At 34.5% G+C, this 223,458-nt stretch overlaps 4 protein-coding genes across 15 annotated transcripts; 1 reads left to right on the forward strand and 3 right to left on the reverse strand.

The window, feature by feature from the left end:
* Positions 1–18,796: 18,796 nt before the first annotated feature.
* On the reverse strand, positions 18,797–46,494 carry LOC106065877 (prolyl 4-hydroxylase subunit alpha-3-like). Of its 3 annotated transcripts, none has more exons than XM_056036688.1 (16): positions 46,425–46,494; positions 42,641–42,851; positions 41,589–41,728; positions 39,230–39,321; positions 36,963–37,074; positions 36,039–36,211; positions 34,925–34,976; positions 32,696–32,823; positions 30,840–31,007; positions 28,566–28,633; positions 27,638–27,743; positions 26,775–26,828; positions 21,351–21,419; positions 20,389–20,457; positions 19,537–19,633; positions 18,797–19,239 (listed from the first exon to the last, which is right to left on the reverse strand). In XM_056036688.1, the coding sequence occupies exons 2-16, from the start codon at positions 42,826–42,828 to the stop codon at positions 19,103–19,105; spliced, it is 1,653 nt and encodes a 550-aa protein (XP_055892663.1). In that variant the 5' UTR covers positions 42,829–42,851; positions 46,425–46,494; the 3' UTR covers positions 18,797–19,102. The 3 variants fall into 3 exon arrangements, with proteins under 3 accessions (XP_055892663.1, XP_055892665.1, XP_055892666.1); XM_056036690.1 differs by lacking the exon at positions 46,425–46,494 and adding an exon at positions 45,219–45,303; XM_056036691.1 differs by lacking the exon at positions 41,589–41,728.
* An 8,394-nt stretch (positions 46,495–54,888) lies between these two features.
* On the reverse strand, positions 54,889–94,721 carry LOC106056897 (GDP-mannose 4,6 dehydratase-like). 2 transcript variants are annotated; one of them, XM_013213811.2, is made up of 13 exons: positions 94,447–94,721; positions 89,641–89,685; positions 89,280–89,367; positions 83,542–83,562; positions 78,433–78,542; positions 77,689–77,784; positions 77,219–77,315; positions 74,342–74,446; positions 60,835–60,962; positions 60,539–60,657; positions 59,843–59,939; positions 58,082–58,150; positions 54,889–57,601 (listed from the first exon to the last, which is right to left on the reverse strand). In XM_013213811.2, exons 1-13 carry the CDS (start codon positions 94,501–94,503, stop codon positions 57,539–57,541), a joined length of 1,095 nt encoding a protein of 364 aa, XP_013069265.2. In that variant the 5' UTR covers positions 94,504–94,721; the 3' UTR covers positions 54,889–57,538. The 2 variants fall into 2 exon arrangements, with proteins under 2 accessions (XP_013069265.2, XP_013069266.2); XM_013213812.2 differs by lacking the exon at positions 83,542–83,562.
* A 124-nt stretch (positions 94,722–94,845) lies between these two features.
* LOC106056898 (uncharacterized) lies at positions 94,846–101,491 on the forward strand. Of its 9 annotated transcripts, none has more exons than XM_056035465.1 (6): positions 94,846–94,973; positions 97,678–98,083; positions 98,293–98,493; positions 98,994–99,158; positions 99,257–99,426; positions 100,034–101,491. In XM_056035465.1, exons 2-6 carry the CDS (start codon positions 97,900–97,902, stop codon positions 100,991–100,993), a joined length of 1,680 nt encoding a protein of 559 aa, XP_055891440.1. In that variant the 5' UTR covers positions 94,846–94,973; positions 97,678–97,899; the 3' UTR covers positions 100,994–101,491. The 9 variants fall into 9 exon arrangements, with proteins under 9 accessions (XP_055891440.1, XP_055891447.1, XP_055891439.1 ...); XM_056035472.1 differs by having other exon boundaries at positions 94,865–94,973; positions 98,030–98,083; XM_056035464.1 differs by having other exon boundaries at positions 94,868–95,035.
* Positions 101,492–102,735: 1,244 nt separating this feature from the next.
* LOC106056888 (neural-cadherin-like) lies at positions 102,736–184,068 on the reverse strand. The gene is made up of 46 exons (XM_056035463.1): positions 183,910–184,068; positions 148,590–149,676; positions 143,083–143,271; positions 141,359–141,480; positions 140,803–140,939; positions 139,758–139,911; positions 139,526–139,630; positions 136,351–136,459; positions 136,026–136,140; positions 134,394–134,641; positions 132,876–133,156; positions 132,518–132,685; positions 132,163–132,312; positions 131,533–131,685; positions 130,316–130,425; positions 129,144–129,432; positions 128,337–128,534; positions 127,107–127,308; positions 126,562–126,705; positions 126,031–126,152; positions 125,647–125,835; positions 124,590–124,908; positions 123,894–124,081; positions 123,132–123,292; positions 122,205–122,376; positions 121,934–122,088; positions 121,326–121,412; positions 118,875–119,011; positions 118,575–118,720; positions 117,793–117,913; positions 117,379–117,600; positions 116,947–117,061; positions 116,418–116,608; positions 115,942–116,186; positions 115,340–115,605; positions 114,529–114,721; positions 113,945–114,121; positions 112,830–113,063; positions 112,076–112,268; positions 111,751–111,947; positions 110,457–110,751; positions 109,648–109,840; positions 109,135–109,364; positions 108,506–108,637; positions 108,217–108,324; positions 102,736–107,470 (listed from the first exon to the last, which is right to left on the reverse strand). Exons 2-46 carry the CDS (start codon positions 149,056–149,058, stop codon positions 107,208–107,210), a joined length of 8,394 nt encoding a protein of 2,797 aa, XP_055891438.1. The 5' UTR covers positions 149,059–149,676; positions 183,910–184,068; the 3' UTR covers positions 102,736–107,207.
* Positions 184,069–223,458: the final 39,390 nt, after the last annotated feature.

A 223,458-nucleotide genomic window follows, 5' to 3' on the forward strand; every position in this document is an offset into this window, starting at 1 on the left:
CAGGAGAATTTAAAGAACACTTTAACAACAGGCCTAATTGAAAATGGTTTAATTTAGTAGGCCTAATTTACACCTAGAGTTAGCGCGGGGCCTATGTAAGTGCGGGGCCCACTGCGGCCGCATAGGTTGCAGTGGCCTAAGACCTGCCCTGCACCCATTGCACGTGCGGGGTTGTAATAAAGTCCCCACAAACCTGTCACCAATCCATGCGCTGTTCCTCAAAGGGACCGTTACATAAATAGCGGGTCCCGCACAGTTAGCTTGGTACATTGAAGGAAAATGACAGAAGATCCCGGTGTATTCTTGGCCATCGGCCGTGTCTAGCCCACGCGTTGGGGGCCAAATGCATCTGTCAACAGCAATGCTTTACATAGGCATTGTCTAGGGTCTCTCCCAAACAGAACTGTGTTTTCACACAGGTTTTTTTTTTTTTACTGTTTGGCGTCCAAGCAGGTTTTTTTTCAAACTTAGGGCTCGAAGAGCCTTTGGCTCAGCCCTTAGACATCAACAAGGACAGGTCCAAGCAGATGTTTATGTATTACATCTCTATTTTTAGTGACTGGAATTCCAAAATTCTCGGTCTAGATATGAGACCGAAGGCCTAGTAGGCATACATTTGGGGACCGTCAACATTTTTCCTTTCTAATACTATACACCGATATCTTGTGCGGAAATGGCCATTTATGAAATGGTATTTTGAGGAACGGCGTGTGGATTATTGACATAGCGCTCTCATTTAACTTCCAACCGACCCGCGCAATGAACATTGTTCCTAGGCAATCAGACGGGAGTTTTGCTACCCTAATTGTCTGATCTTTTTCTCCTACGACCGTTCCACCCGGAAGTCATCATGAGGCTGGGTAGCGACGTCCTGGTCCACGCTGACCTGGTCGCTTTCGAGTCATTTAACAAGTAAGTCGTTTTCATTTAAGGGGCTAAATCGACGATTGTTACCCATGTTCGAGTTCATGTATCTATTCCAAACATGTTAGCTACCCCATTTCGCGGCGATAGAGAGCACGGCTCAGAAAAAAAAAGGGGGGGGGAACACACAATCTTTCTCTTTACATTATAAATTTAACTATATTTATGTGTGTATTTTTTTTTACACACGTCAATATGTGGCGTCATTAAAATAGTTGCATGTTTATTCTGTAGCTTTGTTTTTATTTATCCTCTTCGTATTACCCTTCGTTTCCTAACCATGGCCACCATTTCACATTTATTTCGTGAAGTCAACAGGTCGTTCAATGTAGTTGAAATCCTGCATCAAGTAACTGTTTATTTCTATCTGCTGCATATTTCTGGGAAAATGTCATCGACAAAACTGTTGCTCTCGAACTTTGCAAGATGGCTGATTTAAGCTTTGTTTTCGAACATTGGGATAACGCCCTGTCCGCTGTTCTTACTTACGGAAGCTTAGTCATACACTATGCTCGACAATACGCTGCCTACATGAATACTTCCGGCGTTTATTGTGGCGAGCAGTCGTTTGCCCAAACTCACACCATTTGAACAACTGTGTCTTTCAGGAAGTGTTCACCCGTCACTAAATTGAGGCGTATATTACGCCGTGGGTCTACTAGTTGAAATGTATTAACATTACCAGCTACACCGACAGAGCAGATATATACAAAAACATTGACAATAATTGTTTCTATTAGAGTACTTATGTTCGGTTGCTGTATGGTCAAATGGATTTAGATAATCTACTTATAGAGTTATAACGTTCAAAAATGCATTAAATAAATATTGATAATATGTAAATCATTAGCATAACGATCTTGTAACAAACACTCGCGATGTAACACTTGGGTAATATTAAGGGGAATAGTTGCAAGCATGCTCCGCCAAGCAAAACAAGGATTCGTTCAAAATATAAATATTTTTCCGAATGGAATATTAGCTTTTATATTTGGCGTTCGTTACCGTTTTAAAGTTTATTTGCTTGCGAGAGACGCGCAGTTTCATTATAGCTACTTTGTTTTTGATCTTGGCAAAGAGCCGAGAATTATCTTAAACCTAGGCACGCTTCGTAAATTGCGTGTCATCCAAGCTAATATTAATATATATTTAATAATACTGTTCAAAATGTACGTTGTCTAGCTTGACCAATGTCCGGCATGTCCAGAAGGTAAAGCAAAAAAATATTCAGCCATTTTTTCTGCTAAAAGAAACAAGTAACACGTAACAAAACAGCACACCATCCCACACACGCAGTAAATCAAAATCACAGGAAACAAAAACACAATACCTAAAAGAAGGAAAAAAATTCTTAATCGGCGAAAAGAAATCACTAGAGACAAAAAGTCACGTCACGTAATATTATACTTGAGACTATAATATAACTTAGAAACGAGAGAGTCAAGGTCTGAAAAGGGTACTTTACTCTTTTTCATCCAGTAAACATCTTATATAGACTGGGTTGTTCCATTTCTGAATTAAATGTGTATGAAGTTTTTCAACAGGCATCATGTTAGTTTATACCAAGTAAGGTTGTCTTTCTTATTGTTTAGAGTTTATATTAGTTTATAAGGAACTCATCACAGTAGATAAAATACGCCAGTACATAGACAGACAAGCATTATTGACTCCTTCAGTCGTGAAGCGACTATGAACCATCTCACGGAAATGAGATGAATGCCTGGACATTAGTTTTGGTCGGAATGATGTCTCTCACACATCAGTTATCCTTTTACCACTATGCTGATGTATCTAAATAAATGGCAAGTTCCAATACAGTTTGGGATCAGCGGCGTCGCTGGCTTTGCCAGGGAGTAGCACTGAGTACTGCAAACTGCCTATGGGTGAAATTTTTCTCATGGTTGACTCCCGAAGCCTTTCCCATGACTGGGTATAGCTGCACGAGTTTTTCTTCTTGTACGCATTATATCTCAACAAGGCAATAGAGTCTTGTTTGGTTTGATATTGATACTGAATACTGACGGGAAAAGGCGTTAAGGATTATTTACAAAAGCAGACGAGCGCCTGTCTATACAGATCTTATATATAAACGGAATAAATCAATGTTTAGTTCAATTTTCAATGAAAGTTAGTTGTAATGTGATATGGTTTCAATATGTTTTTGTAAAAGTACAGCATAATTCTAGATCTAGAGGTGAACCGATATTAGAGGATTAGATCTAATGTTCAGAAGACTTCAATCATTTGTCATTTTTCAGTAGTCTCATTCAAAAGAAAAATAGTCACAGATCCACTTGCTTAAAGTTATTACCAAAATGTTTTTTTAAATTGATCAATATAAAATTATAAAGTGATTGAGGCTGAAAAACGATCTCTTGTTGTTTTTTTTTAATCAAAGGTATAGAACATTACTTTTTAGATCATACCTTCTAAACGCTATAAAACATTACTTTTTAGATCATAACTTCTAAATGCTATAGAACATTGCTATTTAGATATTAACTTCTAAACGCTATAGAACATTGCTATTTAGATCATAACTTCTAAACGCTATAGAACATTGCTATTTAGATCATAACTTCTAAACGCTATAGAACATTGCTATTTAGATCATAACTTCTAAACGCTATAGAACATTGCTATTTAGATATTAACTTCTAAACGCTATAGAACATTGCTATTTAGATATTAACTTCTAAACGCTATAGAACATTGCTATTTAGATCATAACTTCTAAATGCTATAGAACATTGCTATTTAGATATTAACTTCTAAACGCTATAGAACATTGCTATTTAGATATTAACTTCTAAACGCTATAGAACATTGCTATTTAGATATTAACTTCTAAACGCTATAGAACATTGCTATTTAGATATTAACTTCTAAACGTTATAGAACATTGCTATTTAGATATTAACTTCTAAACGCTATAGAACATTGCTATTTAGATATTAACTTCTAAACGATAGAATAAAAAAAAAAACAAGTTTATTATGCCAAGCATCCCTAATTCGGTTATGAAGCGTTTTTTCTTTAAACAGTGAAGCGTCAAAACATTGAACAGTTTAAGGACATCGTAAGACTAACTTCTTCTGGTGTTTTTCTTCATTTCGATATCGTAAGAGGGGCATGAAGAAAAGGCCAGCGAGACGAACGGCTGGTTTTTCAACGCGAACGAGTGCATAGCCCGCTTTTCTTAATAAACACTTTTGCATATGGCAGTGTTTCTCAAACTTTCAACGGTGGCGCCCCCTACATAAGCAGCGTTGTAGGTTCCCACCGTGGATTCCGTGGGAAGAGGATTTAGAATGTAATGAAAAAGAAAAGAAACGTATAGGCTTATAACACAAATTTCCAGTTTGGATTTGTAGTAATAACAACACTATGTTTACAATAGAAATTTACGTCATGCATGTTCATGAAAAATTATCTGTTTTACTTTTTTTTTAGCGGCCCCCGAAAGGGGAAAAGACGCTATTAGTTTTGTGTGACCATGATCAGCAAGGTGGTCCTCCCCGCTCAGTTATAAGTTTCTATTGATATTCACCGACAGTTTTGTTTGTATTATAATCGAGATCTACGTATTATTCCAGAAGTATTCCGTATTTTTTCTTTTTTTTTTCGGACCATAGACTATATATATACAGTAACTAAGCATAAGTTTCGTTCACCTTCAAACTTAGGGTCGAGGTACTTCCGGTATAAACGTATATTACGACATTCACGATGTTTGAATGATGCTGCCAACTTGGATAATATTGTTTCTTCTCTTTTCATCATATTTGACAATAACAGGATCATAGGAAGGATCCTTGGAAGTGAAGACACCTTCAGGGTGGAAGTTAACACCCTGGAGGGTGAGAAAATAAAGATGACGCTCCATTTGGTGTCTACCACCATATCTAAAAACAAAATTGAGGAGATCTTTGGAACCCTCGAGGAAGAAAGCTCCAAAATCGAAGCTTTGAGGTTGGGGGTTAGTGACAAGTGGGTGGCTTGGATTAATCCCCGCAAAGGCATCGAGCTGCCCACTACATACAACTAAAATACGAAGAGGACCCCAGGACCTACAAAGTCCTCTTTACAACGCCGGTAAGAAGACAACAATGCTGGTTTTGTCAGAAAGAAGACAGTGGGAGAACCATCCTTTCCCCACAAAAAAATGAAAATAACACGTGGTCTAATACGCATAAAAAACTAAAAACCATCGTGCATGTTAGATCGGAGCCTAGCTCTCCAAATAAAGCAAGCCGAAAAAGGACTCTTTCTCTGTCCTCCGCCTCTGATGACCAGGGAGAAGACCCTGAAGTAGGAAAAGAAAGGGGAAGAAAGGGAGAGGACATGGAGGAGTTCCCTAACTCTCCTACACTTCTAGTAATTGACGAGGGGGAGGAGCCTGACACACCGCCAAACACATGAACAATTTTAAAAAACCCACAGTAAATACACACACACGCGCTCACGTAGTGACAGACACACACGCACACACACACACGCAAATAACTAAACAACTAAACACCCCAATAAACAACAAAACAGGTTAACAAAACAGTTCATAAACTGATCACAAACACACACACATACACACACTAATATTCACATTCACATACACACAACCCATCATCACGCAATCATGGCAGATATTAAAATCTTAACTCTTAACATCCGTAGCTTATATAATAAACATAAATATATAGTACACCTGGCTAGAAAATATACACCGGATTTTATTTTCCTTCAAGAAACAAATACTTCTACCACATATCAAGCAAAACAAACTACAACATACATGGGATTCACGGGAGGTCATTTTAGCGTAGGGAGAAACTATAAAGGGGCAGCCATTTTACAAACATCCGATAAATACCAAATCACACACACAACGACAACAATGGAAGGGTAGCAATAGTTAAAGTAGTTTCACAAGAACAGAAATACACACTAGTTAACTTTTACGCACCCGCTCAGAAAGGGAGAGAAAAAAACGTGAGTTTTTCATAAACATTAGTAACACACTTCAAAACTAATACATAGGAAAAACTAATGATAGGAAGGTATTTTCATTTTATAGAGACACAACCAGACAAACAATACACACACACACAACATCCACCCCCTCAGCCGGTAGCAGAAACACACAACTACATGGGAGAAATAGTAAACTATTTCCATCTCGTTGACGCCTATAGAAAGGTAGAGCTGAGAGGCAAGGAAACTACATCAACACACAGATCCTACCAGGTGGAAACCAGAATCGACCGTTTTTAAACACCCACCAACATCGAAATATTTAACGTGACACATTTAAGAGAAACCCTACATTACTCCGACCATAAAGGTGTACTTCTGGAACTTGGAAAAAATAATAAAAAGAAAAAAAACAACAAAAGATTCCCATTGGAAATTAAATAACAACCTTTTAGAAGACACACTAATCAAAAGATTAATTAGCCAACTCCTTCTAGCAACAGCACAAGACAAATTAGAAAACGAATCCAAATTAACTAAGACGTGGACACTAATTAAAAATTCAATTAAACAACAAGTTAAAATTTTAGGAAGAAATAAACAAAGAGTGAAAATGAAGAAAACAGAATATAAAATCTGCTAACTCAAACGCAAGATGAAATAGAAAAAACAAACCTAACCACTCGACTTGAAGAGATATACAACCACAAATTTAGAGGGGCTGAATTCAAGTGCAAAAGCATAGAAATCAGGTGCAAAAGAACAAAATTCAGGAGAGCGACAAAATAATAGAATTTTTTACAAAACATTTCGTCAACATGTATAACGAAGAACAAGCAGATATAGACGCACAAAACATACTTCGATAAAAACTGTAAAACAATACCTCCAACGGAAAAACAAACGACAAATAGACCCTTTACATTAGAGAAGATGAGGGCTGCTTTAGACACAACACAAAATAACAAATCCCCTGGCCATACGGTTTGACAAATGAATTCTATAAAACCTTTTTCTCCCAAATAGGACCCCTACTACTAAGACTATACAATGACATGTTAGAAAAAAGGACAGACACCTACGGACTTTAATCTTGCATACATTACGCTATTACCGAAAAAAACTGGAAACAACACAACACCTAATGACTTTAGACCCATTCCCCTTCTAAACGCCAGCTATAAACTGCTGACCAAAATAATTTTTTAAGAGTTAAGCCCCTTATAACCCACCTACTAGGACAAGACCAGTACTGTAGCAATCCTGAAAAGAATATAGACGAACTGAACTACTTCTTTCGAGACATATTACTGTAGAGACAAAGACTTGAAAGCAGCCCTCTTGTCTATTGACCAAGAAAGAGCTTTCGACAGAATCGACCATGGTTACGTATTTAAAATACTAGACAAGACAGACATAGACAAGACAGACATAGACAAGACAGACATAGACGAGACTTATATAAAATACATAAAGCTGGTCTACACCGATGCCACAAGTCAAACACTAAGCAGCACGATTTGCCATTAGAAGATCTGTTAGGCAAGGTCCCCCCCCCCCCATCCCCCTTTTTATACATGCTTTGTTAGAACCCTTGTTAGAGAACATTAGGCTAGACAAAGAAATTTTAGAAATAAAAATCCCCGGTCCAAACCCCGTAGTCAAAATCAAGGCTTACGCTGATGATACCACACTTTTCCCCACCTCAGAAAACGGCATATCTAAAATTATAGAGAAATTTACATTATTTGGGAGGGCGAGCGGGTCCAAAAATAAACATTAATAAATCCTCAATTACGGGATTGGGTAGGTGGGAAATCCCCCCCCCCACATCCCCTTTAACCTTAGAATACAAAAAAGAAATAAAAGTATGTTGCATCGTGTTAAACCGGCACACTATTGCAATGAACAGTAGGCGGAGATTCTAGCCCACACCAAGAACGATTGAAATGTTTCAGGACATGGCGACAACCATATTTGGGAGAGCTATATTAATAAACAACTTAGTCATCCCGAAGATAATCTGCTTAGCAAATATAGTGGAACCACCTCCTAATTTCATAAATAACATCAAAACCACTATCAGAAATTTCATTTTCAAAAACACCATGGGAAACTTAAAACATACAACCCTCATGCAAGACAAAAGAGAAAGAGTGATAGGTTTACAAGACATTCACACAAAAATCAAAACGCTTAGAATAAAATTTGTAGGGAAAGTAGTAAGGTCTCCCAATAACTTCCCCTTAGTATTATATTATTTTTTTACTAAGACCTAACAAACTCCTCCCATCCAAAACAACACACATCATCATTTCGGTAACCATACACATCCATTCTATAGATCACTCACAAGTCATCTACCCAGCAATGAAAACATAACACACCACGACTCAAAAACAATATACACTACACTCAGGGACAAGTTGAAAGAAAACCTAGAAGTTAGAATTAAGTGGGGCAGGGGGTTAGGGGTTAAAACAACAAACTGGATAGACACATTCACGCATTTACACAACAAATACATAACATCCAAAGCACGAGAAGTCGTCTACAGATTACTCTTCGGGATGACCCCAATAAAAGTAAGGCTCTCAAATACAACAGGGTCCAAATATACCTGTGACATTTGTAAAAAAAGAAAATCCAAACCCAGAGAAACACTTATTTAGTGAATGTGAGAATAACAAAAAAAAAAGTGCATTTCGTTTCTAATTATTTTCCTAACTGCACCAATATCTCTCTTTTTTTTTATCATTCAGCCTCAGAACCTTTCATAGGGTTCTGGTTCTTTCTTTATGGTGGAGAAGCTAATTTTAGAGAGGAATAAAATACAAGGGGAGAGAATAATCTGAAATCATTTAGTAAGTTTCAAGTTTTACGTTAATCTAACACGACATGGCCTAAATTGTGCCGATGTGCCTAAACTCAAACTCACACGTTAATCTAAGTTTTTTTTAAGCAATGATGACAACTTTATAACGTTTTTATTTCAATCATCTTTTTTTTAAAAAAGTAAAAAATAAAGTATCTATTTCGGACATTGAAATCAATGGGACAGATACTGTAAAGGTCATCTGTTTATGTGGCCCTCGTTTAATGAGGGTGTCGTGTAGTCACCACAACGACCAACCGCCTTTACTTTTCTCCAAATAAAGTCAATTGTCAAGTATCCACATTAGAGTTGGTTGGACTCAGGGCGCCCTAAAAAAATAAATCCGAAATTCAAACCCCCAGTCACATTAGAGTTGGTTGGACTCAGGGCGCTCTAAAACATAAAATCCGAAATTCAAACCCCCAGTCACAGAGTTGGTTGGACTCAGGGCGCCCTAAAACATAAAAATCCGAAATTCAAACCCCCAGTCACATTAGAGTTGGTTGGACTCAGGGCGCCCTAAAACATAAAATCCGAAATTCAAACCCCAAGTTTAAACCGGGATTAGAGCCCGAGATCCTTCAGTTTGAAAGCCAAACGTTTTACCACTTATCCACTGAGTAGAACTTAACTCTAAAACGTAAGGCAATTTAATTTTACTAATGAAATGATAGGGGCAAATACAGACCGCCTAATCACCCCTTTCATAGCCCCTTGTCAGCTCGTGCGCCCGACACCAACACTTTAAAAATATTTGAATTGCCGATATGTACTTATTTCACAAGATATCTATCTAGCTGTTGATATAATGCATAAGTGGCATTAAAACAACCAGTAGGACTGAGTATGTGATTGTGTACATTTGCAAGACATAAAAGATGAAAGAATGAAAAAAAATCACTTACCGTTGCGGCTTGCCACCGTACTGTTCTACAATTTTTCTTAAAAGATTTACTGGCGCCTTTATTTCTATGTCAACTAAGGGAAGACACTGCGATGTTTAAAAAAAAATCTCAACTGAAGTACAGTCCCTGAAAACTAAATATAATCAAACGTCCGGCTAGAAGAGAACATTGCATCCTTTTGGTGTATTTTCCTTCGCTTGGCTTTTTGCAAAATTCTCTGGCTTTTACTCTCTTGCTCATTTCTATTGCATTTTATAATCAAACTAAAAAACAAAAGACCACAATTATTTCCAGGAACATATTCTATGTGGCCGTAAACCATACATTTAGAACAGACAGTTATTGGCCTTATTTGGTTTACATACATTAGCTTAGCGCGTTGCAATGAAGTTTTACAAGATATGTGATTTTTGTTTTCGAATATTTTGTTGTAAAATGTATTCATTTTTTTATGACCAATAAGACTAATCAAACATATAGAAGATGCCACATCCAGCGCAGTAGACGATTTAGGTATTCTTTTCACCGTCTGCGCCTATCCTCGGCAGCGGATTTTCTTTTGGTCTCAAATGTGTATCTCGCGGCCTTTGTAAGTGACCTCCAGCTGTCTCGTTCTAAAGCTGCATGCAACCAGCCATAGGACCTAGACAAAATATTACGTGGTGGACAAATCTCTTTTTAAAATTATTTTTTAGGATCTACACTTTATGATACTATAATGATTGGGGTTACTTAACACGTTTTAGGTTTACCGCTAGTATCTAAGGAGCGTTTATCCTAAGTTTCATCAATATAGGTCAACTGGTTTTAATTTTTATCGAAGACATACATACCTAGACCTAGTTACAAACATACTGCTTACATTCTATTATGTATATTTAAATGTAGGCTACGCTAAATGGGACGAACCTAGCTCTAGATCTTATCCCTTTGTAATTTTCTGTCACCGCTTAATTCATATACTAAACTTAAAGGCCTACATGGATACATGTTCGCCCTGGAAAGCGTGGTCGAGTGGCTAAATGCGCTTGAACTCGGCTTGTCTTGGCTAGCTAGAAGTGGGCTCGAGGTTCGACACCCGACTCGGGCAGAGTTGCGTTTACTGAACTCCTAGATACCCCCACCACACACACACAAATGAGATTGCTGCATGAAAGTAGCGCTATATAATAGCTATAATAATAATTATTATTATTATCTTGTTTAGAAGGAACGTATTTAATTTGTAAGCACTTTTTTTTTATTAGAAAAAAAACGCGGGATATTCCGATGTCGACAAAAAGAATTAATTATACGAAGCACGACCCAGAATAAGGAAAACTCATATTGAAAATGAGATATTTCAAAGGGTCTTAAAGAGAAACTTTAAAGAGAAACATACGTGATTAAGCTTATTAACCACGCTGCGCGCAAAAACGTAAACTTCAAATGTTATTTTTAAAACATTGCTATTCCGCTTATTATTTATAAAATCTATCTACATATATAGCATGAATTTGAATAAATGGAAAAATGTAATATAAGTATCATAATTATGTCCCATAAAGCTTGAAATCTAAATGACGTTTCAGTTTGAAACCCTTTTATACACACATCTATATCTAGATCTAACGTAGTCATTATAGATCTAGGATCAAGATTTACATTACAAATTACAGAAATAGATCTAGAATTTCAATCCAGACGTATAATAATTTAGAATATATTTTAGATGTAAAATCTAATCTTTAGCCTCTTAGTAGGTCTAAATATTTTAATTCAAATTGATTTTAGACCTTATTAACTGTCTGAACTTAGCCTGTAGTAATACAAGATCTACTACGTAGAATAAATGAGAAGCGTGGTCGAGAGGCTAAGTGCGCTTGAACTTGGCTTGTCTTGGCTACCTAGAAGGGGATCAACACCAGACTCGGGCAGAGTTGCGTTTACTGAGCGCCAAAAGGCAGCACGGAAAACCAACTCCTAGATATTTCCTCCCCCCACTGGTCCACAAATGAGATTGGACCAAAGCGCTTTGAGCATGCTATAAGCATGAAAGTAGCGCTATATAAAAGCTATAATAATAATAATAATAATAATAAATATCTATATATATATATATATATATAGATTATCTATCAGATAGAGAGAGAAAGAGAAAACGAGACTCTTAGGACTTTAGATCTACTCTAGATTATTTTTTTAAATATAATCTAGATAATAATTTAATATCTAGATTCAGCCTAAATCTACTAGTTACTGCATCTCGTGTAGATTTAGAATTTAGATATAAATATGATCTAGAATAGATTTTAAATTTATAGATAGATCTAAACAATTTCTAAGACAAGACTATAACTTGAATCTAGATCTAGACCTAGAAGATTAAATAGGCAGTAGATCTGGATCAACTTTCAAGACTAAGTTTTCAAATAAGTTCGTACTAGAATTTAGACATAGTAAAATAGTCTAGAATCCTTGTCCATATTAAATTCTATTCTTTTCTTCGAAATCAATTTGTTAGAGACATATCTGAAAAATGTTTTAGCATGATTATAAATTACCTTTGTCATTGAATAAACGAAGCATTAGCGCTTAGCTTAATCAAATGTAGGTCACAATAGGACAAAATGTAAACAATACATGAATTGTTGTATTCAACATTGTCTTTTTACATTAATGAAAAATAATGACGATTCACCATATCTAGTAGAAAAAAACCAACGTTGGAATCCCTGAGATCATATAGTTTTGAGTAGGATGACGAAAATAAAATATTTTGTGATGATCTCTTACTCTAAAAAATTAAATCTACCATAGCAGCTTGTCTGAAAATGGATGAAGTTTTTAAAGTTTATAAAGAGGTAAAAAACATGTTCTAATCAACACGGGTAGATCGCGCGCGTTCGAGGCGTAAAATCCTTCTTTGTCTCTGTAATTTTTTTTATTTGAATACAGTGCAGGATGCGCACACAGGATGCGCACACAGGATGCGGAAAGACCTGTTTTGAAGTCGTCGTTCCTTTAGTATAGTTCCATGGTAAGCCTAAAATATTATTACGAATAATATAATAATAATACACAATAATACAATACTAATTATAAAATGAATATGTATGTATTACAAACACACTGTACAAGCAATGTCTGCAGTAACTAACATATTTGATACAAACATTGCCTTTACAAAATTATACTTTTCTGCTTGACATTTTCTTGATCTCTGGTCCATTTTTAAAATTGGTGATTCTGTTCACGAAACGGCTATTTGTCTAAATCTTGTTTTGTTTGTATCTTGCACGAGAGATTTAGACGGCTGAAAGGTTTTCTGTGTGGTTTATGAAACCTGAAGAAGTCCATAGAAATTTAAAGATATACTGCCTTTCATCAAGTGATGAGAAATATTGTGATGGGAAGCAAGAGTAATTCGTTCAGCTACGATGCAAAGTGTTGACACAAATATCATATTTCAGAAGATTGCATAAAAAAAGGTGATATAAATCAATCACAAACACAGTTGTATTTTAAATATAACAATACGGCTTGTCTTTGAGACAGAAGGTTAAGGAGGAGTTCAGTATTTTAAATATTATATCAATGCACATGATACAAACTTATCCATTCTATAATAGTAATTTAATGATCAATGGTTTCAAGGCTTTATAGATGCTGGCTAGCGAAGTAGCGATTTTGCTGCATTTTAAAAATTCCTTTTGCATAGCGGATTTTTTTTATGCTTATAGCATGCTCAGAGCGCTATGGTCCAATCTCCAACAATGTGTGTGTGTGTGTGTGTGGGGGGGGGGTTATCCAGGAGAAAGGGTCAGAATAGCCTTTAGGCACTTAGCAAACACAAGGCAGCTCGAGTCAGGATTCGAACTCCAGCCACCCTGATTGGTAGCCAAGCTTCTTAAGCCACTCTGCCACTGTTCGAAAATTTGTATATGAGCTTAGGTTTCGTTGATTGAAGGTCTTTTATCCTTCTGGATAAGGCACAAAAACTTCATTATACCTAATATGTATCATATTCTACTTCTTCCATCCTGCGTTTTGCTGCTGAGCTGTATGCTATTTTGCAGTATGTGCTAAAGAAAAACAGTCTGTCTTATAACTTACTTTGTTATAATACCCTTACTGCAAAACTAGCTTAAACGTTAGGCCTACTTACAGGGCCACTTAAATACTTAATATTTGATCTTATCTTACAAATTATACATGTTCCTTCAAAACATAAGATAATTACGTTCTACGTCATTGTGATATTCTAAATATCACCCATTGCTATAATTTCAGAAGTAACTTACCCTTTATGATTAATGAAGTGAAAGTGTAAATTACTCAAAGTACCAAAAGTACTGTTCTAATGCAGTATTTAAAATTTTGAAATGATACTGTTCATTTTAAATTCACTTGAACTGAACTAAGGAATTACCTAGTTTTTGTTAATATAAAACTTTTTTTTTTTCATTCTAAAAAACATTAAAAGATAATATTAACGGAAATCTAATGATAAAAAACAAATACATATGAGTAACAAATCCTGCCATATAAATGGATAATTTATTTTAATAAAAAAAAAAATAGCAGAGAAGTCAAACACTTTAATCCGTCATGCTATGTTTTAAAACTTTAAAAAAGTAACTCTTTCTCAAAAGTTAATTACATTATTATGAACCGCTTAATTTTTATTGGAAACAGAATATCTGACGTTCTCAATAGAATAGATAACTTCTGTTTACCACATTATGCGAATCCAGAGTTTGAAAGGGGAGAGAAAAACCAAGACAAACATTACAAATCTAAAAAAGAATCATAGCTGATATCTGTGTCTGTATGTAGACTCAGTGTAATTTTCATCAAGTAAAAGCTTTGGTCATAATAACAGAATATTGTGTTTGTAATCTTTAAACTGTAAAATCCAATATGAACTTTTAAAATATCTGCTAATACGAATAAGATTACTGACATTTTTTTGTGTGTAACAAAGAAGTAAGAACTTTTTAAAACAAATATCTGCACAGTAAAATTGTCAAATTAAAATTAAATGTTAACTTTCTGTTAGACGCCAAAAGTAGTTCAAGGGTTATACTTTGCAAAATATTTCTACAGTCAATAAAGTAATATACCAAAAAGACCAAATTCTCCTTTATATAATTTGTAAGCGACTAAACTTTTGTAGATTTTTAAGGAGAGTTTATATTGGCTCCGTGATATAAACGGTTTTGGATTTTTTATGAAAACAAACAATTAAATATTAAGTATTTTCAACAAAGAGACGAAACAATTGACTGTTGTCTGGTAAGTTTTAGTCAACACTAAACGTTTCGCACTTTTTGTTCTTCTTTTGTATACACAAATGATTGACCGAATGCCATGGTCTCTTTGAATATATTATTAACAAAGCGTAAATTCCCCTCATTGTGTCTAATCATTGGAGAAATGGTGTAATCAAAACGATTGGTTTACAAATAATTCACTAGCAGGACTATTAGAAACATTTGACATTTTACTTACAAAGGAAGCTAATCAATAAAATGGGAGGATCTTTAGAAGACAGCAAACCTTTACTTTAATACGATGCTTGCTCATAAATCTCATGCTTGCGTATGCGTACATATGAATTGTAAATTTACGCCGTTGTTATAGTAATCTAGATGATTAAGTCAACGACTCATGGGTAATTATGAAGAGGACACTAGAAATTACCTGCAAAATGTATGCGTAATAACATATCATTTTATATAGGTCTACTTTATAATCGACAGAACTATTATATATGTAACACAATGCCAGGAATATGTTTAATTCCTATAATATAATAAGTAAGTCATGATTTAAACAAAAATAGATGAAAACAAATATATTTGATTGAAATGTTTAAATTTTGTTTTTAGTTTGGCTCAGAATTTAACTAAAAATTAAAACTGCTTTTGCTTCAAAAAAGAAAAAAAAAATTTTTGGTAAGATTGGATTGTGTGTTCATTTTAAAGATAAGACAAGATATAAAAGTTTTATTAATTTAATATAAAAAAAAACTTTTGATGTAACGTTTTATTGATAGAGTCTGTTTAAAAGGTTAACGCTTTAAGACGTAGCATATAACGAGCTATAGTTTACTAAACAAAATTGTAAGACAGATGCACTCTCGTTGTAGAGAATATCATAAAGAGAGACTAAGAGACAGTGTGTTATATAGGATATTGATTTCTTACATTGAAGTAAATCTCATTGAACGGGCCACGATTCAACATTGAGAAGATGTCTGCCACAAATAAGTATGTGTCCGAAAATGTCATGGATATGATTGTGAACCTTGACCCGCTCTTATTTAATGGTATCACAGTCTGTGTGAGTGTGTGCACACTTTGTGTGTGCTTGATCGGAGTCGCAGCTAACGTGATCAACATACAACTCTTTCGCAGACAAGGCTACCAAGACGGGGTCAACGTGACTTTGACAGCTCTGGCAGTTAGCGACCTTGGAGCATTAATCATGGAGCTTGCCTACGCAGTGAACTTTAACCCGCTAATTAAGGAAACGGACCGCAAAGTGTCCAGGTTGGCCATGGCTGTTATCAGCGGTTACTCGCACGAGTACTTCATTCGTGTGAGTAGCGCCATCACCACGTTTGCCGCATTTAAGAGGTGCCTTTGTGTGACCCGGCCTCTGAAGGTCAAGGCCATGATCAGCACGAGAATGGCCGTCTACGTAAACGCATGCGTGTTCCTTGGTTATTCCTTGTATTTTTTTCTGAATTTTTACACAAAATATCTGGACTGGGCATACGTCCCCGAACTTAATATGACTGTCGTATCTGTGTTCTTGAGAAGTAGCTATTTTAGCTTTTTTCCAGTAACTCTATATTTCACAGACCTTCTTCTTCCCTACGCTACCTTTACAATATTGATATCTTGTTCCGTATTACTTTTTCATGCGCTGCAATCTAAATCGAAGTGGAGACAATCCATCTCAATAGCTGGGGATAAGTTATCGAACCTGACTTACAAGGAAAGGAAGTCCGCCAAGCTGTTTATGTCCGTATCCATCATGTGTGTCTCACTCTTGCTTCCCGAATATCTTTTGTTCGACTCTATGATCTTCATCAAGGGTCTAAGCTTAGGCGGCAAATATAGCGACGTCAGAGAAGTGGTCAGTTCGTGCACTGATCTCCTCAAGACTCTGAACAGTTCACTGACTATAGTCATCTACTACAAGATGAGCACAAAGTTTAGACTTGAATTTAATAATAAAATGGGAAGAAGAGCTCAAGCTCATTAATCTTCTCTTCTCTTGTCTCATACATTGAAAACATTACTTTAAAGAAATAGATCACGACTAATAAAACACGTAGAACAGTTTTCAGTGTACATTATTGTAACGTCATTAAGTTTAGTTTGCACTACTTATATCTATAGGATTTAGTCTACGATTGACATGACTTGTTTTTTTCTTTATGTTAACAACTATAAAAAAAAAGGCCACCTGTTATCAGTGGCGTAGCAATTAACTCATCAGCCCTGGTTCAAATTAGAATGGTGACCCTTCTCTTTAAAAGATTTAAAGTTTGAGTGATACAAAAATCAAATCTAGTTGCCCTGTATGTATCAATGCATTTTAAAAAAAATAATTTTAAAATACGTTTTTTACTAATTGTTTTTAGCACAATATCATGCTTTTAGCTTTCTTAATGCGCATGATCCTATCATTTGCACTCGGGGGTGGGGAGGGGGGAAGAAAGAAGGAGGTATCTGTTTAGATGTTAACATAATCGCTTTTTGAATAAATGTTAAAAAATGTACGACTAGGGCTCAAGACTTCTCATGCCAACAAACTAACCACTCTGCCAGCGAAGTGCTCATGAAAACAGAATGTTTTACTATTAGTTTCAAACTTTTAAGCGACGACCTAATTCTCTACACAAAGTATAAAGGGGACTATTTAAAAAAATACCACTACATCTGTCAAATACAATTTCTTTCCCTTGTACGATACCAAACAAAATAATTACCAATAGTTAATACACAATTTTAACCAGACTGACAGAATGAGTTGATACAAGCTTTGTAATGACATTTTGCTGTTATTGTCTTATTAGACTCAAATCAGAAACGTCTTATTTTTAGTATCGTCTATACGTCTTTTTACAATTAAGAAAAACTATTTTTTTCACTTTTGGACCTTATTCGTCATGGGCCCGGGTGCAATGAAACCTTTTCGGTACATGGCTGCTACTCCACTGCCTCTCAAGAATTAAAAGGCTTGATCCTATCAGTTTTGAACGTTTACAAGAAACATGTTTTCAATATAATGTATCTAAAAGAAATAACACCTCATCAAATCTTTGGGTATAACATGAGCCTATTACCATCTCGATCTCTATTGTTCCTTTCCATGTTTTACAGATATACCACCCTTTCTTTTTTCTAGCAAACTTTAAAGTTAAAGGAATTAACATCACAACCGAATGCGTTTCTAGTTCTCATATATCTATAAGTTGTATTTTATGTACTAAATACGTTTGCAACATTTTTATTAGTCCTCAGTAGCCCGATATTATAATATCAATAAATAGGATGGCTCAGTTGAAGATTTCCAAACACGGAGGCAAATCCTTAATTAGAAACCATATTGGTGTATCCGATGTACAAAATAAAGAAGTGTACTTTTCTACTCGTCTTAGTCTTTTTTCTTGTAGCACAAAATATTTTGTTATTCTGCTGGCAATAATGATCTTTCAGTATGTCGCCCTTGATGTTATATTTTTTTTTGTCTTTTTATTTCAAAATATATCTTAATTTTTAAAGTTTTTCTTTAGGTCCCCCTATGATGGCACCACAGTTCTTTATATTGCTTAATCTTCATTTTTTTTCCTTAATGACTTTTCAAAGAATGTAAACAGGATCTTAAAAATGCAAGTGTAAACCAAGAGCAGATTACAGTGATGAATTTTAAGTGTGAAAATCAATGCAAATTCTTGACAGACGCAACACAGACTTGTAAGAATTGGAGATATTAACAGCTTATAGTTGACTATTGTTATGGATATGGTTCATTTATATATGAGTACACTATTTTAAGAACACTCTCATGCAATGCAATGACTTACAGCAATTTAAATCACAACTAACATGAACGATTAGATTAACTTTTGTTTATTAGTAACATTACACAGAGATATAATAATCTTCATTTTTTTGTGAGGAATGTATTTAAATAAAAAAGAAAGAATGTAGGTTACTACGAAAGAAGTTAATTAAATACAATAAAAAAAGTTTAATTCTTTCGTACATATTACATAATGGAATACATTATAGATATAGAAAGTACATTTGAAACTATAAATCAATGTATAAGTTACATTTATTTCAACAAACATAACCATATGGAAATGACAACACTTAGCTTCAAAGTCTACTGACAAAAAACACGTTTCTCCACACTCTATTTTCTAGTCCCTTTGTTTCTTGTGTTTTCCTGTATATCCACTGTACATTTCACGTTCTATATCAAGCTGGGATGCATTGGGTTTCAAACCACACCGTCTGGTGAACGTGTTACCGTAAGTCCAGATCCATTTGTTGATGACTATATTGATTTGAGATAATTAAATGATTTTCCTTAGAAATATTTATAGAACAATGATGGGTAGACCGACAGACAGACAGACAGATAGGTAATTAAGTAGATGGGTGGGTGGATGGTAAGAAAAAAAGAAAGATAGATAGATAGATAGATAGATAGATAGATAGATAGATAGATAGATAGATAGATAGATAGATAGATAGATAGATAGATAGATAGATAGATAGATAGATAGATAGATAGATAGATAGATTCATTGATTGATATATAGACGAAGGGATGAATAGAATGATAACTTACTCCACTTTTCTCCTATAACTACTGGACAACCAGCATGTTCAGTTAAGTGATCTATTTCGCCATCTGGAGTAAAACTGTACCAAAATACTGCATTCCCCTAAAAGAAATTTGTATGCCAGCACGCTTACGCTTTATTCAAAAGTAGAGTTTATAAGAATGATGAAACTATCTACTTAAAGAGTTGATCTTTGTCTGCTTGTTTAGAAGCTGTTGTTATTTATCAATGACCGTTAATGTTATTAACAATGACAAATACTCATTCACATCTGTATTGTTTGAGTTAGCAAATACTTTTATGTCATGAACACATGAACACTATAACTTTCATGGTGGACACTATAATTAAATTAAAGGTAGTGTTTCTTGAGTAACCCTCCTATCCCCCCCCCTTCCCATTTGGAAATTTAAAAAGGTGTGATGTATACGTCTTAGATAATGACCCTCCTTCTTTTCCGATTTCCATTTTTTGTTTGTTTCAGAAGTAATAATACCATTTTTGTAAATAAATATTTCTGAAATGACAGAAAGAAATACATGTTTCACATGAAGTCCTTTATAATATAAACATAAACTTTAATCTCCAAAGGTATATGTAAATATATATATCCCCAACTGGGAAAATGAAGTAGTCAAATAATTTTGTCAACGCAATGCAAAGATGTAGCAACAGAAACGAAATTTTTATGTTTTTCCCAATAAAACTTCATATATGCTGCCCTCTTATGCTAAATTACAAAGTTAGAGCTAAAATAACACTATTTATTCAATAACCTAAAAACACTACATTCTACGTTTGAGTCTTCGGAAAATTGTGTGTTCAAATACTAGCCAGGTATATTTAAATGAAGATACCTTTGTAGGGGAAACAACCAGATCAGCTCCAGGAAACGCAGTAGATCCCCCTCGTTCAACATCGGTTAACTGATAGTAAACAGTCACATTTAATAATTGTTTATTTTAGTTTGTTTTAATAAACATGTACTAACATTAACATTGACACCAAATATGAATGACAGTATTTGCTGCAATTAAGATTTTATCATTCGTACTAAGGCACGAGGTTATACCACAGCAGGAGTTTGGGAAAGGATTAACAGTTGTGTCCCGATGACATGATTTAAGGTAGAGCCTACTTATGTTCTACCTTTTAAAGGGAAATTAGCATAGCCATAGATAATTTAGATAGATACTTAACATTGTGCAGTTTATTGCGTAGTTCATAAATACACGAGCTTGATAACAAGCGTTACGGGGTAGGCGACATGCTCATATTCTCGGAGTGAGAATCCTTCACAAAATGAAGGAAAATTAGTACATTAGTAGATCAAGTTTGTTTCCTGAAACTTTGGCACGAGCAAGCATATGGGGAGGCTTTAGCTGATTGGAGGTCCTATGCGAGGTGAATTTGGTGGCCCCAAATGAAATAGAAAAATAGAAAATAAACTGCGAAAAAAAAAAGAAAATTATATAAATTAAATAAAATAAAACCTAGTGTACTCTAACAATAACATTGGGCATGAGTTTCGCTATTTCTTATCTAAAAATTTTTGTTTCAGTCGTGTGCGAGGCTCTCCCCCCCCCCCCCAACACACACACAAACACACAAATCAATCTGAGGCCCTAGGCGGCTGCTTGTTTGCCTTTGCCTAAAGCCGGCTCAGGTGGAAATTAATAAAACTATCCATTTCAGGAAGTCAAATGAAATTAATACCAATCTAGCAAAACATTCGTACAAGGAAAGAAAACTGCACACTTAAATGTTGTATACATAAAGGATCTAGTAGTTACAGTCTAATCACTGTCAACATTCTTACATAGATTAGAAACGTTGCCATTCTGTTTCCGTAGTTCTCAAATCTTGCCTTCATCTCGGCTCTCTCTTCCTGGCATAGAAATAACACCGTAGATGAACAAGGAATAATAGAAACAACAATGATATTTATTATTGGATTCATAAATGAGAAAGATTGGGGAAATGCGCCTCATTATCACACAACGTATTTCCATCTCGTTTCGTTTAAAGCGCACCAAACAGAACATTATTCTAACAGATGTCCTTTTTTTTTTAATAATATAGACAAGAGAATGGACTCGAACCATAAACATAAATAAATATAGACTGGCCGATAAAGAGTTTTATGAAACGAAAATTTGTGTACTTTATTATACAGCAGTGTAGTTTTGTTTAACCTCTAAGACTGAAGATCATGCAACTTTTCAGAATTCGGAAATCCGACAATAATAGATCTAAATGTTTTCAAGTTACATGAAGTTATTTCCTTTTTCCAGTCTATATTTATTTATGTCTTTGAATTGAACTCATCTTACAAAGTTCGGGTACGGTTCGGTTGGGTTAAATTAAACAGCAGTTAGGTTTAAGTTTGTATTCGGTTTGGTTTGATAACTAGTACAGTTCGGTCATGTCTAAAGCTCGGGTTCATATTCGGTTTGATTTTATGAAAATAGGAACAATAGCAACACCAAGTAATGAGATTTATTTTATTTCATTAGTAAAATCTTGTACCTGAAATTTTACATGAATAATAAGGCTTGTCTTCGAGTCCTTAGATTAGTGAGGAGTGCAGTATTTCCCGTGGCTGCGCAGCCCCAGCTGTGACCTACATATTTTGCCGCAGACAGAGCAAGCATAACCATTGCCCGCAGGTGGTCGATTTAGATTTTCTTTTTGCCGTCTGCGTTTGTTCTCGGCACCGGATTTTCTTTTGATCTCAAATGTGTGTCCCGCGGCCTTCGTGAGTGACCTCCAGCTGTCTCGCTCCAGCTGTCTCGTTCTGAGGCTGCATACAACCAGGTGCTCTCTAAGCTGGTCTTTGAAGCGTTTTCGTGGGGCGCCTCTGTTACGTTGACCACCTTTTAGCTCACCAAAGAAAGACTGCCTTTGGCATACGATCGTCTCCGATACGGGATACGTGCCCTACCCGGCGTAACTGCCGGACCATTTAAATGAATAATGATAACCTAAAATAACTATTTTGTAACGTATTAGCTATTGCTAATTCTCTAATTTAAATTGCAAATCGCTGCAGTCAAAGTATACAAAACATCCGAGCAGTTAATGTTATGAGAGATTGTGTAACGTTGAACACCAAACATGGTAGCTTAAGTAGCCTATTGTTGGTTAAACAATCATGGTTGCATGTTGTATTGAGAAATGTCAGAATAACTAATGTTTTTGAGCTTAGCCTAGCTCAGCGATCACTCATTGTCATTACACACACTGAACAAGGAACATAAAAAATACTTTTTTTTTATAAAAACAAAGCTTATATTAAGCGTACTTGTATCAATTAGTTTGGAACAATCGTGTAAATAATTAAATTTGTAATAGACTAACGATAAAAAAGCATGAATACAAATATTTAAAAAAGTAACGACCATGAATTCGAACTCATGGCTTAAGCCTTTTCAGGCTTCTCAAGCCAACACGGTAACTGTCACGTGTTTATTATGTTTATTTAACTGGCAGATCTTGATGCTATAGTTGATAGATCAAGCCTGTAAAATGACGTAAGGTTGTACTGACCTTGTCATAAAGACATGTAGTAGACTTGAACGTGAAGTTTTCTTCGTAGTGATGAGAGGCTGAGTAGTGACGTAGAACTATCGTCTGTAGTTCTAGTTTGTTGCAACACAACTGTCAAAGAGTTGTTTCGATGGTTGCAGGTTGGTATTGTGGCAGACGTCAACGGTTGCCAGATGAAAGTATTGATCCTGTAGTATCACGTTGATGAATAAATTCGTTGTCAATTTATGTCACGTGTTTATTATGTTTATTTGACTTGAAGATCTTGATGCTATAAACTTGTGGCATATGTGGGTTCGGAGGTGCCTTGATTATAGTTCAAACACTTTAATATTCAATGAAGTAACAAAGTGCTGATACGTTTTCTTGAGTTTTAATTATTTAAAACTTGAACTTGAAACAATAAATGTATGTACAAAGATATATAAAACAGAGACAGGATTCAGTGCAAATGATCAATAAAATGAGTAGATATTTACTTTAAAAACTAGCGACTTCTAAGTCTAACTTTCTAGCTCTCTCTCTCTCGTCTCAAGCTAACACTCGCCTTTTATATCTTTCTTTAGAATAAAGAACCGTGACATCTCAATACCCATCCTTGACTCCTTGACCCGTTTACATTTAATTTTCCTTTTAATTGTTTTTGTAATTTAACCTACGTTAATTATGTTTCCCTGCTGTAGCCTTGAACTAAGCTTTAATCGGCGTCTTTCTGGCACTAAAGCGTGAGTGCGCTGACCTGACTTGAGATAGGTACAATGTCCTCATTTTGTGAACAATGAGGTGTCACTAGGAACTGTTTTTGTAATTTAAGCTATGTTAATTTTGTTTCCCTGCTGTAGTCTTGAGCTAAATTTTAATCGGCGTCTTTCTGGCATTAAAGCGTGAGTGCGCTGACCTGACTTGAGATAGGTACAATGTCCTCATTTTGTGAACATTGAGGTGTCACTAGGAACTGTTTTTGTAATTTAAGCTATGTTAATTTTGTTTCCCTGCTGTAGTCTTGAGCTAAGTTTTAATCGGCGTCTTTCTGGCATTTAAGCGTGGGTACGCTGACCTGACTTGAGATAGGTACAATGTCCTCATTTTCTAAACAACGAGGTGTCACTAGGGACGTGACAGTAACCACACTACCAGTGGAGAGCTTATGAACAAGGAAGATTGTATAGTTATCTATTGATTCTATAGTCTCGTCCTATTTTTCAAGTTCGAGTTCACTAAGATTCAGACGAAGATCTATAAATGGGACTAATTAAGCTTATACCACCACCTCTATCAATTACAATTTCTTTCCCTTGTTCGATAAAACAAATAAAGTACGGTAATTTATTACCAATAGTTAATTAAATAATAGGTTAATTTTTTAATTTGATTCTTGAGTTGTCAGGTAAACGAAATAATTGTGCAAAATTTCAGCTTGATCCGAGATTGGGTGTGGGAGAAATCACGTGTACAAACGTTTTACCAGAAAGACAGAGTGAGTTGATAGAAGCTTTATAAAAATATCCTTTCACTGGCTTTACTTGCGCAGGAATAGCCAACAACTGTTTAAAAATCCAAGCCATCATCGTGAACTTATGTTAAAAATTATTCTTTCCGAAATTGCAATGAATAGCAGTCAGTCACAGAAAGTGCCAAGTATTTTACAAGTTTATGTCTCTTGCTATTACTATCAGCATTAGTCTGCCAGTTAATCATATGATTCAGGGTCAACTTAACTCTTTTTAGCGACCTCGAAAGGGAAAAGGACGCTTTTAGTTTTGTGTGGCCTGTCTGTCCGTCCGTCCTTCCCCTTTTTGAGATCAGAAACTAGAAGAGAAAATGAAAATAGGACATCATGATATTTTAGATCATTCAAAGTTCTGATGCAACGGCTACCTTTTTCTTTTCTGAAAGCGAAAAATCTAATTTTTTAAATCAACTATGCAAGCAGTTTTTTCATAAAAATACACCATTTTTACAACTATTCACTATTAATAGTAACAAGTACTGGAGGCATTACGGTAAGGGATGTAAATATTTGCAATTTTTTTAAACACATTTATGCAAATGGTTTTAGATTTTTGGTCAAAAAATATTTTTTTTACAATTGTATTGCTTAGTTTTGTAAGTTTTGTCATACTAAGTACTACAAGTAAAAAAAAAATGTTAACTTTTTTTTTTAAGAGAAAAAAATCTATTTACTATGCAAATAAATTAGACATAATTTAAAACAACAATTAATAAGTAGTTTTTTTTCATATTATCGCGTGAACTGTTGGGCACATATACCCGCATTGTGAAACACAAAACTAACGGAATTTTTATTTTTTACGGAAATGTTTTTTTTTTCTTGAGGTCTTGGATAATAGATTGACCCTTTTTCAAACCAATTATGTCAATTAGATACTCATTATAAGACATCAGTTAGACCAGGTTCACATCTAACTTCACATTCACTTTCACCTATCCCTTAGTCTGCTTGACCTTTGGGGCACAACACAGAATCTGTCAACCTTCTCTTTCCATTTTTCTCTGTCATTTGTCTTTGATGGAATTTCATTATGCTATTCTTTCTGAAAATATTGAAACCTGCCTTTTTTTCTTGCCTGGGTGGAACACTTCGGGGGCCGATTTTGAGTTTATGTTTCCGCACAAACTGTCTTTGTAACCTTGTTGTTTTTTTTTGTTTGTTTTGTTTTTTTGGAAAAAGGCTATTTATCCGAATGACTGCATTCACCAAATCTGTCTATATGTGCACTCTCTGAATGCTTTGATACTAAGTGGTATGATGGTGAAGGCTAATTTTGACTTCCATACTAGGCATCTCTGAATGATTAAATACGCTCTCTTGTACATACACAAAAGACAAATGTTGATAACAAGGCCAAGTAAGTGTTGAAAGTTGGTGCAAAATGATGAATAATATATTTTTAATCCAAGCTAGACCTGTATCTGTCTGAAGCACAGATCTTACAGATTGACTGAAGACGAATTGTTAGGTAAAAAGCTTGTCTTTCTAAATTGTCCAGCTTCTGCATTGATCGCTTTGATTTGTGATATTATCCTTTGCAGAGTTGTAGTTGGTACGGAAAACGGTAATTCGCATTACTTACATGCAGCAAACTTCTTGAAAATCTTTTGAACGAGATTAGACAATAAAATCAAGCACAGTTATACGAAATTCAAACACATTTGTCAGACGTAGACAGTGAACTGAAAATCTAAATTGAATACCGGCGGTAAAAGGTTATCACTGCGCTGGATGTGGCAAAATATGTATGTCGCAGCTGAGCCGCATAGCCACGGGAAATATAATTTCAAATTCTGTATTTCTCATTAATCTTCGGACTTTCAGTCCAGCCTTATTATTATTATGTCTATTAAGTCTACTGAGTATGTAATTGCGGTAAGGAAAGTGATATGAAATTTATTTAAAGTATGTGAAGATTGAAAAATGTGCAATATTACAAATCTCGATTTCATTCGATTAGAGTAAGCACAGTTCGTTCGGTTCGTATTGAGCAGTTTTAAAGTTCTGGTTCGTTCAGTTGTAAACTATGAAATATTATTCATTAAAGAAAAACATTGGTAAATCAACAACATTGATGCATTTAATATTGTTTGAAAAAAAACAACCAACATAGACAATGATTTCTGTGTCCTTGATCGCTTGACTAATTGGTAACTAAAGAATATATAAAATTTTACGTACCAGAAAAACGTCTAGATGTAGAGCATAATGTCCACCTAGTCCATAGTTGACCACCTAGGGATAGTGTTTAATTAGTTAGACAAATGGAAACACGAATACATACTGACACTGGAAAGCGATATCTATATATCTGACACAATTTGTGGTTTGCCTGAGAGAGCTGACAACCACATACAAGCTAAATTGTAGATATAGGGACAACCATTATAATGTTTGTCCCGGGCAATGCTTCTCAACCTCACAAGGGCGCCCGGGTGGAAACGGTCACTTAAAGGATTGATTAGGCTAATAGGGATGTAAAAAAAGCCCCCCCCCCTTTTGGGGTGCCTAAGGATCGAGTCCAAGGCACTTGCGGGGATGGAAGAAGTTCACTATCCATACACTGTTCTTCAAGCGGCCGTTTTATTTTATGGCGGACAACTGCATATGGCAAAGAGAAGGAACATGGGTGGAGTTTTCCCGGTGTTCTTGACCTTTGGCCTTGCTTCTAGTTCGAGCGTCCTGGAATTTGAGCCATCGGTAATAGGGATGTAAAAATTTACATCTGCTAGGATCTTTCCCAGTGAGAAGTTTGTTCAGACAGGCAGATGAAGAACGTTTCCATTGGCCTAAAGTTCCAAGAGTCTAAAAGACAATTACAAAGAAGTATAAAAATGTGAAAATGGAAACAAAATAGTAAAAGACACGTTCTTTCTTAATCATACTACCTATTTCTACAAATGCCAACAGTCCCAATAAATCTTTGTTTATTTAAGAAAATACTTTTCTATTACACAAGTACATCTATCTACTTATGGAACTATTTAATATGTACACAGTGTTTATGTGTGTTTATGATGAAGTTATCACGACTTCGTTTTTACCTGGTGAGGTTCCGCCGCTTGTTTGCTTGCATCCAAGTGAGTCAGATAAGATATTCTACGTGATAAAAAGGCCGCTGCCTCCGACTTCTCATCAGACAAAAAAGTTCTGGCATAAAGTTGTACGTCAGAAAAAAAACAACAATGTAATGAATAATACTTCCATTGTAGCTTAGGCCGTAAGCTTATAGCTCTTTTATTAAGATAGCCAATGATTGAAAAACAGTGGACGGACCCGTGCATTGCTTAGAGGCAGTTGGTGCTAGGAAGAGGATCAAGAAATGGGTAATTATTTTGAGACGATTACTTCTCCCCAAATGGCTGGGTTGCTGAGCTTGACTTCTGAACCGGGTGTCCCGGGTTCTAATCCTGGTGAAGACTAGGATTTTTAATTTTGGGATCTTTGGTCGCCTCTGAGTCAGCTCTAATGGGTACCTGACATTAGTTGAAGAAAAGTAAAGGCATTTTCGGTTCTTTGTGCTGGTCACATGACACCCTTTTTAACCTAGGGCTACAGAAACAAAGGATCTTTTCATCATCTGCCCCAAAGATCGCAAGGACTGAAAGGTAACGTTTCAACGTGATCCGAGAATGGATGTGGGAGAAATTAAGTGGACACACTTTTTACCAGACAGACAGACAGACTGACTGACAGAGTGAGTGTAAAAAGAAATTATGTTCTCGTGTAGTTTGGAGATAGTGTTTAATTTTTAAAAGGAAACTTCAATCTCTCATAACCATAAACTCTCAAACCCATTCTCTCAGTCTCCATCACTTACTTCTTTCTTTCTCTGTCTCGTCCCTTTCTCTCTCTCTCTCTCTCTCTCTCTCTCCCTTCCTCTCTCTTCCCCTCTCTCTCTGTCCCTCTCTTTACCTCTCCTCAAAATTATGAGATAAGATATGACAAAGTAGTAAACTAAAACTCACGTACACGTGACTAGTTCTAAATGACGATGTGGTCTCATTCAATAGACCGGGCGAGATTTTCCCACGAGTCAACTATCAGAGATAAACACAAATAGACATCGTAGTAATACAGAACCAGATTTAGATGACATATCATAGACCTTATGTGAACAAAAAATAAGGACAACTAAAGTTTATTTTCATAGAGTGTACTGAAACACCGTAAAGTGCACAAACACAGAAGTGTGCACGCTATGAAGAGATCACATGTTATATTCGTTGTATTTTTTTTATGGCCTGGTAAAGAATAACATTTTAAAAAACATTTTACTTATTCAATTCCTACTGGTAGCTCACATTCTCTTCATGGGTAGAAGGAAATAGTTGCAATGAAAATAATATTGTAGGCCCCTATTTCGGAAACGGCTCTAACGATTTTCTACAAATTCGACAGTGTGAGTAAATCTAAAGGAAAAAAATAGAAATGGAAAAGTGGCTTGAGTGCTGAGGCAAGTCCCAAAAAGCCAGTGGAGTCTGGGAGCGCACGAGGCGCCCTGACTGCACAGTGTAGGACTAGCCATTGTCCTGTTGGCTCATATTTCTCACGGCTATGGTGCGGGGAAGAAGAGGAAACATTGTCTCATATTCTTTTTGACTGCCCCAGGCTTGCTGATCTCCGTTTCTACCGGTCTGGGAAACCAAAAATTCTCGACCTGTATGGTGACATGTATGCACTATGCAAAACAGCAGGGTTTCTGTCCAGGGATTTTTGCAAGAGAATATTGTTATAAACCTGGTGGTGGCACAAATGGGGGTAGTGGTGTGGGTGTGTGTGTAGTCAGCCGACGCAAATCGCCCCAGGCCAGCGCTAGACGAGCGGTCAACCGTGACGAGTTACGACTGTCAGCCGAGACGAGTGTCTACACGGCGGTTCGGGAAGGATCGACGGCGGTCCGGGAAGGATCGACGTCGTGAACAGAGCTGAAGAGCGTCACGAGAGTTGTTGTCATCTGACCACCTAGAAACGTCGAGCGGCGTTCTGTCCGGTTCGAGAAGGCCAGTAGGGACCCTATATAAAGAGCGGAGGTGTCGCAGTCAAGACGGTTCACGGCAGGGGTTCAGAGCCCGGTTCACTAGAGTACGGTCGTCTACAGCACAGTTCAGCGGTGTGGTTCTGTACGGAGCATTACGATGGTTCAGTGCAAAGTACTGTCAAGTACAGTTGAGACGACTGGCGTCTTGATCTTGGTCTGCGATCGAGTCCGAAACAACGAGCCTAGTGTGTGAAGTCAGTCCTGAACTGTTGAACCCAGTGCAAGCCCGGAACGAGACGGAGAGGCCATTGCAAGAGTTGATACGGCGGAACGGTGTTATCGGAGAGATATTTGTACAGTGTAAGAGTTGCCAATTGTACAGTATTGGCTGTTATTTATTCAACCATTAAAGCGTTACGTTACTTTGGAGCACTGAGTTGTCAAGTTCTTTAAGTTGGTGGTGTATGGTGCAGTTTGCAGAGAGCCTGGATAGTGAGATTCGTAGCAATATTTAAGCTTCTCAAGCCCTCACTCAAATGGAGTTTGATGTTGATGATGATGGGGAAAAAAGCCGCACAGTAAACTCTGGTTTGACAGTTATAATTTTTGTGAAAAATTTAAACATATTAAAATTAAATCTGGTTTATGTCCTTTAATCAATCAATTAGTTCCGAAGTGACAGGGGATGAAGTGACCGGGGATGAAATGGTAGGGAATCTGGTCGATATAGGTTCTATTTTCGCCGTCTACTTCTGTCAACAAAAGTGTATTTTCTTTTGGTCTCAAATGTGCATCTCATTCGGAAGCCGCGATCTGCCTGGTGCTCTGTTCGATGTTTGAAGTGTAAACTCCTCAACATATGCTAGGGGCATTTGATTTTTCTTTATAAAAGTATATGTCTATTAATTTAATGTGAGAACTGATTACACGAACAAAGCGAACAATAAAGATAAGAGTTAACGCGCCTTCCTGGAACAAAATATGTAGATGAGAAAGCGTTGCTATCCAGCAGCCCATCGGAGCTCACAGCTCACAGAAAACTGTAAATCAAGTAGCAGAGGCTTCGTTTCATTGTTTTTGCGTAGACGCAGCCAGTAACACGCATGTCCGATATTAACAAGTCCTTATGAACCGGAAAGGGTTGGGAATCACTGTACTAGGAAATTGGAAACACCTCAAGGAAAGAACTTAACATCAATATTCAGCTAATTAAATATTTGAAATGTTTAGAGTTTAGCTTGTAATTGTAGGTCTAATTATATTACCCCTATTGCAGAGCTGTCCTTTTTAATCCTCTCCGCGTCTGTGGATGTGATGACGTCATAAAACATGCTGATGTAAGGTGTGTTAGAGAGTATCTCCTCGTGGAAACGATAGTAAGGTAAAAGAATGTACGCAAATCGGCACCTCAAACGAGAATCCATTGATGTTGGCTATTTAAAATAAAATAAGAAATAAAAAAAGAAATGTAATTGTAGGATAAATTGGCAAATTATTATCTAACATTTTTAAAACCATGTTTAGATTGAATAGACTTTCAAAGATTCTCACTCTCTCTTTCTGTCACACACACAAACACACACACACACAAATCAACTACAAAAGTTCTTAGTGCATTGAAAAATTAACATTGACGTTGATCTTGACGTGTAAACATTTTCTCATTTTGTGTCACTTAGGTTGGTCATTCATATATGAAGGCTTTTTTAGAAGAATCTCTAAAAGAAATTTCTACATTCTAAGTTGTTTCAAGAAAACCTAGGCTGGGAAACCTGGATTAAGCTCTCCAAAGTCTTCAAATTAGCTCCCCACCCCTTATCTCTCCCTACATGGTCATGGTCAGTCTTGCAAACTATGGTGCTCATAACTAGAGGTCATCATTTTACGGGAGGGGGGGAGCGAACAAGAGGACTTTGGAATAATGATTAGTGGCTTTTTTCTCTCTTTTTTTAACCTTTTATTTATTGATTTATTTATTGGTGTGAAGAGTACTATATATTCAGAATTAAGCTAGTCTACCATTTTAAAGTTGTACTACTGCAATCGATATAAGAAAGTCCAAATGAGTTTTAAATTATTTTGTAATTATTTTTTATGTTCGAGGCATTTTAAAGGGAGGGGTTTACTTTTGTTTCAAAATTAACAGACCGTGACAATTTTATGAGCAACTAGACCATCATAATCTCATTGATTCTTTTAAATCAGAAGCTGTCGCGTGATCGTGTGTGACGGTTATTTATCCACCCAATTGTTATTATATTGACGCACTCTAAATTAACCTGTAAAGACTAATGAGGTTAATTTAACGAAATTGAAAGCTATGTTTATAAAGGTGTATTTTTGTTTTGTTTTTTCAAGATATTGCTGCAAATATTTGTATTGGATAACATTGATAAAGGGAAACTAACAGGATCAATGAACTGACATTTTAAATAATATATCTTAGAATAGTAAACTGTTTATTTATATATATATAACTGAATAAATTAAAAATAAACAATTAGTCAATTAATAACTAGTTAATTATTTTGTTCCAATTAATGTTTCAGGTTTGTTTTTAGTTGTTTTTTTGTCCCCTAAGATAATGCACATATTATTTCTCCCACACCCACTCTCGGATCAAAATGAAACTTTAAACAATTATTTGATGTACCTAACAAAACACGAATCAATTAGAAAATTTACCAATTAATTATTGGTAATTCATTATTTTGTTTGATATTAAAATATATTGCTGTAAATGGTGCGAGTCAATTATAATATCCTCCAAATAGTATGGGTCGAAAATGCTTCTCTGTTGTCTTTTTGAGTTTCTAGTTGAGAACCTCTTTGGCGTCTCATTTTACTTGATTTCACAAAACAAGACCAGTCACCTAACACTTCCTTGTTTTTAACTTCTAAGGTCGGCAAAGCAATGTAGGTTGCCATTGCATTGTCGGATTAAGACTTCGAAGCAATTGTTTTTGGAAGTCTTTTGAGACTCGTTTGATAAGACGAATTTGATTGATGATTTATCACATTCACAGTATTCTATAACACTCTTCGATCGGAAGTATAAGACTGGCATCAAAAACAGATACAAGCTTTGATTAACAACCATATATGATAGCTTTACTATTACCTCTGATGTTTTGCTCTGTTGTTGGCACAAATTGTAAAATTTCGTGATGACTTGGTTCTGGCCAATTTCTACTGTCCCAACGCTTTTCAACTCATATCCTAGAGTTTGAATGTTCTTATTTTCAATATCTATATTTAAAACAAACATGAAGTGATTTACTCCTTATTACATAACGACAAAAAAAAAGATAGAAATAAAATGGTGAAATGGTAATAAATCTTGATATATCATTCGTTAAAAGTTAAGGACTTCGTGAAAAAAACTTCTGGATGGAACCGAAAACGGCTTTTAAGATTTTACTCGAAATTTGACAGTTGAGGTATATGGTTGGGAAAAGAGTTACTAGCTTGTTAGCCACACTAGGAAAACTCTAGTCTTACTGTTAAAAAACTTTTATACAATGTTTGTAAAATGTTTTACGTGTCTCGGATGTTCCTTCGTCCAAACCTCCCACAGGACGAAGGGGGATGGCAGCGGGCAGCGTATAAACCTGGGAGTATCGAGACAAACGAACAACTATCCAACCCACAAAGCAGCCCTTTAAAGTATAAAAAGAAATAAATTTCAATTTGGCTAGAGAATTAGAAAATATTTATCTAACACGCTTATCAGATTCCCACTATAAACAGAAATAAAACACCAAAAGTAAGAGAACAAAATTCGGAACAACCCCATTCATGATACTGCTTAGAAGCTTTAGGCAAAAAATGTTTAACATTTTATAATACTGCTACTTTCAAGTGCAGATATTGGCTCCCATAATCAAAGTTATTGATAACAAGTGATCAGAAAACAGGGATGTGTCTTACAACCACTACCACATGTTGAAAAGTTTTACAAATTGTAATTAAACTATATAGTTAGTAACTAAAAAAAATAATTAAACTACGATTTTAACTATACATTTTCTTTTCTGGTTAAACTTTGGCCGTAATTATTTATTAAATAGTTTCTAACTTTTTAGTTAACTTTTACCCATCACTAGGTATTTCCACATTTATTCAAGAGTTTTAGTATACATCAATGGTTTAATACATTAATGCTCAAGAACATTTTGCGCATCATCATCTTAGTCTAGTTCATAGTACCTACATATTGTATCTAGACTGGACATAGAGATCTTTTAAAACTACAAAAAATGTCGTGAAATTTTTTTTTAAAGTTGAAACAAGGTTTGTAATTAATTTTTATATCTAGATCTAGATTGATTGGGGCGACTTCCATTAGACTATTTAGACCACATTGGGAATCACTGCCTTAGAGCTTGAAAAAGAGTTGCGTACATAAAAATCTATATATATAGGTCTGTGAATTAATCAATCACGGATAAGAATTTGTTTCCGGTTTCCAGTCTAGATATAATATATAAGTCTATGGTCTAGATCTAATGGCCTATCATTTGAATATTAAAAAGTGTGATAGATCTACACATTCAGTTAACCAAGATTCTTTCTCAGAAAGGGAAGGAGGGAATAGGGCGAGGTAAAAAAAATGCTCCTTCTAACATCCATTAGTTATTTAGAGAAAACTAATCGCTCTATACGTTTTATAAAGGAGGTATTGTCTTAAAAAAAAAGAATTTTAAAATGTTTTCCATGTTTAGGCTATAATTCGTTTTTTTTTCAGGTTGCAAACTCTTCATTGGGTCTCGAAAACTGCTCTAACGACTTTCCTAGAAATTTGACACACTGGGAAAACTGTAGCTTGACCGTTACAATTTTTCTAAGTAAAATAAAAATTAATTAATATTTTGCTAAAGGTCTAGACTATCATTATCTTGAACAGACATACGCCAGATGGTCTTTCCCGCTTGTAGGCCTTCTTTATTAAATAGCTTACTAAATAAATAGACGTTCTTGAACATTTTATGCACCGTCTTCTCATTCTGGATCTACATATTTATAATTTCAATTAAACTCTGGGTAGATTTATCGGCCTACATTTGCGTAAACAAATTTTTTTTTGTGGTTGGGGGGGGGGGAATAAGCAAAATGTTCCATTTTTTTAAATCTATCATTTATTAGTTATTAAGAGCAAAATAATCACTCTTACAAAGGTTGGTCATCTGTATTTTTTTTTAAAGTATTTTTTTTTAAAATATTTTACTTGGTTCAACAACAGTTTGAGAAGCGATAGATCTACCATAATGCTGATTTCGAAACAAATTTGTTTGCAAAGTCACGCGCTACTTCTCATTTCATTAATAGCCTACTTCTAGATTATACCTACCATCTGTTACTAAGCTCATGTACAACTTCCTAGCATTTTCTTGATCGCCAACCTGAAATTAATATACAGGCTACATATGTCATACATTATGTGTTTGAATATGTGTTTGTGTGTGTGCACTTTCTATGATTATTGGATGCAGGGACCATTGTCTATTAGTTATTTAGAAAAGCTTAGAGACACATGTTAACAAAGTGGAATGTTCTGTCTATCTATCTATCTATCTATCTATCTATCTATCTATCTATCTATCTATCTATCTATCTATCTATCTATCTATCTATCTATCTATCTATCTATCTATCTATGTGTCTATCTATCTATCGATCTATCTATCTATCTATGTGTCTATCTATCTATCGATCTATCAATAAATCTATCTGTCTATCTATCTATCTATCTATCTATCTATCTATCTATCTATCTATCTATCTATCTATCTATCTATCTATCTATCTATCTATGCATGTCTGTCTGTCTGCTTGCCTGCCTGTCTGTCTGTCTATCTATCTATCTATCTATCTATCTATCTATCTATCTATCTATCTATCTATCTATCTATCTATCTATCTATCTATCTATCTATCTATCTATCTATCTATCTATCTATCTATCTATCTATCTATCTATCTATCTCGAGTGTGGCCCATTCTGTAATAAAGTTTTGTTATGTTATACAACAATCTGGACTTGGTAAGGTTGATTTGAAAATGATGTATGGGTTGATCGAATGACGTTGACCTATTTCTATACATTTACGAAGCCCTAGATTTTTAATGTTGTTTTTTTTTTACCTGTCTGGCGAAATAACTATTTTGTCTGTGTGTGTGTGTTTTAAATGGTTAATTGATAAGCATTACGCTTGTTTTATTTTGTACATATTGGAAAAAAAAAGTTTGTTATCTTTAAAGTTCATATACAAACATACGTAAAATCAATTGAAGGTCAATGTGTTAAATGGTAAGGAGATAATCAATTTCACATTTCACACAATTTATGCGAACAGTGTTTTGAGGCCAGCACTATGACCAATAGCTTTTGTTTTCGCCATTGCACAGTCATTTCAGTGTAAGCATGGCTGGACTACCACATAAAATAAATCCATTCTACTCACTCGTAGTAAAGATCTTCCAAGATATGTTTGTGCATCAGTCAAGAAGGCAGTGTTTCCTGTGGATATCATCCCAAAGGAGGGCGTTTCCACGTATGGGCCAGTGATTGCAATATCCTTACTCATTAAATCAACAGCTGTGGTCAACCATTGAACCGCTTGTGGATATTTCTCAACTGTAATGCATTACAGAGACAAAATTATTATCAGGAACTAATTCACCTCGCAACAATAATATTGCTACTGAGTTAAATTTATGATGGAGTTAAATTATAGCTTTCAGATGTTCCAGACGAGTGTAAGCTATTCATAGAATCTAACTAACTGAGTATAAAAGTTGTCTTGTTAAAAAAAAAGGTAACAAATACAAAAATAATATCTTCAATGAGCTCAGATGCATAAAGAGATCCACGTTTCTTGAAAATTTTATTTAAAAAATGTTCAAACTTTCAGAAATTAGAGGAACAATCTGTGCTGGCATGAAAGTAGTAGCGATTCTGTTTAGTAAAGTGTTAGGGTTAGATTATTAAAAAAATGGTCGATTATATAATTGAGAGAGAGAGGGGTGATGAGAAGAAGAGGAATGAAATTAACAACGTAAAAGAGAGAGATAAGCGAGAAACATGGAAGCAAGAAGTGAGTGAGTGAGAGAAACAGACGAGAGGAAAAGAGAAATACGTAAAAAGTATATAAGTCTCAGACATAGATACATTGTAACGAAGGAGCTTCAGTAAAAAAAAAAGACTGCATATTAAAGACAAATTAGTCGAGTCCTTGAATCCAAATGATTGCTTGCCTCGTAGTCCTCAACTTTTTTTGGAAGTAGGCCTACACCAGCTGCCGCCGTTGTTAAATTAAAAATTATATAAATGAATAAAATGTTTTTTTAATGATTATTTTAAAATTAGTTAATTGTTTTGTATTTACTTGTGAATGCAGTTTTCCCAATGAGATAAACATCTGAAGCACTAAGTTCTGGACCTTTGTAGTTCAGATAATTGCCTTTGGCCATTTCCCGTGGTTGCAAATTGTAGACTTCCTGTAGGAGGAGATGTATTTATTTATCTAACGCCTTCAAAATATTTTAATTCTAAGCAATTTGAGCATTATAAAGTCATTAGATCTAGTCCTGCCAAAGTATTCTCAAACCATTTTTTTTGTTTCCCATTAGATAACTGTTAATCCCGTAATCCCGTATATATATTACATCGTTGATATACGACTTATAACGCAGGAGTGATTCTGTTATTTCTATGCTTGCAATTAATTAATTTTTTTTTGTGATGAAGACCGTGACCCACAGGCCTAGAAGGACACCACTTCCTGACTTAGGCTACTTGAAAGAGTTTTGATGATGTTGTTGTTTTTTTTTTTTTTTTGTCCTATGTGTTACTTTGACAACAGGTGAAAAGGAAGAAGGTGGGAGAAAGCAATGGAGAGTTTATGGTTTTCTTTTTTTCCTTTTACTTTTCGATTTTATATTTTAACTTTTAAAAATGAATAAAGAAAGCATTAACCCAATAAGAAAAAAGTGTAGATTTATAATGTTCTTATTCTGTTAGAAATATAGCAGCTGTAAAACAGAACAGCAAAACTATTACTCGAAATCTCAAATAAGAAATTGTAATTAAGGCATTCTATTAGCATAGTGATTAAATACAACTTCACTTTGCACCTGTAGTATGTGTTTCTTAGATATTGTTGATATGTAGTTTATATAGCTTAAATCGCTCAGTATTTGGGAGTAACATCCCTAGCAACTGTTGTTTTCAACCAAGATGGTGTCGTAATAAACAACTGGCAACACTAAGAATTCGTGTGCTTAATCGTTAAAGATATTGAACAGATATTTAAAATAAATTTACATTTAGATTAATAATATGTAGATGTTAAGAGGCAGCTTTGCATACACAGTGATACACACACAAATTTCTACATATAAAACTATACCTTTATTTAATTACTAAAAAGAAATACCTACTCAAGTGTTTTTAAATGGCCGATGCCAAACATAGATCTTGCGCCGGGCCAGATTAGGGAGAAGGCAGTTGGGAGTAATGCCCTAGGGCCTCCACAAGAGAGTGGCCCCAAGAATAAAGGGGTCAGCAAAATCATCGACTTTTCGTCTAAAAAATCTCGCAAGTTCCATTCGTTAATTTACTTATTAATACATTCTATTTGACTTTAACACATTATTACATTCTTTGATGAACTAATTTTATTTGTTAGCAATAAGTTTTTGAAATACTTGATGGTAAAAGTTGTTTCTTTTATTTGACCCCAGGGCTTCCAGACATCCAGATCCGACCCTGATCAAGTGTCATTTTATATTAGAAAGTAAATAAAATAAATAAAATGTACACATTGTTTGTAATTTTCTTTGGGCCATTTCACAAAGAAGATAATATATTAATTAATCATGTCAAATGGAATAAAGTGAGTCTCCGATATGAAGTGTATGCGCGTTTCTCTGATGTAGCTATGAGAAAAGGTGGACGGAAGGTTGGGTTGTCTATGCTGAATAGATTCTGTTGAAATCACGAGGTAGTCTTCTCTCGTAGTTCAAATTATTATATAAAAAAAAAACTGATATGAAAGTTGAAGTAAAGGAGGCAAGCAAGAGACGTGAGACAAAAACGATGTGTATTTCTAGTGATTTATATCTTTTTTTTAAAACTATCATTGCACTTGTGCTTCTACACAGAGGCGTAGTGAGCAAAACGTGCGCCCGGGACAAGAAACTTTTTTTGGCGCCCCCCCCCACCCAATTTTCCATGAACATCACATAGAAATAGGCTTATACATAAAAGTATTTAATAATATAATACAAATAGCCTCAGCTAAAATATCTAAAAAAAAAATATTTTGGGCGCCTCTCCTCTCCTCCAAGGATGGCGCCCGGGGTATCATACCCCCTTTTCCCCCTCTCGCTACGCCTATACTTCTACGTACATCTATTTTTAAGTAGTATATTTATAATAAAACTTTTATTCAATTTTGTTTTAAATTAGGCTTGCTCGTGTTTATTTAAAGTTCTACATTAAGACTTTAATACGCCAACATTTATTCTAGCTGTTTCTAACTATAAAGTAACTACCGATTATCAACAGTCTCATAATAGTTCATCATAAATTTTCTCTGCCTCTAGTTTAATATTGACAATGTATGTGTTGTTATGTAATGTGTTCTCTCACCTGAAGGCGAATCAAAGATTCTCTGGCACCTTCCATGTCCTGCTCCCCTGCCACTTCTGATAAAATCGATTCAATGTTGGCCGATTCATAATCTTAATATAGGCAAAACATAAAGTGAAGACACATTTTTAGACACCTTAAGGTGTGAACTTGGTTCTTTGCCGGCCCAATGAGTGTTGGGGCCCTGGGCAAGTTTTACCACATCTTATTCAATTATATGTTCCTATTCATAAGGGAAATGAAAAAGGGATAACTCTGTACTACCTGCTACTCTATATGCCTTTATTGTACATGGGACTCGGTTGAAATGTTCATTGCGATGGTGTTATATTTATGTACACTTTTCCCGAATGCTTTATTATTATTATTATTATGTTAGAAATGAACAAGTAGTCATTCTCTGGCACTGCCAGGGTCGAGTTTCGCTAAAGAGAAACAAAATTCATCGTAGTCCCTTTAACAGTTTCCACTGAGGAATTTTCTGGTGATGTGGCAGGTCTGCAGCAGTACCGCCCTCTGACAGGCAACGAAGATGTTCCTAGGAATGTTAAGGGCCTTGAAGGTGTCTGTGAGGTCAGTTGTTATTATCCCCTCGGTTGATATAACAATGGGGTATATTGTTATTTTGGACAATTTCCATAGACGCTTAATCTCCAAGCCTAGGTTCCCATATTTTCTTTGTTTTTCTATCTCAGTTTTTCTCAAATTATGAGACAGTGGTACGGCGATATCGATAATGGTAGCGGTTTTTTCTTTTTTATCAATAAACAGCAGATCCGGGCGATTGAAATCTACCGTTTTGTCGGTCAGAATAGGCCTGTCCCAGTACAGCAGATGTTCAGTAGACTCGAGAACCTCTTGCGGAGAGTATTTATAATAAGGGGGAGTGTCCTTACCGATCAATTTGTACGTCAAAGCCAGGTGTTGGTGTATTAACTTTGCAACTTGATTATGGCGACCTAGGTAGGCTGATTCTGATAGGGCTGGACATCCTGCCATAATGTGTTCAATCGACTCGCCCACATTTCCACATTTTCGGCATTTGTCGACAACATTGAGTTTCAGGATATGCTTCTCGTAATTTTTTGTCCTGATTACTCTGTCCTGTATTGCTGTAACAAAGCCTTCTGTTTCAGGGTAGAGATGACCTGCTTTGAGCCATGTTAAGGAAGCAGCCTTGTCGATGTTGTCCCCATGTAATGAAGCCGGAAATTTTCCGTGGAGTGTTTTTTCTTCCCATTGGCGAATCTCATGCCCTGCGTCGTCCAAACCGATATTGACATCAGCATTGTGTAGGTTCAGAGGGGTTGCATCGGAGTCGTATTTCCGTAGGAAGGAAACTAATTTGTTGCTGGAGGCGAGCAGTTTTGATCGTATTTTTAAAACTTGCATCTTACACAATTTAAAGATGTTCTGCAATCCACGACCCCCATCCTTCCTGGGCAGGTATAACCTTATGGTGGAGGACTTGGGGTGTAGGCATCGAAAGTTGGTTAGTAATTTTCTAGTGAGTCTGTCAATGTCATGTAGGTCGGTGTCAGTCCATTTGATCACACCGAACGTGTAAAGGAGCACAGGGACGGCCCAGCTGTTTATTGCAGTGATGAGATTATTATTATTATTATTATTATTATTATTATTATTATTATTATTATTATGGAAATTAATCAATTTTCATTCTCTGGCACTCTCTGGGTCGAGCTTCGTTAAAGGGAAACAAAATTCATATAAGTTCCCTTAACAGTGTCCACTAAGAATTTTTCTAATGATGTAGCAGGTCTTCAGCAGTACTACCCTTTGACAGGTAATAATAATTCTCTTAATATGCTTAGGGCTTCAAATGTGTCAGTGAGGTCAGTTATCATCATCCCCTCGGTTGAATTGTCTGCTCTAAGGAGACCTGAAGCAACGCTGAGGTTGAAAATCATTGCCAAGGGACATTTCTTTACATAGTGTATGTCTTTTTCTTAACAAGAGAAAAGGTGATTTGATTTATTCGTGTCTTTAACTTGTTTACAGTCTCAATGTTGCTTCCCTAAAGCTATCGCGTCATCTTGCACGCAACTTACTCACAACTTTTTGACACCATTTAAACCCAAAGTCCTATAAACAGTTTAAACTTAATTCTTAAGGGGATATTTCAGTTTTTAACTAAAGTGACGCACTCACACATAAGCACTCACCCTGTCACACACATCTACTTCCAGGTCAAGTATAGTGCTGATTTTCGTCTTCAAGCCACCGATGACTATAATATGAATTAAGTAGTTTTCTTAAAATCTTGGTGGGTCTTTATGTATTTATTTTTTTTAATAGCCTAAATAGATTTTTAAAAATAACAAAAAAAAAAAATACAAACCAGTCAAATATTTCCTTAAAGGAATATAGTCTTCAAAAAACTCTTTTATGATTAAATAAATACCATTGGGATGATTAAGTCTTTCAATTTCTCTAGAAAAGTTGCGACTATTTATTGTTGCCAGTCTTTTGTGATAAAATCTAAGGAATTTAAGACGAAAAAAATAAATGTAAATATTGTAAAAGTAACATTTTGAAACAAACTCTATACGCTATATAGCCAACGTCTCATAATGTACGTCGCCGTTTGGAGGTTCGTCCAATTACTGAATATTGTGTTCCCATCGTTTCTGTTGCCTTTTCTTCTTTTCCCGGGCACAGGAAAGTCTTTGCGAACTTTTAGGATCTCGTGATATGGGCCGTACAGTCTTAGTTAGGTTTTTTTTTTTTATTTTACAGCGGTCAAATAGTCATCATGGGAAACAATCACCATTGAGATCATGTTTCGGATTTCCTCGTTTTTTTTTTAATGCGGCTTTTGCGATACCTAGTAAAGTAAAGTAACGTTCCCCTTTCAGGCCTTGAGACCTATGTGGCAGATGATGTAAAGGTCATCTGTTTCTGTGGCTCACGGTTAACGAGAGTGTCATGTGGCCAGCACAGCGACTAACCGTCTTAATTTACCCCGACTAATGTCAGGTGTCTATTAGAGCTGGATTGACTCAGAGGTGCCCGAAGATCCCGAAATTAAAAATCCCAGTCTTCACTAGAACTCGGACACCTGGTTCAGAAGCCAAGCGCTTTACAGCTCATCCACCTCGCCTAGATACCTAGAGTCCTTCTATAACATCCCACTTCCATGACTAGGGTCCTCAAGTCTAGTTCTTCAGTGAGTGTACAACAACATGACATAAACAAATACACACACAAACTTTCTGACAAATATGCTATTCATATATCCAACACTATTCACATATCCAACACTTCGAGTGATTGTTATGCTTTTCTCCTTCTTCCCTTTCAGAAATGTTCACAAAATTGCCTATTCAGCTGTTGTTTATAACCCATGTTTGGTTATTACCCCATTAGTTAGCAAAATTTGGATCAATTTACCTAGTCAACTGACTATATCCATTAGATACTAGTCTTTGCGTGGACTCTTGTATTCTGTCCACTATCTCTCTTTCTTTTAACACCATGTCTTTAATCAGTGTCACGGAAGTAAAGACGTCACTCGTCACTTGCTGCACTACACTAGTCATTGTGACTATCAAACTAAATGCCATCAGTAGCGAATACATTTCGTTGAGTCAACTATATTAGTCTGAAATAAAATAGGACAGTTTTATAGTGCAAAGACTTTTGTGCAAACTAAGTACATAAGAAAGAATGCAAAAAATAGAATTAGGCTGTTATGTTTACGCTCCTTATATTCTTGACTAAAACTAATTGGCACTAGCTCAGTGGTGTCGAAAGCAAAAATGTTTGATGATGGTATAGCGACAACATAACGAAAAGACTTTTTAAAAATAAACGTATATGTCACCAGTAGTTGTTTTTTTTTTGGAGAGTAGTACTGTACCCCAGTAAGTGCCTCTGCTTAAACACACTGGAGAAACACAGGGTTGAATATATTTCCCTTGAATTTAACGCTTTCAAACTCAGTTCAATAAAATAAGTAATCCAGCGATGAACGAAAAATAAAATAAAATCACTTGTACAATTAGAATAGTAATTTAACTGACATATAGTATTACGTTGAATAAATAAAAAAAACAGTGAAGATAGTGATGATCAAACAATACTGAACACCGAACAATCGCGGAACCATGACACCGATAGCTAACTCTACATCGTAGTGTACAAAGACTGTTCTGGGTTGTTTATTTCATTGTTAGTCTTCTCTTCAGGCTTCTTAAATTTCTTTCTTGACTTTCGATCTTTTCAAATATTTTAAAATTATGTTTGATATATTCAATATTTCTTCAAGAATTTCGAGACGATTCACGCAAGCAGTAAACAACTTATTCCCTTTTTCCAGGGCCGGACTTAAGCCACTTCAACCTAAGCGGTTGCAGTGGGCCCAGCACTTTAATAGGCCCCGCACTAATTCTAGATGCAAATTATTTATTTAAACCGTTATAATGTATATATATAATAACAGGGTTTCAGCGGCCACGCGATTTTCAGGGCCTTCTGGAAATCTAATGTAATTGCAAAAAAATTTTTTAAAGTCATGGAATTCTGAAATTATAAAAATCTCCTCAAAACTCATAAACATCTCCTGAAAAATAGACAAAATTGTCATTTTGGGGTTCCAATCCTATACCCTATTTAAAAAATGGCATTGTCAGCTTTCATTTTATAAAAATTTATTGCAAAGACGAATCTATTTTCTAATACAAAATCTTAATTTTGAAATTACGCTTATCCCTACACAGAGTGTCGAAGCATGACGTTTTGGCGCCGCCGTTTTGGCGCCGCCGTTTTGGCGCGAAGGTCGTTTTGGCGCAAGCCGTTTTGGCGACGGGACGTTTTGGCGCTAAATACATTATATACGTTTATTGTATTATTTCTTTTAAAAGAATTATTCATATCTATGTATTGCATGAGTGTTTGTGTTAACACATATTTTTCACATACTAAATGTAAATCTTAGTCTTAGTCTTAGTCTTAGCCTAAATGTGTGTTTGTTTTTCACATCATTTTCTTTAATAAACATTTTGGCTTGTGTATGTGTGTTTATTAAGAGACACACTTTTATTTTCAAAAAAGTTTTTTAAGATATTACTTTAAAATTAAAAACAAAAATCAAAAACATAATGAAACGTTGGACTAAAAATTGATGCAATTATTTGTTAACATAACATTGGTTTATTTAATGACTGTAAGGTATCTCCAGCTATACATACAAAACACTTGATAATAATAAGTAAAAATATAATACATGTACCATGTTTCTCAAAATACTTTAAGTTAAGTATACATAGACACCATAGTTATTGGCCTAAGTCGCTGGAATTCAAGGGTTCATTAAAAAGTTGTGTGCAGGTCCCTTGAGGTATTCAATGATGTTCCTCTGTTGATAAGTTTCTACAATTACATCAGATTATCTTAGTGTCGTGAATTTGGAAAGAAATCCAAAAATGTCATCCAGTGCGATTAGCAGAACTCATTACCATTCAGGAATCTGACTTATTATAGGCCTATATTCATGAAATAAGCAAAACCTTTATAATTAAAAAAAAACAATTCGCTGAACTGTGTTAGAATTCATACTATACATACAATATTATGGTAGAGTGAAATAAACATTATCATAAAAGCTACGTGCTTATTAAATAATCGTCAAATGATATCTCGCGCCAAAACGTCCCGTCGCCAAAACAGCTCGCGCCAAAACGTCCCGACGCCAAAACGGCGGGGCCAAAACGGCGGCGCCAAAACGTCACGTACCGACAGAGTGTGCCCCGCGCAATCCGTTTCGCATTTGTTATGGCCGGCCCTGCCTTTTTCATACACACACAAAGTGGCTTAATAGCCTGGTCCTCTCCCGCTTGTGCACTGAGGAGTGACTTTTTCTTAAACACTGAGGTATGATGGTATCATTAAGGATTTTTTTTCGTTAAATTTCGGACGTTCCTTCAGAAGTAAAGATTATTAGATTACGTCTTAGCCCAAAGTTTCTTACAAGCGATGGCAGCAAGCTTTGACCTCATTAAGGAGATGCTTGTGAAGCGGGCCTCACCTTGTGACACACATCGATAGGGTAACACCCGTGTAGAAAAAAAATTGCACTTTTGTAAAATCACCAATGTAAAAAAAAATTATGTTACAGTAGTTAGATAGCTAAATTACTTATTAACATTAAGTATATTTATAAGGTTAAAATGTCATCAAAATTTAGAATTTACAAAGAACCTTTGTCACTGAGTCCATGAATCCATTGTAATGGTAGTTAGCCCTAATCAGATAGTGTGATGGTGTTGACGTTTGATGTCAGCGTATCATTTTGTTGTATTTCTTGTACTTTGACTAACCCCTCGAAAGTGTTACCGTGAAAGAGGGCGAAGAATGGTCAGTCGGTATAACATTGATGTATACCACAGAGTAAAAATGAAGGGCAACCACTAGATGCTATCTCATTAGTTAATAGTAAAAACTTATATTATGCCGCATGGAATGCATACCTCTAAGAAACCAAGTTGATCACAGCAACAATATAAAACAATGATTCGCTTGTGCCGTTACCAGGTTCATTGCTACTTTATTAGCTTGTACCAGGAGGTCAAATGATTGTCAGTGTCATCAAATGACAACAGTTTTCAGAAGTTAAATATTAACAAAGACACTCGCTCCATTAATGTAAATTCTGTAGAATCGGAAACTTTCAATTATAAAGGGAAGGGGGATTCATAAGAAGTGTTGTATATTATAAATGCAGGATTTTAATGAAAATGTACAATTAAGTAAGAGATATGGATAGGTTGAGATGTCTCATATTTTCGTATTCAACCCGTATTATCTAATAATCTTTAGTAAAGTAAAGTAAAGTTCCCCTTTAAGAACTTGTGGTCTATTGGGCAGATAATGTAAAGGTCATCTGTTTCTGTGGCCTACGGTTAACAAGGGTGTCATGTGGCCAGCACAACGACCAACCGCCTTTACTTTTCCCTAACTAATGTCAGGTACCCATTAGAGCAGGGTGGACTCAGAGGCGCCCGAAGATCCCGAAATTAAAAATCCCAGTCTTCACCAGGATTTGAACCCCGGTCCCCGGTTCGGAGGCTAAGCGCTTTACCGCTCAGCCACCGCGACTCCAATAATATTTAGTAGGGCTGTAAAAAAAAAAAAATAAAAACAACGTAAAAATACAAACACGCCATTTTATATTTACCTCTATGTAAACTAACTCCAACAAAGAAGTAGCAAGTTGTTCAGTTTTTAATGAACAATTTTTAATCTTATTTTCTACAAGTTGTTTAATTCCTGTTATATATATAGCCTTTCAAATTTTTTTTTAAAAAAAAAAGGAGACAAAAGCCCTCCTTTCTCTAATGTTTTATTGATCACGTTTAAAGAGTTTTAAATTGACTGAAATCTGTTTAGTGCAATTAGCGATTCTCACCTGTTACACGCACAAAACATATTAGCATAAAGTAACACTGCACTCATACTTAATCTTATAACTTACTATATGTTTTCTTTCAAATTTTTAAAATAATGTTTCTTTTTATTTATAGTCTCTTTATTTTTGTGTGTGTATGTGTGATCCTCTAGTATTATTTTTTTACAAGCTTATATCAACTCTTTCTGTCTGTCTGTCTGGTAAAAATTTTGTACACGTTTTTTCTCCCACATCCGATCTCGGACCAAGCTAAACTTTTGCACAATTATTTCTTTTACCTGACAAAATAAGAATCAGTTTAAAAAATCAGCTGATGTGGTGGTTTGAGTTGAGTTAGTCCCCATTAAACTCAGCAGAGAGAAATAGGACGCCGCTTTTAAGTCTGAAAATAACAAGAGATACTATATAAACTTCTATTTCTAGAAGCGCTTCGAAGGCACATTGGTTAGTGTGTTGGCTTGAGAAGACTTGAGCCCTCGAATTTGAATTTAGATTCCATAAAAATCTGTCACTGGCAATGTCTGAAGCCTCTTCCCACCTGCACTGAGAACCTCTATGAAAGTGTGGCGCCAAGTTGTACTAGGATGTTCCTGTTTGCGCTTTCCTTGTAATGGCCTCCATGTCATGCAACTCTTATTATGCGTAATTCATTTTGTCGGAGAACATGTCCCTCAAACCTCATGCGACGTTCTGTCACAACCTTACCAAGGGGTCGACTCCCAGTTCGGCATAGCATTTCTTTGATTTAGACCCGATCTCTATAAATGACTTTTAAAATCCGTCTTAGCCATCTTTGTTGAGCCACATTTAGTCTTTTTCAATTTCGGAAGATGACTATTCACTTCACTTTATTAATGGAGTCCAGCCACTGGTAGATATTTTGTAACCTCTCTTGGCTACGCTCTTGGAATTAGGTGACTGTAGTTTGCTTTAGATTTTATATCTAAAAGTGAAGTTTTATCGGCAAAATCATCTGTTGTGGGGTTTTAAACTAAAAAATCTCTGGAGTTTTTTTTAACAAATTCAAAACCCCATTTAGCTACGCTCATAGAATTTGGTGAGTGTAGTTTGTTTTAGATTAATATCAAAGAGAGAGGTTTTCAACCTCAAAACTCTCTGTAGGGGGATTTAAAACTCAAAACCTTCTGGAGGAGTTTTAAACTTTAAAAAAAAAAGCTATCTGGAGGAGGGGGGTTTAAACTCAAAACCCCCATTGGCTTGGCTACGCTTAGTGTGTAATTTACTTTTTTTTTAATCGAAGAGGTATTTTTTAGCATCAAACCCCGCTGAAGGTGGGTTTAAACTTAAAACCCCCTTTTGCTACGCTCATAGCATTTTTAGTGTGTAATTTGCTTATTTTTTATATTGAAGAGGTATTTTTTAGCTTCAAACCCCACTGGAGGGGGGGGGGTTTAAACTCAAAGCCCCTTTGGTTACACTCATAGAATTTTTAAAACCCTAACTGAAGGGGGGTTTAAATTCAAAACCCTTTTGGCTACGCTCATAGAATTTTGAGTGTGTAATTTGCTTTTTATATATTGAAGAGAGGGTTTTATCGTAAATTTCGGAGGGGGGTTTAAAATCAAAATCTTCCTTAGCAGTGCTTTTGGAATTTGGGGATTGTGGTTTGAATTTTGTTTTGTTTTGATTTTAAACTCAAAAACATCTGGAGGGGTTTTAAACTAAAAAAAAAGCCATCTGGAGGAGGAGGTTTAAACTCAAAACTACCCTTTGGGTTTGCTAAGTTCCAAGAATTTTAGTGTGTAATTTACACTTTTTTATATTAAAGAGGTATTTTTTAGCATCAAACCCAGATGAAGGGGGGGGGGGGGGTTAACTCAAAACCCTCTTTGGCTACACTCATAGAATTGTAAGTGTGTAATTTGCTTTCGTTTATATTGAAGAGGTATTTATCTTATCTTATATAATACAGACGTTACTTCAAAAAAGAAGATGATTACGTCCTACGCGTCATACATTTAGTCATGCATATTAACCATAGGCGTAGCCAGGATTTTTTTCGTGGGGGGGGGGGGGGGAAATTATATATATGTGTATGTGTGTGTGTGTTTAACATAATTAATCTTTATTACATTCTGAACCTTTTGGAAGACGCTTATTGTGCCCTAGAATAGGTTCTTCCTGGAATTAGTGGAAGACTCGTAGACTCCCCACCCTTGCTACAAGGGGGTCTGGGGGAGCTCGCAGCGCTCCCCCAGCGCGGGGCTCGCCGCCGAGCACTATTTCTGGTATTGAAAGCCAACAAAATGCATATTCTGAGGTATCTACAGTGCATTATCTTGCTATTAAAAAGTTTTATTTCAAAAACCTAATATGCTATTCTCACTGACTTAGACCTTCTCGTGCCGTTCGGCGCATTTTCCGGCAAGCTGTTTCCGCAACTCTTATTATGCGTAATTCATTTTGTCGGAGAACATGTCCCGCAAAACTTCATGCGACGCTCTGTCACAACCTTACTAAGGGTTCGACCCCCAGTTCGGCATATGATTTCTTTGATTTAGACCCGATCTCTATAACTGACTCCTAAAATCTGTCTTAGCCATCTTTGTTGAGCCACATTTAGTGTTTTTCAATTTCGGCAGATGACTATTCAAACTTTATTAATGGAGCCCAGCCACTTGTAGAAATTTGTAACCTCTCTTGACTACGCTCTTGGAATTACATGCCTGTATTTCGCTTTAGATTTTATATCGAAAAGGAAAGTTTTATCGTCAAAATCATCTATTGAGGGGTTTTAAACTAAAAAAATCTCTGGAGTTTGTTTTTTTTATTTTCCAAACCCCATTTAGCTAGAATTTGGTGACTGTAGTTTGCTTTAAAATAATATTGAAGAGAGATATTTTCAACTCAAAACGCTCTGTAGGGGAATTTTAAACTCAAAACCATCTGAAGGGGTTTTAACTTTTTAAAAAAGCCCTTTGGAGGAGGGGGATTTAAACTCAAAACCCCTCATTAGCTTAGCTACGCTTAAAGAATTTTAGTGTGTAATTTGTTTTTTTTATATAGAAGAGGTATTTTTTAGCATCAAAACCCTTTAAAGGGGGATTTAAACTCAAACCCCCCTTTGGCTACGCTCATAACATTTTGAGTGCGTAATTTGCTTTTTTTTTAATATTGAAGAGGTATTTTTCAGCTTCAAACCCCGCTGGTAGGGGGTTTTAAACTCAAAACCCCTTAGGCTACGCTCATAGAGTTTACAGTGTATAATTTGCTTTTTTTATATTGAAGAGGTACTTTTTAGCTTCAAATCCCAACTGGAGGGGGTGGGGGTTAAACTCAAAACCCCTTTGGCTACGCTCATAGAATTTTGAGTGTGTAATTTGCTTTTTTTTATATTGAGAGGGGGTTTATCGTAATTTTTGGAGGCGGTTTTAAAGTCAAAATCTTTCTTAGCTGTTTTCTTGGAATTTGGGGATTGTCGTTTGCATTTTTTAAAGTTTTGTTTATAGAAGAGGGGGATTTAACTGCAAAACCCCTGGTAGGGGGTTTTAAACTCAAAACCCCCTGGTAGACTGATTTTTATCTCAAAACCCCCTGATATTTATTTTTGACTCAAAACCCTCTGGTAGGGGGTTTTAAACTCAAAACCCCCTGGTAAAGGTTTTTTAACTCAAAACCCCCACGGCTGTGCTGTGGTAAGTGATGATTTAGTATTAAAATCTTACCTATAATAAACAAAATGAAAGCAAAAAATCAGTCACTGAATTCCGTCCCCCCCCCCTTGCGGGGGGAATTTCATTTCTAAATTTAGTGATTTTACTAACGGTGTTACTCTAGTCAAATGTGAATATTCGTTTGTTATGAATCTCACTGCTCTATTTTGTGTCTGTTCCAGTTTCTTTATGTTTTCTTGAGTTGAGGGGTCCCAAAAGGAGGATGCATATTTTATTATTGGCCTAACCAAGGTTAAATAACATTTTAGTTTTATGTTCTTATTTGATTTATAGAAATTTCTTTCAATAAACCCTAATGCTTTGTTTGATTTTTTTTTTTTTTAGTTTCATCATTATGTGGATTACATGACAGTGTTTCATTTATTATAACAACTAGATATTTTGCGTTTTTAGTTTGTGTTACTGGTTTGCCATGAATAAGATAAGTGGAGTTAATTTGTTTTAGTTTTTTTGTTACTCTTAACAACTGATATTTTTCTGGGTGGAAAGACATGCTCCAATTTGATTCCCATTTCTGTAATTCATCTAATTCTCTTTGTAAAATATCTGTGTCTTGTGTTGTTTTTATTGTTCTATATATTATGCAATCGTTTGCAAATAATCTGACTTTTGTTCCTGAGGGTAATGCAATTTGGTAAATCATTTATGTAAATTAAAAATAGTAGTGGACCTAAGACTGTTAATTGAGGTACACCTAAGTTTACTGTTATCGGTGTTGATTTAGAGCCATTTATTATTACAGTTTGTTCTCTCCCTATCAGAAAATCTTTAATCCACTGATGCAATGGACCATTAATGCCGAAATATTTTATTTTTTTAAGCAAACTATGGTGGTGAACTTTGTCAAAAGCCTTGGAAAAATCTAGTAAGATTGCATCTTTTTGTACACTATTATCTAAACCTTTTGAAAAGTCATCAATTAGTCCTATTAGTTGTGTTTCACGTGATTTATATTTCCTAAAGCCATGTTGGTTTGGGGTGAGGACATTATGTTTTTCTAAGTGGTTTATGATGTTGCCACATATTATGTGTTCTAGGATTTTACATGTGATGCTGGTAAGTGATACTGGTCTGTAGTTTCCTGGGTCAGATTTTTCTCCTTTTTTAAATAGGGGGGTGACATTAGCTTCTTTCCAGTCCTTAGGTACTCTGCCCTGGTTAAGCAATGCCTGAAAGAGTATTTTGAACACTGGGGCTAGCTCATTGCTTAGTTCTTTGAGTAATGTAGCTGGAATACCATCAGGTCCAGATGCCTTATTTGGTTTGGTGTTGGCTAATAGTTTTTGGATTCCATTTTCTTGTACTACTATATCTTCTATGTTGTCTACTTGGTTCAAATTCAGTAATATGTCTTTGTCTCCTAGGGCTGAGAATGCTGATGCAAAGTATTTGTTTAGGGTGTTTGCTTTAGTTTCATTATCATTATGTACTATGTTATGTTCATCTTTTAATGGCGTTATGCCTGTTGTTTCCATTTTCATAGACTTAATGTATGACCATAGGTTTTTGTTGTTATCTTTAGATATTACATTGTTTATGTATTCACTCTGCAGCTGTCGGCTTACTTTTTGGGTTAGGTGTTTAATTTTTATATACTTTTTGTAAACTCATTCTGTCTTAGTTTCTTTAAATTTTCTATATAGGTTTTCCTTCTGTTTACAAAGCTTCTTTAGTCTATTATTAAACCAGCATTTATTTATTTTGTTTAGTCTATTTAGTTGGTATATGATTTTCTATAATGCTTTTAAGATGGTTTTTAATGAAATTCCATAGGTCATCGACTGGTTGGTTAATGTCTTTTTTTTTTAATAAGAATGTTTGTTGAAAGGGGGTTTAAACTCAAAACCCCTTTGGCTATGTTCATAGCATTTTCATTGTGTAATTTGCTTTTTTATATTGAAGAGGGGGTTTTATAGTAAATTTCGGAGGGGTTTTAAAATCAAAATCTTCCTTGGCTATGCTCTAGGAATTTGGGGATTGTCGTTTGCATTATTTTTTTTTGTTTTGTTTTATAGAGGAGGGGTGTTTAACTGCCAAACCCCCTGGTAGGGGTTTTAAACTCAAAACCCCCTTGGCTGCGATTGGCCAAGTGATGGTTCAGTATTGAACTCTCACCTAAAATGAACAAAATCAAAGCAAACGATCAGTCAAAAATCCGTCTCCCCCCCCCCCTTCCGATTTCATTTGGAACCTCCCCCCCCCCTGGCTACGCCCTTGGTGCATCCTCTGTTTGGGACCCTTCAACTCAAGAAAACATTAAGAAACTGGAACAGACACAAAATAGAGCAGTGAGATTCATAACAAACGAATATATTTACATTTGACTAGAGTAACACCTTTAGTAAAATCACTAAATTTAGAAAGCCTTGGGTCGACTAGTTTGTCTATATTTAGTTAGCCAGCATTAATTTTGAAGACATTTTTTGTTTTGTTTCAGTGCACCTCTAGTTTCTACTTTTCTCTCTACGCCTCCCCCCACCTTTTGATCCCCAGCGCCCTTTGCAATCCCCATTGTGACTAGCACCCCTACCGCCCCTTTGGCTCCCAGAACCCCTTCTCCAATTTCACGAAATCGCCCCACCCCCCAGCTAGCGCCACCGTTGAAGACCACTTGTTTAGTCCATCATGTGTTTTTTGATTGACAGGTGACCACAAGTCAAATTCGATGGACGTAGGCTTAAAGTCTGCATACTGACACTCTCTAGAGGTCACACCTTACAAGGGAACTGAGTTTATTTACTTGGTAGTTAATCTTAGTTAGGCGGCTGGACTTCAAGTCACACCTCTACACGGGTAATAGGGTAACGAGTTTGCTTATTTGGAAAAGAATCTAAGTTACGGGGCTTGACTACAAGCCACACCTCTATTCGGGTGGCGAGTTTGCTTACTTGCAGATAGATCTCAATTAGGAGGCTGGACTAAAGAGCACACACCTACACAATGACCTTTTACTACACAGAACACAAATCGCAAGATTTCATAGCGCAGTAAGCCAGTAACGAATTATGTTGGAGTTAAAAAATACAAGGCTCATATTTGTTTATATTCACTTTATATTAGCGTAAAAGACAATGACCAGAGCTATCTTTAAAGGGAGAGCTAAACACCCCGTGCTCCTTATTTTATTTGTTTAGTCCTTGACACAGAATTTATTGAAAGACACCACAATAAAATAAAACAAACATGTGGGTGTGTATTTTTGCCTTGTATCAAAACCTTTAGAAAGAAACCTATTTTCATTGTTTTAAATTCTGTTGACTTATTATATAACGATAAACCCTACAGTAAAGTTTAAAATCACATAAAAGAAATTGATTAAAGTCATCACTTATATCTAGCAACTAATGAAACAAAAAATGCTGGAGTGTTCAGAAACACATGACCTCTGTAGCTACGTGTACGGGTATAATAGATCTACATGCTTGACTAACCAAGCCAATGTGTTATTTTCTTGCCTGACCACTCAACACTATTGCGTATGCCCAAGGAGAAACAAGGTTACAAAGACAGTTTGTGTGGAAACACTAATTCTAAATCGGCCCCCCAGGCAGGTTTCAATATTTTCAGAAAGAATATCAGAATGAAATTCATTCAAATGAGTATAGAAAGAAGGTTGACCGATCTTATGTGGTGCCCCAACGGTCCAGCAGAAAAAGGGATAGGTGAAAGTGAAGTTAGATGTGAACCTGGCCTAACTGATATCATATAATGATTTTCTCATTGATCTCATTGTTTTGTTAAGAGTCAATCTCTAATTCAAAGCCTCAAGAAAAAAATCCCATTTAAAAAATCATGTAGTTTGGAGTTCTATGAGTTGAAGTGGCGCTGCAGTTCACGCGACAGTATATAAAAACTACTTAATAATTGTTGTTTTAAATTATGTTTCACATATATGTATATAAAAAAAAGTGATTTTGTGTGTGTGTGTGTCAATGTAGTAGTTAATTTGACAGAACGTACTTAACTTAGCAATACATTTGTAAAAAAAAAAAAAAAAAAATTTTTTGACAAACAAAATTAAAACCGTTTGCATAAATGTGTCAAAAAAATATGGTAAATGGCATCTCCCTTACTAAATAGCCTCCCGTGTTAGTTACTATTAATAGTGAATAGTTGTAAATATGGTGTATTTTTATGAAAAAAAAACAAACTGCTTGCATAGTTGCTTTTAAAAACTAATTTTTTCACTTTCAGAAAAGAAAAAATTAGCCGTTGCATCAGAACTTTAAATGGTCTAAAATATCATGTCGGATTTTCACTCTTTTCTAGTTTACGAGATCTAAACGGGACGGACGGACAGACCACACAAAACTAATAGCGTCTTTTCCCTTTCGGGGCCGCTAAAAAGATGTGAACGCGATACTTAATCAGAATGAAAAATGACAGCCATGGAGACATCAGGACAGTTTTAAGTTAAGCTTTATGCCTCTTTAGAACTGAAATATTTATGCTGATCATTATTCTACAAACTTACCAATTATATAATAGAACATATGCATGCATTCTCATGATTATTGACACTGAACACAAACAAAATATTACTTTTAAAAAAATTCCCTCAGTTTTTAATATTGAAACATTCATGAACAATATCACACACAAAATTAGAAATGTTAAAAACTAAATGTAAGTTTTGTGGATTATTTAGGACATAACATTGGACTTTAAATTAAACATTATCTAGTAGTATTTATATGTCTTGTTTCGCAATTATTATCTTGTGCCTTTGAATAGTGGTGAATGTGAATTAAAAGACAAATTGAAATTGAGGCACCAATATTGAACATACCCTTTTCTCACAATCAATCCATCAGATCAAGTTTACATCAAAGCTCCAGATAAATGAAACCATTATTTATATAAGAAAACAAGATAAACATAAATAGTATCAGTCAAGAAATAAAAAAAAACATAATTATTTAACACTGACACTAAAACTTTTTGTATTTTTAGTGTGTACATATCATACAAAAGCCTAAGTGTACAAGGTGCTCAGAGCATGAAATGGCCACAGCTGATAAGAGCATAGTGTCTATTCAAGAAACCCTCATGATGATTGTAAAACTAAAGAATGTCTTTTGCGCTCATTCATACCAAGGCCTTCAATGTATTCTATGAATGAAGTGAGTAACCGTTATTCAACTACAAAGACACTGACCTACATATCTTTACCTAATCATGCATTCATCTTTTAATATGCTAACAAGATTTGTTGGTTATTTATTTTTGCAAAGAAAAGAAAAATTTGATGAAAAAAAAATCAAAAACAGTTTTAAAAATTGTTCTATATTAAGCAGTAGAAATGAACAACTGGAAAACAATGGCAGTTAAGCAAACCTGGCAGCAGAATATTGGTGTCAGGAGAGAGAGATAACAAAGTTATGCATGATACAATAATGCAAGGAACTTCAGACGAAATAGTTTGCCCAATCCTTATATTAACAACGTTACTACAAGTATAGTGAGACAAATAGTCTACTAAACTAACAAATGACAACAGTCATCCTGTTACTTCCAAGCAAAAGTCATGTTTCAATTGAAATGTTAAAAAAAAACACTGAATTTTTGTAATCTTCCTAAAATTATAAACTTAATAAGAAACATCTTGAAAGCATGTTGTATGGTCCCACATAAATTGTCATGAAACAATTATAATATTATTTGAAACCTCTCAATTTTTGAGCAACTTTTTTCAAAGAAATTTGCAGTAATTTAGATCCACATTTTAAAAATAAAAAAGGAAAAGAGGAACAGATAGTAAAAGCATATAAAAACACATTTATATGAAATATGTGATACATTATTAAGATATAAATTTAAAATTTAGTGTCTAAGGTTATAGAGATTCTTGCATTTGATTCAACAAATAACTGAACCAAAAATACATTAATATATTAGTTTTAAAAAGAGGAGAGGAATTTTTAAAAAATAGTACAGAGAAAACAAAGCTAAAGAAAAACAAAAGAAACAATATAAAAGCTTAGATGAAAAAAAAAGGAAGAAATAAAAAAAGTGAAGTAAAATAAAAATGATTTGAAAAAGAAATGATTCCATGTCAGCAATAACTTCCCTGTTCATTTCTCAGCGTCATTTAAAAACAAATCAGGTAGAAAGTGCACACCACACAGCCATCTTTTCCCAATGTGATTCATTAAAATAAGTTCATCCCCTTCAACAATAGATTACAATTATTTGAAATAATGTACAAGATTTAACAAATATAAATTTCATTTCCAAGGAATGAAACAACACAACCTCATCTAAAGCCCAAAAGTAATGAAAGAAAAAATTGTCTCATAAAAATATTATAAACCAATGAAGTGGGTTGAAATGCATTTTATTAAAATTAAATAAAAATATAAAATAGTAATTTGTTCTTCAGAGTTTTTACAATACAACCTCTACAAATTTGTGTGTATTTATTTCAATTTATCAAGACATAACTATTTCTATTGGATTTGACTTTTTTTTCCCCTAAGCACAAGATCTTTTCTATTGAATTGAAACACAATTTATATTAAAAGTGTAGATAGTTAAATGTTTTGTCAAGAGATAACTATCCTTAAACTTTTGTATTATTATTTTAGTAATTCAATGCATGAATGGATATAGCATTTTTCAAGATTTCTTTTAAGAGGAAGTGATATATTTAACGTTTTTTCCTTTGAAACAAACTCAATGAATCTAAAACACTAACTTGAATGATGTCAAACCATTGAAGATTGGAAGCAATTAAATTAACGTTTATCACAAAGAGGTTTCAGTGAACAAAAAAAAAAACAAGAAATTATAAAAAATTGTACAATAGAAACAATTTGCATAATTATTGTCGTTGGCCTCTCTATTAATGTGCATTAAAAACATTATTTTGTATGAAAGTTGAATCACATTAATTTTAATTTCATTCATCAAAAATTTCTACCCTTCCCACTCCTTTTTGTTTTATAGAATACATTGTATAAATCTTTATATTATTGGATGAGTGAGATAAAAACAATATTTATTGGGCATAAATTACAAAACTGAAGCTTAAGATAAACATTGAAAATTTAATTTAAAATATAGAACTTTAAAATTTTATGGAACAATGTAGTAAATGGATCAGGAACAAATATCAAACAGTGAATGCAAATATGAAAGATTTAAATATCAGCAGTTAATTCTAAAATTTAATGACATGTCTTGTTCTCAAGCAATGGGATTACTTTTCATAAGTACTAAATCAGCTTCCACCATTTCTTTCACTAAAGCCTAAAGATAAAAAAATAAATAAAACAATCCCAATGTTAAGAGCAGAATAATGAATTGCATCAGAAAATATAACAGTATAATGAATCTTTAGTATCAAAGATAATATAACAGTATAACAGATTTGAAAGAATTAAACCCTATTAATATAGGAACATCAAGTAGAAAGATAATCCTCAGTTATGGCTGAGCTAGTGGAATAACTTACAATATAACAAAAAAGCTGTTATGTCATACTCTTATCTTAGTTGAGGTCTTTATTACCTACCCATAAAGGTGCTTTACTCTTAGTTATTTCTTTTCAATAATCACTCATAGTGATTTATTTTGCACTGTCCCTCTTCAATTTATATGTACCCTCCCCTCTAAAGCATTTTAAAGTACTACTGTTAGTGTCCCTGATACCCTGCAGAAGGAGAATGTTCTCAACATGTTCATTGGAATTTAAAATGCATTAAAATGTCTAGATATTGAAATACTCACATCAAAATCATATTCTTTCTCCCATTTTAGTTTCTCGTGAGCTTTGGTTGGGTTGCCTAGCAACAATTCCTATTGATAAAAAACAGGAATATTTAAAAGTGTCCACATATTTCATATATGATTACTTGATTCATTTAAACAGGCTAATAAGGTCAATTGTTATTTAATCTAACATTATATCAACACTCCTGTATGATGCAATGTTGAGTTCTTTTTACTAATCTTTTAGGCAGTTATAGTAGATAATCTATTCTATAACTAATAAAATCTCATAAGACATTTACATTGTATGGTGTACATTAAGAAGCATGTATATTTCGACTAAGTTTTTACCAAATTTACAATATTAGTGATTTATTGGACCAGAAATGGCATTACATTTTAATTCTTTAAGAAGGTGAAGTTTTGAAAAGTTTCAAAATGATATTTTAGAACAGTATTTCTCAAACTTTTATGTAGGTGCTTTTCTTCAAGACAAAAAAAATAAAATAGTTTCTAGGTTCCCACAGGGGCTTCTGGGAGGGTTTTAAGAATGTAATGAAAAAGACAAGAGTTGTGAAGATAATCTGAACATATATTTTTGGTTGTATTTTTCATAAATATTTACAATATATTTAGAATCCAATTTAGGTATTGAATGTTCAGCTAGTCTGTTAAGTCTTTTTTTTTTAATAATTAATTTTTAAATGTTTTGTATAATCAATTAGTTTTTTTTTAATCAGATAGTATTGAAGTAGCAGTAGATTCCCCCCCTCTATCCAGTAAGGGGGTCAGTCAGGAGCATTTCAATCACTGACACAAGAAAGTCGAGAAGAAGCATGGCTGAGATGTTTCAAGTGTTTTCTAAAAGTTTTGAGTCAATATTGTTGCAGATACCTCTCAAGTAAATGGTAGACATTTTAAAAGGTTCTTATTAGAAGATGAAATGACATGTCCTTACAATATTTCAATTTTTGAAACATTGATTACAGTGTCATTTTACTTTGTTAATACCAATGTGGATTGATAACCACAGTGCAACTGCACAATGAAAATACAACATGAAAATAAAATAAAATGACAACCTTTGACACTTCCCTTTGCCAGGACATTCTGCACCATAGCCCCACAGTTTGAGAAACACTTTGAGCATAAAGTTAATCTAGGTTATTTATTAGGTTAAACAAATGTTCAATAGGTATCAAAAATTGTTCAGGAAAAATACAACAATCATTGAGGAAGAACAACACTTATTTCCCTTATCATTTTGGATATTGATACTATGGTCTAGATCTTGCACATTGGTGCCAAGGTCAATGATTTCCTTCTCTGCAATTCTACACAATTAGATAAGTCTTAACACTAACGCTAACTTGTAAACATGTTCATTTTCTATCCAGCAACAGCATATTTAAAAAAAAAAAATACTAGCACATTGTTTCTCAAGTTGTTGTAAACCAGGGATTCATTCTAAAATTATTTTGGATACTTATAAATAAACTACATATTTTCTGTTAGAAAAATGCTTATTGATACTTATAAATAAGTTTTATGAAACAATCTTTGCTTCATAGCTTTAAAGTTTTCTAGGAAATTAAATTTTGTCAATTAGTTATATTATATTTTTCTTTAACTATTTTTAACACTATGTAGCTGGATGTCAATTTTTTTTCTTTTAATGTGTAAAATGTTTCCCATTTCATAGCACAAAAGGATCACATTTTAGATGTGAAAAATAATCCTATGGCTATTAGAGAGGAAAACCTTGTCATAGCATCTTACCACTTCTGTAGGTCTGTAAAACTTGGGATTGATGCTGACAATGACGTCCCCTGTATCTTTGTCTTTACCAACCTCATTCACACCTGAACCTTCCCACCTGCAGACAAATGATTTTTGATATACAATTAAGCAACTGGGTATTGATATTGAATTTTCAATTAAAATTTAAAAATAGGACATGGTTTATTGCTATTTGCAAAGAAAGGATTTGAGCTTCTTAAGCCCTCACTCAAATGAAGTTTGATGATGATGATTGTTACCTACTTAAGAATAGTCAGGAGGCATGGTGGCTGAGTGGTAAAGTGCTTGGCTTCTGAACTGGGGGTACCGAGTTTGAATCTTGGTGAAGACTGGGATTTTTAATTTCAAGATCTTTGGGCACTTCCACACAGCTCTAATGGGTACCTAACACTAGTTGGGGAAAAGTAAAGGAAGTTGGTCATTGTGTTGGCCACATGACACCTTCATTAATCAGGGGTCACAGAAACAGATGACCTTTACATCATCTGCCCTTTAGATTGCAGGGTTTGAAAAGGGAACTTTACTTTAAAAAATAGTCAACAAGTTCAATAACTATATAAGTTGGTAATTTCTTTTGAATACAATATTAGGGTCTTTTTTTTAAAAAACTTCCAGCAGCAAGACTCATATATTGCATTCCACTGTTCAGCAAGCTAACAGCTATTAACCACTTACACTATAGTTTTCCCCACCACAGCAAAGGCTTTCTCCACAAACTCTCTGACACTGTGAGTTTCACCTGTTGCTACAACAAAGTCTTCTGGAGTGTCGGCTTGTAGCATCAACCACATGGCCTGTTATTACAAATATCATAGTTTTATAATTGAGGAAACATAACAACTTTACATTAAATATTGTTGAAATTATTTGGCAGGTAAAGCTAATGTAAGGAATGATGATGATTAAAAAGTTGATATGCACTAAAAGGTCATAATTTAAACATTGTCTATCATCTAAAAAAAAAGCCTTACCTTGACATAATCTTTTGCATGACCCCAATCTCTCTTGGCATTTAGGTTACCTAGCTGAAGCTCTTTCTGCTGACCCAAAATAATTTTGGCCACGGCCCTTGTTATTTTACGTGTAACGAAGGTTTCTCCTAAAACCAAAACAGACAGACATGATTATTTAAAAAATTTAAACCACAGACTTTATGAATGATGTGGAGGCCCTTACATCTGTGGGTTTCAAAATTTATCATAATCCATGAGTTTAATGGTTCTTAAGTACTGCAGAATTGACTTTATTGCATACTATGATCTGTTTGCGAACATCTAACCACTTCAACAGATTTAAAGGGTGAAAAGGATAATTAGAGTAGAGTGAACAAACAAAATATTCTATTGGAACACCACAGCAGAAAACTGTTTATAGAAGGTCATCATCATCATCATCAAACTCCATTTGAGAGGCTCAAATCCTCTCTTGCAAAAGCCCTGGGCAGAAACCCTGCAGTATTGTGTAGTGCACACATGTCACCATACAGGTCAAGAATTTTTGGTTTCCCAGACCTGTCGAGACGGAGATCAGCAAGTCTAGGGCAGTCAAAAAGAATATGAGGCATGGTTTCCTCTTCTTCCCCGCAGCGGGGGCACCGTGAATAAAAATTTGGCCATAGCCGTGAGAAATATGAGCCAACAAGACAGTCACCTATTCTGCACTGTGCTATAATAGCTTGCTCAGGCCTGGGCAGCCTCCACCACGGGGAAGTGCGGTCAGGGCGCATCATGCGCTCCCAGACTCCACTGGCTTTTTGGGACTTGACCCAGCACTTTTCCATTTCTGTTTTTTGAATTATAGCCAGAGTATGGTGGAAACTTACAGCCTGTTCGGTGGGTGGAATTTGCCCTCCTTGGTGGGCCAAGGAGTCTGCAATAGTGTTGCCAGTCACACCTATGTGACTCGGTACCCACTGTGGCATCTATTTTCAACTGGACAATCTATGAGTTTTTTCACTAACATATCTATGTTTTGATTTACTTATCTATATATTTACAGGTTTGTTGGACATTTTTCTGTTTTATTTGTTTTTGTTCAAGAATATTCCACTTCTACATCTTCCATTAACTTTCTATATTGGATGCTTTTGGAAATCAAAGAGTTTCCCTTATTCTTTCCACCTCTTTCTGCCTCCTTTTGGATATTGTCTGCCTACCTATCATAAACAGTAATAAAACCAATCAAGCCAAACAAACAGTTCAACAATGAAAATATTTTAGATCATTCCTGATTGGTGTTGGCCCACTTCAGTTTTAAAATGACTATTGCTCATCTCATAAAGCATTTGTTTTTAAGCCGAGACATATTCTGGAGAAGTATCCTCACCCATATTCATCACTGCTAAACTGGCACTGCTAAAAGAGACAACCTTTTCAGTTTCTCTTGTTTTTCTTTGTTGGCTGAGATTATCACTACCTCTATATTCAAATCAGTACTGAAGATATATAATACTTATTTCTAGTGAGATGAACAGTGGATTGAAAAAAGACTCAATTAGATTGACAGCTTTACAGACAACCATCTCTAAGAAGCCAGATGAGCAAAACCACTTTTATTTTCGTTTTAAATGAAAGGCAGAAGTAAGTAAGAATTCATGGTCAATGTCACATGTCAATGTAATATATAACAGTCAACTTAATGAAAGAGCCCCAAATATCTGTTTTACAGATTTATCAAGCATATAATAACAGTAGTCTTCTACAACTTAAGACATCCAACCACTCCCCGATTTTGTCTCTCCCATCTGCCACTATGAACAACAATTGAAGCACTGTGTCAATACACACACTGTACTGTTTGCTTTCAACATTCTCTCCCTCAGGCTGTGTAACAAAAGTAACATGTGTTCTTCTTGTTGATATAAATCATTGACAACTGTTACAACAACTGTATTTCTCTATGTGATGAGAGGAGAGAGAGAGAGAGAGAGGAGAGAAAGAGAGAGAGAGAGGAGAGAATGGTCATTATGAAAGTGTTATTGGTTCCATATTAAAATATATATTAAAGTATACAAATACTATTATTTATTAGCATTCCCTTAATTGCTTCTACACATATTTCCAACTGGCTCAATGGAGTAATAGCAGTAGGTAGGCCTGATAACAAAGGTGGGGTATAGTAACATAATATTTGAAAAACAAAGAAAATGCTAAGTAACATTAACAAAAGGCAAAAGAATGAAAAGAATAACTTTTTTTTTGCCTTTCTTGACCAGCTCATTTAATGAGATGAAACCTATTCCAAATGTTAGCAATATTTGTTCTGTGCATACACGTTTGCATTACCTCATCAATAAAGTGGCTTTGTGCCCTGTAGCTTCAGCATATCATTCAGTGATTTAATTTATAATCATGTGTAATATAATATAAATGGCTTTCCATTGTTCCCAACGAAAGAATTCATCTAAGTGCTAAGTCCTAATTTAAAAATTTGCCTCCATGTATGAAAGTTTCAGATTGTCAATGAATCAACTAACACAGGTCAACAATCTTTATAATCAATATGTATAACATATTCAGATTTCTAGGATAAACAATATACATATCTAAGATAAGATAATTTTCATTGATCCAATCAAATGGAAATTCAGTTTGACTACAATTAAAAACCTCAACGTAACTACTGTACAATAACAATATAGATGCAAAAACGAACAGCATTCACACACAAAAACACATACACACTCATAAGCAGCGCTTTATAAATTAGACTTCTATGTACTTCTCGATGACGACAGATAATCTTGTAACACTCTCACCGAAAGTCAGATGAAGGAGTTTTTAAATCTTTCTGTTTTAGTCCTAATGGAAAGGAGACAACCACTTCGTTCAGATCTTATGTAACAGTGGTTTAATGGGTGCAGGTTATCTTTAAGAATCATGAGTGTTAATAATAATAATAATAATAATTTTATTTATAAAGCGCTGTTAACAAACAAAATGTAGGCTCAAGGCGCTGTAACAACATTACAAACAAAAACACGAGAGCTAAAATGACAGTTAATCTAAAAAAGTTTTAAACAGATAGGTCTTAATGTTCTTCTTAAAAGTGGTGTAGCATGTTGTCTGTCTGAGATCAATGGGGAGTGAGTTCCAAACCTTTGGTCCGTGAACTGAAAAAGCACGCAGACCGTAGCTTTTGAGGGAGAAACGTGGCACTACTAAAGCGTTGAGTCCATTGAGCGCAGGGCTCTCTGGGGGACATATGGAGTAATCAGTTCGCTAAGGTACAAGGGCATCTCATTGTTATATATACACTGATGAAAAAGTGTGGCGACCTTGTAATCGATTCTCGCTTTCACGGGAAGCCAATGGAGCGTGCACAAGAGCGTAGTAGCAGAATCTTGTCTAGTTTTTTAAGGACTATTCGAGCGGCGTTGTTCTGTATACGTTGCAGCTTGGCTATTTTGTCATCAGGTATACCTGCTAGCACGGCGTTGCAGTAGTCAAGGCGGGAGAGTATGAATGCCACAGTTAGCGTTTTTGTTGACTCCGTTGTTAAATATGGTCGGATCTGGCCTAATCTGCGCAGCTGCAGATAAAGACCTTTGCAGAGCTGACTTATGTGTGGGTCGAAAGATAGTGTTGAGTTGAAGAAAACTCCAAGATTCCGCACTACATGGACAAAAGGAAGTGTCACCACCTCAAAGTTGGTGCCATAGAGTAGAAACCCTAATTCTGTATTGTGTATGTTAATTCCATATTGTGAATCTTATTCACAACCCATGTTGCACTAAGGTGAACACTTTTGACCTTAGGTGAACCAGAGAGTTAAAGGCAGTCAGTCCACATAGAGATCTTGTAGCAAGTACTTGTATTGAGTCACTTAAGATATAAGCAGTAGAGTTAGATGTTTAAAGTAGTTGGTTATAGAATAAGTACTAAGTTGTGATATTCGTATATTACTGTTGGATTAATACTGACCATTCCTGGGTCGAATTGTATGGTGTATTCACTATGTGGTGTTATATTAAAACTTATTGTGTCTGCTACACCCAGCGTCATTTCATTATTCAGTGATTTGTAACAAGAACCCAATGTCACCACCACGCCTACATTGATTACCACAGCCACATTCATAACATATAAAATAAACCGGTGGCATTCTTGGTGTCAGAAGTGTCCAAAGTGCAAGTCATTTATTGTCAGAAAACGACATTTAATAGTGTCAGAAGTGTCAGCAAACAGCATTTATAGTGTCAGAAGTGTCAGCAAACGATATTTTATGATATCAGAAGTGTCAGATCTACTAACTTAAAGGATTTATGAGCACCAGAGGAACAAGTCAAGAATTTTTTTTCTATTGCTGTCAGAAGTATTTTAATACTACAGTTACTTACAGTAACATTTATACGGATATTTTTGAAGTTGGCAAGTGAACTATTTAGTTAACACATGAAAAAGTAACTCTAAAAAATATTTGTTTACACATGACGCCACTCAACGAGCAAGAAAGCTAAAACCTGATTATGACAGACTCTACTATTTTTCTCATTTGGTCGTTCAGCGACACATTCAACATTATAGAGATGACCTAGATCTACATTTATTGAGACCAGCACACAATTTTTCAAGTGAGATTCACGTGATCCAAGAGTGACATTATTATTATCTTCAGCTAGTCTAAAACTACTAACAGAAAACAGAGCTGAAATCGAAAGTTAACTGTGCCTACTATTTTAACTTTTACTTCAAGATTGAACTTTACATGAATTGCAACTAATCTAGAATTTATTAAATTTTTTTGACTACACACTTGGTATGTAGATCTACTACTACATGTCACATTGACCTGCCATGACACAGTTACCGTTAGCGAGCTATTTTTTCATCCGTGATGAACTGAACAATTTGAACTGTTCCTGTCTGAGGTGTATTTTCAACTTTTCCAGTTGACTACTGTCCTAAGTGTCATTTATCTGGAAGCCTGATTTATGTGGTTGTACTTTTTTTTTACACCAGTTGAGATAGCTTTAGGAGCACAGCATTGTTCAAAGCTACTTTTTAACATCCTAAGCGAAAGAGATCAAACATGATATGCTGAGACAACCTGGATACTACAGCCTGTGTGGGTGAAACTAGACAACCGTGATACTACAACCGGTGTGGGTGAAAATCTAGTACTACAAGTCATTCAAGTCATCGTTTGAAGACAGCTGATATATGGTCAGTCGAAGTAGCTGACATATTCAAGAATCATCTACATCGAGTGCTCGTCATAATTCTAATGACACACTCCTATTGTCGCTGTCTAACAGCACATTTAATAAGAGAGCGCTCTTACTCTTAGACCTCTCTTGTCGTCACTACCTAAGGTCATTTTAGTTATGTATATTTGTTTCAGCAACTGTACGAAACAGTGGATTACTTATGAACTGTACTATTCTACTGTGGATTTAACAAGTGGATTACTTATGAACTGTAACATTGTACTGTGGATTTAACAAGTGAATTACTTATGAACTGTACCATTGTGCTGTGGATTTAACAAGTGGATTACTTATGAACTGTACCGTTGTGCTGCGGATTTAACAAGTGGATTACTTATGAACTGTAACATTGTACTGTGGATTTAACAAGTGGATTACTTATGAACTGTACCGTTGTGCTGCGGATTTAGCAAGTGGATTACTTATGAACTGTACTGTGGACATATTTTATGTGGAGCATCACCGGAACTTTATGTACAAGTCAAGCATCAAGTGAATATTTAAGGGAAGTAACTTTAATTACCCTTAGTATTATCAGTATTGATTAGTTCTCTTGAACTACACCACAATTTTTTTCATTGTTTACATTTGTATTTATATATACATTTGACTTTAGGGACTAAATTTAATTATCTATTGAGTCTGAGCATTTATATTTTTTTCAAGTAAGCATCCAGGTATTGGTAGGGACTCTTTAGATAAAGTAAATACTTGATCGTATAGCTGTATTAGTTAAGTTTGTATTTCGTCAAGTATCTATCATATTGTTAAACTCTTGTATTGATATTGTCTTGTTTACATTTGTTGAATTTCTTTTTGCGTCATTATTACTCATTGTAATTCTTTTGTCTACTATTTCTACTATCTTGTAATGTCTCTTTAAAGCAGACTGTTTAGTATCTATAGTGTATTTATGTTTGTCTAATTACTTATTAATATATATATTTATTTTACTTCTTAGTTCAACCTATTTTTTATTATTATCAACACTACACTACACACTTGATACACTATGGGATATATTTTGATTTGAGATTGTGACAAGATTGATTGTATATAATATATACTTTGAGCACATTGAACTATTTTGATACTATTGATACATTGATCACTATTTATCAGACTAATAAGGCTCACATAATTGTGAATTATTTGTTGCAATAAATTTTTACATTGCAAGTGGAGATACTAAAAATACATAATCACATAATTGATCAGTAAAGTATTACATTACGAACTAGACAAAGTACCAAGAATAACTTAAGATACCTCATAACCTCAATTGTTTCGCACAAAATATATATCTACTATTACCTGCAATTACTATTTGAGCTATAATAATTATTTATCGTACAATATTCATTTACAACTACCTAGTGTACACATATCTATTAATTAACTATATTACTAATTTGAATCTTTGAAAATGGCTGAGTATGAGAAACTAATAGAGATAGTGGATAAACTAAAGTTAAAAGAAGATGATAGAGCTGCATTCATTAAAATTGAAATAGATAGAATTAGAGTAGAAAAAGACAAGCAACGGGAAGAAAGGCTACATGAAAGAAGACTGAGAGAGAAAGAACAAGAAAACTTAGAGAAAGAAAAAGAACGCCAGCATGAAATAAAATTAAAAGAACATGAAGAAAAAATGGCAAAACTAGCAAAAGAAAATAAAGACAATTCAGCAAGTCAAACTTCATCTCATCATCAGTATCATAGCAAATTTAGGAACTTTGACCCAAAAGAAGACACATTGGAAAATTTCATTATTCAATTTGAATACATCTGTCAAACAGCAAATATGAATAGTGCACAAATGGCTCAACAACTGCTAGCTAACCTAAGAGGTGAACCACTAAACATCATCGACACATTAACTATGGAGCAAAGAAAAGACTACAACACAGTAAAACAAAGACTTATTGAACATTTTGGCAAGACAGAGGAACACTATCGAAAACTTTTTAGGGAAATAAAACTAGCAAAGAATACAGATTTAAAAAGAACAATACATGACATGCGCCAGAACATGACAAAGTGGCTACAACTCGCAAACTGTAACTTAGATGACCCCAAACAGATCTTAGATTTTTTTCTCATTGAGAATGTGCTAATTAATGTTACAGATGCAGCATTCTCATTCCTGAAGGAGAGAAAAATAAAAAATGAAGCTGAATTGATATCAAACTTAACAACATACAAAGACTCACACCCAAACATCACCATTGACAAAAGGGAATTGTACAATGTAGCTGCAACAGTGACAGAAAACCATCCAAGAACTACAAATAAATTTAAATATGCCAAGAGCATACAATGTTTTTTCTGTGGCATATTGGGTCACACCAAAGCAGAGTGCAGAAAGAGAATGGCATCAGAAAAACAGCAATATGTAAATAGAAACCATAGATATGGAAGAGATAACAGAACTTTCCAGAGCTTCAGTCCTAACTATAATAGATCCTATCAACAACAATATAACAGAAGAACATGGCAAAGCTACAGTCCAACTAACAGTAGATCACATCAAACAAACAGAAGATGGCAAAACAACAGAATGTCTAGAAGAGATCATTTTCAAGATAGACAACATACTTACCACAATAACAATCATACCAGACAAAATATAGCAGCTGTAGCAACTGAAAGACCAATAGAATATGAAACAGCAGCATATATACAGACAAAATTAGCCAAATTGAAAGTGTATCCTGCATATGTGGATGGCATTAAGGTATATGCATTACGTGACAGCGGCTGCACCTCAATCATTGTAAAGAAATCACTAGTAAAACCTGAACAGATCCTAAAAGACAAGGTCACACTGACTTATGCAAATAAAGACTTATGGGAAGAATGTGAAACAGCATTAGTTTTCATTGAATCGCCATGGTTCACTGGTCAATACAAAGCCATAGTAATGAACAACCCAGCTGAAGAACTAATTATAGGGAACATAGAGAATATAGTTGAACTATCAGAAGAAGCCTTAGTAAAATGGGCTAATAGTGTGAATCAAGAAAATATTGAGTTAGCATCAACTACTAATTCACATGATTACAACAATGTCAGTATACATGAAGCAACTAAAGATAATCAGTCAATTACAAATGCAAATAAAATAGATGTAGAATGTCAAACTCATTTGCTAACAGAAGCATCTAAACTAAATAAAGATTGCCAAACAATTAACACACAAACAAATGATAGTGAAATACAAACAGATGAAATACAAATAGATGATAAAGATAAAGCTGAAAAACAAGAAATACAAAATGACATTAACACTAGCTCACCTAAAGTAATAATAACAGAAGAAATATTAGCCTTGACATTTAAAAACAGCAAACAGATAGAAGTATATGATCTAGAAGTCAATTATCAGGATGTTATATGCATAGTTGATGAAGAATCCACAATCACTTTTGTAGAGCCCAATTTAGTAGAAAAAGAAGATTATTTGAATGATATAGCCATTGTAACCTTACCAAACTCTAGAAAGATAGAATGTAAAACTGCCATTGCTGAAATCAAATCACCATTTATAAAAGGGAAAATAAAAGTTGTAGTACTTGAAAATACTATCAGTCCAGTAATTATTGGATCTTATCCAAAAGTTAAAGTGCATCAAAAGCCAGTAATACATAAAACAATATGGTTTTATGACCTATCTGATTGTGATTTTCAGAAAGAAATTTTTCAAATAGTACAAGATATAACTGGTGATTTTGGATATAAAAAAGTTTGGAAACATCCAGAACTTGGAGAGTCAATGTGGGTACAAATAAAAAACTTTGGCCATTACAAAGAGTTATTACATAAAATATACGGAACACCAATTAAGGGACTCACAATTAACATCAGTGTTGTTGACTTAATACATCGCATCTGGTAAACATTGAGCATTATTCTGTAAACATTGAGCATTATTCTGTAAACATTGAGCATTATTTTGTAAACATTGAGTACTATTTGTAAACATTGAACTAGAAACCATTTTTTTAAACTCCATTTGTAAACAAACTTTGGAATTTGATTACTTCATTGTAACCTACATTTTTTTCACATTCTTTTGTCAACAAGAAAAACATTTTTGTACTCAACAATGTAAACAAACATTGAATTTTTTTCCCAACTTATTCAGTACCTAGCTTAATTTTTTTTCCATACAATGTAAACATTATTTTTCCCATTGTATTGAGAACAACTGTGACAAATGTTTTTTCTACAGCTATTGTAAACAAGATTGCAATTTTTTTACTGTGTCATTTATCACAATTATATAACTTAGTCACATTTTTCAATACTATTGAAAAAAGGAGATTGATTCATAATGTAACTTATTTATTCAATGTCAATTAGTGTAATTAAATATTGACATACACTTGTATTTTTTGAAAACATTTTTGTCAAACTATTCTTATGGACTATATTTTTTGTAACAATCATTGATGTAAACAAGAAGATTGTTGTACAAACTTTTTGATATTTCAAGTACTGAAAGAGACACTTGATATTATTTTTTAAATTGGACTTACACATTTTTTCACAACAGATTAAAATAAATACAACTAAACCATTATGATGTTATGCTTGTATGTATATGCTTGAACAAATTAATGTAAACTCAAAGATTGTATCACAACTGACACATTTTCTCAGTTAAATTTTTTTTGACAAAAGAGTTTTTTGAACTTTGTACACAATAATTATTTGATAAACAATGTAACATTAAACTTTTGCCATTACTAGCTACAAATTGTTTGAACTGTCATATGGAGAAATACTTAATTGAAACATAAGGTGCATGCAACAAGCACTATGAAAGATATTTATTTTGATTTCATGTTGATACTTTTGATCCAATATTTTGATACTTGAATTATACATATTTACTTGTGTAATATTAATGCACAACAATTTTTTATGGAGATGTCAAACCTCATTGAAGTAAATGGATACATTGAATTTGTAACAATGATCATTAATCAATTTGATCTTGAATTTTGACACATATATTTTGAATTTTTCTATACTTATCACTTACATATTGAGACTTACTTGTAACATTTTCTACATGATTTGTACATATTGTACTATTGGTGTTAAAAAAAAAAAACCAGACTTCTAACATTTCTATAGTGTCAAAGATTTTTTTTATAAATAGATATTGTGAATAAAAACTTGTATTAATTTTTCACATTGTGACATAGGAGATTGTCATTGAAATTTTTGTCACACTTTGCACATATTATTATGAAAAAGACTTGTAAATATTGAACACATTTGAACATTGATGTATATATTAGAACTACATGTAAAGAATTATTTGAGATGTAAAGTATTTGACTCAGAGAATTATTTGAATTGTCTTACAAGAATATGATGAATTAGAGAATTTTGCCCTTGTATGAATTTTTTTTTTGATTCAGCAAATATTTTGTGTAACACTGTCTTATTATATATTTTATTGCAAGTTTGTAGTTCTATTTGAACTCTGCAATTGTACATTTCATAGACCCCAAGAATTCCAATTGATCCTACTTATGATAATTATGTCGTCAAGCTAAAAAAAATTTCTTCAAAATTTTTTTCAAAAGGGGGGTGATAGGTAATGTCACCACCTCAAAGTTGGTGCCATAGAGTAGAAACCCTAATTCTGTATTGTGTATGTTAATTCCATATTGTGAATCTTATTCACAACCCATGTTGCACTAAGGTGAACACTTTTGACCTTAGGTGAACCAGAGAGTTAAAGGCAGTCAGTCCACATAGAGATCTTGTAGCAAGTACTTGTATTGAGTCACTTAAGATATAAGCAGTAGAGTTAGATGTTTAAAGTAGTTGGTTATAGAATAAGTACTAAGTTGTGATATTCGTATATTACTGTTGGATTAATACTGACCATTCCTGGGTCGAATTGTATGGTGTATTCACTATGTGGTGTTATATTAAAACTTATTGTGTCTGCTACACCCAGCGTCATTTCATTATTCAGTGATTTGTAACAAGAACCCAATGTCACCACCACGCCTACATTGATAACCACAGCCACATTCATAACATATAAAATAATACGGTGACAGGAAGTGTTTAGGAAAGGCATCTTTCATGAAAAAGCTCTTCAAGAGATGGTAGCTGTGTATGAGTGATGTACGATGCTTTTTTAATTAGTCTATTTAGTCTAAGTCTTTGTGGCTGTGAAGTATTATCATACCAGCAGGTGATGGCAAAGTTAATTAGACTGCTAATGGTTGCTGTATACAAAAGTTTAATTATTGTTTTGTGGATGTTAAATTTCCTTAGCTTTCTAAGATAGAAAAAACATTGGTGAATTTTGGTGTAAAGGTTTTGACAATGTTCACTCCATTTCAGTTTGTTGTGGATGGTTGTACCTATGTATTTATATTCTTGCACTTGTTCTACGGTTTAGTTATTTATCTGAATTTCTGCAAGATGGCCTTTATGTTTCCTAAAATCTATTATCATTTCTTTAGTTTTATGAACATTTAAAATTATAAAGTTATCTATACACCATTGGTAAAAAGTGTTAATTGTTGAATCGAACATATTTTCATCAGCTGCAGTAAGGCCAATGATTACTGTGTCGCAGTAGCAGCCTTAGACGGTGGCAAGTGGGGTAACCACCCCAGGCCCTGCACCTGAGGGGGGCCCCGCGATTGTAGATTTTATTGTCACCAACTTCGAAAACCAAATCAGTTCTCATAAACTAGGACTTGTTACTCAATATTTTCCCAGTAACTTTATGATACCAATAGCCATTTAAGCTCTAAACAATCATTTTTGGTTTCAAAATACCGTTCAGTTTCGGTAAAGACAGCATCTAATGACCTGCCGATTCTAAGAGGCTATCATCGTTTAACAGTTCACAATAAAAACATATAGGTGGAAGCAACCAAACCAATTTTTTTTTTCGTATTTAAACATTGACGTCCAATCGAATTTTATTAAGAAAATGTATAGTGATAAAGTTTGAACTACTCTTAGCATTATGAAAAATTATATATGAAAGTGTCATTTATAATATTTGTAGTAACATAAATGCAACTTTTGAAAAATTGATTTTTTTAATGAAAATTAATAAACAAAATATACAGTGTTTTCTTAACTTTTGCTGGTGATACGTTTTAAGACCTCTCGCAAAGGTAAAATTTTCGTGGTATTTAATTTCATAAGCATATACTATTTTCGGATATAAACAGTATCAGAATTAGTACGTATACATTAAATACACTGCTGCTTTACTGTGCAATGAAAAAAAAAGGTCCAGGGTGTATGAGAAGGTTTCCTTATTTGGTACTGTAACCTAGCCTGTATTGAACCAGTTGATGTGCTTGTACAGCTTTTTCGGCTAATCAGCTTTCAGAAAGTTTGTCGATGACGTATTAAGTTTTTTTTTGTTTGTTTTTTCAGATATAGCTTACTGTGCATAGACATTGTGCGGCCATGGGAAAACCCGTGTTACAGTGTAAAAAACAATAAACAAAAAAACGCGGCAGTATTTTTTGTTTTTAATCATTTTTTGAAAACCCGAAGTATAGCCCTTCCGCAAAAGTTGGGTCTGCAAAAGTGTATGGACCACTGTAATTCTTATACCACACTTTGTTCTTATACGTCCAATTGGCTTCAATTTTAAGAGTGAGAGAGGAGACATAGGTCTAATAGTAGTAGTGCGTGAGTGTTTTCCTTTTTATTTGTTAATGGAAAACAATTACAATACAGCATATAATGTACTTATGCGGCAATAGTAGGCCAACAGTACCTACGTAATGTTCTATATTCTGTAGCAAAAAAAAATATTAGACTAGGGTTAAGAAAGCAATGAAATAGGATAAGCAAAAAACATGGAGACTTCACATAGGTAGCATCTTTATTGTGACAGAAGACTTCTACTTCATAAATTATCTGAGAATAAACGCTTGCTTTATTTCAGCTCTGCTTCAGTCGGTTTACTCAAAGTTCATTATCTCTTGGGATGCATAGCTGTTAATAATCAAACTCTCATACAATGTAACTCATAGCATTAAATACACAACCAGCATCCATTACATCTGCAAACATTACAGACGTTCTGTCGAGAATGAAGATTATTATGTCCTAACAACTTACTCCCTTTAGGATGGCAGGGTTAGGGTGGACGAGAGTACCAGCTTGAGACCATCACGATGAAGGTCCAAATTACATACCAAACAACCAAGCAGCCATCATAACAGAAAAACAAACATAAAATGTTATTTAGAGCTAACCTCTTCTTGGACTTTCATGATTAAACAAGATCCCATTCACAGCAAACATGTTGTAAGCCTCCCTGTAGTTGACAACAATCCAGTAAGCATACATCTTGGCCACACCTAGAAACAAACATTCAAGTACAACATTACAACATACTGGCTACTAGAAAACAAAAGGGATGTTCATTTAAAAATAATTACATCTATCACTGTTATATAAAAACTTTGGGAACTCAAAATTATTCTATCTGGGCAAGTCAACATCTAGTCTATGATAATTTAGAAAAATAGTAGAAACAGAAAGCTATTATAGATTTCCTAAGTGTCAATAGCTCAGAAGACAAGAAAGTTAAGTTTACTTTTTAAAACAACTCATTTTAAGACCTTGTCTCCAATAAATTTTGATGAAAGCTTGACATGTGAGTGTAAAGATGGTTAGTTGTTAGGCTGACCAGATGATATTTTAGTGCACTATATAAAAGATTATGTTGCATCAAAGTGCTTTCATTTCTATAAACTAATTTAAAAAATAGATATTTGACTCAACATTTATGTTAATCGTATACATATTCCTAAAATACCACTGACTGATTGATCAAGAGATCTCTTAAACTAGAAAGGGAATTGCCTAAACTTTTGCACACAGGTTCCTTTTACCAGTTAAGTGCTGACTAAAATGCGGTTTTGACAAATTCACAGCCTGTACACCATGGGTGCCTGACATTAGTTGGGGAAAAGTAAAGATGGTTGGTCGTTGTGCTGGCCACATGACACCCCCGTAAACCGTAGGCCACAGAAACAGGTGATCTTTACATCATCTGCCCTATAGACCACAAGGTCGGTAGGGGAACTTTACTTTTTTTTTACACCACAATTAGCATTCTCTAATACTATGGATTGATTACCTTAAGATTAAAGGATGCAAAAAAAAAATAACTAAAGGTGCTATATAAGGAATTCAAAGCTTAAAAGTATGTGCTGAAGAGTCAATCAATAAGAGGGTGCTAAAAAACTGAAAGATTGTATATAGGAATTACTTTTTGTTTTGGGCAGGAAAGTGTGTGTGGGGGGGGGGCCCACGAATAAGTAAAAGCTATACAAGAATTCACACTCCCAAAGCATGTGTTTGTGTCGGGGCGAATTTTAATGCAGGTCTATCCAAATCAAGTCAAAAGTCTATGTCTGAGAAACTATATTGCACAGGTTAAAAAGTAAAACAAAATGAGAGTTCCAGAGAGAGAGAAAGAGAGAAGAAAAAAAAGACAAAGAGAGTGGCCTGTTAAATTTCATTGCAACAGATACAGTAATTCATGGGTTAAAATGTATGTTTAGAGGATCATTAATGCAACCTGTTCAATACAATTTTAAAAAAAAGAAATGGATGGAATGTTCAACTATAATAAACAACATAATGCCTGGGAACAAATCAATGAGCATAGCCAGTGTGTAAAGCTTGTAATTATATAATTTATTTAAATATATTTAGATGTCAGATTAATCTGTTGGTATGGCTTGAAATTAATCTCTGGGACTGAAGTTTTAAAAACATGGAGAATAAAACATAATGTTAATGCAGATACTCTTTTTTTTACTTTTTAAATTTGGTTTTGTAATGTGACTTTCTCAATTGAGTCTTTGGAAATTCTAAGACAGAAGAGGTTTCCGTCAACATATGTATGTACACTATTTTACAGATGTTATGGGTTAGAGAATATGTGACTTATTTGTTACGTTGGTATAAATATAGAATTGTGCACTTTAGATTAAAGATAGTAAAAATAGTAACATTATGACATTTAGAGTTGAATACATAACAAAAAAACAGTATGTCCTAGGCTTTTAATATTTATAAATCTTGTATTAGGATCTATAAGCTTAGATATTGAATTGCAATAGTGATACAATGATAGTTGGACCTTAAGTTCAACAAGCTGTTTGTCAAGTATATCAAATTGTTTTTATAATAAACTCAAATGTAAAGCAAGAAGTTTAAATTATCTACAAAAAAAACTGAACAAGTTATCTACAATAACAAATTTAACAAAAAACAAAAGAAAACTGAACAATAACAACTAATGACCAAATCAATATTCATTTGTATGCAACAAAACCTTTTTTGTTTGTTTTGTTTTTTATGTCATTAGATGCAACCACATAACATTTTGATTACTCATAAATTATTGTCGAGCAAAGAAAAAGTATGTACAGGTATATTTTTTTTTATTATACACCTAAATCCCAAATGCTATTAAAACATTATTGATTAATAGATTGTAACATCAAAGAAAAAGCCAAACAGAAGGAAGATGACAGAAGGCAAGATTACATCTATAATCAATTTGTTTTGAGATTATAGCTACTCACAGTGTCAATGTGTTTTAAGCTTAACTAATTGTATTGTTCCAAAAAAATGGAAATGTGTTTTTTCTTGTCATAACGGTTAACACAAAAACATTTTACAGAAGCAAGCACTGCACTAATAAACTCTTTGACAAATTAAAACCAGTTGCATGTGCAAGCCAATATGTATGAAAGAGTGCAATAGATCATTGTGTGGTGGGAGTAAATTAGTTTCAAGACCTATTGTTACTAGGCTAAGAGCTTTTGGATGATTTATTATCTTTAATAGTGAATATGATTAAAAAAAATGGTTATTTTAATAGATTCTAATAAAATTTTAAATATCTTATAGTGGTTAATTGTTAAAAAAAATGTTTGGTCAATTCTTCATTAAGCTAAAGAAGGTACTCTTGAGATGAAATTTTTAATTGATGATTTAAACACAAAAAGTTTGATGAAACTTAAAGCACAATAAGTGTAATTAGTCCTTTAAAGCTTAGGTATTAATTTTTTTTACATGTAAGCGTTTCATGTAATAGTTTTGAAACTTACCATATGGTGACCTGGGATAAAAGGGTGTGGTCTCTGATTGTGGTACTTCTCTAACCAGCCCATAAAGTTCACTAGTTGAAGCTTGATAAAATCTCACCTTTACAGTAGAAAATGAAAAGCTTTTAAAAAAATATAATATTTTCCACCATTAATGTTAAAAGAACCTTAAAGTCAAACTCATTAGGCTGTTGAGAAAATGTAAATATATAAACAAAACTCAATTAAAAGGACTTTAATAAAACTAGGTGTTTACATTTATTATAAATCTTTGGAATTGATTTTTTTTTATGATTTTATTACAACAAACAAACAAAAAATTTATTCAGATCAGCAAGATCTACACAATTCCTTTGATAATTATTCATAGCTTTCATTCTTGATTTGTCATTTTACAAAATATTGACTTCAAATAATCCACATTCTCCCTTAAAAGACTGAAATTGTTCAAAGTTTTCTGAAGCTATCTTTACCTTGTTTGAAAGATGACATGTCCTAATAGCATCCAGTAACCTCAATGTTCCAACAGCATCAACATCAGCAGTATATTCTGCCAGCTCAAATGAAACCTACCGATATTAGAAAAAAAATATTAAAAATAGCTTTTATATAGCACTACTTTCATGCTTATAGCAAGCTCAGAGCGCTATGGTCCAATCTCATTTTGTACAATCTGAAAACTGGAATTTCATGGGTCTTACTCAAACATGATCTTCTCTTTAATTAAGTTAATGATGACTCTTCCCATGACAATTTAAAAAGGTTTTTGTTATCCTCCCTACCCCTTTTGTTTTCTATCAAGAGCTATATATACCAAGAGAAAGTTAAAACTTTTGGCTGCCTGGTCGGGCTGGCTGCCTGGTTGTGCGGTTCTGGCATTGGACTGTCGTTTGGAATTATCAATGGTCCTAGGTTCAAACCCTACCCTACCCGCTCCTGTTGCGAGGTTTGGACTAGGAAGTAAATTGCCTTCAACTCTGAAGGAACATCCAAACATGTAAAACATTTTACAAAAAAACAAACATTTTTTACATAAAGAAAATATATATTCAATATTTGCAACATAGAAAACTGAAAATTAAAAGAAATAATAATTCTGTTGTGGCACCTAAATTATCTGCAGTTCAGAAAAACAAAAAAGATTATCCTTTGATTTTAAATAACATCTTGTAATGTAGCATTTAGAAACAAACAGGGAAATCGGAAAGTTGTTCTACCTTGACATGGCTTTGTGCGGCTAGATTGTAGATCTCTGAAGGCTGAACCTCACTGATGATCTTCACCAGACAGGTACTATCTGTCATGTCCCCATAGTGAAGGTGCATACCTGGGTCAAGGGAGAGACATAGTCATGACCTAATCGATACTTCTTTGAAATGAGTGATTCAAAAATCATTTGATTGTGCTACATTTTTAACCTTACATTCATATATTAATATTTGTAGATTGCCCTGTAAAACATAGTGCTAATCAAAAGAGTTATTTGAAATAGTTGAGCTAAGAAAAAAAAAAAAAAATAATAATAAAAAGACAACTATGAAAACTGAAACTTCTCAAGCAAAAGGAGAGAAGGCTGAAATAATGTTTTAACATCATATTTAGCTGATCAGAGTAATAGAGATCTAATACAAGACTATTTTCCAAGGGTTGTGCAGTTATTCAATGTCTTCACTAGGACCATAAAGATACAGTGATCCCTCGCAACTTTGTGCTTCAGCTTTCATGGCTTTGCTATTTTGAGTTTTTAATTAGAAATTTATAGGAAAAATAATTTGCGGATCTTTGCTTTTCTACTCCCTTAATCAGAATTGTATCCTGTATTACTGTCCTATTATTACTGTATTTTGTACAGTACCAGGGTTCATGTAGCCTAAAAGTGAGGGGTTAAATTATAAAGCTTTAAGATAGTGTACTAATACTGGACTGCACCTCGGTAAATGAAGGATCACTGTAATTCATTTTGTTTGTGTTCTCAAGGACAACTTTAATGCATATGCCAACTGTGCACCTGTACATTAAGTAATTTTTATCTATACATATATATATAAAAGATAGTGAGAGGTTTAGAAGAAGTTAACTTTTGTGTCATAAACACCCACGTGGCTGTGTAGTATCCAAAAGATTTAGTCCAATTTAGTAAGTTATTCAAATTACTTTTGCTTTTTTTTTTGTTTAACATCTTCTATGAATTTAAAGAGAACCAGAGAGGAGCGGGTTCTTGGACAAACAGAATTGAGGAATATATGAAAAAAGGCACTACACAGTACACATTCTTAACACAGAGATTTTTGGTTGGCGATGACCTCAAGGGAAGTGTATTTTTTCCTGACACCAATATCTTGATTGCTAAAATTGTTATAAAATTATAACTTCATAAAATAACTTCTGCTCAAGCAGATGATAAATGCTCTCAGTGTCTATAAAATCCGAAATTCAAAATTAGATCCTTTTTTTTTCTTCTTGTGAAATATTCCAAAAGGTGTAAGCCTAGGCTTACTGTCTTGACCTTTGAGAACTAGCTATCTAGCGTGTAGTTCCGTATACACTTAATTAGCTCATACAGAAATTAGTTGTTGATCCTATAAGCCGTAGTGTCAATATTCACCAGGAAAACAGTTACAGAGCGACAGTCTCTTTTTACGATCAATAGCCAAGTTAAGCTTAACCTAGGCCACGTGATGCATTCTTTATGACCCAGGTTTATCAATCCCGATTTTCAAGTTGATGGCTACGGTTCAGCTGTTTTGACTGAAACCTCGAGATGTGTCAATGTATTATTGACATACTTGTAATGGGCATCGACATTGAGCAACTTGGTCGATTTTTGTTCCACTAGACCTTAAAAGACTTTAAAGATCTCATTTTATTTTGGCCCGAGCTAAAATGACACAAGACTATTCTCGACTGATGTTAACAAGAATCATTAAGTCTGCCAAGCTAAAAACAGTTTTAACTTAATTATACGACATACACTATTTAGTGTTAGCAAATTACAAAGTGAAACACGCATAAGACAAACATAAGTACCAAGGCCTGTTATTTGAAACTGTCTAATCAACATAATTTAATTTGGTTACGGCAATGCAGCATAAATGTAGGCCTATAATACATGTAAACTGCATTTTTTTTCTCATCCTTTTACAACTGACTCCACATGACAAAATTAACGAGTGTTTCATCTTCAGTAAGTATTCTCCTGAGTAACGATTCCGTTAACGACAATGGTCAACGATAGTACTGACTATCGATTACCCGTGGAAACAAACGTCAAATTGATATCGAGCTAAGAGACCCGGGTTTTGATAATTGTGAAAATCAATATTGAAAAAGACGGGCCCAGTCATTTATGTTGCTATCAAGCCTCTCGAACAAGAAAGCTTCAATTAATTGATCTTTAAAAACAAAAGAGGGGGGGGGGGGAGGTTTGTTGAATGTTAAGAAAACAAAACCCAGTTTATTGCGTCATTATATTACAACTAGGTCATGATACGACTGGCGTCGTTAGTGAGGTCAGAGGTTAAGGTGAGTGGCAATGTTTTAGAAATGTATTTGTGTCAACTCCATGTGGGCAATATTCTATTTCTTTATTTAAAAACAAATAGTGTAGACCTCTGTATTTGTTACGTATTAACTGATTCATTAAAATCGTACGTTTTGTTTAAATAGAAACAAAATGTTTCATAGCATTTCAAGACAGGTCGCCACAAATAAATCTATTTTTAGGTGAAGCCCGCAGCCAATCGAGACAAAGCATTAGGTCTCGTACTAAATCACTAGGAAGTAGGAGCCTACAAGCTTGAACTTCAGCAGAACATGTTTGTCGCTGTAACTGTAACAAAATAATAATCACACCAGTTTCTCATGGGCACAGTCAGATACTTTGTGAATGTATAACCTGCAATTATATGCTTGTAATGATACAGATCTAACTAGTCACTGATTTTAAAATCTAGTTAGTAGTTATAAACTACAATGATATGATTGTAATGATACAGATCTAAATAGTCACTGATTTTAAAATTTAGTTAGTAGTCATTTTAATTATTAAAATCTACTTCCCAATAGTATTAAACCAAAGTCTATAGATATTTGATAAAATATTAAGTCTATTAATATGGATACTAATATATTATACATTAAATAACTTGAAATATTTCATGAGTTAAATAAGCCCACATAATTAAATGCTGAACACACTGTATCATATGACATTGTGAACCTGTGGAAACATGGAGTCACAGTGATCTCATTATATAACTATTATTCGCACCATTGCAACTCAAAAAATTTACAAATGACAAACAAAAAACTCATTTACATGAAAATTGAAATTGCTACATTTATAAACCAAACAAAATAGTTAAGTGGTCCTGATTACTTTTGTTTTGTAATGGCCTTCAGTTCTATATTGGTTCTTATTTGTGATTAGCAAAGTTTTATCAAACTTGTTTTAAGAACAAAGCGATAATACAAACTGACAGCAACTTGGCTTTTATTTGAAATGTTTACTAATCCCAATCTAAACTCTGACCAGCTCCCTGCTTTTCACTGTGGCGAAGAAAATCTCCAAAAACAAGTTTTGAAATTGTGCTGTACCCGTAGTTATGAAAAGGTAACTATACAAGTCTACCAATGTACGCTAAGCAGACGTGAGAATTCTATTATCTTCATTCTTAAAAATGTTTTTCCTATCTGTATTTTCCAACTACTGAATGACAAATAGGCATACAAGAGAGGGCGTTCACCTCCTACCCGCCTCCCTACACTTAAAACTGGTGAGTATATTAAATGATATTCTTTTTTTTTCCCCATCACCATCCGATCTAATTTATGCAAGTAAATTACGTGGGACGAACATTTTCAAAGATAAAAATAAATTGTATTTATAATTTAAAGGACTAGTAGATCTTATTATTGGTTTGTATATCAGAACCAGTGTCATTTTCGGGTCTCCATTGACCGACAACAGGGCAAGATCTTGGAAGTCTTTGAGAAAATATGACGTATTCTTTTTCCCTAACACGATTACATTTAATACAAACTTTTTAATGTCAAAAATGAACTGAACTAGGTGATCGTTTAAAAAGGTTGACGCTATTACATAGTTAAAAAAGAACATCTAAAACTGAACATGACCAGAGCTTGCACGTAGGCTTCTTGTCATTAAGTGAAACTCATTACATGTAGTAATGTGATGTGAATAATACATAGAAACAATAGAGTTGTGTACACAAATAAACCTCACTAGTTAAACCACTGAATTAGTACACAGCACAAAGTAAATGAGTTCATTCAAGACAAAATGTTCTCTGCGCGTGCTAATCTGTTTGATTTGCTTTGATTGTATACCATTTTTTTTTCACACATCATTTAGATCTATTGACAGAATCGAAAATAAGTAATATTTTCGTAAACCAAACTTAAGCTTATATAGATAATAAGATTATCTGATATGTCTGACTCTGGAAGATAATATCAGTAACAGTTTAATGTTAAATATCTTAAAAAAGCTTAAACATACACAAGACAATAAACCTAGGGAAAATGTGGATTTCTTTCATTTCTCAGTTGCAATGGACACTTTTATTTTAATATGTTATATAAACATTATAGTAGTATTAGTAGTAAGAAAAGATGATATGATTATATGACTTTTTAATGAGAATAATACAATAGCAAATTAGTAGAAAGTGACTGATTTTAAAGATAGAATGACGTTGCTAAAACATTGAATAGCTGAAGAAAGGTGTAATCGTAGTGACATGAAATAACAATAAATGCTTTAAAAAAAAAAAAGAAATTGACTTAAAAAGGCTTTAAGCTATTTATTGGAGATATTGGGCCTTTTTGGGACCCTCTATAAGTCAAGATATTATACGTTAGTCCTAAATATTTCTTGCCCTAAGCAACAGCTTTTGTTGCCTAAAGGTAAATCCGGCCCTTATTGATTTTCAAAAACCTCAACAAATTGGACAAGTCACGTTTAATGCTGTATGGCAACATAAGCGTTTTTTGATAGCCGACTGGAGGTCAGTAATTATTATCTATTATCTTTACTTTCTTCTAATAGATTCTCTATGAGCCCTATTAGTAGTGATAGAAGTGATCTCTCCAATGTCAAGGGGAGAGATGGTGAGACACTAAACATTTTGGTCCATCATAAGTTTATCTCTTATGTTTATGTTTCAAGGTGAGACAGAAAGAAAAGCATTTGATGTATACATGGACATATTATACAGACATTAAAAAACTAGGAATGAAGCGAAGAAAATCAAAAGAAGCAAATAATAATAAGTAACCCACATGGAGTCCCTCAGTAAACTTACCACCACGTTGAGAGTCGTCATCTTTTGATAAAGATAAAAGGGACAAAAGTGAAACATGTAATGTTATTACTGTGTCCTAGATTGTTTCGTAACAATGTGTAATGTAAAAAAAAAAAAACTCAAATATGTCAAATTTTAAAGGCCTCAACACTTGGTGTAGGGTTACTAAATAGTACATTATTTAAAGAAAAAACACTTTTTTTTTTCAATAAATAGTGAAAGAATTTGAAACAGTTACTTAAACATGAAATTAAAAAAAATACTATTAAAAAAAAAAAAAAAATGCTTATCTATAGTGTAGAATTCTATATTTACAACTAAATCTCTAAATAATGTAGACGTTATTTCCCCTTTTAAGTATCAACCTAAATAATTAATTACCAATAATTTGTGGACTAATTGGTTATTTTTTCATTAATTGATGTTTTGTTAGGTACAATAAATAATAGTTTAAAGTTTCAACTTGATCCTTGAATAGGTGTGGGAGAAATAATGCGTACAATTATCTAAGGGGACAAAATCTTGCATATTTAGCCATTTCTATGAATACTGAAGGATAATTAGCCTTGTTGGTATCAAACAAAATAATTCATTACCATTAATTAATTGATTAATTTTTTTTATTGATTAGCCAATGAATAAATGAGCAAAGTTTCAACTAGATCCGACAATAGGTGTGGGAGAAATAACCTGTTCAAACTTTTATCCGACAGACAGTGAGTTGATATAAGCTTTGTAAAAAGGACTTAAATATGTGACTAAAAATAGAAATAAATATGAACCAGTAATAATGTAATGCAAATCGCACACGATATCCTTTAGCCTAGTATTTCCAGACGCTTGATTGGTGATCTTGTGCCTGTCTATCAGCAAAAGATGCGTGAAACAACATTTCAGATCTATATGCCGTATTAACATTAGGTTACCTGAGTGGTAAAGCCTAAACCTTTCGAACCGAGGGGTCTCGAATTCGAATCTCAGTGAAGGCTGGGATTTTGAACTTAGATATTCTTAGGACACCATGAGTCCACTTAGCTCAAATGGGTATCTGACATACGATGGGGAAGAAAAGGCGACTTGCCGTTGTGCTGGCCACATGACACCCTTATTAACAGTCGGCCACTGAAGCAGATGAGCTCTACATCATCTGCTTCCATTGCTAGCAAAGTCTGAAGTGGTACCATTACCTTTATTAGCGTGGACAGCAACAGAAGAAAATCTAAATCCCTTTATAAGTTATGACATGACTGCGAAATGTATACAAAGCCCTCTTCGATAATGCCATTTCAGCCTATTTACAATATTGCCCTCTTCATAGCAAGACAATGCCACAAATAAATAAATAAATATGTTACCGGCAAAATACGTAATACGATATTTGCCTGACCTTAAGACAAAGTAAGACTTCTTTAATTTTTGCTTTGCTTCGGTGTTCTACAAAATACCTAGGGATTCTAAAGAACGTATAGTATTTAATGAATACTTTTGTTTATGTGTGTTTGCCAAATTTATTGTGCAGGGAAAAGTGTTAATGTTTCATGTTACATGAAAAATATGAGAAGAAACGGAAATGACCAAGGTTAAATACGAGTACTTAGAAGAACCGGAGGCGCGATGGCTGAGCGGTAAAGCGCTTGGCTTCAGAAGCAGGGGGTCTCGGGTTCGAATCCTGGGATTTTTTAATTTCGGGATCTTTGGGCGCCTCTGAGTCCAGCCAGCTCTAATAGGTACCTGACATTAGTTCTCGATCCGTAAACTATACTTATTTATTTATCTACGGTACTAGTTAAGTATATTAAAGACTATGATTTATATTGCATCGACCACATTGTAAGCCACGTTTTAAGGTTTACTTTGTCTTGCAATTGTTCATCCTTCTTAGTAAGGCGTTGTCTTCCAATTGGTGCGCAGATGTCGGTAACCCTAAGTGGGCCTTGCAACGTTTTACCTACCTTAATAAATCTGACAAGAACAGAAAAAGATAGTAACAAAAGAAAAGCGTACAGACAATTGAGCTGACAGAAAAAGAACATCTGGTACAAGAGACTTTGTTTTATCGATCTGTTTTTTTTAATTAACTTTTCATTATATAAATGACGGCAACATTATTACCTTGATCTTTATATTTTGTCTTTGTGTTAAGAAGTTAACAAAATATATCCTATGAAAATCTAATAATTCGAGTATTATGAATTATTTTAACAGTAAGTTAATGTTATCTGTAAACACTCTGACTCTGACCCGTCAATTGTGAAATAGTTTCATGCATTTTTCTTACTGTAGACTAGCTAAAAGAAACTAAGCAAAATGATTGTTCATCCTTCTAAAGTGTTTTACTATTTTAACATTTGATTTGTTGCTTTACAGAATTACTTTTTAAAAACTGGACTTAGTATAAAGACAAACAATCACAATGTATTCGGCATGTTAGGATATCTTATTACCCTTTTTCGTTATCTATATTTTATTTTAAATATCTTACTACATAAAGACATTTTCTACTTTGCCTAAAGTAGATCTAGTCATTCTAAACATGCCGAAGCAAACTAGGAAATAGTTAAATTATTTACTACATCGCCTGAGAACGCCAATGCCTGGATTTCACAATTTCAATGTGACATACATAAGGAGCGGATAAAGAAGGAGTGGTCAAAACTAACAAGCCTGGCTGCTACCGGGCTGTACAATTAGTAAATACGCTAGTCTAGTCTATAGAAGGACGGGTAGCCGACGGAGCCAACAGGTGTAGTGAAACATGTAAAGTTATTGCTGTGTTTTTTTTTTATTAGACAAAAAAAAAAAAACGTGTTTGGGTTTCAGACATAACGTACATAGTAAGTAGCCACCAGCTCGTTTGAGTTGAAAGTTTAAAAGGTTTTTAGTACAACAAAGTAGGAATTCAATTGGTTTTCACGTATTTCTAAAAATATATTTGATTTTCTATACCAAGCCATAATGTGTAATACGAATATCTAGACAGACAGATCTAACTACAGGCTGAAACCCTATTAGGCTACCTTTAAGTAAAATAGAGAGGCAGTCAGGTGTGGTTATTGGTCTCATTCGCTGAAAAACGACTAGGCTACGTGTCCCAGTCAAACAATACTGAGCCAGAGTACGGGTATTATAACAAAAAAGCGTGTCACCGTATTCTATTTATATCTAAAACTAAATGACACGAACGCCGCTGTACACTATACAAGGAGAGAGGTAGACTTGAAAAATGTAGCATCTTATTAAAAAAAAAAGATTATGTGAAATATTTTGAAGCGTATTTATCTTTTTTAAGGTCAAACTCTTGGACCTGATTTCACAGAATAGCTTCTTAAATAGGGACAGTAAATCTTTCCATATCACCCCCCCCCCCCCGAGCTTTTAGAGTAACAGTACATCCACTAATTTATTTTTTTTTTCCCAACCAAATAAGAAATCTTGAGTCTAGATCTAGGCTGAATCTAAAGATAGCAAAAGTGCAATTGATATTAATAACGTCAATTTTTTGTGAAACGGCGATGTTAAAATAGCAGTTTAGATCTAAAACTAGTTGTCGAAATGATCCAAGTGAAATTTTTGTGGTATTAATAAAAGAAACAATAATGCATTAAAATCAATATCTAAAAAAAAAAACGAATTCCAATACTGTGAACCAAACACTTTGTTTTAACTAGAAAAATTCATGGAACTAATTTTATAAACATCCGAAACTAAGTGTAGCATAGCGAGCACGCGAAGCCTTTGCTTCCATCACTTTATTAAATCACTGAATTGAACAGGCGGATGAAAACTGCTTACTTAATTAGAGCGTGTTAATGTAGGCTAAATGCCCCCCGGTATTTATGTCATCAATGAAATGAAAAAAAAAAAAGATCTAATACCGTACCAGTGAGGCATTACCAAACAAAACTTTTCTTTCTGCATCTCTCTATATTTTAGACTCCCGGTGGCGCAAGCGTACGTTATAAAGCTATCCAACATTATAACGTAAACTAAGTCAAAGCCAACATTCCAACAAGTCATTCATGCATAAAGATATAGTCGTTCATGTAAGATCTACAATACTTAAGGTCGGGTCATCCGTGTGAGACTAAATGTAAATATGGACGCTGCATAAATAAGATAAGCAATTCAATCATTTTCAATATGGCAGATGGTTACTTTATACTGTCTTTTTTTCTACCATTTTCTCTAATCCCACCCACATCCCCACCAAGCATTAAAAAAAAATCACTGTGGCAACGTTCAGATATTACGTAATGCCAAAAAATCACCTTTTATTTACCCCCCCCCTATCCATTGTAACAAATCGCTTCAGAACTCAATATCCCCCTCCCCTCGTAGAGTAGCATAAGGAGATTCGAATTTTACAAAAGAAATTTATTAATTATCATTTTACCAGCTTACATTTTTCATCCCAGTATCGATAAAAATGATGGGGAAAGTATCGCCTTCGATGATGAATTCAGTTTTTATTTTTCCGAATACTGTACAGATGCATAGGGCAGCCACAGAAAAACCCGGCTTAAAAAAAAAAAGAGGAATTTTTGGGTTCATAACTTATTTTAAGCCGTACCTGTTTCATATGAATATTTGTTTTGTTATGTTACAAATTTTCAGACACCCCCACCCACCTCAAATGTAAAAAATCGTAACTAATTTTTATACCCCCCCCCCCCTTGTCGCTACATAATATCAGAACTTTCCTTGTTTTATTTCGCCCATTTTACTTGAAGGTATACTTTCAATTGGTTTGCAAATTCTTCAAGAAGTGCTGAGTGAAACCCAGATGACACATTTCTTTGATCAGTAGTAAATAAGGGTTTTGTTGCGAACTCATTATAACCAACCCACACAAAGCCAGTGTGAAAATCCTGGCAACAATCATGTTTAAAACTTAGAATATTGGGCTATAATTGGATATACTGTCCTTTTCTAACATAAACTATCATGCACTACTCTTTCCCTTGCTCCTTAGGTGGACTGATCAGTAGGGCTCTCATTACATTTGACTAACAAATATGTTTATTCTGAGGCTGCTTAAACCAGGTACGCTAGGGCAATTTTTTTTTCATGCAGCCTTGGATACTTGAAATACTTTTAGTGACAATGTTTGACACCTAATTAACAAAAGCAATAACAAAAACTATGGTCAAAATGTAGGCTGATTAGTACAGTAAAGATTCTACTGGCATCACAAATTAATGTAATGTTTCTAAAATTAGTAAAAAAAAAATATTATCATTTTCCTTCTATCGACACAGCACATATAAAAATAATTAGGACCATTTATTCATAATTTTCTTGTTAGAAATTAGGTTTAGTATAAACGAAATAGAGTGTCTTCCATTTTGTAAAAAATATATTTGAAAAATGTTCATAGGTCTCTCCCTCCCTCCCTCTCCCCTTATATATATATATAATATAACATTAGAACATCACACATAATTAAACACTATAGCTGATTTTAGATATATATATATATATATATATATATATATATATATATATACATAAATAATCCCTCACCCACAGCTTCCAATCCATTTACACGCAGACAAATTATTATTTTTGTTAACAGACAAGAGAAGATAATTTCATAAGAAAAATAGTAAGGATTTACATCAAGAAAATATTTAAGTCAATATATATATAAATCTTCATAACTTTCACAATGACAAGTCAAGCTTGATTTAGTATATTGGTCAATTAAGGAGATAATGTAAATCATAAAGAATACTTACTCCCTTCTTTGTGTGCCTTAGGATCTGCATAGAGATGTTCAATTCTGTGGGTGTTAAATGTTGATGCTCTTCTAATGATTCCATGAACCTGTTTGGATTATAAGGGATGAATAAAATAAAAAACAACAACAGGAAATACAGTGGTCTGAAAAAATATAACAATAACAATTTTAGATTTCTAATTTACCAAACAATATCAAATGACTTTTTTTTTAATGGGAGAAAAAGCTCAATTATTAAGGTGTAAATACAACATAGAATATTTATTAAAGCTAAATGAAAACAAACAATTAGTTTGAATATTTGGTGCATTAAAAATGTGAGGCCTCACATAGATTGCTTTAGTTAATTTTCAACTAACCTCATAACCTTTATCCAAAAGAAATTCAGCAAGATATGAACCATCCTGTAAAAATACAAAAAGTGAAAGAAAAGAATTACTTTTTTTTTCAGATAGCAATAAACAATTCAAATGTGCAAAGCTCAGATGTTAAGATTAATCAAATTCTGTGAATCTAGAATGTACCAAATAAAATATAATGACGATATTAGAAATAGAAAAGCCACAATGCATCATTTGTAACAGAGTTCTAGCATCTTAGAAGCTGAACAAACTGAAACATTACTTTAATATCAAACATTCACGCTTTGCTGACAAGGCCATACAGTATTTCAGATGTTAAGTGGACAGTCAAGAAAGCCAGTATGTAAATAATATCGATTTTAAAGATAAATTTCTTTTTTTGCAAACTTCTTGAAATGACTACAACAGCATTTGATGTATTTGACAAAATGACATTTCTGGAAGTATAAAATTGCTTGGAAAAATAATTTTAGCATTTGCAAAGATGATGTTCCAAGTATACTTGAATGTTGGTCTGGCTGGTACAGAATGAGTCACCAAAATTCGTCAGAACTCACTATACAATTTATCAACTAATATTTGTAATTTTCACAATAATTACAAGACCTTATTTATTTAAAAGTCTATGTTAGCGCTTTCAATTATGTGAAATTAACTAATTGTTTTAAAAAACATTCGACTACAAATCGTTGTAAAGAGTTTGATGAGTCTAAAAAGTTTCTGCAATCTCACATTGAAGTGAGATGAAATGAGGCAAAGCTCTAAAACAACTTTTTATAAAATCTTCATATTTAATTAGAAAAAAAACAACAGTTGGAAGAAATTTTAGCAATGAAAGTGAACTACAAAAATACTTTCTGGCATTACATCTTTGTCACCTTAAATTTCAAAAAATTACTTCGCAAAAATTTTCCAACTTGTTAAATACAGAGAAAAATTTGATGCAGTAATGCCATTTGTTTTCATCTTGCAAAGACTCCCCTAGAATTCCTGACCTGGTGAAACAGAAAAAGGCTCAACCTTCTCAATGACATTGGCTTTTTTTCACAAACTGTCGCAGCAATGTAGGATACAGAAATCCTAGTATGACTTGGCGCCACACTTTAATGGAGGACCTCAGAGCAGTGGACACCAGGTGAGAAGAGGCTTCAGACATTGCCAGTGACAGATTTTTGTGGAGACAGCTTGCTGCCCAATGCGCCAAACGGCGTTGGAGGATCCTAAGTAAGTAAGGACAGTAGATAAGTTTTTGAACAAATTTTTTTTTATAGCAGTTCATATCTCAGAATATGCATTTTTTTTTTAAATAATGGAAATAGTACCTGGCGCTCTCCAGACCCCCTTAATGGCAAGGGCGGGGTGTCTACATTTTTTTTTTTAACTAACTCTAGGAAGAAACTAATCTAGGGTACAATAAACTTTTTAAAGAATGAAGGATCAGAATAAACTTTACAGAATCCTAAATGCTGCTGGTAACTTCATTGACAAAAACAAACCCCATTTGGGCAGCTGTTTGTGACAGAAAAAATTCATAAAAAAAGCTAAAAAGATTCTAGAAATAAAAAAGTCACTCCTGAGTTAGGATTTTTTAATTTTACCATCACAAAATAGATACAAGACACACACAGCAAAAACAAACAGACACAAAAACTCTTTTGTTCCCCTGACAATCAAATCATTAAATAGAAACTATCTGATATAAACTTTCGGCATGTATATTATGAGTGAGTCTAGTGTGAATGTATATTTTGGTTTTCTATAGTTATGTTTTTTTTGTGTGTAATGCACAAATTGTAAGGCAAATTTCAAATTTCCCTATGGACTATGGATAATAAAGATTATTATTACTATTATTAATGTAATAAAGATTAATTATATACACACACACTAATATATATATATATATATATATATATATATATATATGGCGGGGGAGACCCCCCCCCCCCCCAAAAAAAAAAAAAACCTTCCAGAAAAAAAATCCTGGCTATGCCTATGATATCAGTGGCGTAGCATCCATGGCGCGAAGGGATTCAATGAACCCAGGCCCGCGACCCTTAGGGGCCCACAGCCTGTGTACTAAGGGGTTCATTTCGCCTGGACCAACGACTTTTGACCAATTGAGGCCTTTTATGAACATTTGGGTATGAAACCAATGTGGACAAAATAATTGAACTGCTATGAGTAGTAAAGATTGCACTGTCTTTCCTTGGTTCCCATACATTGCTTAAAGAAAAACACCAGCTAGCAAAAGACATTTTTCAGCATTTTTCTAATAATACACAATTATCTTTAAAGTCAAACAGGTTTTGTAGACCTAATGTGGATTTCCCAAAAGACATTAAAGGAAAAAATAAAGGTTGGGGTTTTAGCAGCTTTATTTACATCATGAAAAATGATAGCAGGGTGTAATACTACCTCACTTTTAGTTGTGTCAGTCCTAAAAACTGAATATGTGTAACTGTCAGACATGCTGGTTGTTCATGGAAATGCAACGAAAGAAAGATTCGAAGATTGGTCCCATTTACAATTCAGTGTCACGAACAATTAATGAATCATCAACAAGCTTGCCCAACATGCAGACAACATGAACGAGAGAGAACTATGGATGACATAAACATGATTAACTTCAGAGTATTACTGTAGGAAAGTAATTTATCGCATAATGAATGTTACTTTAACTTGAGCATGCAAAAACCTTTCATTTTTGTGGTCATCGCGAGCACCACTGTTTTGGTAACTCAAGTAACAAAGTACATTTCTTAGTGGTGATAGATTGGATCTCCAAGTACGATCCATGGTTGGAAGAGCCTCTTAAGAAAGAAAAAAACCTCTTCACTCGCCCAATAGATTCATATATACATGTTGGCAATGCAGTTTTTGCAAAAATAATTAAAGGGCTTAGATCCTCACCATATTTTCTCTATCACGCTCTTGCACTCAAAACATAAAAAAAACAAAATAGCATCTGATATTGTTTTGTGATCTCTCATGAAAGAAATAGCAATTACAGTCATTTCTGGGTTTTCATTTTTGTGAGAAACATAAGTCTTCAGAACTGTTCACTGTACTAACTGTAACTTTCACTTAGTCTTAGATTTAAATGATTCCATCAACTGGGTTCAAGAAGTTGCAGATTTCTATGTCTTGGTACAAAAACTTTGTATGTTTCTGCTTAAAGAATCTCAAGATTGGTGGTTCTTGCATTCCAATGGGAAGATTAATACCTAATAGGACACTTTAAAAAATTGTGCCCTTTAAGGTTGTCATCAAGGAATAATTCTCTAGCAGCACTGAGATTCAATTATTTTGATGTACTAAAGCATACACTACTTTGAGTTCTACAAAGAAAAAAGAACGCTGAAAGCTGCAGCACTTAGTGGAACATAAACATTCGATACTAATGTTCTTCTATTGTCAAGTAAGTGCAATCAACGTGTCTCACTAATGTTCCAACGTGAGCAGCAAGATCTACATCAAGCTGTAGTCAACTGGAAAAGATCTATAATAATGAAGTAAGTCATTTGAGAAATAACTTTAAGAGAGTAAAAAATAAGGCAGCTGAAAAAAAACTGATGCTGGGGTTTTTTTGCTCCACACTATTGTGGAAACTTGAAAGACGATTTGATGAGTCTACCACTGACTACCGTTCAGATAAAATTCAAGAGACAGAGAAAACTTTCAAAATCAACTTATTTTACCGAACTATCCATGTCCTCAATTCTCAATCGCTTGACAGATTTCCTAGACTTGACACAAACTGTCACCATGTTTCAGTCATTAATGCCAAAGTTTATGTCTACATGTTTGTCGTGTCGTCTTACCCATTGGATACTGCAAAGAATATTGTTCAGAGATGCAATCCTTCATAATCATAAGCTTTCATGTCAAGTCTGTGTACAATACGAGATTTGGTTGTTGATGTTGTTTTTATAATATACAACTACATCTTATCATCAAGTTTTCAAAACAGTATCACAGCATGCCTGCTATTTCTTACTTTGCCAGAGATACACATTCTCGTAGTTGCGATAAATCAAAAATTATTTAAGAAATTCATTTATTTAATACTATTAGGAAGTTTTATCAACATATTGAGTTTTTCTATGGCCTCCTAAATAGATCATGCATAATGATATTCTTTTTTAACTACTTAATTTTGTTTTCATACACTACATTTGTCTAATTTGGGGAGGGGGGCCCACCAATATATTTTTGAACCCAGCCCACTGGTACCTTGCTACGCCACTGCATGATATATATAAATTATATTAAATAAAACACTATATAGATCTACACTGCACTGTGGCGACATGCAATTTGTGCTTTCATTATTCATTATTATTTCTTTGCTGGATGTATATTGAATGTTCTTTTGTAATTAGTTAAATTATGAGTGAGTCTGGTGTGAATGTACACTTTGGTTTCTTATAGTTATAATGTTTTTTGTTTGGTGTAATGCACAAATTGTAAGACAAATTTCCTTACGGATAATAAAGATTATTATTATTATTATTATTATCATTATTAATTTAATAATATCAGCATTTTATTTTTTTTATATACTCTAGACTAAATCTAGAACTAAAAGTAGAACAAGTAATTATTAGATCTAGTAATGAAGCATAATCATAAATACATCTTTAAGTTTTAACTAACTACAAAAACTAAATCTATACTATAGCCATAGGCCATAGCCTATTATCTAACAGTAGTAGATATACACTTCACTACAGATAAAATAGATCTCTATTCTATATATTCTAGTTTCTAGATTTAAAAGTAAATTTCTTTACTCTTTACCTGGCCAGTTATTCCTGTGATAAGTGCTACTTTACGAGACAAGGCTGTGCCATTCATTATGAATGATTATGAAAGAGTTAGAGTTAGCTCTAGAATATTATTATAAATCTATATAAAATAGCCGGCTTCTGAAATAGCTTATCTCTTCTTACACACGTAGACAAACTATTTTCTTCTAGATCTAGATTCTCTATATAGATCTGTATAACAAGCTCTAGACAGATCTTTAGTTTAGTCTTTAGAATGGTTCGACTAGATCTAAATATTAAATTGATATAGATCTATATAGGTATTGATAGAAAGTAGATAAGAAAATAAAAGATAATTATTTTTCATTGGATGATTATTAACTAATAAAATGGAAAAGTATAAAAATAGTAAAGAGGTCACCAAGAAAACTCCTTACTAAATCTACCTTCTTGATTAAAGATAGATCTAGTGACGTATAAATATGGCGGCTTTCAATAGAAATTGTTGAGACTGTAATCAGTAGACCATACACTACTACAGGAGTCTAGATTCTACTAGTAGATATAATTTTCTAGATCTATTGCAAAGTTGTTAAACTTATTTCAATCTGTTGGTATTGGTACTGTAGGATTTTTTTTTAATATAGAGGTCTAATAATAAATCTTAAAACTTTAAAAAAAATAAAAGCAAGGGAAACTCCCTAAGGCCTAACTGCCCTAACTTATTACTAACTAGCCTAACTAACTTATAACTAGGGCAGTAGGGCCGGCTAGGGCTTAGTTTTAGATTTAGAGTTTAAGGCTAGACTAGAGCCTAGCTCTCAGTAGCAGGCCTAGCTAGACTAGAGTCCTAGATCTATATGAATATGTTAGTATAAGTATAATCTAGTCTCAATCTAGCCAGGGTCCTATGGTAACTATTAACTATAGTGTCTATAGTTAACTATATTTTACTATTACTATATAGTAATTTTCATCTTCATCTTGCAACACGTTTGTTAAGCTCTGCCACCGCAATTTTTAAATTTTTACGTTTCAATGTTTATTACAGTTTATAGCTCTATATTGGTTAGTCCTAGGAAAAACTGGAAACATTTTTAAACTTGTCATCCATTTGTAAATAAAAATAGATATTTATAAATTAGATCTATTCTAGATATGTTGTTTTGTTACGCTACGCATAGTCTGCATAGCTACAATAAAATATGATGTTGAAGAGGGTCAAATAAAGGAGATCCAGTGCTAATATTAACAAACACCATTCCCCACTTTGTAACTTAGCGAACACTTCATGTTATTGCATTTAAAAATAATATTATCTTCAATTTTTTTTTATTTTTTTTTGAATATAATATCAATTTCTTTTTACACCAACTCAAGACCGACAGATTAGTTTTACTTTTCCCACTCTTAATTGCTTCCTTCTTTGCTAAACCCTCAACTTCACAAAGGGCTATATTGTGACCTAGTGATCCATCAAAAAAAAATTAAAATTTAAAATTTAAAGCCCATTCACTCCACTCAGTGATTGTGACCTAATTTGGTACCTGATTGATCAATAATTGTCCCTCCCGCTACTTTTTTTTCTGGCACTGAGTTGATGTTGCCATGCTTGGTACCTACCTAGGCTGGTCGATGAATAATTAGGGCACCAAGGAGAGACAGAATAAAAGAGAAGGAGAGCAGGATTGTGCTACTCATAATTTTAAAACATTTTTTTTTTCATACATGTTATGCCAAAATTCATTCCTCATTAGTACTATGTTTAGCCATATTCCCTTTCTTTTTACCCATTCACATAATGCTTGGTTTAATATGTACGACAAAAACAAAATTAAGAAAATGTTATACAAAATAAATCATAGAAATGTTCATTTCTCAGCCTTGAGTTACATCCCTTTGATATACATTTTCAACATTAAAATAACCTTCGTTAAAGTCACTGATAGTGATAAAGAATATTATGGAACACCCCCATATTTACACAAAAGTTATGATATGTAAGTGTTTTTAGGCCTATTTAGAAGCATTTTAGATAGATCATGTTTAGCTGATACTTAAATTTTCTAAAAAAAAATCTCCTTAAACCCGGTTGTACTCTCCTTCTGTTTTAGAAGAAAAAAAAAATGGCATTGTTTTTCTAGTGCTCTTTGAACCCATGTAAAACCCTAAATTCCTCAGAGTAAATGAAACCAAATGTGTCTGTTAAATTATAAGCAATTAAAACATTTTGGGAAGAAAGAAAACAAAAGAACTTTCAGCTGAAAGAATGGGCTCAAATCAAGGGTGGTATCATCATTTAGGATATCTTAATCTAGCCATGGATAATAGAGGGCTCAGTAGGATGAGAGGAAGATGGGTTTCGTTTTGATTTATAGTATACATTTTGGGTGTTCCATCAGAAACAAAGATATTTACATTCTTATTTTAACTTTCTGCAGGACAGCAGCAGCCAGGGTTCAACATACTGAGGACAGCCTGAAGCACATACCACTTAACTAGGCTGCCCTTTATCGGGGTTATTGTCATCCTGTAACTATTCAAGCTTGCTTAACCACATATAAAGGTCCATGTTTTAACAGATGCACCAATCCAAGTAGTTGTCTCAGTAATGTCGAAAGGCTAAAAGCTTTTTTCCGGATAATTTTTTTACCACCCTCATCATTATAATATCCGCCTTTTTTAATCTGTCTCTCCTGTTTCTCAGCTGTTTTATTTTTGCTTAAGTTAATTACTTTCCCACCTTAATTAATTCAAAACAATTAAACAAATCTTAGCACATATAACATAGGCAAACTAATTGGCCAGGTGATTTTACAAATAATTTTTGCACCATGAGACACCAAAACACAAATGTACTTCTTTGTTAAATATGGAGTAGCACCATAAATCAAATTATTAATACGGAAATAAAAAAAACAACTAATTATTAGTTGTAATTAATTTAGATATATATTATACTTTGTACAGAAGAATGCTTTAAAAATAATTATAACTTTGCCACACTTTGTAAACTTCTCTACTACATCAGATCTATCTGCATCGCAACTCTTATATATATATTAATATATACATAACATTTTATATGGAAATTTGATTAGATGTGCTGGCACTAGAGGATCACATTACTATTAAAGCACATTACTTTCTCCTTAAAAACTAATACTTTAGTTATATTATAACAAAGCAATATTTTAAAATTATTTATTTCTATGATACTCCTAATTTATTACCATAATTTGAGAGCTTTTTCTTTTATTAGGTCACCCTGACACAGATGTCATTATGGCATTTGAATTTCACAGTATAAGTGTTACATGTCCTTCCCTGACATTAGTGACACTGCAGTTATTGTTAGCAGATTTCAGTTCTCAACTTTGACAAGATATGGTTTAAAAGTCTTCAAGTGTTCTGAGATGATATACAGATAACAGTTTTCATTATATGACATTGTCTAAAAATTTAAAGAATATTTCTTTTAAAAATGACTGAGGAAAGCGAAGGCATTACTCAATTCCTTAGTCATATTGGAATGTCAAAATACAAAGATATATTTATAGCTAAAGGTTTTGATTTAATTTTTGACATTCCATATCTTACTTCACATGACTTAGAAAAGGAACTTATGATCACATCAGCACAGGACAAATTGTTGATCTTAAGATGTGGTAAGACATACACAAAATAGAAAGTTTTTATATCTCTATTTTATATAGACTTGTTTAACGGTATACATTTTTTTATACCTTGTTTTAATTTATACTTTCTTTCTCAATACAAACTAATTTATATTTTTATTTTTAAGTACACTTTCATATTGCTTATTATAATTATCATTTAATTAAATTCTATATTTCTCCTCTATTTTGTTTTATAGCCACTCAGTATAGACAAAGACCTGAGCAAGCAGTTTATGACTGGCTGCGAAGCAATTATTTGGAACGCTACCATATAGATTTTCAACGTAGTGAACTCACAAATCTTAAAAAGATAGCTAGCCTCTCTCTACCTGATGAAAATCTCTATGATGAACTTGAAATAGTTCTACCTGGACACAGGAGACGGCTTGAGAGGGCAGGTACAAAATAGATTAAGTTTTCTACTTCTTTTCTTTCTTTTTAATGCTGATAATGAAAGTTAGTAGACTTAGTTTGTCAATCAGTGAGTTTCAATTGAACAGTTCATTCTGAATCACTTTCCACTTACTACAGTGAAAAAATTTACTGCCTTTTACCCTGAGATTTTCAGCACTCACACTTTAGCTAAATTTGATTTGTATATTCATCTTTTTTTTTTCTACTTCGTTTTACTGTTTACCTCTTTTGACTATATGTGTACCTCTTTTGACTATATGTGCACTATTGATATCGATAACATTCTCACTAAAAATAAAGCCTAACTTACAATCGCACATTGACTTGCCATCTTTTTGAAAAATAGATAGTTATATTTAAAATAGAAAATTGTATTTATGATTTAAAAAGTAATTTTTTTAAAGAAAACAATTTTTGAAGCTATGATTTTTAAGATTTTGATATACAAGTATTTTGTTTTAGTAAAATATTATCCTATTTTCAGTTCAAAAACTGAAACTTGACCAGAAGAAACCCTTGACTCCTGAAGTCCCTGTTGTTATTGGAAGATGGTCGAAACCGGCTTGCCTTCTGGAAGCTAAATTTGATTTCTTGTGTGTTAAAGCTTTTATTTCTTCACATAGTCAGCCAGACAAAAAAGTTTCCATAGGTTAGTTTGTTGCTTGGTCATTTTCATATCATAATAATTTACACTGCTTGAAATGAATACAAAAGTTTTGTGTCTTTTTTTTTCCCTCTGCTATGCAGACTTCATGGTAGACTCTGGTAGTGATGTGTCAACTATACAGGAAGACTACATGGCCAATTTAAACCTTCAACTCTTGGGTCCTATATACAGCTGCGGTATTCATGGTGGTAATCACACTAATCTTTATAAGGCACGATTGAAGCTGGGAGACCAGGAGCTGGACATAGAGGTTAGAGATGGCTTGTTCTAGGGTAAACATACACTGCAAACAAATTATTTAGTAAAGTGGTTTTCTAGTGTTAATAAACCCTGATTATTATTTAGTTAGGCTTGGTAAAGTGGTTTTCTGGAACCAACACCTTGATAATTTACAAGCTTAAACATTTAACAAACTGTGAGGCTGCAAAGAAATGTTCAAATGAGTGAACTAATTGACCCCTTTTTTTTTTATTTCATTTTTTTTTAGTTTATATATATACTTGTAGTAATGCTACCTCCTTCTCAGTTGAGATGCCTATCATCTTACAGTAAACTATTACAAAACACAGTAAATTCATTTTTCCATAGTTAGCATCTAATTTTCTCTTTTTAACCTTATACCATTCATGTATGTTTTGACTTGCTGCAAGCTGACAATTATAATGACTGTCAAATTAATTTTCTTGAAAACATTACAAGTAACATTAATGATTACAGTGCCTCTGGTATTATTTTTCAATATTTTCATTTCTTACACATTGTAAATCTAAAGTGAAATTGGAAGAAGGAGAGCTTATGCATAGTGATGAGTTTTATAATTGTTTTGTAACCCAATACTTTTGTTTCTTATTCTCTAGGTAATGGCCAGTAATTACAATTCATTGGGCAGCAGAGTTGTTAGACATTTTCGGCACGTTATAGATGGAAATCATCATGTTTGGCTAAAAGGAAATTACAGAGAACCACTTCCCATTATAGGAGCTCAAAGCAGCAGTATACCATTTTCATTACCAGGGCCAAGCATGTCTAAGGCACCTGAGCCTGAGCTTTCCAATCTGTCTTTGACTAAAAGAAAGCGGCAAGACTCAGGTGAAGACAGTGATTCTGAATCTCATAAAGTCAAGAAACCCAGCCAGATTGATATTGATACATCAGAACCATCAAAACATTTGAATGCGATGAAGACACTGATAAATTCAAGTGCTAATCACTTAAATCCAGAAAGGAATGAGCCTGTCATTTCTGTGGAGCTAAGAACAGGTCACTTTGACTCATCTGCTCCAAGTTTGAAAAGTGATTTATTTCAAGAGCCCATTGAAATACAGTCATCGTCATCTGCTCAACAGGTAGTACTTCAGGATATCGGTACTGATAAGTCTATGCTGTCTAGAAATGTTAATACTAATTCATATAAAGATACAGATGATGATATAGATCACATGGATGTACCAACAGCAAATAGCTTTCTTCCTCCCCTAACTGAGTTTAGCAACATTGAGACCCCAATGTTGATCTGGGAAGAAAGATGGCCTCGGAATTCCCTTTTAGGACAAGAGTCTAAACTTGCTCAGTTAAACAACTCTGAGGAAGTTGTTCATGTGCATCAAGGAAAGTCCTGGTTAGTGGAAGGGGAGGAGAGCATAAACAATTTTGCTGAGGAAGCTTCTATAGACATTGATGTTGATAGCCATGTAACCAGAGATGTGGTGCTGCAGAATAATTTTTTCCAAGCCCAAGACAGCATAACCTTCATCTCCCTTACAGAGCTAAACATGTATGATCACGATGAACTAAACTTTCCTCAAGAGCCAAGCTAGTATTTTTCAAATTGCTATAATAATTGAATAATTGAAATACTTAGCAAATTATCCTTGCTAACTAGATCCTTTATATTTTTATACATTAAGTCATGAAAATGTGTTTTTTATACAATTTTCATACATGTTTATTTTAAAGTTGACTTTCTACCTAGTGGTGTCTGCTGACCATGTTTTAAATGCATTATTGTGGCCACTAGATGGACATATTTTGCTATTGTTTTTTAAAATAGTTATCATATAGATATATATTTTATTAATAAACATTTTATAACATAAGAGACCAGATGTGATAGTTCACAGATACAATGAGTTTTATTTTTATAAGGAGCTTAGTATTCAAACTTCTACTTAAACCAGCAATACATACATTTATTTTTTGTTGAGTCCATGTTGTTTGTTATTCTGCTGAACCATTTACCTACTGCATTTCCAATAATGGCTTATTTCTTAATTTATTAATGTTCTCTAATATGAATGAAGGAACCAATAGATATTTGATTTGTCAACTTTGTTAAAATAAAGTATAGAGTATAATACATACATTATCATTTAAATGTATGTATATCTTTCCTCTTAAAAAAAAAAAACTTAAATGAAATATTATTAGCCTAATATTTGACAAATTTTATTGCCATTGTTGACACGTGTTGTTCAAGCTATTGTTTTCAATAAAACTGATTTATTAAAGATCTACTAAAAACTTAATTTTATTAGAATGATTTACAAAATGTAGGTTTATGATATTTTTGTGTAATAAATGATTATTTTCAGTTGCATCTTTATCATTTATTATTTGCTAGGAATAGGTAGGCATATATCAGTTGAACTGTTTTGTTTCTGTATGTTATACATTTAGGTGACAAAACTATCTTTTGTTGTTTCTTATTACAGTCAAAATTAGTCAAGATAAAGTTAACTTCACACTGTATCAGTGAAGTATCATACATTTTTATCAATTGTTTATAACAAAATGAAATACCTGAACATTATTTAGTCATCCTTTGACTGCTCCATCTATTACATTAATGACCCACTATTATAACTGAAATCATAGTATTCATCTGAAAAAAATGTCCATACTTTCAAGACACAAATTTCATAGCAATTGTCTGCCAGGTGGTCTACTTATGTTCTCTTCAAGGTCTTCCCTTTGACTTGGTATGAGTCGTAAATGTTTATCCCACAACCTTAATGAGAGCTCTCCAGCTGTCTCTTTCAGAGGTCATCCACTGCCATACTCAAAATTTATGGGCCAGTCTAATTTAATATATTAAGATACTAGAAATCACTGGCCAAAGGAATGTATGGTGGACGATTACTTGTGGGTCTTGATATTATTAAGAAAAAAAAAGAGGGGTCCTTGGGAAAATAAACAACATATAGCCTGGGAACAAATCAATGGGCGTAGTCAGGGGGTAATCCTAGTTTATAATAATAAGGCTAGTCTTCGAGTCCAAAGATTAGTGAGGAATGCAGTATTTCCTGTGGCTGTGCAGTCCCAGCTGTGACCTACATAATTTGCCACATCCATGGCAAGCATAACCATTGTCCGCAGGCGGTCGATTAAGATTTTATTTTCGCCGTCTGTGTTTGTCCTCGGCAGCAGATTTTCTTTTGGTCTCAAATGTGTATCCCGGGGCCTTCGTGAGTGACCTCCAGCTGTCTCGTTCTGATATTCATTAGCTAAATAACTATCAGATGCTAAAAAAAAAATTTTTAAAGCAGGACACACTCATCTATATCATTGAAGTAATTTATTAGTATAATAAGAGTTTGACATTGGCATTAACAATTGACTGATGATATTTTTGTCATTCAAGATGGTGAGCATAATGAAGATGAAATGGAATTTTAGGAGACATTTCTTAAATCAGTAAGATTGCAGAAGAAAAACAAAGTCATAGTTTAGAAATTATTATTATGATTTCGATGAATAATTTATACTGCATGTTTCTTGCAATCATAACCTCATTAAACAGCAAAAGAAAAATATATATAAAATCCAATATTGTATGATTGGAAAACAAGTGTGTCAACTTTCTTAGCAATATAAACACATGCAAACACAATAGATCAAAGCAGTATAATGGAATTCTTAAACACAAATAAACCTAAGTTTTTTTTTCTAGAGATAATATTGAACACCAAACTTTTACAAGCAAATCAAAATGAAGCACTCCAATGAAAAAAGCAAAACAAAAAAAAAAAACATTGCTAAATGAAGTCCCCGGAATGCTAACAGACAATCCCATTTTGTTATTACTCATCATGGTTGATCTTATGGCTGCCCTTGATGGTCTTTTTACTTATTAAAACAAATTAAAAATCAAGATGAATGACTCATTGTCAGGTTAATTATCTTCATATGAAAATTATAAATATTTTCACAAACACAAAACCATTCAAAACAAAAAAATTAAAGCTCCAAAAGAAATCAGGTGAAACTGAATTTTTTTGTGTACAAATGTGTTAATAAAAAAATAGTTACAAGTTGTACATTAAAAATTGTAAATGTCTAATATTGAAAGATAAATTATTTGGAGGTACAAATATAGAACATCTTTTCTTCCTCTTCACAACACTTATATGAATCAAACTGTACAGTAGACACCAACTAAAGTTCAATTTTTTTTTTAATAATCAGTGGACTATGGTCATTGATATGTATGACTTCATTATTTTGATTAAGTCAATATTATCTTTTATAAAGTATTAAGTTAAAGCTGGAATATATATAAAAATATATACCAGAAAACAGGTTGGTAGCTTGTGCAACCATGACTTTTTGAGGAGAAAGTGTAACTTAAACTAATTACTCAAAGAACACTTATTCAAACCCAAATGGTAATGTATCCTGATTAATAATAAAGATCAATAGAACATCATGAATAAAAAGAACTTTTAAACTTTGGTATTTATGTAACTCTGGTCACACAATGAACTCAAGACAGCTGAAATTTAATGCATATTTATCTCCTTCAGATAAGATTTATAATGCACTATTTACCTAAAAATGTTCTTGTCTTACACCAAAGTCACTGGTTTCATGTTTGTGCAACAAAAGTATACAGGTTGATTTAATGTCTAGCATCAATAGTAATGAGGGCGGCGGTAGGAGTCAAGCTGTCAGTCAAGTCAATTTGTAACTGAATCCAACAAAGACAACTTTCAATCAAGTCCTTTTGTAACAGTCCAAGAAAACATCTTTCAAACAAAACACACTGCCATTAACAAGTTTAATGTATAGATCAGAGATAAATAGTTCAATAAATAGATACACTTAGATAGTCACAGCTGTGAACATTTCGATTCAATTTTAGATCAACAAAATTAATGTGGACACAATGATTCCAGCTTTGCCTGGTACACAGCCACTTGAGAGTGTTGAAATAATAAATATTTATCCAATTTCTCAGGGGAATTGTTTCAATTTAGCTTACTGACAGAATTAATCGCATAATTATATATAATTATATAAGAAAACTACAAACACATCTAACACAGGAGAAAAACTCACTGCCAACTTCTCCAGCCTAAATGTGCTGTTTGTTTTACCATTGAATAAGAGTACATGAACTGTTTACAAAAAGAAAAGTTGTGTTTAAGTAAAGTGATATCAAAACACAACTATTGTATAGTAATAGAAATACTTGAAAAAAAAAAAAAGAACCAAAGACTGGATATACAAGAATGCATTTTTTAACAAGAAACCCTATGAACAAAGCTACACACTTTTACACATAAAGTATGTAGTTGTAGATAACCAAACGCCAATCTTCATGTGAGTAATAGGAGACCAGAAACAGATATGATTGGTAAGAACATATGGAAGCGTTAATACCAAATTTCTAAAGGTTAATCATAGACCCTGAAGGAAGTGAAACCAATAAATTATCTTTTTGAATCAATGACCATGAAAATGCTATCACAACATTTTACATACATACAACAGAAATAAAAAGTTGTACAAAAATAACAATACCAAGAGGCTGAGACATATGAACCTGACATGCAATACACTAGATGTTACTTTACTATTTAAAAGAACTATACTTCCTCTACCATCTTGCAGTCTTCCCTTCTTTTCAAGATTCAATTTAGCAAGTATTTCAAAAATAAAGTACTTAATATACTAATACTCTCAGTATATAGATATCTTTACTACAAATGAGCAACATGTTATTTTTTAGACTCTCCTGATATGTTGATCAAAGTAAAAAAAAATGGTAACAATATCAGCATCTTTTTTGCAGTATAATATTTTCAAATGTTAACAGACCAATATATGTTAGTCAGCAACATAGACATTGACATAGCACAAAAGGTTTATACTGATCAATAATTTAGTCATATCTGAAAGAAAACATGCTGCACAGGACATGGTAAGTGAAATATGCAAGAACTGTGTATAAACTATAGACTGATGTGCTATTGGTGATACTTTGATAATTTTATAACGCTGCTCTCCATTAAAACAAACAATAACCAGATCTTGATGAAATGTGCTATGTACAGATGAAAAAATATTTATAAAACAAAAATTGCAAAGTTCAACATGTCTTTTACACAGAGCAACTATCAAACAATGCAGAGATAAATATTGATGCACACCTTTTTGCAACAACCAAACATGAAAGTTTACATGAAGTAGTTGTAATTTGCTTATAACTTCACTTATACTGTTATATATTAATACCCTTTCACCCTATTAAATAATTGCATCACAATTGGATATAATACATAAAACATTACAAAGTACCTCCTCAGTAACAACAGAAGGATAAAATACTTCAGATTCATATCATATAAACATGCACACAACAAAAAATGACACAAGATCAACTAAATGTATTCTACTTAACAGAATAAATAGTGGATAGGTTGAAAATTAAGAAAAAAAAAAGTTTAAAAAAAAATAAGTTTAAGCTACATTGAACCAGTCACAGGTGAGTCTTTTTATTGCATTGTTTCCAAATCAGTAATGCACACAAAATCATGGCAAATTATTTTTAGGGAAAGAAAGGTGAGGGGGAGGGATGTAATATGTATAGAGCTACAGTATCCCTGCTAGTACAATAGAATAGACAGAACTATACCACTTTTAAGGAGATATGTCCACAGAGCTCTCAACATTTACCATTAACATCTAATGCTAGGGCAGCACTGACCTAATGGTGCAAGCCAAGATATAAATGTCACAACAAGTTTCAAAGCAACAAACTACAAATATCTATATAGGAAACAATACTTTGCTTCACTGAAAGCAGAGTTAAATCTATTCATGACAATTCTTATTTGCACACGTTTTCTGTTCTGTATTCATTTCAAATGATTCCAAATCCTACACACACAATCATTGCACACACCTATATATTTTGATTAATTCTGGAATCACAATAATTGCACATTAGAAGTATAGTGTCATTTATGTAAGTATCATATTTAGTAGGCACATTTTTTTTTAACAACTTGTTCTTTACATGCCAAAGTCATACACATTTTTGTTTTCAAAATGATTCTCACACCACATGCATAGCATCAATACAAACTGTGCATTCAAACACACATGCTCAACATTTTAGCCTCCCAACATGACCAATGAATCACACAGGATTTATTTACTTCCCATCTTATGAAATCATGCACAAGTGGAAAATGTATTGGCTAAAGGATTTTGCATCCACACACAATTTGTTAAGTAAAACATTTTCTCTTCTCAGCCAATAACATTTGACTTGTAATCCGAAAACATTTATTGATCCAATGAACACAAACACAAAAGAAAACTTTAAAAACACCATTATAAATATATATAACTATGTTTCACAGTTAGTCCCGACTAGAGCTATCTAATACTGTAGATACATTCAGTATTTTGTCCATGTTAGTTACTTGACATTCAAGCAATCAGAAAAATGAATCCTGTCGTAACACTACGCATTACAATTAACAAACATAATTCACAGAACTGCACAGTAAAATAATCACTTTTTACACAAACTGGTGGAGTCTTTAGTTTTTATATTAACGTCAAATATCCACCTTTGTTAGAAATATAAAACTCAGATGCAGGTAGGTTTCACGATCTACTACATTTATAATATCTTACAGAACACTTGTCAGGCATTTTGAATTGCTGGGCTGAACAAATTGAAGGAAAAAAAACTTGGATGAAAATAAATAAATGTCTTGAGTATTATTATACAACAGGCTAGTCTTGTTCTAGAACCTGGCCTGCTCCATACATGTCTGCTAATAGGGAAAACTTTGGACCCCAGTCATTTAAGTAATCATAGTCATGAGTTTGGTCACTGCTGCTAGTGGAGAGAGAGCTGAGACTGCCAGCATCGCTGCCTTCACCTTCAAAGCTGTATTCTCTGACAGCATCATGTGGAGGAGCCCCTTCATCATTGTTTGCATCCTTCATGCGGTCATCTATAAAGCTCCCAATATCTGCTTTGTCTCTTGGAGCATCTATAACAAAGTAAAAATTTAAAAAATTAGCATCAACCATGTATACAGAATAGTTTAAAGTAAATTAAAAAAAAACACAATTTCATCTCTAAAATGTATGTTGATCTTACTTAATGAGTGTTTGTATGTGTGGCTGAGTAGATAAACCACTTGGTTGCCTATCGAGGTGGCTCAAGTTAAAATCCTGACTTGAGCTGAATTGTTTTTGCTGAGCGCCAGTAGGCAGCTTAGAGAACCTTCTGCCAGAAAGCCCCCACAAAAGAGATTTAACCAAAACACACTAAGCATGCATAAATGTTGTCCTATACAATAGTAATTTTTAAAAGAAAAAAAAGGTGTCCAGTGTTCTCTGTAATTTAACCACTAAAGTGCATGCAATAAAACCACTATTTATACAGTTGTCTTAAATATTAGAATGTTTATAAAGCTTTTAGATTTGTATCCTATTTTTTTTTCTATTTAGTCTTCTGTTTCCTATTCTTCCTCAAACAACAACTGATTAGAGAAGTCATTTGATGCCTTAAAAAGTTATGACAGAACGATAGTGCGGGAGGGGTCTAGAACTGTATAAATCATTATAAGATTGCTTTTAAATAGAAACTGATTATATAAACAAAGAGCTGTACAAATAACATGTAAATCAAATAGAAATTTAAAAGACAAATAGTAACATTGTTATTAAAGTCACACAATTAATAGATTTTAGCATAAATATATTAAAATCAAATGACCTATAGGCTACTTACTTCCTTGTAGATAATTCCTACTCCTACTGACATCTAAGGCCTTCAATGGAGTTTCATATGTAGGCTTTTGAAGTCGAGATAAATCATAAGCATCCTGGTCCTCCTCTCCTGGTAATCAAAAGTTTTGTATTATTAAAAAAGACCATAAACAAAAAGTCTTAAATTCAAAATAGTGTAATGAATAAAAAAAAGATTTTTTAATTACATGCTTTTTTTAAGTTAAAAAAGCATCCATTAAAACCATAAAACTTAAAAATATTTTTCAGCAGACAGTGGAAGATGAACCAACCTGCTCCCTCCTCATCATAGTTCATGACATTTTCCCTGATATCATCGTCTGGATCCACCTCCAGGATGTACTTCTCTCCCTCATCATTATGTGGACAGAATTTGTACAACAGGAACACAGATAGGGCTAGCACTGTGGGAGAAACATGCTTGCTATTAATTAAAAAGTTAATGATTAAGAAGTTTTAATCACAAAATGTCCATGAATTCATGAGAAAGACGAACATATTTGTCATTGAGGCTTCCAAGGAATTTAATTATGTATTGCAAATCATGTTCATTCTTTAAACATTAAGTCAGGGTTGGCAGATATATTTTATAACATAGATAAATAATCCAAAATTTTAGAAATAATTGATATCTAATAACTTGTCATAATGCCTGTTAGCAACAAAAAAAGGGGAGGGGATATGGTGACACTATCTTCTTTTAGAAATTGTTAAATATAACTTTAAAAAGCATTTTACAGTAGCAGAAATATGTGAAAAATATAAACATTTAAAACTAATGTACTTACAAATTATGCCTTACAAATTATGTAATCTTTATGGATAATTTTTTAAATTTATAACAACTAAACTGATTATTAATTTAGTCTCTAACACAAACAATATAAAGGTAAGCCCTTACACAGCACTGCTATAAATGAGACCAATATGGCCACCAATGCACCATCACTCAGATCTCCACTTTTCACTCCTTCTGGACTTAGAGCATCACAAAGATCACCAGTCCATCCAGGTGGACACTGACATATGATCTCTGAACCATCCATGGCACAAGAAACATTGTTGAAACAAGGGTTGGGATGACAGCCTGAGACACACTTTTCACCAACAGGCCTGAAGCCTCCCACACAACTAAGGATCAAAATATATACAGCATGTATACAAGACTTTTCATGAACTTTATCTATATATATATAAAAGCTAATTCTGGTGGAAAAAAAACAACAATAATCTTGTGCAAGCTGATAGAAAAGAAACTTTAGATTAAGTAAATATTTTTAAATAGCAACAACACCCTGTGAAAACAATGGAGAGACAAGACTTCCTCATCAGATGACATAAAACATTTTGGCTTTTACACCTAGTCATTGGCCTAAGTATATACATAACAGACCCAAGATAAAACAAAATCTACCTGCACTCATAAGTCTCCCACAGAGGGATACATTCTCTGTTGGCCTCACAGATTCCAGGCAGACAGTCATGTCTCTCACAGTTTTCTTTAGTGGACTGGTTCTCCTCCACAATGGCCATAGCATCAGGATCAGACTGCTCAGTGTGTGTCATGGGGAAATAACCATTGTTCACCCTCACATCTTGGATGCATGCTGTGACCAAATACAAGGTGGACTTGTAATGCATAATCATTTTAACTACTTTAACTACAATATCATTTTTGCTTCACAAGAAACACAAGTTCAGCTCCAATCCCATGATTATTGTCAAGCTTTACAATTAGTTTGGGATGGCATTTAAAAATTAAGCAATTAAAAGCTAATCACCATTATTTCTAGAGCTGGTTAGTTTGATTTGGTAGAAGTAATACAAAAATACTATGAAATTAATAAAAGGTTTAATTTGCAAGTGAACAGAACAATAATTTTATAGTTAAGTAAAGTACTTTTAATTATCTTCACTACAAGCTGTATATTTTCTTCTTTTAGTCCACTTTCTTTTATTGGTGAGCTGTAGGTTACTAAAAAAAAATGATCCTAAGTATCAAGTAAATGTGAAGCTTAAGAAAACCAGTCATTTTGATGTAAGTATTTCGATGGCAGCATAAAAATAAAATTAGCAGGAAAATAAATAATTATGAACAATCAAGATGCATTATAACATTACAGTTTGCCTTGAAAAAAATTATCAGCTTTAATTTGCTCTCAAAAAATGACTACCAACACTGAGCAACTGGTTTTGTGAGGCCATTTCAGATTCTCTACTTACTATGGATGAGGTCATCAATCAAAACTGAGGAGAGACCAACACCCTGCTTGTATGCCCCAGAGTACACATGTCTGTCTAGCCGAAATACGTGGCGCTCCTTTTCACTGCCCACTGACTTCAGAGTGAAGTTGTAGTTCTTTCCCTCGCCCCCATCCAGCTTGAGGTGAAACTCTCTACCATGGCGCTCCATCCTCAGAACATGCCACTGGCCATTGTTGGCACGTGCGTGAGTGAGATCAAGGTGTTTGTCTCCATCACCCAAGTTGTAGGTTAAGCGGATCTTACCATCATTCAACTGGCAAGACAAAAAAACATTCTGACCATTAACATATATTAAGAGCAGTCATTTGAGTAACAAAAAGCTTTGTTATAAGTTTTTAATCCATGAAAGTTGTTTTTCATTTTTTTCCATTACTATAAATTATAAAATAATTAATGATAGAGTTAATTAGAATAAATTATTCTATTCCAAATGATAAAATAACACAACATATTAGATATTCTGGTATGATAGTTAAGATGCTATATGGTGACATAATACAACAAACACTTGGGTAATACAAGACACTGAGAGCAAAGACAAACAGACACAAACACTCTTTTGTTCCCCTGGTAATCAAATCATTAAATAGAAACAATCTGATATTAACTTTTCACATGTAAATTATGAGTGATTCTGGTGTGAATGTACATTTTGTTTTTTTTATAGTTATAATGTTTTGTTTGGTGTAAGGCACATATTGTAAGACAAATTTCCTTACGGACAATAACGCTTATTATTATTATGTTAGAAAAGAACGAGTATTCATTCTATGGCACTGCCAGGGTCGAGTTTCCTTAAAGGGAAACAACATTTATGTTTCCACCGAAGAATTTCCTGGTTATGTGGCAAGTCTGCAGCAGTACCGCCCTCTGACAGTCAATGAGAATGTTCCTAGGAATGCTAAGGGCCTTGAAGGTATCTGTGAGGTCAGTTGTTTTTATCGCCTCAGTTGATATAACAATGGGGTATATTGTTGTTTAAGATAACTTCCATAAACGCTAAATCTCCAAGCCTAGGTTGCCTTATTATTATTATATTCAAAGAAATATTTAAGTGTTGTTTTTTTAAACATACTATTTAAAAACTTCATATTTGTTTCTATCTTGTCCATAAAAATAATTAATCAAATGGTTCACTTGAAAATATCAAATTATCCAATAATTGCATGAGAAATTTCCTTAGTTATTAGATTGATTAAAATATCCATATTATCCAATAAAATATTGAATTCTTTGAAACAGATGTACATACCAGAAGTCTAATGTGTCGAGTGGACTCTGTTGAAGTGGAGTCAGTGAAGTCCATCAGGATTCCACTTGTCTGTCTTGTCCTGAACATTAGTTGAACATCCATGTCACGATTACTGGTCATCCGAGGGGAGTTAAAGAGTTTCTCTTTCATCTCCCAAAGGTAGTAACTGTTCTTGTCAAAGTCTCGGATGGTAGCAGCTAATTATGACAGATTAAAACCAAGTGTAAAATCAAATAAGCTTTAACTATTTGAAGATGAAATAAATAGTGGTTTGAAAACAATTCAACCATTGTAGTATGAAAACATTTACAAAACTGATGTTCACCTTTGTTGCAAGTTGACCCAAACCAGCCAGGACGACAGCGACACTCACGCTTTCCATCCAATGTTGCTTCACACACTCCATTGACACCACAAAATGGTTTGGGCAGATCATGAGCACACATGACATCTTCAGGAGGGCAGCCATTTTTACCAGAGTTCAGCCCAGGCATCTCTCTAAAATGCAGGTCATAAAGCTGGAGAACAAAAGAAATAGTATTAGAATAATTTTTTAAAAATTACATAAATGTTATCTAATCTCTTTATGTAACATGCTAAGAATTATTCCATAATGAACTACATCATAGAAAGATCTAATAAACAAAAAAATAGTTTTCCCTGTCTTTTTCTGTATGATCATTTTATTTATTTTAATAATTGATTTAAACTGTCATTTTAATTATTTTTTTTTTAAGCTGTTAATTTATTGTTGCAACTTTATTTTTTTATCAAAATGGAAGTAAGTACATTAAGATTAGACCAAAACATCTTAAAATTTAAAAATAAAATATCTAAAACCCACTTAAAATTTCTGCAACTACATTTAAAATATTTTATCAAATTGAGGGCAAGTCTTATTTCAAGTATTTTTATCAACTCATTCATAAATTTGGAAATAAATAAATAGAAGACTGAAAATCTAAAAGAAAAAAACATTTTGTTTAAAAAAAATATTTTATTAAAATTGGACTAAATTTTAACCTAATATTTCTAGAGACAGAGATAAGAGGGATTACATTTAAAGATCTTATTATTACCTTTTTATTATGAATCAAGTTTCTGATGCAACCTTTAAAACCCTTCAGGCTAGACCCATTCAGATGTTTTAGTTTGACAGAGGTGTGCAGGCCACCCACATGAAGATGGGTGTTGACATTTAAAAATATATTTTCCCCTGGTGTTTCACGGATCACCCTGCACACTTTATCACTCTCCACAAAGTTATTTTTCTCTATAGCTGCTAGACATCTATCCACAACAAGTTCAACATACTGCGAAGAATAGAAAATGCAAACATTGTTTAGTATATAGAAAAAATAAAAGTATATGGTTTAAGCGTATCCAACAATATTATCAAATGTCTAATGTTTTGAGGAGGTGAGGTGGCTGAGTGGTAAAAGTACTTGGCTTCTTAACCCAGACATCTCAAGCTCAAATCTCTGTGAAGACTGGGATTTAAAATTTCTGGATTTTTAAACAACCTGGCGCCCACCCAACTCTAGTTGAGGAATGTAATGGTGGTTGGTTGATGTCCTGGCCACATGACAGCCTTATCATTTGTCAGCCTTAGAAAAAGATGATGTTTACATCATCTGATCTATAGATTGCAAGGTCTAAAAAGGGTAATTTACTTAAAATGTGTTATGAATATTATATGCTGTATCGGTTGTCGTTCTTATGTTTACATGTGCTTGTAACTCTTCTGTAAGAATGTGTTCACAAAATGTTATGAGAATACACAACATACAACAATAATAGTAAACATGTCTACTGGTTACAAAATAATAAGTTGAATATGTCTGCTATATTAATAAGTACAACAGAGCAATGAAAACAAAATGCACAAAATAATTTGTAAATCTATGAATCAATATTAATAAATGACTTAACACCATTTATGATAAAAATAAAATTAGGCACAGCTATTAAATGATTCAAACAAAAATAGTCCGATGTTGGACAATAATAGTCCATTGCAGACTATCAAACAAATATAGAGAAAGTCAACTTGGAAACTTTAAGCATTTAATAAACTCAAAAAGAACAATTTACAAACAGTATGATAGATTTGTAACAAAACATAACAAAGTGCTAATAAATTCTTCTACAGTGTAATAATGGTTTAGCACAAACAGCTATGACGGCTACTTACTTTGCCATTTCTATTAATGTCAATGTGATGCCATCTGCCATCATTTAACTTTTGCATTAATTGGTTGGAGTGCTCATCTCGTCCATCCAAAGTCAAGTTGGCCATCCCAGTGCCATGATCAATGAGCAGTGTTGGGAAACCTCCCCTCAATTCTAGTAAGATGAAATCTTGTGGACTCTTCAAGAGATAATAATTAAATAATAATTAAATGTTACTTCAAGTTTGTTATTAGACAAGAAATCCAATTTTACATATTTAAAAAAAATGGCTGCATTAAATTTTTAAAATTTAAATAAATGATATCCTTTTTTAAACTACAAATTGTATAATGATTAACATGCTTGCTATGAGACTTTGTGGCCTTATTAATAGTGGAGCACTTAGCTATAGCCTTTAATGACAATGATCTATATAAATGTATCTGACATCTCAGAATAAAGTGATGACCACTGAAGGACTGAACTGAACCAACTTTTAACTACCTACTATGATCGTTCTTTTCAATGGACAGCAAATGAATTTTTAAAAATCTTTAGCATAAAGCTTTAACATTATTAATGCTAAAAAAAAATATAACAATATACCTCCAGGGGGTCAATATTGTCAAGTGGACCATTGTAAAATATCACCCCATCTTCCTGGTCAGTAATAAATTCTATGCTGGTCTGGGAGACCTCACATTGCTGTAATGTGGGATAGATAGACACACTGTTACCATTATAATGATGGCGCCGTTGCTGGCATCTGGGACCGTCAAAGCCATCATAACAGGAACAGCTGTTAGACAAACAGACAATAATATAAATCTATATAAATCTAAGAAACGGGTTATATTGAGAGATTTATTATGAAATCAAAATATATTTAAATTACAATTTTACATTAACAAGAAAGGAATCAGAAATTAATAAGGTCTACTAAACTTAATGGTGATAGAGCAATTAGATGCTCAACTAAGAATCTTTAGTTTGAAATTAATTGAAAGTAAGAATTTGTATTCAGGAAGTTCTTTATGACCACCAAGCTCTAAAAAGTAAAGGACATTTGTAGGTATTAAAAAATGGTCTGTCGCTGTAATAGCAAAATAAATATCTGATTTACTACTGGCCAGAAATATTACATATTTCTTTTTTTTCTTTTTTTTTAACTTTGAGAAGGTAGTAGACCAATGTTTAGAAAATTGAAGTTTTAATCTAAAATAGTTTCTAAATGTCAAAAGTGTTTTTTCTTACAACTGTTAAATTGACATTCATAATTATAAGTTCCCAAACATAGTTGCTGTTTAACATCATTTTAAAAATATCAAAGAAAACTTGAGCTCTTTGAACTATAGATTTTACTAATCAATCCACAAAGCATTTACTGGAAGATGAAAGCAAAGGTGCAAAAACTTACAGGAGTGTTCCCCCTAAATCTTTCTTGCATGTGCCACCATTGTAGCAATAGTCTCCAGCGCAGTCATTGCTCTCTGGGAACTTATCGGCCTCGCAGCCCTGAGTGGCCACTAAGTAAGCTTCCACCCCCACAAAGCTGGTTCCATTAGAGTTGATCATTAGTGGCTTGCCAGTGATGTGCAGCTTATTGAAACAGCCACCTTCAAAGATTTCATTTAGACACTCATCTATTGGGATGGCCATGATTTGAATTCCCAACCTCTCAAACTGTGATCACAAAATTTAATGAGCAACTCTTGTTAATATTTTGATTGATGTAAACACACACACACACAAAATATTCCTTAAAAACTGAGTAAGCCTGGTAATAGATTATCAGAAGAATTAGTTAGTATAAGGTTGCAGATAGGTCTGTGCTGTTAGATATCCAAGAATGTTGGTTTTAGTTTTTAGATATACATATTCATTCAAAATTTTAAATATTTATTATTACCTACATAAAACTGACAAAAAAAAAAAAAATTTTGAAGAAAAAAATTAATTAAGGCAAAAAAAAAACTATTTTGCACATACACAGAAAACAAGAACAAAGATCAAAGTTACCGTTTCTTTATTCAGAATGATAGCAGTGTCTGCTTGTGCTGATGAAATGTATGGAGAGCCATGAGCAGCATACCTAACTTCCAGGTAGTCAGGGCCATCTCTCAAAGTCACAATCTCAATGTTGTGTTTACTAGGGAACCCCAGTTTCTCTGCCAGCAGCTTTCTGAACTGAGTGTAGAGACTTTCACTTCTCACTCCAGTCCTGGGGTCTTTGGACTCAGAAATAAATTCTGAAGCAGTTATACCTGGGAGAGATGTAACACTTTTATTGAATACTTAAAATCATTAGCTAAATAGTTGACCACTATATGGATTAACTGGTAAACAAATCCTCAATAAACAAATAAACAATTAGAGGTTGTGCTTAGAATATTTATTTTACCATACAGGTCAAGAAGTGAAAGATTCCTCAACATCTGAGTCAGAAGAAGGTATAAAAGGTATGAGACACAGCAAACTCATCAAAATATGCTTACCTGTAAGTCTGAGAGCTCCGGAGTTAAGAATAGCCTCTTCAGACAGCTCCTTGACCACCACAGACACAGTACTGACAACTGTTTTGTCAAAAACCTTGTCATAAACTTCCACTTTAAACTCATATGGAGTGCCACCATAGTTTGACCTTACACCCTTCTTCATGGTGATTTCACCTGTCTTGTTGTTCACACTGCCAAAAAAAGGCCAAAAAAAAAAAAGTTGAAGTCATGTCAAAGTCGATAAAGCAGAAACATAAAAGATAACATTACAATTATCTGGAGAAAATTAGACATTGTCAGAAATTGTCTAAAAAAATATGTGGCTGTAACTAATGAATTATAAAATGCTAAAAACAATTTAGGTTATATTTAAAAATGTCTTATTTTTAATTCATCCTTATTCAATCTCAAATTACATCATTATAATTCTTTTTGGGGGGCAAAGGGGAGGGAGGAGTTGAGACCTACTAGATCATAACAGCTTGCAACAAATAAAAAATCTACATTTTAAACTTAAAAGTTAGCTCACCTAAAGAAGTGTTTCATACTGGCAGGTCCAAGAAAGTTAAATGTCTTATCTGGTAAATCCCAGTCATCTAAGTCTTCTGCATATACCTGGCCTATAACTACTGGACCAAACAGACCTGTCAACATAATATTTAGTTATTATAATGTTAAAAATTCAGTTAAGTCAAAACAGACAAATTACAAATTTGCATAAAAGGATAACTTGTGTAATGCCTCTACTAGCAACTAGATTTAGTGATAAAACACCACAAATCATGAGCATTAAGTACAATTTCAAAAATTGAGATGTACATGTGAAATGTCATTGCAAGCGATTCAGCTTAAGATATATAAATTGTAACTGATGCATATCAAATATAACCCAGTGAAACATTACTTTTTTTTAATCTCTAATTAGGTATATAAGATCTATTGCAATCATAAATGTTCATACCTTTGTAATTATAAACAAAAATGTCCTGATGACCGGGAAAGTGTGGGTTATCATTGACATCTCCAACAGTGATAGTTAGCGTATTAGTCCCAGTCTGAGCTTTAGGGTTCCCTGATCCACGCAAGTCCCACATCACTATGGGAAGCTTGTAGTATTTGCTTTGCTCCCTGTCAAAGACTGAACTAGTCAAAATGGTAGCTGAGCCATCTCCACTATCAGCATCTAATGAATAAATTGTAAAAAATCAAGAATAATAATTTTATAACTATATGTATTAATGAACTCTGAAGGATTACAAATACAAAAAGCTATGATAAGCCAAAAAAAAAAAAGGACACTTCTGAATGAAGACAATACATTTACATTACATACATTTACATTAATAAAGAAAACAGAAAAAAAAATGCAACTTACTTTCATTAAATTTTAAAGTGAAATGTTTGCAGGCTTCTTCTTCACAATTTTCTGGGAGACTAAATCCAAATGGTGGTCCATTAATGGCAGAGTCTTTGTCTATGGCAAATACTTCTATCACCTAGTGATACATCATACATACTAGATTATACACTTTTCTGATGGGCGATTATATACATATATATATATATACAAACACATATGTGTTGATATACAATCAAGAGGTAGGATTTAACAATGACTAAACAGAGACTATTTATTCTTAAACCAAAGCCCTGGTCATTGAAATCTGCACATTTCAGCTTCCATAACCTTTTCAGCTTTGTAGTTACTTAATTTTGTATTATGCCATTAAAGAAATATATGTTCTATTGTGTGTCATTTTTATCGACCTAATTAATTTTAGTATTCATTTTAAAATTGCCTATGACAAAATGATAACAAATTTTTATTTGAAAATTTATAGTGAGCATATTTTTTTTAATTACCATTAACAATTCTATAAGTATTAGCAGACTTGTATGTTATTTTTATTCACTGTGTTAAAGATTTTATTGAATTTATTTGGTTGTGATATTAAAATAAATTTTAAGAGTAATGCACAATGTGTTTGGGATTAGAGGGAGTGCAGTTCTGGCAAATGCTAAGGATGGAGAGTGAAGAAGCATTTCAGCAGATTGAATTAAATATATGAAATAGAAGATAAGAGAATGGCTAGCATACACTAAAGGTATACAGAGAGCAAGTTTTAATGAGAAATTAAATGCTAAAACATGTTTTACTTTCAGTGGGAATTTAATGCCATTAAATCCATCTTGAAGGTTTTCTTTGACTATAGGTCTGTAATCTTCCCTGAAAATCGGGAAATTATCATTAACATCTGACACTGTTATCTGCAGAGTAGCTGTTCCTGTCTGCTTTGGGTCACCTAAACATAATAATAAGCATGCTTTAGTTTTTTTAATGAAAAAAATACACACTTTAAAAAAATATAATATATAAATTTCTTCCCAATGCTATAAGGTCTAAATTTAACTTAATTATTTTTAAAATATTCAATTAAAATACAATGAAATATCTACCTTTATCAACTGCTTTGATAAGGATGGTCATTTTTGAATCCACTTCCCGATCAAGCTTTTTACGAGTTTTTACTTCACCAGTTTCTGGATTGATAATAAATTCTCTTCGTTGATCTGACTCTCTATCTATTAAGTAGCTGTATAAATGGGGAAAAATAAAAACATTATGTGATGAAATTCCCTTTTTTAAAAAAATGACCTAAAGCAGAGATGCCTACATGCCAAAAGGGAAATGTGTATTCCCAGACCTGAAAATGTGTATTTTGAGGGGCAAATGTGTATTTTCCTAATTATAAAGAAATATACTCAGTAAAGACTATAAAAATCATTCAAGCACGTAACATACACAAAATGCTGCAATTTTAAAGTTAACACAGCATAAAGTTGTATAAGACATTTTGTACATTTGTCAAAACATTTACACTTTTATACTTTTTATCATAAACCTTTCTAGAAATGTTAGAATGATGCCATTCTTGTCACTTGGCAATGATTTTATGATTATAATTCCTCTAGTGTATTCCACATTCCATAACAGCGACAACAGAAAATTCATTATTTGGCATTCTCTACAATTACTAATGACAAACATTTTTTTTTTCAGGCAGATAATTCTAATTGGTCATTGAACTTGTTTCTAATATAAAAGCTAGGCTATTGAGTTTGCAGAATAGCTGTAAGATAAAGCTATTTATTCTGATTTCTGATGCTTGAAGTTGTTTTATAAAACAAACAGATGTGTTGAAGCGCAAGGAATCAAGAATTTAATAATATTTGTCAGCATAATTAAAGCTTTTCTTTTGCAAACACACTCAGCCTTGAATGCCCCTGATTTCATTCTTTGAATTTGGGCGAGTGACTATAACAGTAGCTTTTGATCTGCCACAGAAGGAATGTTCTGCAAGTCAAGGCATATCAGTTTGATTCCCTTTATCATGCTTAGAGAGAGATTAAGGTCAACCAATATTTCTTCTATTAAAACCTGTGCCCTTCTCACTTTCATCTCAAAAGAGCTCTGTCCTGAATTCAGTGGTCTACAAAAATCAAATCTAGATCTAGACTAGATGTATATTTGTAGCCTGCTCCAATAACACTTGATTGGTATGGCTATTTAAAGGCATTTTAACAATCCCATGGAATGGACCTCTTTCACCTATCGTAAACAAACAACATTTAGTCAGGTGATCTTATTGATAAAACAATGGAAAAAACTGTCACGTGACAACCATCATGAATTAAACATGAGATCGTAAATTATATAGAAGAGATAGAGCACCCCTATACAAAGTTAGAATAGTCAATTTTGCTTCCCCCCCCCCCCCCCCCCCACCTTCCTTTTCTTTTCAGATTCCATAAAGGATAATAAAGGAGATCAATATATAAATCTTTTCTCTTTATAAGATGACAGAAATTGCTGCTTTTAAGAAGATTTAGATCTAGACCTAGTCAGTAGACTCAGTAGTCTAAATCTATAATTAGATACACTTTAATCTAGATTAGTCCTAAATTTAATTCTAGTACACACCTGGTCACATCTAGATCTAAAATCTAGACTAGAATTAGATTTAGATCTAGACTAGATTATATTTTTGAATCTAGATTTAGAATAATCTATATCTGTTTAGATCTAGATCGTAATTACGGTAATGTGTAATCTATATTAAGATTTACGTATATTCATAGTTATTCTATTATTGGTGCCTAACATCATAAAACATCTCTAGCTCTAGGTCCAGTCTAGATCTAATAAGAAGGCATTTATGCATTGATCAATATATTAGCAAGAACTACTTGTTTTTTCTTATTTAATTTTTTTTCCTTTAGATGGGGAAATGCGCATTTTCAGACGATAAAGCGTACTCGCATATTTTTTTGTCCTTTTGCCTACAAAATACACAAGATGCGTACTTGTGGGCAACTCTGCCTAAAGTCTATTTCACTAACTGATGCTATATAGTGATTGTGGTACATCATCGTAGCTGAGGGAGGAGGAGGGGGAGAACAAAACATTATTCAGCTAGCAAGCAAAGTGTATAGAATTTATTTTAATATTGTGTAAAATATGTAATTTTACTTTGGTATAAAAATTTGATGATGTTTTTGGTTTTAAGTGAATGAAGAGGAAAATTGTTATTTCAGAAGAAAAGAAAGTCCACATTTTCTAGATGGCTTCTATTTATCTATTTAATATTAGTTTAAATTTCTACACATAAAATGTTCATTCTTCTCACTAGAATCAACTCTCACATTTTCTAGATGGCTTCTATTTATCTATTTAATATTAGTTTAAATTTCTACACATAAAATGTTCATTCTTCTCACTAGAATCAACTCTCTCATCATTTCAAAGTCTCTTATAATGATCATAAGAATTGTGAACTTTATATATTTAGTCTTCCAATTTTGGTTGTAATAGCTCTCTCCTACAGTTTATAGCGTTTATACACTTACCTGAACAGAGCATTTATACCAGAGTCAGAATCAGTGGCTACAAATGTTGCAACAACATCCCCTGGCTCAGCATTCTCCTCAATAGACCTGAGAGAAAAAAAAATAGATATATAAGCAATGCAATATATTGAGAATTCAGAAAGAAAACTCTTGAAATCAAAGTTAGTTTTAACAAAAAAAAACTTATAAATTAATATCTATTTCAAGTTCAAATCTTAATAATGTGGTGGCCTAGAATTACTGTATAGTTTTATCTTGCAGGTTCACAAAACACACTACTTTTAACTAAATTCAGGGAATAAGATTTCTCATTAAAATTGTTTTTGTCTGTCTAGTGTAGTGCCAAAATCCTGACTAAATTGGTTGTTTACATATTAACTATTATATCACTTCCTTAAACTGTGGTAACATCAGTTTTGGTTTTTAGGTTCAGTTTTGGTTTTTAGGTTATCTTTTTGTCTTTTAGGCTATCTTCTTAATAAAAAATATATTCTACTTACATTGAAGAAGGAAATAAGACCTTCCAGTCTTTAATAAATACATCTGTTACTAATGCCAAATTCATCAGCTTCAGATAAAGATTTTCTTAATAGATGAGTTATACACACCTGCTAATATGACTGTCTTTGAACATTGGGGCATTGTCATTAAAATCCTCTACCCAGATTCTAACTTGAGCGGTGTCTGTGTGTGTCAAATCTTTGTCTCTGACAATTATTTCCAGTTCAAAATAACGTTCATTTGGTTTCTCATAGTCAACAGGCTGGCAATAAAAACAAGGATTAACATATATGACTAATAACTAGCTTATAATTTTATTTTCTAAAAACAGTCTATAATTACCTACATTAAATTAACTAAGTATAAGAAACAAACTACCTCTTTGATGGAGATAGCGCCTTTGTTTTCTATAGTATCCACTTTGAAATGGCCCATAGCAGCATTGGCTTGTGACATAGAAAAGAAGAGCTCAGCATTGTCATTTTCATCTTTGTCTGTTGCATGCACCTCAGTGACAATACCATCTTTGAAGTGCTCTGACATAGTCACACTAAGGAAGAAAACAATATATATATATATATATATATATATATATATATATATATATATATATATATATTACATGTAGAGGTGCTGTGGCTGAGCGGTAAAGTGCTTGGCTTCCGAATCATGGTCCCAGGTTTGAATCCTGGTGAAGGCTGGGATTTTTTTTATTTTGGGACCTTCGGGTTCCTCTGAGTCCACCCAGCTCTAGGGGTACCTGACATTAGTTGGGGAAAGTAAATGCAGTTAGTCATTGTGCTTCCCTCATGACACCCTCATTAACTATGGGCTACAGAAACAGATGAACTTTACATCATCTGCCCTATAGATCGCAAGGTCTGAAAGGGGAACTTTTACTTATATATATTACATATTACTAATTATTTTTGCTCATCTTTTCCAAAATATGAACCTTTTACAGCATTATTCAATTAATTATTGTATCACATGCAGGTAAATTTTCCACACAGTATGTTATTTTTTTAATGTAGGTAATAAAGCACAGCCTTAACTAACATGTAGAATATTTTTAAATGGCATAAGCAGTTCTTTAAATCAATAACTATATACATCAATATGTATGAAAAGTTTCTATCAGGAAAGTAAATTGAAATGTATTATTAGATAAGAAGGCAGAAGAAAAACCTTCCTTAATACACTAAGTTTAAGAATTCTAGTTTAAAGACTTGTGTTGTTCATATTCTTTGAACCCTGTGATATCAAGTCACATTGCAAAACAATGACTGGTAGTTAATTACTTACTTGTAGGTCTTTTGTGTGAAGACAGGGCTGTTGTCATTGATATCTTTCAATATAATGGTGACAGTAGCAGTGGATGTCTGAGGGTCAGGTCCTCCATCCTTAGCTCTCACTACAACTTCAAGTTTAGGTCTAGTTTCTCTATCCAAGTATTTAGGATCAACCTACAACAAAATGTTGACAATTCATGTCTAATTTATGTTCACATTTTAAGTATACTGTAAAAGAACTCATTTCATTAAATCAAAATGATTAAACAGTGGAAACATCCAGTATGTTTAGTTTTATAAACACGCATTTGTGAAAATTAAGGCATAAAGTCATAAGCCTAAATTTCTGTTTGTTTATTAATAATAAAATTAATAATAATTATCTTATTGTAAGTCAATGACAAGATGCTTGAGCACCTGAAGAATTTAGATGTGATTCTTGGCAGAAGTAAAAAGATTTGTCTTTGGGATCAGAGGGCTTGACTGAAGTCCTTGACTTAAGTTAAATTAGATAGGTCATCTAGCTAACCTAGATGGCTGCCTGGTCGTGCGGTTTGCACGCTAGACTGTCGTTCAGATTTATCGATGGTCCCGGGTTCAAACCCTGCCCGCTCCCATCCCCTGTCGTCCTGCGGGAGGTTTGGACTAGGAAGTAATTATCTTCAACTCTGAAGGAACATCCGAAACATGTAAAACATTTTACAACCTTTGTTACCAGTGGTTACAGATCTTGGGTCTATAAATAATCTTATTTCAATAATATGCATGTTTATACCTGTGAGAAAATTCTTCCATCTTTGTCAATATTGAAAAAGTTTGTAGTAGATGCTAAATGCCCAGTTAAACTAGTTGGTATGGTAGGGCTGCTGACTATCTCATAGTCCACTGAGCTGTTGATCCCAAAGTCAAAGTCATTGGTAATAACCACAGCTATAGGAGGCTTGTCATCTTTGTTGTACCAGCCTATGTTATACAAAAATGGAGGGAATTAAATCAAGTAAACATACTTTTGCTGTCCTTTAAAACTAAATAATATTTAAATCTGAATAAAATATTATCACTGTAGTTCTCAAAACATTAGAAAATTCTGTTTAAAGTAAAGAAATATTACTGTACAATCTAAACTGCTAGAAAAATTATAAGAGGGAACAGGGGGCCTAAGTGTAAGCCTGCTAGGCAACCTTGCAGGAATTTATTTCAGAATGCTGAGTTAACTCTAATGAAATACATTTTATATAACTAGTAAAGATCAAAATTCCCAAAAATTGTAAAGTTGAAAAAAAATAAATTTTTTCAACTTATTTGAAACACAAATGTAGTTCCTAAAAATAACTCTTTACTGCTTGTAAATGCAATCCTATTTGTAACCCAAAACTTACATTGAAAAAATGTAACTCTTAGATATCAACATCTTTGAAAATACTGATGTTTGACATTGTCTTTCAATATCAAGTTAAAAACAAATTCCTACCAGGTGGAGAATGCTCAAACACTTCTCCTGTTAGCCTGTTTTCATCAAATATTGGTCGGTTGTCATTTATGTCCAAAGGTTTCACTTTGATGTTGGTGTAACCACTTTGGTAATTCTCATCCTCATCTCTGGCCTCTACAGTGAAAATGTACTCAGATTTCCCATTAGGCTCATCTCTATCAAGAGCTGCTACCAGGAACACCCTGCCAGTGTCTTGCTCAATGTAAAAAAGTTGTTTGTCCCCTGGTTCAGTCCCTTTACCTCGCAAGTAATAGCGCATTTTGGTTGTTCTAGACAAATCAGCATCTGTTGCAGTTACCTGCAATAAAACATTTCACTTTGTCATTAAGATGATTAATAGTAAAAGAGTAAAGTTCCCCCTTTCAGACCTTGTGGTCTATAGGGCAGATGGTGTCATGTGGCCAGCACAACGACCAACCACCTTTACTTTTCCCCAACTAATGTCAGCTACCCATTAGAGCTGGGTGGACTCAGAGGCACCCAAAGATCCTGATCCCAAAGATCCCGAAAATAAAAATCCCAGTCTTCACCAGGAATTGAACCTGGGAACCGCTGTTCAGCAGCCAAGCACTTTACCGCTCAGCCACCAGGCCTCCAAGTTGATTAATACTATTATTGTATTGTTGCTGTATTATTATTAATAGTAGTGTTCTTATATTACTAGTACCATTAAAGTATTATTGCATATTGCATATTATTGCATTTTTTATGTTCTTTAGCATTTATTCCTCTTCAAAGTACGGAATAGGAAATAATTCTTTATTTATATGCTATTTAAAGCATCATTTTAAAAAAACAATACTATTTGAAGCTTTAAACTCTGAGTGATTGTTAATAGATAACAAGTGAACAAAAGAAAGATAAAGACCCCCATAAACCAGTACACATATTTGTTTTGTTGCAGTTATTATTAATTGATCATTGAAAATTTAATGCTCGTAAAAGTTGTATAATTAAAAAAAAAATACATGATTAAGTCCACAACTTGACAGGAAAAGATTTTGTCAAATTTAAAAAAAGCAAATCACTAACATACCCTGATCAGTTCCATTGGATTGTCTTTGGATATTGAAGTGTCTTCCTCCACCACTTTGTCTGCTATTATGTACTCACTCTTAGCAAACACTGGAGGGTTGTCATTCTCATCACTGATGTAGATCACCACACTTGTTGTAGCTGAATAGAAGTTTTCACTGTCTCTAGACTCCAAGATCAAGTTGTACACCTGCAGACATAAAACATATTCATGATTCTATTTACAACTCTTTACAGATTTAATTACTTTCACAATATAGTAATTATTTTGGCAGTTATCATCGTGAGGCATCATTAAATTAAAATTAGAAACTTTTTTCTTTACCATTATTAAATGTAATAGTTAATGTATTGCCAGGTCAAATTTAACAGAAAAATGAAGCACCTTGTTATTGCTTTCATAATCAAGTTTCCCATTCACTACAATCTCTCCAGTCTGGTCACGGATATCAAATGGAGGAGCCTCTTTCTGGGGGAGAAAGTTGTATTTCAATCTGCCATGATCAACTGAAAAAAAAAAGTTATTTTTATATATGACAGTTTACTTCAACAAATGAGTAAATAGCTTTAGATGAAAGATATAGCTTAATATTGTTAGAAAGGTAAAAAAAAAAAAAAAATTATTTCAAAAGAATTAAACTTCAAAAACAAAGGTAATAAAAAAATTGTACTGATTTTTTTTAAAAGCTATTTGATTCTACTAAGATGCAAAGATTTTTATATTGGGCCGTTATAAATGTACAGCATGAACAAAAAAATATTTTACAAAAAAATACAAAACAATATCTCCAAGTCAAATCAAACATAAATGAAACAGACGATTTGTTTTTAAATAATGCAATATGTACATTCAAAAAAACAAGAAAGAAAACAGTTATCTATCTAAAAAAATTTTAGATAAAAATATGGTTGCTACCTTCATCAATATCATCTGCTGTTACTGCAAAAATCACAGTTCCAATGGCTGCTGTTTCAGGGACTGTTTGGTTATACAGTGATTGTTTAAATGTCATAGGGTTGTCGTTTTTATCAGTAATATCAACCTGCACTACTACAGAAGCTGTAAAATGAAATCAAACAGAATTTTAACACTCCAGTTGAAAAAAAAATGAAGAATAAATTTCTGAATGATATTGGTAGCCCTTGTATTAGTATGAAAATATACAAGGATAAATAGTGTGTACATTTTTTTGCATGTGATAGATAGTTGATGAGGAACAATCTAGGCTATAATTTAGACGTGAAAAAAAGTGGTTTCTAAAATTCAACATTTTTTTTAAAATAAAAATTCAGCAGATATGTTTAGCTAAATGATCATAATAAAAAAAAAAATTCAAAGACTTTAGGATAAGTCAAACTTTAAATCAAATCAGAAGCCATAGCCATTTTTTTTTTGTTAATTGGCCATGATTTCATTACTTTAGTTTATTTTTCAACTATTAAATTTCTATTCTGAAGTACCTGAATTTGGAGCCAGAGGCTTATGATTGGGCCTGTCAGATGGATTTCTATCATTGGCTGTGACAGTCAAGAAAAAGCGTGGTGTTAACTCCCTGTCAAACTCCTTCAGTGTGACAATGGCTGCCTTGTTGCCAGGTAGAGCAGTGATCTTGAAATCTTCATGAACACCTGGGTAACTGTCTGAAGAGAGCTCAAATTGAAGCTGTAATACATAATATTTTCTTTATTTACTTTAGGCAAAGCAAAGCAAAAACAAAAGAGAAATACATAAAAAAAAAATGAAAGCAAGTGTATTTTAAATATATTGACAATTGAAAACATACTAAAACTATATCCCAAGAACAATCTTTAATTATCTTGAGCATGCAAGAGAGACCTACAGTCATTTGTCATGACCATGTCTGCTTTGTGTAAAGACTGGAACCATAGGACTACTAATATACTATAACCTTTTCAGAATGGACATTTACTTTTTCTAATTAACATTGTGTGGTAGAATAAGAACACCTAGCATGTAACATGTGTCATATCTTTTTATTTTACAAAAAAAAAATGATTCTGGACATATGCTTAGAAACTATTAAAGGTAATGTGTAAAAATTTGTATATACCATTTGTTTCATTATATTTAGTGTTATGAAAACAAATAATTTTTAGAACTTTCATACATAAAATAATTTACTCCCTTGATTTAATAATAAATATTTTACCATTTTTTCAAGACCTCTTAGATTAATACACATTAATTTTTAGTCAACTAAAAAGGCTAGTAATAGGAAATGTCACTAAATGTTCAATGAGTATAGACCTTTACATATAAATATGAGCATGATAACAGGTTTAGAATGTTTATAAGTTCAGACAGACGGAGTAAAGGGAAGAACCATAGAAAGATTTTTTGTATGTAAAACTAACACAACAAAAAGTTTTCAAGTAAAAGGAAATACATTATTTACCACTAATTGTTGTCTTTTTGGATAAAATGTAATTCTTAACCAGCTTAGTTTAAAAGTAAAAATAATATTGTCATTGTAAGACCAGAAACAAGAAAAAAAGTGACAAGAATCAGCCTGTGTTCGATCTATCAATAATAGATTGATAATTCTAGCTATATAATTACAATGATACATAAAAATTTGATCTTGAATCTGCAAAACTTGGTATGATATTTAAGAGTGATTAAGCCACCTTGAACTAAAATTTAAAAAATAATAATAAAAATTTCCTCACTCTATTATATGCCTCAGACACATCATCATCATAACCCTGAACCTCTATCACAGTTGCCCCTGAATTAGTGTTTTCTGGAACAGTGCCTGCATATCGTCCATTGGCATCCATTCCAGCAAAGTAAGGCACTTTGTTGTTGCGGTCTTCCACATCAATAGTTAAGGTTATCTGGTCATACATGGTCAGGCCTCCAAAGTTCTGAGAGAATATAGTCATTATTTAACTTGAAATAACCACAAAAAATTGTTTCAATAACTATAATTAACTGCTAAAAAATTTAAATTGTAGAAGTTCGTAATTTTTCTATAATAAAAGGTTTAAAAAGGTGCTAGTTTATTGTTTCATAAAGTGCATTTTCTTTTTTTTTAAATCTACAACTATCTATATTTTTATTATCCATTTAATAAACAAATTATTTGACTTAATTACATTAATAGAAAATTAATTCTAAGTAAAGGAGATATTTAAAATATGGAATGTAAATCAAATATAAATAAATATAATTAATTTTTTTTGAAAGTTTGGACAACAGACCAGGTAAGGATATGGAGTAGTGAAAAAAAAGTGTGAAACAGTCATATTACTAGGCAAAAAAAGTGATGTAATGCTAGAATACATTTCAGTGGGCAAATTTAGGATTTTGCTAGTTTACACATTTTAAATATTCAAAAGTAATGAATCTGTATATTAATATTAAAAGTGTGATTATCTCTTAAAATAGTTTGATTGTGGACCAAAATCTGTTCAGTTTTTATAATACTTTAAATCTACAACTAGCTTGAACGTAATTAAAAGGCGTTTCTTTACCTGACAACGTAAGATGACACTGTACTGTTTGACCTTCTCATAATCCAACTGCTGAGCCACTGATACATTAACCATAAAGTGCCCCCCTTGCTGAAACTCAGTTATGGCAAAAGAGCCAGCCTGTTGAGACTGTAGCGTACCCCTGGGGTCCACCAGGAAAAACTGGACTCTAGGGTTGGCCATATTAGATTTGCAACTCAATGTAGTTATCACAGCATCTTGTGTATTAGGGGTCACTGTCTCTGCTATTCTGTAAGCATAGCTTGGACTTATTGGGTCAGGATCAAACCTAGAAGCAAAGGATTAAGGGGAGGTATCCCTGAAAATCTTATTTTTGTTATTTCTGAAGCTAGGCCTTTGAAATTTGTTATGGTAACATATAATGATATTCTAAAATAAATAATGCTAAAAAAAAGTTTTTTGAATGATGGTTGCCATGGTAACGGCGGCCATATTGTTTATTGTATACAAATTAAAAGTCTGAATTTTGTAAAAACTATTGATCAGAAATACATGAAATTGAATTAAAAGATAAGAAAAAAGGATCCTCTAAATTGATACAACGCCAGAATTAAAGATTTAAGTATGTTAAATTTTTTACAAATTTTTGAATTTTTAGTATTTTTTAGACCTAAAAAAACAGGATAAATATTAATTAAAAATTCTTTAAAAAAAAAAGTAAATAAAATATTGAAAAAAAATCATTGTACGAGTAAAGTTAATGATGTCCTTAAGAAGCGTTTCAAATTTCATCAAAATCTATCAAGTAGTTTAGGAGAAATTCCTAGTAAAGCACAATGACATGTGCAAAAACTAACATTTTGAGAAAAATTAGTTTAAAGTATAAATTTTATTAAGATTTTGTCTCATAGACCTTACAAAAACATTTAAAAAACATGTTTTAGACACAGATTTAAGCAATAAAATTGATTGTAATGTAAAGAAAAATGATTGATCTACTTAATTATGTTATTAGTTAAAAATCGATATCCTAGACCTAAAACTCAATTTTCTCTAGGGATACCTCCCCTTAAGTTAATTATAAAACTTATTCAAGTATAAAAATGTTAAAAATTAAAACTAAAAAATACAGGAACAAAGTAAGTTTACAACAAGGTAAAAGAAACAAATGTCTATCATAATATCAACCTTAAAAAAGAAATGATAATTACTTAGGTGGTTCACTTGTTTCTGTAGCTACTTCAATTTTGACAGTGGCAGTTCCAGACTGGGGAGTAATACCAGAGTCTTGAGCCTGAACCACAAACCTGTACTCAGTTCTCTATTGTAACAAAAACAAAAGCTTGTTAATCATATTATCTTCAAATACATTTTTATATTTTCCTTACAGAATAACTGTAAAGCATTATAAAAATTTGTTAAATTACAATTATTATAAATAACTGTTTCAGAAATATTTGATATATGTAAGCATTAAATAAAAAATGATGGCAAAGTGTATGGGGAAACAGATCAAGGTTTAAAAACTTTTCTTGCACAATCAATATAAAATATTATTTCAAAACATGTTTGACTAAAATTTTCTAACATAATGAAGAATATTTTTATCAAATGTAAAAATGGACACAATAAAAAACTCTTTGGTCAAGGTCATCCCTTGAAGTAATGTAGTGAAAGCAGAGACAAAAAAGAGCTACAAAAGAGCTGCTAGATAAACTGAAAGAATGGACTAGTTTGCTGAAAATGTTAGTTGAGAGGATTGAGATTAAAATCAAGTGATAACCTTGGCAATGCTCAACAAATCCAAAACACAATTCTTATCTCTAAGTAGTTTCTATATCATTTTTATTTCCATTCTCTATCTGACTTGTGAGTCATTAGGCAATGAACTGTCTTTCAATTTGAGCTAACACATTTAATATTCATCACACTTAATTTCCCTTTAAAAAAAATATTCATATACTTTACAATATTGATATGTACATATAGGCTAATAAGGCATAACTTTTAAAAGCCTCCATTTGTTGTTGTTTTTTTAAAAAAGGGCTGTTTTGTTGTCATTAAGTTTAACTGTAACACATTGAAGAAATTAGTTTTAGTGATTTGTAGTATTTCCTAAACTTCTATTAATCTCACTAGTTAGATGACCCAAGTTATGATAATATTCAGCTCACTTGTGAACCAATAAGCATTAAGAGATGTTAAGGAGGTATATATATGTTAAAGATGTGTATAAGCTACACAACATGCAGCATGCTGTAGAATATGAAAACTTTTATTCATAAGGGTTCAAATTTTACACATGCTATCCCTGCACTTTGGCTTTAGACTGTAATTATCTTTCGTGGTGATTGCATTAATGTAAATTATCAAAAAAAAAAATTATCTAACTATTTATTTCAAAATGAGTTCTCTAGTTTCAGCTTACCCCTGCAACCAAGTGAGACTTGAGGAAAATCAATCCACTCTCTGGATAAATTCCAAACACATCACTGGCATTGTTCTTATCCTTCACAATTGAGTACACTATCTTGGCATTGTTTCCTACATCTCTGTCTGTGGCTCCAACTCTCAAAATCACCTGCATTCAAAAGTGCATTTTTCATACACAAAACTGATGTTCTTCCTTTAAAAGCATTGGCAAAATAGCCTTCACACAAGTAGTAAGATGGATTATTAAGACTAAGTCATATGATATATTTTTAAAAAAACTTTATTTATATAACTTTTTTTTTTCATTGGGATTGCCCACTTTTTCAACTAGAAAAAACACTTAGGTCATAAACATTTTGAATTTGTGGGACCCCTTCGACTACTCATCTTGGCTATTGATTTCTCTAATAAGGCGTTTAAAATTACAAGCAAATATCATCTTACTAAATTAAGTTTTTAATTAATTAATTCTGGCAAATAATTTTGGAGTGCATCTGGTTTGGCAATAATAGCAGCTAAAAATAGTACTTTCAGCAAAACATGTTTTAGAAAGCATATATTGCTAACTTAATGCAATATCTTGTCAAATCTACAATCTACATAAATAAAATGGCTCCAGACATACTCTATTGACTTGAGCATTGGAAGAGATCTTCTCTGTGTAAGATGCTGAGCTGAACACTGGAGGATTGTCATTGATATCCTCCACTGTCACACGAAAGGTGCACCAGCCTTCTTGCGGACTTTGTGCATTGTCAGAACCTTTCACAGTCACCTATTCACACAAAAAAGACATTAAGAAGACATAATCAAGTTAAGCACAAACTTAAATAACTTGCAAATTAATGCATACAATATCTTCTTGTGGGTATTTACATAGTGTAACCATAAATGATAATTATCAATATTATAGTGCATGGCTTCAAATATTAAAAATCATCAAGGATAAGTTTTCTCTCCATAAGGACTACCGCACTGACCTGTATGTAGTCTTTATCCAAGGCTTCAAGGTTTACTTTGGATTTAACAGTTATCTGACCTGTAACAGAATCAATGTTAAATGGTGCATCAGCCATTGTCGGAGAGGGTGACTCAATTGTGTAAGTGACTTTGCCATTCAAACCTCTGTCTTTGTCTTCAGCACTGACCTATACAAAGAAAATAAATTGTGAATGAAATAAGTCTTTAAAAAAAAATTGCTAACATCATTTAATATATAGAAGCTGTTGAAATGATGATAGAAGGAAAAGAGACTTGTATGAGGCTGCCAAAAAGAAGATGAAAAGGAAAAATGACAGCAGAAGTAAAAAAAAAAAAAAAACATTAAAAAAAACTTACCCGTATTATTGGTGTGCCTGGTGGAGACTCTTCCTTGAAGCTGGCTTTGGAATAGTTTAAACAGTTAACAAAGATGGGCTTCTGGTTGACAGCCTCCACTATCTGTACCTGGAAGGAAGCATGACTCTCTAGCTTCTGTGTACCACCACAACATGATCCATCATCCACTGCTGTAATGTTGAGAGTATATGTGTTGACATTTGAAGGCACTGTACCTGCTGACACCTGGATGATGCCTGAAGATGGCTTGATGGTAAAAATTTCATATTTTTCACCAAAAGCTGTAAAAAAAATGTTTAAAAAGTAAGGATTTTTCAAATACATTTTTATAAAAGAAAATGCAGTCACATTTATTTCTGAGCTTCTTTTCAATTGAAATTTAAAAAAAATAAAATGTTTTTAAATATTTTTAATCTTTATCATTCTTAGCATTTTTATTATATGAATAAGAATGTGTAGCTAGCTAATTTTAAAGACCTGGATCATTCGAAGAAAAGTTGTTTTTTTTATTTTACCCTGCAAGATTTGTATTAATCACAAAATATCGCCTTTATTTAATGGCAGAACAAATAAACTGATTTTGTAAAATGGGGCAAATGTAAAACTAGATTGCGGGGCCCTGTGCTAAACAGATTGTGCGGGGCCCAGTCTGGGTGGAAATAAGGATAATAAGTGAAAATTAAGATTTTGTATTAGAAAATAAATTCTTTGGCTTTGCATTTTATTCCAACTTTATTATTTTACAAAATCACTGTCAAATTAACTTTACGAGCCATCTACAGTAGATAGTAGTTTTCCAACAAAAGCTGATAAACATTCAGATCTGTTTTTTAGATTTACTATCGACTAGCAAAATATCGCTTTTGATTTTTTTGTAAGAGATCGAGAAAGATTTAGATCTATATTTAAATGCCATTGACTATTAAAGCATATTAAAGTAAATTAAGTATCCGAACTTCCTGTTTTGGTTAAAATTGCCCCATTATTATTAAATGAAAGCGGGCAATGCCTTTTTTGTTATCGCAAGTAGGATTGGAGTTTTCCATATTCAATGTCACCTTGAAATGACAATTATGTCTTTTTTTTAGGAGATTTGTATGAGTTTTCAGAAGATTTTAATAATTTCAGGAGATTTTCATGACTTATTCATTTATTTAAGCAATTTCCGTAGATTTCCAGGAACTCTTGGAAAAATCAGGAGTCCGCGGGAACCTTTGTAATGATAATTAATTAAAATGGTTTAATTTAATAATTTACTCCTAGAATTAGCACAGGGCCTATGAAAGTGTGGGAGGCCCACTGCAGCCACATAGGTTGCAGTGGCCTAAAGCCAGCCCTGTGTATAACCTTAGGCATGTCTAAATATGACAAATTTTTAAACTAGATCTAAATTTTTTTTGAACTAACAATCCTTATCAAACACTGGAGGTCATGTAAAAAGGTGCAGATTTTTACCAAAGAAGTATTTATAAATTTTGGCTAAATATAATTGAGTTAAGATTTGCAAAGAAAACTTACGAGTGAAATAAAATTTGACATTGTCTCCATCTGCATCAGTAGCTCTCAGGCGGGTTAGAATAAAGTTATCTGGCACCACATCTCGTAGAACCAATTGCTCTGGTTGAATGATTTTAGGCTTTTCATCATTCACATTGTATGTTGTTACAGTTACATCCACTGAGCTGCTCTGAGAGGGGACACCATGATCTTTAGCATATACTATGAAGCGATATGTGGGTCCAGGGTATGCATCAAAATCAAGTTTTCTGAAAGAAAAAAAATGGTTTTACACTTATACTTACAGTCTCTAAAGTTTCCCACTTGAAAGAAAATCTACAAAAGACAGGATTAGTATGTCCTATTTATTACCTGAGAGTATGGGGCATGATTAGCTAAGCTGAATTAGAATTCCAATGTGAATGTCTTTTAATTCAAAATGTTAATATGGTCCACCCATATAAAACAAATACCTGACATATGGTTAGTATAGTTAGCTATTGGCCACCCAAAAGGAGTAGAGTATGCAATAATAACTAGAACATTATCCCTTCAGGATGTCCTGCCCATCCAGTAAATAAAAAGCCACTCTAACCACACAAAAAAAAACAGAAAAGTTGAATTAATGCAAAATGTGTACAGAAATACCATCTTCAAAGCTTAAAGAAATCAACACAGCATTCAGTGTGGAAGGAAACCAAAGCTATTGAAGTAAGAAGATAACTCTCAACCAAAAGATAAAAAAAGTAAAAAATTTTTTGTGTGTAAAAGTATTGGTTAGTATGACAGAACTTACTTAACTTAGCAATACAAATGTAAAAAAAATAATTTTTTGACAAAAAATCTAAAACCATTTGCATAAATGTGTTAAAAATATAGATAATGGGACTCTCCCCTACTAAAGAGCCTTTGTTTATTACTATTAATAGTGAATATTGTAAAAGCCACTCTAACCACACAAAAAAAAACAGAAAAGTTGAATTAATGCAAAATGTGTACAGAAATACCATCTTCAAAGCTTAAAGAAATCAACACAGCATTCAGTGTGGAAGGAAACCAAAGCTATTGAAGTAAGAAGATAACTCTCAACCAAAAGATAAAAAAAGTAAAAAAATTTTTGTGTGTAAAAGTATTGGTTAGTATGACAGAACTTACTTAACTTAGCAATACAAATGTAAAAAAAATAATTTTTTGACAAAAAATCTAAAACCATTTGCATAAATGTGTTAAAAATATAGATAATGGGACTCTCCCCTACTAAAGAGCCTTTGTTTATTACTATTAATAGTGAATATTGTAAAAGTGGTGTATTTTTATGAAAAAACTGCTTGCATAAAAGTGATTTAAAAATTAGATTTTTCGCTTTCAGAAAAGAAAAACATAGCTGTTGCATCAGAACTTTGAATGCTCTAAAATATTATGAATTCAGATTTTCACTATCTTTTCTAGTTTACGAGATCTAAACAGGACATACGGACGGACAGACAATACACACAAAATTTATAGTGTCTTTTCCCCTTTCGGGCTAAAAATGTGACGTTCAAGTTCATAAAAGCTCATGATTTATGGGGTATGTTACTGAATTTTCCTATATACCATTCCATTTGAGATTAAAATGATACCCAAAAATACAATGAAAACAGCTTGACTTACTCTTTGACATAAATGACTCCTTTGTTTTTTTCTTCCATTTTGACTCCAAAATATGTGCTGTTAAGTTCATACGTCACTCTGCCATTTTCACCTGAATCATTGTCTTCAGCCACAACTAAAGGTACCAAAAAAAAAGTACTATCGCTTAGTAATTCAATTCAGTTGTACAAATTTATAAACTCAAGAAACATTATACCTTTATTCAATCATGAAAAATGAAACAATATTCAATAATCTTATTGTCACAAAATATAAGAAAAACATTTAAATGTACAGTTCAAATAAACTTTACTATAAATTGATTCATTTCTTCTTGCTAATTTACCTGTTAAAATAGATTTCCCTATTGGTTCATCTTCACGTATAGTATTCAGGTACTGAGTCAGCTGGAATCTAGGAGCATTGTCATTGTCATCTTTGATAGTTATCTCAAGCTTAACAGAACAAATGTATCAAAATCAATGTGTAATCTTTTTTTAAAAAAAAAAGCTAATTTAAAGAGGAAAAGTGTGTGAAAAAAAAAAAGGGAAGGAGGTGACAATTTGAAAAGACTAATGTCATTTAGTTTCCTCAGGATTTTTATAAAATCCCCCCCCCCCCATTTTAAGGAATTTTTTGGTAATGTATGTTGTTCTTATGCTTAAGTAAAAGAGTCTCTAGCTGTGACTGGAATATCCATGGGACAAACCAAGGTTAGCCCTGGTCCGTTCTCCACCACCTCTCCAAAATGAAATTATCTGCAGTAATGAAGTTAAAATGGACTGTGCCCTGGGCATGCCCTGTGGAATTGTAACATCCTGAATCCAGGCCCTAAGAAGAAGAAATCCCACATTCCTAGGTGTGAAACTAGATCAAAGACTGTCTTTAAAACATTTTATGGGAGATTTAAAAGTTAAGGCATAATAAAGACTAAACATTAAGAAAACCTTAACACAGTTATACACATATGTCAACTACCTTTCCATACAAATAGCTGCCAACAAAACCTATTGTCACATAACATAAAGCAGCTGCTGCATTAGGTTTATTTCTAGATTGTATTACATATGGTTATATGTTGTTGATGAGTGTTACGAAACAGAAGCGTGCAAGGTCATTTAGAATTTAATAACAAATTATTAATGTTTTCATTGGCTGAATATTTGCATCACAAGGTCATGGCAGCATGTTAATTCCAGACCATAAAAGAACCAGTTGAGAAATTCAGCATGTGCAAAAAGAGATTGGTTGTTTCCAAAATGTGGGAGGGGGCAGATTGCAAAAAGTATAAAAAGGACAGATATATTCAGTTGCAAGCTTGAACGATGACAGTAAGTGTGTTTAATTAAATTGTATTGTACAGTTTGTATATTATTAAATGGATTTTGTAGAAAAAGAAGAAAAAGAAGAAAAAGTTCCAGAATTGAAGCTTTGTATTTATTATTGAAGGATCTCAGTTTTTTTTAAATTTATAGTTAACATTTGTATCTCCGGCATCGCGATACTGTTAGAGTGTTCAGTAATTCTTTAAATGGTGAGAACTATACAAAATTAGAACATCAGAAATGCATTGTCTGATCAACATAATCTCATTGTAACATCAATGAAGACATTGTTGGCATTAGGCTCTCTAAATATATCGTCACATCTGTATTGTATCACCTATCAATAATTATTACACAATTCAAAATAAAGCCTTACATCTAATCTAATCAATGGAGGTTTGAGAACTACTCCTACAACAGCCTGTAAAATAAGACTCCAATAGTGAAACCCTTAAGTTAAGGCGTATCAGAGCAGCACTAGAGGTTATTGAAAGATACTGAAGTTTCGATGATGACCATCCTAATAAACTACTTATGCAGAGAAATAGGAAAATCCAAAAAAAAAAAAAAAAAAAAAAAAAAAAAAAAAAAAAAAAGAAAGAACTCCTGATTCAAATTACTGATGAACTAGCCCTAAAACATTTTCAAACATTGCTCCTGAACTTGATCTTAACAACCCACATTTAAAACTCATTTAATAAACAATAGCCTGACAAAGGAATCTAATTCACTTGAGCTCCAAGTAGGTACACTAGAAACAATTGAAAACTATTCATATACACAATGATGGACCAGCCTTCAAATCCACCATAAATGCTGGTCTTGGTATCCTCATGTTGTTCCCCAAAAATAAAAACTTTGAAATAAGTGCACCCTGTGACAACTACTACTCAAACTTTAAGGCCAAAATTGAGGCAATCATTATAGCATTGCAGACACTTGAAAACAAGGTCTATAACGGAATGCAAACACTATCATTGATTGTTGTCTTTACAGATTCTTAATCCAATCTTCAAGCATAGACCAGCACCATCTCATCTAGCTCATGAGAAATGGCAACACTAATCATGTTAATTATGACAAAATAATATATCATAATCACTTTATAGTTGATCCCTGGGCACATAGGCATCATTGGAAATGAAGTGACTATAAAAGGCAGGGTTATCTATGGAACAACCAGACAGACCAGTTAACTATCTCACTCTCAGGTCAATGTTAGCCAACTATCACAAAGAGGAGTGGCTCAACCAATGGGCACCAGGAAATACAGGCAGAGCTATGTACTAAGAAATAACCATGCCATACAAACAGGACAGTATCAATGTCCTCCCCAGCAAAGAGCAATTTACAATCTTCCAACTAAGAACAAGACACACAATTAAATCCCACACACCCACCTCTCTGTAGACACTGTGCCCACTCTTATAAAATTCTCATATCATATTGCCTCATTTTAATTTTCCCTTAAGCAGACCCTACTATCACTACAGCCCAACATAACTATATAGCAATGCTAAACATCTGAAGAAAAAAAAGTTCAATATTTTCCTTGGCAAGTCTGCAAAAGAGCTACAGCAAAAAGCTGGCTGGAAGAAGACTGGTCAGCAATAATTCAAATCAGACCAAAACTTTATTCCTTGATAACTTTCAGCAGTGCCACACAACAAGAACACTGTTAGAAGTGCAACAAATTACTGAGGTTATAGAGTTGAAGCAAGAAAAGGTTATTCCCCCACCCCTATTGCTAGGAATGAAAATGTCTAGTCTATGGTAAACAAGAGATGCTCTATTGATGAAACAAGCTGTGAATATGCAAATCCCCCCAAAAGTGCAATGAACTCAATTCAATAGGGCATTTTACCATTGGCCCATTTAGTTTGGCTATTAACTTATCCAATTTCTTTTCAAGACTCAAGAACAAAGCTGCAGCAGTACCGCAAATCAAATTAATGAAAACAGAGTCTCATAATGCTAAAGAGAGAAATCCTAAAAGAAACAAAATGAATGAGGAGATCCTCAAGATTTTTTGATTTTCTTCTGCTTCCTTCCTTCATTTAGCATGCTTTCCAAGAGGGAGCCTAAATGCCTTCAAACTTTGTTATTATGATTACTGTAAGTAGAACTACTATCAAATGTAGCCCATATCAGTATTATTGTGTGCAAAATTAGAAGCCAGATTTTATTAATACTTACTGGTACATAGTTCTCTAAGAATCCATCTTCCAATTGTTCTTTTACTTGAATGAACAGACGAAACTTTGGAGGCCTTTGGGTTATTTGTACATCAAAATCTAGAGCCTGTGAAAGCAAAAAAATTGAAATCATTAAGTGACATTTGAAACAAAGTATTACAAACCTTTACACCATTAATGAACATATCAAGTAAAAAAAAAAAAAAAAAAAAGCTACAGATTTAAAATCCTACATCTTTATTGTAAATATTTCCATTTTCATCAATGCGGAACTGAGTGGATTCTTTCTTGGATTCATCTAAAATATAGAATGTCTTTGGATAGCCTTGTTGAAATTGATGTACTTGTATATGTAAATAAGTGGTGCTGGAGTTTCCTTCAAAGACACTGTTAAAAGAATAAAACATGATTTTATTAGCAACTTTTTTATTATTAATATTCTACATATTTGTAATCATTTACAGTTTAAAAAGAGCACCATTTTAAGTGGGAAAAGAATGCATGGCTCTCTGCTCATGCCCTATGTTCTCTGGACTGTTGTTCTTGAATGTCCCGAGTCCAAACCCTGCCCGCTGTCATCCCCAGTCGCCCTATAGGAGTTTTGAGCTAGGATATAATTATCTTCAGAAACTGAAGGAACATGTAAAACATTTTACAAACAAAATTTAGTGAAATTAGGTCAAATAACCACCCATGGCTACTCCCAAACAGAAGACAAATTTGTAAATTGAGAAGTAAAATGTTGCATCTAATAGATCAGATACAAAATGTTCGGGGAAAGCTGCCTAGAAGCCCATCCTGAGGAGCTGTTTAGAAGGCTATTATTTAGGAACAAGGCTTGACGCAAATGTTTCCTAGAAAATGCTTTTTTACTGTAATTTTTAAAAAAATAAGGTATTTGTCTGCAAGCTGAAGATGAATTGTACATGATCATTTAGTTGATTAAAGCAGTAAAATTAAAATCCTTTTTTTATTCTTAAGTTGATTTAGCAAATTAAAAATATTATTGTAATGATGTACTGGAACTAAGAAACATTTATCAGAATTATTAGCCTTCATTGCATTTTTTAAAACTCAATTGTAAATACTTCTTAACAGCTTATCTGATTCTTAAGTCCAAACTTTAAAAGGAAAGTAACTGTTTCTTTAATGTCTATTTTCATGAACATTTTCTACTAAACAAGATGCATTATCAGCTTTTTGTACAGGCATGACTTCTTTGTTAGTTAACTATTGCATCATTTAAACTGTATGCATGTTAGCAAGCAAACAACTTACGGGTTATTAATTGACTGTGTCTCATATATTGATCCAATGTACTTTTCTTGGAAAAATTGTGGTGGCCTTGATCCAACTTTGACATTGATGACTGCATTGATGGACTGAGTAATAACCATCTTGTCTCTTATGACAATCTTTAAAGTAAAATATATCAGAATAGTTACTGATTTAGTAAAATATATCAGAATAGTTACTGATTTAGTAAAATATATCAGAACAGTTACTGATTTGGAAAGTAGATCATTATAGACAGTTTAGGAGTCCAATCTAATGTGAAAAGTGCTTAGTTATTGCAAAGACATGAATAGGAAAAAGTGGGTAAAAATAATTTTTATACCACTAAGTGGAAGTGAGTTAGTGAGTCAAGGCTTTGAATTTTATGACAGAGGTATATAATATAAATAAAGAGAGAGAGAGAGATTTAAAAATTATACATCTGTATATAAAAAAAAAAATTCTCCACAATATCCCACTCAGAAAGAATAACATGTATCTAAGTATGAAAAAAACAACTAAATTTAATAAAAATGTAAATAAATGAAAATAGGCTTACTGGAATGTTAAATTCTTGCCCCAAGTTAAACTTGGTCCGTCTTGTTACTTTGATATGCCCTTCTTCAAATTTTCCATCATTGACCATCACAATATGAAAATGATTCCTAACTTCAGTTGATGCTATTGACAAATGTATTGTATAATAAGTAAGCATATAAATTAGTTTTTCAGACCTAATTACAATAATTAATATTTTTTAGACCTAATTACAATTAATAAGTCAGGGTTAGGGTTTTAATATTTCACCTCAACAATTGAAATGACAGTGAATTGTATACTGATACAATACTACGAAATGTTAAAATATCATCAACATTAAGATTATCAGCATCCACAACAATAAACTTTTGATTGCAGTAATGTTTCCCAAACTTTTTCCTTAATGGAGCGCTTCGCATATTCTGAGAATTTAGTGGAACACTTTGAATATTTTTTGAAAGATTAATTCACATGATGGCCTACTAGTTAATTATTCCAGTAGTTCGTGGAACACCTATTCAGGCCTCGCAGAACACTAGGGTTCCGCAGAACACAGTTTGGGAAACACTGCCATAAAATATGATAAAAGAAAGAATTCTGATGCATTGCTTCTGATTGTGTTTTTTTTAAGTAAATAATTGAGATGTAATCTAATTAAAGATTTCTTCCACCAGCAAATAAAGACAATTGTAAGGATAGAGATGTTTTATACCTATCATCTCTAATATTTTTTCTTAATGAGACAATAACCTCTGAAACATTTTGCTGTCAGAGCGATAACTGTGTAATTAAGTTTCTATACACTAAAAAAAAAAAAAACACAAAAGGTCTGTAAGAAGTACACATCCTTTTATTCATTCCATAAGAAAAATAAACAATTAGATCCCATATAACTGTTTAAAAAAAAAAGGGTCATACTATGGAGAAAAATTAGGCTTAGAAACTAATAAAATGAGCATATATATAGTTTCTCCTCTCTGCCTATTTCAAGGATGTTTCATTAAAAATAAAGTTCTAATGAGCTTCTACTTTGCTATAACCAACAACAACGGATTTCAGATAATAATATCTCTGCTAAAATGTACCATATATGCTTAGCCTTAAGTTAATCAAAATATTGTTAAGTTGTGAACAAACCAATTTTTTACTTAGAATTAAGACATTAGCTGCTGTAACACCAGCATCAAACTGGAAAATGCAACACTTAAAACTTTCTATGGAACTGGATATTGTTTAAAATTATATATAAAATATTTATAATGTAACCTCTTAAAGGATGCTCGAAACAGAATATTGTGTAAGGAAGGTATATTGAAAATAAGTTCTGATGTTAGATTAGAATGACATGTTCATTTCAAAGACTTTAAAAGTGTAAATTTAAAAGTGTAACACAAAAGAAGTAAATAACATATAATAATATATTATTTTTTCTCCATCTTATCCCATTCATTAAAAAAAAAAAATTTTTTATAAATCCAACTAATTCAATTTTACATGAAAATTTTATTTTCGTTTTCAGCACAATGATTATTTTTTTTTTAGAAAAATAAAATATACTGTATGTATTTGGAGCATCTTTTAGAAGTTAAGTTTTTTTTATCAAATACATTTTTTTTATGTTTTCACTGTAACTTTATTTGTACTATAATAGTTGAGTAGTCAGTTGTGTGTCAATCAAAGCCCTTTTGTACTAAGTTAAACTGCAATCATAAACTAAATTAGAACAATAAAAATATATCTTACCTGATTCATCCAAAAGATAATCTAGTTGAGAGTTGGTATCTGGGTCTTCAGCCAACAGAACATACACAATATGGCCTGCATCTGGCTCTAAGGGTATAGCGGCTAAATAAGGAAATGGTTTGTTTTTCAAAACTGGTAACTCATCATTTACATCAGCCAAAGGGATGGTCACTTTGATTAATTTTATATCTGGAAACAAAAGAAATTAATCAAACAGATTAAGAAACAAAAAAATATTATTTTATGCAATGTAGACACCACAAATCTCATTCCCCCCCCCCCTCAACATAAACAATAAATACACACGTAAAGCAAAATAAATAAAACACACTAAAACGTATGTGGATAAACATATATTTCAAAAGTACATGTCTCTAATCTGTATTTTGATTGACTTATTTTGCAAGAATTAATAGTAATATGGACTGAGCAAGATCCAAAAATAGTGCAAACATTAAATGTATAATGGTTGCATAATAATGCAGGAATGTCTAACTATGGACTAAAATGTTTTATCTCCACAAATACAAAAAGAATCCAACTGACTACAGGATACTGAGATTTATTAATGTTATTATTGCATTGTTATATATATATCAGGGTTAGTAGCACTTTTCCATGACAAAATTTTAGGAGGCTTTATATATATATATAGTGTGTGTGTGTGTCCTGCCCATTTGTGTAATACATTGTATGATATTCAGCCGCACAACATGATACATCAAAACTATGCATTTATTTATCAAATCAATTATGTTACTTGATTTAGAAACTATATATCTTGCCAACATCCCACCCAGAACAGAAACAATGTCATCAGTTGTGGTATGTCCATAGAAAATGTAATGAAAGTTACCTTTTAATCAAGTAACAACTTGACTGTCATCCCAAAACCTCAAACAACCATTTTTTTTTATAAAGTTTTTTTTTTTAAACATTACAAACGGTTGCTATTCTTTTTTAAATAAGAAACATTCTTTGAGATGCCTTCATAATGTGTATTCTCTGTGATGAAAATGTACATTTTTAGTTCCTATGTGTATCTTATAGTATAAGATATAGATACTAGAGTCATGGTGTGCATTAGAGGTAATGTTTTATTCTTTTACTAACTGTGCTTAAATCCTCCTCATAAACAGAGCCTGTCATATGCAGGCCTATTTGCATGTTTAGTTGACGTTTGCTTACTAAATAATGCCTTTTGGATGGAAAAAGGGGGGGGGGGGTATTAGACCTATTTTTTTTTTTTCAAGCACTATTTCTTTTTTTTCAACTATGTAGTTTCCTTGGCTTTTACGACCAAAATAACCTTTACGGACTTTTCACAGCTGTGTGCGAAATACTGTAGATCTAGACTCTTGATCTAAGTCACTAAAATTCGAGGACTTTTCACGGCTGTGTGCGAATGAGGTAGTTCCTTATTTCTGACCTACTTTAACCAAAGTCACGTGATTGTTGGACAACAAAGAGAAGAATGGCCTTGTCTTCCTATATTTCCGTTGCTGTTGCTCCTCTATTTTTACGAAATTTTACATTTACAAACATTTAAAAATATACAGAGTACATCAACGAACTCCCTAAATGTTCAAATAATTATACGAATGTTTTCATAAAGGGCCAAGAACTGTTTAAGGATAGGTTTAAATTATCAATGATATTTCCTTTATAGTCATGACAAGCGTCAACACTTTGCCTATGATAGAGCTACATTCACATACAGAAGAAGACGTTTTTACAAACGTTCTTGTAAGATTAAAAAAAAAAAGCTTGGTATAAACTACACAAAATACACACATATATAAATATATTTATTTATTTATTTATTTATACGCCTATATATGGGATAATATGCATATTAGTTGAAACATTGTTATTTTCATAAACTTCAGCTATTTTTAACGTTATGTATTTCATATTCCGCTAATTTGAAATAAATTATGCATATCGATTACATTAAGAATTATTTTTTGTTTTGGATACATGATGTATTATTATGTTGTTAAAAGTTCTATCATTTTTAAGAAATTCACAAAATGTTACATTAAAGTTTCAAAAATGCGTCGACGAAATAGATCTAGATCCATTTTATTACTTAGAAACCAAATTTAACAATGAAAGGGCGGGGTAAGACACATTTGGCCTGTGTAACTGTAAGAGTAGATCTAGATTTATCCTTGACCATCAGATGTGTTATTTGTTCGCTAAACAACTCAAGCCTATTACGCACAAGGAAAACTCATGGCAGTCTTTTTATCTTTTATAACAACTAGTCGACATATCGACTACATACTAGCCCTAGAGCTATCTGACCAATACACATTGGTCTGCTGTCCAACTTTTAGTGTTCTACTCAAGTTCAAGCTTGTTTACTTTTGGGCAGAGGAAAAAAAAGGGGGGGGGGGGAATGAAAGTGTTACTTTTTTTTTCTAGGACTGGTTACCCGAATGCTAAGAACTGTAAGTGTAGTCATTCATTGTAGATCAAGAAATCTTGATCTCAGTATGGCAGATTATAGGCCAACGCTTCGGTACCTTCTATCAAAGGTATAACTATTTGTTTTAGTTGAAACTATTAAAAAAATGTATCTCTAGATTCTCCTGTTATTAACAAATTATAGTTTAGCGCTAATGAGTAAATTGAAACCACTAAATATTGACTTAAAACGCTTCAGATTCCCACTACAAACTAACTAAAACTAAGCACGGTGCGCGTTGTGTACACACAACCACGTGACTCGGGGGGAATACGAAACTACCTCATTATCTTCACTGAATCTACCGTAAATCTAGACTCTAGATCTAAGTCACTAAAATTCGCGGACTTTTCACGGCTGTGTGCGAATTATCTTCACTGAATCTACCGTAAATCTAGACTCTAGATCAAAGTCACTAAAATTCGCGGACTTTTCACGGCTGTGTGCGAATTATCTTCACTGAATCTACCGTAAATCTAGACTCTAGATCAAAGTCACTAAAATTCGCGGACTTTTCACGGCTGTGTGCGAATTATCTTCACTGAATCTACCGTAAATCTAGACTCTAGATCTAAGTCACTAAAATGTGCGGGCTTTTCACGACCGCGTGCGAATTATCTTCACTAAAATTCGCGGACTTTTCACGGCTGTGTGCGAATTATCTTCACTGAATCTACCGTAAATCTAGACTCTAGATCAAAGTCACTAAAATTCGCGGACTTTTCACGGCTGTGTGCGAATTATCTTCACTGAATCTACCGTAAATCTAGACTCTAGATCTAAGTCACTAAAATGTGCGGGCTTTTCACGACCGCGTGCGAATTATCTTCACTGGATTCTAGTAAAAAAAAAAAGTAAAGTTTCCCTTTCAGACCTTGCGATCTATGGGGCAGATGATGTTAAGGACATCTGTTTCTTTGGCCAACGGTTAACGAGCGGGTGTTATGTGGCCAGCACAACGACCAACCGCCTTTACTTTCCCTAACTAAAATCAGGTACCCATTAGAGTTAGAGTGGACTCAGGGGCGCTCTAAAACTCTAGCTAGATGATTTAACGGACTTTCCACATGATGTCACGCTTACTGTTATAAAAGAAGATTTTAGGTGCGGGAGGGCCAGAAGGGGTGTAGCCTACACATTAGGCTGGTAATTGCTCTAATTATAGACAATAGTCACTACAGACTAGATCTAGCGCATGTTCAGTCGTAACAATGAAAGAAACAACCATTTCTTCGCTGCCGGGTGAAATGCCATTTTCAATCACGAGGTCGCGCTTCACAAGTGGGTGAAAGGCGGTGTAGATGCATTACTGGTCAGCTCATTAACACACAGCCAGCCCGTAACGTCATGCGATCAGAATGCCCATAGTTACGCTGTTGTTTTTTTCCCCTTATTGTTTAGCAAGAAATAAGCAAAATTATATTTTTTAAAAATATTGGGTAAATATTTTAGGAGAGGGGACAAAATTTTAGGAGACTTCAGGCAATTTTTAGGAGACTTTTCCTTTTTTAGGGGATTTTAGGAGCGCTACGAACCCTGATATATATATATATAAATATATATATATATTCAATGAACTGATAGTAAAAAAACGATGTGGTATGGTTCAATGTAAAACTGGCCCAACTGATGTTAGTGAATCTAATTGTATTTATTTATTTTTTTGTAAAGGACCAAGCCTTTGTTCAAGACCTCAAGAAAGAAACTTTTCCCTTTGGTTAAAGTGTATTCTGTGTTTGTACATTGTACTTTACTTGTATTAGAGCTTTTCATGATTAACTAAACAATGCCAAGGACACTAAACTTCAAAATTGGCAACTAAAAGCTTAAAAAAATAAAAATTGCACTTAAAAGGTGCAGAAATATTTTCTAATAACTATGTAACTCTAATTTACAATTAAAAATTAATTTATATGATTTCTGAAAAAAAAAAGTACTTATGTAGGGTTAGGGTTAAAATAAACTTGTTAACTTGTCAGACACCATTCACTTTCACTGGATCAATAACCACCACAGTTTTGTTTAAAATGAGAAAGGAACAAACATTCTTCCCTATTCCCTTTTATCTTAGTCAGAACTAGGGGTCCACCAGATAGTACTTTTTGATATTCGGCCGGAGCCGGACATTGTCGAATAGTAAAATATGATATTCAGCCGCACAACATGATACCTATATTCGTATTATTTTTTTATCCTTTTATATACATATACCTTATTGTTTTAAACTCTGTTACTGATTTATGAATTAAAGCTTAATATTTATAAACAGATAGGCCTAATTAACTAATGTGTGTGTATGTACGAGGAAACCAACTGTAAAGGGTGCATGCGGGAGGGTCAATATAAAATATGTAAGTGTATATATTTAACTACTTACTAATGAAAATCTCTCAAAAGTAAAGTCCAATCTGGCTTGTATAGTCAGTGGATGTATGTATTCATGAATTTCAGACCAACAACTGATCATCAGGCTTGTAATTTAAAGTCAAAGGACCTCTTCTGGTCCTGGCTTCAATGGCTTTTAAATAATACTGATAGTAGCTGTTAGTTAACAGTTGGAGTCTGAAGCGTTGTAGGTCTATATTTATTGTTTAAGATTAATCCATTTTTGGCAAATATTTTATTAACAGCGGGAACATCAGTTATAGCTTGAACCTTAGATGGTGCTGAAGTATAGATTTAATTGTACAGTCTATTATTAACATATCTATGTTTAGATCTAAGAGCATTAGAAAAACCATTAGAAGAAAAAAACTCATCCACACCCTCCTTACTAAAAAAAAGCTCTCAGCCCCCTCGATGACAAAGTGGTCATCATCGAACCATGATGGACGAACTATACTATATACTAAAAAAAAAACATAAATAGACTGTGTGTTCCACTGATTTTATTCAGCCTGGTCAGATAGATTGATAGATTATTGAACCTACACATGTAGTCCCAGCGCAGTGTAGTGTGTATAGTAATAAATATATAATATATACTTTTTTAAAAATTAGAAGGCTAAATTTGAATTATTCTTGTTTTACATACCAGTAGGGTCCAGTTCTGGTGTGGCTTCTAAGATTATTACCAGTGTGGTATTCTGTTCATAGTCTAAATATTTCTTTGCTGCACGCTCTGCACTGGATGTTGTGTTTGAAAATCTTATGTTTCTACTATTGTCTACAATGAAGAGATTTTCAACTTGAGGGACGCTTTCTGGAGTTATTATTACTTTGAACGAAAAGGACGATGTCATTTTGCCATCGATCAGAACTGAATTAAGATCAAAAAACACAAAACCTGAATCCACTACATTTTCTGGAACAGGGACGTGCTGGCTGAAGGAACCTTGATATGTTGGTGTTTGAAGTGTTTGTCGTCGATGTTTAGTCCTGTGTACCAGATGATTGTCATCTGATAGCAATTTGTTGTGTTTGAACGATGCTGTTGAAAAGGCAATAAAATGACAGCAAACGATAAGCTGAAAACAAGAATAAATATTCCAGGCGAGCGCCATTTTGTGTAATCCTAAGAAAACAATGGTAATATAAAACTGGGGTTGCAGGCGATGCTATTTTGCATTAAAATGCAAATGCTTCACTTAAAGGGCTAGGCTTTTCCATTTACGTAACACATTCGACGTCGTTCTAATACACAGTGCATTGGTTTATAAAACCAGTCATGCACAACAACCCGGCAGTTTGCCGAATCCAGTTGATAGAAGATTCAACTTCCGTAACCCTGAATCTGAGGGAATGTCTTCGATCCGCTGCAGGGTTCTTCAGAGACACACTCCAGCGCTGGTCTAAAAATGAAAATCGATAGCTCACCCGGCACCACTTTCTCTACACATTCAAATAAAATAATCCACTTGATTTAGAATAGCACTGAACACAACATATCCTTCGAATATTCAAATATCAATACACATTTTCACTACCGTTTCAAACTTGACCCTCTAAATCTACCTGAGTGACATCATCCCGAGTTTCCTGTACATTCGTACTGCCCCTACTTCTAAGCTCAGCGGCCCCGCTCAGCGCTGTGTGTTGTAGTTGGCCTAGCCTAGGTCGACACAGTGCGTTCGAATTCAGAACAGCCAAAACTCCCTCTGCAGATTTGGTTCATCGGGTGTCTGAAATAAAATAAGTGCTTTGGTTTTTATACAATATTAATTTTATATAGCAAAACGAATCAAAATCTAACAATAAGAAAATAAATACTAAAACTACTTAGATCTAGAAATCTTAAAAATATATTGTTAAAATTTAAGCGTGTAGTGAAATTATTAGTGTGTACAGTCTAGCACGGGGAAACGAGGGAGGGCTCGCGCAAGATGTATGAATGAAACACACTGTTTTACGCTCGACGGGGGTGGCGGTACAAAACATTGGCTAGACTTCGCCTAGTCTACAATGGTTGGGATTAGTTAGATAATAGGACGTGTGTTGTTGTTACTTTTTAAAATACTTTTTATTTCTGCCATTGGATCTTTTAAAAGATCTAAACGAAAGAAAGTTAATAGAGTCTAAAACTCAATTAAAATAAATGACGAATAGGCTATCGATACAGGTCTAATACAAATTTAAGACTTGTAACATCAATATTATAAAACTTACCTTTACAGAACTTAGCATGTATCAAATTTATTGCAGGTGCGTAAGAATATATTTATGAGAAAGGTTAAATTACACTTTTTCAGTTAACATAAAATAGGTTTAGGCTTAAAGTTAAGATAAAGAAAAAAAAAAGAAAAATGTTTTCTGCCTGGATTTGTTTGTTGTTTTTTTTATTGTTTTTTACACTTACTACAAAGCCTTGTAATTTCGATCGCGCGACATTCTTCATTATATAATTAAATGGTGTAATAGGTTAGTTTTGATCATATGTTTAACGAAATTTTACTGCTACTGCATGACCTGAAATTTTAAACTAATCATGGGCGTAGCCGGGGGGGGGGTTCTTGGGGTTCAACCCCCCCCCCCCCCCCCCCCGAAATGAAACGGAATTAAGTGACTGATTTTTGCTTTCATTTTTTTTATTTTAGGTGAGATTTTAATACTAAATCATCACTTACCACAGCACAGCCAAGGCAGTTTTGAGTTAAAAACCCTCTACCAGGGGGTTTTGAGTTTAAATCACCCTACCAGGGGGCTTTGAGTTTAAAACCCCCTACAGGGGGTTTTGAATTTTAACCCCCTACCAGAGGTTTTTGCAGTTAAATCCCCTTCTATAAAACAAAATTTAAAAAAAATGCAAACAACAATCCCCAAATTCCAACAGCACAGTTGAGGAAGATTTTGATTTTAAAACCCCCTCCAAAATTTACGATAAACCCCATCTTCAATATAAAAAAAGCAACTTAAACACTCAAAATTCTATGAGCGTAGCCAATGGGGTTTTGAGTTTAACCCCCCCCCCCTCCAGTTGGGGTTTGAAGCTAAAAAGTACCTCTTCAATATATAAAAAAAAACAAATTACACACTATAAAATCTAGGAGCGTAGCCAAAGGGGTTTTGAGTTTAAATCCCCCTCCTCCAGATGGCTTTTTCTTTAAAGTTTAAAACCCCTCCAGATGGTTTTGAGTTTAAAATTCCCATACAGAGAGTATAGAGTTGAAAACCTCTCTCTTCAATATTATTTTAAAGCAAACTACAGTCACCAAATTCTAAGATCGTAGCTAAATGGGGTTTTGAATTAAAAACAAAACAAAAAAACTCCAGAGATTTCTTAGTTTAAAACCCCTCAACAGATGATTTGACGAAAAAACTTTCCTTTTCGATATAAAATCTAAAGCGAAATACAGGCATGTAATTCCAAGAGCGTAGTCAAGAAAGGTTACAAATTTCTACCATTGGCTTGGGCTCCATTAATAAAGTGTGAATAGTCTTCTGCCGAAATTGAAAATCATTAAATGTGTCTCAACAAAGATGGCTAAGACAGATTGTAGGAGTCAGTCATAGAGATCGGGTCTAAATCAAAGAAATCCTATGCCGAACTGGGAGTCGAACCCTTAGTAAGATTGTGACAGAGCGTCGCATGAGGTTTCGCAGGACATGTTCTCCGACAAAATGAATTACGCATAATAAGAGTTGCGGAAACAGCTTGCCGGAAAATGCGCCGAACGGCGCGAGAGGGTCTAAGTCAGTAAGAATAGCACATTAGGTTTTTGAAATAAAACTTTATAATAGCAAGATACCTCAGAATATGCAGTTTGTTGGCTTTCAATACCAGAAATACTGCTCGGCAGCGGGGCTTTGCCCCGCGCTGGGGGAGCGCTGCGAACTCCCCCAGACCCCCTTGCTAGCAAGGGCGGGGAGTCTACAATAAACAATTAGCGTCTTCCGAAAGGGTCAGAATGTAATAAAGATAAATTATGTAAACACACACACACACACACACATATATATATACATATATTTTTTTCCCGCGGGGGGGGAGGGGTCGGGGGGGGAATTCCAAAACCCTCCCCGAAAAAAATCCTGGATACGCCCATGAAACTAATAGACACAGTTTTACGCTCGACGGAGGTGGCGGTACAAAACTGATATCTGATATTTTACTTAAGGTACAAGAACACAGACAAACCCCACAAACTGTGGGGTGCAGACAATCTCACGGAGGTCCGGAGAGGGGTGAGGGGGAAACAGTGGCGTAGCTAGGGTGGGGGGAGGAGGGGGAGAATTAGTGCATCAGTGGATTAAAGATTTTCTGATAGGGAGAGAACAAACTGTAATAATAAATGGCTCTAAATCAACACCGATAACAGTAAACTCAGGTGTACCTCAATTAACAGTCTTAGGTCCACTACTATTTTTAATTTACATAAATGATTTACCAAATTGCATTACCTTAGGAACAAAAGTCAGATTATTTGCAGACGATTGCATAATATATAGAACAATAAAAACAACACAAGACACATATATTTTACAAAGAGAATTAGATGAATTACAGAAATGGGAATCAAATTGGAGCATGTCTTTCCACCCAGAAAAATGTCAGTTGTTAAGAGTAATAAAAAAAACTAAAACAAATTAATTCCACTTATCTTATTCATGGCAAACCAGTAACACAGACTAAAAACGCAAAATACCTAGGTGTTATAATAAATGAAAAACCACAATCCACATATTGATGAAACTATTAAAAAATCAAACAAAGCAGGGTTTATGAAAAGAAATTTCTATAAATCTAATAAGAACATAAAACTAAAATGTTATTTAACCTTGGTTATGCCAATAATAGAATATGCATCCTCCGTTTGGGACCCCTCAACTCAAGAAAACATTAAGAAACTGGAACAGACACAAAATAGAGCAGTGAGATTCATAACAAACGAATATTCACATTTGACCAGAGTAACACCTTTAGTAAAATCACTAAATTTAGAAAGCCTTCAGGACAGAAGACTCAAAAGTAAAGTAGCAATTATACATAAAATACTGAACCATAATCTTCAAATACAGAAATACAAAAACAAAATGTAATAAAATACTCTGAAAGACACAAAGATAAAGGTACATTCCTCGTCCCATATGTTAGGACAAATTTGTACTTCTTCTTCCCTATTATAGTGCTATTAGAGCATGGAATGGGTTGCCTGAGCTAGCCAGGAAAACCAGTGACTTGGCAGAATTTAAGTCATTGGTTAATATGTATGACTAAATGCATGACGCGTAGGACGTAATCATCTTTTTTGAAGTAACGTCTGTATTATAGGCTATAAGATAAGATAAGATAATTAGAAAATCCCCCCCGGGCCCCCACTTGAGGGGGGGGGGCAAAATGAGGGGGGGGGGGTTACATTAAAAATTAAATATTGCGCAAAATGCAAAGAGGTCAAGCCCCCTCCCCGGGCCCCCAAACGATTGAAAATTCCTAGCTACCCCCCCCCCCCCCTGAGGGGAAAGAACGCTTTTTTTTTTTTTACATTACCAGTCAATCTCAGTTTTTCAATAATTGAGTTAGAGACGTTGACTAGTATTCTACTGCAACAAGATCAAGTCAAAACATTTTTTTTCTTTCATGAAGAAGACATTTTACTATGTTTCCACAAATGCGACTCTACTCGACTTTATTATAGGCCTACCAGAACTGTCGAATTTCGCACACTTGTTGAACATCATTCTGTTGACGACTTTTGCACACAAAAAAAGCCCACTTCTACACGAGGATGATCTTATAACACGTACAGAAATTATAAGCCGTACCGGTTCGTGCGCGATGGTATCTTGAATTTTCCTCGCAATTCAATATTGTCAAGCTCTGTACCCACCTCCCTTTTTTATATGACTTTTTAATAGGTCGAACCGACGCCAGGAGAATGCGTTTCTGCAACTCGGAGTAAGGAAAACGCTTGTCGCCTGGCCTCGTCCGAATCCGTATAAGGGAAATTGCAGCATTTCCCAAGAAGCAAACGAAAAATAATGGGCATTATCATGGGGGGGGGGGGGGGGGCGTCAATATTAAAAGTTAGTGAATTTACAAAATTTTAAACATAAGTAAAATTAAATAGAATGATACAAACGTTTTAATGACCCCCTCCCCCTTGTTCACAAATCAAATTATTTTTGCTGTTTCAATGATCCCTGATCAGAGAGATCTGGATCTCTGCTGTTTGCTAATTGCGACGTAGGACGCAAAACTAATACGCTAGTTTTAATTACTCCATTTGTACAAACAAGAAATAGATTTAGATCTGAAATGAATGAATTTAAAAAGTCGAAAGGGGAAGGGCGGATTAAAAGCATGAGAAGCGTAAATGCTCGGAGCACGTTGCATGATTGCAGTCCCAAATAAAGACTTGAAATCTCGATCTAGTTGGCAAGGTTCAAATTACTTCAAATTGCTACATTTTTACATTGATAGTGTGTCGTAGAAACTTTCACTTGACATTACTGCCGGTTACGTAAAACCATCATAAGTACTGTTAAGGGCTATTCAAACAAAGCCATTTGTGATTTGGTGCTGTTTGATTAATATACACTATCAGTATCCAGATTGTCTTATAGCTTTGACCTTTCGTGTTTGTTTAACGATACTCATTGTTTTAGTCTAGTGTCAAGGGCGTAATTTAGCAGACGAGTGATTCATTTCCCATGCCCAAGCGATATCTGTTTCTTCTTCTAGCTCGTTAACTTGTCCTTGAGGGTTGCTGGGACGTGTGTGTTGACACCTTCTAAGCTTCACGCTATTTGTCCCAGTCCACAAATGTTCTCATTGGGTCTGAGAGGAAACACTATCGGATAGGAGCGAGGGGGGGGGGAGAAATTTCACCATTTTGAAAATAAGTAATTAGTAATAAAATTTAACATGCTGCTCAGGGGAAATTTTAATTTAGTGTTATGTACTTCCACGACTATGCATATAATCTCTATCAACATGTCTAATGATAATCTATACGCTAAATGTTTTCAAGTTATGGAACTTTCCAATGTTCAAGATTTTATAACTTGTCCTCCAGAAAACAAGAAATAAATCCGCCTACTTTTCAATGCATTTTAGGCACCCAATAAATGTTTTAAAAAAATCTTGAGAAAACAAGTTAAAATGTTTTTGGATTATGTGCCACGTGAAGATTTTAAGAATATAGACCTATATATTTGGGTTTTTAATAAACAATAATGTCTGTTCTAGACTTTAGGCCCCACTACAGTCTTGTGAACAATGCAAATAGAAACATTATCAGGGGCGGACTGGGTATCAAAATCGGCCCTGGCATTACCATAAAAACCGGCCCACTAATGGTATGTCATATCTTGTGCCTTGGGCTTAGCCAGGATTTTTTGGTGGGGGGATTTTTTTCAGTTTGAGTGTGTGTGCATTGAAAAAAAATTATTTGGTCGCGAACAGACCGGCCCATTCGGTGCCGGCCCACCGGGCATTTGCCCGTTTTCCCATATAGCCAGTCCGCCCCTGAACATTATAATTTAAATGTAAAGGAGTGTCTACGATTGAGAGGGGAGAGAGAGGTGAAAAATTTTTTTTTTGGCTCGAAAAGGATTTGTGGAGGATTAAAAATGTAGATGAACCACTGCACTAGATAGTTATCACGCAATTCATCATGTCAGTGTTAACACTCTGACAGAAAGAAGACAACAAAACATATATGTGATTTTTAAATCCCCTTTCCGCTCAAAACAATCACACACAGACGGGTAAGAGCGTACACTTGAACAGCACGACTTATTTCTGATTTTGTCATTGTGCTATCTGTCTGTCCGTTTTTATGTCACGCTTAACCTATATTTCAAAGACTAGAAAATTAGATGTTACAATTATCCCAAAAGGGCGCAGCTTTTAAATTTAATCTTGCATATTGTAATGGAGATTTCCAACCATGGCGAATAAGTAAAAATAGCTAGGTCATTATAGGTATATATCCGAGTTTAGAACATAGGAAGTGTATATTTTTGTGCACTTTTTTTTTTTTTTTTTGCACTGTAAAATTAAATTTCGTGGCACAAACATTCAGTTGGCGACTGTGACCTTTAAAATGGTCTCCTTGACATTGTTTAGTTTATCTATATATTTCAAAATCTCTTCCAATGTTCATCTTTTTACATTTTCTTTAGATTTCCTTATAATGTTTTCACAATTTCTCCATATCACATTCTCTTCTTTTTCGATGCTAGTGCTTTTTATTGCTTTAAAAAAAAAGAGGAATGCTAACAATGAGGAAATTACTGTGTTTAAAAAAATACAGTGGACAATTTTCAACAACGCAATCAATACCACGCAACCGAACCGTATCATTTACTGATAGAACTTCAAAAGTTCGACGCCAAAAGATTTTAATGCTGCACTGAATTCATTTTACGAATTGAATTTTGAGAACTGATCAACATTTTAGAGAGAAATAAGTCCCAATTTTTTTTTCTCCTTACGAACCAAACGTTTTTAGGTGCCTAGTTACCTCCAGCCTTTACAAAGACACACACTCATTCCTCAAGTGATATGGAAGATAAGGAAATTCCCTGTACTGCTACAATGCTTGACATTGTGACCTCTTTCAACTACCAGACATCACACAACGGGGCGCGGTCCTCGGAATACTTTTTCCCGACTCTTCTTCTACTCACCCGATATCTATCCTCTTTTTCTCTAACTGCTTCCCCCCACTCCTCCCCTTCTACAGACTTACTCGCCCACAACCTACCTGCCACATAGACATTGTTCTATTGTTTTTTTTTTTTTACTTTACTTTTATTAAGAGCAGCTGTGAGATTCTGTCTATTGTTTCTGTCGTAACTTGAACTTTAACATGTGTTTACTCGGTGTGTTGTTAATGTGTGTGCGTGTGTAAGTATGTAACGTCAGTCACCAAGATGGACCTACAATATCTAAACAAAAGGCGCCAGTAGCTCACTTTGTATTTATCATCTAGATTCTTTGTCTCTGTTCTTTTTTCTCATCAAATTCGTGTTACACTTCTTTGAAATTCTACCTTCTGTCTCCTCTTGCAAGATGTATGGCATTGATTTTCAATGCATATAAAAAAAAAATATTTCAAAGACCTATGCAGCTATAACCCACTAAAACAAAGACAGCCCTAAGCAATCGGTCCACAAAGCCATAATGGATGAGGTTAACCATATTACACTGACCAAAGGTACGTCTAAGCAATAAGAATGCACTGCCCAAAGAAAAGTTGAAGGAGTACACGTATATTGTTATGACTTTGCCATGCGCACCGCCATTCAGGATAGTGCAGAAAGAGGGTGCGCACTGTCTGTGACTAGACAAGTCGGATGTTGACATAAAAGACAAACGATTTTCCGCCCAAATAGAGAGCCAATATGGAGATGCTGTACTCAAGGCAGATGCCCTTTGTGTTTGTCATGTATCTATGTAATAAACGTCTATGTCCTCGTTGAGTTGCCTCACTTAAGTTATTACAATTGGTCTCAGAAGTGGGATTATAGGCAACTCAAAGAGAGGAGGTAGGCTTTGATTACAATGACATATTTGAAGCTATTACATCAACTCTTAATTAAAGAGCTAAGACAAGAGCTTCGAGACCGAGGTTTAAAACCTGTCGGTAGCAGGGAAACGCTCACGGCTCGTCTGCGGCAAGCTCTGATCGATGAAGAGGAAGATTAGGAGACCTATCAATTTGAAATTGAGCCTGGGATTGTTGATGTAATGGGCAAGATCCAGGACTTTGTGGATGCATTTGATGAACAACTGAACATGATTGGGAACAAGATGGGAAACATGAGCAGGAACATAATGTTGAAAAAAGTTGATAGAAGTGTATTACAAGTAGAAGGCCAAATAGAACAAAGTGATAAAATTGTGTCGCAAGCAAACGGAGGAATAAACTCGTTAGGGAAGGAGCAGTTGCCTGGTCAGGACTGTGGCTGCACAAACAGTGGTGATGGAGGCGCTGGGGATTGGAGCGCTGTCTGTGACTGTGTTGTGGGCAAGTCTTGCGGGGATGACTTTCATGGCGAGAAACGTGACAACGATTGCTGCGGCGATATCAATGGGATATACAGAATTGAAAGAAAAGAAACAAATGAAGAAACTAGAGAAGTCTGTTATGAGCCTGAAACTTTTGTTCCTGGTATACCTGCAACGAGCCGGACAGATCAAGACAACGTTGGGTCTGCGTCCAAGCTTTCTGCTGTGGACCTTAAAGACCTCTGTTTATCTGTCAGTACCTTTGGCGAGAATTCAAACCATGAAAGCCTGAAGACCGTTTCTGATTCCTTGCCTTGGATGTCGTCGGGTGAAATTACGAATACGGGCCCCAACAATGGCCGAGACAGAAAACGAATTGGACTTTGGCAGCTGCATAAGAAAGAACTCGATGCTAGGCAGCTGCATCCAGGCGATTGACTTGAACTGTATATGCGGCGTCCTGCGGGGACAGTGCCCATGCCAAGAAACCCAGCTACAAGATCTGAACTTGACAGAAATGTGTACTTCTGCCCACATCAGTGAGAGTGACTTGAACGGTTGTGAAATAATTCCAGCGAAACCTGATGTAGCGGTGGATGAACATTACAAGGATGCTTCATGGGCATACCTTACAGATGAGGCTGAGAAAGACTATGTGCCTGAAACCTTGGCTACCAGTGGGCCTAATACTGTGTCACGAGACATCCATGGAAAAGGTCCGCTGACTCAGCGTCTTGGAACAACAACCCTGGAATCTACAGTGATCGCCACAACCTCCATTTGTGTTAAGTGGCTGGCATCAGAGACTACCGTCATTAAGTCGAAGCAGCGACCACGATATCGTCTCAAGCGTAGACTTGCCAACTGGAAGAAGAGAAAGCGACGGCCGCGGAAAACTGTGCAGATGGCTTTGTGGGCAACAGACACCCTACCGTCTGTGGTTCCCACTGATCGACCTCCACCTGAACTGTCAAACCTCAGCTGCAGTGTTTCTTTTCGGGACGAAAAGTGCTAAGACGGGGGCAATGTTATGACTTTGCCATGCGCACCGCCATTCAGGATAGTGCAGAAAGAGGGTGCGCACTGTCTGTGACTAGACAAGTCGGATGTTGACATAAGAGACAAACGATTTTCCGCCCAAATAGAGAGCCAATATGGAGATGCTGTACTCAAGGCAGATGCCCTTTGTGTTTGTCATGTCTCTATGTAATAAACGTCTATGTCCTCGTTGAGTTGCCTCACTTAAGTTATTACAATATTAAACATTTTCCCAAGCAATACACCTTCACTTACCAAGGATATATCTGGCAAGCAAAGTGATAAAGTGATACCGGGTACAATGTAGTACCCACCCAGTAGTGTTTTTTTTCATATGATATGCACACGTATTTTTTTTTAATCGAGTAAACCAAACCGAGGGTCATAAGAATCCAACCAAATCTAACGCACACACAAATACACAAATAAAATATAAATAAATAGAAAAAAAGCGACAGAATCCCCTCATTGATTGAAATACGAAAGTGTAGGGGCGGGGTATGCCAGAAGCGTAGTGGGAGGGCAAAGGGGCAATGTGCACCGGAGCGACTCTCAGGGGGAGCGCTACACGCAGAGAGGCGCAAAAAAATTATTGTAGATATTTTTGTTAGGTATACATTCTAAGGTTATTTGTATTATATTTATGTTATTATTAAATAATGTTTATTTATAAGCCTTCATTTCTATGTGATTTTCATGGAAATTGGGGAGGGGGACAATAAATTTTCTTGCCCCAGGCGCACATTTTGGTCATTACGACTCTGGTGGGCACTGTTATCAATTAAAAGACTTGTGTTTTTGTCTAGAGACAGCGAGAAATTTGAGATGAAAGTGTTTTGTAATATAAGTAGCATTAATAGCAAAGTGTCTTTCACTAAACCAAAAACTATCATCACGCAGTAAGAGATAAGCAGCAGTTCAAGTGATAAAAAAAATTATCCTCGTATCTTCGGTCGACAGACACAGTGACTGATGGACACTTTACAGTGATAGCAAAGGCAGGGAGTGCGGTGGGAAGGAGGGCAGAGAGGAAGTGTGAGTAACCCGGGGCCATTGTAAGTACTCACTTCCACGTGACTTTCATTCAGTTCACAAATACGTGTCAGATGCCGGACTTCACCCAACGGTTGCATGCGGACACCGACATTTTCAGGCTCTGGAGAAGGCCAAGGCCAGGCGTTTCTCTCTCACTAAATTTTGGTTTTGACGACGAAACACACTTTAAAGACCAACTGAAGAGGTTTTTTTCGAAATTGAGATAGCGATTGATTTAGATAGTAGATAGCATCAAAGTTAGTTCCTAAAAATTTGAGATTTTAGAAAAGCGTATTTATATTAGAAAAAGTAATTTGAAAGTGGAAAAAATAACGAGATTTGAAAATCAGCTTCAATGGCCGAAACCGGAAGTGACGTATTGTAATGGACTGAGAAAATGTAAATAAAAATAGACATGGCTGGATACGTTATTGATAGCGATTCAGATGATAAACTTATCTAAATCTAGCTGTCCAACAATTTTAAATGATACTTATCATGGGATGCACCAAAATGCCCTGAAGAGAACTCTTCTACTTTTTCAAAATATATTATAGAGCAGACTATTGAATTAATAGGCCTATAATATAATTATAGATAGATTATAATAGGACTAGTCACTTAGTATAACTATAGTCTAAGTATAGTATACCTAGACCTAGTCCTAGATGATCTACTAGTACTTGATGATACTAGAGACTACTACTAGAGTAGACTAGATCTAGTGACAATCTACTATAAGTAGTATAAGACATAAGTAAAATCTAGTGACTAGTCCTATTATAATCTAATAGGTACTAGTATACTAAAAGTGTACTATTACTATTAGTGACTTTAGTCTATTATAATTTTTATTATAACAAAACTAAATGGTTAGATATATCTATATTATTTTCTGTCCTTCGATGTAAAGTTTTACCTCTAATTCTAGCTAGGCCTTCTAACACTTTTACTAGTCACTCACTAGATCTAGATTATAAATACTTGACTTGTATTATTGTACTAATTGTAGTAATACTACTAGTAAACTAGTTACTAGTAATAGACATAGTTTATAAACTAGTAGATTTAACTAATTTAAGTAGATCTAGCTAGACTAGAGTAATCTAGACTAGCCTCTATGTTAATTCTAAGCCCAGTCGCCAACATTTTTTAATGCTTGAATTTGTATATCTCTGTTCTGTAATAGTAAGTCCTAGTGAGTAGTGTCCTAGCAATAGCATAAAGATTATTCATAGATATAAATATAATATTATAATAGTCAAGGACTAAACCTAAAGCCTAAGCTAAATCTATATAGAATATATTTATACTCTTTACTAGCCCTTACTATACTTATTAATAAGGCTAAACTTTAGATCTAAAAAAATAATAAGTCATCATTTATATTGGTAATATAAAATACAGATTTTTACTAAACACATGTGACATTTCTTTAAGTCTTAAACTTAAACAGGGCCGGTCCTAACGATTGCGGGGGCCCTATGTGAAACTGATTGCGCGGGGCCTAGTCTGGGTGGGAATAAGGATAATAAGTGAAAATTAAGATTTCGTATTTTAAAAAAATTCGACTTTGAATTTTATTAAATCTTTACTAAGTATATTACGATCAAATTAACTTTACTTTACAAACTTTGCAACCTATGGCATATTAAAATGCCAGTCACTCTATTAAAGTAAATAAAGTATGGAAACTTCTGATTAAAGTGAAAATTTGCCTGATTATTACATTTTAGTACATGAAAGCTGACAATGTCTTATTTCGTTTATGTGCGTAGGATTAGCGTTTTCCGGAATGAATGACACCCACAATTTTGTCTATTTTTCAGGAGATTTTTATGAGATTTCCAGGTTTTATATATACCGATATATATATTTATTGCAATTTAACTATTACACCTAGAAATAGCACGAAGCCTATGAAAGTGCAGGGCCCACTGCGACCGCATAAGTTGCAGTGGCTTAAGACCGGCCCTGGTCTTATATATATTAGATTGCCTAGACCTAGAGTAGAGTAATTTATTATTATTAAGAACAATAAGAGTTAGATGTTGATGTTAGATCAGATAATCAGTATAACATATATAATATATATATATAACCACTAGTTCTATATATGTATACATAATTAAGTATAAATGTTAATAAATAAATTTTTTTAAATCTATTTTACAGAAAACATTTATGACATGTGGCATACAGACAAGTTTACTAGATGGATCTTTCATCATTTTGGAAATACAATATTCCCTGTGAAACAAATCACAGAAACATTCTACAATTTTATTTTATATAATAAATACCAATAAATGTAAATACAAAATCACATTTTAATAGAGTTCTTCATTATACACACAACATTATTTTATATATTTAGTATGTTCCTTTTCACTTGCTAGGTTTAGACAAAGTTTCGAATCAGGATTTAATATTATTAAGTCATAGCCCAAAACTCCAGCAGGATGTTAGTTAATGGCAGTGGTCAATGTTTGAACCTGAGACCACAGAGAAGACAGTTCGGAATGCAAACCACACAACTTTCTGCGTTTCGAAACCTTTTCAAATTTTGATCATTTTTATGTTAATGCAGATCTGAATGTCCATTGCAATGATGACTTGATCTGTAAAGGGGTTACATTTTTAAAAAATAAGTTGGATCTCATTCTTCGAATAATGCTATTTATTAGAAATTGCAACGTGGAATACATATTAGAGGCCAAAAGAAAATCCACTGATGAGGGAAGACGTAGACGTCGTAAAGAACATTTAAATTGACCACCAGCTGAATATGGTTATGTCTTCGCTGGACGCGGCAAAATATCTAGTTTGCAGCTGGGGCTGCGTAGCCATGGAAAATATATAAACACTAATGTCTCGCTGGCTCAATCTCAACAGATGACCAGGGGACGGTTAAGTTTTATTCTCGTTGGAACAGCAAAAAAAAAAGTAAATTATAAAAATACGTTTTAAAAATACTTAAAAAAAAAAAACTTTTTTAAAAAACAAATGTTATAATGAGTGAAAAAGCATCAATTTAATGTTTGTTTGATTCAATTTTCATGCTTAGTGCGCTTTTGTGGACTACTGGAGGGGGGATCTGTGAGTTTTCAGTGCTGCCTTTTCCAAAACAATTAAAAAAAAAAGTTGCTCTTTTAATGCAAACTAGAAGGTCAACTTGATAGCCACTTATGAAAGCGAAGGATTTGCAGTCTATTGTTAGTTTAAAATATTCTCTACAGAAGGCTTATCTCCCCTTGGCTTAGTAAGCCCTGCTGTCTCTACATAAAGCAAAATTATTTAACTACATGGGCGTAGCCAGGATTTTTTTTCGCGGGGGAGGGGGGGTTGGGGGATATTTTCCGCCCCCCCCCCCGAAAAAAATATATTTATATGTATGTATGTGTGTGTGTGTGTACATAATCTTTATTACATTCTGACCCTTCATTTTTTCGTAAGACGTTTATTGTGCCCTGGAATAGGTTTTTCCTGGAGTTAGTGGAAAAATTGTAGACTCCCCGCCATAGCTAGCAAGAGCGTCTGTGGGAGCGCTAGGAGCTCCCCCAGCGCGGGGCTGAGCCCCGCCGCCAACGCTATTTCTGGTATTGAAAGCCAACAAAATGCATATTCTGAGGTATCTACACTGCATTTTCCTGCTATTAAAAATTTCTATTTAAAAAACCTAATGTGCTATTTATACTGACTTAGACCCTCCCGCGCCGTTCGGCGCAATTGCCGTCAAGCTGCTTCCACAAAAATCTGTCACTAGTGATGTCTGAAGCTTCTTCCCACCTGCTCTGAGGATCTCCATGAATGTGTGGAGCCAAGTTGTACTAGGATGTTATCGCAACTCTTATTATGCGTAATTCATTTTGTCGGAGAACATGTCCCGCAAACCTCATGTGACACTCTGTCACAATCTTACTAAGGGGTCGCCTCCTAGTTCGGCATAGGATTTCCTAGATTCAGACCCGATCTCAACAACTGACTCCTAAAATCTGTCTTAGCCATCTTTGTTGAGCCACATTTAGTGTTTTTTCAATTTCGGCAGTTGACTATTCACTGCACTCTATTAATGGAGCCCCGCCACTGGTAGAAATGTGTAACCTCTCTTGAATACGCTCTTGGAATTTGGTGACTGTAGCTTGCTTTAGATTTTATAGCGAAAAGGGAAGTTTTATCGTCAAAATCATCTGTTGGGGGTTTTAAACTAAAAAATCTCTGGAGTTGTTTTTTTTTTTTGTTTTTAAATTCAAAATCCCATTTAGCTATGGTCATAGAATTTGGTAACTGTAGTTTGCTTTAGAATAATATTGAAGATAGAGGTTTTCCACCTCAAAACGCTCTGTAGGGGAATTTTAAACTTAAAAAGCCATCTGTAAGAGAGGGGTTTAAACTCAAAACGCCCAATTGATTTGGCTAGGCTCAAATAATATTAGTGTATAATTTGCTTTTTTTTATATTGAAGAGGTATTTTTTAGCATCAAACCCATCTGAAGGGGGGTTTAAACTCAAAACCCATTTTGGCTACGCTCATAGCATTTTGAGTGCGTAATTTGCTTTTTTTTTTTTACATTGAAGATGTATTTTTTAGCTTCAAACCCCGCTGGCGGGGGGTTTAAACTCAAAACCCCTTTGGCTACGTTCATAGATTTTAGAGTGTGTAATTTGCTTTTTTTATATTGAAGAGGTATTTTTTAGCTTCAAAATCCACTGGAGGGGAGTTTAAACTAAAAACACCTTTGACTACACTCATAGAATTTTGAGTGTATAATTTGCTTTGTTTTTAATATTAAAGAGGTATTTATTACCTTCAAACATCGCTGAAGGGGGGTTTAAATTCAAAACTGAGTCAAAGCCAATTTAGCTAAGCTCATTACATTTTGAGTGCGTAATTTTCTTTTTCTTTTTATTGAAGAGGTATTTTTAGCTTCAAACCTTTCTGAAAAAGGGGGGGGGGGTAAACTCAAAACCCATTTGGCTACGCTAATAGAATTTTGAGTGTGTAATTTGCTTTTTTTATATTGAAGAGGGGGTTTGTCGTAAATTTTGGTGGGAGTTTTAAAATCAAAATCTTCCTTGGAAATTGGGGATTGTCGTTTGCATTTTTTTTTGTTTTGTTTTATAGGAGAGGGAGATTTAAGTGCAAAAACCCTTGGTAGGGAGTTTTAAATTCAAAATACCCTTGGCTGTGCTGTGGCAAGTGATGGTTTAGTATTAAAATCTTACCTAAAATAAACAAAATGAAAGCAAAAAATCAGTCACCCTGCAGGTAGGGGGGGATTTCATTTCGGGGGAGGGGGTGACTAATTATTTAATTAACTGGTAATTTAAAAAAAAAATATTCATGTGTTTTCATCGACAGTGAATATTTGTGCAAAGTTCCAACTTGATCCGAAGATGGGAAGTGGGAGAAAAAATTGTACAAGATTCCACCCAGACATAGTGAAAAAAAGAGGGTAAGCTCCTGGAAATATATATAAATGTTATTACTACTTTACTTTTTACATTAGTACACAACTACTTTACTTTTTACATTAGCACATATTTTTAAACATTTAGGTTCTCAGGATGTTGCTTAACTAGACGCGAGGCAACTGGCGCATCCGGAAAGGATCTGCCAACAGAGTCCGTATACTGTTAAAGAGGTGAGAGACAATTAGGTAATATGGTTATACTTTGTAAAAATTATTGTTTTATAAATATCATGTTTTACTCTAAATTAATATTTAAAAAGAAAACCTTCACAAATGCACTCTTAATTGGTCGACAAAGAATACGCAGTCGAATGGAGGGAGCCTAGTCTCTCAGTCACTTGTGTTAAAAAGCAGATGATGGGATGAGATATGAAACTTTTTTCTCTTGTTAGATTGGCATGCAGAGTTAGCGCTGAGGCTCAAGGTTGTAGGTCTACTTCTACCTAGCGCCCATGTTCGGAGGGAACTAATTACAAGCAGTAACTCCACCCCTCTTCCCCCTCCCACTTTTTTTTCATTTTACCAATTTTTTTTTTATCCGGCTTCAATAACAAGTGTGTGACATTTATTACAGCGTGGCATTAATTGACCCAGCATGATGATTGATTAGGATGGGTGGTTGTCTGGGACGTATGACAATAACAATGTTTTCTTTATTAAAAAGTTTGTGGCTATGTTTGAATAAAGTGGAAGGTCACCGGAATGTTTGGTGCCCATATAACAGCCCACAGCCCTCAGTGAGGACATATAAGTTCGGTGCCCAAAAAGAAAAAAAATTCACTTCCACATCAGCAAATGAAACAATTTTATCGACTGAAAGTTTTTTTGTTGTTGTTTTCGACCCTTTGTATTTCTTACAATTCCTTAAAAAAAAAAAGTATTTTCGTAAGGTAATCCGAGTTCACACCGGGTTAAGAGACATATGCAGACGAAGAAATAGGCATAGAACATTCTATGTGTCGGAAATTACATTACCCATTTTTACAAATCTTATATCAGCTCACTCTGTCTGTCTGTATGGTAAAAAGTTTGTACACGTTATTTCTCCGATACCAATCTCGGATCAAGCTGAAATTTCGCACAATTATTTCTTCTACCTGACAACACAAGAATCAATAAAAATTAACTATTGGTAATTATTTTGTTTGGTATCTTGAACAAGGGAAAGAAATTTTGCTTGACTGAAGTGGTGGTATGGGGGCGCGGTGGTCGAACGGTTAAGCGCTTGGCTTCCGAACCTAAGGTCCTGGGTTCGAATCCTGGTAAAGACTGGGATTTTGAATTTCTGGATTTTTAGGGCGCCCCTGAGTCCACCCAACTCTAATGGGTACCTGACTTTAGTTGGGGAAAGTAAAGGCGGTTGTTCGTTGTGCCTGCTCGTTAACCGTTGGCCAAAAAAACAGATGACCTTAACATCATCTGCCCCATAGATCGCAAATTTTACTTTACTTAAGTGGTGGTATAAGCTGAGTTAGTCCCTTTTATAGGTCGCCGCTCTTATATTGATATACAATATAAAGCATACAATCTTCTTTAGTCATCAGTACCTCACTAGCAGAGTGGTTAGCACGTCGTCCCGAGGAAGCGTGAGCCACGAGTTTCAATTCAGGTCTTTCCCTTTAAAAAAAAAAAAAAACAATTACGATAAAATCCAACCAGATATCACCATCTCTTTCTTCCCCAAAATTCATTTTCCCAACTGGTCCAGAGAAGGGCTAGGATCACAACGTAGTGAGAAAGCTAAAAGCATGAAATAGCGCTAAACAAAAATAATTGGTAAAAATATTATTAATTGCTTAGATTTATTGTTATTGGTCTAGATCTATTACAGATTTAATGACACAGCTGACCCAAACTTATTGATATAATTACAGTTTGTATAATCTTTGATGTTTTTTTTTTAGTTTTTCCTTGTTTCCCATCTAAAAACGCAAAATACCTAGGTGTTATGATAAATGAAAAACTGTCATGGAATCCCCATATTGATGAAACTATCAAAAAATCAAACAAAGCATTAGGGTTTATTAAAAGAAATTTCTATAAATCAAGAACATAAAACTAAAATGTTATTTAATCTTGGTTAGGCCAATAATAGAATATGCATCCTCTGTTTGGGACCCTTCAACTCAAGAAAACATTAAGAAATTGGAACAGACACAAAATAGAGCAGTGAGATTCATAACAAACGAATATTCACATTTGACCAAAGTAACACATTTAGTAAAATCACTAAATTTAGAAAGCCTTCAGGACAGAAGACTCAAAAGTAAAGTAGCAAAATTATACATAAAACACTGAACCATAATCTTCAAATACAAAAGCAAAATTTAATAAAATACTCAGAAAGACACAAAGATAAAGGCACATTCCTTGTCCCATATGCTAGGACAAATTTGTACAAATGCTCCTTCTTCCCTAGTGCTATTAGAGCATGGAATGCGTTGCCTGAGCTAGCCAGGAAAACCAGTGACTTGGCAGAATTTAAGTCATTGGTTAATATGCATGACTGAATGCATGACGCGTAGGACGTAATCATCTTCTTTTTGAAGTAACGTCTGTATTATATAAGACAAGATAATCCTATAAACCTATGTGTTATGAAGTTTTTGTTTAAACATAGCCAATTATTAGGAAAAGAACGTCCAAAAATGAACAGAGAATAAGCTCAATAGGCCTAACAAACAAACAAAAAATTATACATAGTTACTGAGATGGCGTCCTAGCAAAAGAAGACACGCAAACTCACGCTGACCTACACATACCACATAAGAGCTAGAAAAGAAAGGGAAAACTACGAAGGAGTCCAATCTAATGCAATGTATCCGTAGGAGCAACAGCTTATGGGCCAAAGAACCGTGATCAACTTGATCCGGGAAGTGGAAGAAAAAACTTGTAAAAAGAATCCACACAGACAGAGTTCATTTACACTTTGTCAGGGAAATGCTTGTAACAATAGAAGGTTTTATAGTTATCTATTGTTAGTTTCAAACTTTTCTCTCTACAAAGTATAAAGGGGACTAATTCAATTTATGCCACCACATCAGTCAAGTACAATTTCTTTCCAAGTTCGACATACCTTCACCCATTAAACCACACCACTGTTACATAAGATCTGACCGAAGTGGTCGTCTCCTTTCCATTAGGACTAAAACAGAAAGATTTAAAAACTCCTTTATCCCACTTTAGGTCAGAGTGTTACAAGATCATCTGTCGTCATCGAGAAGTACATAAAAATCTAATTCATAAAGCGCTGGTTGTGAGTGTGTATGTGTTTCGTCACAGTTTCGTGTGTAAATGTTGTTGGTATCTGCATCTATATTGTTATTGTTACAGTAGTTACGCCGAGGTTGTCAATTGTAGTCAAACTGAATGATTGGATCAATAAAAATTATCTAATCTTATCTTTTACCAAATAAAATAATTAATTACTAATAGTTAATTAAGTAATTGGTTAATTATTTTTTATTTTATTTTTTGCGAAATATTAGCTTGATCCGAGATTGGGTGTGGAAGAAATATAACGTGTACAAACTTTTTACCAGGCAGACAGAGCGAGTTGATATACGCTTAGTAAAAAGTACAACTAGTTTTCTATAAATAGTTTTGAACCGTTTCAGAGTGCTGGTTCTTTTCTATTGAAATGAAATTGAAAACATTGAACACACACATACACAAACATGCGTTAAGGAGGATAAAGAGAGGGGGTTACGTAAGTTAGAAAGTAATGAAGCTTTGAAGGAGAGAGTTAAAGGGGGGGGGGGGGAATAAGGAAGAATAGGGAAAAGAAATAGACATGTAACCAAAAAAAAAAACGGTTTGGGGGAGGGGCAAAAGGGAACACTAGCCTGTTTTTGATCTCCTAGTTAAAGTCTGGAAATAAATTCAGTCTGACAGAGATCCGACACTGAAAGGTAAAGATAAGGTTGTCAGCTGTTGAGGGTATAAGGGAGGGCTGGGCCGAGGGCACATGCGTTAGACTTGGGAGGAAAGGGAGAGGGGGGGGGGAGAGCAGCAGACAGGAAACATGTTCAGGTGTTTCTCTAAAATCAAGGTCAAATAACTTTTATTTTGGTCGACGTTTTACTTTTAGATGTTATTATCATTTTTTATTTTTGGAAAACTGTTTTGGCTTCATTTAAATTGTAAGAGCGTGATATAACATCTTGTAAAAAATATTCATGTCTGGTTTTATGCACTATAAGGATAAGAATATATACGTACATAATACATATACACATACTATCATATATATAAATATATACAGGGCTTTTTTGTGACGGTACGCACCGGTAGGGCGTACCGGCACCTTTTTGAAAAAAATTATTACTTTTCTTGTATTTTAACGTATATTATTATTTTTTAGTAGTTAAATGTTAGGCAATCAACTACTGAGTACCGTTATTTATTTATTTATTTTTTTACAAAAAAAAACAACAACACTATATATATATAAATATGTTTGCTCCACAGAGAGAGGGACTGTAGATTTACAAAGTACAGTTCATTCAAGAGTTATATAAGTTATAGTTAAAATAGAAAGTTATAGAATAGATCGAATAAAGATTCAAAGAACAGTTAAATAGACAAATGTAAGCAACATACAGTCCTAGATATAATCTTTACACTAATATTTAATTATTTTATTTTACTCTAGCTTTCTTTTAATTTTTATTGTCTTATTTTATACACAAGGCTTATTTCCCCTTTTCTAAAAGATCTTATTATCCACACAAGGCTTATCTCCCTTAGCCTCCAGAGTTGTTGTTTCCTTTCTAACCCTAACCCTAACCTCATCGATACAATAATTGGTCAATTTTTCAATTGATTTTAAGGAGAAATAACGTGCACAAAATTTGTAACAGACAGAGAAAACTATTATAAGCTTTGTACAAAAATAATTGAGATGAGACTATGTACTGTCCGTGACTCTGTGTTAACTTCTGATCATATGCAATGATTATACAAGGTGATGCATTACAAAGAATTTCATGTAGACCCAAAAACAATTTAAGCAATATGACTTTTATCTATCCATAGTTGAAGATTATGCCAAAACATTATTGATGCCAAACTGCCATCTTGTCTTTTTATAATACCTCTATTCAATTCGTAACTTCGTGGAAACTTCAAAAACCAAAAACCTGGGTATGTGGATACGGATCTAAAAAAAACGGCTCTAACGATTTTCCTAGTGATGTATTTCGCTGAGAAAAGAATTACTTGCTCGTTGGTCACACTTTGAAAACTCGAGTTTGACCGTTATAATTCTTTAAAGAAAAAAAAAAAAAAGAAATAAACGCAGTTCTTGAGATCAGCAGATCAGCTTCTAGATCCACGTTCCATGAAGTTTTCACTTGAATAGAAGTATTTTTTTAAAAGTAGTTTTAGGTTTTTTTCATTAGTTGTAGACCTTATTCAACTCAAGTTATCTGATAAACAAAGGCTAGTAGAGAAAAAGCAACGAATGTAAAACATTGGTTGTGAATTGCGCAGTTACTCGTTTTCCACTTCGTAACATATCTCTCTGTATATAGGGCACACTAGATGGTTTATTTCTTGTTTTTATTTGTTATTACTTGGTCCAATACTTGGTCACAAAGCAGACATGGTTCCTTGTCCTAGCAACAAGTTGAGAACTTTTAAAGCACGCGACCTTTAACCTCTGAACTTTTCACAAATGACGAGTCATTTGTCAGTAGGATGACAGCAACAATCATATTTTATCAGTGTAGCTTTGACCATAAGGCTGATACCATTATATCTATTTTTATCTTTCTCTCTCTCTCTCCCCCCCCCCCCCATCTCTAAATTAGATTAGATTATAGAGCTTGATGAAACCAAAGAGAGAAAGTGAGAAACCATAATTCATTTATTTTAATGTTGCTTCATTTATAGCACCATACTAATCACTTCTAGTTCTAGGTAACATTAAATCTTGTTCGATGTAGCATTCACCGGACTAGCCAGTGTAGTCCTATGTACATTTATTGTTCTAGTTCTATATCGTATTCATTATTCTACCCGTAGCATTAATTACTATAGTCATGTGTAGCTTTTATTGTTCTAATCCGATGTAGCCTTCATTGTAATATCTTTGATTTTTTTTTTGCTTACAACTTATAGCTACAAACAACAAGATCAGTTAGCATGCAGTGGCATTGTGTGAATCAGTGCCCCCCCCCCCACCGCGAAAAAAATATTATATGTATTTTGTGTGTGTTTGTGTGCGTACAAAATCTTTATTACATTCTGACCCTTCATTCTTTCGGAAGACGTTTATTGTGCCCTAGAATAGGTTCTTCCATGAGTTAGTGGAAAAATTGTAGATTCCCCGCCATTACTAGCAAAGGGGTCTGGGGGAGCGTTAGGAGCTCCCCATCGCGGGGCGAAGCCCCGCCGCCAAGCACTATTTCTGGTATTGAAAGCCAACAAAATGCATATTCTGAGGTATCTACACTGCATTTTCCTGCTATTAAAAAGTTGTATTTCAAAAACCTAATGTGCTATTCTTACTGACTTAGACCCTCCCTCATCGTTCGGCGCATTTGCCATCAAGCTGTTTTCATAAAATTGTAGACTCCCCGCCATTACTATCAAGGGGGTGTGGGGGAGCGCTAGGAGCTCCCCATCGCGGGGCGAAGCCCCGCCGCCAAGCACTATTTCTGGTATTGAAAGCCAACAAAATGCATATTCTGAGGTATCTACACTGCATTTTCCTGCTATTAAAAAGTTGTATTTCAAAAACCTAATGTGCTATTCTTACTGACTTAGACCATCCCACGCCGTTTGGAGCATTTGACGTCAAGCTGTTTCCATAAAAATCTGTCACTGGTAACGTCTGAAGCCTCTTCCCACCTACCATGAGGACCTCCATGAATGAGTGGCGTCAAGTTGTACTAGGATATCATTGCAACTCTTCTTATGCGTAATTCATTTTGTCGGAGAACATGTCCCGCAAACCTCATGCGTCGTTTTCTCACTATCTTACTAAGGGGTCGACTCCCAGTTCGGCATAGGATTTCCTTGATTTAGACCCGATCTCTATAACTGACTCCTAAAATCTGTTTTAGCAATCTTTGTTGAGCTACATTTAGTGTTTTTCGATTTCGGTAGATGACTATTCACTGCAGTTTATTAATGGAGCCCTGCCACTGGTAAAAATGTGTAACCTCTCTTGAATACTCTCTTGGACTTAAGTGACTGTAGTTTGCTTTAGATTTTATATCGAAAAGAGTTTTAACGTCAAAATCTTCTGTTGGGGGTTTTCCACCTCCAAATTCTCTGTAGGGGGATCTTAAACTCAAAACCATCTGGAGGGGTTTTAAACTTTAAAAAAAAGCCATCTGTAGAAGAAGGGTTTAAACTCAAAACCCCCGATTGGCTTGGCTACGCTCAAATAATTTTAGTGTGTAATTTGCTTTTTTTTTATATTGAAGATGTATTTTTAGCACCAAACCCCTCTGAATGGGGTTTTAAACTCAAAACCCCTTTCGGCAACGCTCATAGCATTTTGAGTGCGTAATTTGCTTTTTTTCTTACACTGAAGATATATTTAAATTTATCCTCAAACCCCCCTGGCGGGGAGTTTAAACTCAAAACCCCTTTGACTACGCTCATAGATTTTAGAGTGAGTAATTTTCTTTTATTTATATTGAAGAGGTACTTTTTAGCTTCAAACTCCACTGGAGGGGAGTTTCAAAACCCCTTTGACTACACTCATAACATTTTTAGTGTATAATTTGCTGTATTTTTATTATTTAAGAGGTATTTTTTACCTTCAAAACTGAGTCAAAACAATTTAGCTACGCTCAAAACATTTTGAGTGCGTAATTAGCTTTTTTTTTTAATATTAAAGAGGGGGTTTATCGTAAATTTTAGACGGGGTTTTAAAATCAAAATCTTCCTTAACTGTGCTCTTGGAATTAGGGGATTTTCGTTTGCATTTTTTTGTTTTGTTTTAATTGTTTTATAGAAGAGGGGGAGTTAACTGCAAAAACCCCAGGTAGGTGGTTTAAAACTCAAAACCCCTGGTAGGGGGGTTTTAAACTCAAAACCCCTAGTAGGGTGTTTTTTTTAACTCGAACCCCTCTGGTAGGGGTTTAAGACTTGAACCCCCCTGGTAGGGGGTTTTAAACTCGACCCCCCCCCCCCCTGGTATGGGGTTTTAAACTCGAACCCCCCTGGTAGGGGGTTTTAAACTCAAAACCCCTTTGGTTGTGCTGGGGCAAGTGATGGTTTAGTATTAAAATCTCACCTAAAATAAACAAAACCAAAGCAAAAAATCAGTCACTGAATTCCGACTCCCCCCTTCGGGGGGGGGGGATTTCATTTCGGGGGGGGGGGGGAGGGGTTTGAACCCCAACCCCCCCCTGGCTACGCCCATACGTGACGGTGACATGTATTCATTGTACTGTATGTGAGAGGAGGACACACATTATAAAGAAAAGTTAAAGTTAAAAAAAAACAACATTGTTTAAAGAGTGTCATTAAGCCACTATGCTTTTCTTTAATGATAAAAATTAAACATGCAATGATGAAAATAATCTTTTTTTTTTTAAACCAATTACCAGCAATAATCATTTTTGTTTTCCTCCCCATACCCCGCAAACCCACCCCATTGGAGCCTTATAGTTCTATCTCTCGCCTGAGAAAAACTAGTGAAGACCCTTTCAAACCATGAAAATAGTTTTAGCTACAAATGTGAGTGAGAAAGAGAGAGGATGTGGGTGAGGCGGGGAAGGAGAGAATACAAAGAGAGAGAGACACGTGACATTTAGCTGCAAGCGGGGCGATGAATGTAATGGGGTGGATTATCTATGTAACAAGGAAGCCGGACTACGACTTATGTCCCCCGAGGTGTCAGCTTTTTCTTCCCACTTTCTTCCGAGAGACAAGGGGAGGGTAGCCAGAAGATGAGATCGAAATGCTTGGTCACTTGAGAAAGAAGAAGAAAGCCAGAAGGGATCAGAGACGCAAGGCTGCTAAAACTGTCAGAGTTCAAGGGAGAGCACTAGACAGAATTTGGTGAGATATTGATGAAAATTAAAATCTATGTGAGTTAATTCTTAACAAAAGAAAACTGTAACATGGAATAGATGTGTTGCTGTTAACACAATGTGAATTATTATTTTCAATATTTGTGTGCATTTTCAGATTTGCGTTTATCCGTCTGTTTTTCCTTTCTTTGATTCTGCTGCATCTCATGTTAATTCATCTTCGTTGCCTTACTTTATCTCCTTATCTCATTTCTCTTATCCTCTTTACTCTTCTTTTAATACAGTTGTTTGTCACTCTTTCTTCTCATCTCTCTTCTCTCTCTCTCCAACAGATACACAGATCCATACACTGACTCTGAAGTCCACAGTTTGCACTGCAAGAGTTGTTTAACATTCTCTTGCCATGTCAATTAACCTTTACGTCTGTGGCGTGGGATAATTTAATTGTCTGGTGTTTTTTTTTTTGGCTGCCATCCCTCCACTGTGTGTATGTTCATGTGTGAATGTTTTAATATAAGAGCTAGGTATAGACATTATCAAACATAAAGCATTCAGCTTCTAATTTGTTTTCTTTCATATGTAAGTGAAGCATTCGGCGTCTGTCTTTGGATATAAATGTGAATGCGAGTGAAGTAAAGACATTCACTATAATTCATAATGTCTTTGTGGTTTGTATATACAGTTGACGGTTACGGGCAGTGGCGTAGCTAGGGTGGGGGGAGGGTGGAATTTGAATGTTTGAAATTGTTTTTTTTTTTTTACATTACCTATTACGCAAAATGCAGGTGCCCCCAAAGAGGTCAAGCCCCAGGCTCCCAAATGATGGCAAATTCCTAGCTACTCCACTGGTTACGGGACTGGACAAGGGGAGAAGGTTGTCGGATTACCGAAAATGTTGGATTACCAAAGGTTTGCTGTATTTATGATGTAATATGATCATCCATAACACTTTCAAGATGTCAAGTAAATAAGAGACGAAAAAGCAAAAAAATGATCTGAAAAAAAAACCCCAAAACATTTGATTTCCGCTTTCACATATTGTACTAGATTACAATCTACATTCATTAGCTGACTTTAGGCTCGTGTATTGAAAAATATGTGACATTCTTTTATTTCTTTCTGCGAACATCATCTGTCACGTGACTTCTTGAACATTGAAACGTTCGTGTGCAGTTGATGATAACATCGACACCGCGTCGGATTACTGAGTGTGTCGGATTAAAACAAGTGTCGGATTATCAAGAGTCTTCTTTATCATTGTTGTTATGTCTTTTCAGTATTACTAGCATTACGCCTTTCCTCTTGGACTTTCTTTACTTTCTCCAGTAGTCTTTAATTTAGTTTGTCTCTATCTCTTGAAACGTATCAACAGTACAGTCGCTGAGGGAGGGGCTGTCGCACCAGGTGACACCAGCACAATGACCTACCGACTTCACATTCTCATTAAAGGTCAGTGCTGGGTCGACTTAAAGAAGACCTTTGAACTGAAAAAAAATCCAAACCACCACCGGATTTGAGCTTTAGACTCTAGGTATGACAGAGACTTTGTCTCTTAACTCAACTTGGGCTAGTAATACAACTCGATTCAAATCAAGCAAACAAATTAGCACGTTCGATGAGGTAAGGCTTGACAGATGACAACGACAAACAAATAGCAACAAAATGATGCAAATTACAGCAGACCTATATAAGAAGTTACATTAAAATATAAAACTACGATAGTAAAAAATGACTTAGTTCATGAAACACAAAATCAGCTCTTGTCTCTGGTGAGGGTGAATCATAATACGTCAGGGTATGCCTGCTCACGGAAAAGGTCATCCAGCGTTGTCTGCACTGAGTCTCAGAGATCATCTTTCATCTCACTAATATTTCTCATATGGTACACCTCCAGCCCCTCCATTCAAACTCATTTACTCACCCGACCCTCCCCCCCCCCTTACACACACACCATTTACATAGGCACACATGCATATAAAAACACACATAAAAATATTGTTAAGACTTAAAGTGTCAGCTAAACTTATCAATGTCCTCAAATTACCGGTAGGATCACTCAATTCACCATTAATGCATTGTCATAAAGCCCCTGTTGGATCCGAAAAAAAAAAATCAAGGCCTCAGGCCTAATATGGTACATGCGACAAATAAATGATGTATGTGCCATATCATACTGTCTCCCTGTGAAAGTCCCCGGCATGTATAAAAATAAATTAACATCTCAAATAAAGTGTCTATTAACACCTCATTCTGAAATAACATTGTGCTAGTGACTTAAGGGTCCTGTGTTGCACAACAATAAAATTTAACACAGTTTTCTTTTATTTTCATAATGTAACCGAGTATGTACCCCTACTGTTCATTCCAGTCGTTCATACGGCATCCTGACATGACTAGTGGCTCAAAAGTCTGAATAACTAAAAAGGTAGATAACACAGTGCATATTCTGTACACAAATGTTCTACTCCACTCTGAGTAGTCTCTGTTTAATTTAGGAAGGAAAGGAGAGTCAATTTATGCCACCAAATTAAAACCAGTAATAGATTCTAGATTTGAGTATCCTTTAGGCTGGTTAGGAATTTACACAAATATATAACAGTATATATTTCATTTATTGTCGTTATCTCGAGAGAAAAGATACTTTGTTAAAAAAATATATTTCGAAATATGTTTATTTTACTTTAGGTAGTGATTATTTTTGTTATATATATAATAATTTTCTTAAGTGTCACATTGTTATCAACTGTCCCTCAAGGTAACAGACAACTGACTGGTGAAGAACTCTGTAGGGAGAGATAAAAAGGCAAGCCAAATGCCAGGCAGTGAGGTTTGATTCCAGCTTCATCACGCTCGCCGGTAAGCGAAAAACAGGGTCTACCGTTAAGTTATATAAACGTCAACCTCCACTGGATGAATGTCTTCCTCTTAACCACCACCGTTACTCCGTGACTCAGTAGTTCTCAATCGATACTTCTCAATACCGATGTGGAATAAAGAGATGTTATTCGGTAGCAAGTCCCTTCGTTCCGTGCATAAACTACATCGTTTCTCCTGCTCGGGATAAATTAAACACCTTTCACGTGACAACAGACAGGAGAGGTCAGGTCAGTCCTGTCATTGTACACAAAGTTACATTGTTGACCTCGGCCCGAACTCGGACATCACGTAGAATTTATCTGCGATCTCAATGTGTGTTTGCGTGTGGGAGCGCTCGTGCGTATTGCCCCGCTCTAGCACGCCCCAAAGCCTCCAACAATGTCAACGATCCTGAGGCCCGGTAAGCTCCCAACGAGTTTTCCCCAGGAATAATTAGCTTTCCCACAATACCTAATCGTGTCAATCAATTCGTGTAGCCAATCAAACGAGGTGCTAATGTAGGTCGTGCCCTCTCGCAAACATGAAGAGAAAAAAAAATGGGTCCACTTTCTGATCCATACCTCTTACTTATCTAAATATACCTTCAGACATAATAAAATGAACTAATATAGGCCTATTATTTAATGCAGGAGTTTCCAAAACGTAAAAATTTTATGTGGTTGTATTGTGATGTACTTCCTGTGGTTGCATTGTGATGTACTGCCTTTCTGTGGTTGTATTGTGATGTACTTCCTGTGGTTGTATCGTGATGTACTGCCTTTCTGTGGTTGTATTGTGATGTACTTCATGTGGTTGTATCGTGATGTACTGCCTTTTTGTGCTTGTATTGTGATGTACTTCCTGTGGTTGTATTGTGATGTACTTCCTGTGGTTGTATTGTGATGTACTGCCTTTCTGTGCTTGTATTGTGATGTACTTCCTGTGGTTGTATTGTGATGTACTGCCTTTTTGTGCTTGTATTGTGATGTACTTCCTGTGGTTGTATTGTGATGTACTTCCTGTGGTTGTATTGTGATGTACTTCCTGTGGTTGTATTGTGATGTACTTCCTGTGGTTGTATTGTGATGTGATGCCTTTTGTGGTTGTTTTGAGATGTATTGCCTTTGTATGGTTGCATTCAAATGGATCACCATTCATCACCTCCTATTTTTATTAATACTTTTACTCAGACGATTTGATAATCTCTTGAACCAAAATGCTTACAATTCTTAGCAGATGTGAAAGATTTGTTTTCTTTTACATTTGTATAGTAAAGGGCAGATAACACCTTATTTTGAACACATAAAAAAACAGTGCTAGAGTGACAAGGGGCTTAAACTGGACCAATTACTTAAGTTTGGATTAGATCATATTTTCTCCCCCCCCCCTCCCCTTTTCACTCTCTCTCTCTCTCTCTCTCTCTCTCTCTGCATCTCTACCTCTTTCATATGATCATAGCATAAAAGTTGTAAATTAAAAGAGCTCAAAAGAACTGCTTCTAGCGAACGCACGCATGACGTCACATCATTAGGTGCCACTCTTTCTATTAGATATCGACTACTAGCCTCCCCCGTTCTCGCTCCAAATCCTTGGGCGAGTCCTCCTTTCTTCCCAACACCCCATTATTTGCACTTAATCACATTTGTCTGGTCGCCCTGTTCAATTATACATGCGCAAGCAAATGCATAAACACACACATTTGAATGTTGCGTAGTTTGTGAACATGGGGGAGGGGGGAGTAGTTGTTAAGCCATCCCTGTTTACAGTGAATGTAGAAAATAGTAAGGCTGTCTCGCGTTTTAGCACTAACGAATCATCTTCCTCGGATCTAATAAGAACTTTTTTTTTTTCAGTAGAAGATTACATTGCCAAAAAACACATTAGACAAAATCGTAAGTTCCATGTTTTCACAACAATTCAGGTTAACATCGTCAAGAAATTGTTCAAACTTTAGTAAATATCTTTCGATCAAAAATGACTTAAATTTATTTCATTTGTCCATTAAACACACACACACATATAGGCCTATATATAAATTAGATAGATAGATAGATAGATAGATAGATAGATAGATAGATAGATAGATAGATAGATAGATAGAAAGATAGATAGATAGATAGATTTTTTAAAAACATTTTTTGCCATGTTGGAAGGATTTATTGAGTGAGGGCCAATGTTCCAATGAACAATCAAAGTGTACTGTAGAAAGTTTTTCTTGTTGTTGTTCTTTTGTTTGGGTGGGAGGGGGGAAGGTGAAATAAATTCGACTTATGTTTTTATTCGTGTGTGTGTATTATGAAATACTTTGTAATTTTATTATCGATAACGTTCTGAAAACGTGCGGCTTGGCCTGCTGCTGGTTGCAAATAATACTCGATAATCCTGGGCTCATACGCTGCCAGCCCCCCCCCCCCCTTCCTTGTCGACCTGCGGGAGGTTTGGGCTAGGAAGTAGATTGTAGATTATCTTCAACTCTGAAGGAATATCCGATTGTAGATTATCTTCAACTCTGAAGGAATGTCCGAAAAACATTTTTTTTAAAAAATACAACACAATGACGCTAGATAGATACATCTTTTTCCAGACTATCTAGGCCACTGGCGGATCCAGGGGGGGGGGGCGGTAGGGGCCCCCCCACTCGGCCGACCCCCGAAGGGGGGGGGGACGAATTTTAGTATAGAATTCACACAATTTGTATACACATTTATTACTTATGTTAATAATATATACTAATTATTTATATTTCAACGTATTTTTTTATTATTTCGCCCCCTCCTCTAGTATGTTGACCGATTTGGTGGGGTCGGGAGGGGGCAATGGAATCAATCCCGCCTCCCCCCCCTACACTTTCGAGTGGGGGGGCGGTCCAATTTATTTGTAGAAATCACAGCTTGCTAACAGAATCAATTAAATATCTATATGATTAAAACTTGTTATTGATAGTTTAACCAATCTTTATATTATGTCGTTCCCTGTTTACCGTTTGGGGGTGGGGGGGGGGGGGCGAATACCTCTACTGCCCTTCCCACCTAAACCATTTGAGTGGGGGGGGGGCGGTCCTACTTTTATGGAGAAATCATAGTTTGTGAACAAAATTAGTTGAATTAATCTATAAATTTTATATTATGTCGCTCCCTTTCTGGTATCTTGGTCGATTCGGTGGGGTTGGGGGGAGGGCGATTGCATGTACTGCCCTTCCCACTCTAGCCCTCTGAGTGGTGGGGGGGGGGGCGGTCCTATTTTTATGGAGAATCATAGTTTGTGAACAAAATTAGTTGAATATCTATATAATATAAACTACGTATTGATATGTGAACCCATTGTATATTATGTCGTACCATACTCTAATCTCAAATTTTATCATTACTAAATTTAAATGAAAAAGGGTTGCACCAGGTGGGAAGGGCGATGTATGCAATTGCATTTCCCCCATCGGACAAACCAATACTTTTTCTTTTAGTATTATAGTTTAGAAATTTCAAAATGTAAAAAAATCTGCCACTAATATAATTTATATATACTATAAATTAAATTCTTATATCGAGTCGCCCTACTTTTTTTTTTTTATTCTTTAATGCCAAATGCAATCTTTAGCAGAAATTATTAAAGGAGCGAGGATTCATCGTTTTCATTCTACCGCCCTTCCCATTTCCAGAGTTTATGTAATTTCACATGAATTTATCATAATTATTTTTAAGAAAGACTTTACATTGGAAAAGTTAGAATTCAAACGAATTTTTTCAGTATAAGAATCATGATTGAGATGAGTTCTAAACCGAGAAAAATACATTTATAGTCGCCTTTTCCCAACCTTTACTCAATCGGATATTTTTCTAGTTAAATAAATTTGGGACTAAAACTCACAACTTATACTACAATGTTATTGAATATTATTTATCGAATAATTTTTTTTCGGCGGCGATCCTCAAAGCCAAAATCTAAATATGTGGGGTATCTTATCTTTTCAAGGAATAAATCGGTTTTATTTGCAATGTATTAAGGGCCTATAAATTCATATTAGAATATCTTTCAAGTACAATATATTTCAAAAGGTCCTTTTTTTAATAGTATGAATAATGAGCTTTAGGTCAGGAGAATGCGTTTCTGCAGTGAAAATGCCAGAAAACGCTTTTGGCGTCGGGGCTTCACCCCGAACTTCATTGATGAATAATGAGCTGTAGATGTCAGGAAAATGCGTTTCTGCAGTGAAGAATGCAAGAAAACGCTTTTGTCCTTTCGGGCTTCGCCCCGAACTCCATTGATGAATAATGAGCTGTAGATGTCAAGAAAATGCGTTTCTGCAGTGAAGAATGCAAGAAAACGCTTTTGTCGTCGGGGCTTCGCCCCGAACTCCATTGATGAATAGTAAGCGTAAATGTCAGGAGAATGCGTTTCTGCAGTAAAGAATACAAGAAAATGCTTTTAGCGTCGGGGCTTCGCCCCGAACTTCATTGATTGATGAATAATAAGGTGTAGATGTCAGGAGAATGCGTTTCTGTAGTGAAGAATAGAAGAAAATGCTTTTGTCGTCGGGGCTTCGCCCCGAACTTCATTAATGAATGATGAGCTGTAGATGTCAGGAGAATGCGTTTCTGCACTGAAGAATGCAAGAAAACGCTTTTGGCGTCGGGGCTTCGCCCCGAACTCCATTGATGAATAGTAAGCTTTAGATGTTAGGAGAATGCGTTTCTGCAGTGAAGAATGCAAGAAAACGCTTTTGTGTGTGTGTGTGTGTGTGTGTGTGTGTTCTGTACGCACGTTTATGCATAGGGTTAGGGTTTACTGGGCGTTAGGGTTAGGGTTTGGAAAAAAATCGCCCCCCCACTCCAAAGTTCTGGATCCGCTAGTGATCTAGGCTAGACACGTTTGTAGATAAAAGTTTCTCAAAAATGATACGCATATTGCAAACAAAAGAGAGGCAAACAAAGAGACAGATAAAGAGAAAACAGCTCAGTTTGATTAAGTGTACTTCAACCAGTTGTGACGGCTTTACATATATTTCAACGCACCTTAAGTGTTTGGACATCCTGCACTTCTTACCCTAACATTAACTAACTACCATGAACACACTTCTAAAGAGTCCATTAATTCACTTCATAAATACAAGTATTTATCATCACTTTATAAGATATTTCCTTCGAAACTGGATAGTTGGAGTCGACATCACACCATAAAGTTAACAGTAGTTAATAGTTGAAGCTTTAACTTACCCTCAGCTTATCAGTGTCACTTGGCCTAAATTCTTAAACTCATATAGAACTTAGTCATTGTGAGTAGTGTCCTAATTACATTATTACATAACTTAAGGCATAAGAGAAGGTGTCAAAGATAAAAGAAAAAATCAAAACTGATACAACGTCTAACCGTTGGCCATAGAAACAGATGACCTTAACATCATTAGCCCCATAGCAAGGTCTGAAAGGGGAAACTTAACTATCAGCATCATACATATATATCCGTAGTTATAATATCGTATATTATATTATGGACAAGACGCCAATTTTCTTCATGGAAAAATTAATGGAGTAAATTGAGCAAGATGTAAATGTTTCTTAAACTATGTATTTATTGTTATGGTAGTACTTTTAAACTATTCGTTAAGCTTCTTCGACAAGACACTTACACGAATAACTCTCTGTTTCTATCATAATTAACAAATTAAACAGCTAACGCTTAAGTTGGAGGGCTGTCTGGTCGTTTGGTATGCGCTCTGGACTATCGTCTTGATGCTCCCGGATTCAACCCTTGCCCGCCTCTAGGACGTAATAATATTCAATTCTGAAGTAAACTTCAAAACGTGCAACAAACAAAAACAAAGACTTATGTATGTGCATAATTAATTAAGTAGATCTAGGCCTGGTTTAAAAGGTAATATTATTGTGAACAAGTTTTACTAATTGTGCGATGTCGAGCCATCACCTGCTGGTATGGTAATACTTCACTGGCACAAAGACTTAGACTAAATAGACTAATTTAAAAAAAGCATCGTATATCACTCGAACACAGCTACCATCTCTTGAAGAGCTTTTTCATGAAAGATGCCTTTCCAAAACACTCACGATTCCTAAAGACTACCTGCACCCATTAAACCACTGTTACATAAGATCTGAACGAAGTGGTCGTCTCCTTTTCATTAGGACTAAAACAGAAAGATTTAAAAACTCCTTTATCCCACTTTCGGTCAGAGTGTTACAATATCAGCTGTCGTCATCGAAAAATACATATAAGTCTAATTCATAAAGTGCAGGTTGTGAATGTGTATGTGTTTCGTGTGTGAATGTTGATCGAATTTTTCATCTATATTGTTATTGTATAACTAGTTACGCTGATGTTGTCAATTGTAGTCAAACTGAATTTCCATTTGATTGGATCAATAAAAATTATCTTATCTTATCGTATCGTAGTTGGGAAAGGTGGTTGTTGTCCTACAGTCCTAGACCCATGACACCCTCATTAACCATCAGTTATAAAAACACGAAAAAGGGAAACTATTTAGAACTCTAGCTCGATTTCTAATTTATGTTTTATCTTAATGCTACAAATATTAAAACATTACATTACCCGTAGCAAGTCATCAGTGAGACTGTTGAAAACATTGAACACACGCCAAAACTAACAGTGTTCGGATGAAAATCACTTATGTATTGACACAATGATTCTTTGCTTCATCACATTGATATGATAGGCCTACCGGGATTTCCCATTACACTTAACGAATTTCCGTTTAGTTTTCCGCATTAGACAGATCATCCACATTCTCATGGTTTCAATACAGAAAGTAATGTTGTCCTATAAGGGTTGAATGAATCACCGATAGAGTTATAACTGTTTAAATCACCACTTATGCTCAACCAGAGAGTAGTGGATCCTTAGTAGCTTGTGGGGTTTAAAGTGGAGGCCTATCTGATTTTATGCGTCACAGTTCGAGTGATCGTGTGTGAGGCAGAAAGAACAAGCTGTTTGGTAATTGAGAGGCTGCAAGAGATTTTTTTAAATGCTATGATAAGAAAAGTAAGCGCTTTTTCAGGAAAACCGGTCTTCCCTCCCTTGTTTTTCGCTCCTTAATAGTTTCAATCGCCTGATTCATCCAATAAAACTTGTAGACTACTTTTAGAGTTTCGGACTTAAGTTGTTTGTGCAACTAGTTGCTACGAAGCGTTTATGTTCTCCTTCAGTTGAAATAGAGCCAAAAGCAAATCTATTTAGTTTGAAAACAATTTGTTTTATGTATGTTTCAACGTTTTCATGTTAGATCTCAGGCTTTTATAAATGTCCTATTTATAATTTCATGCTTAAAATTCTTCATTTGGATTTCAATTTGTACAGTTTTGTATTACCTTGAGCAACTATTTCGGACTCAAGTTCTAGTAAAATATTACAACGATATTAAGATAGGGTTCATGTTTATTACAACTTGCCTGCCTTATAACTCAACAATCCTGGTGGTATGTTTTTCAGTCTGTCGTCAGATGGTCCCGAGTTAGAACCCTGCCCGATATCAATTTTTTTCCTCCTGTATAACTGGGGTTAGGACGTTATTGTCTTCATTTTGAAGGAATGTCCGAAAAGTTTAAAAGAAAACAAAGTCTCTTTCAGTTTTTTTCTGCTTCGTATATTAAAACATCAATTATGATATGTGCATTTGTTGTGCATATAACGGACAAATGAAGTGAATTAGGAACATTATCCGCCCGATCCTTATGTACCCCTGTCTTGATGCCTATAATTGCATTGTCCAGCCGAGTCGATCTACAGCTGTTTAAAACACTTCCGTGTGATATCATCGACAAACACACAATACAGCACTGTGTACGGTAGGATTTATCATGTCAATAAACATGTACAATAATGTTTGTATGTTTGTACACAGCATGACATACTTGAGAGATGAATCATGAAATGGTGACGAATCTGTCCATGAGCTACAATAAAAACGTGAATAATAGCTGCACTCACCAGCTCAGAATAAAATATTTTCAATATATATTTAGCTTTTCTATCTATTGAAAAAAACAACAGTTCCCTATTTTATTATACACGTAGAACACAGTCGTTCATTATGTTTCTTACATTAAATAATGCTAATAGTAATCTTATCTTATATAATATAGACGTAACTTCAAAAAAGAAGATGATTACGTATAGTAATAGTAATCAATTCTTATATAGTATTTTTATTTTTAAGATCCGGCTTACATTCTAATAAGGTTTATTGAGGAGCTGTGTTTTAGAATGACACTATATAAAAGCTGTGAAACAGAGACATTCTGAAGACTTTCGCGAAGCTGTTTCACAGAAACTGTAAACGACATGGAAAAAGTAGTTTAGAAGCGTTAAATTATATGCTTTTGTATATGATCTTTTTATTTCCATAAGCCAGTGAAATTAAAAGGAGACACGAATTGTTCAGTATTGATATTTTTAAAAACAACTTCGAGATCTCTTTGACATGGAAACATACAAGAGCAATTGACCTGTATTCTCTATTAAATCTGTTTTAGCAATATATAGATAAATATGTATGTATATATATATATATATATATATATATATATATATATATATATATATATATATATATATATATATATATATATCTTATATTATAAAGTAGAATGTGAGGCGTATGTATGTATGTATGTATGTTACCTATAGACATCAAAACCGCTTGACCAATCTTGATAAAACTAGGCAGGAATGTTCCTTGGGTACTAACTTAGACCATAGTGTATGTATTGTAGCCCTAAAACAAACTTTAGACCCTCAAAAAAAAAAGTTGTCCGACTCTATTAAAGCTATAGTATTTATGGATCTAGGCCATGGTTAACAATGTTGACATGAAAAAAGATCGAAAGGATTTAGACCTAGATTTAATTTTAATAAATACTCTTTGCGCAGATAGTTTTTTACTTTGACACATGAAAATACAAAAGAAGATCCATTGATTTGTATATATATATACTAACCAAATACTACCCGCGGCCTGCGGGCCTTAGTTGGGGTATTACTGATATAGTGGATTGGATTTGAATCAATGTCAAACATGGCGAATGTTCCCTAGACATTTTTATTTTGCCACGAAAATAAAAGTGGAGTATGAAAATGGTTTACTCGTTTAGCCGACATATTCACATGATCACATAGATAATGTGAAAACGGGTTTAGCCGATTTGTGAACAGTTTCGCTCCTTAAAAGAGATAGGGCCTACATTTAGATATTTTATTTTATTCTTGGGGTCCCCCTAAAGTGGAGGGACAATAAACATACACCACGGTCTCCGCTATGATCTAAGGAACATTTATGTCATGTTTTATCAAGATTGGTCAAACGGTTTTGATTTCTATACGGGGCATACATACATACATACATACGCCTTACATTCTGCTTTATATATTAACAAAGCCATATATTACCCGCTGCCTCGGGTCTTAATTTGCGTATCACTGCTATAGTTACTGATATAGTGTATTTGAAACATTAAAACAAAATAATATTGTTATAAGTATAAAGCAAATGTGAACGTAAAAATAGTACGAAAGGAGCTATTAAAATAGCTAATCAACCTAAATCCATTTTTAAAAATAAAAACATTTGCTGGTAAGCCCATATATAGGCTATTTAAATCTAGATCTAGATACTATTATAATTTATAATAGATGTAGATTTATAGATTATAAGAGTGAATCGAAGGGATCAATAACCTTATTAATATTTAATATCCCCCATATAGGGCCTCATCTTGCCTGTCCAACCATAGTGTGTTTACAAAGCGCTGGTTAGATGTAGGCGATTCATGAATGGAACTATTAAAATAGATCTAGAGCTATATGTCAACACGGCTTCGCCGCTATAGCGAACGAATGTACGAAAAATGCTTTAGAAAAACAATATTTTAAGGTTAATTTGATAAAATATGAAATGAATCGACTATAATTAGTATGTTCATGTGTTAAAGTATAAAACTATCTTTGTTGATATGGTGCGCAAAGGTGCACGCGTTCAATATAATAAAGTATCATTCTCCGCCATGACACTAATGGTTGTTGTTTGTTTATTGCTGACTGTGAACCTAGATCATAATTAACATGGTGGCAGCGGTGTATTAATGATCAAAGGTAATCATTAATCAGTATATAAAGGTTTATTGTTTGCAATAATAAATAGGCAACAATTCAAGGCTACGCCGTGCAATGGCAGCTAGAAATTTCCTTCCTGTACCCGAGCCGCTCGAGGTAGAAGGAAACATGGCCGCTAATTGGCAAAAGTTTCACCGGAGCTGGCGAAACTATGAGTTAGCCACTAAATTGTCGGAAGAATCAGAGGAGGTCAGAGTGGCCACCTTCCTAACAATTATAGGGACAAAAGCGATGGACATATATGAAGGTCTTGAAATTGAGAAGGGAAAAGAAAGAAAGATGGAAGAAATAGTGAACAAATTTGAAAGTTTTTGCATTGGAAAAACGAATGAAACTTATGAGCGCTATGTTTTCAATACTCGTGAACAGCAAGAAGGCGAGGACATTGAAAAGTACATAACAAATTTGAGAAGACTTGCAAAAACGTGTAGTTTTGAACGCCTGGAAGATAGCTTGATTAGAGACAGAGTAGTTCTTGGTAGTCTCACATCGGAAAGGTGCAGAGATATTTGCAGAGCATAAGAGACCGCCAACAAACAGTTGAGACAAATACAAGCCGACCCTCCAATCATTGAGAAAGTATCAACACCCTCAAGAACAAACATTCAGAAAGGTAAATGCAGGTATTGTGGAAGGATTCACGAATACATTAAAGAAAAGTGCCCTGCATGGGGTAAAATGTGCCTAGCATGCAAGGGGAGACATAATTTTGCTGTGATGTGCAAAAAGAAAGTTCAGCAGGTATCAGATGATATGTCTTACGATGAAAGACAGCTGCAGTCGGACACAAGAGATGATGTCATGATGGTAAAAAATGAATGGGTGATGTCTTTGGAGAACCACAAAACGAAAAGGATGACAGCAGTTATGACAGTAAATGGTCACCGTGTAAGGTTTCAAATGGATAGTGGAGCTGATGTAAATGCCATCCAGGAAAAATACGTAAATAAGAATCAGATAGAAAAGGCAACGCAAAGATTACTAATGTGGAATAAGACTGAAATGAGACCCATAGGGAAAGCCACTCTAACGACGAGAAATGAGAAAACTAACGAAACATTTGAGGTGGAATATATAGTTGTACCAAATAATCTAGCATGCCTTCTAGGTCATGAAACTTTAACAAGAATGAAGTTAATCAAAGTCAATAAAGATAGGTTCATAGCATCAGTAGTGGATAACCAAGAAGAAGACTGTAGTCCAAAGTTTACTGGTGATTTGGGTGACTAAGGAGAAGTGTCTTTAAAGATTGATAGCAGCATTAACCCCAAGGTTCTGCCGTGTAGAAAGATCCCTATCGCTTTACAAGAAAGAGTTAAGGAGGAGTTAAAGACCCTAGTGCAGAGAGGAATCATAGAACCAGTGATAGAGCCTACAGAGTGGGTGAGTCAGATGGCAATTGTGGAAAAAGCTAATGGAAAAATTAGGATCTGCATAGATCCACAAGCCCTGAATAAAGTTTTACTAAGGGAATTCTATAATCTTGCTACTTTAGATGACATATTGGCAGATTTGAACGATGCCAAAATATTCAGCAAATTGAATGTGCAAGAAGCTTTCTGGCATGTCAGACTAGACACAGCGTCATCTAATTTGACAGCAATGATACCTCCTTTTGGTAGATACAAATAGAAACGATTACCATTTGGTCTGAAAGTGAGTTTAGAAATTTTTCAGAGAAGATTAAATCTAGCACTAGAAGGACTGAAAGGCTGTTTCAATTACGTTGATGATATTATAGTGGTAGGAAGAGGAAGAACGAAAGAAGAGACACTCAGAAATCATGATATTAACCTAAGAGAGCTGATGAAGAGATGTCAAGAAAAGAAGATTAAACTGAACCACGAAAAGTCTGTTTTTAGAACAGGTGAGATTAATTTTTTGGGTCATATTATTACAGAAGCAGGAATAAAACCAGACCCGAACAAAGTATCTGCGATTTTGAGTTTGAATGCTCCAAAGGATATTTCATCAGTCCGAAGGTTCTGTGGCATGGTTCAATATCTTGCAAGATTTGTTCCAGACTTGTCGACAGATTTACAGCCCATAACAGAGTTGATCAGAAAGAACACACCATTTGTTTGGTCTGATCAATGCACACGAGCTTTCAACAAGATAAAACAGAAAATATCGACTCATGGCACATTGATATATTTTGACCCTAACAAAGAGCTTACATTACAAGCAGATAGTAGCCAGAATGGGTTGGGAGCAGCGTTATTACAAGATGGAAGTCCAATAACATATGCTTCTAGATCATTAACTGATACTCAGAAAAGATGGGCACAGATTGAAAAAGAATTGTTGGCAGTGGTTGTTGGTTTGGAACGTTTTGACCAGTATACATATGGCAGGACAGTTATAGTTCAGAATGACCATAAACCACTGGAAAACATCCTTCAAAAACCACTCAGTTCTGCTCCGTGAAGGCTACAAAGTCTAATGATGCGTCTTTATCGTTACGATATCCAGTTTCAATATGTCAAAGACAAAAATTTGTTCATAGCTGATACTTTGAGTAGAGACCCATCAGAGGAAAAGAGTGATATCCCTGATGTTTGTGTCAATACAGTCGGACTGGCAATACCAGATGCAGTGCTGGAGAAAGTCAGAATCGAGACAGAGAAAGATAGAACAATGCAAATACTTATTCAGTATATCCTAAATGGATGGCCAGACAAACATAATAGTTTACCTGAACTCAAACAATATTTTTCACTAAGAGACATGTTAACATACGAAGACGGACTCTTGTTGAAAGGAGAACAAATAATCATACCGATATCACTTCGAAAGGAAATAGAAGAAAAACTCCATGCAGCACATTTGGGAGTAGACTCAATGAAAAGAAGAGCAAAAGAAACAGTTTTCTGGCCTGGATTATCAGCTCGAATAAAGGAAATAGCCAACTCATGTTACATTTGTCAGAAAATAAACCAGCAAATCAGAGAGAAGAATTAATACAGCACGAAATAGGTTCTAATCCGTGGGACAAGATTGGAATTGATTTATTCCTAATGTGTAACCAACAATATCTAGCTATAGTGGACTATTTTTCAAATTTCATAGAGGTAGAAAACATGCAGTTGACAACAACACACGTAATTATAAAGAAACTGAAAGTTTTATTTGCAATATATGGGGTGCCCAAAGTCTGTATATCTGATAGCGGACCTCAGTTCACGTCGGAATATTTTTCCAAGTTTATGATCGAATGGGGAGTGACTCATTTGAAATCTTCTCCAGGACATCATCAATCCAATGGAAAGGCTGAGTCAGCAGTTAAAATTTTGAAGAACATAATGAAGAAATCTAGAAAATCAAAGTCAGATGCTTATGAAGCTCTTCTGGAATTTAGAAATACTCCAAGGCAAGACACAAATCTAAGCCCAGTTCAGATGTTTTTTGGTCGGATGACTCGAACACTGATACCAAACAAAAGGAGTAACATTAAGATTTTTACATGTCAAGAGAACATTATGAGAAGGAAAGAAAAACGTCAGATGAGTGTAAAAACATCTTATGATAAGAGGTCAAGAAATTTAAGTCAGCTGAGAACTGGACAGATGGTCTATTTCCAATCTCCTAATGACCCTACATGGAGACGTGGAAGAATCCAGTCTCAAGTCAATCAGAGAGCTTACATTATTCGAGGTGACAATGGTGCAGTGTACCAAAGAAACAGAGTGCATATCAACCCGAACAGAGAAACAGAAGAAGATATATTCCCCGATACTGATGACAATATACAGGACAATAGAACTCTTGATCAACTTATTCGCCACTCATCAACTCATCATTCCCTGCGACCAAGGGATCAGTTGAAGAAACCGACAAGATTCAATGACTATGTGTCTTAATGAACAATTGAATGTTGATTTTTAAATGTGATATGTTTCATATTCATTGAAGCGTATACATGTATGTTATGTTTTGTTGTTTATGTTGTGGTTTTGTTTTATTTTTTTCTATGATACTCCCCGAAATGTTTTTTTTTTTTTTTTTAAAGAAAAGGGGATGTTGATATGGTGCGCAAAGGTGCACGCGTTCAATATAATAAAGTATCATTCTCCGCCATGACACTAATGGTTGTTGTTTGTTTATTGCTGACTGTGAACCTAGATCATAATTAACAATCTTTGCGAAGAGACGTTTTATCATCGTAGAGTTGAATTAGACCTAGGAATACAGAGATGTGTAACATTTCAGTCTTGTCTAATGAAAGAATGTAGCCTACATCAGGACGTAGAAATTTGCAGATATAAGGACCGAATTTATGTAAAAATGCTTTTGAAATAAAAATTTGACGGTACGTGACGTTTTGGCGCCGCCGTTTTGGCGACGCCGTTTTGGCCCCGCCGTTTTGGCGACGGGACGTTTTGGCGCGAGCCGTTTTGGCGACGGGACGTTTTGGCGCGAGATATCATTTGACGATAATTTAATAAGCACGTAACTTTTATAATAATGTTTATTTCACTCTACCATAATATTGTATGTATAGTATGAATTCTAACACCGTTCAGCGAATTGTTTGTTTTTTTTAATTATAAAGGTTTTGCTTATTTCATGAATATAGGCCTATAATAAGTCAGATTCCTGAATGGTTATGACATGCTATATGTGAGTTCTGCTAATCGCTCTGGATGACATTTTTGGATTTCTTTCCAAAAGATTTAGTTTTTTATTTGACATTAGTGTAATATACGAATTAGCTAAGTCTCACACTGTAATATAACAAAACATCTAACGCTCTATTACGCTGAATGACGACAATAACTCCACACATAGTAAAGATCAAGACTCGGAATGTGGTCAGTACAAACTCTAACGTGAATCCACCAATATAAACAAACACTCTGGGCGACAATAGATAGAAACAAATTCACGACACTAAGATACTTTGAAAAGATATATTTTGAGACATTGGGTAGGGGTGATTTGGGTGACACATCTCGCATTGACGCAGGTAGAGTTAAACAAATGAAGACAAGACCAGCACCGAGCACTGGTCGTTGGCGTCATGCGTCTGGCGATCATCTCCTTGGGAATGGTCATTACATGTGACACCTATCCCGCCCCTCTCTTCTGCTCACATTTCACTCCTTGTATATACTCTTTCCTCCACCCCTCCCCTCTCTCACGCGTAAGACGATAATCTGTTTCTAGCACTCCACTTGACATCCCTAGGTGCGAATTTATAATCCTTAATCTTTAATTCCGAGAGCGGCCCAAAGTCTACATACCAAACAGTCATTAAATAAACCAATGTTAATGTAAACAAATAATTGCATCAATTTTTAGTCTATCATCGTTTCATTTTTTTTTTTTTTTTTTAAATTTTAAAGTAATATCTTAAAAAAACTTTTTGAAAATAAAAGTGTGCCTCTTAATAAACACACATACACAAGCCAAAATGTTTATTAAATAAAATGTGAAACACAAACACACATTTACATTTAATACGTGAAAAATATGTCTTAACACAAACACTCATGCAAAACATAGATCTAGATATGAATAATTCTTTTAAAAGAAATAATACAATAAACGTACATAATGTATATCGCGCCAAAACGTCCCGTCGCCAAAACGGCTGGCGCCAAAACGACCTTCGCGCCAAAACGGCGGGGCCAAAACGGCGGCGCCAAAACGGCGGCGCCAAAACGTCTTACTTCGAAATTTGAAGGTTAATTTTATTAAATAATGAGATCAATAGACTATATTTTGTATTCTCATGTGTCAAAGTAAAAAAACTATCTGTGCAAAGTGTAGTTCTTAAAATCAGATCTAGCTCTAGATCTTTTCGATCTTCTCTCATGTAAACATGGCCTAGATCTATGAAATACTTATACTTTCATAGAGTTGGGCAACTGTTTTTTGAGGGTCTTAAGTCTGTTTTAGGGCTATAATACATACGTTATGGTTCCAGTTAGTACCCAAGGAACATTTATGCCAAGTTTTATCAAGATTGATCAAACGGTTTTGATTTCTATGCGGGACATACATACATAGGCCTACATACGTGCGCCTTACTTTCTACTTTATAGTGTAGATAGATAGATAGATAGATATATAGATAGATAGATAGATAGATAGATAGATAGATAGATAGATAGATAGATAGATAGATAGATAGATAGATAGATAGATAGATAGAAAAAAATAATAGGTGCCGGTACTCACTGATGGATTGCCTAACTTTTAACGACTAATAAATTAATAATAAACATTAAAATACAAGAAAAGTAATAATTTTTCCCCACATTTACAAAGGTGCCGGTACGCGTACCGTCACACACACACATACATACATATATACATATGCTTAATTCACATAGAATTTTATTAGATTCTATTAGAAAATACTTTATCACAACATTGACACGCTTTAAAAGAGAAGTGCGTAGGTAGATATATAGTGTAATAGTTGCCAAATTCATTGTTACCACATTTTGTTCGCTTTCGCATGAGTTATTGACATTTTGTCTTTCTTGTACAACCAAGTCTAGATGCCAATCAGAATTTTTAGAAAATATTTAGCTTGATTCATAACCTCGACTGTAACAGATTGATATCACAGATATAATGCTGTAAGGACCTCTCCATAGGAAGGTCTAACTGAGAGCCGTTACGCTGGTTCCAAATGAAGCTAATCTTTGACTTTCTTTTTACTTTTGATTCAAGCCAGGATGTAATTATTGATTTCCTATTCCCTTGCATCATCCCGTCTAGGCATTCATTTCTCTGATGTCTGAGTAGGAATGAACAAAGGCATGGACATGGTCATGAACTAGACATTGCCTGAAAAAAAAAACAGAGATGAACTCTAAGGATTAGGATTAGGAGAATTACCTTTTTTGTTTTACGTATTTAAGCAAAAAGAAATATTTGAATGAATAGACAATTGTTCTGCAAGAAAAACGCATAGTCAGAGGCACTAACGTCAGAGGCTACGCTTTATCGTTGAATCCATTCTATTATAAACAAGTACTTAGAATTTTCTTTTTGCTGAAAAAGGCAATTTAATATTTTTTTAAGCACTCATACACTCACTGCACTCATAAAGTGTGTCAAAGTGTATATTTGACAAGCAGTGTTTTGAGCAGTGGCGTAGTAAGGTACCCGTGGGACCGGTTTCAAGAATATGTTGGTGGGCCCCCCAAACCAAAAAGATGAATGTAAAGTGAGACAAAACAATTCAGTAATTTAAATATATATCTGTACATTTACCAAAGGACATTCAAATACAAGCAGTGTGCCTTTTTTTATAAGTAATTAGTAATGTCATTACGTTTGATTCAGTTAGGACTCCAACAAGTAATAGTGTCTTAAAAATTAATATTTGTAGGCCTACAATGTCTTATCAGAATAAAACGACCTAAAGGTGTTTCAAATGAGAAATGTTTATGAATTCTACATTCTGCATGGTACTAAAACACTTCTAGTTGAAAACTTTGAAAAATCGATACAAACTATAATCTAATTCTTCGTCCATCATGTAACAGAAAATAGATCGAACATTCTTCTGGCCTTCAAATAGTGAAGTCAGTAACCAGCAATTGCAGCTATTTCTAAACTTTTGGCTGTTTCTCGCTCATTGGAAGGAACACAAAGTGAACAAACAAAATTTCGAAAATGATGCTAAACTAAACAAATTGATACAGTCAAAAGGGAGAAATAAGATGCAAGCTGTGGAAATGTTTGGAAAACTTAATGATAAAATGTAAGTGTCTATGATTAAAACTGCCAAAATGTAGCTGTTTATGATAAAATAAATAGCAAATCTCGGACAGACTTGATATGTCGTTATGAAAGACTTCTTTTAAGGAATCCCTGAACAATATCCTACGGCAATATCATCTGGGATAAATACGACTAGGAGAATGGTGGCATCATATATTATTTGTTTGTTTTTTTTTGTCATTATTTGTCGTTCGCACTTAATGATACTGGGCATTAACGACTCAAACTTTATGACTTTTTTTCCATGTCCATGAAATCTGTCAAGTAATTGTGAAACAATGACAATGATAGTTCTGTAAAATACGTTGATTTTGAAAGTCTTCTCTTAAATCTTGAATTTGAATTATTTCTTGACAGTACTTAGTGGTTGGCTTATCTAATTCCCTTATAACATTCCGCAATGGTGAAGAGCAAAAAAAAACCCCAACAAAAAATGTATCAATACCTCAAGGTCAAGCTACTTCAGCAACCTCATTTCTTACCCTCTAAAAGTCATTTCTCCAGTGATTTACTTCAATCTAGATTTTCTTCAGTTGACATTCTGTTTTATGTAGGTCCTGCTGCTCACTTTCAAACATTTTTGACACAACTCTGACTGTGCTTACCATTGTGTACTAAACAAGAAGTACAATTATATTATCGAATGTTTCTAATTTTCCTCTAAGTGCTGTAGTTTTCAGGCATTCTTTTTCCTTTGAGGAACACAAGGTAATTTGTATTAACTGCTTTAGGACATCAAAATAAATGAATCTCATTGGTGTTAGAGAATCATTCCTTGAGGACCACCTTGAGGGCAACAGTTTTTAAGTGTCATATGCTCTCCCTATTGTATTCAAGACGTGCCCTTCTTGAGGTGATGAGAGCAAAAAAACAACACATACATATTTTGAAGCAAGTTATAGAAATATGCACTCGTGTGGAGTTTTTGATCTCCCATCGAGCGCCTCCCCAGGTGGCGGATAGGGGAATGCCCTCCAGATATGGTGGGTACCGGGGAAATAAAATACCCGGGGTGGACCAAAATCAAACCTGCTGCCTTGCAGGAAGTGGAGGGATCCACAAAGGCTAGGGCACCTTACCCGAAAATAAAGGCAGCTATCCAGAGAGCTGAAAGGGGCAGCCCCCCAGATGGTTATGCACAGGGCTAACAACTCTGTCATATAAAAAATACTGTTACGAAAGCTAATACACACAAGAAAACCCGGACAGATCTCAACGGAAAACGACCTAGGCCTGGAAAAGGACATGATTTTTGTTTTGCGACATGGAACGTGCTAAGCCTTTATAGAGCAGGTGCGCTAGCCCAACTTACTGAAATGTTAAAGAAATATAGGATACCCCTTGCAGCCCTACAGGAAATCAGGTGGAAAGACTCGGACATTCTCAGAACCAAGGAGTATACTATATTTTATAGTGGTGGAAGCACTAACAACTTAGGTACAGGTTTTGCTGTTAAAAAGGAAATGGTAGGTAATGTCATTGGATTTAAACCTGTAAGTGATAGACTCTGCTCACTACGTTTGAAAGGAAAATTCTTCAACATATCATTTATCAATGTTCATGCCCCTACTGAAGATGCAGATGATAACACAAAAGAAGCCTTCTATGATGGACTGGAAAGAATTTATGATGAAGCGCCAAAGCATGACATCAAAATAGTCCTAGGAGATTTCAATGCAAAAATTGGAAAGGAACCAGCATTCAGACCAATAATTGGCAAAGAAAGTTTACATGAAGAGACCAACAATAATGGCATAAGATTAGTGGATTTTGCATCAGGAAAAGGAATGTCTATCAGCAGCACAAAATTCCAACATAAGAATATTCACAAGGTAACCTGGATCTCACCTGATGGCAACACCCAGAATCAAATAGATCATATACTCATAGATAAGAGACATGGATCAGACATACTAGATGTAAGAAGTTTCAGAGGAGCTAATGCTGACTCAGACCACCTACTAGTAAAAGCTAAATTTAGACAAAGAATAAGTACCATACACAATTACCAAAGAAAGAGAGCACAGCAATATGATAGTCAAAAACTCACAAAGGATCCACTTGTTGCAGAAACTTATAGAATGGCACTCCAAACACAACTGACAACATTAGAAAAGGACTGCGAAAATAACATAAATGAGCATTGGGAAATAATAAAGCATGCTATCAAAAGAACAGCAGAAGAGGTAGTTGGATTTAAACAAAAGAACGAGAAAATAGGGTGGTATGATGATGAATGCAGACAAACTATAGAAGAGAAGAACAATGCCCGAATGATAATGCTACAGAGAGAAACCAGGAACACTAGACAGCAATACAATGAAGCAAGAAGAAGGGCCACAAATGTTGTAAGAATGAAAAAACGGGAATGGGAAAAGTCCAAGATCACTAAAATTGAGGAACTAGCAAAGGAGGGAGACATGAGAGGAATGTATATGAAAATTAAAGATGAAAAGAACGGATTTCAAGCTAGATCACACATGTGTGAGAACAAAGATGGTCAGCTTATTACAGAAAACAGCAGGGTCATTGAGAGATGGGCTGAATACTTTGAGGAGATCCTAAATACCACTGAAGATGGAGACAATGGAAAATATGAACTGCCGCATGGGGGACCAGATCCCTTAGTGAACCCTCCAACACTCATTGAAACATCAGAAATAATTAGGACCATGAAGAATCACAAAGCACCAGGAGAGGACCAAATCACAGCAGAACTAATTAAATATGGAGGGAAAGACTTACATTCCCAAATACACAGACTAATATCAAGAATTTGGGAAGAAGAAGTAATACCAACAGAATGGGAAACGGCTCTTATAACCCCAATACACAAAAAAGGATCCAAGTTAAAGTGCTGTAATTACAGAGGAATCTCTCTACTAAATGTGACTTATAAGATACTGTCTAGGCTTATAACTAAGAGACTTGGAAAATATTCAGAAGAAATCTTAGGTGACTACCAATGTGGTTTCAGACCCAACAAATCCACAACCGACCACATCCGCACACTAAGATGTATACTAGAAAAATGCCATGAATACAACATACCAATCCACCAACTCTTTATAGACTATAAAATGGCTTATGACAGTATCAGAAGGAAATACCTATATGACACACTACAGGATTTTGGAATACCCAATAAGCTGACAAGACTTATACATATGACATTAAACAACTCAAAAAGCAAAGTCATAATACAAGGAGAACACTCACGGGAATTTAGGATTAAACGAGGATTAAGACAAGGAGACGCACTTTCCTGCATGCTTTTCAACTTAACACTGGAGAGAGTTATAAGAAATATACACATAAACACAAGGGGAACTATTACTAACTACTTCAGGAGAGAAAACATGGGTCCACAACCAACAGGGACGATATACAGCCAACCTCTACAATACCTTGCCTATGCCGATGACATTGCCTTATTGGGTAAAGAAACCTCTGACATCGCTAGAGCCTTCATACAACTAGAAGAAGCATCTCGACCAGCAGGACTTGAGGTCAATGACAGTAAAACCAAGTACATCACAATGACAAGAGACAATCAAACAGAGGGACAAAATATCAAAATCAAAGACCACGAATTTGAAAACGTCCAAACTTTCAAATATCTAGGAAGTACTATTAATTTCAAAAATGACCTACTAACAGAAATAAAGGAAAGAATAGCAGCAGGCAACAGGGCATTTTATAGCACCCACCATCTACTTAAGAGCAAAATGATTTCAAGTAAAACCAAGAAAATAATATACAAAACTATAATAAGACCAGCAGCAATGTATGGAAGTGAGACCTGGACACTGACAAAGACATCTGAAAATTTACTTAACACTTGGGAAAGAAAAATCCTTAGGAAAATCTATGGTGCCATACAGGATGAAACAGGGTGGAGGACACGCACTAACCATGAGTTATATCAATTATATGAAGACCCACCAATAGTGAACGAAATAAAAAAGAACAGACTACGTTGGGCAGGTCACCTTGAAAGAATGTCAGACAACAGAGGGGCGAAAATCGTATACAGACAAAAACCAAAAGGCAGGCGACTCAAAGGCAGACCCCGAATGCGATGGATAGATGACGTGGAAGCAGATCTGAAGCAGCTTGGGGTTAGGGCGTGGAGACGAAAGGCCCAGGAGAGATCTGAATGGAAGGATGTGTTAAAGCAGGCCAGAGCCCTCCATGGGCTGTAGCGCCACTGGGATGGATGGATAGAAATATGCAACATCTTTAACTCAGCTGACGAAATCATTTCAGACCACCAAGTTTAAGTTGTGGTTAGCACATTGAGCGATTCCCGAAACCCATTGTACTATCCACTCATATTGGAAACACCAGTATAGCTTTAGCCTCGCAGTTTATTTAAGAATAAATGGTAATTACTTGGAGCGTTTGTTCAGCCAATTCTGCTGACGTCTCACACATATGAAAACCTAGAAATGACTCTCTAATTGCTATTTCTTTGGGTATTCCCACATCGGAGTTCACAAAAAAAAAATTAATTTGATTATCTTTTGGTATGTCTTGAGTGCTCTCACCATGGAACTCATTAATGAAGAGATCAATAGCGCGGATTGGACCTCTTACAGTAACGGTATTTGTTGTCAGAACTGCATCGCCCACCAGGTCTATTATCTCGTTTTCAATCGGTGGGGCTTTGTTTTTGTGTCACATTTCAATATTTATAGCAATTTTAAATAAAGCCTGGTTAGAGTTTTTTTTTAAGAACTATGAACCAAATACTAAGCATTGGTCAGAGAAAGACACAATTCCATGATCAATGTAGACATTTATCCATCTTTTGGATCTTTATTATAAACCTGCTCCCCAATTTGGTTTCACCATTCATTGTAATAGCACAAGCATGATACCTATGTAACATGCTATGTTTCTTTTGCTTGCTTAATATTTAATGTTATTTGTTTTTTAGATATCATCTCTTTTTTTTTATTCTGTTGTTAAAATATTTTACACAATACAGAAGACAACAAAACAATGTGATGAGGGCTTAAACTATTTCACAATATCTACTTTGAAGGATCGGATAAAAATTTTTATGGTAACGTCATGACGAAAGTGAAAAGAGATTATAGTTAATAATAGGTTCTAGTTTAAATAGTCCATGTTATTAAAATGAAATATTCTCATCAGGGAAGAAATCATAGAAAATTAAAAATTAAAAACAGAAAATATTACGTTGATTTATTTACGGTTTAGTTTTACTTCAATAGTATAAGCGGAAATTAAAAAGCTCCTGCATGTGCATCATTTATAAGGAAGTTCTATAGGCGCCTAATCTGAATCCTTGTAACCTAAATAACTGCAACTTTATTTCGATATTCAACATTTGAGCTTTGCAGACCTGGAGACCAAGTAATGAAGACATATGTTTAGGTTTGTAAATGATGACAATTTAAAAGAAGAGTTTCTCTTTTCCGAAACCACTCGAAACGACTACAACACAAGATGTATATCAGAAAGTTGATTCATTTTTGGAAAAGTAGAACATCTCATTGAAAACTATTAGTGATGTTTGTACAGAGTGTACAGGAAGTTTGCCAGTATGACGGTCTAGATTTCAACGTCTGCTTCTGAATGAGTCACCAAAAGTCATCAGAGCTCACGAAATTGACGAATGTCAGTAACGAAGACACAGCCCAAGAATTACATAATTAAATGAAAAACTTCACTACAAGGACCAAAAGCAACATGCCTTGATCTGTCTGTAAATAATCCGATCCTTCAAAATGAAATTTCAAATTGATAAACAAACTGTCACGAAAATAATATTTCCATGTTGCCAAATGTATCTACTCTCCAAGAGGAAAATGACATTGAACCTGATCAACGAATGATAGATCTAATTTGTGAAGAACATTTTGTGAATGCTTGCGGACGAAATTTTATCATTCTTTCCAAATCTGACACAGCTTGCACTTGCTGAAGTCCATTCACAGTCAAAGTTGCAGATGTTGCGGAGACAGAAAGAGTTTATTGAATTCATTAATAGCGATGCAGCGAAAAATGATTTCATTTTAATGTCAATAACACAAATCTGGTTTTGGTGTTTGCATCCAATTTGTCTGTATTGTGCCCTCATCTTTCATTTTCAATAATATACTTTTGGGTAACATGGGTTTTCCAGCCTGTTAGTTATCAAGTGAAGTTAAATACAGAAGAAGACTTGATGCAGAAGATGACATTCTTGTGATCTTGCAAAGACCGTGCCAAGAATTCATAATCTGGTGAAACAAGCAATGTCAAACTGTCGCAACAATGGTAGTGATGTAGTTTACTATTACCCTGATCACTGTCCACACTCCTCCATACTTTTGAAATTGTCACTTACATGAAAATGGTGGATACCAAATAGAAAAAAATGAATGCACGCCAAAACATTTTATTTATTTGTAACTTAATTATACTGTTATAAACCTGGTGGTGGCACAAATGGGGGTAGTGGTGTGAGTGTAGTCAGCCGACGCAAATTGCCCCAGGCCAGCGCTAGACGAGCGATCAACCGAGACGAGTGTCAACATGACGGTTCGGGAATGATCGGCGTCGTGAACAGAGCTCAGGAGCGTCACGAGGGATGTAGTCATGTGACGAAGCTAGAAACGTCGAGTGATGTTCCGTCCGGTTCTAGAAGGCCAGTAGGGACCCTATATAAAGAGCGGAGGTGTCGCAGTCAAGGAGGTTCACGAGAGAAGATTCACGACAGGGGTTCAGAGCCCGGTTCACTAAAGTCCGGTCGACTACAGCACAGTTCAGTGTGGTTCAGCGGTGTGGTTCTGTACGGAGCATTACGACGGTTCAGTGCGGAGTACTATCAAGTACAGTTGAGACGAACGGCGTCTTGATCTTGGTCTGTGATCGAGTCCGACACAACGAGCCTAGTGTGTGAAGTCAGTCCTGAACTGTTGAACCCAGTGCAAGCCCGGAACGAGACGGAGAGGCTAGTGCTATTATCGGAGAGATATTTGTACAGTGTACGTGTTGCCAATTGTACAGTATTGGCTGTTATTTATTCAACTATTAAAGTGTTACGTTACTTTGGAGCCCTGAGTTGTCAAGTTCTTTAAGTTGGTGGTGTATGGTGAAGTTTGCAGAGAGCCTGGATAGTGAGATTCGTAACAATACGAAGAAATATATTTCAAGAGTATACGGCAATTACATATTGCTTTGTAATTAAACATAAAATTTTGACAATATATTCACATTTGCATTGCGTTTTATACCTTTAGAAAAAGCACAGTTACTTAATAATTTTACTGTTGGGGGGCGCCGCATAGTTAGGAATAGTAAAAAGGGGTCGCCGAGCTAAAAAGGTTGAGAACCGCTGCTATAGACCTAATTGTATTGTTACTTCGCCCCTTTCCTTATTTTCTGTACAACACATTAATATTTTCTAAACAAAAACTCTCTCTCTCTCTTCCCCCTCCCATTAATAATAATACTATCAATGGCAACAATAGTCCCCTCAAACGTAGGATACACCAAGGGCTAGCCACCATTACATTAAACCTGAAGGAAAGCAGATATTTAGCCTACATAAAAGTAATCCATGCCGTTGGTGCATTAACTCTTGTTTTAAAATTAATATAAAGTTTCGTGCAGCGTTTAAGATATTTTGAAGAAGCTTTTCAGATGTACATATCATCATTATATTTAGTGCCATCCCTAAGTTCTCACGTGGGCCTCAGCTTGTTCCTCAACTGGTCAAGAGTCATGGACCCAAGTGCAATCAACCCTTTTGAGCCATAGCTGCTACGCCACAGGTTGTGGGCCCTTAATGGTCGTGGGCCCGGGTTCATTGAACCCTTTCGCGCCATGGATGCTACGCCACTGGTTTTGAGTGTGTGTCACACATGTAGTATGTTTGTATTCGTCTCACCAGAGCGGCCCTACTGCCCACTGGACCCCACAATAAAGATAAAAAATATCTTAATTTCGTCGGGTCAGAAACTTTTACTTTTAAAAAAAAATTATTCAAACATATTTTTTTTATATTTTTATCGATAGTAATGTAAAACTTGCAGTTGGCAACACTTTTCGTGTTTAACAAGTGTTCGCGTGAAGCATGCTCTTAATATATAAATGCAGGTCCGGAATTATGGCAGTGCTTCAACCCAGGGCCTTACCCTCCACAATTTTATTATTAAGTGGATTTTTTATTAAAGCTTTTAAAAAAAATGTAAGGGCCTCCACAAAAGCCCTGCACCGGGCATCCATTTTCTGAAATCCTGCCCTGAGTATCGCACATGCTGTGTGTTTGAGCGTGTGTCGCAAATGCGGTGTTTTTGTGTGCTTGTCACACATGCGGTGTTTTTGTTTTTCGTGTCACACATGCAGTTTTTGAGTGCATGTAATAAATGCATTATGTTTGAGTGTGTATCAGTATCAAACATGCAGTGTGTTTTGAGTGTGTCACACATTATATAGTGACCGTCACACGTGCAATGTGTTTGAGTGCGTGCCATACATGCAGTACGTTTGAGTGTGTATCACACATAAACATTGTTTTGGATTGTGCATCGCTAGGCTAATACTCAGATTCTCTTTCTATTTAAAAGAAAATCCCCGTCTTGATGGTCTCCGGTACACGGTCCTGGTCGTGTCATCTGGAAATCAATAAAAGGCCTAATGGATTTTCTGCTCGGTCCGACTGGCCGTAACATAACCCGGTGACCCTTTGTCATCTCTGAGAGATGTTGATCTTTTATATGAGAGGAGATCGTGGCGGTAATCAAGGAACACATTTTAAAAACTGTCATAGGCCCCTAAGTAATTCTCCACCTGCCTTCCATTTTCCTGTTAAAACTTTCTTTAGATCTATGCATATGTCTAGGAAAAAAAAAATTGAGAAAAAAAAACATTTAGCGCCAAAAAATTAAACCGAATAAGAAATGAACGGCAAATTACATTCATAAAACAAACAAACTACATTTTGCTTAAAAAAATAACTCAGCATGAGAGAATTAGTTTCATTGAAAATGTGATCTACAGCCCTTCACGCGTATCCACTTAAATGGATATCTCAAGCGATTTGCTATTTATTCTAGTCATAAAAATCCAACAAGTCACGTCCAAAAAAGGCGATACAATTAAAACGATCCTGTCACGTGACAAATTTGTTATGAGAGTACTTCCCGAGTACTGGAAGTGACAGACTGAAAGCGTGATTCAAAGAGCTGTGTGTTAGACTGTGTGTGTATGTGTGTATATGCCATAGTGAAAGGACTTCGCGAAACCAACAAAAAATTAATTAAAAACTGAAGAAACCAAGGAAATGCAGTCTGACAGTCGTACGCTCACCATGTTGCCATAGTTTCATTCTTCTCGGGAGTTCTCGTAGGCACGAGTCTTTGAGTCAACTCATCTTCACGTTACAGGCCCACCCCCTCTCACTCCCACACCACACACCGTCCTTTTTTTTTTTTTTTTTTGCCCTCACTTTGTGATTGTCCACTAACAAGTGACACGTCACGTGGGTTCTTGCTTCCCTCCCTCAATCCACGTCATTTTCAAGTTCAATCAAATGGAATCTTCATTTACACACACACACACACATCTTCTCCACAAGATTCATAGCCATCAAAATCAATGTGAACATTGGTGTGTAGCTTCTCAACAGAGTAGCCGAGACAAGAAGATTCTCAAATTATTTCCAGAACCGCATCTGTATTGAAGTATCGTGTGACGCTCTGGGCGAAAATAAAAACAAAATTCTATCATGTCGTTTAATCATTCTTGCTTCTATCACTTTCTGCATCCATGTAGCCAGTACTAAAATTTCTGTATAATTTGTTTTTAGCTATTAAGTATTTTTTGAGGAAACCACGAAACCTCAGTATTTGTACAATTCGTATAGCGTTCTTATCAAGGGATTCCTGGACTCTGGACCACTCTTTCTCCTCACCTTTTTTTGTGGGGTGGGGTGTGGTGCTTAGTTCAGCTTTTTTAGGCTTCTATTTCTAAAATTTAACCAATCTCTCTCTCTCTCTCTCCCTCCCTCTCTCTCTCTCTCTCTCTCTCTCTCTCTATCTCTCCGTTTAGTATTGTAGATACAATGTGGACTGCAATTATCATAAAATAAGCAAAATATTATAATCGCGATGAAGAAGCATTATGCTATCACTTTGTCCGGCAATACTATGGTGAAATAGACGCTTATGTAATGGGCCCGGCGACGTAGCCTAGTATAAATATTAATGACATAAAAAAGAAAGACATGTAACTACAACGTACCTCACTTTATTACTAAAACTGTATATATATATAGTTCGTCCATCGTGGTTTGATGATGACCACTTCCGTCATCCATGGGGCTGAGGGCTTTGCACTGGGGTTTTGTGCCTCCTCATGTGGCTAGTGAGCCCGGAATGTTCGGCTGCACACTGGGCAGGTTATTCCAGCTGTACTCAAACTGTAATCTGTCTTCAGATACACGCCCAGGAATACATTCAGATTTGCGCAATCTTTGAATTTGCAGATGGAGAGTTTTTTTTTTTTTTTTTTTTTTTAGGAAACGGAGTTAAGCTCGAGTTGTGAAATTATAAAACTAAAGCCCTTATATGCTAATGACGTAATACAGGATTATCTAAGAAGTAGGGATTTTCAATGTGCTAAAATAGAATCGGGGCACACCCTTTGTTCACCGTGTTCTTTGTCGTCTCTTTATCCGCCTGTGAGTAGTTTAGGTAAGAATGAATATATAATTAATAATATATCCAATATAAATATATAAATATATATATAATAGTAATATATCTTACAAAACTTTATGGGAAATCATTTTGGTCTACAGTTATCTTCAACATGAACTCTACTTCGGCATGGAAGATGAAAGGGTCACTGTGGTAGGTCTGCATGGCATGCAGGCTATCAGAGGTTGAAACTAAAGATTACACAATCATAAAACGCGAGTATCGGCTACAAAATCCAATACAGGAAAGCAGCCAGTTGAATCCTATTTCTGTTTAATGTAAAAATACTGAGAAAACGTGAGGTTTCAAGTCTAATAGCATGGTTATTGATTGCGTCTATTTGTAACCTTATGATAAACCTTTTTTTTTATTTGCTTGTTAATTAAAAAACAAACAAGCTTTTTATAATATCTAGCTGTTATATTTTCTTAAGAGAACTTAACTATTTCTAGCATTGGATGGGCAATGTAATTGTTAATGAACTTCTACGTTCATTGATCTACTCTCTGTTATAAGATACGGGGGGGGGGGGAGGGGGAAGAATCAATCCTTGAAGACATGGGCGTAGCCAGGATTTTTTTTCGGGGGTGGGGGAGGGGAAATCCCCCCCCCAAACCCTCCCCACCCCCGAAAAAAATCCTGGCTACGCGATAAAAAAATTAATATGTGTGTATGTGTATGTGTGTGTACATAAATAATCTTTATTACATTCTGCCCTTTCATTCTTTCGGAAGACGTTTATTGTACCCTATGATAGGTTCTTCCTGGAGTTAGTGGAAAAATTGTAGACTCCTCGCCTTTTCCAGCAATGGGGTCTGGGGGAGCGCAGTGAGCTCCCCAAACACGGAGCGAATCCCCGCCGCCAAGCACTATTTCCGGTATTAAAAGACTACAAAATGCATATTCTGAGATATCTACAGTGCATTATCATGCTAATAAAAAGTTTTATTTAAAAAACCTTATGTACTATTCTTACTGACTTAGATCCTCCCGCGTCGTTCGGAGCATTGGGCGGCAAGCTGCTTCCACAAAAACTGTCACTGTCAATGTCTGAAGCCCCTTCCCACCTGCTCTGAGGACCTCCATGAAAGTATAGCACCAAGTTGTACTACGATGTCCCTGTTTGCGATTTCCTCGTAATGGCCTCCGTGTCATCGCAATTCATTTTGTCGGAGAACATGTCCCGCAAACCTCATGCGACGCTCTGTCACAATCTTTCTTAGGGGTCGACTCTCAGTTCAGTATAGGATTTCCTTGATTTAGACCCGATCTCTATGACTGACTCCTAAAATCTGTCTTAGCCATTGTTGTTGAGCCACATTTAATCTTTTTCAATTTTGGCCGATGACTATTCACTGCACTTTATTAATGGAGCCCCGTCACTGGTAGAAATTTGTAACCTCTCTTAACTACTCTCTTGGAATTAGGTGACTTAGATTTTATATCGTAAAGGGAAGTTTTATCATCGAAATCATCTGTTGGGAGTTTTAAACTAAAAAATCTCTGGAGTTGTTTTTTTACAAATTCAAAACCCTCTTAGCTACGCTCATAGGATTTAGTGACTGTATTTTGCTTTACAATAATATTAAAGAGAGAGTTTCTCAACCTCAAAACTCTCTGTAGGGTGATTTTAAACTCAAAAACATCTGGAGGTTGTTGTTTTTTTTTATAAAAAAAAGCCCTTTGGAGGATTTTAAACTCAATCTTCCCCCCCCCCCACACTGGTTTTGCTACGCTCATAGAATTTTTAGTGTGTAATTTGCTTTTTTAGCGGCCCCCGTAAGGGGAAAAAGCCGCTATTAGGTTTGTGCAAAATGTCCCTCTGTCCGTCTGTCCGTCTGTCCGTCTGTCCGTCTGTCCGTCTGTCCGTCTGTCCGTCTGTCACACTCAGATCTCGAAAACTAGAAGAGATATGAAAAATATTATTTCATCATTAAATCCGGCTTGAAAAGTTTAGGTGCAACGGCTACTTTTGGTTTTCTAAAAGCAAACCGTTTAATTTATAAAATTAATTATGCAAGCGATTTTTTCATAAAAATACACCAATTCTAAAACAATTACGTAAATGTAAGGGAGGCAATGTTACAATATGCTAACAAAGATGGACAATTTTTGTGTATTTTCAGTATCACTAAGTCAAATATATTTTTAAAATGTACAGGAAATGTTTACAACAAATACAAATAATAGTTAAAGACGTTTTTTCTGGTCAACTAGCTGCTAAAATTAAAAGAAAACATTTCTGTTTGTTTATAAAGGCTAATAATGCACTTTGTATGTAAATATCACGCACATTTTTTTAAATGGACTTTTTATGCAGCGATTTTCGTGCAGTAGCGTAACGTCGCAACATGACAGGTGCTAAACCAATTCCTTAAACTTTTTTTAAAAATCAGATTTTATTTACTTTTTGTTTAGTGCCCCCATCCGAATAAAAGAAGCTTATTTTTGTGCGTTTTGTCTTTTGGTCGGTCTGTCCGTCACGATTAGATTTAAAAAACTAGAACTCTAAAAGCGATTGAAAATCTGATTTACCCTTTAATGTTCCTCCCATAACATCTCAATAGTTTTAAGTATCTAAAATTGATTGTTCCGGATTTTTTTTGTGCAAAACTAATCAACGCCAACAAATGTTTGTTTGCTCTTAATGCTAAATCATAATCTCTATACTGACTTATATTTCATTAAGTGTAAAAATGTTACGGATATTGTTTTATAAAACATGAATTATGCCTAATGATTGTTTGAAATCGCATAAGGCTTTTAAAAAAAGTAATTTACTAGAATTGATTACTGAAAATTACTTTTTAGACATTTAATTTTCTTGTAAAACATAACATAGAAGTTTTGTAATCGATAAAGAAAGTTCCGGATTTTGTTTCTTACAAATCGTCGCCAGAAATTTCCGAATTTATTTAAAAATCTACTAACGCCAAATAATTGTTTGAACTCCCTCTTCTAAATAATAAACAAATAATCTTCTCATTTACGAAATAATGTTTTTACGGATTTTTATGAAAAATATTTTAACTCACTACTCTCTTACAGTACATTTAACTTTCTACCTAAAACATTAAAAAATCTAATTATCGTTAATATTATGTTCCGATTTTTAAGGAAAACAGAATCCAAACACCAAAGTAAGGTATGAAAATCTCTCCACGTGGCTGTAGTACGTCTAATTTTTATACGAGACCATCCAAAAAATTTAATTAACGGTATTACATTTATCTGAAATTCTCTTTTTCTTTTACTATTTATACAAACATCCGGAACAATCTATTATATAAACTTTTCAATTGTGTTCATACCTAAAAATTATTGCGATGTTTTGAAACGTAAAATAAAGGTTAATCAAATTTTAATAACTTTTAGTTGTTTTTTTATATCAAGATAACGGACAGACCGACTGACAGACAAAACGCAAAAACAATGCGGCTTTGATCCTTTTTAAATAATATCTATTAGAACTCAGTGCACCAATGTCTATGAACCCTCGTTAAATATCTCGTGTAAATAAAGACATTTTTTTTTATGGTACCGGTACTAGCCTATTGTGAGGTAATGGAATTTTTTTTCTTTGACGTCATATGAATGGACTCTTTAAATGTAATGTTAAAAGAACGCACTCGGTGCACCAATGTCTATTAACCCTCGAAAAAATTGCTTGTATTAATGAAAACATATTTTAGTCTAACTAAATGTGCACCAATGTCTATTAACCCTCGAAAAAATTGCTTGTATTAATGAAAACATATTTTAGTCTAACTAAGCCGTGTGACGTAGTGTTTTTTTTTTTCCTTTGACGTCACATGGAATGAATTCTTTAAATGAAATGCTAAAAGAACACACTCGGTGCACCAATGTCTATGAACACTCGAGAAATGGCTCGTGTTGATAAAGGTGATTTTTAGTCTAGCTAGGCCTTGTGACGTAGTGTTTTTTTTCCTTTGACGTCATATGGAATGAATTCTTTAAATGAAATGCTAAAAGAACGCACTCGGTGCACCAATGTCTATGAACATTCTATAAAAGGCTCGTAATGATGAAGGCGATTTTTATTCTAGCTAGGCCGTGTGACGTAGTGTTTTTTTTTTCCTTTGACGTCATATGGAATGAATTCTTTAAATGAAATGCTTAAAGAACGCACTCGGTGCACCAAAGTCTATGAACACTCGATAAATGGCTCTTATAGATGAAGGCGATTTTTAGTCTAGCTAGGCCGTGTGACGTAGTGTTTTTTTTTCCCTCTGACGTTATATGGAATTAATTCTTCAAATGAAATGAAAAAAAGAACTCGGTATAGTAATGTTTATTAAGCCTCGTTATGTGACTCGCGTTTAAAAAAGGAATGATATCTTGATTTAGATCTAATCTAGATTTTTTAAACTAGATCTAGATTTTTATAACAGTATATCTAGATCTGGATTTATATTCTAATTAAAATTATTTTAGAGTCTAGATCTATAATTTCTAGATCTAGTTTAGACTAAAATAGACTAGATTAAGATGTAGAATTTCAATTTCTAAACTTAAAGTGTAAAAAAAAAGTGTAGATTTTCATTTCCAAACGTTTTGATCAATATTGTAATGTTTTAATATACTAAAACTAATCTACTATTTTTTTATTAAATTTAAATTTAAATTTACGGCAAATGAATCTTTGAAACATTATTACTTTTGACCATCGGATGGCTGCCTGGTCGTGCGGTTTGCGCGCTGGACTGTCGTTCAGATTTATGGATGGCCCAGGGTTCAAACCCTGCCCGCTCCCATCCCCCGTCGTCCTGCGGGAGGTTTGGACTAGGAAGTAATTATCTTCAACTCTGAATTAACATCCGAAACGTGTAAAACATTTTACATCAAAATTAAATCACCTCTTGAATATTATTTGCGAATATGCAGATCCGACAGGGATCCGACTTCGACGGGGGCCGCCTCTGAGTTTGTGTAACACAAACTCTCTTTGTAATCTTGTTTTATATTGAAGAGGTATTTTTAATCCTCAAACCCCGCTGAAGGGGAGGGGTTAAACTTAAAACCCCGTTTGGAAACACTGATATTATTTTCATAGTGTAATTTCCTTTCTTTTAATGTTGAAGAGGTATATTTTCAGCTTGAAACCTCTTTGGCTTCGCTCATGTCATTTTGACTGCGTAATTTTCTTTTTTTTTTTTTTTATATTGAAGAGGTATTTTTTAGCTTCAAACCCCATTGAAAGTGGGTTAAAACATAAAACTCCCTTTGGCTACGCTCATAGCATTTTGAGTGCGTAATTTGCTGTTTTTTTATTGAAGAGGTGGTTTTTAACTGCAAACCCAGCTGGAGGGGGTTTTTAAGCCATGTAATTTGGGGATTGTCGTTTGCATTTTTTTTTATTGTTTCATAGAAGAGGGGGATTTAACTGCAAAACCCCCTGGTAGGTGGTTTTAAACTCAAAACCCCTTTTGGCTGCACTAGGGCAAGTGATGGTTTAGTATTAAAATCTCACCTAAAATAAACAAAATCATAGCAAAAAATCAGTCAATAAACTCCGACCCCCCCCCCGGCTACGCCCATGATTGAAGACAAAAGCCTTGGTGTTCCTGGTTAAATGTTTTTCTCTCTTATCCCGTTCATGATGTCATATCATGTTTCACGTTTATCTTAAATTGTAATAAATCTTTTTTTTTACTTGATCTATTGTATCTCTGAGACGAGATAACATGACGATTTTTTAAAATTAGAGGACTAGGCACGACGCACTGAAAGATAGATGTCTAGGCCGAATGTGAAATGCTCAAAATGGTATGCTGATTGGTATGAATACAACCAAAGAGGTATGATAATATATTTTTGTTCTTTATTTGGGCGAAGAATGTTCAACATTGGTCAACATAGTAACTACAAAATGAAACAAAAAGAAAGAGAGCAGGTTCGACGCACACAATATCTGAGCTACACATAAAGGCCAGGAGTTGGATTGGTTGTAAGAAGCTATTTGAGACGCATGCCGTTGGTAGCATTTTATAAGTGGTGGAAAGCTTATATCCATTACCACTTCCGACAGTAACAACAAAGAACTTTACTGTACTTTACCAAATACAAACGTAATTGTATCATCATTCATAATGAAACACTGAAACAAATATATGAAGACAGAAAGTAAAAGAATATAATTTTTTAAAATATGAACGTAGAAAGTAACAGATAAAAACTTTTTTTTAATATATGAAGGCAGAAAGTAACAGACATTTTTTTTTCTTATTAAATTTATGAACAAAGAATTAAAGGGGAGTATCTTACATACAATAATTAAAATTAATAGTAATATAGTAATATGTTTATTCAAAACCTCAAAATAACATAAGGAAAAATCAATGTAATTTTGATAAGTATTACAGATGGATGCTAGAAGGTTAACATAACCTCTGGATTCCCCCCCCCTCCCCTCGCTAGCTACACAGGCGATAAGAAAAAAAAAAGAATATTATGAAGGGGATGCAACTCCAAATGGAAATAAAGTATGATGAATTATTTGACAGTGAAAAAGTGTGTTAACAAATAGAGCAAAAATTAGATAAAATAGCGTAAAGAAAGAGAGAGAGAAAGAAAGCAGAAAGAGCACATGAGCATAGTAAGAGAGAGAGAGAGAACAAAGACGATGGAAAGGAGAGAAAGGCAAACTATTTGTAGAGAGTATTTTAGAGAGACATAAGAGAGACATTATTGAATGCAATATTTCAGCCACGAAAAAGAAGCAATTGAACAAAGAACACATTCAGCACCAGTATCAACAACAGAAACAGTTGCAGACACTTCAATACTATTGTGCACCGAGGATCTACCATATACTGTATTACTATATATATATAGTCTATGCTATGGAATCTACACATTGTAATATACATAATCCTTACTACTACTTCCCAGAGAAAATTTGCTTTCATGAGCTTCACAGAAATACTAATTTTAGAGAGTCCTGTTAAGGGGAGGTAAAATAATGCGACATCTGTAAATGATAGGCCTTAGTATTTATCCTTTTTTTTTTTCTGGGAATAAAAGCAGGGGCTGGCATTAATTTTAGTCCGACCACTGTCAGATACTATTTAAAGTCGAACAAAGATGCCATTCCAGGGGCATTAATGGTCTCCATCTCAGTCTGAACTATTTTGAAAACCATCAAATCTGGCCGGAGGTTGTCTTCCCCTTGCCTCGCTCGTAAGAGTCACTGTGAAAACAGCAGCTTTCCTCTGACCATCAACAGGACGACGTCTGCTTGTCTGTCCACGATCACCATGTCGGAGATCAACCAAGACAGAAAGAGTGGAGAAATGGAAAGTATAAAGAGAGAAAGGGGGGGGGGTGTAGAAGATGCTATAAATATGACTCACGCTGTTAAAGAACGGTCATCATTCCTTGCACAACGAACGCACACATCGTGAGTGCAGACACAAGTCATTTTACAAGGAAGATTAATGGGCAGAAGAAATCTGATAGTGTTTGAGTGGAAGAGTGAAGATTGAGGGGTTAATGTGTGTTCAAAGCGAGATGTCAATCATTAATGCCTTTATTCATTAGGCCCCTTCTTGTTTATGCACATTTAAATTTAACATAATCTGCCCTTTTATTGATTTGTTATATGTGATATAACTTTTTTAAAAGTAGTTTGGTGTTCTGGAAAAGATAAGGGGGGGGGGATGAGACAGTGAGAAGAAATGGATATGAGAAACAGGATTTTTTTTTTTTTTTGAGAAATGAATGCTACATAAAATATAGATTCATGTTATAAACGTGATAGAGAGAAGGAGACACGTTAAGATACTAGCTAGAAGTGGAGGAAATGGGACAAAGAGAGTTATTAATATAAATCTACTAATTCAATGCTCTTTATTGCAACCATGAACACAATCAGATGCCCGCTTTGTCCACTACGACCATTCACCTATTGTCCACAGGGTCCTACTAGGGCAGCGGAGCCCTGAATCATGACAACACGTGGGGGTAGTCTCAGTGGTCATTAACTGAATCAGAGTGGTCAGTCGGAAAAATTAAAAGACCTCCGTCCTCTATTGTCAACGGAAACCCAATATTAATTTCATTGTGGGACTAACGAGGAGGGAAAGGAAGAGGTTGGACTAATGCCCCTCTGAGAGGAATCTAGACCATGGGTGTCTACACAAGGGATATAGGAAACGTCTGTTTCCATCCTGGGATATGGATGGGGGGAGAGAAATAAAATCCCACTTTCCTTGTGTAGAATAAAATATCCACTGCCTGGTCTGTTTCGAAGATAAGTCATCGTCTGCATTCATAGACGAATAAATCTCTTGACTGGCAAGGTCATCGTCATTCAAGAATATTTTAAAACCCAAGAAACTGTAATTTTGAGTGTGTAAAAAAAAAATCACATCATTTTGTATGTATCATTGCATTTAGGCCAACATAATAAAGACATACGCACATAGATACGGTACTTATATAAGGAACGCCATTTACAAGTAAAAACATCTTGCTGCTGTAACAAGATAAGATAAGAGTGTCATCACACTCAATGTTCGCACGTCTACTCAACAGTAAGAAAAGACTATCTTTCAATGGCCCTCTATGAGCTGTCGTGCGCGCGTGAAGTTTTATTTGTATTTAATAGTAGTGCTTTAGCGTATAGGAAGTAGTTTATAGTAGGTGTGTTTTTGTTGTCGAGAATATTGTGTATGTGTGTGTTTACGTCATCCTTAGTTTCTACAAGAGAGAGAGAGAGAGAGAGAGAGAGCTTCTTTTGTTAGCTGGGTAACTGGTTTTTTGTTTCCCCGTCGTAAGGGATGTTAGGCTTTGGGCTATGGGAAAGTGTGTCGCCTTTCGCCCTTGGAGTCGTATAGTAACTATCGTTGTTGAGGTGTTGGGAGTTGATGTTCTGTAGGGCGCCGAGATGGAGTGTGAGCGTGAAAGGTGTGTTATTGAAACTTATTGGTTTGATATTGGACTAATTATTAATCAAATGCTAACATCAGTGATATTGATGTACATGTAAATATGTTGTTAACTTACAATTAAGTATTGTTACAATTGAACAGTGATAGGTAGAGGTCAACGTATGACCCCGGCGACACAACAGCGGGTGTTCTCTGGAATGTACATGTATAAACAAAGACAGGATGTGACGTGTCTTTGCGTGTTATTCCAGAAGGTACTAGCAATGTCCAGTGACAGATAGAGGTCACAACTTGTGACCCTGGCAAGATGACACTGCAGCCGATGTTTTCTGGAATCTACATGTATAAACAAAGAAAGGATGTGACGTTTCCTCACGTGTTATTCCAGAAAATACTAGCAGTGTTTGTGCAACTTTGGAGAAGCGATTAGGGACTCTATATAAGCCAGAGAGTTAATGTGAAAGTCAGTCGTGAGTGAGCCGTTACAGTCGATACAGACGATGTAAGACGTGTGCGGCTCTAGTGGAAGAGAAATGTGTACGACTCGATGCAAGTTAATTAGGGTAGAGTTAACTGGAATGGACTACTGTCGTTAAAGTCTATACAGCGAACTACAGTGGACTTGAGCCGTTACAGTCGATACAGTCGATGTAAGACGTGTGCGGCTCTGATTCGGTAGACTTGAGTACGACTTGGTTCAGCTTTGGGAGACTTGGAGCGACACTGGGAAGTGTGTCGTTGGTCTGTTCTGTGGAGTACGGCTCGATGCAAGTTGAGAAGAGATGAATCGCAACGAAGTGAAGAGATGAATTGCAACGAAGTATAGCTAACTGTAAACTGACAGATATTGTACAGTCTTCTACGCTACATGTTACAGTGACGAATCGTTAGAGTTAATAGTCATTAAAGTTATATGAAACTGAAAGTTGAGTCGTCAAGTTCTTTGCAGTGTTTTTATTTGTGTGCCTACTAATACATCTAGCCAGAAGATTCAGAAATACGTATCAGTATTATTAAATATTGTTCCTGTTGACAACTGTTGTTATTCACTAAATGTTCAGTTGAATAACTTTTATTCAATGCTCGTAGTTTACATGCTATTACCTTTAGGTTCTTGCGTTACACTGTTCAGACTGGGGTTACGGGACCGTAATATCATACCCTAACTTATCTGTTATCCCACCCTGACATGAGCCACCACTGGTCATTGGCCTGGCCGCAATGAACCCATTCATGCCATGGTTGCTACGCGACTATATCTAGATCCATATATGTTCCAGTTGGTACTGTTACTTTAGTAGGACTTTTTTTTCTCGCTTTCTCATATCACACTTTTAAGTTTTACGCTCGACCGCTCTTCTGCAACAAAATTTTCCACAAAATAGACAAGAAAACAAATTATGCTAAAACAAAATTGTCTTATTAAAAAAGTTTATTTGTTAAAACGATTGCGATTAAAACAAGGACACAATTAAACTCAACAGTACATAAATCTTGCTTGGTCAGTGCTGGATTTACCTAAAGGCAACACAAGCTAAAGCTTTTCTTGGAAACCCCCCAAAAAGTTAATATTGATATTTTCAATCATTTTGAAGAAAGAGAAATTGAACGTTGCATGATATTGATGGATTTATAAGATGCCCAATAGAGCAGATAGCTTAGGGCCTTTTCAAGTCTAAATCCAAACCTGGGCATCGTGAACTTTTGCCTTCAATACTAATAATAATTTAATTTATGTAGCGCTGATAATGTAGGCTTAAAACGCTATGAGAAAGCTAAGAAGTACATAGTAATCTAAAAAAAAAAAGGTTTCTGAACAGATTGATCTTAATGTTCTTCTTGAATGCACGTTGTTTGTCTGATCTAATTGGGAAGCGAGTTCCATCCAATCCATGCACTGAAAAAAACCTGCAATGGAACCTTAATGATACCTTAAAATACAGGACAGCAACAAGTTTATCTAGAAAGTATATTTTTTTAAATTTTCAAATCTTTTCTTTCTTTAAAAAAAAAACACACATACAAACACAAAATCAAAGCGTAATGATGATCAAAAAAAAAAAAAAAAGATTAGGTCAAGGTCTTTATGCTGCGTAATGGAGAAACTTTATCATTTTTCTACATCTGTTTTTCCCAATTATCAAAACAAGTGCATGGAACTTTACCTGAGGGCATTAAATTCTGGAAAACAACATTTGGTGAGTTGCTGTGAATGCATCATTTTCTTTGTTGCGCAAAATTAAGGTCCAGGGTATAACGTTATGACCGTGGCAACTGTGTGCACTGCAGACTTTACATATGCTACCCACCAGTGCTGACAGCTTCATAAGTTCTAAGCTTAGTTCTATCTAGAAAAAAATAGTTTTATAATACAAATAATTTTAAGGAGAATAATCTAACCAAACTAAGTGGTTTCAGAATATTTCCATCACAAAGATCTTCATACATTCCACTTATTGTAAAGCCACCTTGATATCTACCTGTAGACCAATATCTAGATAACTTCTCTGAAATATAGGCCTAGGCCTATTTCTTAACTGAAGGCTATTCTGAACGTAAGACCAATAAACGTCATCAGTTCATTCCGAACACAAAATAAATAAAAATATCAAGAAACAAGGTGAGGAAGAGAAAGTTTGTGTTACACACAAACTCATCTGCGACCACTGTAGGCTTACAAACATATAATGACATGCATAAATTCACAGTTGCAAAATGATCACAAACTAACCTATCAGTCATTAACAGACTCTGCTGTGAGTGACTCTGCTAACTTCTTTACTATTATTACAATGGAATTGGATGATGAATACATCGTTGTACTTGCAAAAGTGAAATCTGATTATGCCGGAAATCAGCATTCCTCTTTATGAAATAAAAAAATCTTTGAATCCTCCAAGAAGAAATAATGAAAGATTGAACACACACTATGCATCAAGCAATAAAACACTTTAAAATTCAAATTAAATAATACATTCTGTACGACGTGGCAACGAGCTATAGGTCTAAACTGCCCACGGGTTGTGACGTCAGTGTTCAGGCCTTCTATAAGGAATAATATCGATTTAATACGAATCATGATACAAAAAAACTGAGCGCTTGATCAAGTGGGATGATTCATAACGAGCTCTTGAATTGAAATAGGCAACCAGTATTGTGATTATTCGAATGATTCATAATGAAGGGTGAACTGAATTTAACATTTCGTAAAATAAAGTAGAATCTATAAAGCAGCATCAACAACAAAACAAATGCAAGAGGCATAAAAACAAAACCAACTAAAGTTTATGCACATTATCTTTTAAACTAAGTAATAAATGAGCTTGAAATTGGATTCTACATTGATAACAAAAAAGGACAAAACTATCAAATGTTTTAAAAATATATACATTTTTCAATATTTTCAGCATTTTGTAAACCGGATACGCCAACAAAATTGCTATTTATAGATTTGCCTCCATTAATAAAAATCCCGGTATTGGAACTAGCTAAATGGCAGACTCAGAATCTTAATATACTTATACTGTGCTATACACAAATTTATACGAAACATTGTATGTATTAATACTTCTGAAGAAAGGAATGAGTTTAGTTGGCTGATGTCTGGATACAGAGTATTTATTTGGTTATTATAAATACCTAGGAATCTAATCATTGCAGATTAATTAACACTAGTATAAAACACAGGGATGAAATAATTATAACTTAATGTTCAGACCTCTTAGTTGTGATCCCTATAGAATCTCTACAACTACAGCCGGTCACAATTGTTCCGATATTATGTTCCCATAAATTCATGAACGTTGGCGACTTGTGAGACCATTGGAAAGATTTATTCCTTGACATCTGTCAATAACTTCAGGCACCGGACATTTCAGGTCCTGAAGAAACATAAAGATAAAAAAAAAATTGGTTTCCTTCTAATAAATAGGATAGGGCCGCACATTAATGACAAAGATCAAATAAGGGACATAATTTGTAATCCTGATTTTTGAACAGAACCATTTATCTCCCTTAACATAACCACTCTAAAAAAAATGTCCACACGCATTGAAATCAGAAATATGTTCTCTGTTAAAATAATCAAAATATTAACATTAATTAAAATAATATGCATTACTTTTTTTAAAAAAATAGCATTTTGAAAAGTCAGCGTGGAAACATTCCAGCTACCATTTCCCCCCCCCCCCCCAACTCTAACTAGTCCACAAAAGTGATTGGACCATAGTGCACTGAATGTTCTTTCAGCATAAACATGTTTCCAATGGCACAAATGTATTATTCTTAGACTTAAATTTGATTCAAAATAACAGATGAAATTTCACTCAATATAAGCATTGGTTTTAAAAGTATTTTTTAAATGTAATTGTTGAATTGCTTTTGTATATGGCATCATTAATGTCAGAAGCATGCTTAGTGCGATACGGTCCAATCTCTTTTATGGGGAAGGGGGTTTCTGTGAGAAAGATTCCGTGCTGCCTTTAGGCGCTCAGCAAACAAAACTGCTCGAGTCCCCTTGATAAGTAGCCAAGTGTTGTTTTTTTCCCTCCTCAACCACCTATGAATCAGAACATGTTTTATTTTATGTCTCACTGAATGTTTCAGTCTATTTTATAAATTAAACTATAAAAAAAATGTTAATAAGTCGCCCTACTGTTTATGCACATTTCTCGTAAGAGTAAACCTAATATTTCTTGTATCACCATGCATAGAGCAGTATTGCTCTTGCTAAGGAAAAAAAAGTACTCAGTTCAAATTACATCAACATATTTTAGGCACATTGATACATAAATTACTAATAAATAGAGAGATTTCCTTGGAATCGAATATTATTCATCATATTTTTAACGTCGTTGTGACAAATGAACAAAGAAAATCTGGTGAAACAATATGATATTGAAACTGAGATGTTTGCCGAAACTAAGAGAGACGGACTGTTGTTAGCATGTGTGTATGTGGGTGGGGGCGTGTATCAAGGGCTATTCCTGACCGTACAATGGTCCTCCTCCCCGCACCTTAACCTTCTCACCCTCATTGAAGCCACACTCCATTCTCTGGCCTCCTTCACTCACAATACAAGTTTGTTCAGATTTAGTTCTCCCCCTCCCTCTTTTTTTTCTTCTCTAGTCATTTATCTCCCCTAGGTTCTTCAGTTCATTGAATCTCCGTTGAGGCAATGGGAAGGAAGGAAATAAAAAGAAAATATTGATGCTGACACTGTCTGGGTACAGTAGTTTTATGATCATTAACGAGCAGGCCGACTATGGGGAAGAGGAGACTGAAAAAGAAAGAAAGGGAGAAAGGGGGAGGTGAGTGAAAGAGAGAGAGAGAGAGAGAGAGAGCGAAAGCTACATCTCAGTTGGATCGAATTAATAATTTCCAAGACGCACATAATTAAAAATTCTCAAGTCTTTTAATTTCCTTTCGACATTTTGCTTTCTTCATTTATTTTATAAGTTTGGCACGTTCCATCAGAAGATTATCTGGTCTACGTCCTAGTCCATGACGTTAGGGGATGGCAACGGAGAGGGTCCTGGCAACATGACACATTTCGAAACACGAATAGGCATCCATGAGACAAGTCTGACATTCAAATTCAAATGACTAGGCCATATGTAAAAAAAAAAATAAAATAAAAAAAAATGGTTATTTCTCTGAAAGTGTAGGCATATATAAATACAACACAAATCTTGATCGAAAACATTAAATACACACATTTATTTTTTTTCCAGTATAAAATTTAGCCACCCAGTTGAACCAAAAACACAAACAAGTAACTTTTTAAAAAAAGTCTTTTAATTCCTCCTTATGAGACCGATGCTTAACAAAGAGAAACTCTTAATTCGCACCAAATATCCACCCCGGCGAAAAACAAATCCTGGTTTCGACCATATATAAATCTACTCAGAGTATAGAAAATTCTAGCTTAGTGATATAGGTCCAGACAGTAGGCCTATCGATATCGTGTATTAATTATAAATAAATTGTAGCCATAGGTGTTTTTTTTTTAGGCCTACATAGGCCTGTAGCAAATTGTCACAAATTAATTCTAGCATTCCAGCTAACGATGTTTATATTTGACGGTGCTCAAAATGTTCCTCAACATTATTCACTTCTTTATTGAATACGTGCATAAATCCCCTCTGACGTGTGTCAAAATCAAAGACGAAGAGTTTCTCTGTGGCCAGTCACTTTTTTTGTTGTTTTTTTTTCCAAAGATTTACATAAACTGTGAAATTTCTAGGAAAATCGTCATAGCCGTGTTCGAGGTTCGTGTCCAGGTTTTAGGCTCCACCCATGAAAAGTTTTAGGCATCGATGTCAGTTAAAAAAAAATTGTAGAAAATGATGTGAATAAACCCCGAACGCGGTTTGCATTGCATTCCACCACAGTTTTTTTTTAAACTCGGCACTCGGATACGAGCATGTGGCAATGTAACATTGATATCAAATTTGTTCGTTGAAAATTCTCGTCTTCAATGTTTCCAAAGATTTCTTTTGGAACTGAATTTGTAAAATTCATTGTTAATTAAAGATAATAATTAATAGTTTCCTGGTTAGTACATATAACCTAATGAGAGTTCCAGGTGCAATGGCAAGTTATGTGTCCATAAAAGTATATCATAGCATTCCCTGTATTAGTTATAGTCATTTTTCTTTTTATTAATTTTGGTAAAACGTTTTATGATTTTTTTGTGGGGAATCTTTCGTCGGAAAGTAAACCTATTTCAAATTTTTTGTTCTTTTCGGCTGTCTATTAACTGCTGCTGTGTGGTCGTGTCGTATGCACTCTGGACTGTTGTTCGGTGGTCTCGATGATCCCGGGTTCGAACCCTGCCCACTGCCATCTCCCGTCGTTCTGGTGGAGGCTAGGATGTAATTATCTTCAAATCTGAATGTGTATTCATAGTTGTTGTTTTTTTTAAAGATTCCTCGAATTAGCCAATAGAAAAAGTGTAGCCTATAGCCTATCTTCAGTTTTTAATGATCTTTTTTTTTTTAAAGACAAACCCTATTTTAAAAAGAAGTAGCTAAATCTGTGAAATCAATCTACTTTTTATGCTGATGACTTCGACAGTTTTTAGCCAAAATAGTATAAGAATACAAACAGATTGCGCGCTTACGTACGTTGACGTATAGTCAACACAATAAAAGTAAAGGGATACATTTTTTTATGGTTATTTTAGTATTGTAGAGACAAGACTTAGATCCAATATTAGTACATTTTTTGTTATATCTATAACTTTAGCTGTAACTGAAAAAAAAACACAACACATAACCTTGTCGTAACTACTGTGCAATACAAAAAATCTACATTCCTTTTTGTATAGACAACAGCGTGACAGTGGCAGCATTTAAAGCTAGTACTGTCTACATATAGATCTGTGATGAGAACTCTTTTCAAGTGAAATTGGATTTAACTTATGCCACTTTTTTTGGCCTTATAGCTTTACGAACCGTATCACTGCAAAAAGCTTCAAGTTCCTTAGAACGGAGCCTCTGCGAATTAATTAGGCAATGTTTGCAAAGGTTTTGAGGGGTCAAATATGTAAGTAGGTTGGGCCTCACTTGATCACTCGTGGATCTAGGCTTTTTTTTTTTAAGTCTCAATCAGGAAGTTTTTTTTGTTTATGGTCCAGGGGATGCAATCGTGATAATGCAAACCAACTTTGAACGATTTTGATGAGCTCCCTTGTTAAAAAGTGTAATAATTTTTAATTAATTCCAAATAAAACTGTTCTTTGTATATTACAGAGGTTCCCAAACATTTTTTGTCTCGTAGAGCCCTTGCCACTGAAGAAACTTCTGTTTTCCTTTTTTTAATGAAATCCTTCAAGCGCAGAACTTTAAGGAGTTCATTGATTCTCAATTCAGCATTATTTTGACAAAAAATTATTGCAAATAAAATCACAAAATACTGTTCTTAGTTAAAATGTTACGACTTCAATACACCTTTAGACTAATACAACTTTCTATCTATACAACTAATCTTTCTACTTGACAAATCATGGACCCGCAATGCTCAAAGACCTGTAACAACTCTAGGACCCCGACCTTCTCAATTTTCCCCAATTTAAACCTTTTTGAAATCGTCTTTTCTAGAATACCAGAAACTTCTATTCCAAATATTTCTATTAACTATCATCTTCTAGAATCCTGAGCTTTGCGACTTTTTTCCTGACCTCTTTCTCTGATTGGTAAATTATAATTAACAGTGTTTACTTCAGACACTTTTCTAGAATGACGTAGAATGAGGTCACAGCATCGATTCGTGACGCAAATTATATAAGTGTGTTAGAGGTAATTCCAATTGTAGGAAATTAAAAAATAAAGTCACGAGCCACTATCATGGACCTTCGTTTACATTTTAAGATCCTCAATTCATTTTTTCTCGTACATAGACCCCATGAAACTCGTCGTAGATCCCTATGGGTCTATACAGACCACTTTGGGAATCACTCAACACAGAAGGTATTTAAAAAAAAAAAGCTACTGCAGAGGGGCATCATTTGTCATTTGACTTAATATTTGACACTACTTTCATCCCATTCTTACCATATTTTGTTATTTTATATTAGTGACTGCTAGATCTCTGTTAGC

Source organism: Biomphalaria glabrata, chromosome 7 (genome assembly GCF_947242115.1).
Source record: "Biomphalaria glabrata chromosome 7, xgBioGlab47.1, whole genome shotgun sequence".
Taxonomy (NCBI): domain Eukaryota; kingdom Metazoa; phylum Mollusca; class Gastropoda; family Planorbidae; genus Biomphalaria; species Biomphalaria glabrata.

Bases quoted from the DNA above. Each gene is read 5' to 3' on its own strand.
- LOC106056897 (XM_013213811.2), bottom strand. From the start codon at position 94,503: ATGAATGGCACAGCCTTGTCTCGTAAAGTAGCACTTATCACAGGAATA. The intron at 89,368-89,640 runs GTTAGTTGAAAA...TAATCCAAACAG, and splicing joins TTTTGGATAAAGGTTATGAG to GTTCATGGAATCATTAGAAG. The intron at 57,602-58,081 runs GTGAGTATTTCA...TTTTATCTTTAG, and splicing joins AGAAAGAATATGATTTTGAT to GCTTTAGTGAAAGAAATGGT.
- LOC106056898 (XM_056035465.1), top strand. From the start codon at position 97,900: ATGACTGAGGAAAGCGAAGGCATTACTCAATTCCTTAGTCATATTGGA. The intron at 98,084-98,292 runs GTAAGACATACA...TTTGTTTTATAG, and splicing joins ATTGTTGATCTTAAGATGTG to CCACTCAGTATAGACAAAGA. The intron at 98,494-98,993 runs GTACAAAATAGA...TCCTATTTTCAG, and splicing joins GAGACGGCTTGAGAGGGCAG to TTCAAAAACTGAAACTTGAC.
- LOC106065877 (XM_056036688.1), bottom strand. From the start codon at position 42,828: ATGTATTCGCTACTGATGGCATTTAGTTTGATAGTCACAATGACTAGT. The intron at 32,824-34,924 runs GTAGGTATAATC...TTTTAAATATAG, and splicing joins CATGAGCTTAGTAACAGATG to ATATTGAAAATAAGAACATT. The intron at 31,008-32,695 runs GTAATAGTAAAG...TATTTTAAATAG, and splicing joins AACAGAGCAAAACATCAGAG to CCAACATCAATGGATTCTCG.
- LOC106056888 (XM_056035463.1), bottom strand. From the start codon at position 149,058: ATGGCGCTCGCCTGGAATATTTATTCTTGTTTTCAGCTTATCGTTTGC. The intron at 117,062-117,378 runs GTATGAACATTT...TTATGTTGACAG, and splicing joins TTTTGTTTATAATTACAAAG to GTCTGTTTGGTCCAGTAGTT. The intron at 109,841-110,456 runs GTAAGTAGAGAA...ATTTGGTCACAG, and splicing joins GATTGATGACCTCATCCATA to CATGCATCCAAGATGTGAGG.